This window comes from Erpetoichthys calabaricus, chromosome 3 (genome assembly GCF_900747795.2).
Source record: "Erpetoichthys calabaricus chromosome 3, fErpCal1.3, whole genome shotgun sequence".
Lineage (NCBI taxonomy): Eukaryota > Metazoa > Chordata > Cladistia > Polypteriformes > Polypteridae > Erpetoichthys > Erpetoichthys calabaricus.
Genome location: NC_041396.2, coordinates 48,161,699 through 48,450,056, shown reverse-complemented (window position 1 = coordinate 48,450,056; position 288,358 = coordinate 48,161,699). Strand labels below are relative to the sequence as shown.

The window sequence follows — 288,358 nt, the reverse complement described above, 5'->3', positions numbered from 1 at the left end:
TATTAGGTACAACGTTAGTTAAAAATCTTTGTCCCTAGAACTGTCTTGTTGGGGTATGGACTCTGCAAGGGTCTGAAAGTACATCATAGTGATGCTGGTCTTTGCCACCAGCAATTTCCACCATAGTTGTTTCAAATTAGGTGGTGACATGGCTGGTTAGATGTCATGCTGCTTGTAAGTTACTAAGATGTGGTAGGATATGAGGCCAGTGCATTAAGCTAATTACACTCTAGTGTACTTGGGTCCATTCGTGGACACTGCTAGCCTTGTATCATTGAACATTTTCCTGTTGAAAAAGACCATTTGTAAATGGGTACACCATTTCTCTAAAAAGAAGGCACCTGATTGATAACTATTATCTATACTGTGGCATTTAGGTATCTCCCTCTTTATGTTTGTTAAGTGACCCAATAAGTCATGACACTATCACTGACTGAGCAATCAGTTATGTGGGAAGATCACGTACACAAAGTGGCAACTCTGCATTTAACAAAAATATGGATATGAGGGAATGTGGGTGTTGTTTAGCATAATACATTTAAGACTTCCTATTTTTGAGGTTCAAATACATCCATCTATCTTCTAGCCCACTTATTCAAGTCTGGCATGCAGTCAGCCCATGCCTAGGTCATAGTAAGAGGCAACAGGCAGGAAGCCAATCCTGGACAGTCCACCAGATCATCACAGTCACCTGTGCATTCCCTCACTCAGAATGAGCCCATTTAACTTAACCTTCCTCTTATGTTAGCTTTCTGTTACTATCTCTTATGTTAACGGGTCGGTTTTGACCCGTGTCTTTAATCAGCCATATTACCCTCAAAACAATTATTTATCATCCAATTTTTTTCCTTACCTCTTGGTTACTTTGTTACGCTTCCTTGTCCATTAAAAGAATGTTTTTAATATTTTTGCTGTGACCTCATGAGCTTTTACTTTAACAGCATACCTCTCGTTTTCAATTTTAAAAAATGATTAAATGAACCTCAAGAGAATTATTTAAATAAATAAAAGGTTGTTATGTTACCTGACTATTACTGAAGGGTATTAGAACACATCTCTTAAATAAATTTGTTATATATATATTTTATTATAATATTAATTACTATAGTAACATCTATGGTGTTACGGGTCAAATTTGACCCATATATATTTATTTCAAAGAAAAAGGCAAGAAAGTATTTTCAAAAATAACTTTAATATAAATGGAAAGCTAAACAAGTAAATCTCAAAATGTGGTTTTGCAAGGTCAAACAAACAACGAACAATCAAGCAAATCAAACCAATAGAAATGAGGCACTAGTTCCAAAAAACGTCTTTGTGTGCAAGAACATGCATGTGCATTTAGATGCATGTGTGGCAAAAAGTGACACTTTTAGTGTGTTCTTTGCAAATATATTTTTTGCAGTAGAAGCAGAGTACGTTTGTCTTTCTGTCTTTATTGCTAGGGCAGACCTGACACCTCTTTCTTTTAGAATCAGGTGGCCTCAGTGGGGTTGTTGCTGTGGCTGTGTAGGTTGATGTTGAGACAGTGCTGGCCGAAGAGGATGCTGGCATTGATGCTCTTTGTGTTGCTGATGGTGTGGAAGGAGTGCTACGTGAGCTCTGCAGCTGTCTGACCAAGGCTGTAGCGGCTGGGTCCCGGGGCACCCGTTCCCTTCGCTCAATGTGTGCCTTGACAAGGGAACTTCCTAACTCCTCAAGAAACATTCTCCACTTGTTTTTTCTGGTTGAGTTCCACGCTAGGTGAATGTGGGTCCACAACACAAATGCATTGTATGCAGACACATCTAGAATGTTATAAAACACAACCATTGGCCATCTCCTGGTCATTCTCTGGCAAGTGTAGGTGGCAGTCAGCTTGTCCAGGTTGTCCACTCCACCTTTGTTTTTATTATAGTCCAAGATAATTATGGGCTTTTTGTCACTTGCTGATGACACAGCTGCGTCTTTGTGAAAAGTGGACATAAGTATCACACTCCGGTGTTTTTTTGGACAATATGAAACAACCATGGTGGTGTCTGTAAAAGCAAAATTTGAAGAAAGTGGAGCCCTGTCCTTCACCTGCAAAATTTCGGCAGGCAGCTCAGGTTTATTTTTTTTTACTGTGCCCACCATGGTAAGTTTCCACCTGAGAAGTTCTTGTCCAAGGTCATAGCTGGTAAAGAAATTGTCACATGTGATATTGTGACCCCGCAGTCCAGTAGTCATATCGAGGACTACACGTTTCCCTTGATTTTTCTCAGGAATGCCACTTGCATGTTTGCCTGTGTAAATCTGCAGATTCCATGCATAGCTGGTTTTTGCATCACAGGCTGCCCAAATTTTTATGCCGTATTTCCCTGGCTTACTAGGCATGTACTGCCGGAAAGGGACAAAACGTTCATCTACTGTTACCTCTGGCCCTGGGTTGAACATCAGTGGAAGGAGCTGCACCCACCTTTCCCAGACATCCCTGATGGTAGCAAGCTTGACAGATTTTTCTCCAGTTTCTCTGTTGTCAAATCTAAGGACTCTTTATATCATTCGAAATGACTGAAGTGACATTGTTGCCCGGAAAATATTTCTGCCTGTCGACGCATCCCAGAGACTATCAGTGGCCTCATTGCTGGATTTGTAAACACCAGCAAGAAGAAGAACACCAATATAAGCATCCAGGTATTCCTCATCAATGTCATTCCACATGTCGCCATGAACCTTTTTTCCTTCAAGGTTTGTCATAGCAATCATGACTTTCTTTAGTGACAATGGCATAAACAGATCAAAACATGTCTTGATGTCACTTACTCTTGTCACAGCAAACCTTGTGATTCCAGGGGTCATTTTGATGACATTTGCAGCAGCTGCCCTGCCATGTAAGTCAGGAGGTACTGAGCTCCAACAGATGTTACCACTTTTGGATTTGAACGTTTCAGCAGGAGTGAGTACAGCTTCAGCATCGGTGACCTCCTCATCAGACTCATCAGATGTGTCTGTGCCTTCTGGTAGATACTCTACAATGTCTTCCTCCTCGGAAACCTGCTCATCTGTATCACTATGCTGTTCTGTGTCCTCTGCCTCATTTTCAGAAAAGATATGATCCAGAGCTTGGCTTACTGTAAATCTTCTTCTCATTTTTGACTGCTGCAAACAGGAGATGTGTACTCTACAAGTCACCAACGCTAAACTAAATTTGTCTTATGCAAGCCTTACATGTCTGAACAGGTCTGTCTTTGTTTGTTTGTTTGTTTGTTCAGGTAAGGAGACACACAGGCAAAGAGAGAAGCCCCTCAAAGTGTGTTTATGATTTTTGTTTTGACCCTAACTATTGTTTTATAACCTTAAATTATAACTGGGTCAAAACTGACCCTACCAACACAAAGGTTATAATTTTCACCAGAGCATTTTATAATTTAGTACAATTGTTTTTTTTTTTGTTTTATTTTAATTAAATACAGATTCCTGAGAAAGTCAAAAAGCCTTGATGCAATAAACAAAATTAGGTAGTAGTTTTATGCATTTAAAAAGTAAAACGGGTCGGTGCTGACCCTAACACAAGAGGATTAACCTGCAAGTGTGTGGGATTTGGGAGGAAATCCAATTTTGAGAATGTGACAATTCACCCCCATACAATCTTCTGAAATATTTAAAGATTTCTAATCAGTGGATACCATAATCACAACACTGGACAAAGTTTTGGTTCTTGAAAAAGTTTTGATGATTACAACAGATAGCTTCAAGGTGAACATAAATTCAGTTTAAGATTGACTGTATCACATAGGAATCTGGAGAAACATGAAGATAACTTTAAAAATTTATTTTTTTAATCACTTAATGATGCTGACACATTGCATTCATTTAGCTAAAATGTTTTGCTGCTGATTTTTGTTTGTACTCAGCATCTGAAATGTCTGGTTTTAGTGTTTAATAATAGTCAGGCAGCACTGAATGATTGTACTTGTCCTGATACCACTTTTTCATCATTGCAATGTCCTGAAGAAACCAACAAAAAAGCCTTCCTTAGTCATGGCATCAGTTATTTGTGGTAACATCTGTTTCAGATACAGTATTAAAATTCTTCACCATCCTTGTTTATTGCTTTCACAAAATTTTTCATCAGTCCAAGTTTTAAATGAAGAGGAGGCAAAAAAAATCTTTATTGGGTCGTTAAGTGGTTTATTATGTGCCACAATTTTCTGCTCTAGAAACAAATGTTATGGAATGGCTGGTTTTTGTTTTCATGTAATTGAGATGTTAGCATAGCTGTCCCATTTACAAATGAAACAACATTACTTGATATATCTGAGCTGCATTCCTAGTAGCAGCACCAATCACACCAAGATATTCCTGGGTGCATGTAAACATATTTCCATCCATCCATTATCCAACCTGCTATATCCTAACTACAGGGTCACGGGGATCTGCTGGACCCTATTCCAGCCAACACAGGACGCAAGGCAGGAAACAAACCACAGGCAGGGCGCCAGCCCACCGCAGAAGTAAACATATTTTATTAACAAAATATCTCTTTAATAGTTCACACTACAATCTTCAATTCACAACACTCCTTCTCCAGGTGAGCTTCGCCTTCTTTCTCTCAACTCTGTCTCAGTTAGAAGAGTCCCTACAGCACCTTCTGACAGCACCTGAGTACCCTGACAGGGTTGTCCCTCAGGACTATGAATCCCATGGATTCCTGCAGGTGTCAATACTGGGTCCACTGCTCTTGACATCCTCTCCGAGTCCATCCATTAATCTTTCAATCTGACTGCAATAATAATCCAGCCCCATCCCAGGCTGGGTTATGCCTCTTCTCATGTTGTCCTTCTGTTATGGTTTCCTGACTGGGCAAGGATCCACCTTTCATCCCAGTTGGGTTCCTAGTCCATCCACCATGGTGCTTACAATATGTATAACTTATGAGAGGAAATCACAAAAACAGGTGATAACAATAAAATGATGGGCAAATTCATAAGATACACCCAAAATTGTTTAGGAAGCAAAATTTTCATTGTCCAGTGTAATATCTAATACATGTTTCCTAGGCTGGTACACACATGGGAGTGAGGAACTGAAAGGTAACAAGCAGGTTAAAGAGGGAAAAAATGGATTGATAAAAAAATCTTCACACACCTCTACAAAATGGCTTCAGATGTCTGGAAGACAGCCAAAGAAAAAAAGCAAGGCATGGCTCAGGTATCATACTGGGGTCAAAGCAAAAGGCAGACCTGCCTTCAGGATAAAGTGTCCTTACAGATCATCCTAGGTCAAAACTGCTGTTTAAGCAATGATGCATACAGAATTCTCTCTTTAACTGGCCATGTAACTCTCCTAACTTCCTATAAAAATGGGTAAAAGCCATCAATTCAGGAGGAAATTCAAGATAAGTGTAGTGTGAATGAAGGGAGGAACATCTAGGGTCTGCTTCATTGGGCAGACAGCATACCATGTTCTGAGATAGGACTAAAACATTAGAACACTATGATATTCTGTAAATTAATGCTGACCGTTAGACGTGGTTAAGACCTACAATGCTTGAAAGAAACATAGTTTGGCTTCAGTATGTAATCTTTACCTCTGAACTATATCAATATGTAAAGACCAGTGTTGAGTTTGCAATGTTTCAAAAATAATATTTAATTACTTTCCTCATAACTTTTTTAAAGGCGCTGCTTGTGCTTTCCCACATGGTGTCTAAAGAAGACAATAATAATGGATGGCTAAAGTCTACACTAAAAACAAAAAAAGAAAAAAAATTACATCTTTTAGTTCACTTTCACGCATTTAAAGGAAATAATTACACTCCATCGCATATGTAGTTGAGCACTAGTTCACTATGGAAAAAATCATCACATTAATTTCAATTGACACTCATGAGAAATTACATTCAAGTATAACTAAACATATGCAAACACTTCAACTTAAAAATATATATATATATTATATTTTAGATATAAAGCACATGAAAAAAATATATTTTTATTCCTGTCATTTATGAAGTGTACATGTTCGAATGAAAACAAATAATGCAATATGCAATGAGGTGGAGAATATAAAGATGGACTATTAAGTTATTTCACATGTGTACACTGAAAAGGTTTTTCAAAATAACTGCCATCTGGTAGAGCGATGATTTGAATGTCCTAGATCTTTTCAATGCAGTTGCTTGTTATTTGTTGGTACCAGTCCTTCTCCTTATTCGTATCAGTTTGTCCAGAACGTCTTTTCTAAAATCTTTATTCTGATAAACCATGAACTAAAAGAAAAAAAAAAGTATTAGACATGCATTTTGGAAGTTGGGAACATTATTGATCAATAGGGTACACATCTTTACACAAATTAATCATTCAGTTACCTGTACACTGACTTTACAAAGTCTTATTTTGGTAAAAAAAAAAATCCCCATGAGACACTGGGGCACCATTCAGAACTGGTTCCTGTCAATGACACTTTAGAGAATCATAAAGAGTACAGAATCAAAAAGTAAAGGCTATTTGAAAATTACACAGTAACTGCAATGGATAGAAGCTAAGAGAATACAACATATTCACAATGGCTTGTGGGCAGCACGAACATGCACAGCACAGCTTTCTGCTGTTTGCCTAGTTGAAGCCAAGGTCAAATGAACATACACACTCTACTGCGGAAGGGGACACTTGTTGAACAATGTGCAATAGTGAGATGTCTTTGGGCAGAGGGAGTGAAACCTGCTGAAATTCACCTAAGGATGTTGGTACGGAAGTGAAAACAGTGTGACTCAGCTACAAGTTATGAATGGGTAGAAAGGTTTAATTAAAGCAGGACGAACAAATGTAATCGAAGAAGCCTGACCTGATCAACCATCAGTACAGTATCATGCACAAAAGCCCACATTGACATTGAGAATGCCTTCATAAGAGAAGACCAACCTATTACGTTGTCTGCTGTTGCTGCACGTTTGCATATCAGCTATAGATCTGCAAATGCCATAATGTAAAATAACTTGAAGTGCCATAAAATTTGCATAAGATGGGTACCCAAACAACTTACTGATAAGCACAACCCAACATCCTTCGGTGATTTGGCAGGTTTAACTCGCTCTGCCCAGAGAATTCCCACTACAATGTGTTGTTCAACAATGGTGCAATCCCACAGCGGATTGACCATGTTCATTTGACTTTGACTTCAAGTAGACTAATGGCAGAGAACTGCGCTGCTCTGCGTGTGTTCGAACTACTCATAACCCATCACGAATGTGTTGTACTGTGTCAGATTCTATCCACAGTGGTTACCATGTAATTTTCAAATTGCCTGTACTTTTTAATTTACCTTTGTTTTTGCTTTATTCCTGTCTTCCTTTATTAGATTATACTATAATCTATGTGCTTTGAAATATAATGTACCCATTACTGTTTATAGGGTCATTGTCACACATACACAGAAATTCTTACTTGCAAGTACTACCAATATGGAAAACACTGTGTGATTCTTGGCTTGACATTAACATTCTCCATCCCTACCCTTCTTCTGTGGGCATGTTGCATATTAATGCTGTTGTGTAAAACATCTGTTTATCACAGAACATACTTAATCATACTTATAGAAATCATACTTCTTTAACTTATGAAAACTTCTTACAACTTTTTAAAAGAAGAAAAATTTAATTACTTGTTTATTCTGGCTACAATAACTTTTTTCTGAAATTGCTTTCTGCCTTTCATTCACATGTTTATTTAATTAGTAACCCTCAATTTTTACTTCATTTTCTAAACTCAGAAACAGGATATCTAATTTTTAAATAGTACCTTCATCAAAATAAGTTGGTATTATCAGGTGAACCTTGGCAAAAAAAGGAAAAACTTTGTCACACTTTGAATTACAAATACATATAAAAAAATCATTGCACTTTTGTTTGTTCTTCTCTCTTGGAGGCTCCATGTTATTTGGCGGTGGGTGTGTGAATTGGTTTTGTTTATGCATTTGGAATCCTACATGGTGCTACCTGTGCACTCAAGACTAGAATTAGCAACTACAGAAAATGGATGAATTAAGTTTTATTACACAAGATAAACTTGATAGTTAATTTATTAGTTTCTTATTAGTGCTGCTGGGTTGGACTCACAAACTTAAACTATAATTAAACTATAATAAAAATAGATGTATGGATAGACTTTAAACACTTTACAATTTCATTGATTCTGTAAATGTTTTTTAAAAAATATATGTTAAAAAGGAACAGCATTGTCCGTTCATAAATATGAATGAAATGCTTTCCCCCTTTTGTTTATGCAACAAGGGTGAAATTACTGATAAATCATTGATACTTGCTTTGATTTTCAACTCTGAGTAGTGTACTTTAAAACACATATCCTTTATTCACTGCCAGGCCATTATTTTCTTTCAAAAGGTACTGCCTGTGTAACTTTATGCCTGCCTCTCTTCTTACAAAAAGGACTAAAATGTGACGCATGTCACAATTGTGGTTCATCTTATCTAACACTGTTTTTAACTTTTGTTTTGAAACTCATTGCTTTTTCTTTTGCAACCAGGTGCAGGTTTTGTGGATGACTCTCACCGTGCTTCATTGGCAAGGAATTAGCCATATGTTAAGATAAAAGGTATTAGTTATGTTTAATTTATAAATTTTCCATTTGTGGACTGTGTTTGCTAATCAAATTAGTAAAAAACACTTTTTAACCTTTTTATTTAATAACAGTTGTATATGCTATTGTTGCTAACAGTAATTCTTTATATTTATATAGCACTTTTCTCACTACTCAAAGAACTTGTATGGAAAGTGGGGAGCCACTTCAACTATCACCAATGTGCCACATTCACCTGGATGATGTAACGGCTGCCATTTTGCACTAGTTCGCTCAGCACACATTAGCTATTAGGTGATTAAGGGGAGAAAGAGATAGCCAGCTAGAGATAGGAGGTTATTAGGGAGGGCAGAATGACTAGGCCACGGAGGGCAACTTAGCCTGGACATAATTGCTTAATTATATTTCACCAAAGAACTTTACAATAAGAAGGACTTAAATAGGACATAGGTCAAGTTTTACATTCGATCAGTACTACTATTTTCATACTGCAAACAAATGTGCTGTGTTTTTGATTCTTTAGATAAAATGTGCTAATGGTCCTGCCACTACTAGTAAAGATTTTAGATATTTTATTTATCACCTGTTTAGTGAAAACAATCTCTGATATAAAATCTCTGATTTCTCTACTTAACTGTCACTCTCTAAACTATACTAATTCTTCAAGACTTGATTTCCCATGTCTCACAGAAAAACTGGCCATTTCTATTTACCTTACTACTGCAGATGGATATTTTACTCTACTTTTACTGCTTCAGTTCATGATCCCTCCTTCAAGTCTTTCATTACCCACTACCCCTACCTTGCAGTTATTTATTAACCTAATTGATATAACTTTAACTCTGCCATGGCTGGTCCCAAGTCTTGCTAAGAAAGGAGGGTTGAGTGAAGGGCTATAAACCCATGCCTGGAAATAAAAAAAAAAAACTACTGCTACAGAAATGCCAAGAAGCATAACTACAAACATTACGGTCCTGGGATAGGCTGAACCTCCAGCTGGAAGATGCATGATGACGGATAGTGAAAGCCAGAGTCATCTAGAAACTGTCAGGCTGATGGCCATCATTTCCACCAGGACTACCACCATCAGAACACAGAATGCACGAATGCACGAACAATGCACGAAACTGGCAAAACAGCACAAGTAGCTGCAGAGATTAGAAGATTTAACCTCACCATCCTGGGAATCAGTGAATCAAGGTGGAAGACAGCTAACCTCCAATTAGTTGCTGCTGATCTCAGGACAGAAGAGGGACAATGCGCCGCAAACTCAGGGTGTGGCCCTGATGCTGTCCAAGACAGCCTGGGGAGCACTCCTTAAGTGGAAGACACATGGCCCACATATAATCCTACAATCCTATAAACCACATATACTATATATAATCCTCCTTACTCACAAAGAAGAGGAGGATTAATTTGAATGTGATCCAGTGCTACGCCCCAATGAATCAAGGAAGGTCAAGGAAGAAAAAGATTATTTCTACAACAGACTGTGGACTATCATCCAAGACCGACCCAAGCGAAAGATTATCGTTATGGGTGATTTTAATGCCAAGATTGGCAGCAACAACAACGGCAATGAGGAGATCATGAGACAGCAAGGTTTAGGTGACATGAACGACAATGGGGAGAGATTCGCCAATCTATGCACCATGAGCAGCCTGATCACTGGAGGGAGCTTCTTCCATCACAGAAGGATACACAAGGCGACCAGACCTGTTGACAGAGAACCAGATCGACCATGTGTAAATAGAGAGGAAGTTCAAAGATGCTGGAGGTGGATTAGACACACCCTCCACAGACCTGCAACCAGCATCACAAGACAAGCCCTCACCTGGAACCCACAGAGGAGGAGGAGGAAGAGGGGTAGGCCAAAAACACTTGGAGTCGTAACCTAGAGGCACACCTGGAGGAGGATTAGCCACACATGGGGGCAGCTGGAGAAACTTGCTCAGAGCCAAAATGGCTAGAGGGAGCTGATTCGTGGCCTATGCCCCAGACGGGACCACATGTGGAAGAGATGACGATTATATAACTTTTCTTTCATATCAGACTTCATGCCAACGATTTATTCTGTACCATCTCACTTAATCTTTTTATTCTTGACAGTTTAACATTTGTTTACTTCTCTTGTTGTTACTCAGAATAAAACCTATGCCAAAGAAAAGAAAAGGAAGTTAAAATTAGCCAGCATATGCCTTAAATCCAAAAATCGAAATATGCCAATTTCATAAGTAATTAGACCCTACATATTACTATTGGGTTGAGACAACTTTTCGTCAATAACAGGTTTATTTATTTTAGGCTAAGTATCAGATAAGCTTTTTTGGGATTTTTAGCTAATTCCTTCTGATTTATTTGAGATCAGTCAAGGTTGCAGGTCAGAGCTAGCAGACAGCACTTTTTGACCCTTAATTATGTTCTTTATTTAAATTTATCTAATGTTTCTTTGGCATTTTCCTTAGGATCACAGTAATTCTGAGAGGTACAGTATAAATCTTCCCCAAGCTTAAGGAATCTCAATTGCAATAATTTCCTGGTACCCCCAAAAATGGGCATTTTGCTATTGACAAATATCTTAACAGCATCATATCACCATTGCCACCATACATAAGGATTATCAGGTTTGCACCAGGTACAGAGTTTTAAATTGTGGTCAGAAACCAGTGGCTTCATCTGACCACAAGAGGTGTTTGGATTTTTTTCCAAAACTTAGCTTGTGTCTTCTGGAAAACTGCAGATAGGCCGCATTTGATTGATGTAGTTTATTTCCATCAAATTTCAATAGGTTAGGCAAAGACTCTTGGCCACAAAGTGACTTCCTTCAGAAGATCCATTGTTCTGATGCTGGTATTTGACTGACTTTCTTAAAACATTGTGTGGGTAGTGTGATGCAGCTTCAGTTTCTTCTTTGGTGAAAATCCATATATGTTTTAATCATTATTATCACTTATCTCAAACTTCCATAGAATTTCTTTGGTATTGCCCTTAGGATCACTGTTATTCTGAAAGGTGAAAAATTTTACCCAAGCTTAAGGAACCTCTTTTGCAATAATTTTCTGGTACCCCCAACAAATAGGTATATTATATTGACAAATACCTCAACAACATCATGTCATTGTAGAGACAATACGCCTGGATTTTTTTCTTTCTTTTTTTAATTATCAGGTTTGCACCAAGATTAGCATTTTAAATTGTTGTCAAAAAGCTGTGGTTTCATCTGATCACAAGATGTTTTTGGCTTTTTTTCCAAAACCTAGCTGTTTTCTGGCAAACTACAGATAAGCCACATTTGATTGATGCACTTTACTTCCATCAAATTTCAATGGATTAGTTGAAGACTGTTGGCCACTTAGTGTCTTCCCTCACAAGTTCCATTGTTCTGATGCTGGTGTTTGATCAAGTTATTTAAAGCAAAGTTCATGTTCAGATGGTATGATGCGGCTTCAATATCTTCTTTAGTGAGCCAACAGTGTTTTAGTGCCAAACATTTCATTATCATTATCATTATCACCACTATCTCCAACTCCCATAGAATTTCCTTTACTTTACAATTTCATACTTCTTGTTCAGATTTACCATATAAATAGTCATTCTTACACAGAGCAGAGTGCTTCAACATAAAATGTGGCAATTATCTATCTTCAATAGGGCAGTTAGAGGTCTCAGATAACAAATTTCATACTTTGACTGCATATACACTGACCAAAAAGTAATGTCATTAAAATTTTAAATCTCTGCCAAACAATAAATCATGAAACAAAGATATTCAAGGATTACTTAGATTCTAGCAACATATGTAAACTTTAAAAGCGCAGAATTAGACTACTTTCAAAGAATCACTTGTATACAGATGGAGTTGCAATGCTCAAGTTTCACTAAAGGAAGCAATGATTGAAATCACCTGGTCTTTCAGTTTTCAATGAGATCTACTCTTTTCAGATGGGATACCATGGTGAAATGCCTGCTGGTACAAGGACAAATATTTTTTCTGAGCGATTAAGAGGAAAGACAGTCTTGACAAGGCAGTTCAAACCTAATGACAGCAATCTTCAAATCAGAAAATCATCCATCATAACATGCCATTATTTTGCATCGTTCCATCAATGTAAAATCTGTTTGCTTCACTTGTACCATCTTCTTCTCTAAATCAATGTCTTTCTGACACTTCTAGTACATCAACTACCATCCTTTCTGATGTTGTGGACTTTTCCCCCACTCAAGGTCACCCACCTGCTTCCTCAATCCCCTTATGTATTTTCTCAAACATTGGGGGCTTATTTTACTCTTTACCATGCACCTTGTTGGTCTGCTTTCTCAATTCCTGCCTTTAAGCTTGAGAATAAGATCTACTGAAATTGAAAACCAAAACTTGACTATTTTGTTCTCTTTTATTTACACCTCTCTTGCAAGCACAATTTCTTTCTAGCTTATTTAGCATCTACCTAACAGCTTTGTCTATACTGTACCTTTTCAATATGGAATGCAACCTAATCAATACACTAAAATGCTTTTTCAGAATTAAGACTGAGCTCCTAAGTGATCATTACGTTTATCCCCATTTGTTACTACTGTCTACTTTGTTAGTACTCCTGTTGTTTTGCGGTTACTGAACTAAAAAATCCCTTTGATAAATTTAAAGAATTGTTCTGGACTGACAGGTACCTGCTACTCCTGGTTTTAGTCAGAAATCTGCAGCTGCATATTGTCATTTTCTTGTTGTTGAATCTGGCTTCCACCACTTCTGTTGTTTGAGTTCCCACATTATTCTTTAACTAGTTCACTCCTTTGCAGCAATTGAAGCTGCTATAGGGTGAGCTGATTCACAAGTGTGATTCCTTTTCATCCGTAAGCTGATGACACTCGAAAAATCCATGCCTGAAGGTTCTCCAAAATGCACATCAAATGGGAAAAGCTGACCACCTACCTGTGTGACCTTTACATTTGGATGTCTACGAATTGCTCCCAACAGCAACAATAATTATTTCCAGTAGATCATAACTCAATCTTTCTTGTTAAACAATGGCTCTGGCAAAATATGTCATTGTCCTGTGTGACTTTCTGTAGGGTCACAGTTAATTTCAGCCTGACTTTCAAATCTCTGATGTAGTCAAAATTTTAAAATTATCCTTTAAAAAATATCCAAAAAACAAAAGAGTCCAAACCAGATTCTCCAGATGCCAAGGACTTTATCATGTATTTTAACTTGTTTGTCGGACTACTGTAATACTTTGTAATAACCTTCTTCCGTGAACTATTACCAGGTTACACAACAGGTTCGGAAAGCTGCTGTTAAGAGTCTTGACCAAAATTGACCAAATTTCAGAACAAATATTGGACCTGCTAACCACAGAAAAACCTGTTGTATATTTTAATTGCTGCATATTACTGATGTGGTAACTGGGGTTTTAAATATACTGATTCTCTTCTTTTCTCTTAAGAATCCATTTGCATTTGTATACACTGCTGACATGATAGAAAACATAAAGGATTTTGTGACATATTAAGGTTTTTAAAGTTTTGTTAACATGAAATGAAGCTATATATTATTGATACTCTAGTTGAGAGAGGTGTCACGTTTACCACCTAAATAACATTTAGAAAGTCTGCTGGACAAGGCCTGTATGCCTGAATAAGTCACAAAGACATACTGGGACCGGATAACAGATGCATCCCTTTAGGATGACTTAATTGTTCTCAAGTTCATCTCTGGGGATGTACTGTAATAGAGATGGAATCTGAACAGACACTAATTAAGACCTTAGTAGTAGAGACAGCTTCAATGGACTGTGATATAAAGGTGATCATTACCTGTCATGACAACAACATTAGGATTGTAGAGAACATCTAGATTGGCCGAAAACTACTACAGGGCCAAAATGGTAATAACTGTGGTAGTGGCCAAGCAAATCCCAAGTATGGGGAGACCATGCCAAAGGACTTTCTGGTAGCTTTTAGATTTTGATAAATTTCTCAGTATTTTTGGAACAGTTGGTAATTTACTCAACAAGGGTTGGAATATAGGGTGTGAGTTCTAATCAAGTGGTGAAAGGAACACTTTGAATAACTCCCAAATCTGGAGGAGGCAATGCTGAAAGCTTCTGATGAGACAAGGTTGAATTTTTGTGGATGAGATCACAGTGACAATTAAAAAGCTCTACTGAGCCAATGCTGCAGGGGTAGAGAAGATCTGGCCATAAGTGCTTCAAGAATGGGATATTGTGAGGGTGTCTTGGTTAATACACTTGTCCAACACTGTACAGAAAATAAAATCAATCACTCAAGATTGGCAGAACGGTGAAGGAGTAGTCCCCATTTTTAAAAAATAATACAAGACAGTGTTTTCCTTTTACTCATAACAAAGGTTCCTGAGATCTGAGATGAGCGATATGGATTATTTTCCTGGCTGAAACTGTCATTAGAGTTTTCCAAGTTTCTCTTCTTATGATCTGTACACTCTATGATAAGGTCTATGTTTTTCCCATGTTATGTTGTCTGAAGTACAGAATACAGGGTTCATTTACAGAGGTCCCTCTAGTCCTTGTTTTCTAGCAGAACGAATGTGTCCATATTCTTGACATTAAGCTGAATCTCTTCATAATGAGCATACAGCTCTGTGAAGTGTGTTTTGTCTTTTCTTCGGTTTGAGATGTTTGTAGACTGGTTATAAAAACCCAGCTAAGGCTCAATGTGTATCTTGTCAGTCACCTGAGAGTTACACCTTAGGTATTTTTAGACAATGTCATCCACTTAGCCTCACTTGACTGTGATCTCTTGAATGTACTGGCTGCAGTAGAGAATCATATTGTTAGAATAAGAATTAGTATCTCCAGATATGAAGATGTGGTCCTCTTTCAGAAAAGAAAAAGAGAAAAGCAGTTTCCCCATGAGAAGGTGTTTAAGTATCTTGAGGTTTTGTAAAGGAAGAGATTAACAAATGATTTGGTGGGTTGCACTGCAAAGTGATGGTGAATATGTAGCACAGATGTCATACAAATCTTTCTAACTTATATCCCTATTTTTACATTTGCTTACAAGTGACCAAGAAATGTGAACACTCATACATGTTCCATAAATTAGGTATCTGCAGTGTTGACAAACTCATCAAGACAGGATGAGTGTATATTCCAATTAACCTAAGAGCATCTGGCAATTTCCCATAAGCTACTAAGACTACTTTTGGAGTAAAGGTAGTCTGATTTATTGCCACCATGATTACCATTACGTCAGAAAAATGAAAAATGATATCAGAAGTAAATAACACTGGCAATATCAAGTCAGGATAATTGAATGAGAATATCAAGAACAAGCTTCTAATTATAAAATGTTGTGAAATAAAAATTGGCAGCCACCATGGCACTCCAGGTCTGGGACTGCCTTCCCCACCCTTGAGAGAACTAAATATGTTTTACAGAAAGTTTAACACCTGATGAACACAACTGAATCATGAAACTGAACTGTATTATAAAAATTTTAAAAAAAATCTTTGTACATAACTTTTGTATGAGCTATTACTGTTTTCTCTAATACATTTTATGAAGTGCCTTTGCTATGCTGAAGATGCTTAACAAACACTATATCTATATTTACTGTATGTATGAAAAATCTTCCCCTGTACTGGTATCTAGTCGTGGTGGGAAGGCTTGTGTGTCTTGATGACCCCTGAGAGCTATACCAATGGGGCATTGCCCCTGGCAGGTTCAACCAAGATGGACAAGTTTCAGGGTAGAGTTCAGACGAAATTCAGCACATGGTCCTCCAGGTTGCGGGATGGGTGTGGGGCCAATGACCCCAATCCATAAAATTTCCATTAAGTTACATAAACAATGACAAATACTACAGTTATGGATCCTGTAGTGGACTTGAGCCCAATAGCTAGCAGTATGACTACGTCTGATGAAGGCCCTCAGCTGGAAGTCAGAGGTATGACAGATAGTCTATTCAAACCCAAAACTAAGATCTGTCTAGGACTGTGGAATATCTGCACAATATTTGAAACATGCAAAACAGTGCAGGTCATCAAGGAGATGAAGAGGTACAGCTTGGTCATTCTTGGCTTAGCGAATGTCGATGGACAGGCTCTGGACGCCATATGAATAGTGATGGACAAGTAATCCTGCATTCTGGACACAAAACCCAGCATATCCGCAGTGTGACCCTTTTAGTCCTAGCTTGATGGAATGGGAACAATTGAAGAACAAGCTGATCAGAGCATACTTCAATTCTAACCACTGCAGACTCACCATCCTGCAATGTTATGCACCAACAAATGAGGCAGGTGAGGAGGATAAAGATGACTGGTACAAAGTGCTACAACAAGCAGTCACTAAAGTCCCTCAACACAATACGTTACTGATCATGGGTGACATGAATGCCAAGGTCAGAGTGGACAATACTGACTATGACAGCTATGGGAAAGCATGGATGTGGTGTTATAAATGACAATAAATGACAACGGTAAACATCTGTATAGACAACAACTGTGTAATTGGCAGTACCTTCTTCACACACAAAAACATCCATAAGCTCATATGGAAGTCACCTGATGATTCCACTACCAACCAGATCAATCACATCTTGATCACTGGAAAGTGGCATAAGTCCCTTCTTGATATCTATTTGCCGTAGGGCACTACAACAGTCAAGTTGAAGCTTAGGAAGGTAGTCAAACAGAAGGAACAGAGGAAACATCTTGATGTTGTCAACCTAAAGTGACAAAATACCACCAAAGAGTTTGCTGTGGAGCTGAGAAATTACTTTGCTCCTTTGGCTGAAGAATCTGATATGGAACCCAATATCGACACTGAACAGTAGTTCATTACGAGAACTTGCATCAATACAGCTACCAAAGTCTCAGGCTTTGGCAAGAAAAAAAGGCAAGGACTGGATTACAGTCTACTGAAGGCCAGGATGCTGAACACAAAGTCACCAATGCTCAGACAGCAGGTCAATGAAGTCTACAAGAGCAAAGATAAGTAGGTTAAGAGAAGTGTCAGGAGAGTAAAGAGAGCCTTTGTTGAGAAGTTGGTGGGTGAGACTGAACACACTTCTGTAAGACGTGAGATGACTGCTGTCTACGAGATCACTAAGCAACTAACTCTGTGGCAAGAATACCAGCCAGACAAAGACAAGGATGGAAAAAAAACTCTTAACAGAGCAGGAACTGTTGAGAATTTTGATCAAGGATCAATGCACTGCATTATTAGTTTTTGTGCTCTTAGCTTTGAAAAGCCTAGGCCTGAAACAGCTTTACAAGGACACCATTTATTTTGTTAGAGAGGCCTCTTGCATGCCTGTCCTTCTTACTTGCTTTGTGTTGAGTTTCTGTGAGTCAAGCTGTGAGACAAGGTCATCATGCCCTCTGAGGAACTTCGTTTTGAGAAATGCAGGTGCAGAGCTTCTTACTGACAGAAGACTAAACAAACTACATTCAAGGCCTTTGCCTGTGTGAGTAAAGGGCAAGCTCTCAAGCTAGCGCATAAAACATATAAGTAAGTAAGTGATATTTAGAAGCATTAGGACTCATCAATACCTTAGGCAATAAAATTAAAATTACAATGTATTATGAAAAAGATACAGTAGCATATATTAGTTAGCTTAAAGAAGCAATTGTTAAAGGCTTGTCTTTTAACTTCTTTTTCTCAAGCATGAAGCACTGTGTCACGGTTGTCCACAGCTTGGCCCTTATCAGTGAAGCTGTGCACTGCTGTTCACTGGCACAGTTGTCTACTGTGCAAGCCTTAGCCTTACAGGATGCTAGTGCAATAAGAAATCATTTATTGAATTATAATTAGGCAGCCCAATTTTCATACACGGGTCCTTCTGATCTCAACTTAATTGTTAAGTATTGAATTGATAAGAATTGATTAACAACTGGAAGGCCATTGATCCTAACAGCTCAGGATTAGGCTGTGAGAATGAAGGGAGGGGTAATCAGGTGATGCTTATCGCCAGAAGGCAAATATGTCCTGCCAGCAAAAATATTGTTATGAGAAGGTTTATCAGGAAGAATACTATTATGGGGATGTCTTTAAGGGGCAAGAATATTGTTATGAGAAGGTCTGGAACACCAGGTGATTGTTATGGTTAAATGTGCTAAGTGGGGAAAACATCATACAGTAGATGTTGGGCAACAAGTCTGGAAGGGGGGCATTGTGTGATAAGAATTGTACTATATTTGGGGCTCTCTGGACACTCAGGGCTCATTTCATGATCTGAAACAGGCTTTATGTGCTCTGCAATTGTTTTCTATGCTGTGCAATAAAGTCTTAAATTCTGACTGCCTTTATTAAGACTCTACTTGTTTTTTCTAAAGATTTCTCCACAACAGAACAAGCTGCCAGATGGGAAGAACACTTTTTTAAAGTGCTCAATCACTTACATCATCAGCCGATGCTGCCCTGGACCCTAGTCCTCCAACTAAAGCAGAAGTCAGGCTCTGCATCAAAGCCACAAAGTGTGGGAAAGCTGCTGGTACTGATCCCATCCATGCTGAAAAACTGAAATTGGACCTCACCAACTCAACAATGATTTTCTCTGACTTCTTCAGGAAGATCTGGGAAAAGGACACAATACCTGTGGATTGGAACAAGGACTTCATAGTCAAACTCCATAAGAAAGGCAGCCTCCAAAACTGTGACAACTGTTGAGGCATCACACTGCTCTCCACCCAATGTTTTCTGAAGGATTCTTGGAAAAATTGATATAGCAATTGAACAGAAACAGAGACAGGAACAGGCAGGGTTTAGAAGAGGAAGGACATGCATCAATCACATCTTTGTTTTGAGGAACATCATTGAGCAGTGCATAGGGTGGAACACCCCCTTATACTTCAACTTCATTGACTTCCAGAAAACGCCTTCGACAGCCGGCATTGTGACACCCTATGGAAGATATTACGGTCAAAAGGATTTCCTTCAAAGATGGTCACACTTAGGGGGATATTTTACCATCAGTTTCAGTGCAGCATCACAGTTGTCAAGTTGTCAAGAGTAGTTTCCAGTGGACTCTGATATGTAACAGGGATGTATCATCTCTCCCATCCTCTTTCTACTTGCCACTGAATGGATCATATGGAGGACAACAGCTGATAAACCTAGGCATCCAGTAGACCCCATTATACCAACTTAAGATCTTGACTTTGTTGATGACCTAGCTGCCCTCTCCTCACAATTACACCATTTGCAGGAGAAGACTGACAAAATGAATACCTTTGCCAAACAAACATGGTTCAACATCAGTGCCTTTAAAACACACGTGATACAGTAATCCCTCGCTACTTCGCGGTTCACTTTTCGTGGATTCACGACTTCGCGGATTTTATATGTAAGCATATCTAAATACATAACACGGATTTTTCGCTGCTTTGCGGGTTTCTGCGGACAATGGGTCTTTTTACTTACTTCCTCAGTTGGTTTGCCCAGTTGATTTCATACAAGAGATGCTATTGGCGGATGGCTGAGAAGCTACCCAATCAGAGCACGCAGTTAAGTTCCTGTGTGCTGCTGATTGGCTCAGCGACGGAGTGTTGCATTAACCAGGAAGTCTCATCTCACTCATTCATCATTAACGTGCTAATGCTTCAGGGGCCATGTCCAAGCACCAACAGAAGATGCAAATGTATGCAGAAAAGGTAAAAGTTTTGGATATGTTGAAGGAAGGGAACAGCTACACCGCTGCAGGACATCGATTCTTTTTATTTAAAAAGGAGGAAAAGCATATAAGATCTACGGCCGCAGTGTCCTTTAACCAGGGTGCAAAATGAGTTGCAAGTGGACATGATAAGGCAGTAGTCTGGATGGAATCTGCTTTAGGAATCTTTGCAACAAGGTCGACGACGTCATGACCACCTACAAGCTGCTACGTGTACTTCGCTATACAGTAAGTGTAAACTTATCTACCGATTTCATATTGCTTAGCAGTTGTCCCTGTTTTTAATAGAGTAAATGGTGGGTTGTAAACAATACAGGAAGGGTTTAAAAACGTCCAAATACATGTTAAATAATTAAATAAATATAGTGTCCCTACTTTGTGGAAATTCAGTTATCGCGGTCGGCCTTGGAACCTATCTCCCGCGATAAGTGAGGGATTACTGTATACATAAATACCAATCATGGTAAATGATGCTCCACTCAAATACACTGAGAAGTTTACATATTTTGGCAGTCTTGCTAGTAAAGTCAATGCAGCACAAAAAGACATCAGAGCAAGACCTGGGAAAGCATGCAGTGCATTCTCAAGACTTCAGCCCATCTGCAAGTCCAAACAGTATATCCTATGATCAAAGGTCAGACTTTATAACAGCAATGTCAAACTTTTTCTCTTTTATGGCTCTGAATGATGGCATGTTGTAAAGGGAGACATGAATAAGATCGGTGCCTTCCACAATGGATGCCTGAGAAAGATCTGTTGTATCTTCTGGCGCGAGAAGATTTCTAATTACAAGAAGACTAGTGGTGATGGAGATCAAGTGCTTACGCTTAAGATGGATTTGCCACATCCTCTGAATGGACCAGAACCTAAGGTTGCTCTGTGATGGACACAACCTGGGAAGTGCTAACAAGACTGGCCTAAAACAACCTGTCGGTGAACTGTGATAAATAAGCTGAAGGAGATGGACCTAACATGTGGTGAAGCAGAGCACATAGCTCAAGACAGGACCAGATGGAGGTAAATTGTCGATGCCTTATGTGCCTTTTGGCATGAAGAGGATTAATCTAATAATATATGACAAATACACAGTAACACATTTTACTTAATTTTCTTTACCCAGTAATGCATAGCAATAATTTAATTTATTAATTGAAGACATTTTCAAAGAATGTTTTACTTAGAAGTATTTCCCTGAATTCATATTTTTATTTCTGAATGAGACGTTTCATCCTGGACAATAGTTTATAGATATCAAAATATGTGCAAGACTTGTTCACAGACTAAATAATTAAATATGAATATTTGATAGAGTTATATGCATAAACAATGATCAAATCTTCACATTTAATGATTTAATAATTACTTCCACTGAGGGTCAAGGGTAATCAAAAGTTAATACACTAAGCATGGACCACTTCAGGATAACTACTTCCCACTTAATGTGCCAATGTGGAGTCACTCGTTAATGTGTACTGTTCTTGTGATATGCATAAAGGAGAGGCCCCAGAAGCTGGCAATATACAGCAATAGTTCAGCAACCAAACAAATGCATGCCACAAGACTTGTCCACCTGGAAAAAAACCACAAAGAAACAGACAGACAGGGATAATGTAAACCCTATACACATCATCAGCCCAGCATTTGAGCAAAACTACACGAGGGTCAAAATTGCCAGATTGAATGGGGCCCAGAAAAGTTAAATGACAGTTAAATGTTTTCATTGCTTTAATTTATCAGATGTAGAAATGTTAGTAAAACAAGCCCAGATGGGTGAGTGACAAATTGTTCACATACGGAGGTTTTAAGGTCTGAGTTTATCCAAAAATGTACCAGTAGCCTACGACGGTCTCTTTTCGAGTAGACGAACTAAACATTAAAGCGACGGCAACTCTGTGTTAGAATAATAAATAAAAAACCAGTATCTTTATCCTGATGTAATCATACCGTGTGAATGAAAATATAGACTGTGGATGGACAGCCCGGTAACTCCTTCAGCTCAAAGCATGACGCGACTGCGCCACCGCAACGAACTCTCATTTATTTAGAGGCAGGGCCCATGTGATCCCCCTGTAACTGCATGCGAGATTCCTGCTCAGCGGCAGTAAAACTCGAAACTCAATGCGATACCGTTTTCCCACACATTTTTGCTCCTGCACTACTCGACTAAACTGGTGTTGTATTCCATTTCTCAACATTATACAGTTAAATAAAATGCATCCACTATATCCACTCTCTTACAACTGAAGCTTATTGGTGTTTGCCTTCAGCAGAGCTTGCCTTCTTTTGTACACTCGTTTATTTAAAATGTGTCCATCTCCTACAATGCACAGTAGCAACTGATTTTCCAGTTGTTCAATAGTATGTGTTTTGCGATGGGTTCACTCAACTTTTGCTGACGCTCCATTGCAGCTTTTCCGGTGGTCTGCGCGATGAAAGAAGCACACGATTCGCCCACTAGATTTTATTGATATGTTTAATTCGCTTGAAATTTGTCATCGTGAAACACAACAGAGCTAACTGGAAATTGAAACAAAGCAACGAATCATTCCCTGATCCAAAACAAAGTAACGAACTAAGAGTGTGATAACACCTCAAAACTTTCTCTTCTCTTAAAAATATTGATTTCATCAACTAGTACCTTCAGTGTAGTAATAGCGACGGTTGGTACCTCTGAGTCATGCTCGATGCAGCGATGTCGGATGTTTTGGAGAATATTTTAAGAAGTGCTCAAATTCAGCCAGCAAAATGTTATATATGGGAACTGCTTTGGTATTAATTTTGCAGATGCAATAAAACCGAAAGCAAATTTGCAACACTGTGGGGAGGTAATGTATAAAACTGCACTAATAGTGATGGCTCGTTCTTAGCAGATCTCGGTTCAGTTAGGTACTATTATTGTTATGTGACATCCATACCAAAAATTACCGTATACAGTCTAAAACAGGGGTTCTCAAACTCGGTGCTGGGGACCCACTGTGGCTGCAGGTTTTTGTTCCAACCAGCCTCTGCTTTTAATTGGACTCCTGGGCTAATTAAGTGAACTGTCATTTTCCAGATGCTGTGTTTTGCGAACAATATAGAAATTAGAAAACTAAGTTTGGTAAAAAAAAAAAGAAAAAAATTGTACTAAGCACTTATATTGGAATAATGCATTTTCTTCTTTTTAACAATATGTTCATGTTGACTTCTCTTTCTACTTTTCCAGGTGTTCTAATTGTTTAATGAATCTGTTATTTACTAGTTAGTGGGTCTGGGGCTGAAGTTGTTGCAGCCTTTCATGATTCAATGTTGTTTGCCCGGGTGTCTGCTCTGTTCGTTTTTAATTGTCATTATTAAAACACAATGAAGGCAGCAGACTGCATAGAGAAAGGGCAAAATATCATAAAATTGACAAAAGACAGCGAATCATTTAAATCTATAGCAAAAATATAAACATTTCTAAATGTCTTACAAAAAGACTAGAAAAGAGAAGACAGAGACAGAGAGAGAGAGAGAGAGAGAGAGAGAGAGAGAGAGAGAGAGAGAGAGAGAGAGAGAGAGAGAGAGAGAGAGAGAGCAGTTGATTAAATGACATCAGTGTTATGAATTGCTGGCACTGATTATGAATCTGATTGAAACAAACACCTGTAGCCACAGTGGACTACCGGGACCGATTTTGAGAACCCCAGGTCTAAAACGAACTGCTAGATTTGCATTATCCAACAATGGTGAAATTGGTAGACCTCTCAGGCACCTTCGGTGTTACAATCACACCTAATCCAGTAACGGCGGTATTACTTCTGCATGGCATTAAATTGCATATGGAAACACCGATTTTAATATTCTTTACACACACAACTATCAGGGAGATTTACCTCGCTTAACTGGAAAAATCCCAACCCACCTTCGTAACTCAGTAGACTAAACGTTGTTCTTTATTATCTCAAATTAGAAAAAATTAAAATCTCTCTTAGCGGATATGTTCAATACTTTAACAATGCAATAATTGTTGCATGTGGTTGACTCTCGTATATTAATGGTTTTATCATATTTAAAAAAGATGTTTTGCACGTGTCTCTCGTCTTTTCTCTCTCTCTCTCGGGTGGGGGTTGGATCTTGTTTTGCATTTTACTTTCTTGTATACGAAGTATAAGGAAAGTATTGGAGTCGTCCAAAAAATCGATTTCGCAATTTTGATGAATCTTGACGTTTTAGACTTCCCTGAATCCGAAAAAAACATTTTTGGAACTATGTATGTTTGTATATATGTGTGTGTAAACACGATAACTTGAACTCGCTTTCACTTAAGTCAACCAAATTTTGCATACAAGTATATGTAAAAAATTTAGATTTCTATTAACTTTTGAGCTATTTCCTCTAACCGGAAATGGTACTTTTTTATTCATGCAGCTGCAGAGTCCGATTTATTTACTTTTATCGTAATGGAAAATGACTGATGGCTGACATAATTGTTCAATATATTATTGATTTGTTATTGATGGTTCTCTAATGTGCATAATATACAAATATAATCATTGTCTTGCGGTTTACTCCTCAAATATCCATCCCCATATCTGAGTTTACAAGAAACTCTAGGGGAGACCACTCCCGACTTTTATATTTTGTTGTTCTCCCTTGTATTCGCTTTAAAGCCAATGGTTTTATATGTCATGTTATCATATATTTTATTGACTAGCATGCCATTGTATTGTTCGAGTGTTAAAAAAATAACACATTTTCAAAAAGCACGCATGTTTTCAAACTTATTGTGGCGTAAAAAGAACGGGCAAATTCAACATCAGCTAAAACACGATAATTCAAAAATCATACATTACAAGGAAACAGCTTAAAAAATCGACGCAGGTAGATTTTAAATAAAATAGACTAACAACACTGTATAATCCAGGTCAGTACTGAAAGGTTATTTTCTAAACAGTTACTAGGATGACCTATGAAAAGAGAAAACTGAGATATGTGTTATTTTAGTTGATAGCATTGACGAACCTTCAAACAGTCTCGTGGAGACAGCGCACTCCACCTCCACCTCTGAAGAACTCGCGTGTCTGACAGGCTGGCGATAACAACAGGGAATCCTTTGGTTTTACATTAACCATTTGTGAAACTACACGTTTTCGAGCACATCGTACAAGATGACCGTTAATTCAAGCCAGTTGATGCAGCATATATTTAACCTTGTTATGGAATGCGCACAAGAGAAAATGATGCCATAAATACGCGACATGCATGTGTTCGCTTGTTCTTTTGTGCTGTTTGTCATTTATTGACGTACCATTTTAGAATGTGTTTGCTTCAGAACTACCCAGGACTAAACATTATCATAAACTGAACTCACTTGTAATTTTCAAGGATTGCATGGCGCAGGATTTAACAGACGGTATTCAAAAATGGTTAGGCCGACATTAGGCAGATGTTATTTTCTTTAACACATTCAAACAAATTTAGCCTCTCAGTTGCATTATTCTGTTATCGTTGACAATGGATTACTTTAAACACACACACACACACACACAGAAAGTGTACATTTTAAACCAGACATCAAAAATGTATTTAGATATTTCAAAAACGTGCTCTGTATGGGACGCAACTGGTCTTCACTTGTCAAGGCCTGCGAATTCATTTTAATCGTAACCGGTGACGTTACTCTGCTTACTTGTACACATATTGGACTGATCGATATGAATATTAAGTGCCTATGTTATTGTTGTGTCCCTGCTGGCTATGAAGTTGGCAGTAAATTGTCGAGTCAAGGAATGAAGAAGGTGTCGAATATCCCTAGAAATTCTGTCGTACTTAGCGTTCTTTTAGCCAGTGGGCTTGACAAGGTGCAGTCCGCTTAATCATTCGTTGAGGTAACAACTAAGCCATTCGGAAAAAAACTTAAAAAGTTGAACCATTGTTCTTTGCCAGTCTGTTTTTTTTTCGTTTAGAATTACCGTGTCTGTGTCTGTCATTAAAATGGCATAAATGGAAGAAGCTGCTTCTCTCCAGACCTTTTTTTATTGACAAAAGGGCCACAGTATGGATACTTTGTACCACCTTTTAGAATCCATGAACAATTGTGTAGGATTGCCATGACCTAACAAAATGAATCGGGCAAAGTACCGGGTCACGGTTGTATGTTAAAGAGCAAACAATGGTACATTTCTTGGATGATTGATTCCATAGATTTTCTGGGTTTACAGTGATACTATTGTCATTGTTGGTATACTTTGGTACATTTGCTTCTTTTAATCGTATTTTGAAATTAGATTAGACAAAACGTTAAAACTTAATCTTGCTGAAAGCAGCACACGCTTAATTTTACAACGTGGTGCGTAAAATGACTATGGTCTGACCAAGACGACTATCGTGTGCCCGCGGGTGTTTATGAATAGTGGGGCTTTCGGCCATCGCGTCCTCATTCAAAATCGGCCTCTCTTCATGAGCTCTGCAATTTGAAACGAGGTTCGCGTCTCTAAAGTACAGACGGGGTCAACGCTAGAAAAAAACAAACGGGCCATTAAAAAGAGTACCCAAATGAGAGAAAACTAAGTTACGTAACTGAATGGAGATACAACAAGGTGTTGAAACAAAAGTTAGTTATTTTACATAACTCACACTCTAGGATTCAGGCGGAGAGGCGGTCAAACAGAATGTCACAGACTAGAGCGATGTGATTGATCATTTCATACAGTACTTTACTGAAGAAAAGAAAACTTTTAAGTTTATACTGTAACATCTCCGTGTCTAAACGTTCCCAACAGTCTCACCTTCCCCACAGGTGCCGCTTCGCTCTGTACATCTAGTCGAGTTTGCTTAAACCCATAGAGCTGCAGTTGCCGCTGAAAACTCTTGAGACAGCTCCACCCAAAGATTTTCAAAATTCCCTTTTTTTCAGCAATTTCATTCTTGATGAGGTCCTTGTTGATTAGCACACAAGTCGCCGTATCGTCCCATTTTACCGATTGAAACTGACCACTCTCCAGAACTTTCCACAACTTCTGAGGAAAAGGAAGCGAGGAAGAGTCCGAAGGGACTTCACTGGAATAAAGTCTTGCCTTTGCCTTTTTAGAGATCCAGTACTCAACTAAGGCTTGGAACGCTTCTTCTTCAACATTCGCCCATAATTCAGTGTCGTTATCATCGAAGTAATATGGACCGATGTCCTCAGATTTTCGTTTTCTATTTGACTGGTGCTGCACAGTAGCTGGTTTGTTCATGGTGGGCGCTCCAAAGCAATAAAGCAAAATATGCACTTGTCAATCGGCCACGTATTCGTCTACTGTGCAGTGTACGGCGTATCTGTCATTATAACGCTTCACGGGCCCTTATTTAGAAGCAGTGGGCGGAGCCTCGGCGTGGCGATATTACCACGGCATAATAAGAAATCGTTATGAAAGCGTTACATAAAATATTTATAAATTCACATTCGGCCTAGATCACTCGAGTTTACATAACGCATCCAGCGCACCCTGCAAATGACCATTTGTATTAACTTGGCTACAAACCTTTTTAAAACCGGTAGAAAAGACTGCACTCGTAGGAGTGCACAGATCTGAATACCGGTAATTAAGAACATAGCCCTCGGTGCAAATGTAGAAGAAGCAAAGTCTAGATGGTGAGGAAAGTTATAATCCCCACACCCCCTCCCTCAACCGGACTGATGTTCATATGAGCCGACACCCCTATTAACCAAGCCCGCACTTACCCATGACAAGGCCTATTTGAATATTCAAGTTCATTTCAAGCTATTGTCCCATTTCTAAATAACAGAAGTTTTTGTTTCCATGAAATGTCTGAATGGAGTTTTCTTCAAATTTATCTTACATCCCAAAGACTTACAGTTCAATAGTAACTGGATTTTCCCAATTTGTCCTTCTGCCAGGTAGCTAGGCCCCCTATCCAGACAGGCACCCACATTGAATTGTTCAGGCGTATGTTTAACATAATTATAAAAAGCACATAATAAAAACGAAATTCATAAAAATTACTACTTGGTAAAAAAAATTAAAATGTGCTATTTTTTCCCGGACAGCAGTTGACTGAGATTTGGCATCGGCTCGCCTTTTCTATCAGGTGTTCACAATTCACGTTTGTCGGATGACCTCCAAAACTGCCGATACAGCAGCGCAGCTTGCGGGTTTTCCATTTTGGAGACTCGCTTTTGAAAGTGAACGAAGTGAATTTAATGGACACTTTCTAAAAAGGAATATTCACCACCATGTTAAAAAATGTGTAGCTTTAAGTTGGAGCTTTCTGAAAGACGCGTCCCTGCGTCCAAACGGTAAAAGATTTTAGACCCACAGCAGTTTTAATGAAAAAAGAAGAAATATAGGTTGTAGCCATAAAAAGCTACTAATGCAAAAATATAAAAAAGGTTGTAAGCTAGAAAAAAGCTACAACTTGGCGCGACAATTATCCAGCAGTATTAACGTAACAGCTCCGCCACAAGCGCATTCTCTCAATATCCAAAGACTCCTCCGAGTACAAAGCGTTCTACAGAAGAGAACAATTTGTGCTGGAGCTCTTAAATGCGAAATACACTTTATAGGCTATGTCAGGCCCATTATGTTCCACAAACCGTTATTGTTCGAGCTTAAACGCAACCCGCAAGTTAATGCTGAGTTACGGGGCTTTTTCAGAGAGATTCGATATAACGAATATACGTATTAGCAGTTCATCCATCCATCCATTTTCCAACCCGCTGAATCCGAACACAGGGTCACGGGGGTCTGCTGGAGCCAATCCAGCTACCCTTTAATTACAAGGTTTTGTGTTTAGTCTGTCTGTGCCACCGTCATATTTTTTAAGATTTCTTTTTATCTTTTAAAATATATTTCTAGTATATAATTCAGTGGTAAAAACACTTCTCACAAATACGTTTATCATAAGTAAATTTATACTGTACTTTAAATGCGTGCTGTATATAAAATAAGGGAAATTATCCCCAAGGGGTACCCGACCCTATATATTTAAATAGTACGCATTTGTACATTGAAAAAAATCGTTTCGCTCATTTCGTGTGATTCTTATATATTTTTGGCGCGGGATTAAATATTGAAAACCATTTTCCTCCATCACATAGCATTTTTTTTCTCTCACAGACTTTCAGTTCAATAGTAACGGGATTTTCCCAGTTTGTCCTTCTGCCCTCAGCAGACCCATGTCCTGTACAATTGTGTCCAGCCTGGCACCTTAGATGCCTGGGATTGGCAGAGGTGGAGTCGGCGCCGGGGTGGTTGCTCGTGGGCTGGTCCCCCTATCCGTAAACGCCCCCCAAAACGAATTCTCAAAAAAATTGTTCACATGTGCATATAAATTGTTCAGGCGTATGATTTACATTAAAACCGTACATAATAAACAACGATATGAATAAAAAAATACTACTTGGTAAAAAAAAAAGTAAAATGTGGTATTTTTCCCGGATAGCAGATGACTGAGATTTGGCATTGACTCGCCTTTTCCGTCAGGTGTTCGCAGTACACGTTTGCCAGATGGCTTCCAAAACTGCCGAAGCCGCGACGCAGCTTGCTGGGATTCCATTTCAGAGAGTTGCTGCAGGAACTGAAGGAACTGAACTTAGTAGTACTTTACAAAAAGCAAGAACAGATTCGCCAGCACGTTAAAATGTAGTTAGCTTTATACTGGAGAGCTGTGAAAGACGCGTCTTCTGCGTCCGAACTGTAAATGATTTTAAAACAAGATTCACTCCAGTTTTAAAGAGACGAAATAAAATAAAATAAACACAAAATTGAAAAAGGCTGTAGCTACAAAAAGCTACTAATGAAAAAAAAAACTAGAAAAAAGGTTGTAGCCAGAAATAAAGCTACAACTTGGTCCCAAAGTTATCCAGAAGTATTAACCAAACAGCTCCACTAGCAGCTCATTCTTTCAGTATCCGAAGACTCCTCCGAGTACAAAGCGTTCCACAGCAGAGAACAGTTTGTGCTGGAGCTCTTAAATGCGAATCACACTTTATATGTAAAGCCCATTATGTGTCACAAACCGTTATTGGTCGAGCTTAATTGCAGCCTGCAAATTAATACCGAATTACGGGGCTTTTTCAGAGGGATTTACGTAGACAATGCAACTACTCTTTTAATTTATTATAAAAAAAAGTACATTTTTATTTACATAGTACAAAATACAATCCACAAAGCATCTTTGACCTGTAGAAAGTTCATACCAATTACATTCTCACTTACAAATAAAGTACAATTTCTATTGTTACATATCCTTTTCCATTACACCATATAACAAAAACATTAATGTTGAGAAATATTCATTATCCCATCATCTTTCCAAAATGTGTCGATATTGGGCAACGGGAAATACGGCATTTACTAGGAAATGTTTTTAGTTAAACCTATCTCTTGGACAATCGTCCATTTTACATTAATTTATCTTTGATTAAAAACCAGTTCCTAGTATAAATCCTTGTTCCCATTCCTCAATATCCACAAACACTTTGATCTCTCACTAGCAGCTGAGAATCAATTTCTATCTTAACATTCTCTTCTAGCTGCTTTTCCAAACTCCTTTGTTCCCACTGCACATCTCTGGTCACATTTCTCTTTACCGGAATACACCTGGCATCCCATATCCTCATTTTTGCCAGAATAATAATAAGCCATCAAAAAGGCTTCCCTTGAACTTTTGCCATTTCCAGGTTTACTCTGAGAGTGGGACAGCAAAGCCATTGATTAGGTGATCCGAGGAATGGCCTGCTAGTAAAAGCTACAAGTTTGGCGCGAGCCATCATCAAACTTACCTTGGTGGATCCAGATAAAGTGTACCGCTACCACAGCTTTGAGCATATCGTCAAAGCCCTATCAAAAATGGAACCTGTTTAAAATATTATTATCGAATGTTTCCGCGTTTGTGTAAAGGTAAATTGAAAGAGGGCATTTTTGTCGGGCCATCAGGAAAACTGATTTTTGATGTAGGATTTGATATGCGATGAACGACCTGGAACGAAAGGCTTAGGAAGCATTCTTAATTCAAAAGATCCAAACCATAAAGAATTGTGAAAATGTTAAGTTAAAAGAGCTACACCGCAACACGAGTCTCAAAGTTCACTTTCTAAACTCGGATTTGGAACTGTTCCCTGAAAATCTTGGAGCGGTGAGTGAAGAGTAAGGTGAAAGATTCCATCAGGATATCAACAAAGAAATGTACCAAAAAGAAGTGACTTGGCAGCGCTAGAAAAAGTCCAAATACGAGCGACTAGGCTGATTCCAGGTTTACACGGGATGAGTTATGAAGAAAGATTAAAAGAGCTGAGCCTTTTCAGTTTAAATAAGATTAAGAGAAGACATGACTGAAGTGTTTTAAATTATGAAGGGAATTAGTACAGTGGATCGAGTCTGTTATTTTAAAATGCGTCTATCAAGAACAACGGGACACAGTTGGAAACTTGATATCGGTAAATTTCTCATAAACATTAGGAAGTTTTTCTTTACAATGAGAATTGCCGATACTTGGAATAAGCTCAAGTAGCGTGGCAGACAGTAAGAATTTAGAGACTTTCAAAACTAGACTTGCTGTTTTTTTTAGGAGAGTTAAGTGCAGAGGACTGGTGAGCTTTGTTGGGCCTGTCTAGATTGTTCTAATGTCATGGCACTTTCCCCTGTTCTTGTTTGAAAGCAATGGGAGACCTCGGCTTTTTCAGTAAGTGAGGCTTCGGAACAGCTGCCTCTGGTTAATATCTGCACGGCCTCTCTTTTTGGTGTCTGTAAGGCCTTGCCCAAGACCAGTTTGTTTCCCATTGCTTTTCTGGGGGTTTTATTAATGAATTTGTTTTGTTTGCATGCATTTAATTTTATTTGCCTTTATTTGTATGTTTACATTGCTATATTTTGTTATTCTGTTGTACTTTGGTTTAACTCCGGTTATTTAAGAGTATTATAAAAAATATTGATATTGACAATATTGTAAACATGAATAAATTGTGCAATTTTTAAAATTTTAATTATAATTATTTTCAAATTTATAATTAAATGTGACTTGATGGAAACGTTGTAATTATATTTTTATTGTATATTTGAATGTAAATAAAATAATTTACAGTTAAAACATTTTTATGAGTTTAATGTTGCAGATCTGTGTTTTTGATCCTGTTTGTGTTGTGCGTTGCGATTCTGATGCAATAACGTGTGCTGAAGTTCAATTTTCTACTCGTCAAGTTCTCCTCTTCACGCAGTCACTTTAACATCTGCCTCGAGTATTTGTTTGAACCTCAGTAATATCACGAGTAAGCTTTGACTTTGTCTAGTGTATTAACGGCTAAATGTTGAAAGATAGCTACGGAAACCTTTGAAGTGTGTTGCTTTCTTTAACAAACCCCTGTAGTTGCAGTGGTAGTCTGTGATTGGTCCTTACTAAATTGAAACATAACCAATCTTGATTCAGTTTGTAGTTTGTTTGTTCCAGTTAGTTTTCTAGCGTTTGAGTAATAGAGCAGAGACTTTTTTCGTTGTTTAAACGTGGAATTTGCGTATTTCATTAAAGTAAGTGTAACGTGAGTTGCTTTTCCTTAAAGCTCGCTATATATAATGGATCGCACTTGTATATTTAGTAGTTGAGTACGGAGGAGTTAAAGTACTTTCAAACTGGCGCCATTTCTATTTCGGAAGTTACACACATGTCGTTTAGTGCTATATTATTTTAATTGTACTTAGTATTATTACGTTAATATTTTTTCATTCATATATTTAAAGATCGATTTGTATCTGTAAGTGAATTATATACAGTATGTCATATTTAGAGATTGAATGCTACATTAAATTCCTCTGTATTGATGTAATTCTGCACAAAGAGTGCCATCTGATGGGTTTTCAAATAAACTGTTTCGTATTAGAATTGTACTTAATATTTAACAGTCAACAATAAGCAAGCCTTTGACTGTTTGTAATAGCTAATATGTTTTATTTTTTATTGTAGACCATGCCTTCATGTTATGTGAACTCGGTAGGGAATTAATGCATATTTTGCACAATTTAGATATTAAGCTCTTACCGTAGTGGTTCTTAAGTTTATTTAAACCAGTTCTTCACAACAGTAAATATTCACCCATCGGCATGTTAACAGCGTTATTTTTGCATGCTGGCCTGAATTATTATTATTTTTTGTTGTTGATGTATTTTATGATCTCCAGTTGTGTAGTGCTGAGTGTTATTTTATTGTTTGCGTGCCTTGCACGGGTTTGATCGACACGCCCGCTTCAATGTATTGGATTGTGCTTAAGTTCCGTTTGCCGTTGTCTGTTCACTCTCCAGCATATTTGATGTTTTATTTGTATTGTACTCATGCATTGCCTCCTCGTGAAACTCCATTTTTTCTGGCTCCGACCACTGGGCAGCGGCTCCCTGACCCCAAAAACTGGGGTTAAGCAGGCTCATGAAATGGATGAATAAATATATGGATGGTTAATATTAGTTTATGCAGTGTTTTGTGTAACAGAGTTTGCATGCACCAGAAGCGGAGCAGTATTGCAAACGGTCAATTAGAAGCATCCCTCGGTGAGCAGCCCTGTGTAAGTGAATTTTAATGTGAATTTTATTGAGTTAGACATCCTATACCAGTTATTTTCTGTTTCGATCCTCTAAGTAGGGGAACTGCCCCTTACTTTGCACCTTCTGTAGGAGAGCCGACAATTGGGTCTATAGCGCCAACAAAAGAGACAGTGCAGGCAAAGCAGCGGGTCCAGAAGGAGCGCCGGGACGGCCATCAGGGGGGGCCTTAGGCATGTTGTGCAAACTGTGCACCTGCACAGGGCCGCCAAATCCCAGGGGCCGCCACGCCAATATATATTGAATACTAGCAAAATACCCGCGCTTCGCAGCGGAGAAGTAGTGTGTTAAAGAGGTTATGAAAAAGTAAAGGAAACATTTTAAAAATAACGTAACATGATTGTCAATGTAATTGTGTTGTCATTGTTATAAGTGTTGCTGTCATATATATATACATATACACATACACATATATTATAACACACTACTTCTCCGCTGCGAAGCGCGGGTATTTTGCTATATATATATATATATATACATACAGATATATATATAAATACACATACAGATATAAATATATATATACACACATATATATATATACACATACAGAGATATATATATATATATATATATATATCTGTATGTGTATATATATATATATATGAGTGTGTATATATATATATATATATATATATATATATATATATATATATATATGAAAGGACGCACTATCTTTGATATATGCACATACTAAATCGACAGGACACACATTCAACTGGGACAACGTGAAAGTAAAATGTAAGGCCAGTACAAAAAGCGCCAGAGAGTTGGCCGAGTCTTGGCTATCAGATGAAAATGCCATCAACAGACACTTGGACATAAACCCAGCATATGCCAACTTAAGAAGGACATATGCACTTTAATTAAACGATACACCCCCCCCCCCCCCACCTTTGATCATACTGACTTAGTCACCTCCACCCACCCCCCACTGAATGTGTTGCTATATATTGCCTTTGATTCTTGTAAGTCTAAGCATTATCCTCTGATGAAGACCCCTGACAGGGGTTGAAAGCTCAGGAATAAAACTATTTTATGATACGTGATTCGTTTTTTCTCCCTTTGTGGATCTCCAACTGCAAATATGCAAACCGTATCACAGACCTTCTCTTCCATTCATATATATATATATATATATACACATATCAACATATATATATACACATACATACACACACACATACATATACACATATATATGTATGTGTGTGTGTATGTATGTGTATATATATATATGTTGATATGTGTATATATGTATATATATGTGGATGTGTATATGTATATATATATGTAGATATGTATATATGTATATGTATATATATGTTTATATGTGTGTGTGTGTATATTATATATATATAAAAGACAGCAACACTTATAACAATGACAACACAATTACATTGACAATCATATTACGTTATTTTTAAAATGTTTCCTTTTCTTTTTCATAACCTCTTTAACACACTACTTCTCTGCTGCGAAGCGCGGGTATTTTGCTATTTATCTATATATATATATAAAGGAGAGTTGGGATCCGAGAGACTGTGTTTGTGTGTTTGTGGAGGGATGGAGAGTTAAGGCGCGTGTTGGAGTCACGTGATCATCTCCCCTCCCATTCACCTCATTTCATTCACTTCATTTCGCTCCAAGCTGAGCTCCGCAGCTGGCGCGGTCTTGCTGTTCTTGATTTCCTTTTCACATGGCCAAGTATACGTTGCATGCTCAAGAGTAAGCTCAGCGCACAACTTGCTCATATTACAACCGGAGGGGCGAACTGACAACATGGTATACAAAGAGATCCTTAACAAATAATTATTGGTATAATTTCCCTCAGGTTATTATTTAAAATTTTAAAGCAGTACTTCGCCGCTGCGAAGCGCGGGTATTTTGCTAGTATATATATATATATATATATATATATATATATATATATATATATATATATATATATATATCTATATCTAAATCCCCGCGAAGTACTGCTTTTAAATTTTTATTAAGAAGAAAAGCTTTTTAAATTGAGGGAAAATATCCCAATAGGAATTTGTTAAGGATCTGTTTTTTTGTGAAGCAGCCTTAACACAGCTTTTCCGCTTGTTTTATAAACGAACGCCATATAAGGTCTTCCTTTTTCCTTGCTTCGCCAAGGAAGGAGCCTTTTTATTAAATCCAAGGGTTCTTCGCTTTTTTTTTTTGTTTGTTTATTACAATTGTTATAGTTCTGTTTGTATACGACGTTGTCAGTTCAGCACTCAGGTTGTAATATGACCAAGCTGTGCAAGCTTACTGTTAAGAATGCAACGTATAGTTGTACATGAGAAAAGCAATCTTGCCTCAAATCAATGGCAACCTTTTGTAGGTCTATGAACTTAATTTAAAGTTTAGGTTTACACGGTGCTTTCTTTCCGAAGTACCTGCACTCATGAATATGTCTGTATGCGTCAGTCGCTCAAATCCCCGCGCTTCGCACCGGCGAAGTACTGCTTTTAAATTTTTATTAAGAAGAAAAGAAAACCTTTTAAAATTGAGGGAAAATATACCAATAACAGTTCTGTTTTTTTGTGAAGCTGCCTTCACTCGAGTGATCACTTCGAGCTGACTTGCTGGCTAACCATAAGCGTTACCTGGTAGGTAACCACCCATACAATCAGATTGTGAATCAGACTACAAATGCCGTGAATGTAATTACCCCGATCTACATGCTGTCAAATAAACGAACCACACGCTGTGGCGCAATTTTAGGGGCTTCGCCTCTAGCGCTGACGTCCGAGGTTCGATTCCCGTAAGGGAGTGAAGTGAGTGGGTGGTTACCTACCAGGTAATGCTTATGGTTGGCCAGCAAGTCAGGTAACATCAGCCACGGTGTCTTCAGTTGTGAGAAGCAGATCATAGAATGGATGAAAATAGTTTACTGTCAAATAATGCAAAGAGTACGCGACACGTCTTTCCCCCTTATTCTTGGCTCATCAGGCGTACACACTCACTGCACTCGCTTACGGTAATCGAACCTCGGACGTCAGCGCTAGAGGGGCTTCGCAGCGGTGAAGTATTGCTTTTAAATTTTAATTAAGAAGAAAAGAAAACCTTTTTAAATTAAGTCTTAAAAAGAGGTGTAAAGATATTGACAATAAGCTACGCAAACCCACCAAGACATGCAATCGTTTAAATCAAGGTGCGAGTCGAAAAACACCATCCCATAATATTAGTTAACGATTAACACATTTCTATATGTATTGTAAGCATACAATACAACTGATAATATGTTGCGCTTATTTATCTGGTGTACTGACATTTTTGCGCGTTTAACGGCTGAAATCTAACGTGGTTTGTGCCCTTCAGAATGAAAAGAGTTTGCATTTACCTTTTTAATAAAAGGTGAGCTTTTAAGCCTGAGAAATCACCCCGTAAATGCACACGTTTAATTGCACATGTGTTAATATGTATGCTTACACAGTATTAAAAGACACTCAACAAGTACACAGTATTAAAAGACACTCAACAATTAACGTCATTTACCTTCGTTCCCGCGTTTGACTTGTGCTGTAAATCTCTTCCTCGTTTTCAGTTCACGTGATTACGTAGGAGGCGTAATACGTGATGACGCAATACGTGACTCCGCCTCCTCCATTAGAGTATATGGACAAAAAAACAGGTTCCAGTTATGACCATTACGTGTAGAATTTCGAAATGAAACCTGCCTAACTTTTGTAAGTAAGCTGTAAGGAATGAGCCTGCCAAATTTCAGCCTTCTACCTACACGGGAAGTTGGAGAATTAGTGATGAGTGAGTCAGTCAAACAGGTTCCAGTTATGACCATTACGCGTAGAATTTCGAAATGAAACCTGCCTAACTTTTGTAAGTAAGCTGTAAGGAATGAGCCTGCCAAATTTCAGCCTTCTACCTACACGGGAAGTTGGAGAATTAGTGATGAGTGAGTCAGTCAAACAGGTTCCAGTTATGACCATTACGCGTAGAATTTCGAAATGAAACCTGCCTAACTTTTGTAAGTAAGCTGTAAGGAATGAGCCTGCCAAATTTCAGCCTTCTACCTACACGGGAAGTTGGAGAATTAGTGATGAGTGAGTCAGTCAAACAGGTTCCAGTTATGACCATTACGCGTAGAATTTCGAAATGAAACCTGCCTAACTTTTGTAAGTAAGCTGTAAGGAATGAGCCTGCCAAATTTCAGCCTTCTACCTACATGGGAAGTTGGAGAATTAGTGATGAGTCAGTCAGTCAGTCAGTCAGTCAGTCAGTGAGTCAGTGAGGGCTTTGCCTTTTATTAGTATAGATTAAACAGTAAAATCTTCTTCTGTAATGTGCTACCGTGGCTATTCGTTTGTCTGTCCAGGATTTTAAATCACCTGTAGCTCACAAACCGTTTCACCTATTGACTTGAAATCTGGTACACATATAGAACGTCACGTCTACTATCCGCTTTATGGGTGATGATTGTATTACTCTTTTTATCCATCCATCCATCTATTTTCCAACCCGCTGAATCCGAACACAGGGTCACGATGGTCTGCTGGAGCCAATCCCAGCCAACACAGGGCACAAGGCAGGAAACAATCCTGGGTTTTTATCTTTATTTTATTTTATTGTAGAATCAACTCCTATCTGCGCACACCAGGGCTTCCGTGGGCGGATGCGTATGGTGTATTCACTCCACGTTATCGTGCATTGCGCTGTCACTGGTATTTTGATAAAAGAATTTGAACAACATATAAGAAGCGTATAAATTATTAAACAGTAAAACATTAACATTTAAGAAGTAAAGTTACATTAAGTACTACTGCAGTGCCTTCGGGTATACCTCATTTTTTGTTTGCTCATTACATGCTTAAATGTATACATTTTTTGATGCACCTACCTGAGAACACGCGACATATAACCGAGCGTGGGAGAAGCATGGATTTTAAACACGCGTTGAGTTCATCTGCTGGTCTCCCTCGCGAAATAACTGGTAATGTTTGACTAAAATCTACAGCGAGTAAAACGACATTACCTCCTATTTTTTTTTTTACGATCTCTGAAATCTTGCTTTTTTCGGTTCAAGGCTTCATAAGCTCTTTTATGTTCTATGGTGTACTTATCCCAAGCCATCATCTTTGAATGTTGCAAGACTTTTGCCTTGTATGTAGATCGGGGTAATTACATTCATTGCATTCCTAGTCTGAATCACAATCCGATTGTATGGGTGGTTACCTGGCACTGTAGGGTTGCTACCCGTCCTTTAAAATACGGAATCGGCCCGTATTTGAGAATGAAATTGCACGTCCCATTTTGAATCAATACGGGACGGAATTTGTCCCGTATTTTTTTTATCATTTTTTTTAAAGCAGCGTCTCATGCAAATCATCCCACACGCATTTTATGAAGATGCCTCCTTTCCTACTTTTGATTGGGTAATACTTGATGCCATCGTTAGTTTGATTGGTCTTTTTAACTGTCCAGTGAGGAGGGCGGGTCTTTTAAGTAGAGTCTGAAAACTGTTGGCACTGGGATGTGGCACCCGCTGCAGTATGCGTCCCTTATTTTTTTGTATTAAAAGTGGTAACCCTACCTGGCAGGTAACACTTATGTTTGGTCATGAAGTCGTCTAAAATCAGCCACGTGCCCTCTTTTAATTGTGAGAAGCAGATATATATATAGCCAAATTCTCGCGCTTCGTTGCGGCGAAGTACTGCTTTTAATTTTTTAAGAAGAAAGTAAAACCTTTTTAAACGGATCGAAAATATACCAATAACAATTTGTTAAGGATCTGTTTTTTTGTGAACCTCGCTTTTCACAGCTGTCCCGCTACGGCGTGTGTTTCGTTTATTTGACAGTATGTAGATCGTGGTAATTAAATTCATGGCATTCGTTTTCTGAATCACAATCTGACTGTATGGATGGTTACCTGCCAGGTTACGCTTGTGGTTGGTCAGGAAGTCGCCTTACATCCGCCACGTGCCCTCTTTCTGTTCCCAGAAGCTGATCATAGAATGGTTTTAATAGTTTACTTTCAAATAATGCAAAGAGTATGCGACACGTGTTTCTCCTTAATTCTGGGCTCATCAGGCATACACACTCACTGCATCCCCTCTCGAGAATCGAATATCGTCAGCGCCAGAGTTGAAGCCCCTAACGTTGCGGTCAGCAAGTGGGCTAACATCCGCCATGTGCCGTCTTTCAGTTGCGAGAGGCAGATCATAGAATGGTTGAAACTGTTGCCCCTAACGTTGCGCTACGGCGTGTGGTTCGCTTATACCTCGTGTCTTCTCATTAAACTTTTATCTCGCGAATATGTTATTGCAATCCGCAGCGGGAGCGTTTCTATAAACTTAATTTAAACTTACGTTTTACACCGTGCTTTGTTTCCCTTATGAACATGCTTGTATGCTTCACTCGCTCCCTTCTCAATTGTTTAATGAATTTTTTGTTCTTCGCTGTTTGCGGCTCCTCCTTCATTTGTCCCTACTTCATTCACAGTCTTTTCACGTTATTGCAATCCGCAGCGGGAGCGTTTCTATAAACTTAATTTAAACTTACGTTTTACACCGTGCTTTGTTTCCCTTATGAACATGCTTGTATGCTTCACTCGCTCCCTTCTCAATTGTTTAATGAATTTTTTGTTCTTCGCTGTTTGCGGCTCCTCCTTCATTTGTCCCTACTGCGTTCACAGTCTTTTCACATGATTACGTGGGAGGCGTGATGACGTGACACTCAACTCCTCCTCCCATGGCCATCGAGCTGCCGTCCATTACAGTATATTGTGAAAAAAGAGGTTCCAGTTATGACCATTACGCGTTGAATTTCGAAATGAAACCTGCCTAACTTTTGTAAGTAAGCTGTAAGGAATCAGCCTGCCAAATTTCAGCCTTCCACCTACATGGGAAGTTGCAGAATTAGTGATGAGTCAGTCAGTCAGTCAGTCAGTCAGTGAGTCAGTGAGGGCTTTGCCTTTTATTAGTATAGATAAAAAAGAAAGAGAAAATAACGACAGCTGACGGCAATGTGGCCGAAAAACATTGTGTTTCTTGTTAATTAGCACGCTGTATTTACTAATGTCGCTAGAGTCGGAGCAGTAAGCTATATGTAGTATTATAACGTCCGCAACGGACGTGGCCATCCGCCGTGCATAAGATACCATATTGACATTGGCGGGCGAAGGGGCCATCAATTCTTTCAATGCCCAGGGCCGCCACGAGCCTAGAGCCGCCCCTGCGGCCATTAAACTCATGTGCACATCAGGTATAGCAGAGGTGTTTGCTAACTTATTGAACCTCATATTACAACAGGCTGCTGTTCCAACATGTCTTAGATCCTACACCATTATTCCAGTGCCCAAGAAATCATTAGCTATGTTGTTTAAATGACTGTTGCATGGGACATACATCAGATGGACCACCATCAGTTTGGGTACTGTGCAAGCCTATCTATGATGGACAAAGCTCCAGTTGTGCTCCATATAGTTTTGACCCACAACAGCCAAAGACTTATGTGAAGATTCTATTTGGGGCATTAAGTTTTCCATTTAATATCATTACGTGCAACAAAACTTGTGAATAAACTGGGCAACCTGAGTCTGGACACTTCTCTCAGCTCCTGGGTCATGGACTACCTCTTGAACATGTCAGGATTGGGAGACACTTCTACTGAACACAGGAATCCCACATGGCTACATGTTGAGCACAATCCTCCTCCTCACTTTCTTTATCCATGACTGCACCCCCATTCACCTGTCCAATACTATAACGCTGATGATACCACAACCTGTAGTTGGACTAAGTTTAGACAAGGTGGAAGTGGCACGCAAAAATGAAGTGGAACTCCTGGCTGAGTGGTGTAAGGACAATAGTCTGGTCCTAACTCCATCACAACAAAGGAGATCATTGTAGACTACCAAAGAACTAGGAAGACAACCCATGTGGAATGTGTGCAGAGGGTCAAGTTTCTTTAGGTTTACATAACAAAACAAATGACATGGTTCCTTAACACTTCTTAGGTGATAAAAAAGGCGCAACAGAGATTCTGCAGTCTTAGAAAACTGAAACAGGCTGAACTTCCTCGATAACTCCTGGTGAATGTTTACAACAAAACCATCAAGAGCATTCTCTCCCACTGCGTGTGGTACGCCAGCTGCATGGCTGCCTAGTGGAAAGATCTGCATAGTATGGTTAAGGTGCCTCAGTATATCTGGGTCTCATGTTTTTGGACATTGTTAACACACCCTGAAGCTCCTTGTTTGATCTGCTACCATCTAGAAGGTAGTACAGGCTGATCTGATCCCACACAAAAAGACTGAAAATTATTTTTGTTCCTGAGCTGTGGCCTCAAACTATTGACAATTGATTTAAACCCCACCTTGGACTGTTATTATGCACACACAAACACAATTCAGACCCCCAAGGCTGAGTTCATTTTTGCATTTATTTATTGCTAATTATTACCTTACTGCTCTTTCTTTTGTATACTGTATATGTACATAGTAGTTATTTTCTTTTCATACTGTATATGCTGCTTTTAGATGAGATGTCATACCAAATTTTGATGACACATTTAGATTTCTATTCTATAACCATTTTTTATCTATATTCACCTCTCTGTCCATAGTAATAAAATAGCCAAAAGAGTTTACCTTTACATTGACCTTTAAAAAGATGTTTATTAGAAAACTAGTTTATTCTTCGCCTTTAATAGCTGCCAATTAACATACATCCATCTAACAATATCATTATTTTACAATTTTGCAATCGTTGCCTCTTTGCTGCTGTTATGTATCTGATCTGGTGATGTTTTTAATGCAAAATGGCATATTTGTTATTGTCTGTATTGTGCTAGTGTCTCTAGTCTGTAGGAGATATGCAAGTTAATCTTTTTGTGATGTCTTCATGTGACAGTAAACTTGAACTTGAACACAGCTAGGGTAGCAACACTACTAAAGCCTTCAAAACCATCCAACCTCTGCTCCTTTGGGACAAGCTGACAGAGATGGGAGTAGATTCATACCTGGTGGCATGGATTGTGGACTATCTTACAGACAGACCTCAGTATGTGCTTCTCGGGAACTGCAGGTCTGACATTGTGGTCAGCACCACAGGAGAGCTGCAGTGGACTGTACTTTCTCTGGTCCTGTTCAGCCTATATACATCGGACTTCCAATACAACTCGGAGTCTTTCCACGTGCAAAAGTTCGCTGATGACACTGCTATCGTGGGCTGCATCATGAGTGGGCAGGAGGAGTAGTATAGGAACCTAATCAAGGACTTTGTTAAATGGTGCGACTCAAACCACCTACAACTGAACACCAGCAAAATTTTAGGAGGACCAGGCCCCTCACAGACCCCGTGATCATCAGAGGTGACTGTGTGCAGAGGGTGCAGACCTATAAATACCTGGGAGTGCAATGGATGATAAACTGGAATGAACTGCCAATACTGATGCTCTGTGCAAGACAGGACAGAGCAGACTATACTTCCTTAGAAAGCTGGCATCCTTCAACATCTGCAATAAGATGCTGCAGATGTTCTATCAGACGGTTGTGGCGAGCGCCCTCTTCTACGCGGTGGTGTGCTGGGGAGGCAGCATAAAGAAGAAGGATGCCTCACGCCTGGACAAACTGGTGAGGAAGGCAGGCTCTATTGTAGGCACAGAGCTGGACAGTTTGACATCTGTGGCAGAGCGACGGGCGCTGAGCTGGCTCCTGTCAATCATGGAGAATCCACTGCATCCACTAAACAGTGTCACCTCCAGACAGAGGAGCACCTTCAATGACAGACTGCTGTCACTTTCCTGCTCCACTGACAGACTGAGGAGATCGTTTCTCCCCCACACTATGTGACTGTTCAATTCCGTGGGGGGGGGGGGGATGGGGGGGAGGTAGGGGTGTATTGGGTTAATGGTAACATTATACAAAGTTATTGACTGTTATACCTGCCTTGCACTTTTTAACTTGCACTGTGTTTTTATTGCTCTTTAATTAATATTGTTTTTATCAGTATGCTGTTGCTGGAGTATGTGAATTTCCCCTTGGGGATTAATAAAGTATCTATCTATCTATCTATCTATCTATCTATCTATCTATCTATCTATCTAAACCCTCATACCATGCATGTAAATACTTAAGAACATAATCTTCAAAGATCTGCCACAAATGTTTTGAGAAAGTCAACATTAGCAATATTGGGACTTTGAACATCATAAAAGGATTGTGACAATCTGGATTTTTCATTTAGTTACAATTTCAAAAACATCTGTTGTGAGAGATCTGACAAAGTGGGGTGCGTATTTAATATTCGATTCATTAAGAGATTATCCAGTCTTGAGAAAATAAAACTCTTGATCATTGGCAGCATATGCGACAAGGACATTAGTTAGAAAAAACGAACACCAAGTATGTAACTGCAACTGAAATCCTTAAAAATAAAGATACAGGTCAGATGCACATTATTATTTGATAGCAACAGGAGTGCAATGTCAACCAGAATTAACCAGCTGTAAGTCCATTACTGATTCTCTTTTCCGACGTTTTCAAGGATGGTCCTAATTAAAACTCAGCCATCCATTGATTTTTTAACCAAGTTTTTTCGTTATAGAATGATAGGGATGCTATTTAAATTTCTACATTGCCTGTACCTCACCCCTAGGAAACTTTGTTGTGCACTTGGCTTTTGATCCCATCTGCCACCTGTGTCCTTTAAATGTCCCCTGGCACGTTTCTACATAATTTTTAGGACTGCCTCCAGTTTATACTTTTTGGACAAAAGTTTGACTTCTAGTCAAATTTGACAACTACAACTGCTGATCTTGTTGGCTGTGGATGTCAGATTACATGACTAGAAAATGCAGGGGAAGAATGACACGACTGTGATAACTTTCCAGCACCTTCACATTTCCAAAGTATTCTGAGCTTGCCCCTTTTTTCTGACAGCTGGTAATGGGCTAAACGACAGAGTAGGTGCTGTATAAATGCTTTCCAAGTACAGCAAGTTCTGCCATGTTCTCATTCCTTTTTTCATTCTGTCACTTACATAAAACAACAAACATCAGACATACAGAGAACATCTTCTCTTCGCATTTCCAAAACATCTCTGTTCCTTATTCTTCATACCTGCATTGTACTCCTGTGTATGGTTGTTAGATCACTTAATAAAGCATCCTTTATAGTGTTCTTATCTTGGGTTAACATTTATATTTGTTAATTCATATTCGTCCATTTTCTACACTCACTTACACAGAGCAGATTTTCGGGGAAGCTAGAGTCTACCTCAGCTAACATGAGATGCAAGGCAGTAACAAATGTTAGATGGGGTGCCAGCCCATTGCACGGTGAACACACTTACACTAGGGCTGATTTAGCATCGTGAAACCACCTAACATGCATGTCCTTGGACTGTGTGAGGAAACCTGGGCACCCAGAAGAAACCCACACAGACACAAGGAGAACATAAAGACTCCATGCAGGGAGCACTCAGAACGTAAACTCCAGTGTCCTGATTTTGAGGCAGTACTGCTACCACTGAGCCACCAGGTCCCATTTATTCTTATATTCTCTCTAATTATGTTTCTGCAGCTCAAATACACAGAGTCACAGAGTCTCGAGAAGAGGTGCACAGATAAAGCATTTTTGATCTACACCTTTAAAAATTCTCCAGTGACATTTTTACATTTTATAACCTGCTTATCCAGTTCTAGGTTGTGGGAAGTGTAAGATCATCCCAGATAAAATGCATGCAAAAAACATTTTGGACAAAGTGACAGTCAGGTGCAGGACACTTTCATTCCTGGGAGACATCAGACCTTTTTTCAGCTAATTTTTTAATCAGAGGATATTTTTTACTATTTATGAAACCTTTTACCCAATCACTTGTTAATTCCCCCATTCAAGTTAATTTTTAATATGTTTTTGATTTTCCTTTTTTAGAGAACATCACACAGGTGTTTTGTGGACCAAGAGCAGCTGCAGTACTTCTTGCTCCTTCACTTTTACAGATGTTTATCTGAAACAAATATTGTACGATAAATAAATATAGGTACAAATGGGACCAGGTTATCTGCCGGCTCCCTTTGCAGCTCGCATATCATTACTAGTGACATCGAAGCTTTGTGGTATTCTTCCCTGCTCCATATTTCACTGTATAACGTGGCTCACGCAGCACACCATAATCTGTCAGTAGTAGATGAAAGTACTTCTTGACATTTTAAGGATATTTCATTACTGTTATAAAATTATGTTTAATTGCTTCAATGTTATCTATTATCTAAAAACAATCTTTTGTATTTACGTTTTGTGTTAATTTACAACTATACTGATGCACAGTCGGCTTACCTTCTAAGTGAATATGAGCTTTATATAAGTAACCTGAAGTCAATATTTGTTGGTATAAATGTCACATGCACTATGTATACTTAAAACTGATTAATACAGAAAGCAATTAACTGAATTATATAAAAGGACAAATCAATTACAATTAAGGCAAATAATGATGTTCCAGTAACAACAATAATTCTCAAATAATAAAGAGACTGTCCTGAATTTGATTGGAGTTTAAGAGCCCTGCTGAAATGCATGCAAGCTTACTTAACATAACTTCTGGATTTAAACACAGACACACCAAATACCTTTGTCTGTTTTAAAGAATTCCATACAGAAGGTTTAAGCTTTTTTAAGCCCTCTGTGCAGGTATCTGCAATAGGAGCCTCTTGAGATTTGACATAATAAAGCATTCCATCCAGAGACAGCATGCATCTGTGAAGTTACAGAAAATGAAGAGTCAATCAAAAATTACAGTCTTTATTATTGTGAGATCTCATGTTTGATTTTACATCTTTTCTTAGCTTTTGTACTTTTTCTTTTACATTGTTCTTTTAAACTCAATTCATGATATTGACAATTACATTTAACTACTAGCAGTTTATGGTAACGTGGAAGTAATTTTATACACTATATATTTTATGTGAGCTTTCACTCCCCATGTCAGGTTAACTAGCAAGTGTAAATCAGCCTGCTATGAGAAAGTGAAGGCTTGTTCCCTGTGACTGAATGGCCAGAGTATGCCAGGTATCATGGAACAAAAATCAAGTTCTTCATCTTCCATTGTCATTTACATCACCCAAATGGTTAAATAACAATATATCTTAAAACACAGCTTTGCAGGTGCAAACACAGCGTTTGTGTGTCATATCCATGAATGATTTTCAGCATAACATGCAGCAGTCACATTTCTTCTTTGCTGCTTTAGTTCCTCCAAAAGTTTCATTCCATCAAGGATGCAAAGAATAGTCAAGTTTAACTATGTGGAGAAATTGTGTTCATTTGAACAGTTTAAATTTTCGCAGAAAAGGATGAACAGTTTCTTTTGGATAAGGCTTTAATGCCAGACAGGTAGGTATGTTTTCTGGCTGTTCAATCCAAAGCTTATGAGCTATGGCCTCCTGGGAAAGTGTTTCAGACAGGCCAGTGAGTGATGCTTCATCTGGTGCCTAAAGAAGAGAGAAGTAGAAGAGATGAGAAACAATAAACAAATGATATACCGTATTCCTTCAACCTACTACAAATCACATCATGAATGTTTTACAGAATCTTGATATAGGACCTTGATGTGAGGTAATATTAAAGTAATGCTCCATTCGTGCAAACTGGCACAAACTTAAGTTTATTGCCTCAAGTGTGGTTGAGCACACATATTGCAAAGGATATCACAAGTGCTAATGGGTGCTGATTACACTGTAGTAGCCAGCATATTATTCTGAAGATAAACAGGGCTGGGTGGGTGACTGACAGTGAAATGTCACAAAGGTACACAGAGCTCTGCATTGCACAAACCAAATGGGCACAAGTCACACTTTACAAGCTCTGGAAGATTCAAGAAGGCAGGTTGAGACTCCTGGGGCATTAGATAAACAAAGCCTTGCAGAAAATAAGAGGGGGTAACAAGAAAGACAGATACAGTAACTGACTCTGCAAGATTATCTGGGAACAATGAGTGAACACCACTTCAGAAATGGTGCAAGAATAGCCACGGCTAGTTTCAGTAAGAAGTTACTTTATGAAGAGTTTTCTGTGGTTTTAATAGTGGGAAGATGATTATCCTAAATGTACGGATGTGGATCACATTGTTAAATAAATGTTCTCATTATATGTTTCTGTGTTCCATGCAAAGTGGCAACGATTACATGCAGCTAAGCACAATATCCTACCTTACTGTGCTTTCCTTCATCTTCCTTATTCTACTACTTTAAATACTATTATTATGTTTATTATTATCTTTGCAGCAAAGACTAAGCATTACTTTCAGAAAACTACAAAGCGCCATTATCCTTTCCATGGAAATTTGAGGCACCAACTGCCAAAAAATAATGACATCATTCATTCTGAAATATGGACTCTTAAACCTTGCTGAGACTGGGAGTAGGATGCTACAGAACTACTTATTATGTCCTACTCTAAAGTAGGACGTAATCATAAACTAGTCACAACTTTTAGTGCAATTCCTAGGATTAATTCTGAGAAACTTGATAAATATGGGCACAGGTCTTCAAAACTGAAATCTAATAAAATTAAAAAAAAATGCGCTGACAAAATAGATGAACAGAATTATTTCAACTTAATGTTGAATTGTGCACTTGAGTACACTATTGGGAATTAAAGGCAGGTAATTTAGGACTGAAACCAGAAAGCATTTTTTTTTTTTTTTTTTTACGAAATAGTGGTGGGAATCTGGAACAAATTACTGAGCCATGTAGTTTAAACAGAAACCCTGACAACCTTTAAGAAGTGTCTGGATGAAATATTGGAACATCTTAGAGAACTGCTAATCAAACACGTTTGACAGAATGAATGGCCTCTGGATGACATGTCTGTTTGGGATTTGTTGATAGACACTGTCACTGATAGAACATCACACAAAAACAACTTGACAGACTTTTCATGAAATGTAGGCCAGTCCAAATGATAACATTCCTTTATTAGTATTAGTAAAACTATCAATCATCTGTAGATAGTAGGAGGTAAATTTAAACTGAAACTGGTTAGTAGGCACAGGAAATGGCGGTGGAGATGGCTTGAAAACTGGTGCTTGGATAATCCTATTGCACAATTTTGCCACTCCAAAGCTGAGAAATGGGGTATGACTAAAACCTAAAGCAAAACATGGTGATGGTAACCATTTTAACAGATCTCGTACTTGTCATCAAATTACTCAGCCTAGTTCTTTGTCACCATGCCCTTTTGTCTTGGTTGTGTACATCATGTTATACATGCACCGAAGGTAACAGTAGCTTTTCTTTTATCGGAGAAGAACTGCTGCATCGGAGCTGAAAGCAAAGTTTGAAAGATGTTTTCTTCTTCGTTGACGTTATGTGCCGACAGCTACAGTATAGTATGGCAAGCCAAATTAACATTTAGAGATATCTCAAAATGAATTTTATGATATCTGGAAATGCATTTTAGATATCTCAAATTGAATTATAGATATCTAAAAATACATCTATTTTAAGATATCTAAAAAGAATTGTATGATATCTCAAACAGATTTCAAGATATCTTGAAGTGATATGCTGTACATTTTCAGATATCTGAAATGCATTTCAAGATATCTTAAATGCAATTTGAGATATCTTGAAATATGTTCATGTGCATTTTGAGATATCTCAAATACATTTCAAGATGTCTTCCAGTCTGAACTCTTCTGTCATCAAACGGCCACACGGACGTGATTGACAGTTCTTTACACCAATCGGCATTCTTCTTTTCTTTTAAATTCGTACGGACCTTTCCGTTTACTGAGTAAACTTTACTCCAGTTTTGCGCGCATCACCTGTTAATACTGATGTCCCTCTTTATTTGCTCGAACCACTTCTTTTAATGTTTTGACACATTTTTATGCCGACCCCCAACACCGTATTTTGCAAGCGTGACTTGTTTTAATTTGCTGTCGCTTAAACTTCGGGGCGACCGTCTCTTTATATTTCGTCTGCAAAACTAACTACTGCAACTCTTACTACCTCGATAGTTGGCCAGTTTGCATGCAAATAGCGCTAAACATTCAATATGCATACGATGATGTAAAAATAAGACAGTAAGCGGATTAACGGTCAGCAAATTGGCCAAATTATAACGAAACGAGGCTCTCTGAAATAAATTGCGCTGTCATTAAGTAGCCATTCGGAAAAGCTGCACTGTGAAATAAAAACAGTCCTTAAAAATGAGACAATTTTGAGATTAAACTTGTAATAATTATGTGCAATATACCAAAATATGTAATTAACATGAAATGACACTGTATTTCATAATATTGTATATTCCTTATTTTTTCAGTTTGTTAATTTATGTATGCTTAACTTTCGCATGTGATTATTTTATAACTGCCATTTTATTCTTTAATTTTGGCACAAACTGTATTCAACAGTAAGAGGAGAACGACACTCATACTCGGCCAATCTGGAGTCGCCGCACGCCCTAAAACACGTCTAACGTGGGAGGGAAAAGTTAAAAATTGATGGGAAAAATTCATTCGGCCGACCTAACCCAACTAACTACGGGGAGAAACCGTCGAGCCCAGCATGTCAGATTCATGTGGCCTAGTAAAATACAAGCCCATTTTAAGTTCTTCCAAAAATTCTGTCCAAATTGCTTATTTTTTTCCCCACATAACATGTCAAATCTGTATTAGGTATAAATCGGGCTGTCCCTTTACATATATATATCCCCCTTCCGACGGTAGTAGGCGCTGTTACACACCCCTACCTCGAGCACCACTTTGTGCATGCTGTCTAGCTCGGCCAGGTACTGCTGTGTATCCGGATCATTGTAGTTTAAATGGATGGCCGCAGTAGCTGCATGACAAGCCTGGGTGATGACAGCGCCCAGGGGCCATGCTAAGGACCGCACCAAATCCGAACGCACCACAACATACTGCACAAGTCTCCGCGCCGAGCCCGAGCCTACTCCGGCTCCGGCCATCTTTGGACCTCGGAAACGGAAGTCGCCCTTGTAAAACGAAACCCTCAACAGAATTGTGAAATTATCAGTTATGATAGGTGACTTAAATGCACACCAGTCAATATGACAAAGATAAATGTTTAGATGTCTTATACACTTTTAAATATTAGAGTCGGATTAATTATTTCCTTTTACGCAGGAAGAGCGTGACAGGTCAAAGGTTATATTTTGACGCGGGTTTTTTGTAACGCCAGTAGTACAGCAGGGCTCGCGAAGAGCGCATTCGTTTGAAAAGGTATGAGTGTTTGGCAGTTGTTAACCGATGAAAACAACACCGCGACGTTTCTTGCTCTTTTTTCGGAACGATTTTTTAGGTTTTACCACTGCAGTTGTAAAATGTATCAGCGAAGCAATACCGTGTTACGTTTAATAAATAGTCATACAAATGCTTAGCTTGTAAGAGTTATGTTAGGTTAATGAATGTATCAAATCCATGTAAAGTATACTTACACAATAAGTAGGTAAAAAACAACTTTACTTGTACAGAGTGGTTAATAACACATGTCAAGTATTTACATGTTTGCTACTGTTTTTAATTGTATGTAAGTACGAGTATGTGTTAAGTTGTAGTACTTGCTTTATGGCCAGTCGGATTGTGTGCTGTTTTGGGAAAGGTAAAATTTGTCGGGCAAGGTTTAATTCTTGAGTCTTCATCCATCCATTTTCCAACCCGCTGAATCCGAACACAGGGTCACGGGGGTCTGCTGGAGCCAAAACCAGCCAACGCAGGGCTCAAGGCAGGAACCAATCCCGGGCAGGGTGCCAACCCACCGCAGTTGAGTCTTCATTTCATTCCTTAAACTAACTTGATAGATTTGCCATACAATAATTTTTCACCTTAAAAACTAGCTATAAACGAGACTCTGGTCCGAGCTCGATTATCGCATCGATGTTTGCCGAGTAACGGGTGGGGCGCACATCGAGTTTATGTAATCAACAGATACCATTGCTGATGAAACTGTGGCCTCAAAGGTGCAAGAATATTCCAATAAATTTGTAACCATTTAAAATGAAGGATTGTTTTTGTGGGCACCCTGTATAATAGTTGTTGTAGGAGTAATTACTGGAATTTGATGGCCTTGCGTCAGTGTTCAGAATTTGGTTCTTAAAATTTTCCTGATATCTTTTTTTTATTATTTTTATTTTGATATACTTTATTAATTCCCGAGGATACCCTTTATGTCTTTTTGCATGAACTTTGGGGGTCAGAGCGTGGGGTTAGCCATTCTAAAGTGCCCTTGGAGCACTTATCCAATTAAGGGTCATGCTCAAGGGCTCAATAGCATAGGATCCCTACTAGCTTGCATCCTTTATTGAGAACAAAATATCTCAACAAAATACAACATGATCAAACAAATAACAGTAGCAATCACAACAGTGTGCTTCAAAATGAAACAACTCTGCAACCAAGTTCATGTAATCTCAATAGTAAAAAACACATTGTAATATTTGGACAAGAACACCAACAATCTGTTTTCATGCTTTAGGTTTTTTTTGTGCACAAAAGAATTGCTTGAATGCTATGAAATCAGTTTTGTGGGCCATTTTTGGACCATTTGTGCAAGAAATAATGATAAAGGCTACACCAAAGTGATCAGAAGGACTGGAGTTGTGCATTCCACATCAACTGATCCCAAGGGTTGACCCTCTGAAAAAATGGAGATTTGTAGTATAGATCTGTAGTGTGTTGTGTTATGCTATTTCAACAAATATGTTAATATTTTTGATATTCAATCCTTTACTGGTGGTTGTAGCCCTCTAAAGTGACACTCCCAGGAGGTTAAAAATTGGACATTTCAAACAAAACCATGTGGTGTTTCATTTTAAATGATTTCAAGGTCAATGATAACACATATAATGTTTTTGATACTTTCCCAGGGATCTGGCCTTCTATGGACTTCTATCAGAGGGTGAAAAATGACACATTTCTATTACAATCAAGACTAGACATTAAACATTTAAGTTGTAACACACATTTTTAAATTTCAAAAACATGGCACAACTATTTTTGTTTATTATGTAAGTCCACCTTATTCAGTAGATATATTACATTTTTTATGATCACCCTAAATTACAATGGCTTACACTAATTAAAACTTTTTAAATCATTGTTCTGAACTACTTTTACCCAAAGCTTTTCTTTATAACCCTGCTTTAATAACACGTCCAAAATATGTTATTATTATTTCTTGCTTATTCCACTGTTTTACTTTGCAGAAATGTTTCTGTTGTTTTTGTAAATTACTTTTCACTGTTTAATGCATTTAAAAGGAAAGTCCAGTAAACTGTCCAAGAATGGATGATGCACGCAATTACTTCAACGAAGGTAAAAGTTTTTATTACTAATATCTACTATGATTATGGGAGCATTAGGGTTGTATGGGTTTATTGGTGGGGGATCCCTTTTATCTGTATGCTGATGCTCTATATGCTGTTTTTGATCACTTAAAACTGACATTGACTACAGTTTATGTAATAGACTGATAGATGGAAACTTTATTAATGTAAAAGGAAATTGTAAAAATGCACAAATATAATATATATAAAACAAGAATTGTAATAATCTTCAGTATGCTAACAATGTACAAATACACATAACAGATTATCTGTATTAAATTAAAGTGTAAAGTCAGAATCGAGCATACTTACCACTTATAATTTTGTAATCATTGGCACAGTATATTGTGCATAGTGTCGTTGCTAAGATGTGTGGTAGACCAGCTCAGTACCATTCAGCTAACGAGGAACAGTACCACCTCGGCTGAGGGGTGAATCATTATAGAGTCTGATGGTTTAAGTTGGAAATGACCTCATGTAGCACTCCTTGGAGCAACATAGTTGTCTCGGTCTGTAATTGAAGTGCTTGTCTGTTTAGCCAAGACCTTGTACAATGGGTGAGAGTCACTGTCCAGGATAGTAAGCTGTTTCCAGAGTGACAATTGTTCTACAACTTCTTCCAGTAAATCCAGGCTGACTCACTGTCAAAGTATAAAATCGTTTTTCTTCATGTGGAGATGTTACTGTTATTAGATGTTTTGTAGATCAAGAGAGAGACTGAAATCTTATATATTTCTAGCATTTTTTAACAAGTTATTGAAAATATTAATGGGTTATTCTGCTGATATGACTTTAATAGGCAGAAGAAATTATTGTATTTGAATTTATAGGGAAAAAAGGATGGGGTATACTAAAATTGCTGGTTGAAGGGCAATGACTCAAATAGGATGGAGTAAGGCTCATATTCCTGCTGATTAATGCTGTGTAGGTGACTGCATAGGGAGAATATTCTGAAAAACAGGAATATTATTGAAATGATTCAGAGCACAATTAATGGATGCAGAGTGCCTAACTTTTACATTTTTGCAAGACATGCTAGGGCGATCATTTCCAGTGAAGATGAAGTACCAGCTGTAGCTGCTACAGAGCAATACCAGTTTGTGGTTGTAGGATTTAGAGGAACTTTCTCATCTTCATTCATGTCAAAATGTTAAGATGGATACAAGAGAATATTCAGTTAACAAGATATTTTAATTTTGCAGCCTACATCCCAGATGATATTAAGGGTATTTGCTGAACTGTTGATAGGAATGATTGCTATGGTGTAAACAGTATTGTGTTGCAAGTTTCATTTTATCCTGTCTTGCTTATTTTATTAAAATGTTTTATAATGTTTTTAAAATGTCTAATGTTTCATAACCATATTTTTTTAATGAGGCAAGTAAACTTTTTTTTTTGTTTTAAAATTAAATCTTTATTTTTAAAATGGTGCCTTTTTAAAGGCTGAGGGAAGAGCTGCAACCTCAGTTTTTTTTTTTTGAGTTTTGCTATTACTGTGCATGGAATATCATCTATATGCAGAATGGTGGTTTCAAAGGTGTGTGTGTGTGTGTGTGTGTCTCCTTTATCTGAATGTGAAGTGATACGCTCCAGGAATGTTTGGCAAATCCTCACAACTTAATTGTATCGCAGTATCACTTTTTTGTTACTGAAGTTGACTGATTGTTTGTGATGCTAAATAAAGAAAAATATGTATAGACAATTAAATGTTTAATTATGTATATTTTTGAGATTTTTAGAATTAATTTTAATAAACCTTTGAATCTGAACATCTTTATTTAATATGGTTTCATGTGCAATTTAAAAAAAGAGATTTTAGGTTTCTCAGTAGAAAACCACTTGTTTTGTTAAAATGACAATATTTCTTTTATAGATTTATTTGATGCGAATATAGACACTGTCTTGTATAAATAACTGTATTTACTCATTAAAATATTACTCTGAATTTTATTCATTTGGTTGTTTCTGTTATATCCTCAGGTATTCTTGATCATTTAAAGTATTTAGAAGAAATAGCTCAAAAACTGTCCCAGAAACAGCAAAAGTCTATGCAGGAGCAAAGTAGATTATTGAAGCAAAAGGAGGACATTGTAAAGCTGAGGTCGTACCGAGATTCTCTTCGAAGTAAGCTTGCACAGAGACAGGTATGAAGCAATAGGTGTTTTAAATGGGCAATACCAGTCTAGAAAATCCTTTCTTTTTCTTATTTCTATTTTTTAATATTTTTATTATTACTGCCTTGAAAAATACCATATAAATCCATATGTTTTTAATAATTAAGAATGATAATTGTGAGAAAATATTAATAATGTGCTTTGCTAGTCCATATATGTTGAAACTGAATGTTGTTAGAGTCCAAACTCTGTCTAGCCTTGCAAAGGAAAATTAAGATTTTTTTTTTTTTTTTTTTTTTAACTATACAATAAGAATTTATTGTTGATATTAATTTAATACTGTGGGCTAAATTAAATAATGAGATCCTGTAATTCCGCTATGGTAAATGTTTACTAGTTAAACTGTACAAGAATTGATTTTAATAGCTTGGAAAATGGATGGATGGATGTTACACAAGAATACATGCTGCATTGTTCAGTAGTACATTTCAAATGAATATTTTAATTTTTCACATTTTTTATCACCCCTTGTTTATCTACTTGAGTTTACCTCATACTGTTTATAGATGTTAGGATTTTTTTTTTGTCTAAAGTATACACAAGTAAGATATGGTTTAGGTTGTTTTGAATGGTATGGAGTTTTGTTTGTTGTAGTTTCTCTGAATGTTAATAAATGAAATGAAACTCTGGACTGGGCTGGCGTCACATCTATTGATTGTGGAGATTATATTTCCTTATGTTGTGTGTTTTGTGCCTTTTTCCTTCAAAATCCAATTCTTCTTTCCAGGTTGATTTTGTTTTGAGTGTATGGCTGCAATGGTGTTTTTCAAACTTGTTTTTAAAAGACCAGGTATACCTAAGCTATTTTCTTGTTAGCCAAGGCTCCTGCTAGACAACATAAATGTGAAATATATTAAATTCATGTTTTATTATCTTCTACATTGACTATTACATTTATAGATTACTGAAGCATCCATAAATATCAACCAAGAAGGAAATCCAGAGCAAAATCCAGTGTCCGATTCAGAAGTATCTGCTCAATGGAACAAAGTTTCAGAGTTGCAGAACATGTGCTCCATCTACCAGATGACTGGTGTGTATTTGATCTTCTAGTTTTTGTATGGTGTATTAAAAAATGATAAATTTGGTGGTCCATCAAAATGTCAGCAGATCTACAAAAGAATGGATTAAGAAGGTTAAGCTGAGTATTTTGCAATGGCTCTATCACTCTCTAGATCTCATTCCATTTGAACTATGGCAATTCCTGATGCATAATAGCAGTAAATTATAAACAGGTGAAGGAGTGTCATAAAAAGTAATGAACAAAAAGTCTGGGGAGTAAATGCAAGGAATATTTAATTACTCTTGCTGCTGATAAAGAATGTGCTGCCTCTTAATAACTGCCTTCTTCATGTATAGCCATGTGAAAAAATTAAGGACAGTCTCTTTTAAATTGTTTAGTTTTCCATATTGGAAAGTAAACATCATAAAGTCCTAAAGTGTTATAACCTCAGATGAGAAATAACGTGTAACTCATTTTACTTTGTAGTTTTTACTTACTATTTAGATAAACCAACAAGCCATGTGGAAACAAGCACACACCATAATTCAGTAACTTGTAGGGCCATCTTTTATAGCAGTATCAATTCATTAGTTTCTTATATCACATTGTTGGAGTTTTTTATCACTTGTTATAGCACTGCTTCAGTTAATTTATAGCTGGAGATCTTTATTTTTGAGCATATTACAGTATCTCAGTGGATTGAGAACTGGACTTTGACTTGACCATTTCAAAAATGGTTATCTTTCTTCATTCGTTCCGTTGTACATCTTCTGGTGTGGTTAAATTTTTGAAACATTACCTGATCAAATTTTATCCAAGCTTTAGCTGATGGATAGGTGTTCTCAAGTTTTCAAGTATAATGCTGTGGTTTAAAAAGATGTTCATAGATGTTCAATGACTTTGAAGTTGACTGTAAAGCATCTAGTTCTTAGAACTGCGAGACAACCTCTAGTTATTAGAACTGCCGTTTATCATGGTTAATCCGTTCCAGACTCTACCGCGATAAATGAATTTCCGAGAAGTAGGATTCTTTATTTATAAATCGAATATTTTCGCAGTTGGAGCATAGAAATCCTGTTTATGGCTTTCTAAATACGCTTTTTAACATTATTAGAGCACTCTAGACATGAAATAACACCCTTTAGTGAAAAGTTTAAACTTTGCTCCATGACAAGACAGAGATGACAGTTCCGTCTCACAATTAAAAGAATGCAAACATATCTTCCTCTTCAAAGGAGTGCGCAGGAGGAGGAGAGAAAAAGCAAACCATCAAAAATCAATAGGGCTGTTTGGGCTTTTAAGTTAGCGAAGCACCGCCGGACAAAGCAACTGCAAGGAAGGGAGCACTGTGACGGTAGTCTTTCAGCATTTTTTAGAGGAGCGTCTGTATCCTCTAGGCCAGTGTGCAAACAGCCCCTCTGCTCACACCCCCTCCGTCAGGAGCAGCGAATGTCAGAGAGAGTGAGAGAGACAGAGAAAAGCAAACAATCAAAAATCAATACGTGCTGTTCGGGCTTTCAAGTATGCGAAGCACCACGTGGGAAGCATATCGCATATCATTGAGTTTTATTTAATACGTAATACGTGCTCTGGTTGGGTAGCTTCTCAGCCATCTGCCAATAGTGTCCCTTGTATGAAATCAACTGGGCAAACCAACTGAGGAAGCATGTACCATAAATTAAAAGACCCATTTTCCGCAGAAATCTGCGAACCAGCAAAAAATCCGTGATATATATTTAGATATGCTTACATTTAAAATCCACGATGGAGTGAAGCCATGAAAGTCGAAGCCCGATATAGCGAGGGATCACTGTATAGTCAAATGAATATTACCTAAATCTTTTGATACTGTACATTAAGATACTTCTTGTAATACAAACATTGGCTTTTTCAGTATTGTACTGCTGAAAGGAAAATTGTGATTTGATTTAGTCAAATAATTCAGGTTTCCCACTTTACTGTTTTGCGGAATCTTCATTCACAATAGTTTTTTTCTTTTTTGGTTTTATTAAGCATTTTTAATTAATTTTTCTTTTTTATCTGAATAGGTGGATGGAGTGTGGAGGAATCAAAGCTGAAAAAGAGCCTTCATTGTAGTCTCATAACAGCTTATGAAGGTGAATTCTTGGAAACTTACTACATGGACATTTCCATTTCTCAGCCAGTAACAATCAATCGTCACAATTTACCACGTTGTATTCAACTAGAACCTCTTGAAAAACAACATCTCCAAAGCAACATACAAATGTTCTTCTATTTGATTCGCAAGCACCTTAATGCCTATGAAGGTAGGAGGTATCAAGTACAACAGATACAGGTAAGGAACTCTGTTTTAGTCTTTTTGTTGTAATTAAACATGAATGCCAGCTTTTGAAGACAAATGGGCACACTCTGTCCTGGATGACTTTTGATGTAAATCTGATCTTTTTTTTTTTATTTATATAACATTCATACAGATTCACCTTTTCATTGGTTTTTAAAGAGCATAACACATTTTCTGTGTGTATCTATTTACTAATGGCATACAGCTGGAAAAATAAGTATTGAACACGTCAACATTTTTCTCAGTAAATATATTTCTAACAGGGCTATTGACATGAAATTTTCACCAGATGTCTGTAACAACCCAAGCAATCCACTCGTACAAAGAAATCAAATCAAATAAGTTCATAAATTAAGTCATGTGTAATAAAGTGGAATGGGTACTATTATTATTATCATAGGCAAGCTGCCAATGTTATTTACTGATTACAGCTTTGCATTCAACACCCTTCTTTCCTCTTAGCTTTCTGGCTTCTGGAATGGATAAACATACTAAGAGTTGGCACTCTAATATGCCAAATTACAGGAGGCAAAATAAGCAGTACTTGACAAAATAAACACCTAAGCCTGTCTAAGATGCTGCCTTCAACTTTCACTTTTAATCTCTTTTCACCTGTGACTGTACAGTCAATTGTATTCGTAATAACAGCAGAGTGATTGGGTTGATATACAATGAGAACAAGAATACATTTGGGAATGAGTTAACAGATTTGACAAAGTGGTACAGTGGCAACATCCAGATCCTCTATATCACAGTTAAAAGAGAACTCCATGGATACTAAAAAGATTTCATCCCAGTTAGTAATGATAGAGCAGGGGTCCTCAATCACAGTCCTGGAGGGCCGCAGTGGCTGCAGGTTTTTGCTCCAACCTAATTGCTTAATAAGAAGCACTTATTGCTCAAGTAACACTTCTGTTTCACTTTAGTTGTCTCGCTCATTAAGATTTTGAACCCTTATTGTTTATTTTAGTCTTAAACAGCCATATTCTTGGCTTTTAATTGCTCCTAATTAGCAATAACATGCAAATGACAAAAGAGACCAGCATTTCTCTATTTAGCTTGTTACCATTTCCACCTGTGTGTATTTATCATGCACTATTTGGTTAAATTAAATACTTGGAAGGAAACTGAAGAGGAAAAAGTGAAGGACTGAGAAATACTCATCCATTTTAGCCTTCAAATCATTTGGATGATATCCTTAGAAAGGGAAAGAAAATCCAGGATATAAGAATTACCTGACATAGTAGAGTTAAAGCACTAACAAGCCATACAATTAAATTATTGGCAAGAATTGCTTTCTAATTAAGCAGCCAGGTTAGAACAAAAACCTGCAGCCACTGCGGCCCTCCAGGACTGTGATTGAGGACCCCTGTGATAGAGCAACAGTTGGAAATGTCAGCTGTTTCTAGTTATTTGGTGGTTGGGTCTTAGATGGCTTAGATTGGACACACAATCCTGAAGTCATCTTGAATATGTCATAAGAATATCTGTAGTTTCTGACTTGACAGGGTGAATGTGGAATGAATAAGAGAAGAAACTTTTATGTGGTGTAACTTTATTATGCTTTACTGATAGTATTACTGCATGTAATAGTAATAATAATATCATCATGTTCCGAGTACAGTGAAACTCTTAATTACAGGAAAGACCAATATAACATAACATGGTAACACAACTGCCTAAAACAGAAAGATCTCTGAAAGGACAAAGATACATGCAAAAGTAAAAAAAAAAATATAGGAGTCAGGAATTTGAAAGAACAAAATTAAAAGTGTAAGACCATGGCTGAAGAATGACAGTGTTTTCAGATTAATCAGACTAATGTTGAAAGATTTAGAAATTGGTAAAAAGCCCTTAAAATGTTTGTAACTGTAACGCATTACAACATGAATTCAACTGACAAACACATATAGAGTAAGCTACGTTGTAGATTTTGATAGGCCTAGTGCTGCAGTTGGTAAAAATTCTACAGAAGCAGGACCCTGAGCGGCTCATTCATTTGTGTCTCTAGGTACTTTGGTTTCCATAACATCTCAGACATGTTGAGATGAAGTTTATGGGTGGTGCTACACTGGCCTAATATATTGGATTTTTTTCTTAACTGGCAAATACAGATAAGACACGGTTATTTTCAATAGCACTGAAAAGGCAAGAGCAGCTTTGGAAAGTGGGTGAATGTTGCACATTTTAAATAAAAATGGCTCTTTACCCATGTGGTTAAAGATGTAAGGCTTAAAATTTAAGATGATGGTTTTAGAATAGGATAAATTCATTATATCATTCGTGATCCTCACCCTTGCAGGCATTAAAACTGAACTGATAACTCATGTTGGTCCATGTCATTTTTAGGGGCAAACCTGATTGGGCGCTACATGGATCACCTAACTACCAAATTGCCTGATGGTAAATCCCATCCTCATGCTTGACTTCAGCTTTAGGTTGGGGTTTTCTTGTTCTTGTTGGTTCTGCGAATCCTATATTGGAGGAGGAGAAGCTAATGACTGGGGAGAGGGAAGCTTGCTTTTTCCCTGCTTGGCTGAGCATCACGACCCTCATTACAAAATTGATGAGGAAAATGAATGAATAAATGCATGCATGCTTATGTTCAGTATTCCATCCATCCATTATCCATCCCGCTATATCCTAACTACAAGGTCACGGGGGGTCTGCTGGAGCCAATCCCAGCCAACACAGGGTGCAATGCAGGAAATAAACCCTGGGCAGGGTGCCAGCACACTGCAGGGCACACACACACACACACACACACACATATACATACATATACATACACCAAGCACACACTAAGGACAATTTAAAATCGCCAATGCACCTAACCTGCATGTCTTTGGACTGTGGGAGGAAACCGAAGCACTCGGAGGAAACCCACACAGACACACCCTATGTTAGGTATTGTTTTAGTAAATTGTATTTTTTCTAAATAAACATAATTTTTTTTTTTCTTTACAACCTTTTGTATCTGGTACTGACCCTTTCAGTCTTAAGGATTTGCTATTACTCTCAGTACATTCATTACATTAATACATTTAACAAACTGTTTCCAAACTCAAGAAAACACATGTTTCAAAATAGCAAAGTGGCTGCACTCATGACTTTACCTACTTTGGTCTCATGTCTGTGATGGAAAAACAAAGCAGACAAGTTTCTGATATTTCAACATATTGTTTGAAAATGAAAATGTTGACCCATAGCATTTTATGTGGGACAAAAAAAGCAAATTTACACTGTAAACTCGCAACAACTTCTAAATTCTACTGTTTTTTGTAACGTATTGTAAGAATCTGGCAATACCTAATTAATTTTTTCCCTTTGCAGGAGCAATTTATGGATACTGTGGCTGTTGTAAAGAATTCTTTGTACAGTGTGATCAGCCTAAGTTACAGCTTCCTTTGTGAAGCAGTGGTGCATCCATTTGTCGTATCTCTGGAATATGCTGACACTGAAAGCTGTCTACCTACCAGTGTCCATGTTGACAGGACAGGTAAAAGACCTAATGTTACTTTGAAACCTAAATGTGAAGGGTAAGTTGTTACTTGTAATAACAAATGTGTATGTGAGTGTATATAAAGTCCAGCTCCATCTACTGTAGCAGCTTTGTACATGTTTTGTTAACTGCTGGAGGGCATACATGTTTTGGACTTGATCAGATGCAGGTAATGGCTTGCACTTTCTGGTGTTCAGAACTGAGAAGGAGATGGCCTACAACAGAGTCAGAATAGATTAGATTAGAAATATTTTGTGTCCGTTACACTGCGTGGGCAAGGTGAAAATCTTGTGCCACTTTTGTGTTGTGGTGGGGGGGATAAGGACAGGAAAGTATGTATAAGCAATTAAACAATAAAATGATGTATTAATAAAAACAGTAAATTAATATGAGTTACAGAAGATAAGTGTCAAGTACGAAACAACTGTAGGTCTACATAAAGACTGAGTTAAATGGGGGATGTTAGATGGTAATACAAATGTAACTAACAATATAATTACAAATACACCAACAGGCAGGTACAGTAAAGGGCATGTAAGATTGGGTTACTAAGAGTTTAGTGACCATATGGCCTGGGGGAAGAATGTGTCCCTTAAGCAAGTGGAGCAAATAGTGAGGCTCGGGTGTCACTTTCCAGAAGGCAGAAGTGACAACTGGAGCAGCTGGGTGGCTGTCATCTAAGATAATGGATTCCGCTCTCCTCCAACATCTGGTTGAGTAGATGGCATGAAGCTGTGGAAGGTCAGCCCCAGAGATTTTTTTGAAGCTGTATGGACAGTTCTTTTGAATAGCTTGCAGTCTTGGCAAGTCAGGTTAATAAACCACACTGTGATGTATCCAGTCAGGATACTTTCAGTAATGTCCCAGAAAAAACGTCCAATATTAGTCTCCTCATGGAAAAAAAGCCTTGAATGAAACCTAGTTGAAGATGCCAGTGATGTTGACAAACCAAAAAAGGCGACCAGTGATCTGGACACCCAGGAACCTGAAGCTGCATGGTCAGACTCGCCAACTGTAGAAGTATAATGATAAAATGGTTTCCAATGTTCTTAGTGAAAGTAATTTACCTTTACAGCAGACAGCAGATTCACAATGTCCCATGTGAAATAATATAAAGGTCATACATGAGGAATGCACCATGGGCCATGTAAAGGGGTGCAGAGATTTTTCTCATTGTAAATTTTCATGTTGCATTCTATCTGTGATACTCGAATCGGCGTTACAAGTCATTAGCTGTGAACCTGTGTTTTGAATCAATGATGTTCAAATGAAATGCTTCTTTCTTTACTTTTTATTGTCAACATTTCTAAAACATCTTTGATGTAATACCGGTAAGTCAGATTTTTCAGTGGCACCTGGTTGTTGCTTTATTTCTTCTGACAGCACAAAAAAAGTTGAAGTGGTATTTTTTTTGTTTGTTTTTGCCCTCTTTTTCAGTTTCTAAAACTCTAAAATAAACAGGTCACCATAGTGGTATCCATGGGTAGTCCAATTTATCTCCTTGTAGCCTGTTACTGGGATTGAGATGTTTTTGATATTTTTGCTTTTTGGGTGGCACAGTGGTGCATCCTGGGTAATGTATGAATTTTCCATCTCCCCATATCTGTGTTAGTTTTCCTCCCACATCCTTAACAGCGTGTGGCCTGTATGGAAGTGTGAAGGTTGGAGTTGTGTGTGTCAGGGGGACTGGTCTAAGGTTATTATGTGACCGTGAATTAGACCGAGTTTGAAAATGTTATGTTTTAGAGACTCCTTGTCATAACAGGTTTATGTACAATGTACCAACGTTTATCATCGTAATGTAGTCTGCAACCTGTTATAATGAAAAGGAATTCTTTGAAAACAGTTTAGCGTCAATTTTCCTTCTAGAAGAACAGCATCAATCATTTTTGTTAATCTAAGAAGTGTTACAATGTAATAGTTACCAGACATTACAACAAGACAGCAACGTACGATACAATTTGTGTTTGTATAGCACCCTTCACTCAGTGCAGGCAAAGAGGGCTGTGAGAAATTCTCAGGTAAAATCCAATTATAGATATAGAATTAGTACATACAGTATAAAGATACAGACTTGTCAAGACACACAGAAAACTTAGTAGAATCTTGTTAACATAAATGGAAACCAACAATATTTGACCAGTTGAACTATGGCCAGTTGACAGTGGATATCCATCTAATGTCTACAATCAGACAATTATACCATCAAAAGGGAGAAAGTTGTTGACCTTGGTTTTGGAGCATTTCTGTTTTCAGTTCTGGATTTCAGGTACGCATATTATTGTTATTCAGTCAATACCATTTTGTGTTCTGTGTTTTGAACACTCCTCCATTTTGTGATTATCACTGCATAATAGTGGCCAGGTCAGGTAACATACTGAGTCCTCATTCTCAGCCGTTAATAAGATGGTGGCACACTGCACCTGACATTTTTGTTTATGGAAATCTCTTTATTTTAAAAACTGAACTTCGTTTGTGTTTCAATTAAAACAAGAATGTAAGGAACATTGGTTTATTTCTGGAAATGTACTTTTTGGTTAGTTTTTCATTTTTGTTGTTTGATCCTCTCTCTGATTCAGGTCTTTGTGACCTCCTACTTGTCTCAGACCAAGTTGCTGCCCCGACATTTTCCTTTTCTCTAAAACAGGAAGCTGAAATTTAACTTCCAAAAAGACACTAGCACAGGGACTTCTTCTTTGTCTCCCTGCTTTTGCCTTTCAAACCTGGCGGTTTATCTTCTGATTGCTCAACATCATTCCAGCCTTCCATGATCATAATAAAATTACATGCTTTAGCAAAACTCAGCTCTTTGCAGTGAATGAGACTTTTGGAAGAAAACATGCAGTATGTGTGAGGTATTCAGGAACATTGTGAAAATGCAGAAATGAGCTGAAACCTTTTACTGAGTACTAGATGTTTTTAATGGGGGGGAGATATTGAAGTAGCTTTGTAAACCTGCAAGACATAACGCTAAAAGGCAGATGCAAATAATAAAAACATGCAAAAGTGGAGCTGAAGTGTAGAGATGAGCAAACCCTGTGAAGTTCACTTCACCTTGAGATCTGTGAAATGGCGGAAATGCTTGAGAACTTGGTGAAATGCATTAAAGGTAAAAGGAAGAGAAAAACGGGACTCCTTTTGAGGGCTTATAAAGGGTGCAGTGGTCTCTTAAGTGTCCCCAGCCGCTAGATCAGCATCTGCCAACTATGCTGGACTGATTACTGTGGCTAAAAATGTGACCTGAACTGTAAGGCAGCAGTGTGAACTACTGCACCACCATGCCTCAAACAACAAGACACAGATGGAAAGATATGAGCACAGACTAATATTACATAAAAATGTGTATGCGTATTGGGGACGTATACGTGGGGCTTGGGGAAGTCGACAGTTCAAACTGATCTTTGAGTCAAGGGCTCTGGTGATCAGGACTCGGATTCTCCAGTTGAACTTTTGGAGTTCGGTGTGTAAAGGCGAAGTCCTCTCATTACCTGCTCTGTGCTTCACGGTGAGGCGCTTAACACACTTAATCCTGCAGTGAAGATCCAACGTATAATGAAGCTCTCCTGAGCAACAAAGTATTTTAATAATATTCTAATCATGGTCAGCTAATGAAAATAGTGCAAACTTTGGCAAATTTCATTAATACTATCAACTGTATTAATAACAATAATAAGCATCTAAATTAGACAGAAAAAGAAATATTATGAGTTTATTGTATCTGCTTTTTTGAAAATGTCTCTACCTATGTTTATGTGAGTTCTCAGCACCAGTATGGAGGTGGCATGGTTAGCCATGAGTGTGAGACTGGGTTTGAATCCTGGCCATGTGATTGTCCACTGTGGCGGGCACAAATCCTGTTCTGGGTCGATTCTTTCTTTACAGTCCAGTGCCGCAAGAATATTTTACTAACCTCTGCGACCCGTAGCTTGGACTAAGCATGTTTGAAAATGGGTTGATGATTTATTGTTTTTTAAAATGTCTTCAGTTACCCCATTGTTTTATTCTTGTCTTAGATGCTGATTCTACTCCTGTGGAAAAAGAGAAGTCCGAGCATCACTCACTCTTCCTGCAGTCACCAGCACACAAAGTCTTGCAAAGTGTCAAAGCTGGACTGGTGAAGTCTAATTCAGCATTATCTGATCACAAATAAAGACGACTTGTAATCTAAAGAAATATTACTCATTGATGCATTAGTCTTGTAAAGAACTTAAAGAAAAAATAAATGTTCACTCCAAACTAAATACTTAATGATTTTTTTAACTTATTCTGTTTTAAAGTTCATCAAAATTGTACCCTCGTAACTGTATAATCAATACTGAATTATTGTTGTATAGTAAAAAGAATGGGGTATGACATGCGCCAAACTGGCACTATACTCTTCTATATGATACTTGTATACAAGGCATTCTGTAATTAAATTACAATAGGTAATCCTGAACATTTCATCAAACACAGCAATTAAACGGATGAATTGGCAAAAATCTTTCTAAACTTACTTTTTCATTTAGAATTCTGGTAAACGAGCACATCTGGATAGCACAAGGTAGGCACAACTCTGGGACAGCAGGTCCACCACATCGCCCATGCTTAACCACAACCAGACTTGCTCACAACATGAAGACTTACGATACATCCATTAACCTAACCAGTGTGGTGTCAGGCTCACTGGATAATCAACGAGAGCTCAGGGAAAACATACAAATGGGGAACTGCTGGAAAAACGAATGCAGGTGCCTACAACTGTGAGGATGGAGCAGCAACAGCAGCTAATGCTTACTATGAGGGCAAAGAGTAGAACCGGAATCCAAATACAAGTGTTAATTTTACAATTAGAAAAGTCAGCCGAGACAGAGCATATTACATTTTACGATAAGTAGTGTGGCATTGTGGTTAAGGCTTTGGACTTCAGAATCTGAGGTTGTGGGTTCAAATCCCACTATTGCCACCATGTGACCATAAGCAAGTCCAAAAACAATTATATCTCAAATATTGTAAGTTGCCCTGAATAAAAGTGTCAGACAAACAAGTAAATGTAAATAAATATATTTAATTGCAGCCAGCCATAAATAATAATCTACATAAGCATCTCCAAAAGCTATCGTACCTTAAGGTTCTGTCTGACATGCTCACTGAATTCACTGTTTTGATACAGAGTGCTTCTTGCTTCTCGTACTGTTCTGGTGCCACTGATTATTCATCCCTATTAGTGTAAATGCTGTATGTCATTGTAAGACATCAGCCTATGTGTCTGTACATATTTTGTCCCTTAAGTACATTACAGATAATTCAAAAATTACAAGTCTGTGCAGGCAGGGACTCATCAAGCCAGTAACTGCCATATGGCTGTTGTTATTTACACGTGTGCTCAGTCTTTGTGTAAGATATCATGCGCATGACATTGTCAAACCGGGTTACTCCAACTCTGGATCACCGCAGTATCTGCCTAAAATGGCAGAAGCCCACCATGGATGGAGTGCCAGTCCACTGTAGGTTCCTACATGAGGAGAAGCAGCCACACGGATACACCAAGAGTGTGTAAGGCGCCTGCACCACCATGCAGCTCACTGATACATGAAATGAAGGTTTATAAACTGCGAGGCCATTTAACTCTACAACATCAAAATAAGTAGACAAGGCAACAAAGAGACTTTTTAAAATGTTTAATAAAACGTTTCTTGTTCTTTCTTCTTTTTAAATATATCTTTTATATATTACATATAATATAAAGGGAAGCCAAAGCAAAGGCTGCAGTAGCACACAGACCAGCACAAAATAAAAGTAGATACTGTTCAATTTGTTTATAACAAATTCTAAACAAGATGGAGGACCAGTTGATATCTTAAATGCATCCTGCTTCTAAATGGCCTTGAAATGATTTTGCAGATATATTTTTTCTATTCACCATAAAGTAAAAATGCATAAAATAAAATATATAAAATATTCCCAAAACACTATCTTTAACCTGTTTATGATTTGCATGTAAATATGAAATGCAGTCAGGAATCAAAATTAGTTCTAAAAGACAATGTTCAGTTGAATTTTGGGGAAAAATGGGGGGGGGGCACACAAACACACCAAAAATATATTGCACTTGTGGTTGGTTTTTGAGTAGTGGGGTGGCGTCAGGAATCTCTATGTGCGAGTGTGTGTGTGTGTGTGTGTAAAAAGCAAAACCCAGCAAAAGCACAGAGTGGTTTTCAAACTGCTGGATCTTGTTACCCTGTAGTTATCAGAACCCCTTCAAGGAGCCGACGTCTTCATTTAAGAATAGGCGGCCATTCTTAAGAGGGTGTCTGGCCATTTGGCGGGTGGAATAACCCAATATTTTACTGTTGGTGTCTTGACATTTCATGACCTGCAACTGATCATTCAAAGCAAAGTTCAAATCTCATTGGTTACTAAGAAGCTCTGAAAATTCAGAAGAAACATGCCAAAAGGTAAACATTGTTCCTTCATCCTCCATAAATATTTTCTTCCAGAAGAGCGTTCATCCTAGTCTGTCCCGTCTTCCTCGTTTCTTGCTATCAGTGTTTTTCATAGAGTCTGTTGAACAGTTCATGGGTTCCATCACCCTTGCAAGTCTCTTGTCTCTACAGCCTCATACGACAGTCTTTTAGTTCCTGCTTTGACTTCAGGAGCTGTCCACCACTTGGTGCGGGAGGGTGACAGAGGAGCCATTGATGAATGATCCCTGCTTCTCTCGGCCTTTTAGGAAAAAGGTCAGCAACTCTCCTTTACCCTTCACGTAAATGGGACCACGGCGTACAAAACGAAAGCCATATTCCTTTAGAATCATGTAGGTCTCCTCCACAACCTGAGGGCACAACAATGACAACCATAGGACATTAGTCAAATTACAAGAAAAAGGCAAGCATGCACCTCTTTACTTGTTTATTCGTATGTTTATGTAAGACTTGCAGACAGCGTTCATCTACTCGGGGATTCTGCCGAATAGCCTTTAGGGCAGGGGAGTCCAATTCCGGTCCTGGTGGGCCGCAGGTTTTCATTCTAACCCTTTGCCTAATCAGCGAGATGTTTCCACTGCTAATGAACTCCTTTTCCCTTCATTTTAATTGCCCTGATTTTAAGGATTCAGGCCTCTGAATTGACTCATGACTTCATTAAATGGCAGCTAAATAGAAATGAAACGTGAAACGAGCCAACAGATGACCAGCTAAATTAGAACGTCAAACTCCAGCCAATTTCACGCCAACCAGTTTCTTAACGAGAAGGCCATTCTTGCCGTTAATGAAAGCCGTTACTGAATGTCAGGACTTGTTGCTGCTCTCGTTCTGCCACAGCAGACTGTTGATTTTCCGTTTTTTCTAAGACCACCGTCAAGATGTTTTGGTGACCTGAGCAGACCGACATGACAGAGCCCTTCACCTTTCTTTATTTTCAGGTTTGCTTGTCGTGTGGCGGCTTGTTTTGTGTCTCATTATTGTTAGAAAAAAGAAACAACTAAGGGGTCTGAGTCACGTCAATTAAAACTAAGGCAAAAGAAGTGAATAAGCAGCAAAAGTGGCTCACTAATTAAGAAGATGGTTAGAATGAAAACCTGCAGCCACCGCAGCCCACCAGAACCAGGAGGTGGACACCCCTGCTTTAGGGCTTTTGAATCACTGAAGTCAAAAGTAGATAACAACAAAAAAAAAATCATTTGGAAGATGGGTGAATTGAAATTTCTTTTAAATAGTCAACTCAGCCTTTATAGCACCTAAACTATGATAAGGATGCTCCACCTTAAAAAAAGAATAGACGTCTGTGTGTCTGTCTGGTTGCTGTATCTGTCATTCCAAAAGATGGCACCTCACAAACACTAACACTGCTTTCCTGAATCCTATACAAAATGGCATATAACAGAGACCTAGTCATTGCACGGTGCACTGCAAACGTTAACACTGAGCTCAACGTTGATATCTTAGCTTTAAAACCATTTTAGATGGGTAGCACAACTAATATAATATAATGACCGGAAATATGTACTAAACTATCAAATACGAAAGAAACTGAATTAAATCTAGTTTGCTGTTTGCCCAGTTAATGTGTTTCTCACAGGCTGACAGCACTGACTATTAAGTTTTGCCGTTTCAGTTTACTGCTATTTAGAGTTGTTTTCGTGTCTATTTGTATCTACGCTGTATAATTCATGCTTGCTTTGAAAAATCCTTTATGGTGGCATGGGCTGTGAGTGGTGCTCTATAAAGACTACAGGAAATGATACAAAAAGAAGTACAATAAATAATAAACCAAAAACTTGAGCCACCAAAAAACAAATATCTGCTATTCCAGTTGGTATCTGGACTTTCTGGCTCTGTCTTGCATGATTAGCAGTCTAATGCCTGGGACAAGTCTGCCATGCACAGGTTTCATCTCACTACCTGAATGTTCCCCATCACCCCTGTAGACTCCATTCTGCTGGCCACGTTGACAGTATTGCCCCAAATGTCATAATGGGGTTTTCTAGCTCCGATCACTCCAGCCAGAACACCTCCTTTATTTAGACCTAGTGACAAAAAACAGAAGAGACAATCAGTATCTTCAACAAGGAGGAAGTACAACTATAAAAATATTTGAAAACATAGCAAACAAACTGATGGAAACATGGATTATCTCTGCTGAGGAAGTCTGTACAAAAGCTTCAGCATTACCTGCTCTCTGCCGAAGAGGAGCGCTCTCTATCTGACGCCAGTCTGTGGATGTATGAACTTGTCACTAATGTTCTGCATACAGTACAACCACTCATTTTCTTAAGTCTTCCTAGATAAATGATCACCAGTGAACACTGGACCTAATAAATCTGGAATCAGAGTCAAGTAAAAGCAAACCCAGCCATGATGCTCTGAGATCTTGTGGACCTGCCACTTGCTGCTCATTTGTTCCTCTTCATTGCAATGAATCATGGGAGAGGTGTGGGCAGGTTACAGCATTTATATACAATTGAGCTTTTGAATTGAAAACAGGACTTTTGTCCAGTGAAGCTGACGGGGTCTTCAATTCAAAAGCTTGTTCCCTAATGAGCATGTTTCCTCTGTGCACTCTGCTCTAATTTTCTGTATTTATTTTCCAAAAAATGCACGTATTTTGGTTTTTGTGAGTATACGACTCGATGACTCGACTTGTGGATTACTCGACATGCGTAACCTGAGATTTTTTCATGGACATTTTGAAATAGTTTGGCATTGGTCTCCATATACACCTATTCTACCAAAAATTTTGTTATCAACATTATCCATGAAATTGTGAGATTAAAAATGTTTCTCAGCTATCATTACAAATAACATTGGGTAAGTAACATATAATTAAAAAAATAATAATAATTCTTGTGGGGGGTCGGGAGAGTTGTATTTCTTTACGTGTCTGTGTTATATTATTGGGTAATGATGGTTACTGCATTATTTCAGACTACTTCAAAGTAGAACATGGTACTCAACAAGGCTGCCCCTTATCACCTTTGCTCTTTGGAATTGCCATTGAACCACTGGCTGTATACTTTTGAAATGCATCAGAGATAAAGGGGATTTTCAGAGAAGGACTTGAATAGAAAATATCACCATACGCAGATGATATGGTACTGCATACAGTTAGGTCCATAAATATTTGGACAGAGACAACTTTTTTCTAATTTTGGTTCTGTACATTACCACAATGAATTTTAAATGAAACACCTCAGATGCAGTTGAAGTGCAGACTTTCAGCTTTAATTCAGTGGGGTGAACAAAACGATTGCATAAAAATGTGAGGCAACTAAAGCATTTTTTGAATACAATCCCTTCATTTCAGGGGCTCAAAAGTAATTGGACAATTGACTCAAAGGCTATTTCATGGGCAGGTGTGGGCAAGTCCGTCGTTATGTCATTATCAATTAAGCAGATAAAAGGCCTGGAGTTGATTTGAGGTGTGGTGCTTGCATGTGGAAGATTTTGCTGTGAACAGACAACATGCGGTCAAAGGAGCTCTCCATGCAGGTGAAAGAAGCCATCCTTAAGCTGTGAAAACAGAAAAAACCCATCCGAGAAATTGCTACAATATTACGAGTGGCAAAATCTACAGTTTGGTACATCCTGAGAAAGCAAGCAAGCACTGGTGAACTCAGCAACGCAAAAAGACCTGGACGTCCACGGAAGACAACAGTGGTGGATGATCGCAGAATCATTTCCATGGTGAAGAGAAACCCCTTCACAACAGCCAACCAAGTGAACAACACTCTCCAGGGGGTAGGCGTATCGATATCGAAGTGTACCATAAAGAGAAGACTGCATGAAAGTAAACACAGAGGGTGCAGAAGGTGCAAGCCACTCATAAGCCTCAAGAACAGAAAGGCTAGATTGGACTTTGCTAAAGAACATCTAAAAAAGCCAGCACTGTTCTGGAAAAACATTCTTTGGACAGATGAAACCAAGATCAACCTCTACCAGAATGATGGCAAGAAAAAAGTATGGAGAAGGCGTGGAACAGCTCATTATCCAAAGCATACCACATCATCTGTAAAACACGGTGGAGGCAGTGTGATGGCTTGGGCGTGCATGGCTGCCAGTGGCACTGGGACACTAGTGTTTATTGATGATGTGACACAGGACAGAAGCAGCCGAATGAATTCTGAGGTGTTCAGAGACATACTGTCTGCTCAAATCCAGCTAAATGCAGTCAAATTGATTGGGCGGCGTTTCATGATACAGATGGACAATGACCCAAAACATACAGCCAAAGCAACCCTGGAGTTTATTAAAGCAAAGAGGTGGAAAATTCTTGAATGGCCAAGTCAGTCACCTGATCTTAACCCAATTGAGCATGCATTTCACTTGTTGAAGACTAAACTTCAGACAGAAAGGCCCACAAACAAACAGCAACTGAAAGCCGCTGCAGTAAAGGCCTGGCAGAGCATTAAAAAGGAGGAAACCCAGCATCTGGTGATGTCCATGAGTTCAAGACTTCAGGCTGTCATTGCCAGCAAAGGGTTTTCAACCAAGTATAAGAAATGAACATTTTATTTCCAGTTATTTAATTTGTCCAATTACTTTTGAGCCCCTGAAATGAAGGGATTGTGTTAAAAAAATGCTTTAGTTGCCTTACATTTTTATGCAATCATTTTGTTCACCCCACTGAATTAAAGCTGAAAGTCTGCACTTCAACTGCATCTGAGTTGTTTCATTTAAAATTCATTGTGGTAATGTAGAGAACCAAAATTAGAAAAAAGTTGTCTCTGTCCAAATATTTATGGACCTAACTGTATATCTGTGCCAGCAGTCCTAACAGCACTAGTAGATTTTCAAAGGATATCTGGACTCAAAATCAATTTGAATAAAAGTACTTTCTGTGCTTTTTCCAGAGAATTCTCTACCACCCAGGCTCAAACTAATGACCTCATTTATCTTAGCAGATCAGTTTAAATATCCAATGGTAAATATCACAAGTAAATATAAAGCTCTTTTTCAACAAAGTTTTGCTGTCTACATGGAAAACATTAAACAAGACATGAATAGATGGTCTACCCTCCCTCTTACATTAGCAGGGAGAAAGTTGCTCTTTCTATTTCAAAGCATCCCCATACACATTAAAAATCATTTAAAAAAAAATTAGATTCAATCATTACCTAATTTATTTGGAATTCGATACATCCAAAAGGCGACCCAACAATGTGCTAAAGCAGAAGGGGGCATGGCGCTACATAACTTTCAGTTTTATTACTGGGCTGCAAATATTCAAGCTACAAAGAGTTGGACATCGACCCAAATCAATGAATATACACAAGCCTGGTCTGCAATAGAATACAAATTTTGCAGTACTACTTGATATTCTCCGCTCGGTTCCCCAGTAAATAGAAGTTACCATCTACTGTATATACTAATAATCCAATTGCCCTTCATTCTCTCAGAATATGGAACCAATGCCAGAAGCACTTCAAGAGAGAGAAGCTTTTATCTGTTTCACCTCTACATCACGGCCACCTTTTTCCACCCTGTCGAATATATACTCTATTTAATGTTTGGCAAATGTCCAGGATTAAAATGATTAGAGACTTTGCATGTCTTTGCATTCTACGAATAAATATGGTGCCAATTTAACTTCTCATCAATACAATTTTTCCACTATTTTCAAGCCAGAAACTTTGCTAAATAGAACCTGCCCAATTTTCCTCACCTCCCACCTTGTTCTATTCCAGGAGATATATTGATCAGTCTTGAAGACTCAAATAGCATCCATACAATTTATAAAAATATTTTGAAGTCCCTTCCTTTCAAAGACCCCAGAGTACACTGGGGAAAGGATGGGGCACTTAATATATCAGAAAAGGGGTAGAAGGCAGCCATGCACAGAATACACTTGAGCTCCATATGCACAAAGTGTTCAATCATTCAACTTAATATCTTTTATCAAGCACATTTATCTTATTTAAAATTGCCCGAAATGTTTCCAGGGTAAGATTCAACCAGTGAATGTTGTAATCAAGTTCCAGCCTCACTGGGCCACATGTTCTGCTTATGCACCAAGTTAACAATATTTTGAACAAAAATCTTGTCATGCTTATCAGACAGCCTTGGTGACACAATCCTTCTGAACCCATTAACCGCTGTGTTTGGTGGACTCCCAGATGAGCTTAAAGTGGAGAAGGACGAACAAACTGGAATTGCCTTTACCACACTACTAGCACGTAGACTTATCTTGCTCAAATGGAAGAATCCCACCCCACCACTTTTAAGTCAGTGAGTAACTGATGTATTAATTGAAATTGGAAAAAATCAAATTCTCGCTTAGAGGATCTGTACAAAACATTTTAAAAATATGGCAGGATCTAACCAATAACATTTTAGAATAAGCATCCATTTTGCAGTAAAGAATAATCTTCCTTTCTTGTTGCTTTTATAGAGTAGCTTTGGTTGTTGGCTCTCCTCTCTTTCTCTTGGTTGGGGTTGAATTTTGCCTTTTCTTTGTTAAGTTTGACCTGATTGTATGGAATGTCATCTTCTTCTAATTAAAATAAAAAAGATGGTTACTGCTGTCATTATGCTGTATGTTTACATTGACCTGACACTTTATTTATACAAGCTTCATTAACTTCCTTGGTGTTGTCTCTGAACATGACTCAGACTCAGAATTCTAGATAAATACGGTTAAGCTTAAGTTAGACTTGAGGTGATGCGTAACGATCCTCTTTACAGTACTAAGCCTGAATAAGTCTCGGAAACGTATTCTGCTACCATCAAATAGATAAAATAATATCATGCTGCAAAAACCCAAAAATGTTTCTATGTATTTTGCAACTCTTGGGTAACTCATCCAAAGTTATTAGTTGGGCACAACCTTCCACCACAATGACATGTAAACGAGAGGATCTAAAGCCAGTTTTTTTTTAACAAACCAAAGCCTAATCATTAGTTGAATCAAGTGATAATGATGACAGTGTGAATTGATCATCAGATGTTGGCACAAGATAGTGAAGCTGATGCATATGACATTGTATCGTCGAACCACTGTGATGTACCAAGTGAAATTGGTTGCCTGAAATTTCACTGTGGTGCAAGTAGGTGTGTGGCAAAAAAGGAAAAATGACTACAATCAAGTAGAAGGACAAGAAAGGCGTTACCCCTGTCGCTCAATGTGTGTCAGAGGATTACCTCACAGGCTCATCTTAAGTACGTAATACCATCCCAGGTTGTGAGGGGGCACTAGCACCAACTACGTCATCCCTTTCTTCCTCCACAGTCCAGAGAAGATGCCCATTAAGGGTAACTGACTCCACCCTTTCCAGCTGGAGCTCCGTAAAGCTCAGCCGTGTCAGGAGGACAGTCAGTTGATGATGTCCAGAGCGACCAGCAGGATGGAGCTCTGTGCACTCTGAAGACTTGAGGCCACAAGTGCTGCATTCTGTTTTGTTATTATAATTAGTTTTGGTTTTCATACACCTTTGAATGTCTGTTTATGTTTTGGACTAAAGAATTAAATGGGGGTGCCCAGGTTGGGGTCCGAATATTTGCTTTTTTTGTGCGCTCCTTCCTTTGCATGATGATACTCCTTAAGCACTGTTCACAATGCAGCAACGTTTCAACATTTTTGATTTGTTTTTCTGGGGGTAATGATAATGCTAAGAAGGCTACTCTGAATTGTGTACAAATGGCTTTGCTATAGAAATAAAGTTCACAGTTTTTTTCATACCACTGAATACTCAGGGAAAACAAAGAAATCACTTTTGTTCACTGCACGTAGCCAATATTTTTAAACAAAGAAAAGAAAATCTCATTAAAACATAATAAATAATGATCTCATCCAAATGCCAAATACAGAAACATGAAGATGGCCTAACTAAGCAAAAACAAATTATGCTTAAATACCAGGTAGCAAACTTAAAAGCAAAATTCCACATTCAAATAAACTAGTTTGCTTTTAGAACAATGGATTGCTTTAACTGTATGCCAAATATAAAAATGAGTGTCAAAATTTTAAAAGAGGTGAAACATAAAGCTCCCAGTGGCTGCTAATAAGAGTTCAGTTACCTGCCATGTTTTGAGTAGCGTCTCTGGAGGTGGTGTAAGGTACAAATAGAGACTGTTGTGTCTCTCAGAAAAATCTTTGTAACAGTAAAAGCTTAGTCTTGTCCAAGGTTTCTGGGCATTATCAGAAAGCTTTATGTCTGATACAGTTACACAGGGAAGTAATAACTATCTTAGAAGGAAAACTGCTTGGCACTGTGTAGGGGTAGGACACCACTCAGGAGCTTGAGAGAAATTGCATCCAGCCTGGTCTGGTCCAGTTAAGAATGTAAGCTTAGCAAACTGGACTTTCCTGCAATAGCTACAGCACTGAATGTTGGACAGCAGGAAGAGCACTGGACTGTGGGGATAAAAAAAGAATTATTTCAGCACCCATCTATCTATCTATCTATCTATCTATCTATCTATCTATCTATCTATCTATCTATCTATCTATCTATCTATCTATCTATCTATCTATCTATCTATCTGATGATTAGCAGTAAAAACAGTGTTTCTCAGAATTCACGTTGGGCTTAAGTCATCACGATCAGTGTCAAGGACCATAAGTATGTGTTTTTACCAAGTGATTACAGGTGACAGGTGATGCACACATACCAATCCGGAGCATGAAGTTGTTGAAGGACTGGTAGTTGATGTTCATAATAGTGACCTTCATGGCCAGTGCAAAATCAGCCAGGTCTGCTAAGTGTTGCCAGCGTTCTTTATCGGAAATTTCCTCCTTCTGTTGATAAAATGATAAAAAAAGAAAAAAAAAAGTCAAAATACTCTTTACTGCAGATCTTGACAGAAAAAGGCTGCAAAGTAAGACATGTTCAGTACTGGAGCTCGACTTAAAGTCTAATTCTGTAGGGTCTCTTAAACTTTTTCTTCTCTCAACCCAATCTTGCCCTTCTTACTGCCTGCAAGACCCAGCCCATGTCATTGGGGGGGTGGGGGTGTCCCCCCCTTAGAGAATCACCGATGATGTCATGATGGAGCAATGTCAAGAGCTTAAACCACCCATGGAGACCCATCGTGAGACACTTCAGAAACTATATGCAACCCATTCCCATTAAATAAATCCTTATTACATAAAATTAAGTATGTGCTACAAATGTTCAACAGTAAATGTTATTCTTCACCACTAGATGTCAGTCTTTTATAAAGAATGCCATAACATCTGGCCTGTTTGAGAGCCCGCTCAGGTTCACCGTTAGTTTAAAAATGACAGGCTGACTGCTGACCCTGAATATTGTAAAGTTGTAGATACAGTAATTATTACATTTTATCTTTACTTTTAATAGCAGTGGACTTGCTAACTAATTTTAACAGGAGATTTGTTTCTTACTATTACATGTTTACCATCATTCAGTACTTTATTCACAAGCTTTGGCATCACTTGCTGCACAGTAAGACAAAGAACACTGTGAGTGTGTTGCTGTAGTACATGTAACACCAAGTTAATTATCTAATGAATTGTTCAAAATAATTAGCTTGAGAAACTTTTTCATACTCCGAACCTGTACTATCTGGTACACTGATATACACTAAACAGCCAGGAAAATTTTTAACTTCTGCTTCCACATTTCTCTAGAAAACTAAGAGTGCTGTTACAGCACATGCTCTTCATAAACTCAAACAGGTAACCTTTACCACAGATGTACAATATTTTGCTTGCATTAGCTTGATGAGCTGTAAAACACTCATATTTAGTGTGACACACCCAGCAACTCGGTACAACTTTTGTCTTAAGTTGTACAAGCCAAATGTTTGTTGAGTGATCTGACTCTCTTATTTTTTTCATCAGGCTCACCTTCCCAACATTTACTATAATCTGGACATTACATCTTGCCCGAAGAAGGGGCCTGAGTTGCCTCGAAAGCTTGCATATTGTAATCTTTTTAGTTAGCCAATAAAAGGTGTCATTTTGCTTGACTTCTCACTATAATCTGGACAGATAAGATGCAGCACTTTTGATTAGTTGTGCATTTACATTTTCAAGCATTAACTCCACTTTTCCACAGTTAACTGCCATAGCAATTTATATTTTCAATGTTTTATTTCCAATGAAACCCACAGTTACTCTCTGCCTAAGCAATGTTTATCCTGTCATTGTTAGATTTATATTTTTACTTGCTAATGAGAAATCAGCCATTAAATATAGTGACCATGAGTCCAAGTGCCCAAGTTTATGAACAGTATATGCTGTTTTATTTTGATAACATTCTCTAAAGACAAATAACACTGCCTAAAGTTAGTTAAGGTCAGGATCAGTATTACAGCTTGTCACGGACTGTTCTTGATGGGTGTCCAGATACAAGATGTCCTGTTATGCATGTCAGAATCTTTAATAATTGCAGCATTTCCAGAAATAACTATCCTGGCCATAGTATAATAGTCAAATGACAGTTGGATGGGAGAAGAGGGGAGGTGTTGGTTGGGCTGCACTAGACAAAAGTCAAGTCAAATTTATTTATATAGCACTTTTAAAATAGCTAAAAGTTGAGCAAAGTGATTTACATTAATAAAATGAAAAACAGATAAGAAAATGATAAAAAAAAACAAAGGCCGAAGCAATGTATGGTTAAGACTAATGCCTGACAATTATAGTAAAATAAATAAATAATAAAATAAAACATATAGTCATGTGAAAGCGTACGTTCACCCCATAGAAATGTTTTACTTTCTCCAACATATTTGAACAGGCAAACATTAATTCACATAGTGCCTACAGGTAAAGGTTATAGACCTGAACAAATAACACATAAAATGGCCATGCTATATTCATTATCATAATGTAAATTAACAAAAATGTAGGTTTGTCATGTGGAAAAAGTAAGTCCAATCTAATTATCACCAATTCAAATCCATAAAATTAGAATCGGGTGTTCCAGATGAGGTGCCAATGTTTAGAACTTTGTTAGGGAGTTTGTTTTATTACTTAAACTGCAGATATCTAGGGTCTGCTGTTCTCTTTGCTATTGACATGTGTGGTATCATCATGGTAAGATCAAAAGATCTTCTATCTAAAGCTCTCAGAAAGAATGCTTTGAATGCCTCCGAGTCTGGCAAGGAATTTAAAAAGATCACCAAATCATTTCAAACCATTCATTCCACTGTCTAGAAAATCAACTACAAGTGATGAAGATTTTAAACAACTGCTAACTTTTCCAGGCCAGGCTACCTTAGCAAGTTTAGCCTAAGAGCAAATGCAAGATACTGAAAGAAGTCTCTAAGAACCCCTAGAAATTCACTGCAGGATCATTAGCTAATTCTTGCAAATGTTGGAGTTAAAGTGTATGCATCTGCAATCAGAAAGAGATTGTGCAAATTTGACCCGTAAGTAAGACATTCCAGGAAAAAGCCTTTGCTGTTCAGAAAGAACATTAGAGTAAGACAACAGTACAGTTTGCCATTGAACATCTAGGGTCCTGTGCAGCTTACAGTCTTCAAGTTAAATATGAATTCTGCATCATATCAAAGTTTTATGTGAAGAATATGAGGCCATTTGTCTGAAAGTTGAAGTTAAACTGAAAATGGGCCTCTCAGCATGATAATGATCCGAAGTATGCAAGCAAACAGGCAGAGGAATGGTTCAGATAAGAAGAAATGGAGGGTTATGGACTGGCCTAGCCAAAGTTCTCATTTTAATCCCATTGAAACCATTAGAAAACGAATCTCCATTATTAGCAAGTGGGAAAAAAAGAACAGATGAAGGCTAAAATATTGTAGGAAATGCAGACAAAAAACATTTTTGAAACAAACAAAAATGCCTGACATGTCAATGACCTCCACAAGCTTTAACTGATGAATAGAAGCTGCACTCAACTAATGGCGGATGGGAGTACATAAACCTCCAAGCACACATGTAAAAGATCATTATGTTAAGTATGAATTATTTTTACTTTTTTCCATTATCTTTCACAGATTTTGTAAACGGTACAACATGTAAATACTTTTTTTTTCTATTAATATTGATAACTCTCAACAACAATCAGCTCATCTGCCCGTGAAAACCATAAAAAGCATGTCTGTCAACAATGTTACTTGAAAAGTATTTTTTATATTGACAACTGCATCTGATAGTTGCCTGCTGTGGGTTATTTTTTATCCCTGTATGAAAAAAATAAACCCTTACCTTAAGGCCACTGTTGAAACCATTTGTATTGGATTCTGGTGTAACCCCTGAGGCTGCCATATATGTACTACCGATGGTTTTGATCTTTGTGATGCATCGGAACTGCGGCTCATCCAACAACTAGTGGAAAGACAATAGAAATCAACAGTGAAAAGGGCCAGGGACAGGTCAGAGATGACTAAAGGCTGTCAAAGTACCAAATCCTATCAATTTTTCAATAAAGTAATTTACTATTATACAGACAACCAATTAAAGCAGCTGTTCTGCTATTTTGTGTCCACTTGATTTTATATCCTAGATTTGCTAGGTTTAGCAAAGCCTAAATATATTTAATCAGATTATCTTCTAATTTTTATAGTTCACATATTTTACTATTGTGAGATTTCCTATTCCAACAAATGTAATTGTATCTTCTGTATCATTTTTTTTTGGTATGGTGAGTTATGACAGAAATCGAGATGGGAGAAGACATCTGGCCCACAATGGCATCTTCTTGTTTTTGCTTTCTTTCTTAACAGAAAGTTTATCTGTTTTTTTTATATTTTCTTCAGCAATATCTGAAAGTTTGCACTACATTTCAGATAGTGTACATCAAACACAAAGAATTTTATTTTCTGTTTTTACAATAAATCTTTAGGTTTGTTATTTTAATTCACATGACATGTAAATAGAATTGCTGATTCATCATTGATGCACACTCAAACTCCCCAAGCTTTTGCAAGAACCTCAAGCTCTATCAGACATGTATCTTGTGGTTTTACATCCCCATATGCCACAAAAATGAAGTATGGTCAGACACACTCTGGCTACACTCTTTTTCATTTAAATGTGCTGGTGGAGGCCCGACAGCACTGAAATTGCCATCTAATTAACAATTCTGAGTGGGTGCCTAGAAGGTTCAATTGTCAAAAGCCAGAGGGAACCATAAGTACATTTGTAATGCCAGCTGGAAAATTGATACCTTAAAAAATGTGTACTTAAGTCATTTTAAAATGTTAAAATCGATACTTATTGATATTTCAATAATTTTGCCAACCCGAACTGCATATACAGCGAAAGTACAGTATAAGCTAAGACATATATAAACATTGGCATCAGAGGACAATAAATATCAAAGAAATAAATATGTTAAAATTCTTATATCAAGATATACTGTACAATCAATTTAAAACATATATGAGTGAAAACAGGAGACGTTTAGAAAATGATTGGACTTGTGTACTCACACTGTCAAAGTCTGAGATTATCTCATTTAAAAATCTCAAACACTCAATTCCTCCATTGTTAATACTTTCTTCCGTGTAGAAATCAGAGAAGTTTGGTATTGATGCAAACATCACACCAATTTCATCATATGACTGGCTGTATAGCTCCTGTAAGGAAGTTAAGGAAGTTACACGTTGGTTACATTTTGATATTTAAGATTTTCAATTTTTTGAAAAAATGACCATTATTTTTTGTGTATATTTTCTCATTTTATGATTCTACTCAAATCGAAGAACAATATATGTTTTGTTGTCTGCCACTTTTTTTCAGACAGCATAACCTACCTGATAAATTATGCAATGAAATTATAATTCAATATGCTAAGATATTGTCAAAAATATTCTACTATATTTTACCTTTATATACTATTGTTCTAATTTATCACACAACAGATTATGGTAAGCCAATTACTTAAAAGAAAGGATAATATACTGTTTTACTGTGAATTTTCATTACTATAATTTTCAAAAATTTACTAGGGAAACATGTGCAGCAAACCTAAAAAGTTAATAGACATAATACAGCATTTATCCATTTAAGTCAGACTGAATCTCATTTATACTAATAAATAATATTTTCCCCATTCTACTATTGATATTTTCTATATTTCGGTTTTTGTTTATAACTATTTTGTTTCATTTGTCTTTTTGAATGACTACAAAAACAAACATGTACAATAGGAATTCTCATATATCAACACATTAGCCCTCAATTATGCATCCCTAAAAAGCAACTGCATACTGTGGGCACAATTAATAAATATTGATTGTATTTAACATTCAGTTCTAGTAGCTACAGTGTAGTTAAATGAATTCAATAAACAGCTAAAACTAAGCCTCTATAACATTTACTCTGCTTTGTAATTCTGACCTCATCACGCTTTTTGGAACCCAAGAAATGACGAGCCACATGTTCTGGCAGCATATTGGTCACAAGAGCTTCATTCCAACGTCGCATTTCATATACTTTTTCCTTTTGGTCATGAACCTCTATCTTCCATAAAAACAAGGTACGGGCAAGTTTTTCAACCTTTATAACAAAAATGAAAGCAAAAATACACATTACGCATTTTAGAAGTAAAAGAAGAATTTTTAAGCAAAAAATGTGAATTGACGGAAAAGCCAACTCATATTAGTAACTTATTTAATGCAAATATGCACTGTATAGCAAAATCTGGTCAGAACTGTGACTTTAGGCTCTTTTGGACTCCTTAGGCCAGATGTCAAGCCATAAAATCCATAGCTGAGTTTGCACTGGCTATTCAGTTAGGTTTTTGGTATACACAGGCTGCTACCACCTCAGGGGATGGCTATGCCCCATAAATAAATAAGGGTTGACTAATACCATGTTTTGATAGCCAATACCAAAGTAGAGGTTACTACTGAGAAAAGATGGTAAATTTTCATCTAGCAAAATAAATAAGAGGACAATAAATTCTTATTAAGATATAATATATAAAACCTACACTTCTGTTTAATTACCAATGAAATACCATTTATTAAAATGAACATATTTGTTAATATTAACTAACAGTAACATGCAAAAAAGGACTTCAATTACAGGGAGAGATTTTGATACACATGATGGGTGAATTCAGAGTGAGTGTTGCAAAGAATGATACATATTCAGAATATGAATTTATTATGTGCGTAATTTAAATTTATTTGTACTCATTTTCTTTACAATAATTGAAAAATAAATAATGGTTAATTAATACACACATAACAGTGATAATTTCCACTTACAAAAATTAAAATCTACATTTGCAAGTAGAATTTCCAAATTATCAATGATTCAATTTGTTGGATATCTCACATGTGCTGTTGAAAGATTTATGTTTGTATATTCATGTTAAGGAATTTCTTTATTACCAGCATTTAACAAAAAAGTGCTCCCTGTCTTTCCATCCACTTTTTAGAATACAGTAGTTGTAACAGCACCTTCTTTAACTTTGAAGTGATCAGATCTTTGATATTAGATATGTCTGTGGACTTGCACTAGAACAGGACTAGCCTTATTTCTAGAAATAACCTCAGTCATGACTATACTTCCAATAACAGACTGCATTTTGTTTACTCTTTTACTATATAAGTACATGCTGTACAGTATAGTTTGTTTTCAACACATTTATGAGTTTTAATATTGAACATTCAAACGCCTTCAAAAATCCAACAAACATCACAATTTAGAGTTGCTTGGTTTACGTTTGAAATTTTCCTCAAGTTTTACTTGGCACAACTGTGCAACCATTATTGGTTTAAATATTGGGACTACTTATTATCTTTTAACAGCTTTTCTTCCATCTTCCTGTCATGAATAATTTGCACATTCATCCACATTTTATAAAATGCATTTCAAAAAATAAAGAATAACAAAATGATAATTTGTTATTAAAAAAAATAAAACACACAAATCTACTCTATATAAAATCCCAAGCCTAAAAGTGCAACGATTTTGTACAATGATTTTATGTCACGTTTTTTGTCACGCTTTAAATCGGTCTTATTTTAAAACCTACATATATATGATTGTATCCTTCTTTTCAGAATTTATCCAAATTTAATGTGATGTTTTTAGATTTTGAGATTTTTATTCCATTTTTAAATTACAAACTAAAAAATATCAAGAACTCACATCCCGCAAGATGAGACTTTGTGCCTGGAGATTTAACTACGCCCGGGGCCGGAAATAAAAGACAAAGAGTAGGACAGCTGCTGTACAGGCTTTTAAATATTCAAAGTGCCTCACGAAATGCAGATCATGCAGCACGGTACCACCAGCAAGCCAGCAGGTGATCAAGCAAAGAGGAGGTAAAAAAAAAAAAATCACTGTATTTGTTTCCCATTGTATCACCATTCAAGACGGGGTTTCAGAGGTGCACCCGCATCTCCTTGGGGTGCGTTCAGCCCCCCTCTTCACAATGCGAGTGGCAGAGATGTGAAGTGGCTGGCGCGTAGCGCAGGCTGGGGGGGTTGGCAAGCGAAATGAGTAAGGGTCGAACCCCCTAGCATTAGAACTAAAAGTTTTTGTTGTGGGTTTAGGACATGTACTATGGCCAGTAATACTGGGGTGATTAGGGTGTACCCATTAAATATCCATTCTGAGCAAATAAGAATAGTATGTACTGTATGTAAATACTATTAAGAAAACTTGCATTTGTTGACATAAAATTTCACAGACTAATGTAAACAAAAGTACTTACATGTCTGGCGAAGTAGTAAAAACTAAGCATCATAACCACAATCATAACGGTCATGGAAATCTTGGTGGGCACAATGGAGGACCTGTAAAGGTGAAAATAGGTACGCAGTTTCTTAAAGATGCAGCTTCTTTATTAATACAATACAATATCAATTTGTTTCGTGAAAATTCAAATGTTTATTGCTATGGTGTGAGAGTTATGAAGTCTGTTAACAATGTTATCTTAAAAATGACATGCACTTACTACTATTTAAAAGCAGAGATTATAAAATAGTCAGTGAATATACTGTACTGGCACCTTAATCTGTGAATATCTTGTAGTGTCAAGCAGACACAGCACCTATCCTATGCACTGAGTTGAACCAGTTATGTGAAGTAGATGGTGCAGCAGGCCGGCAAAGACCAGCTTTCTGTGAGTGACAGTGCACTTGTCTCTTCCACTGCTTCTGGGCACAATTTTAAGGGGTTGGGCATCTCGCAGGTGATTTAAGTGGGAGAATTGCAACTGCTAAATGAGGTTTAATGGTCCAGTGACAGGAAGGAGTGATGAAAGCCTGAGTGTTCAGTGGTCACCTGGAGGATGGAAGTTGCCATCACAGCCAAAATGTTAGAGGACAAATCAAGAAAAATCTGCTCACCTGGAGGTATGCAGGAGAGCATGCATGTTGAAGAGAGGTCAAATGAGGTGTGAAAAGTGTCAGGAGCAATGCCAAATCAAATGCTGGACAGCAGATCACAAAGGGTTGGTCATTTATCTTTAGGTGTATGAAAGATGGCTTGCAAGATAATCACTTTGGGGGACAAGACAAGGTGAGCTATTACTTGCCACAATGTCCGGTGTGTATCTGTTGTTTTGGGGGGTGTTCCTAATTGGTCCTAACAAAGGGAACATTTTATTAGGCATATTATGGTCAAAAGATTTCCAGAACTGACTAAAGCAATAAATACACCCTTGAGTGAAGAGGCTGAACTTGCTATGTCTGCCTCTCTCATTTAATGGTTTGTTACAATGTTTCTTTTCGTCTTTAGATACTGTCAAACATTTACCTGAATGCGATTTTCAGATGTGATGAAGTATCCATTAAAGAGTAAATGGCATCTTTCTCTTGCTTAAAAAATGTGTCAGTTTTTACAATGATGTCAAACATAGTAACTCTTGAAAGACAATGGAATCTGGTGCAGATCATGACTAAATGAAGAAATGTAATCAATGTGATGTTTCTATTACACTGCTAAATAATTATTTTAAATTGTGTATGGCATTTGAATTCATGAAATGACTCACAGATTCTTTCTTTCATTCATTTTCCTAACATGTTTATCTAGGGCAGGGTTGTGGGGCAGCAGCAGGCTATTCCATCTGTCATCAGGCACAAGGCAGGCACCATTCCATTGTAAGATGAACACACACAAGTCAGTTTAACCCCAGTTCGACTAACCTGCATGTCTTTGGACAGTGACAGGAAACTGGGACACACAGAGGTAATCCATGCAGACATGGGGAGAACATGCAAACTCCACGCTGGGAGCACCTGGGGCACAAATCCCAGCCTCTCTGTTATGAGGCAGCAGTCCAACCACTACACCTCAATGCCACCCCTGACAGATTGTGATTTATATGATATTGGTAAAAAATAAAAATAAAAAACATTTTGTTAAAGAGTGCCCTGTTTGAGCTACTATATAACTTCTTGTGAATTCATTTTAATTGAATTGCTTTTTTAAGATTTGTTCCCCTGAATTTCTTCATCGTTTCTCTGAATTGCTTCATTTCTTTCCTTAAATGGCACCCAAACAGAAATGAAATGTGTAGAGAGGGAGCCAAAAGAAGACCAACTAAGTAAGGGTCTCAAACTCCAACCAATTTCACTACAACCAGCTGCTTAATAAGTTGCCAATTCTTGTCATTAATTAAACCAGTCCTTTAATTTTGTGGCTTTGTTGCTGCTCTTGTGGTGCATTAGCAGACATTTCCAAAATTGCTAATTTTCTCCTTCTAACAGCCCTGTTAAAATGTTTTGGGGACCTGAGCAGACTGACATTCCTGAGACCTTCATCTTTCTTTCTTTTCAGATATCGTACTTTGGACACCAGTTGTTTTGGCTCATTTTGTATCTCATTATTGTTTGGCTGTTAATTAAGGAAAAAGAAACAATTGAGGGGACTGAGTTTTCAAGAGCAAATCAATTAAAATTAGTTCAAAATAAGTTAATTAACACCAAAAACAGGTCACTCAATCAGAAAAGGGTTAGAATGAAAATCTGCAGCCACGGTGGTCCTCCAGGACTGGAATTGGCAACCCGTGTTTTAGAGGGTGAACCATGAATACAGAGGATGCTAACTACTTGAAGAAAAACAAGTACAACATAAAATGAATTATGAATAACTGAATATTATGACAGCACATCTCAAATAATTTGTATGATTTTAAATCAATTCAACTGTATATTTGTATGTACGATTTGTGCCATAATTTTCAGTTTTATAATGAATGCTCTATACACTGCTCAATGCAGTATTGGTGAAAGTGCAGCACTCAGAAAATACATAGGGAAGGGGATGTACTGTAAGCTTTGAAAGAATACACTTAAACAACATTTTGACTTTTTCTGCAATCTGCAGTTTAAACAATGGTAACCAAATGATAGTCCCGCAGGGTTTTTTCCAGTACACTTTATGAAGCAGGCTGTATTAAAGAAAGCATTTAGTTGAGAATGCAGTTATTCAAATACACTTTAAAAATACCCTCATAATCTCTCTGCCATAAAGTGAACTACTATAAATGCAATAAAACAATATTTCATAAAATAGAAAAATTAGGTACATCAGCAACAGTTTATTTCTTCTACTAAACACAAATGTAATATTTCATTTTTCTTCACTGAAGACAATAGCTATGTGTATTTTACATTATTCAATAATTCTATAAGTATATTGTACATTTATGAAATTTAAAAAAACAATCTCAGACTGCTACAATATTTCATAAATCAATATGAATGAATCAGTACAGTGACAAAAGACATTAAATAGAGAAGAAGAGGACAACTAAGTTTCTCTTCAGTCATGAATTTCTCTGCGTTGTAGAAAAAGACTATGTTGATTATACAATTCAATATATATAGTACCTGCAAAAGAAATAATTCTCAGACAAAACAAGCCTACCAGTGTCAAATAAAGTTAGCATATGGAGTACCTGGACATTATGATGGCCAGATGAATGTTGTGGATGTGCTCATGTGAACATTAGAACAATCTAGACAATAACAGGCCATTCAGCCCAAGAAAGCTTGCCATTCCTACCCACATATTTCTTCCAAAACTACATCAAGTCTAGTTTTGAAAGTCCCTAAAGTCTTACTGTTTACCACACTACTTGGGAGCTTATTCCAAGTGTCTACGGTTCTCTCATTACAAAAGAAAAACTTCCTAATGTTAGTGTGAAATTTACCCTTAACATGTTTCCAACTGTTCCTTCGTGTTCTTGATGAACTCATTTTAAAATAACAGACTCAACTCACTGTACTAATTCCCTTCCCTTTAAACACTTCAGTCATGTCTCCTCTTAATTATCCTTTGCTTAAACTGAAAAGGCTTAGCTCTTTTAATCTTTCCTTATAATGCATCACCTGTAGCCCTGGAATCAGCCTAGTTGCTCTTCTCTGGACTTTTTACAGCACTGTTATGTCCTTTTTTGAAACCGGAAGACTAAAACTGCACACAATGTTCCCGATGAGGCCTCACCATTGTGCTATAAAGTTTGAGCATTACTTGGACTTGTACTCCACACATCAGGGAGCTAAATAACCTAACATTCTGTTAGTCTTCTTAATGGCTGACAGAAGTTGATAATGTTGAGCCCAATAGGACTCCTAAATCCTTCTCACCAAGTTGTACTTTCAATTTTCAAACCTCCCATTGTGTACTCAAACCTAACATTTTTACTTTCTACGTGTAATACTTCACATTCACCTATATTCAATTTCATCTGCCACAAATCTACCCAAGCATGCATGCTGTGCATGTCCCTCTGTAAGGATTAAGCGGATTCTAGACTATCTGCCAGTACACCTAGCTTGGTATCATCTGCAATCTTAACCAGCTTGTTACTTATATTCCTATCCAAAACATTTATATTTATTAAAAATAGCAGCGGCCCTGGTACTGCCCCCTGCGGTACACACTCTTAAAGTCAGACAATTCTGATAAGGTTCCTCGCACCATCACCCTCTGCTCCCTGTGTCTGAGCCAATTTTGCATTCATCTACAAACAACACCCTGAACTCCCACTTCTTTTAGTATGATGCCCAACCTTCCATGTGGCACCTTATCAAATGTTTTCTGAAAGTCACGATAAATAATATAATATCCTACACTTTGATCATATTCTTTTGTTGCTTCCTCATAGAATTCCAGCATGTTGGTAAAATGTGACCTCCCTCTTCTGAACCCAAGCTGAATGTTCAGTAATAATCCTGTTCTTGCTATTTGTTGCTCAGTCTTATCCTTAACAATTTCTTCCTTTAATTATCCTGTGATGCATGTTAAGCTTACTGGCCTATAGTTGCTTAGATCTGCCCAGTCACCCTTTTTATATAACAGGATAATATGTGCCACTTTCCAGTCCTTCAGAATTTTCCCATTACGTAGTGACTTCCTAAAAAAAGCATCAAGGGTTTATATATGTACTTGCTAACCTCCTTAAGAACTTGATGATAAATATTATCATACCAATATTATTGTTTGATTTCAACCTACTTAATCTGAGCAGTACTTCTCCCTGAACAATTTCCAAATCCTTCAGTGCTTCCTTAGTAGTTTCTGGTGGGAGGTTAACCACTTCCTCACATGTGAAGATCTTAAAAAAATGCGAGTTTTCACTGTCTGCATTTTTAACTCCCCTTTACTATTCCTGTTGCACTTCACCTCCTCCTTGACTGTTCTTTTACTATTAAAATGCTGAAAATCCACTTGGGTCCTCTCATCTGCTATATTCCTCTCTAACTGCCTTTTAGCCTCCCTAATATCCTTCTTAATAGTTGACATCATGTTCTCATATGTCCTATGATTCTCAATTGAATTATTAGTCTTATACTCCTTATACAGCTATTGTTTGCTTTGCAACTTCTTTTTCAACTCTTTATTAAACCACTGTGGAATTTTATTACATTTCCTACTAATTCCAAATGTAGGTATGTACCTGTCCTGCATTACATATAAAACTTTTTTTAAAACTGTTCCACTGATCCTTGAGTGTCTCCAGACTTAAAAGCTTATCCCAGTCCATACTCTTTATACTTTGCTGCACCTGCTCAAAATCCACCCCTTCCCAAAGTTCAACTTAACAGTTTTAGTCTTAGCATTCACACTCTTCTAAAACACTGAGAATTGTATTATGGTCACTTGGCCCTAGTGGTTCACCTCTACACCCCCAATTCTATCCTGATTATTAGAAAATACCAAATCCAGACAGACTTCATGCTGTATCGGTGCTTTAACGTACTGTGTTAAAAAACAGTCACCAATTACTTCCAAAAATACCTGCTCTTGTGTTCCGCTATTTGCAAGATTATCCTATTTAAAATTCTGGCAGTTAAAGTCTCCCATGACTATAATATGCACTTGTAAACTTGCCTCATTATATTACCAAAAAGATGTGCATTAAAATTATTGTAATTCATTCCTAAAATAAGACCTCTTTCCCTAATGCTTCAAAGAAGAAGCCACATGTCCTCACTAAGAATGGGCTCATCGTCCAACAGGAGAGGATTCTGTCTGACATAAACAGCAAGCCCACCTCCTTTTCTGTTCTGTCTATCCTTCCTAAATGTGTAACCCTCTATGTTATACTCATCCCCATCTTTGTTATTTAACCAGGTTCCTGTTATTGCTGTAATATCATAATTATACTCTGCTACATATTTACACACTGAGACCATGAAACAGTATTACACTTACCTGTAAATGGACTACTATAAGAAGATATTATATCAGGGTAAAACAGCCAAAAGCAGACACTCACGAGGCTAATCAAGCTCATATGTTGCAATGAGAACTTTGGTAACTGATTCCAAAGGGATTGATCAACTGCAAATGACTGATTAATTTGAATTGTGCAACTGATTATTTTCAATTTTACTCCTCTTATAGTTGACCATTATGTCAGAATTAACTGTAACATATCAAGTATCCAAAAAATCCAAATAATTCTTTTTCTCATGAAAATCCACAGTGGTTAGGCAAGGAGTAACATTCAAAATGTACATTGACAGTTTGCTAGCAAAAATGCCCCAATCAAAATGTCTTAAGAAAAAAAATGATACTGTCGATTATCATTTCAATCATGAATCGACCAAAAAGTGCATCTCTGTAATGCCATTATTCTGAAATGCTCATCTAGCCTGTCTGATGTGCTATAAAACAAGTCACTATCAGTACAATGTAAGTCACCACTATCCTCAGAAGCAAGTCACTTTCAAGTAATCTTATTCGCCACAGTATGAGGTCCAGCTCATTGAAGCCTTGAAAGCAAGCACCAATCACAGTAAGACAACAAAAATGAGCCACAAGGTCTAAGCATAATAAAGACTTCACTGATGTAGCAGTATTAAAAAGTGAACTACAGGAAGTATATCAGAGCTTGCTACTGCTAATGTGATGAATAATATTATTGAGTCTGCAAAATAACTACCTCTATCAGCTGTAACTGCTGCATCCCGTGTTGTCTTGTCAGAGAACATTCAAATATGGATTGACCATATAGCCCTAGCCACTAATGAATTCATAGGCAACATAGGTGTGATACAATTTTGTGTTTACACCTGATATGTTAATGGAACAGAATTCTGAGAGGAATAGCAGGCAAACATTGCAAAGGGTGCTGGAGCACTTGTTCTTTTTGCTCTCCATTGTTTTGCTTTTGAAAAGGAGCCCTCCTGCTTTCTCTGCTCCTAAAAACACACTTTACAATCGATTTGGCAAATGTGAAGTGGTTATTTAACTGTCTCGCAAATTTTAAGATACAGACTGTGATACTGAATTGGCAAACTTTCTCAAAGTATTTAATTTCATTCTGAATTCTCTCTTGCACTTGTGTGCCTTGTTAACATGAGTTCAGGATGTGCCCCTTTCAAACTCGCGCATCTATAAAATTGGGCACGTGCAGAGATGTTTATAGATTCTACATAATTTTACAACAACTAAAAAATATTTTGGAGGATGGCCTGGGGCCAATGAAAACATTCACATGGATGACATCTGGCCCGTGGTCTGCTAACTGTTGACCACAGAGGTAGACTAATACATTTCTCCTGAAAAAGAATTTAGAAATACAGTATGGGAGATATAACATATGACATAATTATGTTGGCTTAAATAGGAAGAATGCAAGTACATTGTCATGAAAAATCACTGTATGTACTCCCTGAAAAGTGCTACATCTGTAAAACATGTACATATATAGGAATCTGACTCTTATTCCAATTGTATCCGTAGATTAAGACAACTAAACAATAAACAATGATAGAGTGCACTTGCACTTTCATTTCTATCAACATACAATTCAATCTTCTGTATAGATCTAGTATATCAAACCATGTGAAAACAATCAACAAATCCTTAGGATGTAAAGCTTAACTATACATAACAATGAGAAATCTTTTGTAGTTTGGTTTTAGTCAGACAAGTGAGTGGTCATGTACTGAAGCTTGCAGACTTTCCAGATTTCTAATGTGCATGATTCTCAGAGATGGGTACCAAGCAATTTCAAGTTATTTATTGTTTAGTGTCACTGAAAGTCTACCAAGAGCTGGCTGATCTATTAAATTCATACTACTTGCCGACCAAACAATATTGCAGACACTTTGAACATCAGAAGAACTAAACAGATATTCTATTCTAGTGAACATTAAGGTATATAGTTTAAGAGTTTATTTAACAAAAATCTATATGGCATGTCAGGTATGAAGTAGCATCTACTCTCATAAACAGAACATACTGTAGATGTACTGTACAAGTTTTTGCTAGAGATCATCTGTATAGACTTTGTCATTGTTGTAGTCCTTCAGCCACACTACCCCGATTTATGTTAGGCGCATGCAAAATTTGAACAAAACTCACTAAGAACCTGCTGTAAATTGTGGTGGTGGATGTGTTATATTTTGGAGTAGCTTAATGCCACTGAGTCAACTATGAACTGATTTTTTACTAAAAACTGACTGAGCAGAATGTGAGGTCTTTAAAAAAGAACTAACTAAACAAAAATGATCTAAAACACTCCACAGCTAGAAAGTCAGTGCCCAGATCCAATTTTTGATGAATTGCTTTGAAGGGCCTTGAAGTTAGTATATCAATATACAGTAAGTAACAACTGTCAGTTACAAGACTGTAATAAGAAACAGAGGAAGTCATCACTGCCAAAGAGCTGTATTGGAAGCCTGATGGGCTCTTAATTTTTCTGTTGCAGATGAACATGAAGATATAATGTCCATTACAGTATATATAAAAAAAAACAGTTTCAGTGACTGTGTTTCTTCTGCACAGAACTTTTTAGTAATGTAGAATTTACTTTAAATAATCCTGCGAAAGGTTAAGGCAAAACAAAAAATATATTTATTTTCTTGCACTTGGCTAAAATAAAAAAAAAAACGAATGAGTAATGTGAAAAACGTACTTTTGCCCATGAAGAATTAAATACAAGAAACAGGTAATTTTTGCCTGAATGCTTTTTGATGTAATGCCTTAATCTCCACATTTTTGACCAACTGGACAATGCTGAAAATTACTGAAACAGCATGATGAGCTGTGGAGAATGCATGACTATATTTAACTGTACCTGTCTTATTGCTTCTAATGCCATTGCTAATTTGTTGATATGCCACATGGAAATTCTGGTTTAATGAACTGTTTCACTTCTAAAGGCTATGCTTGCATTGTAGATAAATATTTAGAATGATGGATCATGAGTACATCTGGACATTTCTTTCCATGTTCATCATCATAATTCTGCTAATTGTACTTGACAGTAAATAACACCACTGACACATGCAGAATTATAACTTGGTAAATTCAATTTGCATCAAGCATTCTCTATTCCTTGTTAAGCAATATTTACTTTGTTATTATTGAGTTAAAGTTAATTGTAAAAGAACATGTTTTAAATAATTTTAAAAAATCACCAAGTCAGCCAAATACAAATATGTCAGTTGAATTACAGTAAAACAGCAAGTTCTAACTGAGATGTTAGTTTCAGGTTATTTCCATTAAGATCTGCATAAATGTTCATTATCAATCAGAACTACAAACATTCCCTAACAGTTAGAATTCAGTGAATTGTGTACTTACGCAAATTGTTTAAAGCGAGTTTGATCATACTGGTCAAAGTTGTCACTCCAGCTGTATATGCTGACAACCCCTGTGGCACCAGTAATGAGAAGCATGAGGGAAATTTTCACCATGTGGCTAACTTGTACAAGCATAGTTGTAGCCATGAGTGCAAGGACAGCAATATAGATGTAATATTTTGGGTTTTCAACGCAGCCTTCTACAATTTCCTTAGTGGTTGTTGAGTTCTTGTTTGCATATGAGTGGAGTGGTTGAGGGCAGCTCAGCTACAAACAAGGAGAAAAAATGTGTAAAGATAACAATCATCATTTTTAGGAAGAAAAACATACAATATATTAAAATGTTTTACAGCCTCACTAGATATTAAATGATTTTAAAAATATTTTAGGCATTGTTTTCACAAAGTGTTTACCCCTAGGATTCAATTAAAAAAGAAATTTGTTTACATGATGCATGTTTAAATATAATTTCTTTATCTTATTATTTTATCCCAGTTTACTTAATTTGGAGCTTTCTACAAATAGACATTGCATTTGCATTGTATAAATATTATCCATCCATTATCCAACCCGCTATATCCTAACTACAGGGTCACGGGGATCTGCTGGAGCCATTCCCAGCCAACACAAGGCGTAAGGCAGGAACAAATCCCAGGCAGGGCGCCAACCCACCACAGGGCACACACACACACAACAAGCACACACTAGGGACAATTTAGAATCGCCAATGCACCTAACCTGCATGTCTTTGGACTGTGGGAGGAAACCGGAGTACCCAGAGGAATCCCACACAGACACAGGGAGAACATGCAAACTTCACGTTGAGAGGACCCGGGAAGTGAACCCAGGTCTCCTTACTGCAAGGCAGCGGCGTACCCACTGCGCCACCCCTGTATAAATATTATCTGCAATGAAATTCAGACTTAGAAAATCAGAATTTATAAAAAATATGCAACTATGATAAAGTATACATAATAAAAATGAAACATAAGATTAATAGCCTTTTTGTAATCATATAAATCAAAAACATTATTACCTAGCATTAAATGTTTCTTACATTAAAATGAAGGACTCTTTCAAGTGTCTTAACAGATTGATATTTTAATATCAGTTTTACAAACAAAGATGGCATTTATTACATAGCTTCCTGTATGTTTGCAAAATTTTCTTCCTCCATTACAATAGCTTGGAATCTACTAGGAAAAACTGGAGTTCATTTCATTCGTTATAATAAATATTTTCAAACATGCTTAATCAAATTCAGTGTTATAGGGTACAATGCAGAAAACAGCCAAAAACAATATATTAAACATCAACAAAATATCTTGATCAGGAAATAGAAATGTTAAGGCCATGTCTTGTTAGATGACTTATCTAGTGATTTTCAGCTGTAGTTTTCATTTACTGTACATAATCTTAGCTAGTAGGAGGCAGTCGGAGGACTCCTACAGTGAAGGACACTTGCCTAATGTAACAAACCCAGTGACTCACTTCATCTAGTCCACAACTCGCCCCAACAAAATCAAGGAGCTGCACGGGCAAGCTGAGTGTGCATGACACCAGACAACCAATGAATGCTCATCTGCAAGTATAATGCATATAATAAGGTAACAAGAAATAAGTAATATGGGTGTTTTGGATTTCTCAAACAGATGAGAGGCCTATCTGTTAAATGTCTCATGTTGTATGTGTCATGACAGAATGGAAAAAGAAAAAAAGGGCAGAGATTGTGGCTGTAACCCTTTGTGCAGCACCCTCTCTGTTAGGTGGCATACTATTGGCTGGCGGAAAAAGGGATGAGCATGACTATGCTAGAAAGTCAGAATGAAAGCTGCAAAATTTGACATGCCCAATGATTTTCAGTTGTTTAAAGATCAGCAACTGCAGTAAGCAAATCTGACAAATTCTACAAACAGAAGTCATACAACATCAGCTTTAGTAAACAATTAACTACTAACTCATCCAGTTAACAGTCATTAATTAACCAAACCCACACATCTTTGGTAATGTGGGAGGAAAACATCACACCCTGGAGTAAAATCCATACAATTCTAACTTGGAAGTGCCACATGAAAAACAGAGTGTGAGTTTCAAACCAAGGACCCTGGACTTGTGAGGCAATATCACTAATCACTGACCCATTGTTTCACTTAAAGCAAAAAAAACATTTAAGGAAGGGAGAAAAATTGGCATAACGAGTAAAAATACTGTCAAATGGATACAGCATCTTGGATTTAAATTTTTGAGTTTGTACATTCTCCCGTTTTCTGTGTGGGTTTTCCTTCAGATATTCGAGTTTTCTCGCATATTCCCAAAAATGTACGAGTTAGCTTAACTGTAAGTTCTAAATTGGCCCCTGCGTGATTGAGTGGGCCCTATGATAGACAATCACCCTGTCCATAACTATTTCCTGCTTTCCGTCCAGTGCTGCTGGGACAGATTCTGGCATCCTGAAATCCTGAAAAGGATTAAGCTAGTTTGAGAATTTTATATTACGTTGTATGTTACTTTGAAATAACAATACAAAAGACAGCAAAATTAATGTTTAACCTCTTTATATTTACATGTGAAGGTGCTTGATGTGTGTTTTTGTAATACGAAGTTCAAATAGTTATTTATTTATTTCTATGAGAAGGTCAACAAGCTGAGCTCAAAGATGCTTTCAGATTATAGCTGTAAATGTCTGCACTTGGGTTGGTCAGATCATTAAAACGTTGGCGGTGTGAGGCTGAGAATTGATGCTTAGCTTTTGAAACAGCCAGTAACTGACATGTAAATGGTGATAATGAGGTCCATGGAGGGATGATTACACACCTGATCCTGCATCATCAACCTGCATAGGAGGTGAACACTAACAACCTCAAGTGTTTCCATCACAGAAACTATCTGGTGTTTCATAACATCATTCCTCCTTTGTCATAACACAGTAGCAACTAATTTATATGCACACTTACTTGAGACTAAAATAAACAAATGCTTAGCACCGGATACTGGTAGAATTTCTCAGGCTACCCAAGAATCTAAACTGAATTAAGCAGTTTAAGAATTGATGGATGAAAGAAATGTATAAGGGACAGGTAAAATGTTAAAACTTGGACAAAGCTTAAACGTAAAATGTATACATCAATATATTTATTTTAGTAATTCACTGGAAGACACTACTATATACCAAACAGCAGAGAGATTTAAAATAAAATAAGTTATGATTAAGACAGGAAAAAGCAGACAGCTTCTCACCATATCAACAATATCAGCCATGGTGAGAATAAAGATTGCTGACATTGCCCATGTATTTCTGGCCCATCGTGTTCGGTCAATCCAAGTTGAGAAAGAGACCAGCTTCTTAGGAAAAACCTTAAAAAGACATACAAATACTATACTGATCAGAAAATAAAATTATTATTGTTAATCCTATAGTTACTAAATTAATTTCATATTACTTGAAAATAATTTAAACACTATTGTGTCTCTTGTGTAAGCTGAACAAATGAAATTTGCATAACAGAACTAATATTGTCAGTCAACAAAAATCACATTAAAGTCTGAAATAAACAAATATTAACGTGTTGTCATGTATTTGGCAAAAGATGGTCAGATACTATTCCAGCCTTCTACAAGTTTTACTATTATAAACCTAATAAAGTTTGCAGTACTTTAACAGTAAGATACCTGCACACATTATGTCCAATCTTTCACTGAATTCTCCAATCCACTCCATGCTTGGAAATTATCCTTATTCCATATGTTTTAAATCTACTCTTGGTATAGGCTTCAGTTATAAAGGGCTAGAATGATATCAGTTATATATTCAAAGTACCCACCATGTCAAGCATTTCATGACCTCCTGCAGTCAGTAAATTATTTCCCCACAGTTGCAATTTACTGTATTACTCTTTATACTTTTGGCTGTCTTTTCTGCCTTTCCTGTAGGGGTGATCTTTTTAGCATTGTGTTTCAGAAATGTAGTTTTTATATTTTCATTTTGGTTATTTTTACAATATTTTTACTTTGTGTTTAAATAAGAACATTGCTGAAATGACACCATCATTTTTCAGTTTATACTGTGGGTTTTTTTTCCCAAAACATCTGCTTTTATGTATTTTTAACGTGCTGTTAAGTATTTTAAAAAACTTTAGCAGATAGCACAGTAGCTGGTTACTACTTCCTCACTTTTAAGTGCCCACTACATTTGATTCTGTGGATTCTATGCATTTTCATTAAGATGGCTAGGAAAGTTTTAGTTTGCTGGGGTGCCATGAATGATGTGATGTTTAGAGCACAGTTAAATATTTTGACAACTTTTGACTCATTTTCCTCCCTGTCTTTTTACTTTGTGAAGATTGTACATAATATTGAAAATCCTAACTTTCTACTTTTTGAATTGCTTAAAATGAATGTTAAATGATATTAAAAAAGCAATGAAAACTGAACCACCTGATACTATTTGATCAATTATTACCAAAAATGGTTGTATATGAACTTTTAAGAATTTATACAAAGAGAGAAAAACATAGCACGTGTTACTTAATAATACAAATTTCTTTCATCTTTCTAATTTAAATTTAGTTTAAAATCTAATTTTCCTTAATCTCTAATGAAACTGTAGAAACAATGTAATATACCCGTGGGAAAATTGCAGCCAGAGAGCAGATAGTAAGAATCAGAAGCAAAATCTCTCCAATAACAAATGTCACATAGTTTGCAATGAGTCTGTAAAGATAAAGAGAACAGACTGAAATTGAATAATAAAATACACAGATCAAAAAGCACAAAGCTGGCAGGTTTATACAAGCATCCCAATAAACATCGCACATTAAAACAGCTGTACACCTCAAAAATTGCAATTCATGCTCCTACCATCAAAAATCTAATGCTCTTAAATTCTGCACATCAAAATTACACATTTTCTCAACAGAAAAAAAGACATACATAGGATCTATCAACGCCTCCATGATAGCAGTGAATAAAAGGACAACACAGGAGCAGCTGAAAGCAGCTCCACTCTGCTTCTCCTTTTCTACAGAAAAACGTGTCTCCAACTCTGGCTCAATGAATCGCATTGACAGACGGTGTGTATGTTTCCCTTTCACCCTAAAAAGAGGGACATGACAGATACAATGTGAAATGTTATAGCCAATAAACATTACACGTCACACCATATACATATAACACAATTCACAAAAAAGCACATCCCATAAATAAATGAGACTGTACTGGTTCATCATATTTTACTATAAGAAAAAAATGAGAACAGAATGTTCACCCTAAAAGTGCACAGCTAACATAAAAATGATACAACTTTAGCATGGATTAAAACAACAAGAAGGCTTTCATTAAATCCTGTAGATTTAGAGCAGAAAAAACAGAGTGCAAGTATTTTGCTATATGTCACCAGTCTAGAAAACAATAGAAGAAGCTTCCAGTAGAGTAAATGTATGAATGAGTAGGAAGTATAATATAAAATATTAACTTTGACTTCAAATCTTTTTTCCCATAGAAAACATTCAGCAATAAGACACTCAGTCAGTAGAAAGTAATTACTTTTGCTCTGTGAAGCAGTAAGACAATACTAAATTTCATATGAAATAATAACAAAGACAGACGGATTACACTGAAAAAATGTACCAAAGAGAGAAGTAAGAATATTGTGAATGTTGTCCTCAATTAGAAAAAAAAGACATATTCATCTTGATTACTTGTTATACCTGAGCATCCTTCTCTTTCCAGTGCTTTCATTTTAAAGGCACCTGTCCTATACACATTATTTACCCACATATACAAAAACAAGTAATTTTTTGTCTTACGCTTGTACAGTTTCTCTTTCAAGCAGTGCCTCATTGAGTAGCTTGTTTAATTCCTGTTCATTTTCCTGAGCATCAATCACTCTCTCAGCAAGATCTTTAAGACGCAGCCTTCGTCGGGGATTAGGGAATGAAGGATTCACCACCTGCAAAAACGGAACAAGTAATCTATTGTATCTTTTTGTTTTTCTTCAAGGATTTATAAAGGATTTATGTATCTTACTCTAGTATCAAGCTCCTCTCCTTCCCCCTCATCAGGGGTGGTGCATGTTGTGTTGATACTTCCATTGCATTCTTTGGTGTTGATCAGTAGTGGTGAATTCCCATTTGAAGACGTGAGTGATAGCTTCTAGAACGCAAAGAGAAGAATGAGATCAGGGGATACTGAAAGTGATTCACACACACTAGTAATGTGCATTCTAGGAAAATGCACAGTCAACTGCAGAAGATGGACTGAAAAATGTATGATCTGGGTTTTTAATACTTCACAATATTCTTCAAACCAAGAAAGCATAAGGCTACAATATTTTACATGTGTAAAACAGGATATTCTCAATTAATATCTATGGGGAAAGTGCCATATTTGTTTAAAGGCTTTCAAATAACGACTATAAAATTAGCGCTTTTTTACACTAACCTGGTACCTTGCATTGTGTCCCAAAAACTGCTTTTTTCATGTGGTGCTTAAGAATGTATTTATTAAAGAGGTACAAGTAGTGCTATAAATAATTATGACATGCTATTGATAAGGTAGGCATTTTTGCAAGTATCCCAACACCTTTATTTCATTTCAATGATAAAATTATATATGCATATATCTTCTCAATCAAACCAACTTTATTGTTTATATATGAAAAACACAAGGGTAGAAGACTTAGAAAACATTTGATTTTAAGTGTAGCTGTCAAGAAAGGTACACAGCCTCAGAATTTTATTCTACAATTACCTGTTGGTGTGTTACATATTAAGAAGTTAAAAAACTAGAAATGTTTTAGTCCTATAGTCTCACTAAAATAAAATTACTGGACACATCTAGACATGATTAGAGGTAGTTTATCAAGTCTTGGTTATTTGAGTCTTTTATATATCTGTGATACTTTCTGAAATTTTTGTAAGAATTTTGTAAGAATAAGAATTGTATTCTTATTAAATAATCATTCAGAGATATTGTTTCTATCTCCTTTTTTAAACAGCTATCTATTAGAGGGAAAAAATAATGTGATCACTATTGCTGAGACGGACAACAATGAAAATAGTGTCTTGTGTCATGCCATGTCATTTTCAAACCTGCTTAATCTAGAAGAGTGTCACAGGTGCTGGGGCCTGTCCCAGTTAGCACAAAGTGAAGGGCAGGAACAAACCCTAGACAGAGCACCAGTTCATCAAAAGGCAAACACACACACACACACACACACACACACCAAACACACAGCATGTCTGTTGTCTCAGTCATAAAGGCATTTCTCTTGCTACTTCAATAAAAATATTTTTCAATCGCTATTGCTATAGGATTATTTATACATAACCTGCCTTGCATATAATTGTCTAATCATATATTTTCCTGCTTTGCCTACATAATAATTTCACATATAAGACATATGACTTCCAATAACTGTAAACACAATCAAGTGATACTCACAACACCGTTGATGCCATTCTTATTGACCTGAGGCTTTGGTACCAGGACTAGATAGGTTTCAATACCCTTTTCCTTCAGATAGTCACAGCGTTTTCCTCCTTCACCAGGTTCTACTTCAAATTCACCGTGCAAGCATTCTAAAGTACTCTGAGAAATATGCACTCGACTGTAAGAAAAGAAAGCAACAAAATAATTTAAACTCAAGGTGATTTTTAATTCAACAAAAAGGTAGATGTGTAATTTACATTTTGTTTTGCTCCTTATACATTACATTTAATCTACATTTTATGTGCATATTATACAGGTACACATTTATACTTTTTAGAAATCTTATTACTTATAACTGTGCATCCATCCATTTATTATTGGTACTCAATCCAATTCAAGGATATATAAAATACTCAATCCCAGTACAAGTCTGTATTTTTAAACGTTACTCAATATGAAACCATATGACATAACCAATGGATCCAAACAAAGCATGATAAAGTATTTCAATACCTTATTCGTCCAATGTCATACATGCTTATCCCAGTCCATGTTCACAATAGGTTGTAGTCTGTCAAGGAACCAACACTGGTTGGGGTATCAATCTACTTCAGGTAAGCTCATGCACATGCTCACATCTGGCCAAATTAAATACATCTCTTTTGCTCTGTAGAGAAACCTAATTAACATCAAAAGCAGTCCTATCTCTCTATTATAAAAAAAAATCCTGGCAGAGAAAGATTAGGGAGACAAGATGTGATCTTCACGTGAAGATCATGGAAGACACATAAAAGACCCGCGAGACACTCTGTGGCCAATCTCTTTTGACTCGCGGGTCTTTGAAGTGCTGCTCTTGCACCCAGAAGCAGACCTTGAACATGACACTTTGTGCCAAGAGATTGACCCAGGACCATCTCGTGGGGACACAGAACATGAGATTCTTGCAAGACACACCCTACTTACAACCAATATCAAATAAGACCATGGGCAGCAAAACACTCAGTCGTGTACAGGATTTGAGCACATACAGATCCAGGGCTCTCAGCGCATATAAAGCGTATAAGGACAATACGTTACAGATGAAATGTCGACGACTAAGCGAAGAAGAAAGAGCAGTGCGGAGAAAAAAAAGAGACTCAAAAGCGTTGGGAGAGAAAAACATGCAAAAAAGAAAAAGAATAATCTAGGTGCAAATTCAGAAAATAAGGAAAGTAATAATCAGCCCAGAACAAGTGGAACTGAAAAAAAAGCACATTCAATCGGGCTCAGAATTAAAAGAAAAAGAGTAAAAGACAAAGTAGAACTTCATAAAGACATTCAAAAACGTTGGCGCTATACCCATGTAGAGCAGGTTAGAGATTATGAAAGCAGAAAAATTAGAAAGTATAAAAGAAAAAGAAAGTAAAGATCGCAGTAGCGCAAACAAACGGAAATTATCACTCGAAAAAAGGGAAAATAATCACCATGGACCAGGTGTCAATGAAAAAAAAAGCAGGACAAAGCGAGGTCAGAATAAAAGACAAAAAGTAAAAAACAAAGTAAAACGTCATAAAGAGGTTAAAAAACAAGGAGGCCAAACACATGCAGAGCTTTCAAAAGACTCAAAAAAAAAACGTATGCGCGAAGTACATGCAGAGTAAGATACAGAATATGAAAGCAGAAAAAACAAAAGTGTCAAAACAAAGAAAGTAAACATCACATTAGCGCAAACAGAGAAATAACGAAAAGGCAAATAGAGATCGAACGTATAGATATAGGTGATATGTCAGAAGTATGTAAATATTGTAAGGTTTTGAAGTTTAAGTCAGAGAATTTCAAAAACAGGGTTTACCTCACATGCATTTATTGGTTACTTTGCAAAAAAAATTATTAACTGCTGATGATGTAGATTGTTTTGTCTTTGCTGAAATACCAAACAGAGAAACCTATGCTGAATTATGGTACAAAGTCATTAAACGGACCTCATTTAAAAGATTCAGAATGTTGGGACTCGAAAGATTCCAAATATTGTTTTTACCGAAGTTCTGAAATAAAAGTGAAACTAATGAAATAACAACAATTCAAAGAAAAAAAAAAATCTTAAAAGTGTGTACTGTATCTGGAAAACCAAACACGGGGGTTGGTGAGCAAAGCGAGCAGGGGGCAAAGCCCCCTAGTGTAAATTAAAAAAAAAACTGTTTTCTTTCAGACATCTGCAGTACTCCTCAATAATCTTAGGTTGGTTTCATTGTGTTAGATTGTATCGTGGGGTAGTTTGGTAAGTTTCAGATACAAACAGGGCAAGATAATTTAACTAGAATATGCTTCTTTCAATAAAGAGCTCACATGGGCAGTGCCTAAAACTGAGTACTTTAGTATTCCTCATAAAATCTGGGTAATAGTGTTCTGATCTTTGTATGATTTTTTTTCTGTCATTTCTTCACTATAATCTTCTGATATTTCAGAACATTTCTGTTTTAGTTGTTATAAAAATATTTTTTTAACAAGGTTTCAATGAGCCATTTATTCATTACATTGCACTTTTTCTGTCTCTGAGACACATACTTGCAATTTATGTTTAACTGTTTTTTAGGGTGAGCTTGCTTCTCACTTACAAGATGACCAACAGACCATGTGCAGTGGGGAAAAACTGACACGATAAAAGCATCTGAATTTCACATACACAGTTTCTAAAAATTATGGGAGAGTCCATTTTAAATTGGACCAAGACCTTCCTTTTTGGGTAAATCAGTGTTTGCATATTTAATGCACAACCAAGTTTACATGGTGGTTTGACATCTGACAAAATGACCTGAGCACAGACGTTATACAGACCTAAGCTTCTTCAGATGCTTTCAAAAGAAATGCTACTGCAATTATCATATTCTTTACATCTTTGGTGAGATTTTCATTTAATATTTACGTATTTTATTTCAAACAATAATTTTAAAAATTTTATATTAATTACAATGTGGCAGACATATTTGTTTTTGCTGGATGGATATATACCATTTTCAGTATAGATGAGCTTTTAATTTTTATTCCAATCAATATTAATACACAGAGGAAGAAGTTAAATAAATGCCATAAATGGATTTCAATTACAAAAGCTGAACTAAGCAATAAGGTTTTGATTGCAATATTTTCCACAACTCTTTAGGAATAGACTCTACAATGTAAAGTACTATTAGTTTGCAGTAGATGTACATCTATAATATAGTATCATTTATATTTAGTTGATTGTAAGTCTAAGATTGTTATGAAAAAATGTGCAAAGCAAAATGTAAAGCAAAATGTAATTAAAGAAGTAAAGTTATTTGAAGCTGAAATTAACCAAGCATAAGACTTAAAGTATACATTTGCAGGCAATCACACATAAAAGAAAATTTCTACAAACATGATTTATAGTAGAGAAGAGGAGCAATTACCCTGGCAGTCCCCCTGCCTCCATTTTATTTGCAACTGTAACATCAGTTGACCAGACATCATACTGCCATCGTTTTTGGCCGAGGACTCCTCCCAGCACAGTTCCAGTATGAACTCCCACACGCATATCCACTTCTGTTTTCGTCTTCTCGCGTACATATCTATAAATGATACACATAACTTAGCCATGTTCAGTGGGAAATACACAAATGCTTTATTTCAGCTGTTATTTGTACTTGTAAACACTCAAATTGTTTTTTTTGTCCTATAGGGAACATATAACAAATTTAAAAAAATTAACATAAATCAAACAGTTGATAACAATTTGTGAATCAATTGCACCTCAATGAAATATTCTACAAACAAAAATACTAAAAAGGTTAGTGCAATTGCAGGAATCTGAACCCTCCAATAAATCAAAATCGTGGTCAGGTTAAATTTTATCATCTCCGAAATGGCTCAATTATTCATGTGCATTACAAGTGAACTATGTAAAATATTGTGAAAAAGAGAGAAAAAGAGAATGCTCTCTTATACTGTAAATATGCAATACATTATTTTACGGTTCAATTGAGCTACTTTGAATATGAAATATCCTAATCTCCTGTATCTCATTTCTTTTACTCTGTATGTTGTGATTCTACTGCTTGCTGATATATAAAAATAATATACAGTAAATTAGTGTGTAAATGGAGATAAGAAAAGTTGCATGTTTGTGAGTCTACATGTACTTGCTCTGGTTTCCTTTCCAGATTTATAGATTTATTCAGAACTTGGCCAATAAGAAATTTGAAACGACTGATTGAATTCCATTTAAATTCAGCAGCAACTTCTTTAAGAGTGTCTTTAATAATATACTAGATGACACAAGTAGACAAATACCAAATCTAGCAGCATCACATAATTTCCCTGTCTGCCTGTTGCTTTGCTAAATTTTATTTGATAACAGAACAGTTCTTTGATTTCCAAAATGAACTGCTACCCATCTTTCTGACCCAATTCCTACCATCTTGCTGAAAAACAAGAGTTGCATTGTCATTACTACACACAATCAATATCCATCCATCCATCCAATTTCCAACATGCTGAATCCGAACATATGGAGGCTGGAGCCAATCCCAGCTAACACAGGGCACAAGGCAGGAACCAATCCCGGGTAGAGTGCCAACCCACCGCAGACAAACAATATCTCATTCATAAATAGCATCGTTCAAGATTTCTCCAATTAGTCATTGCTGGACTAATCCAAATGTTCTTAAGAATTATAGAAAAATTTCCAATTTACCTTTTGTTTCTAATATTTAAAAAAAACTGTAACAACACAACTTCATCTGTCTCAAGCAGAAGTGACTATTGTAATGCATAATTGCCAAGCTGTTTGAATCGTAAACTTGATATTCTATAGATAATTTACATTATGCTAGTAGGCATCATAACAAGAACATAGAAGTATGCCCGTATAACACCAAATCTTAAAACACTCCAATGACTACTCATTAAATTCACAGATGATTTAAAACTTTTCCTTCCCACGTATAAAGTCATAAATGGTTTAGGCCAAATCTTGCCTTACTAGTGTCTATGATCAATTGCATACTCTGCAAACCCAACATGCAGGCTTCTTTAAAATCTGTATAATAAATAAAACTAGTATAGGAAGTACAGCCATAAGCTATTGGGTATCCATGCCTTGGACTGATCTACGTAACCCTAACAAAATTAGACACCATTTCAGCAATTAAATCAAGATTGAAGAAATCTTTTTTAATGTTCCATAATCAGGTTCTTTCTTATCGCTCTCTTATATTGTGTTTAATTATAACAATTGCTTTATTTTGCCACTAAGTCAAAATTATGTATTGTAGCATATTATAATAGACAACATGGGTTGGCTGGCATCTCCACCACAAAGGGTATGGATGAACGGTCATCCTGACAATGTTGCCTAGTTGTACCTTTCCCAGTTGGGAGGCCATTATAATGGATGGACAAAGGAAAACTGTTTCCACGGCCATATGCTCCCCCAGTTCACTGGGCGGCAACATCTCTCTGGTATGCTTCTTGTTTGGATACCCGCAGGGCTGCAAAAGAGTTGTAGTTTTCATGGGCAACCCTGTTGGGGTCTATGGCTGTCGCTAGGGGAAGCTGCTGGAGGCAGGCTATCTTGTCACAGAGAGCTTTCACCTGACCTGGAAGTGCTTCCTGGATGCAATGTGATGTTTGTACTTTGTGGCAGATGGCTGGAGGTCCTGCCCAGCCAGGTCACCTGGAGGGGCTGTGAGAGGAGCAATACCTTCCCCGGGCCACAAGAGGGCAGCCGCACTGGTCTGCGTGGGGACCGCAGGAGCAGAGCTTGGAAGCTCATCCCAGTTGGGGTCCGTGGTCACCGCCAGGGGGTGCCTGGATAGTTATGGAGCCCTGGAACGCAGCGCTTCCACCACACCAGGAAGTGCTGCCGGAAGAAGAATCCAGGTATGCCCGGAGTGCTTCTGGGTGCAAGAGCAGCACTTCCACCACACCAGGAAGTGCTGTTGGGAGAAGATTAGGAAGCACCTGGAGCACATCCAGAGGAAGTATAAAAGAGGCCGCCTCACTCAGCAAGGGAGCCAGAGTCAGGTGGAAGTGAACGAGAGCTTGCCTGGGAGGAGTTAGAGGCGATAGAGAAGAAGAAGAGTCTAAAGGACTGAGTTGGTGGTTGGTGCACGTATCGTTGGTGTTATTGTGAGTTGCACAAATAAAACGTGTGTGTTTTATGACATTCTGTGTCTGCCTGTGTGTGTCGGGTTGGAGCATTTTCCACAACTTCCAGGTCCAGTATAAAGGAAGCTGATATGCTTCATCCACATGAGCTAGAGTTGGGTGGAAGAGGACAAAGCTTGCCTGGGAGGAGTGGAGGAAAAGGAAAGATGAGAGTGGTACTTGTGGTGTGGTTATTTTTACGAAGAAGTCTTTTGTTAAGGTAATTTATTATAATAAACTTTTAATTTGAACCGGGGAGTTGAGTGTAAGTTTTGAGGAGCTGTAACACACCCCACCCCTATTGGTCACAATATAATCAACTGGTTTTCACATGTCCTCTATCAAAATTATTATTTGCTTACAATGAACTTTTAGAATGTGGCTAACAATTGAAACATGAATTTAAAATCACTCTTCACATATACACATTTGTATCTAAAGTACATTTTTTAAATTTAGTGTTAATTCATTACTCAGTTATCCCATTGTATATATTGTTATTTTAAATTAAATAATAATACACTAATATCCATGTGTTATTCAGTTTTGAGAGTTTGAGAATCATTCATTTGTATTCATGTTAGAAAACTTTAACTGTAAATATGACCTTAAAATTCCAACATTACAGCTTTGTATAAAACTCGTCAAAAAATTGCTTATACCAGACCCTCACAATCCTTCTGTTTGTAAATTCACAATTTATTATTTGTCATGATACAGTAAAATCCCATCTTCATTAATAATGCAAAATTAAAATTTCACTTTTTCTAAAGGTTTACAAAGTAACACACTGAATCTATTTAGATGTATATAAATTGTTTGATACATGGGAGAAAGACTACCTGAAAAGTGAGAAAGAAAAATGAGGGGCATTAACAACTCATATTCAAAGTGGATTACAAAGGGAATACTCACGATATAGCCTCAACCATGGCCAACCCCATCATAATGGAACATGCAGCATGGTCATCCCGGTAGTCAGGTAGACCACAAATGCAATAGTAACAATCCCCAAGGATTTTGATACGCAGCTGGTGATATTTCTGAAAAAGAAAGAACAAAGGTATCAAGAAAAGATTTTTGTGTGCAACTACCCACTAATAAGAGTCCTTTACAAGCTACAAGCGAGTGTGTATCAAAAGAAATCTTTGCAAGTCTGTGAACTATTACATAATTTCACATCAAAAACATATACCATTTTTGGAAAACATTTAGCAAGGAAAAGATTGTATAAGATTGGGGACTGAGGTGACACATATGGCAGTGAAATAACAGCATCAACACAGCAGCTCAAATATGTATAAAGCAAGTAAAATTTTCAGGTATGTGGTTTTATCAAGAATTTTTCATGTAAGAAAACAGTGTGCATTTAGTGATCCAGTTACAGAACAAGCCAGAGTGCTTGTAGAAGAATAGTCAAATGACTATCCTTCCTACTGTACACAGTGTGCTATAGAAATATTCTTGATACTGAAGACAAAGTCCTACTGTTGAACTGGTTATAAATTTAATATCCTTTAATATAGTGAACATTGTTTAAATTTCTTTGTAATAACCAGTGATGCTCCTTCTGACTTGGACATGGAACAACATATAAGCAAATTCTCCACAAATACATTTTCTAACCATTTAATTTTTAAAAGAATATTCCATTAATGCTGCTCTGCAGCCTCACATTCAACTTCTAAACGATATTTCTCAGTGATTTCTAAGGGACTCAGAATCAATGTGAGCACTATGTGAAGAATGAAATGATAATACACTGTTGGATAGATATAACCAAAGCTAATCGAATATCCAGACAATGTCTGACAGACAGTCAAACAGAACGAAAGAAAGAAAGAAAGCAAGCAAGAAAGAAAGAAAGCAAGAAAGAAAGAAAACTTTGGTTGTTCGAGGCTTGTGGAATTTTGCAATAGACCCACAGAGGATCCACTCAGAAACAGGAAAGATGTGCAGACTCCATTAAGAACACATCAGAGTTCAAATCTTAACCAAGATCCCATGTGTGTTGTATTTTAAACATGTTAACCCTTTTTCAGCAGCAGCAACAGCCTTCCCCAACAGCAAACAGTATGTTAGGCTGGAAGTAACCAAGGATGGCATACTACTCAATCACTTGGCATAACCATGCACGAATCCATGCTAGGGACTGATTAACCCATCATAATTTTCATTTGGATTGAACAATAAAGCTGGGTTACTTGGAGAAAACCCACAAGGAGATTACAGAGTTTATGAAATGTCATTGTCAGAAGTTTCTAACAGTGAGGCAGTGGTGCTAAACACTCCATCACAATGACACCTACAAATTTTAAATAATAAGTTCTGGATGGAGAAATACTATTCAACTGCAAAATTTGTTAAGTGGAGTAAGTTCCCTGTAACTTACTGCTGCCAATTTATCAAAGCGAGCAAAGAGTTCATTCAGAAGCTTGACCAGTTCTTGAGCACTGCAAGTGGAGGACAGTTGAGTAAATCCAACAATGTCAGCAAACAGGATGCTGTGAAGACAGAGTAGAGTTGATAGGTTTAGTTGGCAAGTGATATAAAATCATACAGCAGTTCTTGCAAAATCATAGAGATACGGATCAAATAACTATACTCAATATCCATCCATCCATCCATTATCCAACCCGCTTATATCCTAACACAAGGTCACAAGGATCTGCTGGAGCCAATCCCAGCCAACACAAGGCGCAAGGCAGGAACAAATCCCTGGGCAGGGCGCCAGCCTACCACAGACTATACTCAATATTTTCAAGATACAGTATATGGATAGAGGTAGCAATGTCCCACAGGGAGAACCAAATGAGGTCAAAGGTGAGTTCCACAGTGTAATGTTTGTGGGAAAGTTTTGACTTGGGCATTTACAGTGCATCCGGAAAGTATTCACAGCGCATCACTTTTTCCACATTTTGTTATGTTACAGCCTTATTCCAAAATGGATTAAATTCATTTTTTTCCCCTCAGAATTCTACACACAACACCCCATAATGACAACGTGAAAAAAGTTTACTTGAGATTTTTGCAAATTTATTAAAAATAAAAAAATTGAGAAAGCACATAATAAGTATTCACAGGCTTTGCCATATGAAGCTCAAAATTGAGCTCAGTGTACATTCTGTTTCCCCTGATCATCCTTGAGATGTTTCTGCAGCTTAATTGGAGTCCACCTGTGGTAAATTCAGTTGATTGGACATGATTTGGAAAGGCACACACCTGTCTATATAAGGTCCCACAGTTGACAGTTCATGTCAGAGCCCAAACCAAGCATGAAGTCAAAGGAATTGTCTCAAGGCACAAATCTAGAGAAGGTTACAGAAAAATTTCTGCTGCTTTGAAGGTCCCAATGAGAACAGTGGCCTCCATCATCCGTAAGTGGAAGAAGTTCGAAACCACCAGGACTCTTCCTAGAGCTGGCCGGCCATCTAAACTGAGCGATCAGGGGAGAAGGGCCTTAGTCAGGGAGGTGACCAAGAACCTGATGGTCACTCTGTCAGAGCTCCAGAGGTCCTCTGTGGAGAGAGGAGAACCTTCCAGAAGGACAACCATCTCTGCAGCAATCCACCAATCAGGCCTGTATGGTAGAGTGGACAGACGGAAGCCACTTCTTAGTAAAAGGCACATGGCAGCCCGCCTGGAGTTTGCCAAAAGGCACCTGAAGGACTCTCAGACCATGAGAAAGAAAATTCTCTGGTCTGATGAGACAAAGACTGAACTCTTTGGTGTGAATGCCAGGCGTCATGTTTGGAGGAAACCAGGCACTGCTCATCACCAGGCCAATACCATCCCTACAGTGAAGCATGGTGGTGGCAGCATCATGCTGTGGGGATGTTTTTCAGCAGCAGGGACTGGGAGACTAGTCAGGATAAAGGGAAAGATGACTGCAGCAATGTACAGAGACGTCCTGGATGAAAACCTGCTCCAGAGCGCTCTTGACCTCAGACTGGGGTGACGGTTCATCTTTCAGCAGGACCACGACCCTAAGCACACAGCCAAGATATCAAAGGAGTGGCTTCAGGATAACTCTGCGAATGTCCTTGAGTGGCCCAGCCAGAGCCCAGACCTGAATCCGATTGAACATCTCTGGAGAGATCTATATGCACTGACGCTTCCCATCCAACCTGATGGAGCTTGAGAGGTGCTGCAAAGAGGAATGGGCGAAACTGGCCAAGGACAGGTGTACCAAGCTTATGGCATCATATTCAAAAAGACTTGAGGCTGTAATTGCTGCCAAAGGTGCATCGACAAAGTATTCAGCAAAGGCTGTGAATACTAATGTACATGTGATTTCTCAGTTTTTTTATTTTTAATAAATTTGCAAAAATCTCAAGTAAACTTTTTTCATGTTGTCATTATGGGGTGTTGTGTGTAGAATTCTGAGGAAAAAAATGAATTTAATCCATTTTGGAATAAGGCTGTAACATAACAAAATGTGGAAAAAGTGATGCGCTGTGAATACTTTCCGGATGCACTGTATAACTGCCTTACTTGTTTTGTAAAGTCTGTCTAATTCACATATGCTTCGTAATAGTAAATTATTACAGAATCATTGGACAAAAAGCAGAGATCAGCACTTTGTAGGGAACCAGTCTATGGCAGGACAGAATTTCCATAAAAACAATGCTCAGTCATAAATGGCTAATTAAGAGCTACCACCTGACCTAACCTGCATATTTGTATATCAAAGATGCACAAACTCCACACAAACATTGACTGGCTGATTCGAACATAGTCGCCTGGGGCTGTTTGGCTGCACCTCAGTCAATTGCGCCACCCTAAAGATTAATAGAACTTGAGCAACATGTAGTAAGTAAGTAAAAATAACATGATACTTAGAGTTAGATTATTTGCACTTAACTATATTACACTTAACTTTTTGCCCATGATAGAGGAACAGTATACAATTCAAGATTATGTTAGTAAGCTAAACATCCCTCTAGTAGTGCGAGTGAGCATACCATATGAGGGTCTTAGCATTATACAGCATTTGTCTTATATTTAGAAGATTCTAGAACATGGGACCCCTTGCAAGAACTGGCCAACAGTAGGGTTTACAGTATAATTGCAGGGCAAAAATAATTACAAATTATAAAAGAAATGTCAGGAAAAAGCTAAAGAATACTAAAATGCAAAAATTTAGCCTAAAGTACATTCAGTATTTTAGTAGTAGTAGAACAGCAAAGGTGGTAATAAAAAGTGCTAAAGCAGTATAAGGAGAGAAAAAAAAAATAGTATATTGATAAAGAAAAAAGCCAAACTCCAAAAAACAGTTAATGTGAAGCTTTCACTGATGAAGAGGTGTTATGTTATTTACAGAGTAAGATCATGTTGAACAATAGGTCATTGACAGCAGAAGTTGCTGCTACTCCTGGATTTGCTGCTGACTTACTTCTAATGCAGCCAGAACACACTCTGGTTCTGCACTGCTCTGAACGAAATAAAGCAGATTCAGAAAGATGGGATTTTCACTAAACACAAACTTTAACTTACACAACATTATAGTAAGTAAGATCATTCAGGCTTTATTTCAGTCTTTTACAATAAAAGCTGATAACAAATGTGAATGAATTGCTTTTAAAATAGAATTTTATTGTCTACTAGTACAAATTCAATCAAACCTTTAGAATAAATACTTCAAAGAGAGGCTATAAATACTTCATGAGAGGCTATAGCTTAATTCTGACAGAATTAGCTATTAGGCAGACACTAGTCCTGGACAGGCCAAATCCTACTAGAAGGTTTATGTTTATTAACTTTCTTGTAAGGAAAAGGAAGCACTGTGTGAGAAAACATGTTATAAAAAAAACAAAAACTTCCAATATAAATATGTGTGATGTGAGTACTGAATGTCACAGGGTTGCGTAGGGTAATAAAAAAAAGAACTCAACCAGGTAGGTAGAGATTTTTCATTCAAATGTTAATTTGCATTTTCCTAATCAAGTTTCAGAAGTGAAACAGGAAGCTAAATACGAGAACAAGTGATACATTTTATAAACTGTTTATATAAGACAGTTTATAAAATCTCTGCTTAAATTAAATAAAATGTGTAATTTAAATACAGTACAGGCTAGCTACTATTTTAATGTGAGTTTTTATATTTTTTGCTCTTATGTATTTAACGCAATATTCGATTTTTTAGCCTCACCTAGACTGAATTGTATAGTTGATTTCCCTGATTATAAGAAACATAACCACTCAGTTTGTCAAGCCTGTCTGAGGCGTCACCTCAGGTGCTGACGTGCAAGGTTCAATCCCCACAAGGGGAAGCAACAGTGCGTACACCTAATGGGCCCCAAATAGGGCAAAACACACACACACACATACATATACATATGTGTGTGTCTGTGTGTGTGTGTGTGTGTATGTATATATATATATATATATATATATATATATATATATATATATATATATATATATTTTGCACACACACACTGTAGGTAGGTAAGTTGGGAGCATGTGCTGATAACACAACGCTGCACCCACCACATGTCAAATAAACACACACATACATACACACACACTGTATATACACTGCTTACTGAATAAAACTGTGTAATTTGTTGGGAACAAAATGATGTAACAGTGGTCAATGGAAACCAAACTCTTCAACCCATTGAAGGATGAATTCAACATCACACTGAAAATCAAAGTCAACAATTAAAATCACAGGTTGAATTTCATCACGGCAACTTATAATGTGACTCAGTATTGCATATGGACCCCACGTGCCAATATGCACTCCCAACAACATCTGGGCATGCTACTGATGAGATGACAGATGGGTTTCCTGGGGGATGTACTCCCAGATCTGGAACAGGGCATCAATGAGCTCCTCGATCGTCTGTGGCACTACATCGTGGTGTTGGATGCGCTGATACATAACTGGATTCAGGTCTGGCGAATGTGTGGGCCAATCAATGGCATCAATGCCTTCTTCATCCAGGATCTGCCTACACACTCTGGCAATGTGAGGTTGGGCATTGTCCTGCACCAGGAGGAACCCAGGGTCCACTGCATCAGCCTAAGATCTGAAGATGACTCTGAGGATTTCATCCCGGTACCTAACAGCAGTCAGGGTATCGTAGCCTAGCACATGGTTGTATGTGCGATCCTCCAAGGATATATGCCTACTCAGTTCATCACTGACCCACCGTCAGACTGATCATGCAGGCTGCATTACATTCACCACAGTGTCTGCAGACAATTTCATGTCTTTCACGTGTGCTCAGTGTGAACCTACTCTCATCTATGAAGAGAACAGGCAGAGCTGCCAATTGTGGTATTCTCTGGCGAATGCCAGTTGAGCTGCATGGTGAGGAGCTGTGAGCACAAGTCCCACTAGAGGACGTAAGATCCTCATACCACCTTCATGGAGTCTTGTTTCTGATAGTTTGGTCAGAAACAGGCATACCAGTATCCAGCAGAAGGTCATTTTGTGGGGCTTTAGCAGTGCTAATTTCCGTTCTTCCTCACACAAAGGAACATACATTGATCCTGCTACTGGGTTGATGCCTTCCTACAACACTATCCAGTTCTCCTTACTGTATATAATGGCTTGTCTCCTAGTATCTCCTCCATGCTCTTGAGACTATGCAAGGAGACATAGAAAACCTTCTTGCGATGGCATGTATGGATAAGCCATCCTGGAGGAGATGGACTACCTGAGCAACCTGAATCGGCTGGAGGTACTGCCTCATGTTACAAGTACTGACAAGGACACTAGCAAAACGCAAAACTGGAGAAGAATCAGTCAAGAGGGATAAGGAGAGAGCAATTGTTTGTGGCCACCACCTGCAAAACCATTCCCTTTTTGGTGGCAGTCTTGCTGTTGCCTCTCCAGTGCACCTGATGTCACTTTAACTTGCACCAAAGCAGGTGAAGTTGATATAAATATATAATTTTAGAACATTAGAACAATCTAGAGTAGAACAGGCCATTTAGCTCAACAAAATTCTCCAGTTCTATCTACTTATTTCTTCCAAAAAAACATCAAGTCTAGTTTTGAAAGTCCTTAAAGTCTTACTGTCTGCCACGCTACTTGGTAGGTTATTCCAAGTGTCTATCGTTCTTTGTGTAAAGAAAAAATTCCTAATCTTTGTGTGAAATTTACCCTTAACAAGTTTCCAACTGTGTCCCCATGTTCTTGATGAATTCATTTTAAAATAACAGTCTCAATCCACTGTACTAATTCCCTTCATAATTTTAAACACTTCAATCATGTCACCTCTTAATCCTCTTTTGCTTAAACTGAAAAGGCCGAGCTCTTTTAATCTTTCCTCATATTTCATCCCCTGTAGCCCTGGAATAAGCCTAGTCATTCTTCTCTGGACCTTTTCTAGCACTGCTATGTCCTTTTGGTAGCCTGGAGATCAAAACTGCACACAGTACAGTGATCCCTCGCTATATCGCGCTTCGCCTTTCGCGGCTTCACTCCATCGCGGATTTTATATGTAAGCATATTTAAATATATATCGCGGATTTTTCGCTGCTTCGCGGGTTTCTGCGGACAATGGGTCTTTTAATTTATGGTACATGCTTCCTCAGTTGGTTTGCCCAGTTGATTTCATACAAAGGATGCTATTGGCAGATGGCTGAGAAGCTACCCAACTTACTTTCTCTCTCTCTCTCTCTCTTGCGCTGACGTAGGGGGGTGTGAGCAGGGGGGCTGTGTGCAGCTGCTTCCTGAAGGACATGCTGCACGTTGCTTCGCATACTTAAAAGCTCAAAGGGCACGTATTGATTTTTGACTTTGTTTTTCTGTGGCTCTCTCTCTCTCTCTTCCTGCTCCTGACAGAGGGGGTGTGAGCTGCCGCCTTCAACAGCTTTGTACCGGCGGTGCTTCGCATACTTAAAAGCCAAAAAGCCCTATTGATTTTTTTTTTGACTGCTTGCTTTGCACTCCTTTGAAAAGGAAGATATGTTTGCATTCTTTTAATTGTGAGACAGAACTGTCATCTCTGTCTTGTCATGGAGCACAGTTTAAACTTTTGAAAAAGAGACAAATGTTTGTTTGCAGTGTTTGAATAACGTTCCTGTCTCTCTACAACCTCCTGTGTTTCTGCGCAAATCTGTGACCCAAGCATGACATTCTAAAAATAACCATATAAACATATGGTTTCTACTTCGCGGATTTTCCTATTTCGCGGGTGGCTCTGGAAAGCAACCCCCGCGATGGAGGAGGGATTACTGTACTCCAGATGAGGCCTCACCAGTGTGTTATAAAGCTTGAGCATAACCCCCTTTGCTCTTGTACTTCACACATTGTGCTATATAACCTAACATTCTGTTTGTGTTCTTAACGGCTTCTGAACACTATCGGGAAGTCGATAACCTAGAGTCCACTATGACTCCTAAATCCTTCTCATAAGGTGTACTCTCAATTTTCAGGCCGCCCATTGTGTATTCAAACCTAAGATTTTTACTTCCTATGTGTAATAATTTACACATTTCCTGACATTCAATTTCATCTGCCACAAATCTGCCCAAGCCTATGTGCTATCCAAGTCCTTCTGTAATGATATCATGGATTCCAAATTATATGCTAATCCACCTATCTTGTTATCATCAGCAAACTTAACCAGCTTGTTACTTACATTCCTATCTAAATCATTTATTTATATTAAAAATAGCAGCGGCCCTAGAGCTGGCCCCTGTGGAACACCACTCTTAACATTGGCCAATTCTGCTAAGGTTCCTCACACCATCACCATTTGTTTCCTGTGTCTGAGCCAATTCTGCACCCATCTAAAAACATCACTCTGAACTCCCACTTCTTTTAGTTTGATGCCCAACCTCTCATGTGGCACCTTAAGACCTTAACAAATGATTTCTGAAAGTCAGGATAAATAATATCACATGCTCCACTTTGATCATATCCTTTTGTTGCCTCCTCTTAGAATTCCAGCATGTTAGTAAAACACGACCTCTCTCTTCTGAACCCATGCTGACTGTTCAGAAAAACTCCTGTTCTTGCCAAATGTTGCTCAATCTTATCCTTAATAATTCCTTCCATTAATTTTCCTGTGATGCATGTTAAGCTTACTGGTCTAAAGTTTCTTAGATCTGCCCTGTCAACCTTTTTATATAATGGAATGATTTTTACCATTTTCCAGTCCTTCGGAATCTCTCCAGTGCGCAGTGACTTCCTAACAATATGTGTCTTCTTCACCTTATCTGCTATATTCCTCTCCAACTATCTTTTAGCCTCCCTAATATTCTTTTTAATGGTTGCCCTCATGTTCTCATATGCTTTATGATTCACTTTGCAGTCATTAGTCTTATATGCCTTATAAAGCAGTTTTATCCTTTGCAGCTTCTTTTTAAAATCTTTATTAATCCACAGTGGAGTTTTTAAAAATTTCCTATTAATTCCAAATTTAGGTATGCATCTGTCCTGCATTACATGTAAAGCATTTTTAAACATGTTCCACTGCTCCTCGACTGTCTCAGTCTATCCTTCTTAGACTTTGTCGCATCTGCTCAAACTTTGCCCTACCAAAGTTCAACTTAAAAATTTTAGTCTTTGCATCTGCACTCTTACAAAATACTGAGATCTGTATTATATTATGGTCACTTGACCCAAGTGGTTCAATCACCTCTACACCCTCAATTCTATCCTGATTATTACAAAATACTAAATTCAGATAAGCTTCACCCAGTGTTGGTGCTTTAACATACTTTGTTAAAAAACAGTCACTGATTACTTCTAAAAACTCCTGCTCTTGTGCTCCTCCATCTGCAATCCCAGTTAATATTTGGATAATTAAAGTCCCCCATGACTATAATATCTCCCTGTAAACTTGCCTTTTTGATATTACTAAAAAGATGTGTGTTGAAATTACTGTCTGAATTAGGTGGTCTAAAACACACTTCTACAATAAGACCTCTTTCCCTAATGTTTTCTAGACGAAGCCACATGTCCTCACTAAGATGGGGCTCATCGTCCAACTGAAGAGGACTTACATTTAAATTCTGTTTGACATAAACAGCAACCCACCTCCTTTTCTGTTCTGTCTATCCTTCCTAAAAAACATGCATCCCTCTATGTTACACTCATCCCCATCTTTATATATAAATGATGATATATCCATCCATCCATTTACCAACCCGCTGAATACGAACACAGGGTCACGGGGGGTCTGCTGGAGCCAATCCCAGCCAGCACAGGAACCAATCCCGGGCAGGGTGCCAACCCACCACAGGACACACACAAACACACACTAGGGCCAATTTAGAATCGCCAATCCACCTAACCACATGTCTTTGGACTGTGGGAGGAAACCCATGCAGACACGGGGAGAACATGCAAACTCCACACAGGGAGGACCCGGGAAGCGAACCCAGGTCCCCCAACTGCGAGGCAGCAGCGCTACCCACTGCACCACCATGCTGCCCATGATGATATATATATATATATATATATATATATATAGATAGATAGATAGATAGATAGATAGATAGATAGATAGATAGATAGATAGATAGATAGATAGATAAAAAAATATACAAGTCCACAACATGCCCCACACATACATAGCTCCACAGAAGGCCACTCTGGAATCAGCCAGCAAGGTAACACACACCTTTTTGGGCTTGTGGGAAGAAAACTGGGTTTTCCTAAGGAAAACCAATGCAGACATGAGGAGACGACAGACAGGCATGATATTTTAACCCAGGACTTTCTATATGTGTTTGCTACATTACCTTATTAATGTTGTCCCCAATTACTTAAAATACTCTTTGGATATTTTAGCATTTCAGTGATTTCCATATATCTTTAGTATAATTTTGGAACTGCCTGTCTTAAAGATTTATAATTTGTTTACTATAATGAAATACTTAAAATCAATATAATATCTATAAAGATTATTTTTGCTTATGATTGCATCATGTGATTTTGGTTATTGCTAGTGCAGAAAAAGCTGATTTTTTAAACTTACAGAATATTCAGACATGTCAGAGTTAAACAAGCACTTAAGGGGTGATAAAAGGTTATTCAAGTGGAACACACTTGTAGTAATGCTCAAAAACTTGATATTGTGAAAATATGCACTTGGCCTTGTAAGTAGAGGCTTCCTGCCATGTGGGAGTTTCTTAAAGCAGGACAAACAGTATGTGTCAAATATTTTATTTAAAAATATGGCTTGAATATTTTAATGGAAAAAAGGAAAATACAGAAGTGTTTAATTTACCAGATGCAACTACCCTTCTCAAATAACTGGCCACTCTGTTAGTGTCAACATCAAATGAGGAGACAATGCTAGTTAAACTTGGGTGCAAGTGCTAATGAATCATTTATGTGTAGTTCAGAAGAAATAACACATTAGATTTAAATGACTTTGTGCAAGGCACTGGTATGGGTCACAACCCTAATGCAAGATAGTGTAGGACTGATTGGTCTTTACCCACTTTGGTTTGGTACACAAGTCACTTTCAGACCCTCTTTTCTGATGCTTAACTTCAGCTCAAGTTCTCATCACAGGGCCCCTCTTTAGAATGCAATTTCTAAGTGTCATATATATAATAAGACTGATCAATCACAAGCAAATACCACCCAGACATAAGTGCAGATCTTGATAAGATAAAGCAAGTTGACTAAGGAAGAGAAATCTATGTAAAGCAATGCATTCTTATTGTTGTAGAAGGGTGTCAACTGATCACCAACTGCTCATAGTTTTTATGTTAGGAAAAGAGCACCACAGTGTGTGACACCTCAAAGACAAACTACAGTCCGGCCCACAAACCACATGGCATTACAAAATTGAAGAAGGACAGCAGCTTGAGACCAAAGAAAGAAAAACCATATTGAACAATTTTCTAAGTGTGGCACAGAAAGCCTACCCTGAAGGAGTCAGGATAAAGCAATGATTACATCCAGAGTCAATAAGGACCAAGCCATACAGTAAGTACACCTTGATTGATTTAGAGAATTATTGACTTGAGATAAGGGCCAAATTGTGATGGCTGGACAACTGAATCAGAGCAACTCCAAAACAGCGTGTCTTGTATCAGGTTTACAGTATGCAGTGGTTAATACAGTTGTTGCCAAAATGTTTGAGAATGACACAAATATTAATTTTCACAAAGTTTGCTGCCTCAGTGTTTATGATGGCAATTTGAATATACTCCAAAATGTTATGAAGAGAGATCAGATGAATTGCAATTAATTGCAAAGTCTCTCTTTGCCATGAAAATGAACTTATTAGCAAAAAACCCATTTCCACTGCATTTCAGCCCTGCTACAAAAGGACCTGCTAACATTATTTCAGTGATCTTCTCGTTAACACAGGCGAAAGTGTTGATAACAAGGCTGGAGATCACTCTGCCATGCTGACTGAGTTAGAATAGAGAGGATCAATTGTTGTGAAGAAGGCTTCAGGGCACCCAAGAAAGTCCAGCAAGCACTAGGACCATCTCCTAAAGTTGATTCAGCTGTGGGATCGGGGTGCCACCAGTGCAGAGCTTGCTCTGGAATGGCAGAAGGCAGGTGTGAGTGCATCTGCATGGACAGTGAGGCGAAGACTTTTGGAGGATGACCTGGTGTCAAGAAGGGCAGCAAAGAAGCCACTTCTCTGCAAGAAAAACATCAAGAACAGACTGATATTGTGCAAAACGTGCAGGGACTGGACTGCTGAGGATTAGTGTAGAGTCATTTTCTCTGATGAATCCCCTTTCTGATTGTTTGAGGCAACTGGAAAAAAGATTGTCCAGAGAAGAAAAGGTGAGTGCTACCATCAGTCCTGTGTCATGCCAACAGTAAAGCATCCTGAAACCATTCATGTGTGGGGTTGCTTCTCAGCCAAGGGAGTGGGCTCACTCACAATTTTGCCTAAGAACACAACCATGAATACAGAATGGTACCAAAATATCCTCCAACAGCAACTTCTCCCAACCATCCAAGAACAGTTTGGTGAAGAACAATGTCTTTTCCAGCATGATGCAGCGCCATGCCATTAAGGCAAAAGTGATAACTAAGTGGCTCAGGGAACAAAACATCAAAATTTTGGGTCCATGGCCAGGAAACTCTACAGACCTTAATCCCATTGAGAACTTGTGGTCAATCCCCAGAAGGCAGGTGGACAAACAAAAACCCACAAGTTCTGACAAACTCCAAGCATTGATTATGCAAGAATGGAAGTTGATTGACAGCATGCCAGGGTGAATTGCAAAGGAAAAGAAGGGCCAACACTGCAAATATTGACTATTTGCATAAACTTAATGTAATTGTCAATAAAAGCCTTTGAAACTTATGAAATGCCGGTAATTATACTTCAGTATACAATAGAAAAATATGACAAAAAGATCTAAAAACACGGAAGCAGCAAACTTTGTGAAAACCAATACTTGTGTCGTTCTCAAAACCTTTGGCCACAATTATACCTACCATAAGTGGTCCAAGGAAGGGCAACTGTTGAATTGGCTATAGGAGCCCAAAGCTCACTGATGTGTGAGGGGAGAGAAGGCTAGCCTGTCTGGTTTTTCCCAAAAAAGACTTAATTGTACCACAGATTGATGAAAACGTAATGCTGGACATGAGAGAAAGGTGTCTGAACACACAATGCATCTTAGCTTGCTGTGTATAGGCTGCATACCCGCAGACCAATCAGAGTGCCCATGCTGATGCCTATCCACTGCCAAAAGCAGCTACAAATGGGCACATAACCTCAAAAACTTAAATATTCTTGGAAGTGGATGTGACCAAAGGGCTCTTTTGACACTTCATGGAGAACCACCAGTGTGCAAACTGATCTAATGACTCAGATAAAAAGTATATTAGAAAATTGATTCCCATGATGGATTATATATGTTATAAAGTAAAAAAAAAAAAAAAAAAACTTCCCCAGAACAAAGATACCAGACCCCATAATGAGACAAAGCTGGGGAATAGGAATCAAAGGCAAACATAGGGATGGGGGGCAACATGCAATGCTTATAGGTCTTACAATATGACAGGCAGGGAAATGTAATGTCTAGATCACAGTCTAAGATCCCAGTAATATTACACTATTGAGGTGAATTGGAGTTTAGTGTAATATATGAAGACAGAGAATGAGAGAAAGTCTGAGACAGAACTTAGGATGTTCCTTATAAGCTTTTAAAGGTTTAGTAATTTATAGGTGTGCATTTTTTCTTGTTCTCTATTCATTCTGTGAGAAAAATTTCTTTCCTTGAAAACAAATGCTTACACTACACCAAAAGGTGAGAAAATATGGAAAATCCTGCCACAGACAGGTTATTCCAGACACATCTTTTTTTAACTTTTACCAGCAATGCAAATTACACTAATGGGGCTGAACAAGTTCTGGTAATTTTGAAAGGTGTGCATGAAGGTGTAGAACATGTGTTTCTCTTTGACTTTCTCTTTTTAGAACTGGTAAGAACCTGCTTAACTATAAGGACTGCTCCAGAAGCAACAAAATGTTGAACCTAGGTTAAAGCTGGCAATCAGCTAGTCAATAGATAGATAGACAGATAAAAAAAACTAGCATGCTTGATGCGTGCTACACTGAACATACAGACATGTAATCTAGAACTGTATATAAAATTCAGTCAGTGGTTTTAAGCTTGTTCAGAATGGGATGACTGTTAATAAAGGCAGAGGGCAGTTAAAAACTATCTCAAACATATTCACCATTTGCTTTGATGTAGTAATCTCAGTTCTACAGATGAGTATATTTGGCGTAGTACTGCCTAAATTCAAGTAATGTAATCAAAATACTTTCCCTTCCCAAGTCCATTTTATGCAATTAATATTGTTATGTACACTACAGTGTTATAATGTCCTCTTTTTGATTTGTGTGATCACACATGTACTAGCAAAAATCTGGTTCACTTTTAATCATTTCATCTAACCACCCAATTGCAGAACCCTGCTTACTCCATCATAAATTAGCAAAGGGACAAACCCCATCCTAAGAGCAACAGACAAAAGGCCACATACACACTGACACAATAATTTTCTATATACTTAATACCATTGTTTAAATCACTGTATCTAAACAGAATGTGTAGAAAAGCAATGCTGCCAGGTGTCTTTTACAGAATTGACAATCTTGCTACAGTTTGTTTCATTCATGAAAAATAGTGGCTGGCTCAAAGGTATTATTATTTGTTTTAAGATTAATTTTCTATAGTGCCTGTTATAATCAAATCTCTCGTTATCATCAGAAAGATTGTGTGATATAATCCAACCCGTATTTTTCACATTTACAGTACAATGCATTATCTAAATACTGCCTAATAAAATGATGAACCGATGATTGATGAGTGCTGCATAACATATGCCGTACAAGTTTGGAGACTCTGCTAGTGAAAAGACAATGGCTAATGTACTTAGATACTGAATGGGGAAAAATGGTTACACTCACACACACACACATACACACACACTGTAGAGAGAGTAAATATAACTAATGTAACTCTTTTTTTAATTTCAAATGGAGCGATTTTGTTTATCCTTAATTTCTTGTAACAAATCTGTTCTGCGGCATCTACTGATACTAGAAAGAGCTATGACAGGGGAAAAGTTCATGATGGTGGAAGAACTTCTTCATAGCAAGGCAGGTTGCAGAAGGGGGCCAAGTTCAAACTTGTTCTTCTTCCTCCAAAAACAAGATCACTAATGAATTGTCTAAATACTTTGTTAGCTGTTAGTAAAACAGCTTCACTTGGCCATGACATGACACAGTTCTAATGTTAACCTAGCCTATAACGCACCAGAGGCAGGTAACTTTGTTCTTTTGGTTAATCAGTAGACACATGATAATTTTATATTAAATGAATACCATAGATCAAGCTATTCCAAACTACAGTGGTAGAATAATACTTTGGTTTTTTTAATATCTTGTTCTAGTTTTCATCTGCCCAACATTACAAGCTTTATGAATGGCATTAAGTCAATAGCAGGAATACTGTATTACATTTTTAAAGTCAGTAATCCATTTACTGAATACAATCCCACTTTAATGATAACTTGTTTAATGGATAAGACACATTCTCTTAAATCAAAACCTTTGCTGCTTCAAAGTGGACTCATTCAGTAAGTTTTCAGGCTTTTGTTTTCATATTTGGCCCCCGTTATCCTTCACCTCCATTTTAAAGTGCAAGAGCAAGCTAGTTTTTTTTTAAATCTATAAAAATGCTTCACTTTAAAACACAATTTCATGTGGTAAACTAATATATACTGTTATTGTGAAGACATAACTTCACATTGAAAAATACTAAACTTATCCTTTAAGGGCATAGTAATAAGGCAGACTACAATGCTGAATAGGGTTCCAGTTTATTATTACTTACAGTATTACTTGGCCTTTATCCAAGATGGTTTACAAAATTTGAGAGATACAATTGGTTGTTTTTCTTTAGTTTTTCCAATTGGAGCACAGCCAAGTCAAGTGACTTGCTCATGGTTACACAGTATCAAAGCGGGTTTCGAATCAGCAACCACAAAGTTTGAGGTCCAAAATATTAACTACTACAATATACTGCATGAACAGAATGTACTTGTAGACTTCTACACTAAAATCATACTGGGCAAATTTTGAGTTTCCAGTTACAATACTTCTTTGGGATAAGACAACAAACAGGAATACCCACAAAAAAACCCTCCACATAGATAAGCGTACATACTCTGCATAGGCAGTGAATAGTTCAGGATTAGGACAATATCTCCTTCAGCTGGGAACAGCAGGAACTAGTGCAACAATATTTTTATCATTTATTTTTAAAATGATATGTACAAATGATTTATAAAAAGAAAAAAAACTTGCTGAAATTGATAGTTTTTCAGAAAAATACTGTATTTTATAGTCTACCTGTTTTCCAGGGAGAGTATCACATGAAACCTAGCCATTTTTTATATGATTATCTTGGGATAAGATAAATTACAAAGTGAAGCTAAGTTAAATTACAATATGCCAAGATATTAAAAGAAGGATATTGCCTGATGACAAACCTGACATTCTCATGCCGGTACATATACATGGTGTTGAACTGCTGCATTTCTTTCTGACTTTCTTCCTTCTTCATGCCCTTTAGCATCTCATCAGCTATATGTTTAGGTAAGATGGATAGCAAAAGACGTTCCTAAGTGAAAAAAGAAACAGAAAGCACAATTCTATCAATAATTATTTAATTTAAAAAGAATAAAACACAACTACAGATATATCCACCACTAATACATACAATCATTTAGCTCTTTGTATTTGTTGGCTTAAAATATTTTATTTTAAATTCATCAATTTTCAAATCAAATAAAGATGAAAAGAGAAAAATTAGTGATAATTCATAAACAAAACACTGTAAAAGAAGATGCTTTCATTTTGAATAAGAGTAGTTTGTGCCAATGTAAATGCTATGCTATCATACATTTACATTGGTTCATTTACCAGATTTTTATTCCAAGATAAAATACAGAAAGGGAACCTGGAGGAGCCACTGCAAGTTCTAGAACTGTGCCAGTGATTTAGTCAGAATATGGGGCAGGTGGAATTTTTTCTGCATCTCTTGTAATTCTCACTTCATATAGAAGATGATCTTTCTGTGCTGGCCTGAGTGCTATGCATTATCACCTGAGAGAAGAGCTGTCAGCTTGCCTATGATGTTGTGTTAAAGGAGATAATGAACATGCAGTCAAAGCACCTTTACCTAATGGATTAGTAACTCTTAAACAAGTGTTGTGAAAAGCATTTCATTACAGTATATGGCAGAACTATACCAATAACAGCCATAAACTGGCATCTAACCATGTATTTTCCTAACCTGTTATTTTTCCATTACATTGTCACAAGAAGCAAGAGCCTAGCCCAAGAGAATCAGGTACAATGCAAGAATTTATTCATAACAAGACACAGCACCATCCCAGGGATTATGCAAGCAAACCTAGTTATCCCATACCAATTTGCAATTGCCAAATAGCCCAACATGTGGTAAGTGAGAGGAAATCTGAGTCCCCACTCTCTGGAGGAAGCACATGTGGACACAGGAAGAATGAGTCAGAGCTACAATGGTAATTGTGTGGGAATGGAACCAAGGTCCCCTGTGAAGCAGCAGTACTAAACACTATGCCACAATGTTTGCATAAAATAATATAAAATTTATCTTTTTAGCTTTCCATTGTGAAACAATAAAATTTTTTCTAAAAATGTTAAATGACCCCCATTAATTTTGGACCATGTATAGTTCCCCCGTGCGGCCAATGCTGAAGTGATAGTCTGATTTGGATTAAGCAGGTCACACCTTGTTTGGATGGATTGATAACAATAATTATAAAAATGAATGTCTATATATTTGTATATGTGATCATCCATGAATCCAGACAAACAATAAACAGTATTGTATTCACATGCATTAAATTTTTAAAATAATCATATATTATAATACAAAAAAAAAATCAAACTTAAAGCGAATGTAGTAAATAAATACAAAGGTCCAAAAGCAGTTATTTAAAGAATTAATTTTAGGTATGTATGGTCAGAATAATTATCAAAGTAATTTGAGATGAACATCTCTCACATAAAATATGTTAGCTTCTAAAAGGAATTGTTACTTCAAGCTATTGTATGTTACCTGTAAATTAAAATGCACATTACATCAGTATCAAAAATATGCTTTCTGAATGACACAGTTCTCATATCTCATAACACAAAGATACAAGAACAAGCATTTGTTTTCAGCAGAACTGATTAACTGTAATGCATTACTTTGACTGAGATCAATTTGTAGTCTGCAATATAATTAACTCAACATTTTCTGGTCAAAAATACAACTAAAATATAATTATATTAATATATAGTCAAAGGAAGGGTGCACCATCCTGGTATTTCATTTATAAAATTTGGTGTGGAGTGAAAATATTCTTGCACCAAAAAAACAGGTGAATGTGTACAACACAAAAATCCAACTTATAAATTCTGGCAGAAAAACATCCATCCATCCAGCCATCCATCCTCTTCCGCTTATCCGAGATCGGGTCGCGGGGGCAGCAGGTTGAGCAGAGATGCCCAGACTTCCCTCTCCCCAGCCACTTCTTCTAGCTCTTCCGGGAGAATCCCAAGGCGTTCCCAGGCCAGCCAAGAGACATAGTCCCTCCAGCGTGTCCTGGGTCTTCCCCGGGGCCTCCTCCCGGTTATACGTGCCCGGAACACCTCACCAAGGAGGCGTCCTGGAGGCATCCTGATCAGATGCCCAAGCCACCTCATCTGACTCCTCTTGAGCAGCGGCTCTACTCTGAGCCCCTCCCGGATGACTGAGCTTCACACCCTATCTTTAAGGGAAAGCCCAGACACCCTACGGAGGAAACTCATTTCAGCCACTTGTATTCGTGATCTCGTTCTTTCGGTCACTACCCATAGCTCATGACCATAGGTGAGGGTAGGAACATAGATCAACTGGTAAATTGAGAGCTTTGCCTTGCGGCTCAGCTCCTTTTTCACCACGACAGACCGATGCAGAGCCCGTATCACTGCGGATGCCGCACCGATCCGCCTGTCGATCTCCCGCTCTATTCTTCCCTCACTCGTGAACAAGATCCCGGGATACTTGAACTCCTCCACTTGGGGCAGGATCTCGCTCCCAACCCTGAGAGGGCATTCCACCCTTTTTCGGCTGAGGACCATGGTCTCGGATTTGGAGGTGCTGATTCCCATCCCAGCCGCTTCACACTCAGCTGCGAACCGATCTAGAGAGAGCTGAAGATGATGAAGCAAACAGGACAACATCATCTGCAAAAAGCAGTGACCCAATCCTGAGTCCACCAAACCGGACCCCCTCAACGCCCTGGCTGCGCCTAGAAATTCTGTCCATAAAAGTTATGAACAGAATCGGTGACAAAGGGCAGCCCTGGCGGAGTCCAACTCTCACTGGAAATGGGTTCGACTTACTACCGGCAATGCGGACCAAGCTCTGACACCGATCGTACAGGGACCAAACAGCCCTTATCAGGGGGTCTGGTACCCCATACTCTCGGAGTACCCCCCACAGGATTCCCCAAGGGACACGGTTGAACGCCTTTTCCAAGTCCACAAAACACATGTAGACTGGTTGGGCAAACTCCCATGCACCCTCCAAGACCCTGCTAAGGGTGCAGAGCTGGTCCACTGTTCCACAACAAGGACGAAAACCACACTGTTCCTCCTGAATCCGAGGTTCGACTATCCGATGGACCCTCCTCTCCAGGACCCCCGAATAGACTTTTCCAGGGAGGCTGAGGAGTGTGATCCGTCTGTAGTTGGAACACACCCTCCGGTCCCCCTTCTTAAAGAGGGGGACCACCACCCCAGTCTGCCAATCCAGAGGCACTGTCCCAGATGTCCATGCGATGTTGCAGAGGCGTGTCAACCAGGACAATCCTACAACATCCAGAGCCTTGAGGAACTCCGGGCATATCTCATCCACCCCCGGGGCCCTGCCACCAAGGAGTTTTTTGACTACCTCGGTGACCTCAGTACCAGAGATGGGGGAGCCCACCTCTGAGTCCCCAGGCTCTGCTTCCTCATTGGAAGGCATGTTAGTGGGATTGAGGAGGTCTTCGAAGTACTCCCCCCACCGACCCACAACGTCCTGAGTCAAGGTCAGCAGCGCACCATCCCCTCCATATACAGTGTTGACACTGCACTGCTTCCCCCTCCTGAGACGCCGGACGGTGGACCAGAATCTCCTCGAAGCCGTCCGAAAGTCATTCTCCATGGCCTCCCCAAACTCCTCCCATGCCCGAGTTTTTGCCTCAGCAACCACCAAAGCCGCATTCTGCTTGGCCTGCCGGTACCTATCAGCTGCCTCCAGAGTCCCACAGGACAAAAAGGTCCTGTAGGACTCCTTCTTCAGCTTGACGGCATCCCTCACCGCCGGTGTCCACCAACGGGTTCGGGGATTGCCGCCACGACAGGCACCGACCACCTTATGGCCACAGCTCCGGTCAACCGCCTCAACAATAGAGGCATGGAACATGGCCCATTTGGACTCAATGTCCCCCACCTCCCTCTTCTGCCGGAGGTGGGAGTTGAAGGTACTTCTGACAGGGGACTCTGCCAGACGTTCCCAGCAGACCCTCACAACACGTTTGGGCCTACCGGGCCTGACCAGCATCCTCCCCCACCATCGAAGCCAACTCACCACCAGGTGGTGATCAGTTGACAGCTCCGCTCCTCCCTTCACCCGAGTGTCCAAGATATGTGGCCACAGGTCCAACGACACGACCACAAAGTCGATCATCGAACTGAGGCCTAGGGTGTCCTGGTGCCAAGTGCACATATGAACACCCCTATGCTTGAACATGGTGTTCGTTATGGACAATCCGTGACGAGCACAGAAGTCCAATTACAAAACACCGCTCGTGTTCAGATCGGGGGGGCCATTCCTCCCAATCACGCCCTTCCAGGTCTCACTGTCATTGCCCACGTGAGCATTGAAGTCTCCCAGCAGAACGAGGGAGTCTCCAGATAGTATGCCCTCTAGCACCTCCTCCAGGGACTCCAAAAAGGGTGGGTACTCCAAACTGCTGTTCAGCGCATACGCACAAACAATAGTTAGGACACGTCCCCCCACCCGAAGGCGGAGGGAGGCTACCCTCTTGTCCACTGGGGTAAACCCCAATGTACAGGCTCCAAGTCGGGGGGCAATAAGTATGCCCACACTCGCTCTGCGCCTCTCACCGGGGGCAACTCAAGAGGGGTAGAGAGTCTAGCCCCTCTCAACAAGATTGGTTCCAGAGTCCAAGCTGTGCATCGAGGTGAGCCCGACTATATCTGGCCGGAACCTCTCGACCTCACGCACTAGCTCAGGCTCCTTCCCCTTCAGAGAGGTGACATTCCACGTCCCAAGAGCCAGTTTCTGTAGCCGAGGATCAGACTGCCAAGGTCCCCGCCTTCGGCCACCACCCAACTCACACTGCGCCCGACCTCCTTGGCCCCTCCCATAGGTGGTGAGCCCATGGGAAGGGGGACCCACATTCCCTCTTCGGGCTGTGCCCGGCCGAGCCCCATGGGTGCAGGCCCAGCCACCAGGTGCTCGCCATCGAGCCCCACCTCAAGGCCTGGCTCCAGAGGCTTGCACCAAAAAACAGGTGAATGTGTACAACACAAAAATTCAACTAATAAATTCTGGCAGAAAAACATTTCTATGCAATTACTTTTATAAATTACAATCATCTTGTAAATAGCCGTACGTACACACTTGTCCAACCCTGCCCAGTTGGCACCCTGAATCAAGAATACTGCATATGGACTATGCTAATCAACTTCATAAATATGCAATCATGATGCTGCACATTTTCATTGGCTGAAACAGCAGCCTCCCTCCTGACACACTGTAATGCACTCTGCAATTGAGTCCGCAAAAAGCATGCACAGCATTGTAGTGCCTCTGTGATCTGGGGTTTGGAAAGACAAGTCACTAGTGTCTGAGTGGGTACCCATTATCACCTGGCACATGTAATGACATGATTGCTGTTACAGTGAATAATACAAACCAAATGAAAAACTGAGGATTCAGCAAGTTACCTCCTTATTATACCTAATTCTCTGTCCAATTTCCTCCGCTAGCTCTCCATCTCTTTTCAAGCACAAGTGCCAAAATGACTTCAGTTCTTTTAATTCATCTGATCCAAGTTTCACTTTTCCATTCTTACCGTATACACTATAGGTGCTGAACATATATTCAGCGTTTGATCTACTTACTTCATTCCATGACTCTTACAAGCGTTTCCCAATTTGTCTACTTCCAACTTCCATTTCCTCTCTTGTACATTCACATAACTCACCACAAAGACTCTCTCTTCACTTCACTTCTCTATTCACTTCCTTGCTGATCTCATCTAATAATGGGTTTTCACTTTTGGGTGCTGTGAAGGCAGCAGCCTTTTACAGAAGCTTTGTATTTGTGACCGTTTTTCTTTTTTGTCTCTGAACTTGTTTTCTTATTTAAGATTAGATTTGATCTGGCTTGTCACTGATAGTAGCCACTAGAAATCGGATACAGTGATCCCTCGCTATATCGCGCTTCGCCTTTCGCGGCTTCACTCCGTCGCGGATTTTATATGTAAGCATATTTAAATATATATCGCGGATTTTTCGCTGCTTCGCGGGTTTCTGCGGACAATAGGTCTTTTAATTTCTGGTACATGCTTCCTCAGTTGGTTTGCCCAGTTGATTTCATACAAGGGACGCTATTGGCAGATGGCTGAGAAGCTATCCAGCTTACTTTCTCTCTCTGTCTCTCTCTCTTGCGCTGACGTAGGGGGGTGTGAGCAGGGGGGCTGTGTGCAGCTGCTTCCTGAAGGACATGCTGCACGGAGCTTCGCATACTTAAAAGCTCAAAGGGCACGTATTGATTTTTTTTATCTGTCTCTCTCTCTCTCTATCTTCCTGTTCCTGACAGAGGGGGTGTGAGCTGCCGCCTTCAACAGCTTTGTACCAGCGGTGCTTCGCATACTTAAAAGCCAAAAAGCCCTATTGATTTTTTTTTTGACTGCTTGCTTTGCACTCCTTTGAAAAGGAAGATATGTTTGCATTCTTTTAATTGTGAGACAGAACTGTCATCTCTGTCTTGTCATGGAGCACAGTTTAAACTTTTGAAAAAGAGACAAATGTTTGTTTGCAGTGTTTGAATAACGTTCCTGTCTCTCTACAACCTCCTGTGTTTCTGCGCAAATCTGTGACTCAAGCATGACAATATAAAAATAACCATATAAATATATGGTTTCTACTTCGCGGATTTTCCTATTTCGCGGGTGGCTCTGGAACGCAACCCCCGCGATGGAGGAGGGATTACTGTACAAGGATTTTAAATTTACCAATGATCTGCAATGCATGCAAACCCAGTCACCAGGTCAACTTGGCTGCACTTCAAACAGGCTGTAAACTTGGATGAAGTCACAAAGAGAACCTGAAGGCTCTCTTATGGCTGCAATACCTAGGGACTCACTTATAAAACTTTGCGCGGATTTGAGTGTGAAAATGTTGCATGTGCACTCACAATGCTGCAAATGTTCATTGGCTGGTAGAGCAGCCCTCTTCATCATGTGTCGAGACCTTGTCACTTGAATTCAAGATCATCTGCCAGTGCTCTACAACTGGGCACACAAGATCATGAGTGGCATTATGTATTCTCGGGGTCCAGGAAAGGAGTAAGGCACCAGCGTCTGAGTGGGTATCCGCTGTTACCTGGTACATGCAATGAAATAACTGCTGATACAATGAATAGTACAGAAAAATTGAAAAACTAAGGTCTGCCTAAGGTAGTCAAAATAAATGAATCACTGATTGACCCAGGCCATGAAGACCTGTTTGTCAGCCTCATCTTGGTATCACATATAACCACATTTCAAATGTTTATTCTACATAAACACTACAAGATAAAATACATTTCATTACGACACAAGAAAGGGTATACAAAATAGATTTTTTTCACTATGTTTCAAAAATGATGTCTTCAAGGTGGTGGCCATCATTAGCAATACACTCTTCGAGACGATTTCTGAACATTCGCATGACTCATTCGGCCATTTCAAGGGGAATAGTGGCAATTTCGTGGTGAATAACGTCCTTGAGGGCTTCAAGGTTTTGAGGTTGGTGTGTGTATACCTTCTACTTGAGATAACTCCCCAAGAAGAAATCACACAGAGCGAGATCAGGTGAACGTGAAGGCCTCCCAACATTGCTGCGCAGGGAGATCACAAAACTTGCATGTTGCTGCATCCTTTTGAAACCAGGCATCCACCACATCCATTTCTTCAAAAAGTAAGGGCCCACAATGCCAAATTCTGCACATAGTACACCAAATTGTAACACGCTCACTGTGCATGGGTCTCTGATGAAGTTCACGAGGGTTGGTTTCAGCCCAAATTTGCCTCGTCACTGCACATGACGATGGCATCTCGATGAATGGTCTCTCAGTGAGTCCCTGCTCTACCATCATTTTGTATGGATGGAAATTAAGGTCCTCATGCAAAATCCTCCTCAAAGACGTGTTGGAAATGACTAAGGCAGAAGCATGTTTGTGCACTGAATGTCTAGGAGACTGCAAAATTGATGTCCTTACAGTTTGGATTTTTTCAGGCGTTCGTACAGTCCAAGGATGGCCTGGAGATTTTCTGTTCAATGTTGTACCTATCTGTCTAAATTTAGCCACCCACTGAAGAATTGTTTTCTGATTGGAACGTCACGGTTAGGAGGAATGCTGAAGTGTGTTTGGAAGGTGCGTTTTGTAGTGAGGATGGATTCGTTGCTTTTGAAGAACACTTCAACACCGAAAGCATGGTATGAACCGGACCAAGGCATGTTACTTACTGAAAACTAAAAGGGATCGCCTGTCAAACGACCCCCACCCCAACCCACTCGGCTGCCTCGTGCAATGACCTTGAGAAATGTGGTACTTCATTTGCCACATTAACATATATTACAATAACAGTATGGTGATATAATTCACATTACAATAATATATTATAAAATTAGGAAAATGTGTGTGAGTTGTTATTTAGCTGGTTTGGCTGCATTTTCCTAATTTATTAATCATCATTATCTAGTTTCCTCAAAATTTGGCATAAGCATGGGTCAGAGTTGCAGTAAATATACACACGCTCCCCCATCAAATTTTCTTTTATAAATCCCAGTTTTTTCATGGGATGTTGCATACACATAGTTCAGGCTTCTTTTGGTGCTTACACAAGTTTTATAAATGAGGACCCTGGAAACATAAGAGACACGGAGAAAATAAAAGCAGGTTATGTATTAAAAACTCCTGTAATTGTCTGCTTGTGCTGAGTGCCTAAGCAGCTTAGTTTCACTTAATCTCTGGATTTGTTTGTCTGAAGCAAGGCCAAAAGGTTTTAGAGCTGGTCTACCATCCACTGTAATGGGCAATGTTCAATTGCTGTCAAATAAGACATAGAGGGTCATGAAGCATACAAGTACAGTGGCATTTTGTGTTTTATGGAGAGTTGGCTTAAATCTGATACACTTGAAACTGTTTTAATGCTGGATAGATTTCATCTTACTAAAACAGAGAGAAGACCCAGTGTGGTATTGAAAAAACACAGGAAGGGGACTGGTCATCTTAGTGAATGACGGATTGTGTAAAAGGGAGAACATTACAATTAAAACTAACGTTTGTAATTAAGACATTAAAATCCTGGCTGTCAGAATTCATCCAAGTTATTTGCAGAGGGTAATAAATTACATTACCTGCATTATTGTTTATATTCTTCCCTAAGCAAATGGGGAATCAGCAATGGAAATGATTCACTCTGTCATCAACATATTAATGATGAGTCATTCTGACCCTGAAGTTATAATATGTGGCGGCTTCACCCATATGACTTTGGAAGGAACTATACCAAATTTCCATCAGTTTGTGTCTTGCTCCATTCAAGGAAATAACAAGGTGGATCTGCTCTATTGAAATGTTAAAGATGACTTTAAGTGTAAACTACTGGCACCTTTGGACAGATCTGATCTCAGTCTGATGTATATCCCAGCTACAAGCCTATTATTAGACAGCAACCAGGTAACGCCAGAACAGTTAGGAGGTGAATCCTGGAAACTGAAATGACTTTGAATGACTGCTTCCAATGGACAAATTGGGTAATGATATGCAAATCATGTAGGGTTGATATTGAGGCATTCAGTCACTGCATCACAAACTATATTAACTTTTACGTCAACACTGTGGTATCCTCAAAGACATGCCCTGGATTACTAAGTAACTAAAAGGTCTGCTGAAGGAGAAAGGGGAGCTTTCAAATCTCATGACAAGGATGCTTACAAAGTTAAAAAAGAAACAAACTCATTCTGAATAATATGAAAGATGTCTGGAATGGACTTGATGAAAGTACTGGAATCAAACAATCCAGGGCTCTGGTGCCAGAAGGTAAGTGGACAATGGTAATGTCTTGAACTAATTTTTTAGTAGATTTACTCTCCCACTGCCACCTTCTTCCAATGACCAGTATCCCCACTCCATCTCACATCAACAACTCTTACTACCTCAACTGGAGTGGCCAGTGATGAGTCCACTGCTTACAATCAGTATGGGCTGTCCATATCTGAAGACCAAGTAAGAAAACAACTGAGGAAGCTACACATAGGAAAAGCTGCAGGACCAGATGGAGTCAGTCCTTGTGTTCTTAAGGCCTGTGCAGACCAGCTTTGTGGTGTCCTTGGTCACCCTCTCAGCCTGTCCCTAACACAACCACAGATGGAAAGTGCTGCTGCTGTGGAAAACATCCTGCATTGTTCTTGTTCCAAAGAAGGCAGGTACCTCTTAACTACAGACTACTAGCACTTGCGTCTCACATCATGAAGACCTTTGAAAGACTGGTTCTGGACTGTATGAGTCCTCTTGTGGTAGACCATCTGGGCCCACTGCTGTTTGCCTATTGGACAAATTTTGGAGTGGAGGATGCAATTATCTATCTGCTCCACAAGGCCAGTTCTCACCTGGACAAAGCTGGCGGCATTGTGAGGATTTGTTTTTTTTATTTCTCCAGTGCATTCAATACCAATCCCTGTTAATGGGGTAAGCTCGGAGATATGCAGGTAGATGTATGGGAGGTATTATGAAAATGAAAATTATAAAATAAAAATACAATCTCTCTTTTGAAATTTAATTTTCAATGTCACAAAAATGCTGCAAAAATGGAAATGAAATATCCCCATTTGCAACTTCATTTTCAGCATGAACTGCAATGAAGCTACAAAAATGAAAAGTAAAACGCATTTCCACTTTGCATTTTCATTTTCAAGTTCTCGACATGCATATTGTGCAGGTCAATGGGCAGGCTTTGCACCTCGATTTCCCACAATTCTTTGTCCTATGTAGTTGTAAAGCCACTTCGATTGATAGAATACTTCTCACTTCAACTGTGTTTAATTCATGTGATTTTGATCACTTTACCACCGTACTGCAAGCTTCACAGCGAAACCCTCCAACAAAATCCAAACATAATGCATAATTATAGTAATAATTAATAATTAATGTGCTATTTAATTACTGAATTATTTAACATGTCAGAAATTAGCCTTTATTATGTCATAATTTACATTTATTTACACTTAAGTATAAATGGGACACTTTGTATTTTTGTAGTATTATAGTGTAGCGTCAGCTCTGAATACTGCAATGGCTGAATTCCTTGCTCATTACATGCCTCTTTGAGGTAGCTTACTATCCTTAAAGGGACTACTTCTCTTTTGCTGCACTGGTCTGAAAAGCCAGCCCAACGGCCACTTCCAGCTCCTTGCAACAGTGCCCAAACTTGTCGAAACGGCTGGGTAGTCTTCTCTCCCGCTTTGGTCATGCAGCTACTGTTAAGGGCACATCAGGAGGGTTTGGGAGTGCTATGTTGTCAGATTGTGCAGCAGGGATGTTGTGTGCTACACTGGCAGTTGGAACAACCAGGATGTTAACACTAGAATCCCTGAAGCCTACAAAAAAACTCATAATCCTGGGCCACCCTAAATTCCTTCGCACCTCTCCATTAGTGTCTTTTGTTTTGCAAATGTGTCGATCAGCACAAGCACCAAGCAGACTTCTATCCCATCCCCCCACCACCGCAGCTCAAGTCGGACAAAAAGTTCTCCCAGCTCAAATCTGTTTATCTGGGTAAATAATATATTGTTATTTGGAACGCATGCATTTCATGTGTGTTCCGTGTCTACAACAATCTGGGTAAATGTAGGATGACAGGAAATGTGAGGCAAGAAATGTTGAACACATACCTAAAACAGAAACATTTTTCATGTTATAGTACTAATGACAAAATTTTGGCATTAAGTGTATAATGTGTGAAGACTGAAGTCCAAATATCAAATAAACACTTTCACAAAAAGTACAAGTATAACAAAACAAATGCACTTTTATTAAAGAATATAACCTTAAAAAAAAAGAAATCGGGTTAGGGTATGACACTGACTTGAGGGGTGCAGTGGTAAGAACTGCTGACTCATAATCAAGAGATTGTGGGTTCAATTCCAGGCCCTTCCTAGATTTATCGTTTTGAGTAGTGAACTGCTCTTATTGTTACTAGAATAGAATAAAAACATACATTTGATTTGAGTTTGTAACAGCCGGTGTAAAGTTATGGTACTTGCAAAGAACAGAAGCCCTCCCCGCATTGAATGTCCACTCACACGTAAGAACAATGTAGCTGCACCAGGAATAAAGGCGAAAGATTGCACCGTTTGGATGAAGCAACAGATTGGGCGTCATCCTGCCAGTGAATCAGCCACACACGTCCTTCAACGAAACAGCATGGCTTACAGAGCTTGCAAAGGTTCCATTATGTTTCTTGATGGTCTTTATATGAAAAACATTTACATGTTACTTATATAAACACCACATCGAACGTTGTTTACCTATATTTACTTATCTTCCTACAGCATAAAGTCACAAGTAGAGTGCAGAGCTTCCTGTATTTGACTGACATAGGCATGCTGACAAAGTACATGTGCAATGCCACTTCTTACTTAGGAAAAGATCAGTTATGAAAAGTGCGACAGCAGCTTCCACATACAGCTATAGGCACTTCAGTACGCAAGCAACTCTCCACACTAGTGTTTAGATCTGGCAGTGCCATGCTGAAGGTGTATGAGCCCAAAAAAGAAGTCTGTCTGCATTCTCGGTACCACTGTTCGCATACTGAAGTGTCAGCATACCACTGCCAGATCTGTGCTGTTGTTCGGTGCAGCAAGTGTGTTCAACACAGGTCAGCTATAGGCAAGCATATGAATGTCCTGGTGTGGAGATGCAGATGCACCGTTTTCTTTGATGTTTTCATTTACTAAACTGGTGCTGCCAACCGTTCCAGGTCTAGATTTCAGCTTTGAAGCTCTCCCTTCATCGCTGCTTTACAACGCCTCTGTGATCTGCCTTGTCCTTTGCTTGCGCATTTTTATCACCGGCCCTGCTTCTCACGGCTCACTTGGAATCACTGGCAACTCTATCTGCTACACTTTTCTCTAGTTTCATGAGCCTGAAGCTCTGCGCACCCGGAAAAATGAACCTTAGCAGATGGAGAAGCGGTGGTGGAGCTGCCCAGGTGTCAGTCTCTCAGCTGTCTTCATCCCTGTACTGCTGCTGCAAATAGCACTCCAGGTTACTCCAGCACCTCTGCTGAAGACCCATTACGGTGCTCAGCACCGATAGTACAATACAATACTACAAAAATACAAAGTGTCCCGTTTACACTTCAGTGTAAATAAGTGTAAACTATGATGTAATAAGAGCTAATTTCTGTTATGTTAAATATTATAATTAAATAGCACATTAATTTCCTGAAAACTACAATTATGTGTGGTCTTTGGTTATTTTGTGAGACAGTTTTGCTGTAAAGCTCGCAGTGTGGGGGTGAAAAGATCAAAATCATATAAATTAAATTGAGAAGAATTCTATTGATCGAAGTGGCTGTACAGCTATGAAGGTCAAAAAAATTGTGGAAAATCGCTAAGCCCTGCCCACTGACCCTCGCTATTTGCATGTTGAGAACATGAAAAGGAAAAGGCAAAATGGAAAATGAAAATTCAATGAGCAGCAGGTGGTGCCAGTGCTAATTTGCGTTTTACTTTTCATTTTGCAGCTTCATTGCGGTTCAAGCTGAAAATGAAATTGCAAATGGGGTTATTTCATTTTAATTTTAATTTTTGCAGCATTCTTACATGCAGACTTTGAAAATGAAATACCCCCATTTGCTATTTCATTTTAATTTTTGCAGCATTCTTGCGTACAGACTTTGAAAATGAAATTGCAAAAGAGAGGTTGCATTTTCATTATATAATTTTCATTTTCATTTTTGCAGAAAATACCACAGTAGATAAGCCTATCTTGTCCTGGATAATGTACTCTCTGTTAGGCGGACTACAGTTTGTGATACTCAAGGACTGTATCTCTGATAAAGATGTGAGCAACACTGGACAACAACAAGGAACAGTCCTCTCTCCTTTTCTCTTCATCCTGTACATTTCAGACTATAAATATAACACCAGGTTACTTGGAGAAATTCTCTGATGATTCTGCATTTATGGGGTGTAGTGATAAGTGGGATGAGACTAAGTATAGGTTTACGGTGGAAAACTGGTTATTGACTTTCGCTGCAACTATGTCTAAAAACTATTGAAGAAGTGGATGTAGATGAGTACTATGTACTGCTCAGGCTCTCTATTTACTACCCCTTTCCTTCTCAGGCTCCACTAGATTTCTTCTCTTGACACTCTATATAGGCTTTCTAAAGGTCTACAAAAGCCATTTCCAAAGCCAAGGATTGTGTCCATGGTTCCACTTACTTGTCTGAAACCAAACTGATCTTCCCAAATATCCACTACTTCTTTTAATCTGTTTTCTTTGACATTTTACTATATAATAAATATATGTGGTAGGAGCTGAATAACCCAGTAGTTTTTGAAGTCCAGTAAATCTCAATTTCTCTTGTACCAGTAAACCCCCCGATTCTCTAAAGAATCGCAAAGCCAAGAATGGCAATTACTTTTTGTTCCCTCCAATCTTTGTAGGGATGAAAAATCATGGAGGGTGGGAGTTTCCTGTGAAAGTTTTCATTTAATTAAATAAATATATTTGTACTAAAGCGGTTTCTTTTTGGAGCCATGACTCCTTTGGTTCTGGTGTTTCAGAAGCTCGTTGTAGGCACCTTCGTTCATTGTTTTTATCTGTGCAGTCCCATTTTTGTTTTTCTATGGGGGTGTTGTTAGCTAGAAGCCGTTTGCTGCTAGGAATCATAATTGAACTTACTTTTAACACTAAATCACCTTAATGTGATTCAAATAAGCCACACTGAGTGCTGGCACAGTGGATTAGAGCACACTGACTGGTGGCACTGTGTAGTGGAGTAGCTGCTGGTACTGTGGAGTGGAGAACACTGACCACTGGCACTGTGGAGTAGCTGACTGCTGGCACTGTCAGTAGTCACCATTAACTCAAGTTTAAATACATAGACATATATAGATAGACGGCGCATTCACTGTGTTTCCCAGTCGACACGATGCGTCCGCGCGTCAGCCTTATTGCGAGTGGCAAAAGTGGCATTTAAACTAATACAGGTAGACGTGGAAACCGGGTTTTCTGATGAAAAAAACAATCATGTTTAAAACAGTATCGTTTACATACAACAGATTTTGGCGAATCGTTTAAATGCAATTATTTATACCCATTTATACACTAATAATTGTAATTATTAAATAATAATAATTATAATTATTATTATTAAATAATTCCTCCTATATAAGTAACATTTCGGGGACTGCCTTCTTCTATCTTCTAAACATTCCAGACTTTGTCCTGTTCTTACACAACACAGTACCGAAGTATTGTTTAATGCCCGAGTCACCTCACGTATAGATTATTGTAATCCTATTCTATCTGGCATCCCACAAAAACTTATCCATCGCTTACAACTTCTTCAAAATTCTTCTGCCAGGATAATATCCTGCTGTTCTAAATTCATTGAACATATTACATCTATTCTCTCTCAACTTCACTGGATCCCTGTTAACTACAGAATACAGTACTAAATACCGCTCTTAACATTTAAAGCTCTCCACAACCTCACTGATCTCCTACAGACTTTCAGTCCATCTCGCTCACTCAGATCCTGTAATTTGAGAGTATTCAGTCTGGCAATATGGTGCAGCCTTAGTTTGAGGAAGACAGACACAACTAAATACATGAGCATAAAATGATGGTTGTGAATTTCAAACTGTGTTTCTTCAATGTGCTCCTTGAGAAAAAACATCATCAAGTTTGAGAAATGTTAACAGCTAACAACAATCTACATAGTTAGTGACTAAATACATTTAGCCAAAACATTGTTTGGAGGCTCACTTGAGCACATAAATGTATAGCTTTGCTAGCTTAGCCCGGCTTAGCTTAAGTAAATATTATAAAACGGGATTTTCTAATGGCCAAATATAACCAAAACAATTGTTCAGCCTTACCTATGAAATGTAATCCCCCGGGATCTGGCTTGGAGCGTACAGCAGTTTGTACAATCCCAAGCAGCACATTATTCATTACTTCACTCCACAGCAGTGCCACTCACAATATGGCGGTGACATTGATGTACGATTCTGCTGGTATGAGGCGTCTAGTTATTCTATGTCTATGTTTAAATATGTTACCATGGCAACTTGTTGGCGTGCACACTTTACCTCAAGTTTAGTTTACAGGTTGTGTTGTGTTGTTTGGGTGACACGTACTGACTCTGGGAAGCCGCTGGGTTTGACTCTGGGGCGCTGAGGCGCTGTGCGAGTGCACGTGCGCTTTTGGCACGGGTTGCGTCTGGCATCCATGCATATATACAACCTTCGTAAAAATTACTAAACGAAGGTTGTATATGCGGTGGTATGCGCATCCAGGCGGTGGTTGTATTGTGACCTGAAGTTTAGTTTATAGGTTGTGTTGTGTTGTTTGGGCGCCACCTACTGAGTCTGGGAAGCCACTGGGTTTGACTCTGGGGCGCTAAGGCGCAGTGTGCATGCGCTTTGGTGCATCTGGCCTCTGGCATCCATGCATATATACAACCTTCGTTTAGTAATATAGATACTCATCTGGAAATACACTATATACACTAAAAAAACCTTTCATCTCTACTTCTGCAATTGCAGTTATTAACATAGCTAAATTCAAGTACTGTCTTCAAATGAATTTCAAAAAATAACCAAGTTAAGAATTCCCAGAAAAAAAAATAACTTTCATCATTTTAAAATGGGTTGAGTTTTTGTGTGCGGTGATCTTACTGCTTGCAAAGATAATTCCCAAAAAAAGTGTTTATGAAATTAACCATTTGCTAAACCTTGTTGCAGGTTAAAGTGAGAAATTACTTGATTTTTGTATTTTTGATTAGAAGCCTTAAACTGTTACGTAACTAGGATAAAATTGATTTCTGTAGCAGAATTGTACTGAGTTGACGGGTACAACATGAATGATACACAGTTTGTCAAATATAAAGAAAACTGTGTTCTAATACCTGCAAAACTGTATCTGTGTGGACAGTTTTGGTGAGTAATGCAAAACTAATAAAATGTAACAATAACTGAAAGTTAACTGCTGAAAGACTAAATAAAAACTAAAAAAATGAAACAATATAAAATTTAAAATCAGAAAATGGTGAAAAACTGAAAAGCTAAAAAATAAAATCAAACACTAAATAAAAAACTACAACTAAAAACATTTTAAAACTAGAAAAACACTGGTATAACCACTGCTTCACTCTTTTGTCTCATGCAATAGTAAAACAGATATAGCTTTCGTACCATTTTACTTTTCTTTGATGCATTTTCCTCATTGGAGATTTTGTAAACACATCTGTTTGTGTGGACTTTGCATCTTTTCTCCAGACTAGGGATGTCAAAAGAACCGATACTTCAGTACCAGGTCAATACCAAGATTCTGAAAAATGTAACAGTACTAACTTTTTTACAGTATTGGTTAGCAGTAAGAAAGCTGATACCACACTTTTCTGTGATAACTTCAGAATTACTTTGGAAGGCACAATAGTAAGTGTGAAAATCACGAGTAAAAAATTTCATATAAAAATGACTCTCAGTGATGCCGATACAGAGCTGCATTAACACGTGTCAAAAAGAAAAACAACAGAAGTCATGTCTGGAAATGCTTTGAGTTCGAAGCAGGAGAATTTCAGTGCATGATTTAAAAAGAGGGTAAAACACACACACAAAAAGGTCTCATTATTGCAAATTTTATATGAGTATAGAATTAGTTCAAAAACAGATTTGTACATGTTTTGAGGGAGAAATAACATTCCTGATCAGATGAGGTATAATTTTTTAACTTGTATTATTACACATTTGTAACAGGAGATGAAAAGGTAGCAAGATTAATCACTTTTACTGTCCCACACAATCCCAGTAAATGAATGGATATGCTCATTACAATTAGAGAATGCATGCAAAACCTCTGTTCATTTTCTAACCAACATATGCAGTTCATGGTCCCCGGGTACGCTGACATGCAAAACATGAGTGTGAGATGTGTGAGGACTGACAGTGCTAACAGCAGTTGTAGCAAGTAAACATTGAGGCAAGCTTTAAACAAAATGGCTATGTAGCTTTTCAACACCAATGATGACATGAGCTGCTCCATTTCTTAACAGCAAAATTAAATTTACTTAGGATTTCAATACTTCCAAGGATAAGGCACATGTCCCTATTAATATGATGTACTTTATTAGCAGAATAACCAAACTTTTTTGGTAATTATGAATCAGCAAACACTAAATTTGTGTCATTCATTTGGTTTTGGTGGCAAACTAATGTTCATAAGTATAACTCATAAGTGAAAGCAGTCATATTTGAATGGTACATTAAAGAATGTAATGCTATCTCACAGTTAAATTTATTGAGTACAGGTAACAACCATGTAATTTTCTAATTATGGATCTGTACACAGGTATAAAGTAATAAGAAAGTCTGGTCACTCATGTAAGAAACACTGAAAACAGCAAACAGCAAAGACTATTTAACAAGAGCTCTTATATAAAGGATTAATAGAAAGCTGACAGGTTTGATTTCACACAGGAAGCTTTAAATTTGGGACAAATGTAAAAATACAATGAAAGATTTAGAAAATTAAAGCACTAGGAGCTGATGACATTTGAAATTTGAATTCAAATTTTCTCCTCTTCTGGGAGAGGTCACGTTTCTTCAAGCAGGATGGTCTGCATCCAAATAGATTCGGCGCCCGGATCCTCTCCGAAAACATCACTAAGGTAATTTGTCTCTCTTGACTGTATTTCTACTCCTAACCCTTTCTGTAATGCTTTCCTAGGACATGATAATTCTTTAACAAAGTCTTCCGCAAAAGTGCACTGCATTACTACTCTAATAACTAATCTCAATGCATGCAAAAAAAACCTTAGCAGTGTGGCACAAACACGAATAATTTAATTACAATTACACCTTTAGATGAACAATGTATTAAATCTATAAAAACAGATTATAGATTAAATAAAAAATACGCACAGAACGGCGCTAATAAAAATAACTTAATTTCTATTTCAAATATCCATAATGCACATAAAGTTAAGCTCAGCTCCTCCGAAACATTAAATATGGCACTATTAAATATTAGAGCATTAACCAACAAGACGTTTTTCATCAACAATCTTATTAGTGATAGGAAAATTGAAACGTGGCTTCGCTCAGATGGTGCAGCTGTTTTAATTGAATCTATGCCTCCGAATTACAGCTTTACTCGTGCGGATCACCAGGGAAACAAAGGTGGCGGTTTGGCAAACATTTACTCGAGCCGTTAAAGTGTTAAGATGTCAGTTTTGGTAAATTCAAGTCCTTGTGAGTATCTTGCCGTTGTTGTTCATGGAGTTTCTCACTTTCTAGTATTATCCATGTATAGACCTCCTAAATTTAATGTATCTTTCTTTGAGGAACTCTCAGACTTGGCGTCAATTATAATTTCGAACTATGACACACTCCTAATAGTCGGCGACTTTAACTTTCATATCAGTGTGACCCAAAAGTAAAAGAATTCATGAACCTCCTAAACTCTTTTGATTTGAGACAGCTCATTAGTCAGCCTACACAAAAAGCAGGTCATACATTAGACTTAGTAATTACCAAAGGACTAAAAGTTGATGTAAAGCAGATCATTGATATTGGTCTATCAGACCATTTTCTTTTACTATTTAATATAGAAATATTGATAGAAAACATTCATGAGCAATAAAAAAAAACGCTTCGATTCATCAGCAGCTTTAAAACTTACAAACATTCTAAGCAACCAGTCCGTTTATAGTGCTAACTACAATAGCGAGGATAATGTAAATAGTAAGGTGGAAAAATTTAATACTAAGATAAGAGCTGCTGCTGACATAGTTGCACCTGAAAAGACAGTTAAAAAATCTTCTAGCATTGTTATACCATGGAAGACCCAAAGAGTGTCTGATTTAAAAAGAACATGCCGTAGAGCTGAGCGTAAATGGAGAAAAACTAAACTAACTATCCACTATGAGATATTGAAGGTTAAAATAACAGAATACAATAACACAGTACGTCTTGAGAGGCGCTGCTATTTCTCTACCATTATAAATAATAATGCTAGTAATCCCAGAGTCTTGTTCTCTACGATTGATCGTCTGCTAAACCCAGGTAACTCAAAGGAATGCCTCTAAAATACTTCCAGTGAAACTTGTGAGGCTATTGCTGTATTACTCAATCAAAAAATTAACGATATTAAAAATAATATAGTATATCTCCCCAACACTGCGGATCCTCTTAAGCCCCAGTACTCCATTATAAACAAATTAAACTCTTTCACCAGGATAGATTTACCTGATTTACATAAAATAATTTCTCAACTGAGACCCTCCACCTGCATCCTTGACCCAATACCAACAAGTTTTTTCAAAGAAGTATCGGGCGTGCTAATTGATAGTATTCTTGACATAATAAACTCGTCATTAGATTCGGGGGTCTTCCCAGACTGTCTTAAGACTGCTGTAGTTAAACCCCTACTCAAGAAAAATAATCTTGACCCCTCTGCTTTTGAAAATTTTAGACCCATTTCTAACCTGCCTTTCTTAAGTAAAATTCTAGAGAAGGCAGTCATTATGCAGCTAAATGACCACCTCAATAAACATGCTTTTCTTGATAAGTTTCAGTCGGGTTTCAGAACAAATCACAGCACAGAAACCGCACTCGTTAAAGTAGTAAATGACTTGCGGGTAAATGCAGACAGAGGCCATTTATCTGTTCTCATCCTCTTAGATCTGAGTGCTGCATTTGACACCATTGATTACAATATTCTTAGAAATCACCTTAGTCAATGGGTGGGCCTCTCTGGCAGTGTCTTAAATTGGTTTGAATCTTAACTGGCAGGTAAAAAATTCTTTGTTAGTTGTGGTAATTATAACTCAAAGACACATGATATCCTATATGGTGTTCCACAAGGCTCTATCCTGGGTCCGCTGCTCTTTTCAATCTACATGCTTCCGTTAGGTCAGATTATCTTGGGGCATAACATGAGTTACCACAGCTATGCTGATGACACGCAGCTGTATTTATCAATAGCACCTGATGACCCCGACTCTTTTGTTTCACTAACACAATATCTTACTTACCGTATTTTTTGCACCATAAGACGCACTTTTTTTTCCCCAAAAGAAGGTTGGAAATGTCTGTGCGTCTTATGGAGCGAATATTGCATCACAGACCATGATGTGTAATACCTGACAAAAGTCGACATCCAGGGGTAGAGGGCGACAAAACTCACTGTTACATTACAGGCATTCCCTCTGTGCTTGGAGGAATGTTAAAGACTCATTGACTCGGCATCTAATCCTTGCGTGTGCGTGAGTTGCGAAATCTAAACAAATATAAACAAAGGCAAGATAGCATCTACATCTCATGAGGGAGCGAAGCGAGTGTAGAAAACAAAATACTCAGCAGACGATGTTTTGCGCATTATCACTGAGTTGGACTCTGGACTCGATAGATTACCAGCCGCTGGACTACTTCAGGCTGTTCTTTCCTGAAGCTGCCTTTCAGCTACTGTCAGACGAGACAAACAGGTATGCAGAGCAATTTTTTGAATCGAGGGCTGTGCTTGCACCGCATTCTCATTTTTCAAACTGGAAACCCACAACAAAACACGAGATGAAGGGCTTTGTGGCATTACAAATATAGAAGGGACTAGACTGGCGATATAACTTCAGGGAGCATTGGTCCAAACGTGCTTTGTCCCCTGGTGGCTTTGGACAGGTTATGTCGCGTGATGATAGGTACGTGATGCTGCAAAGTGATTATGAGCAACTGAGCTTAATAAATTCTGACACTAGCGATGAGGAGTTCTTGGGGTTTCCATAAAACTAGAAGAATGCTTGAACCTTAAAGTCTCTCTTTATTTGTTAATGACAGTGATGATGTTTCTTAATACCGCTGTTGAATTTACATGGTTGAAATATTATTCTGCTATATTTTATTAAACATATTAGTGCACCATTTGGTTCAGAATATTTTTTTTCTTGTTTTCCTCCTCTAAACCTAGGTGCGTCTAATGGTCAGGTGCGTCTTATGGTGCAAAAAATATGGTATGTTTCTAAATGGATGAATAGTAATTTTCTCAAGCTAAATAAAAAGAAAACAGTAATTTTAATGATTGGCAATAATGGATATAATGAGGTTATTAGAAATAAACTTGATGCATTAGGATTAAAAGTCAAGACGGAGGTAATGAATTTAGGGGTAACTGTTGACTGTAACCTGAATTTTAAATTGCATATTAATCAGATCACTAGGACAGCATTTTTTCACTTAAGAAATATAGCAAAAGTTAGACCTCTTATATCATTGAAAGATGCTGAGAAATTAGTTCACACTTTTGTTTTCAGTCGACTAGATTACTGTAACGCACTCCTCTCAGGACTACCCAAAAACGACATAAACCGTTTGCAACTAGTGCAGAATGCAGCTGCTAGAATCCTAACTAGCAAAAGAAAATCCGAGCACATTTCTCCAGTTTTGATGTCACTACACTGGTTACCTGTGTCATTCAGAATTGACTTTAAAATACTGCTTATGGTTTACAAAGCTTTAAATAATCTCGCTCCATCTTATATATCAGAATGTCTGACACCTTATATTCCAAATAGTAACCTTAGATCCTCAAATGAGTGTCTGCTTAGAATCCCAAGAGCTAAACTTAAAAGAAGTGGTGAGGCAGTCTTCTTTCGTTATGCACCTAAAATCTGGAATAGCCTGGCAATAGGAATTCGCCAGGCTAATACAGTGGAGCACTTTAAAAAACTGCTAAAAACACATTACTTTAACATGGCTTTCTCATAACTTCATTTTAGTTTAATCCTGATGTTCTGTATATTCACTTATCATAACTATTCATGGTGGCTCTAAAATCCATACTAACCCCTACTCTCTCTTCTTTTTTTCCCCCCAGTTTTCTGTGGTGGCGACCTGCGCCATCATCACCTAATCAAAGTACCATGATGTTCCTACATTGATGGATTAAAAGCCAGAAGTCTACATGACCATCATCATCAAGTCCTTCCATGAGAACCCTAAATACAAAGAGGACTGTTCATTTATGTTAGGTAGAATGCCCAGAGGGGGCTGGGCGGTCTCATGGTCTGGAACCCCTGCAGATTTGTTTTTTTCTCTCCAGCCATCTGGAGTTTTTTTTTGTTTTTTATGTCCTCCCTGGCCATCGGACGTTACTCTTATTCTATGTTAATTAGTGCTGTCTTATTTTAATTCTTACTTTGTTTTTTTTCTCTTTTCTTCATCATGTAAAAGCACTTTGAGCTACATTATTTGTATGAAAATGTGTTATATAAATAAATGCTGTTGTTGCTGTTCATTTGACTCATCCATTAAATATTACTCTTCAGTAGTATTTTTAAGCATCTAACGATGCAAATATAAATCTTACAATAGAAAATGTTATAAACTGAACTGATTGATTCTCTGACAAACCAGATTTTAAAAGTATGTTGTTACAAAAATAGCTTTAACAGGTTTCTTTAAATTTAAATATCAAGAATTATCATGGAATTCACTAATTCAATAGTACAGATGTGCACATCCCAAGATAAATCAAGTAGTTCATGATAAAGCATTCTTCATAAACCCTGTACTGAAATGATCAAGATTATAACCCTCCATTTGCTGTAACAGTGGAAGGATCCCCATCTCTGTCATACATTAACACAAAAGCTCTTCAAAGTACTTTGATATTTATGAATGCCAATACTACCTTACTTAAATGATACTTGGGTAACTATTTGATGGACATACCATATACTGTATATATTTAATATTCAATTGCAGAAAAATGCACAATATTGTTCCATTCAATAATGAAGCTACTATAATAAAAATGCCATTGAATGGGATTTCTGTTTTTACCGCGGTATTAAAGGTATCAAGTATCAGAAAATTTCACTTGTAGTTTCACTTGAAAATTCTGGAATTGTGACATTCCTACTCCAGAAAGGTATGGGATTTTCTCCAAGACATGTATTTATATTTAATTGCCAATCCCAAATTGGCCCTGTTAGATCAGTGAGATGGACTGCTGCCCTCTCCATAGCCTTCTCTAGTGTTTTACCCAATGCTGATAGGATAGGTTTTGATTCCTCTTGACCCTGAAGTGGAAAAATTAGATTAGAAAATGAATAGGGTAATCTGATACTAAATTGTGCATACTATTTATTTCCACCCTTACTATAGTGTAAAGCATTATATCCACTGAACATCCATCCATCCATTTTCCAACCCGCTGAATCCGAACACAGGGTCACGGGGGTCTGCCGGAGCCAATCCCAGCCAACACAGGGCACAAGGCAGGGAACCAATCCCAGGCAGGGTGCCAACCCACCGCAGGACACACATAAACACACCCACACACCAAGCACACACTAGGGCCAATTTACAATCACCAATCCACCTGACCTGCATGTCTTTGGACTGTGGGAGGAAACCGGAGCGCCCGGAGGAAACCCACGCAGACATGGGGAGAACATGCAAACTCCACGCAGGGAGGACCCGGGAAGCGAACCCAGGTCCCCAGATCACCCAACCGCGAGGCAGCAGCGCTACCCACTGCGCCTCCACTGAACATGACTGTTATAAATATCAACCTCTGCAAAGACAGTAGGTATCCACAGTATCGAAATTAAATTCAATGATCCTAGTAGTAATGGTGTTTTTATTAGTTTTTAACAGCTGCAACTATGGAAAAATATGGTGCCCACAATTGCAAACAACTCTATTTGCATCACAACTGTCTTATTTCCTGTCTCTTAACTTAACAGCTTCGCTCATTAACTTCCAAATAACCTAAACACAAACAAAATATTCCCAACAGAAGCTGTCCTGAAAGTTCCCCAGTGGATAGTAGATATATTTCTCCTGAAATGAATATAATTGCAGCTAAGAATATGCTCTGCTTTTTATCTCTAAACAGAATGAATTATACTTTAATTCTCTGTGTTTCTGATTGATGCTGATGGCAACTGCTGAAATAATTAAAAATGGTACTTAATCAAGTATGGTCAAATAGTTGATAAAGGCCCAACAATCAAAGCAGGTACTGACAAACAGTATTTCATCACTATTGAGTTTACTGTTAATTATTATTATAGGAATTCTCCATAATCGTTTGAATGATTTTGAGACATGTGTCAGTTTTTAGTTAATGCAACAAAATAAGAAGCTCACATCACTGTAATATTCACTCATTCACTTTAAGAACCCATTTTTCTCACCATAGAGAAGATAAAGTCTATACTAGTAACTCTGGGTGCAAGGTAAAAAATTATTGTAGAAATTAAGCAGGATGATTACAAGGCACATTCACACACTCTCACACTAACTCATTCTGGAATATTTTTGAGTTGTCAGGCATATCTAACATGTACAGTATGTCTTTGGGAATAAACTGGAAAATCTGGAGAAAACCCACACAGATATGGAACCCAGTTAGTTGAAAACCAAAAATGACTATTCTTGCTCATAACAACATCAGTTTTGTAGTCCTTCTGTAAAGACAGCTGTACATTTCTACCACAATGACTTCAGAGGCCCATGGGCAAAATAAAATAAACTGTGTTTGAAAGAATAAGACAAATGAGAAATAATGCAAAGCCAGTCTGTGACTCCTGAGTTTGATTACAGCTGACATCTCTTAGGGGTGGTTTCCATAGAAACCTTTTGTAGATCAATGACTTCTGATAGGTTGCTACTGTGCTCCCAGCAGCCCTTCTGTGTGCATTAGTATTCATGGAGTTTCACCATAGTCTGACTGTTAAGGGTATCTCTCTCTCAAGCAGAAACCTGCTGTTCCAAAAATAGCAGTAGCCATAGGCTGGGTGCATCAGCCATGCACAGAGAGAAACAGTGAGAAAAAAGAATTCTACCATATAATGTGAATATATCTTTTTAGAAAAGGCAAAAAGAGAAATAGAAGGCAGGAGGTAGAATATATTTTAATAGCAGCAAGGTTAGACACTATTAGGAAGACAAATTATTTTCTTTATAGTTATGTTACTAATATTTTAGCTATCAGACAACTGGAAAGCATGTATTGGATGAAAAATATTTCATTATTAGATTACCCAATCAACCTCTAACTTAACAAATAAGCAGTCTAAATAACAGAAACTCTGATGTAAGAACTTATGATTTTAAAAAAATATAAGAAGTAATAAAAGAAACCATTTCAAAACACATTCATCAATATGAATGCATTTCAATGTTTCTTTGCCTTTTTCAGTAAAGTTCACCTTCAAATTTTTAGGCAGTCAAAGTGTGATCTTGTAAAAGGGTAATCCTAAAGTATAGCCAATGTATCTCACTAAAGGAAATGAAAGGAAAAATACTCTGCACTCTTAAAATACTTTGCATAGCAGGCAGCAGCTGGCTCTCAGCAAGCAGGAACAGACAGCACAGTTCTTTCAGTCCCTCTAATTGAGCATGTAAAACCCCTTGGACTTGTTAGTGCCTCATAACACTGCTGAGCCTGCTAATGTGTTATACTTGCAACTGCCACAATTAGACAAAGTAATTGAGCAGCTAGGTAATTTTTTCCCACATGGGTCTACACTGTAAACAAATTAGCAGATCATATTAATGGTAAAAGTATTAGCATTAATCTCTAAATTGGTAGTTTATATCTGAACACCTTTAATGCACCTCCAAGAAGCATGCCATTTCTTATATGCCCTTGACTATTAGATCAATATCTAAAGAGGTCGCAAAAAGCATGACATTTTTTTCCTTTTTAAAATCTGGAAAATCTTATCTACTATATATTTGATTGAGTTTTTTTTCCCTAAATGAGTCAAAAACACTGCTTCATTTCTGTCATCATAAACATATTATTGTATCTTATATACTTATTAGCTGTGCAGCCCATTCATTGGATATTGACCGCCCCATTCTCTTAAAACCCACATTCACCTTTGAACCCCACCACTCCCAAAAATGGGAGAAATCAAAACACTTGGATAAAGCATGGTGTTGGAGATACATTTTAAGTAGCACTTCCATTTCAGTCAAGCTACATGTTTTTTCACTAGGAACTGTCATGGGATGCATGGAGAATTTTGAAGTTACCTCTATTGAACATATATTAACCACTAACCACTAGCTGTTCTACTTTCCGTCAACAGTAAAATATAGTAATTTATTAGAGACCTGCCAGAGATGTATTAAGTATTAGTCAATAATAATGAATTACTGCTTAATAAAACTAGAACCCTTAACACAAACACCAATTTTGAATTTGTAGTACTAGGATTTGCTATGTTTGTTTGTCCATTTAACATAAAACCCAATTAATTACCAGGGCATTCAGGCACAGTTTTTCTCAGACTGTACAGACTGTACTTCTCTTATTATTAATATTGTTGAGGCTGACTGTAACACGATTCTCCTTTCTTTGTAGTGCTCTTATCTAATGATGCCAACACGTCTTTTACTACCTATTAACAATTGCTGCATTAGTCTCTTGACAACCTCCATGTGGAAAACCCCTGAGTGGTTTAATTTGCATACATGACTTGCATCATTCTATGTTCTAATCCAAAAGGAGCCTTTGCACTGCTCTACTCAACACTGCATCCAAAGATAATATCATCAGCCACTACAATAAAATTTACATTTTTAAAAGAATAGTTCACCTAAAAGTCAGACTTTCAGAATTATTTTCTTAGAAGGGTTGGTGTAGATGAATTCACAATTTCAGTCAAATTTAACTGCTTTGCAAATTTTTATTTTACATTTTTCATAGCTTTATGTAATCTTCAGATATTAATATCTTGTGGCTGTGGTTTCAAGTGCTCCATGATCCTAATACTATCAGCAACATAATGAATGTAAACAAGACAGAGTTTGAACAGGACATGGCAATGGAGTTGTGCCACGTGGTCTTTATGAATATTAGCATATGAGGTTTGCAGTGAAGAACATACTATATGGCCACACATAAATCAATTGCTATAAAATGACTTATAACTTGAAGCCACCATACTGTCTATGACCAATAGTCCTCTTAAGTCATAACACTAAAAATCAAAAAAATATATTCAAAATTGCCACAATGATAGGAATAAAGCATAAATGTAACCAACTACCGGCATTTCTGTACACCACCAAGGATGGACTGTTATCCTGAATAGGATGGATGGACCCACTGCCTGGCTGGAAATATAGTGTATAGTAGATGCAAGCTCTAGGTGAATGGATACCCTTACTAGGATGGTTGGTGCCCCCTTTCCTAGGAGGGACAGCAAAGCAGAAGGGTAGGCTCAGAGAGTCTGTCATGGCTAAATACTAGATTAGACAAAATATGTGGGGCATCCTAGGGATTGTAGTACTGTTGACAAGACCTATTGGGGTGTAATGGGTGCCACCGGAGGGTGCTGCCAAGAACAGTTGTCCCTATTTTGATGCTTCTGCTGAGCAATGCTGTGGTCCAGATGTACACCCAGGTTCAGCATCAATCTTAAAGTCAGAGTTAGATGTGGAGGAAGGACAAAGACCATCATGGAGAAGTGGAGGAGAAGAAAGAAAGAAAGAAAGTGAAGTGGAGGAGAAGAAAGAAAGAAAGAAAGAAAGAAAGAAAGAAAGAAAGAAAGAAAGAAAGAAAGAAAGAAAGAAAGAAAGAAAGAAAGAAAGCCTGTTGCTAAAAATAAAAGGTTTTCTTGAACCAAGAATTGCGTTGACACAGTTGTGTCTGGGGTTTGATGCTGTCTCGCACTCTAGTGGGCACACTTCTTACACCGGACATTTATAGTACTACAAATATAATGATGTTACATAGAATATATTTATGTTAACTACGGGACTGAAATTTTAATTCTAACTTCAAGGTAGTTGCTTCAGATAAGGAAAAGAGAGGTTTTAAGGAAAGCAAGGCCAATGTTTTAAGGAAAGTTAGTATGGATGTTACAAGAACCATTACAAAGGTTGTTCAAATATCAGTAATACTTGAAATTTGAACAAATTTGATTCATCCATTAAATATTACTCATTAGAAAGTTGTCTTAACTAGCTACTGAAGCAATACAGATCTTACAATTGCAAATATTACAAAACTAACAAAGCGATTCTATTACAAAACAGATTTTAAAAGAATGTTGTTAGAAAAACAGCTTTAAAGAGTTTGTTCAAAACAAAATACCCTGAATTATCTTGGAATTTACTAATTCAACAGTATATTTATAACAATGTTTGAATTTTTAATTTTGGCATTGATTTTAAGCAGTATTTTCAGATTCTGGAGAGAAAATGTCAGAGAATAAATTGAGTTATGTGCACATGGTAAGATAAATCAGGTGGTCCATGATAGTGCATTTCTTTATACAATCTATGCTAAAATTCACCACTACCGTATTGTAACATTCTTCTGACTTGCTGTTATACTAGGGATCCCCTGCATCTATCACAACTTAATAATAATAATAATAATAATAATAATACTTTACATTTACATAGTGCTGTTCTCACTACTCAATTCAAGCCCTTTATTGTATTTTGTATTTATGAATGCCAATAGTAGTTTACTTAAATGATATGTCTATAACTACTTAACAGATATACCACATTTTGAAGCTGCTGTTGCTATTATTATTAAAATATTTTATATTTTACTATAATAAAGACCCTATATTGTTCACTTAAATAATGGAGGTACTTTAAATAAAAGTAATGGAATTTCTGTCTTTGCTGTGGTATCAAATAGGCATTGAGTATAGGGAAATTTCACTTGTCTCTCTATTATAATAAAAAAAATCCTACAATCAGATAAGACTTTTTGGAAGACAAGACTTTTTGGAAGATATTTTCAAGTCCCACGAGTCGAGACTTTGACCATGAGATGTTTTCATGTCATACCCTCCTCTCATCCATAGAAAACCACGCACACGGTACTCTCACTTCTCATTCATGTGAATGCTTCTGACACAGTACTTGCTCCGAGACAAGACTTTTTGGAAGATATTTTCAAGTCCCACGAGTCGAGACTTTGACCATGAGATGTTTTCAAGTCACACCCTCCTCTCATCCATAGAAAACCATGCATACGGTACTCTCACCTCTCATTCGTGAATGCTTTTGGCAGACACAGTTCTTGCTCTCTCAGCTCTTATAAATTTTAACGTTTTCTTCACTTTGCACTCCCAATTAAACAAGATGTATTATGTCCAAATCTTATTGAACAATTTCTTCACTAAGGGTTATCAACAGTAAAAATGAGCACACAGGCAATCCTAGCACCAAAAAATAACGAAGTCAAACAAATTATCGCCAAAAATGACGATCAGTTACACTGCAAATTGGTTAAATGCGTATTAATAGAATATGCTAAAACAGTTGGTGGTGATCGTGCGGAAGATGAAAACATCAACTTACAATATTCCAAAGAATATCTATAACTGTTAATACCAACCTGTCTTCCGCCGCATGAATTATTGTAGAAAGAAGTTTCCTGTTAGAATATCTTTTGCAAAGACAATTTACAAATTTCAGAGCCAAACATTCGAAAAAAGAAACAGAATTCAATCACATGCACTTATACATGGCGTTGTCACAATGAAAGTCCTAACACAGAATCACAATTCAATGCCATATTGACGAAAGTTTAATTCAAAAAATTTCTGCATGTTAATTTCAAAGCCAAACAAAACAAAATTGTATTACACAACGAATAACTCTAACGCAACATAAAACATAATTTACATTCAAATTATTACGTTTTATAATTTCTTAATATGGTTAATTACTCACTATAATGTAAAATAGTAAATTGTACATCCGCATCCCCATACGTGAGCAGCAGAACCGCTAAGAGGCTAGCACGTAGCGCAAAGATTGGGTTTGGAGAGCAAAGAGAGCAGGGGGCAAAGCCCCCTAGTATTTGAGTATAAAAATTCTGGTATTGTGGCATCTCTATAAGCCAGTAATACTCACTGATCATAGTGTTGGAGAATGGCAACATTTTGCATGTTTAGCATGTGCAAGTAAGAATTTCACTGTGCTCTGTACATGTGACAATACTGACCCTTAGAACCCTAAAAAGAGTACAGTAATCCCTCCTCCATCGTGGGGGTTGCGTTCCAGAGCCACCCGCGAAATAAGAAAATCCGCGAAGTAGAAACTATATGTTTATATGGTTATTTTTATATTGTCATGCTTGGGTCACAGATTTGCGCAGAAACACAGGACGTTGTAGAGAGACAGGAACATTATTCAAACACTGCAAACAAACATTTGTCTCTTTTTCAAAAGTTTAAACTGTGCTCCATGACAAGACAGAGATGACAGTTCTGTCTCACAATTAAAAGAATGCAAACATATCTTCCTCTTCAAAGGAAACAGAGAGGAAAGCAAACAAATCAATAAGGCTGTTTGTTTTTAAGTATGCGAAGCACCGCCGGTACAAAGCTGTTGAAGGCGGCAGCTCACACCCCCTCCGTCAGGAGCAGGGAGAGAGAGAGAGAGAGAGAGACAGAGAAAAACAAACTGAAAAATCAATACGTGCCCTGTGAGCTTTTAAGTATGCGAAGCACCGTGCAGCATGGCGCTTCAGGAAGCAGCTGCACACAGAAGGTAGCAACGTGAAGATAATCTTTCAGCATTTTTAGACGAGCGTCCGTATCGTCTAGGTGTGCGAACAGCCCCCCTGCTCACACCCCCTACGTCAGGATCAGAGAAAGCGCAAGAGAGAGAAAGAGAAAGTTAAGTTGGGTAGCTTCTCAGCCATCTGCCAATAGCGTCCCTTGTATGAAATCAACTGGGCAAACCAACTGAGGAAGCATGTACCAGAAATTAAAAGATCCATTGTCCTCAGAAATCCGCGAACCAGCAAAAAATCCGCGATATATATTTAAATATTCTTACATATAAAATCCGCGATAGAGTGAAGCCGCGAAAGGCGAAACGCGATATAGCGAGGGATCACTGTAAAGGACAGATTTCCTCATATTGTATGCTGATACAGACGAATGTTTTTGTGGAACTTAGAGCACAATTGTTTTATAAATGATGTCCTTCATGTTTGAGGCATAAACTGCTGCCTGATCCAAACAACCACAGAGTTTCTTCTGTGGCATTTGGAGTTCTGTAAAACCAGCTAACATACAACATAGATGAGTTTAGAGTTTCACCCAACTTCCAAGCTTTTACTCCTAAATATACAAGGAAAAATAACTGAAACAAAGAGATACAAAATTAGACAGGTTTATTAACTTTTCTAATTGTTCTTTGAAGGAAAATGTCCTTGTTCCATCAGCAATAATATTAAGAGATAAATTACAAAAATTAAGTGAACAGAACTAACAATCCCAAGGGATGTTAAAATAAATGATAGATAGATAGACAGACCGTCGCTCTGCCATGGATGTCAAACTGTCCAGCTCCGTGCCTACAATAGAGCCTGCCATCCTCACCAGTTTGTACAGGTATGAGGCGTCCATCTTCTTTATGCTGCCTCCCCAGCACACCACCGCATAGAAGAGGGCGCTCGCCACAACCGTACTGATAGAACATCTGCAGCATCTTATTGCTGATGTTGAAATACGCCAGCCTTCTAAGGAAGTATAGTCGGCTCTGTCCTCTCTTGCACAGAGCATCAGTATTGGCAGTCCAGTCCAATTTATCATCCAGCTGCACTCCCAGGTATTTATAGGTCTGCACCCTCTGCACACAGTCACCTCTGATGATCACGGGGTCCATGAGGGGCCTAACTCTTATTTCAATATGCACAGATTGAGGAAAACCAAAGCAGTCAGACATGTCATTTTCTGTTTTTATGAGAACTAACAAAAAGCAGCAGTCAGATAAGCCATTCTTCTTTGCACAAGGATGGATGAAACAGCTTTCCAATCTGATTCTCCGCCTGAAGAAAGTTTATTCCCAAAGGAGTACATTATGATTTTCAAGCCGGGAATCACAGATCACTTATTGTGAGAAGACTGGCACATCATTCCAGGCCAATGTTACTATACCTTAGAGATTGGAATCAAGGAATAGGAAAAAGAATTCAGCAATTGGTATATGTAGAAGAGAGAACATACTTTTGATATGCAGAAAATGTGCAATAAAATAATTCTGGTGGGCTCAGAGTTGAGCATTATGTTTAAGGAGACTGATTTCCACGTACATCTAAAACAAATACAACTTAAACACTTTTAAGCCCCACCCCACCTCTATAAAAATTATTGCATTTGTCTTTTCACTTTTAGCTTTCTGATGTTTTTGAAAGGGTTCTATCCAGCTCTGAACCTTTATGACACATATAATCTAAATAATGAAAATAAGATTTGATTTGATTGGTCTTTTATATCTCACTGTAGTGTGTCTCTGTAGGGGGTGGCGTTTGTGTCAGTCTGGCTTTCCAGGTATAAAATAAACAAATCACTGTCACAGCAGTAAGAATCTAAATGCCTCAGGACTGCTGCAGATTCCAAATGTATATACAGCTCTAACTAATCTAGCAACTTCTTATATTTTGGAGTGTCTGTCCTCCAAACACCAGCTTGCTTAGTATTCCTTGACTGAAGCTGAAAATAGCTATCCATGCAGCATTTTACTTCATTCTTTGCACCAGAAATCAGGAATACTTTACCATTTACCTCTTTGGGAATCGCCACCTTATTGTTTTGGAGAGGTTTGTGTACCCCTGTGACCCTGGGAGCTATGTTGTCTGGAGTAGAAGCTCCTGGTAGGGCCTCCAAAAGCAAATTGGTCCAAGGTGAGGGGTCAGACAAAGAGAGATTCAAATGCTCATAATGATGCAGATACACATATTTAAAAAGAGTATTCCACACAGTATGGGGTTACTGGGGCCTCCTCATGGAGCCAGACCTGGACAGAGTGCCTGCAGGCAAGCACCTAGCAGCCATGCTTGCCACAAGGCCCAGTCAGGCACAGCCCTAAATCACAAAATGAGACTGCCCTCCTGTGGGCCCACCACCTGAAGGATGAATAGGAGCCAGCTTTGATGTGACCCGGGAGGCAATCAAATGCAGAGGCCTTGCCAGACTGGAACCCACACACATAAACTAACTCTTGGGACTTGTAACCTCTCTTGGGGCAAAGGAGCCGGAGTTGGTGGGTAAGGCAGAGTGGTATCAACTAGATGCAGTTGGGCTTGCATCCGCCCACTTGCTTGGTTCTGGAACCAAACCTCTCAAAAGAGGCTGGAGTCTCCTTTACTCTGAAGTTGTCCAGGGTGAAAGGCAACCAGTGGGAGTCAGCTTCTTACAGAGCCTCTGTTTGGTTGATGCCATGTTGGAGTCTGTCCCAGAGAATGAGAGAACTGCCTCTGTGCTGATGAAGGACTGCCACATGTGCTTATACACCTATTGGCAGTTCAAAGCACCAGGCATTCATGGAGTGTCTAAAGGGGATTCTGGAAGGGTCCCAGCTATGGTATCCATAGTTCTGCTGGGCAACATCAAGACCAATGTGGGTAACAATGGAGATACCTGGAAAGGTTTGATTGGAAGAGACAGCCTCCCTGATCTAAACCCGAGTGGTGCTTTATTATTAGACCTCTGTGCTAGGCATGGTTTATCCATGACAAACACTATGTACAAACATAATGTGGCTCAATAGTGTACTTGGTACCAGAGCACTTTAGGCCAAAGATCTATGAATTTTATAATCACATCATCATATTTTAGGCCATATGTTCTTGACATTCTGGTGACGACATAGGAAGAGATGTGAACTGATCAGCACCTGGTGGTGAGTTGGGCCAGATAGTGGGGGAGGTGCCTATTAAGACCTGGAAAGCTCAAGTGAGTAGTGAGGATGGACTGGGACTGTCTGGGGGAGGGGCCTGTCCAGAAGACTTTCAACTTGAACCGCCAAAACAGCTTTTCCTATATCCGGGGGAGCCTTGGGACATTGTTCAAAGCCTTTTTTATGGAAGTAGCTGCCAAGAGATGAGGGCTGAACGCCATAGTTGCCTCTTGAGGTGGCAATCCAGGGACCCAAGGTGGACACCTGAAGTGAGTGATGCGTTCAGGCTGAAGGAGGAGGCCTTTAGTGGATGGTTAGCAAAAGAGACTACCAAAGCATAAGAGGGGTACTACCACGAAAAAAAAAGGTCTGTGGCCCCAGCGGTCAGGGAAGCAAAAACCTGGGTGCAGGAGAAGTTCAGAGAAACAATGGAAAGCAACTATTGATTGCTCTCAAAGAACAGCAAGGGTGGATAATTGCTGGCCTGGACTGAGGTTATAGTTTGCTGGCAGAATGAAAATTTTGAGGAGCTGCTGAACCCGAAAGACATGCCCTCTGTGGAGGAGGCAGAGACATAAGCTAATGGGGGAGCAATGTCCACTGAGGTAGTTATGCAACACTGCATTAGCAAGGCCACAGGGGTGGAAGAGATCTTCCCAGAAATGCTGAAGGCTCTGGACATTGTTGAACTATCATGGTTGACATGCCTTTTTAATGTTGCGTGGTCATCTGGAATTGTGCCCCTGGAGTGGCAGATTTGGGTGGTGGTCCCCAATTTTAAAAAGAGGGACCAAAGGGTGTGCTCCAACTATTGGGGGATCACACTACTCAGTCTAATTGGAAAAGCTTATGCCAGGGTACTGAAAAGGAGACTCTGCCCAGTCATGGAACCTCAGATCCAGGAGGTGCAATGTGGATTCCATCTAGGCCATGGAACACTGGACCAGCTCTTTACCCTCACTAGGATCTTGGTGGGGACATGGCAGTATGCCCAATCGGACTACATGTGTTTTGTGGACTTAGAGGAGGTGAATGACTGTGTTCCTCGAGGGATTCTGTGGAGGGTACTGGGAGAGTATGGGTTTCAGTGGCCCTTAATAAAGGCTATTTAGTACCTGTATAATCAAAGTGACAGCTGCAACTGCATTGCATACTTGGAAAAACAATACAAACATTCCCAGTGGTTGTGGAACTCCGACAGGGTTGTTTTGGTCTTCTACCTTATATGTGATTTTAACGGATAGAAAATCAATATGCATTCGGAGAGGGGAGATGGTCCAGTTCAGTGGACTTGAAATTGCATCACTGCTTTTTGCAGACAATGTGGTCCTCTTGGCTTCATCAGGCTTTGCACTCTAGCACACAGTGGGATGGTTTGCAGCCAGGTGTGAAGCAGCACATCCAAATTTGAAAACATGGTCCTCAGTAGGAAAAAGGTGGAGTGTCCTCTCAGAGTGGGAGGTGAGTTACCGCCTTAAGTGGAGGAGTTTAAGTACCTAGGGGTTTTGTTCATGAGTTTAAGTACCTAGGGTTTTTTGTTCATACCGATCCCTAGTGGCTATTTAAATGTTCAAAACATCCCAATCTGAACTGCATTAAGAGAACATAAAATAATTTATTACATTTTTGCAGCTGATGAAAATGGAAAAATCTACTATATAATAAAACACTAAGGTCTCTGTGTGTGCCCAGTCTCTCAAAACAGTTTGATTGGTCAGTTTGGCTTTGGTGTGATTGGTCAGTTTAGTTTTGGTGATGCAAATGAAACAGAAAGAGCAAGTGTGAGACATACAGTACAAAAAGGAGTAGATGTAGAAGGCACTCTGATAGTCACCTTCAAAGACAGGAAGTACAAAAGCAGACAGGGGGTGAGAAAGGTGACTCAGAATGACAGAGCGTTAGAAGTAGGCTGTACGGAGACATGCTCAAAGGCACCAATCAAGAGAGCTTCAGACACATGAGGATACTGAGGTAAGGTGCTGAAGGCACACATAGGGTAAGAGATATCTAGTTTTAAATGTATTCTATTACCTGACTTTGACAGGTGGTGTGGATCACATAGGAATAAAAAAGAGAAGAATATTAAGGGACTAGCAAAATACCCGCGCTTCGCAGCGGAGAAGTAGTGTGTTAAAGAGGTTATGTAAACATATATATACATATACATATATATACATATCTACATATACACATATCTACATATACATATATATACATATATACATACATACATAGTGCGTTGTAACACGGGCTGTGATTGTTACATGGGAGGGAGACGACAAATCACAGCTTCCCGCTTTCTAATCAGGCCTGTGATTGGTGCTTTGACTGATGCCCAGATCCCACAGTATCTCCCCTTAGGAAAGGCGTTAGGCAAGTGTAATTGAATAGCGGTGCTGCAAGTTTAGCTTTACACCTGTTTTTAAGGCTTATTGACTGAAAGGGGCTTTCATGAAAAAAAGTTAGGGCTTTGCTACAGGATACACCCTCCACAAGTTAAGGAAGTAAATATAAAGGTATATATTTCTGTTTTATTTAAACCTTTTAAGTTTGTATGCGGGCGGTATGGTGGCGCAGTGAAAGGTGCCAGTTAGGAGACCTGGGTTCGCTTCCCTGCGTGGAGTTTGAATGTTCTCCCCGTGTCTGTCTGGGTTTCCTCCGGTTACTCCGGTTTCCTCCCACAGTCCAAAGACATGCAGGTTAGGTGCATTGGCGATTCTAAATTGTCCCTGGTGTGTGGGTGTGTGCGCCCTGCGGTGGGCTGGCACCTTGCCCGGGGTTTGTTTCCTGCCTTGTGCCCTGTGTTGGCAGGGATTGGCTCCTGTATTTAGGATATAGCGGGTTGGATAATGGATGGATGGACAGTTGTATGCATAGACCCATTTGCCCGTTTTCGTTTTTTTTCTTTCTTCAGTAATATTTCAGCAAACCCGGAGCTTGTCAGTTCAAATCCTGGTACTGACACCACTGTGTGACCCTGAGGAAGTCACTTCACCTGCCTGTGCTGCAAAAAACAAAAGTAATGTAACAAATTGTACCTCAGATGTTGCAAGTTGCTGGAATAAAGGCATAAGTCAAATAGATAAATATGTATTATACACATAGGAACTATTCATTTATTTTCAGTTAAGTCATCTGCTGCAAACCTTTATAAATGAGGGTTTCTCCTTTTTAGATAGTGCAAACTGTTTCTTCTTCATTGAGGTTTTCTCTTGGAGAGCTTTTTTCATTTCATTGAAAATTAAAGCAGCAGCTGCCAAAATATGTAGCTTTCTTATTAATTTTTCAACATTGTGTAAAATAACTTTATAAAGTAACATAAAAGGTTTAAATACTGGTTATCCTTTTACACTAAAATATTACTAAAGAGATACCAAAAAAGTAAAATGCATATGTTGTTTTTCTTCAAGGAGATTAAATATTACTGAAGAAAGAAAAAAAAAACTAAAACAGCCAAATGGGGCTATGCATACAAACTTAAAAGGTTTAAATAAAACAGAAATATATACCTTTATTTTTACTTCCTTAACTTGTGGAGGGTGTATCCTGTAGCAAAGCCCTAACTTTTTTCGTGAAAGCCCGTTTCAGTCAATAAGTCTTAAAAACAGGTGTAAAGATATTGACAATAAGCTACGCAAACCCACCAAGACATGGAATCGTTTAAATCAAGGCGCGAGTCGAAAAACACCATCCCATACTATTAGTTAATGATTAACACATTTCTATATGTATTGTAAGCATACAATACAACTGATAATATGTTGTGCTTATTTATCTGGTGTACCGACATTTTTGCGCGTTTAACGGCTGAAATCCAACGTGGTTTGTGCCCTTCAGAATGAAAACAATTTGCATTTACCTTTTTAATAAAAGGCGAGCTTTTAAGCCTGAGAAATCACCCCGTAAATGCACACGTTTAAATGTGTTAATATGTATGCTTACACACTGTTTCTTCTTCATTGAGGTTTTCTCTAGTATGTAGATCGGGGTAATTACATTCACGGCATTCGTAGTCTGAATCACAATCTGATTGTATGGGTGGTTACCTACCAAGTAACGCTTATGGTTGGCCAGCAAGTCAGCTAACATCAGCCATGGTGCCTGCAGTTGTGAAAAGCAGATCATAGAATGGTTGAAAATAGTTTACTGTCAAATAATGCAAAGAGTACGTTAGGCAAGTGTCACTGAATAGCGGCGCTGCAAGTTTAGTTTCTTTTCAATAAAGTCAGGCGTTAGGCAAGTGTCATAGAATAGCGGTGGCGCTGCAAGTTTGGTTTCTTTTCAATAAAGTCAGGCGTTAGGCAAGTGTCATTGAATAGCGGCGCGTGATTGAATAGCGGCGCTGCAAGATTAGTTTCTTTTCAATAAAGTCAGGCGTTAGGCAAGTGTCATTGAATAGCAGCGGCGCTACAAGTTTAGTTTCTTTTCAATAAAGTCAGGCGCGCTTTGCAGCGGCGAAGTTCTGCTTTTAAATTTTTATTAAGAAGAAAAGAAAACCTTTTTAAACTGAGGGAAAATATGCCAATAACAATTTGTTAAGGATCTGTTTTTTTATGAAGCTGCCTTTACACAGCCTGGCCGCTGTTTTATAAACGAACGCCATATAAGGCCGTCCCTTCTCCTTCACAGTCAGTTCACGTGATTACGTGTGAGGCGTGATGACGCGATACGCAACCCCGCCTCCCACGGCCAGCGAGCTGCCGTCCATTACTGTATATGGACAAAAAAGAGGTTCCAGTTATGACCGTTACGTTTTGAATTTTGAAATGAAACCTGCCTAACTTTTGTAAGTAAGCTGTAAGGAATGAGCCTGCCAAAATTCAGCCTTCCACCTACACAGGAAGTTGGAGAATTAGTGATGAGTGAGTGAGTGAGTGAGTGAGTGAGTGAGTGAGTGAGTGAGTGAGTGAGTGAGTGAGTCAGTCAGTCAGTCAGTCAGTGAGGGCTTTGCCTTTTATTAGTATAGATGATAATCAGTTTGCTTAATCGGCCATATACTAAATGCTGCCAATAAGGTAGTGTCACAATTGGCGTTTGTATAAATTTTTTTGCACTGCATTTAAGAATTCTTTGGCTGCTGACTCTTGAGAGGTTATTATTTTCTTCTAGAAACTCTTTGGATTAGTATTATTGGTATAAAATTAGCTTTTAAAGAGTTGTGGTGTACATATATTAGACATTCTGACGGTAACTGCTGATCTTGACCTTGTCAATTTAAAAAACTGAACATCAAACGCCATTATATATTTACCAACCCAACTTCTAGCGCAGTCACACTAGCCTTTTTTTGTAATGGCCAATAACAAGCTGCCTGATGGAGCCAGCACTGTACGAAGGGTTAACAGGTACTGATTCAGCCCTTTTTTGTTTTTTCCATTCTGTCATGATACATAAAACATTAGTCATCAGACCGACTTACTTCTCTCCTGTTTCCTTGTCATTGAATTAAAATGAACTGTACTTAGGATGAGTACTTACTGGCTATCAGCTCTCATGTACACCAAGCCTGCCACTATGACTAAAGAAAAAAATCAAATGCTTGACTTAACAGGAGTGCACCAACATCTACCTAACTTGCTAAGATTATATAAATCACTGTAAAAGTTGTCTAATATGACATGATCTTAACTAAATTCTAGCGCGATTAACATTTTTGGGTTGATTAAAAACCAAGGCTGTTCTAAGGTGAAAGATGGATGATGTAGAAGGCATTTCAGTAAGTAAACAAAGATGTATACAAATGTTTTATGTTCAGGTGTGGTTGAAAAAGCACAAAAAAACTTTTAATCTTAGGGACTGAAGTGGGCTAAAATTGCCTTCTGATATATTACCTACACAGTCAAATGAATTAAAAAAAGTAAAGGCCAATCTATTTCTGTATTTCACTGAAGTGCAGTATCAAAGGATTATAACCCTTGCAATGATGAATGGCTGTAACTTCTTTTTAACAAGCTTATAAAAAATAATAAAAATGATTATACTTTATTGTAAGGTAATTTTTTGTATTTGTATTTTTATTCAGACACAAAAACAAGTAAATTCAAAAGTACCGTCTTTCAGTTTTCTGTGTAGAATGGCAATATATTATATCACAGAGTAAGTTAAAAACATAACACAGCTTTTCATATATTTATCTGTGTCAGACAAATGCATTTGCTTTAGCTTCCTGGGGTGGTCCTGAATCCTTCCTCCAACGGATTAGAAAAATCCCTTGTTGCTATTTATGAACTTGTCCTAGAATGACTTGCTTTTTATTTTAAACCATCAGTAAAAATGTGTTTTCTCGAAACAGCAGCACAAATGCATCTCTATGACAACAACATATTGCCCTGTATGTAGTCATATTGAAAATGTAGTGTGATATTACAAGGTTCTTTTAAGAAAAGCAATTTTTACGGCAAGATGCACTGATTTATCTCCATAAACAATTGCTTTAAAAATAAAAATGTTTAATAGTAAAGATTTAGTCCATTGAAAACTAAAAACTGTTTTTGATCATACCAAACAACAAAGTGTTAGGGACACCTTTAACGGCTCAGTAGCCAAATGGCTGTGTGTTTCCATAACAACTAGAACTGAAAACTGCTCGATGTTTCAAAAAATGGAGCCAAATGCCTTAACATTTTCCCAGCTGTCTGAAAACACAACAGTTACATTGCTATATTAGTAGAATGCATTTTCACATGAAAACAGCCAAGAGCAACACTGAATTCCTCACAATAAATACTGAGAAATAACCTTGGCTTTGCAGCCCACTCAATACCATTCATAAGCACAAATTGTCCAAACACTTGACTATTGATCACTTTTCTATTCAAAAAGACAAAGATATTTTACATAATGCTCAATGTTATCGTCCAAGAAACAGGTGTCCTTTAAATAGTGGTCAACTGACCTTAAACTCCTAGAATAAGACTGACTACTCAAAAACTGTCTTCCTGTAGGTGCCTTTCAGAAAATAACTAAGTTATCCATAAAGCTCTTCATCCAATGCAGTTTAACTGTTAGGTTTAAAGCCATCCAGCGTTTTCTAGATTAGTGGTAGATTCAAGGTTTCCTTGGTTTGTGCTTTAGTGGTGGGAGTATATGGTGGAGTAATTTAGAGACTGTTTTTCAATTCTTGTTGACAACTTCATTTGGTGCAGTTAAGGAAGGACAGGATTGAGAGACACACTTTCATGGCTGGAGATGCTGGCACTGTTCTTGTTTGGAACCTCGGGCCTTTCCTTGTAGGTGTAGTGAGGTAGGGGGTGCAGACTATGGTTTGTTCATAGGCTCAGGGGTCTTTACGGTTATGACTGGGAGGGCAGCACTGTAGGATGTTTATGGTGCTGGCAGTGACTGTTGCATAATGGCTGTGCCTTGATGCTGATTAATCTTTCTTTGTCTGCACTTTCCAATCATAACTTTTATTTTCTTTCTTTAATTTCTTTTATTACTAAATGTTGTTAATAAATTCTGATGCATAGCTGTTGGTGAAACATCTTGCACATCATCTGCAGGTCATCATCTTTTAATTAATTCACTTGGATCAGATGGAATTCATTCATTCTTGCCAAACTGCAGATAACACAAGTCATTTACTCCTTATGAGACAAAAGGACTGTGTTTCTAATACGGATGTGAGCAAAAATGGAGCACCACAAGGAACGGTCATGTCTTCTTTTCACTTAACTCTGTACACCTTAGAATATAAATATAATACCAGGTCATGTCACTTGCTGAAACTCACTGATGGTCATACACTTATGGGGTGTATTGATAAAGGGGATAAGACAGATTATAGGAATCAGGTGGAAGAAGTTTGTTTCTTGGTGTAAATAAAATTGTGTGCAACTTAACATCACCTAAACCAAGGAAATGGTTTTTCACTTTTGCCACACCAAAGAGCCTCTATGTCCAGTTACTATTTTAAGACAGAAAGGTGATCCACTCCTACAAGTACTTGGGGGTCCACATTAATGACAGATTGAATTGGTCACAGAATCCAGAAGAAATATATAAGAAAAGGCAGAGCAGGCTCTTTTTCCTTAGGAGACCATGTTCCTTTAATGTGGGAAGTGACATTCTTCACGTCTTCTATAACTCTGTGATGGCCAGTGTGATTTTCTACGCTGTGGTGTCCTGGGCTGGTAATATCACTTCAAAAGTGTTCCACCAAATTAACAAGCTAATTAAAAGGGCAAGCTCAGTTATAGGATGCATTCTGAACCCCCTGGGGGTCGTAGCAAAGAACAGAATTAAAACAAAACTAAGTGCCATTTTGAATAATGCTGCACATTTCTCTGTGACACACTAACACTAAGTAATTTCAGCCAACAAATTATTTAGCACAAGTGTGTAAAGAAATGTTACAGAGGCTCCTTTATACCAGCAGCAACACACCTGCACATTGTCTCACCGTGACTGTGACTGCCAAGTCAGAAGTTTTCTTTTTAATTTTCTTTCTTTAAAGTCATTCTGGTGTGGGTATAGACCAAAATGTGTGTGTGTATTTATTTACTTATTTACTCACTTACCTGCCTATTCACGTATTTATTTAAAAGAGCTTCTGTAAAAAGCCAAATTTCTCCATGGGGAAAAATAAAGTTGTATCTATGTATCCATCCATCAATCTGCTTTCAACAGACATTGCCCCGCATATCCACACTCCCTACTTCTCATTTCTCACTTAATGCAGAGAAGGCTTCGGACCAAATTAAGATAAACTTCCTTTGACACATCCTAAATTTCAACAGATTTGGGGAGGGGTACTTAAATTTTTTCTCCTTTGTTGTACTTTTTATCAATTTGGCATTTCCGAACCTTCTCTGACTTAAGAATATTGTACCCCTTACTTTGCACCTTTTCACTATTGTATTTAAAAGCTTTACCATGATTATTCCTGTTAATGTACATGATAAGTATCATAAAATTTCCCTTTATGTAGTTGTTTTTTGTGGGGGGTTATGGGAAGGATTAATGCCCCCACTGTTCTCAGTCTGTTTAGTTCTTATACAGCCTTGTCAAGGTAGAAATTATCTATTCCACATTTGCTGTTCTTCTAAAACCCCATGTCATCATTCTGTTTTCCCCAGTTCTTTCTCTTTGTTAGATCTACTCAAAACGTCCACTTTAACATATGCCCTCAAAAAAAAAAAAACATATGCCTTCAATGATTGTTTCCAGTTTTAATTCATGACAACACAGCTTTTTGATTTAGACTGAATATTGAAAAATTAATATCGCCTCTTATTTTTTATTATTTAGTATGATGCTCTCTCTTTACAATCTAAGGTCAGATCATTATCCCAATTCACTTGAAACGATAAAAGATCTGCAAAACACTCTACCCTGCTTCCTAACAGACTAGATGAAGGAGTTCTAACCCAACTTGGAAAACTATCACTAGGCAGTTACCCTTACAACATTCCAAAACCTTGTTTGTCTTTCAAGGTTGACCTGGTGTTCCTTACATCCCTTTCTGATCTTCCATTTACCTTTTTGAAATTAAAGCTAATCTTCATATTTTGGCCCATTTATTTTATATACCATTGACACAAGACAAAGAGTTGAGAAAGACTTGTTTTCCACAACGTGACTCTTGGCAAATCTATTCGATTACCAGTTTGTGCACATTAAGGTACTATAAAGCTGGGTTACATCTTTGACAATTCAGAGGTTGGATAAATTCTCTGAAGTTCACATTTTCTATTCCTTCCTTCTTTATCTTTTATATTCAACTTAGATCAATACTCATGAAAAAATGTGTTTTAGTATCCTTTTCACTTTCTTCCCACCATCTTTGTAATGTGTCCTTCTCCCTGTCAACCTGAATAAATCCAGAAGCGGCCTTATACCTGTATACGTTAGTATGCGATGCTTCCCTGAGGCCTTTGCTATTACATTCACTGCTTTGCTCTTCAGTGTATAAAACTTCTTTACACTTTTTCTACTGTTTCCCACTTTCTTCTACTGCTATGATTTATTCAAGACTATAGATTTCTTATCTTTTAGTTTGGATTTATATTCTGTTCATTTTAATTCAACTATAATCAAAGAACCACACTGACCTTCTCTATCTAAAGTTCAAACATGTTAAATCTTCCTATCTAACCATGCTTATGTTCTAATAACCAGATAAAAAAAATTCAATATAGCATCACAGCACAACTGTGAATCTGCTCTGCTCTGAGTAATGATTTACTAATGTTAGCAGACTCTGAGCAAATCAATTCTATTAGATCTCAGTGTAGCATGTTATACTGTCAACTACAATACTTCACTATCCAGACTGGAGAGTATCCTGACTCTGGCACTGTTCTCCAGTGTTTTATATCCAATGCAACTGGCAGACAACATTTACCATATTATTCATAGCTTTAGATTAGGTTATCATTTTTATATGACTGATAGTCAAATACAGTATATTTCAATTTTAAATATAGATCTTCAGTAGAGCTCTGCCAGCTTATTATTTGGCCTTGAAGAAATTAAATACAGGACTAGAATTTTTGTGCAACTGCAACAAGGAATAACTCATGCTATTTCTGAAAAATGCCTGTGTTAGGAAAATGAACTCCTTTACATTCATTCTGGGTGATGATATTTTCATTTATTCATTAATTGCATTCCTTAATTGCAAGAAAGCACAGATGACTTAACTCTAAAAATCACATCATCATTATTATTGTACATTTTTTACAATCTGTGAAGCACTTTGAGCAGTTCTTGTTATTATTATTATTAATCTAGAAATGCAATTTTTCCCCTGCCCTTTTCCTGGCACATTAAAATTTTACTTCTCTTCTAAAAATCCTTTTTATCAGCATATCCAATTTAAAATTTACATGTGGTCTTTATTTTACTGCTCTCAAACTTTATGCAATGGGCTTGACAGGACAGCTGTTACTTCTCTTCTATGAATTCTTTTGGTGTCTTCCCATAAATATTCTGGGGCTGTCCCTGTTTACTACTTTTTGGTCTACTTGGTTGGCTTTTCTGTAATTTCTACTTATATTCCACCTTACCTTCTTTTCTTCCATCCATCCATTTTCCAACCTGCTGAATCCGAACACAGGGTCACGGGGGTCTGCTGGAGCCAATCCCAGCCAACACAGGGCACAAGGCAGGGAACCAATCCCGGGCAGGGTGCCAACCCACCTCAGGACACACACAAACACACCCACACTAGGGCCAATTTAGAATCACCAATCCACCTAACCTGCATGTCTTTGGACTGTGGGAGGAAACCGGAGCGCCCGGAGGAAACCCACGCAGACACGGGGAGAACATGCAAACTCCACGCAGGGTGGACCCGGGAAGCGAACCCGGGTCTCCTAACTGTGAGGCAGCAGCGCTACCACTGCGCCACCCCCTTCTTTTCTTGTTTTTCTTTATTCAATAAGAGTTTATTGTCATTTTTATAACTGCTACAAAGTTAACTTTAGCTGCCTGCAGAAATCCACTGATCCTACTCTTTCAACTTATTTCAATTCAAACTTTCATTGGCAGGGATCAGTGGATCCTCTGGTTTCTCCAGTCAAACGTAGCAGGCTATGGTGTAAATGCTTAAGAATTGCAAAATGTATGATCTTCTCTGTACTTTCTCCCAGAGATGTGTGGCCATCTTTATTTACTGCAGCGTTCCATGACGACTACTTACATGGTAGCGCCTAAGGGTAGCTGGTGAGTGTGTATTTAGGGGTGATTTCTCATCTATTTTACACTTTGAAAAAAAAAATCACTGAAAATTTCCATTTGTACTTGTGGGTTTCAAAAAAATTTGATCACAAAAAAATTGTATATTATATTAAGCTTCAATACTACCATCTCAGTAGTGCCAGGCAGATTTTCAAAAGCTTTAATAAAAAAAAACTTTCCTTATCAAAAACCATAACCTACAGTATGATCAAAATACATAAAACGGCAGGTAAGGGCAGAAGCAGTAGTAACAGTACTATAATTCTAAGGTTTAATACAGAAGAAGACGACACAATTGTAATTTAAATATTACTTCTAACAAAATACAACAGAAAATCAAGAACATTTAAGTAACCCCGTTATAAATATGCATATTATCCAAACAGTATAATACATTAAGTTACAGACTCATTGAATACACAATCTGAATATTGTATCAAGAAAAATATTCTTGATAATAATCATCACAGATAAATATGCTGAAATCTTAAAATAATTTTCACAGCCACTGGTATTTATTCCACATGAATTTTTTATACAGTCCATGCTATCAAGTATTTTACACTATACTCAAAATCAAGAAAATGTGACTTTATACATAGAACTGTTACAAACATTTTTTTCTGTTATAAATGAAAAAAGTAACAAAATGGTTATATATTCCTTGGTCTAAAACATTATTTTGTATTCATTATGTTGTGCAGCATACAGTATGTGTTTTAGGCAGGTAGGTCATTTTGATTATTGAACATGTGTTCACTTCCTACAGCCTCAGTAAACTAATCTAGCCCAATTTTACCGATATCTTAAACAAAAGTGATCATATCAGACAGACCTACTGGGGAACATCCTGCTGTTGATTCATGAACGTCATGTAACATACATTTTGGAAAAAAAAAATGTTTCCCTTTTTACTATCTTGCAATCTTATCCTAGCCAGGAAGGAAGAAAGAATGGAAAATAGCTAATTGACTGTTCTAATTTATGTAAGGATGTGGGGTTATGCCAGTGATCAATGCCCATTTCTTACTACAACATTTACTCTAAACAAATGTTCAAATTTCTAAGATAACAAGTGATGCATTGAAATACTGTACATTTTTTAAACATTCAAGGTATAATATTATGTACATTCATAGTGTTATACCAAACACATTATAGGAATATTGTCTAATTTTAATTACAAGAGAATACTGGAAATTAAATATACATTAGAGAACTGAAAAAAATTGGTTAATAGAGACAACAAAAATATTTAAGTTAATTGTCTGATATTTATTCAATATTGGTTCAACATTTTGTACTGAAAGGGGCATACTAGTCTGCAAAAACATCTACTAAAACTATTTCAGGATTTTGGTATCTGAGCAATATTGAAAGACTGAAGGAAGAAAATCAGATGAACACTAGCTGTTACTTGAAATAATTTATTCAATAAGATAATGAGGACTTATAAAAGCAAACTGGTTAAGAATACATTTTATACAAATGTTACAAGCTGCTTCACACATGGTAAAATTGAAATTATATTTGTGTTATGTCTCTAATAAACTAGACCTAAAAGATAGGCTGTTGTACGTTCTGAATGTTAATTAGATGTCAAAGCCAGCAATTCATGATGAACATAATAAATTGTGTGCCATTATATTCAGCATATCATTACCAGGCAAATCAGCTGAAACCTCACCAATGGTGGTAATGTCCAGGTGAAGTATTTTTTTTAATAAACCTTAACTATCTCTCTCTTTCATATTAATTACAAGATCACACAAACATAAATTGTTTCCAAGTAATAGAAAGGAAAAAAATCTTAATAATGAAAATGGAGCTAACCAAGAACTGTACAACTGCTAATTTCCATACCTACAGTTTCTTTAATTTCTATCACAAATAAAGAAATGCAAAACCAAGGATCTTGATTCTAATTAGGTACACTGAAGCAGCAAGAAATTTTATTATGAATACAGTATTCATCCCATCATTTTTTAAACACTATATCCACATTTATTTATCTTTAGTGTTCCTTAGCAACAGATTAAGATAACACATTTATCCCTCGTTATTTACGTTGTGGTTTCCTAGCAATGGATGAAATCAACCTATGGACCTCTATTGTTCAGTTACTGCCAATGGAATAAACATACCTTGATTTCATGCAACATTAGAAAATTTATAGTTATATCATATATTTTTAATCTTTTCTGAGTCACTGATAACCAATGAACAAGTGATGAGATCAAATTACATCACCTACTAAATAATACATAATGGTCAGATGTTTGATATTCTGCTAATTTTTTTACTTCTTTATGAAGACAGAAAACCACAGAATATACATGATATGCTGTTTGTGTGTTTTTTTATTTTGAAATTATTGTAGTAAGTAAAACTCCTCTAACTACATGTGCTTTGGGAGGATGTTTCTGGGCTTTTTGCAGAAATTGGTTCAGGCTTGTCTGGGCTAGGGAGTGAACAAATGCACTTAAGGCAGCAACATAAACAGTAACTGGCTGACAGGTTGGCCGTTTTTTTTCTACAACAAAAAGGGGTACTTTGGCCAATGAGGGCAAAGTGGTAATCACCCTACTCTGCATGTTTCTGGTCCCACAAATTAGGGCATACTGAAGAAATGTTTAGTCCTCTATCCATAAAAAGCAACTGAAATCTTCTGAGGAAAAAGTATTAAGACTGCAGATGGTGCAAAGAATTGCACTAAGCCCAACATTCAGAACATTACCAGACTCCTTAAATTCAATTTAGGCCATATGGGGCAGAAGACTATCCCAGCAGCAGTTGGCACAAGGTGGGAAACAGTTTCAGACAGTGGGCTAGTCCATCACAGGTCTCACTCACAAAAAAAACATCCATCCACCCATACTTGGATAAGGTCAATTTTGAATCTTCAATTAATATAACACTACCCATTTGAACCAACCTTGAACTGGGTGCCATCGCATCGCAAGGGATACTTACAAACATAAATCCACACTCACATGATGTTAGTTTCAAATCTCCAATTGATTTAACATGTACATCTTTGAGATGTGACAGGAAAGCTGAGAATCCAGAGAAAAACTCACACAGATACAAGTGCAAACTCCACAAACTGTGATCAAGCAGAGGTCTCATAACCACGATGATCTCATTTCATGATAAATGTGATTATCATTTTCTCCTCATTGATATCCTTCAGACATCATCTACAACTTACAGGCAGCCTTCTGCCCAGTAACCGTGACGATAATCATTTAAACTTACAAGTAACCACTTCACAATGTCACTGCTGCTTAAACAAAAGATGGGGAAAACAATGATAACTAGATTTGCTATCATTATTTATGTACTTAAGGCAAATAATATGACCTCCTCAGCTATAATAAAAACAAACATGTGTAGGCTTCTTTCATAGTGTTCAGAGAATTAATTGAAACAGACATTCATTTACAGTTCATCAAATCCTAACTTAAAAATTATAACAAGGAACTTGAGCATCTATAAAGTCTGAGGCAAAATGTACAAATCCACTCCAGCACACTTTATCACACTCTATCTCATTTACTTTTTACTCTGTCTATCCCTAGCAATAGTGCAGTGTAAATTAATCTAGGTGTGAGCTGAGTTAATACACAGCAGACTTGGTAACCATACTCCCACAAGAGCAAAATAATATATAGCTTCCTGGATGTAAGAACCACCTAAGGAATGTCTTCTACAAAATTACAAAAAAAAATAAAATTAGTGGCTACACTCAATTTTACCAAAAATATATAACATTATCAAACCAATTCAAATTTGGAGTGGCATGTTTTACTAACGGGTGGCGCAGTGGTAGCGCTGCTGCCTCGCAATTAGGAGACCTGGGTTCGCTTCCCGGGTCCTCCCTGCGTGGAGTTTGCATGTTCTCCCCGTGTCTGCGTGGGTTTCATCCGGGCGCTCCGGTTTCCTCCCACAGTCCAATGACATGCAGGTTAGGTGGATTGGCGATTCTAAATTGGCCCTAGTGTGTGCTTGGTGTGTGGGTGTGTTTGTGTGGGTTGGCACCCTGCCCGGGATTGGTTCCTGTGTTGGCTGGGATTGGCTCCAGCAGACCCCCGTGACCCTGTGTTTGGTTTCAGCGGGTTGGAAAATGGATGGATGGATGGATGTTTTACTAACCAACTGAAATGCAATGCCGAGTCTCCATTATTTTAAATGTTTATAGCCCCATTCCATAAACTAATATGGTATTTGTGTAAGATCACATTTAGAAAATAAAACACACTAAACATTTCTGAAAATAAAATTAAAATTATATTAGGTACTACACTACTTTATAGATTTCTAGTTTAAATGGGAACAACATTGATGTGTTTATTCTTTTGTTTAACCAGATGGTGATAATGGTTAGTAAAAAGACCTCAAAGGGTCCGACACCTTGCTGATTCAGCTTGATCACAATGCATTTTGCATTTCTACTACTTGAAGAAGCAGTGAGTGAAACTGTTCAGCAGAGGAGAATTAGGCTGAAACCATCTACAGTAGATGCAATTCTCTTCTTCCACATCTCATATTAAAATGTGATTGCTGTGTAATTAGTGCATGGCTGAATGGGAAGGAGCAAGTGGTGGACATGATTAGACATCTTTTAACTGTATTCTCTGTAGTGAATGAACTTAAGTGATGCATCATACACTAGTATTTCTGAATTCTGCATAGTGTCTTTCCTGTATCAAACACAACCTTAAAGAGCAATACAAAACAGAGCTGAAGACACACAAAATGCTGCTCTACTGTAGAGCACATAAATGCCAGGACTCAGAAGATTATAGAGCAATTTTATGAAAAAGCCTCTTTTTACCTGGCATGTGTCTGCAACTGTCATTTTAATGGTCTTATAAAAATAAAATAGAGAAAAAATACTCCAAGACACTGCCACATAAGATGCAAGTTGACAGATAAGCATTGTGTCAGTCCAGAAGGAAGGAAACAGGAGAAAGAAAAGCATTACCCCACCATTTTTACCTACTGTTTTATAAACAAAGTTGTGTCACAGCTTAAAGGTCAGCAGTGTGCTCCTTTGTATCACACTGTTAGGCCGATGGTTACATACAGCATATTAAGAGCTTCTGAGTGAAAATATATCTACCATTTATAAACTATAGGAGATGTTCTTGCAGCATCCCAGAATAATACAGAGGGCAGGAAAAATATAAAGTGGTGTCTTCTATTAGGCAACACCAAATATAAAAAAGAGTGATAAACACAGGACATCGTAAAAAGTACAAAAGGAAACATGAAACAATAACATTTGCAGCCTTTAAGGTCTGCTTTTATTCAAGTCCGTATCTACCAACTTCTGTGGTTTGCCCATTAGTCCAACACTGTACCAAAATAGAGGCCTGTTAATATTGCTCTCAACCTTGGCGTCTCTTCCTCCTAACAGTCAAGGAATTGTGCCAAACCCACCTCTGGCTGGAGTGTTACTTATAAAGCCACATCTGAGGACAGATATCCCCCCTAAAATTACTATGGACATCCTCACAGAGCTCCCCCGGCAACTGCGCCTGTTTTACACCTTTCCATAATATAAAATGTTCCTCACAGAAAAGTTTTAGCTTGAGCCTGACATTGTAATTTAAAGGTGCTTGGTAGATTTGTAGTAAGAGGTCACTAGTTGGTACATGGAGACTTCAGCCATGAACATAAAGCTTTCATTATAAAATGTCAGGACTGGCCATGTATTTAATTGTAATTTATACATAGAAAACACTTAACTTGAATACAATTTTCCACAGAAAATGCATATATACCATGTATGAGAAGAAATAACTTGAACTTGAAAAATACCACACTTATCCTTTAAGCAAACTTATAACCACTAACCTTTTTCAAATTCTAAAAACAAGAAGTTTAAAATGTTGGTGCTCTTAAAATCATTATTTGAGACAACTTCTTATCTTCATAGAAAATAAAACGCACAAAAGTTTCAAATGTGAAGCTTGCCCTTAAAGCAAGGTGGCTGCTACACACTAACACATCTGAAAATGATGCACGATCCTAGGAACAATAATAATAAATTACATTTATATAGCACTTTTATCAGCACTCAAAGCACTATCCACACAGGGAGGAACCGGGAAGCGAACCCACAATCTTCCACAGTCTCCTTACTGCAAAGCAGCAGCACTACCACTGCGCCACCTGTGAGAACAGTTGGCACATGAGAGGAAACTTTCTAAAATCTTCAAGAATTCAATTCAATCAATAACCAAATGTAAACTGAACAACAGACAAAACTGATTAGTAATGCCAGATTTTTAAGCATGAACATGGAATGCAATTAAACAGATTTCTTCTGAACCCTAACCCTTATGTGGCCCATGCAGAGTTCTGACTTTAACCCCATCAAACATCAGTGGCAAAATCTAAAAATTGATGTCCAATACAACTCCCCAGTAATCAGAAACAGTGTGGGCAATTGTGCACTGAGGTAAAAAGAAACCTTGCTCCATCACATTGTACAAAATTAGTAGAGACATTCAAAAATACTATTTGCTGTAATATCTGTTCAACCAACTATTGAATGGGGGACAAATGTTTTAAATGTTTTAATTGTTTACATTTTTTTCTTTCTTTTTGGGACAGCACTATGAAAAGGTGTATTCTTCTTCTTCTTCTTTTGGCTGCTCCAGTTAGGTGCGGCCATAGCAGATCATCTTCTTCCATATCTTTCTGTCCTCTGCATCGAACTCTGTTACACCCACCACCTTAATGTCCTCTCTCACCATAACCTTCTCATAGGCCTTCCTCTTTTCCTCTTACCTGGCTGCTCCATCCTTAACATCCTTTTCCCAATATACCCAGCATCTCTCCTCTGCACATGTCCAAACAAATGCAAACTCACCTCTCTGACATTGTCTCCCAACCATCCAACCTGAGTTGACCTTCTAATGTACTCATTTCTAATCCTGTCAAAGATTGACACACCCAATGCAAATCTTAACATCTTTAATTCTGCCAACCTCAGCTCTGTATTGTTTTTTGGTAAGTGTCACTGTCTCTAACCCATATAACATACTGGTCTCACTACCATCTTGTAGATATTCCCTTTCACTCTTGCTGGTACCTGTCTGTCACAAATCACTTCTGCCACTCTTATCCACCCACTCCAACCTGCCTGCATCTTTTTCACTTCTCTTCCGTGTTCCCCACTCTCCACTATGAAAAGATGTGTTTATTCAGAAATACAAATTCCAGGTCAAACTGATCAAAATCCCAGGTAGTCTCAACCATTTATATGGAAAAAAAAGGGTTGAAGCCTGAATACATTTTCAAGGTACTGTATCTTGTAAAGGGGCAGGTGTACATTTCTATATATAGTACATATTGTTTTTTATATTTATTCTGTTTTTATGTACTTATTAATTACATCATTTAAATTTAGATTTGCATCTCAGCATGGATTACATTATTACATTCTCGGAGAAAACCTTCTGTGTTTGTAAGTTATATAAAGATTACAACTCTTTCATGTCAGCACATTACACTAGGCAATAGTGCCCCTTTTTGCCAGTTTTATTCACCTCAGCCAATAAATCTCGCATATCTTGCATATACTATACAATAAGAGGTTTGGAGTATTGTTGGATGAAGTCTGAAACAAAAATGCTGATGATATGACACCTTACTATTACTGAACCGCAATTATTATACCCACAAATATTCAATGTAGTGGACGGGCCCTATAAAATGTTTGATTATGATTTATTTGAACAAGACTGTATTATTTCCTATAAATGTCAACATGGGTAATCTTGCATCTGATTGGTTCCCTCTGATTGTTTTCCATCAGTTCATATACAGAAGAGTTACAATAACAGAACTGTTTAAGGATCATTTAGACTTCAGTAATCTAAAGGAATTTATTAAACAAGACCTTGCCAGTTGGTCATTTTCCCACCTAACAATAGCTAAACAAAATTATTCAAATTTGTTTTCAAAAATTTATAACACTGGATGTTACTGTAATGGTGTTTATTTGGAACATAAAGAAATGATTCTTCAGAGGTCCAAAGCAGAAGGAGATCATTACTTAAATTTCAGTTGTACCACTGGGCAGCAAATACATGTGCTTTCAGACATTAATCAGATAGCAGTGAAATCATACATACTATCATATATAGTGGCATTACAAGCTAGAACTATGGCAGCTACAGGTGTTCTTGTAAAATAACTTTTTAAAGACCAAAAAAAAAGTTAAAACAAAACATTAAATAAATTATTGCTTCACAATGATTACTGGTGCATAACATTCCTGTAAAACATTTCTTTGGACAGACTCTAATTAAATATTTCAAGAGAAATTACTGCAAACTAGTATTACTGACCCACATTTTATTCTGTACCCACTATTTTTTGTTTCTTTTTAATGTTATGTTAGAAATAAAACTAAATTTTCATTTGCAGTTTAACTGAACTCGCTGAAGCCAGATGTAATATTATATAAATCTTGAAACCACCATGAGTGAATTGTGCTTAAAACTGGATGAGAACCATCAGATAACAAACCAAGTGTCACATTTTTAAACCAATCCAACTCAGTGAAAAGTGGTGATTTTGAACTGCAAAGATCAGAGGTGCTCTCATTAACCTGGTCTGACAGACGGTAAACTTCTGATTATGATATACAGTTTATAGTCAAAAAGTCTACTAAAAATCTATTAGATATGTAAATATTTGTTGCGTGTGCAGAGAGCACATTGCATGTTTTAAAAATAAACATAACCTGTTTTAGAAATAACCTAATGCAAGGAAAAACCTTTCTGTAGCATTGGATTATACACTGGCATTTGAAGACATCAACAGACTTGTGGTAAACGTGAAGGACATGTTATTGTATGTGAATGTGTTTGCTCTCAGTTGTTCAGCTTTACAACGATAATGAAGGAGTCGATGTAAGCATGAAAGAATTGACAGCTATATTCATGAAAATATAAACAGTTAAAATATGCATTTGAAGTAAACTGTGTGTCACACACTGTCGAAAGCAGTTGATAATGAAGAGCCACAGGAAATGCAGACTTCAGTACTCAAAACACCGGAAACAACAAATCTGCCTAACACCACCAGTAGATGCAGGGTGCACAACATCCACCTTCTGACTGCACAACTAAACGAATAACTAAAGAAATTTAACATTATGGTCTAATTGGAAGTGCAAACATGCCATAACTAAATAGCCACTGCCTCTTAACACATTGTATATTCACGGACCACAATGATTATCTAAACTCTGCTTGCTGTTGTTATGTCATATAGTGATGTAAGAGTTAAGATGACAGAAAGATACCATAGCAGACAGAGGTACTTCATAAACGTGTAGAGCCCAGTAGCTGTAATGGTCTACATGTTTGTGTGTCTGTCTCCTCTGTTATTAAGCTCTGTTATTACCTTGTGCCCCTGAGCTCCAGAAAGGATAAAAGCAATTTTAGGGTTTTATGTCCTTTCACCGACCAGTTTTTTACTCTCTCCCCAAAACCCCAGCGACAGTTTAAAACATACATCCATCGATCCATTATCCAACCCTCTATATCCCAACTACAGGGTCACGGGGGTCTGCTGGAGCCAATCCCAGCCAACACAGGGCACAAGGCAGGAAACAAACCCCGGGCAGAGCGCCAGCCCACCACAGGGCACACACACCAAGCACACACTAGGGACAATTTAGGATCGCCAATGCACCTAACCTGCATATCTTTGGACTGTGGGAGGAAACCGGAGTACCCAGAGGAAACCCACGCAGACACGGGGAGAACATGTAAACTCCACGCAGGGAGGACCCGGGAAGCAAACCCGGGTCTCCTAACTGTGAAGCTTTAAAACATACAGACTGGAGAAATTGGGGGCAGGTGGTTTAGGAAGAAGTACAGTATAAGAAGCCTTTTTTAGCACAGTATTTCACTGCTATTCACTACACAATTTTTAACGGATTGTCTCATTTGAGAATCACATCTGGCCCCACTAGAGTACAGTTCATCTGAAGTATTTAATGTTGACATTCTTGTTAAAGAGATTTTCCTTGATAAAAAAACATGCGGTATGAGAATAGTACTTTATACACGTTGCATCTTTACTAGAACAGGACATTTAGAACAGACATATTGCTTACATTACTATTCAACTACTGTTTTCAAAACAGTAGGAATTTGAGAGTTTACTGCTTAATTAGTTGCATTCTATTTCTAATATGTTTCCTTAGGTCTAACAGTTAGAACTAAAACTAAGTAATGGAAAAAAATTCAAGATTTTTTTTTTAACTTAGCATATCTGGATTTGGTGTGGAAAAGACCAAAGATGAGACTCCACGAAGTACACTCTATTACATAGATGCTGTTATTTGTTATATAAATATGTTACTAGTTCATATACACGTATCGATATTGTATAATTCTCACAGAATCTTATACCCAGCATGTAGGGAAGGTAATCAAAGAGTAGATCTTCAGTTCCAGAAAGCAAAAGAATGAGGGACTCAGGCAAGAAAAACAGGAGACAAATTACATTATATTGAACACTTCTTCAAGGAGTTTTACAAGTATAGAACTTTAGACAATGTTGAGAAGCCCCTATTTACAAGTATGTCAGCAAGAACTACAGCTTTTAGAATATAATTGACAAAAATACTGTATAAAGTAACAGACTTCAGGTATGCTTCACTGTTCTTCTTTCAACATATTTTGCCTACACTATAGACAATAATACATAAACACCTGATCGGTGACAAACATATAGCAAACCATGGTTAAGGCTTTTGATTATAAACCACAAAGCAAATTTTCTGGTTCAATTCCTTACTTCTGACTCACTGTGTGATTGAAATTAAGGCAGTAAACCTAGTAATTCTCCAATAATAAAAGTAGGTAATTACTGTAATTGTTTTGTGATTTGTAGGTTGTTGGGATTACATTGTCAACTTAAAACATGCATGAAACCTTTAAGTATGTTACATGGTACATATTCCTAGCTAAAAACGTACAAGATAAGTCCATATATTCTGCAAGCTTGGCAAAAGAGTGGTATGCTGAATGAAAGCTCTTAATAACTATAATTAAGTCCCAACCAGTATTATCAGACGCCAATATACTGAGAACATATTTGGTCTCTGCATATACATTGTTATGGTAAGAACCTCTAACAATGATACTGAAGTTTTTCGAACCATATTTGTTAGGTTATTTTTATAATATAAACAGCTTCTCCTTGGAAAGTTGCTCCCCTTGACTGATATGCACAATGACAGGACCGAATTGAGCATTAACAATGTACATCCATAACATTTTAACTACATCAACTGGGACTGACAATAAGGCAATTTTTTACATAAAATGCATTCGTTTACTTATTTATATACTTGAAGTTCACAATTTTCTTGTTAAAATGTTCTATTCTATATCTTTCTATATTTCCCTATTGTCTCCATTGCCTGTCAAAATGGCCACTGCAAAGCTTATTCCAACCATGCACAAAGTTTTTAGTAACTAAGATTGTCTAAAATGCATTCAAAGGAAACTACTTTTTTGAGGGTCACTCATCTTGCTTTCTAGCTCACTGTCTTAACTTATTCTCCTCTGTGCTATTTTGCATAAATCTTCGGTACCTGGAAATGCGAGGAATTAGTGTCAGAAGATCGGGTTCTAGCACACATGTAAACCTTGATTTGAATGAGTGAAAGGGACATCATGAGTGCCTCTGTATACATAGGCAATGACCCCCCCCCCCCCCCCCCCCATTCCCCAAACTGATGTTTACTTGATTATATTGACTTCTTTTGTAAGTCACCTTGGATAAAAGATTCTGCTATGTGGATAAATGTAAAAGTTATAAGCAGGTTCACAGTAAATATCAATATAGTCCACACAATTACCTATTGAATATTCGTTAGTGCAGTTTATAGTATTTAATGAAGAGAAAAGCCAAGCAAAATGACACCTTTTATTGGCTAACTAAAAAGATTACAATATGCAAGCTTTCGAGGCAACTCAGGCCCCTTCTTCAGGCAAGATGTAATGATTACATCTTGCCTGAAGAAGGGGCCTGAGTTGCCTCGAAAGCTTGCATATTGTAATCTTTTTAGTTAGCCAATAAAAGGTGTCATTTTGCTTGGCTTTTCTCTACATTCATAATGGCTAACACGGTACAACACCCTAGTACTATAGTATTTAATGATTAATTCTTTTAATTTTCTTAAAAAATATGTCCGAATATACCCAATGTGATAGTTTATTATCCTTTTTTCATGGTTTATATTTAATATGCTGGGAAACACATTGACACAATGATTAGCACTGCTGTCTTACTAATACAGTGACCAAAGCTTGATGTCCAACCAGGTTTGTGTGGGGTTTGTATTATTCTCCTTACACCAGTGCGGATTTCGTTTGGGTGACCTGGTAAACTCCAACACCCCAAAGTTGTTTATTTGATGCTAATCTGAGACTCTAAATTGGGCTAGTGTGAGTATGTTGGAAAATGTGCCTGCAATGGACTAGTAACCCCATCTCAGGTTGGTTCCAGCTGTGTATACTCCATAATAAGACAGTATAGTATCTATCTATCTATCTATCTATTTGAAAAAAGAATTGTTTTATTTTTGGAACTTGATGCATGAAAAAAAAACTCTTCACTGATGTACCTGTTGTGTTTCAGCTAGGGTTTCTCCCCTGGATGGGATTTTAATGTTGTTTTTATGGCTATTTTATTAATTGACTATATTACCAAAAATTACCTTTTTGTGAATTTCCTCTTGGGATTAATAAAGTATCTGTCTATCTATCTATCTATCTATCTATCTATCTATCTATCTATCTATCTATCTACCAGTATTGATTATTTCATTTAATTATGTCAATAGTATGTTCTGTAGTGTTCCATGTTTTTTGTGGTTGGTTTCCAAGAGGTGGGGCCACCTGCCCATCACTGCAAGGGACTGCCCTCAGCTCTCTAAAGGCAAGGGTGACCCAAAGTTTCTTACAGGTCATTTGAATGTACTTGGGAGTTGGTGAGTGTTTACTGTGATTCTATCTGTGCTTTATGCCTTTTTGAATTATTGGAATTTTTGACCTTTTGGCTCTATTCTTGTCCACTCTTTGGATATTGTACTAGGACTTTGTCTGCCTTGGAATGCTTTTAATCTTACAGGCAATTTCTTTTTGCCTTTTGTGCTTCACAGAACCTCTTCTTATTAGAAACCATTCTGAATAATACGTATTTTTATTTATAAAGATTATGTGTTTGCCCTTGTTACTGGACAGGTTTGACAGTTCCCCCTCTAGTATGCATTTATGGAAGTTGTTTGGGACACTCAGCTTGTGAACTCTCGAGATTCTTAACACTATAAAAGAAAGTTATACTACTTATATGTGGTAAACATACTTCAGTGTATACTATGAAATGAATTTAATACAATGAAAATTCATTGTAGCAAGCTATCTGAGAGTTACAACAATCAAACACGTTGTATGTCATGGATCACCACATTACCCTACTGTCTACACAGCTGAACATTTCCAGGCCAAACCAAGTAAGGAATGAAAAGAGAGAAACCTGAAAATAGTAACTCGGATAAGCACTTACAAAAATGTCCCTATCATTATTTGTAGCCTGTGAAAGTTTGTTTGCTTCAAAATCATTATGAAAATCCAATGCAAAATCAAAAACAGCTATTGTAATTAACAGCCTGAGGCTAAAGTTTGGACTGTAATTAAAATTTCACTGACACAAAAGTAATTCACCATCAATATTCTGATATTTTAGTGTCACGAATCTTATAGAGTCTGTTTCCACTTAACCTCTTTGGCATATAACTTATATACTCCATTCCAAATTCAACTCTGTCTCCTAGATTGTGCATTTTTAATGAAACTTAATTTGTCATGAACACTCACATTATACTTTCTCTTTAAATAACAACAGTTAGTGTAAATATAGTATATATTTAACTAATGCTAAATTAGCTGATAAATGTTTTCCCTCTAGCCCACCAAGGAAATCATGTTTGTTACTATATATTTTTATTACTGTTCTGCTAATTGCATATAAACTCAAAAGACTATTGTCTGAAAAACAATAATGTGTAGTATAAAAGCATATACTGTATATTGCATAATCTCAAATTTCAAAATAAGAAAGAGGGAAATGCGTATAGTACAAAGTATACCCACTGTTACAGTTACTGTTACTAACCTTCTATTCTGTTACACTTTTTGATATCCTTCTATGGCACTTGATGCCACCGCTCTACTTCTAAGTTGTTTTTCTACCCTGACCAGACACACCAGTAACCTTGGAATTAAAGGACAAAAATCTTCTGCTGTAATATTAGACTATCCAGCACAAACATATGGTTTACTGTAGTATGCAAAAAAGGGGTTAAGTGGCCAACTAGCCTAGGTCTCCAGAACTGTGACTGTTGCAGACTTTGTCTTTTGACTTTGAGTTTTAAGCAACTATACACCCAAAGGTTTATTTTCTATAGGAATGTTGCTGACTGGAGTTTTTGTTTTCCTCTTTTCCGTTGCTAACTGACCTTAGATCAATGGCAATGGTAATGTACAAATATTGTTAGGATCCATTTCTGCTAATCAGTTTGGAATTTCTTTCCCTCTGTATGTATTAAACATAATTAGTAAAGTCTGTAGTTGTATTTTACCAATGAACTTGTTACAGAGCTATAAGCATGCATTCAGTGAAGAGATCTATATAAAAGTAAACTGAACTATTATTATTTTTCACTAACAGAACTAATGGCTTTAACTGTATTCGCTCTCTTTTTTTTTACAGCTATCACCTCAGCACTACTTGAACAATCAACTTAGTGACTTCTACCTGAGGAACATGATATCACAGCAAACAGAAGAAAATTATCATTATACATTTAATTTAATTTAATTTGGACTGTTCTTTTACTCAGTATAACCATAGTCTTGGACACTTTCCTACAAAATTTGCTCAGTAGGCTTATTCCTGATGAAACTCATTTTATACAAAGAAATAACAGCCAAAAGATGCATTGTTTCTTAAATATTAATGTCATGCTAGATTTTGTTTTTTCTTCTGCAACTAAGCTTTTAACCATACACTGCAAATATGCACTGTTGTGTGTGATTTAACCTTCTATTTATTTACAGTTTTTGTGGTTACTAATCTGCTTGATGCAACAGTTCCAGTAATAATAATGATGAACAAAAAATAAAATTTCTTTTGTTTCATAAGCTGTTACTTATAAAACATATAGTTTTGCAATGAATGAGTGATATAAACACTCCTATGATGGTTATCTATTTTCAATATAATGTGGAGACTGGCTCGGACACAGACAGGCAGACACACTCACGTCACCCAACACATGTTTATTTACACTATTATTTATAGTTATTGTGCCATAAACCCCCAATCATCCCCAAAGTCCAGGCCAACCACTCTGCCTCTTCGGACCGCCTCCTTCTCTCTTTCTATCACCTTGTCCTGCTTACACCAGACTCCAGCCTCGAATGAAGAGAGGCGGCCCCTTTTATCCATAACCGGATGTGTTCCAGGTGTGCAATCCCGTGGACACGCCCCAGTGTGGCGGAAATGCCGGCTGTCCTCCTGGAAGCACTCCGGGTGTTCCCTCTCTTCTTCCCCCCAGCACTTCCTGGTGTGGCAGAAGTACTGGGGTCCAGGGTCCTTCAGGCAGGGGGACGCCCCCTGGTGGTGACCACGGGCCCCTACAGGGTTGGGCTTCCAAGCCCTGTACCCGTGGCCCCCAATACAACCAGGGCGGACGCCCCCTCGCGGTCTGGAGGAGGAATGAGCCCTCCTCCTGTCTTCATGGGCGTCCCGGCCGGGCATTAGCCCCGTCTGGGTGCCACAATAAGTGCTAAACATTCTTTATATTCATTACTATCAGTCACAGTGACTTGAGAAAGTATTGTGGAACCAGCACTTTTATGCACTGTTGCATCAGTAATTACATCCATTCATTTACTGAGGCTACACATTGTATAGGGACGTATGAATTCCGTGATGCACAAAATACGGACGGAATCACGGAATTGACACATAAAATATGGATTTTAGTTTTAAAAACGGAAATGTGCGGAATTTAGAGACTGAAAGGGTGACTGTTACAAAACTTGCCAATAAATTAAACGATTGAAAAATCTGTAGTTCTATCATGCAGATAATATTTTCTAGTTTGTCGTTTTTAAATCAAACGTAATTCTTCGTAGAAATTCAGTCGTGCCTCTATCTCTTTGTGCGTGTGTTTCCTGTGTTTTTTCTCGTTAAAGGCATGCAAATTAGCCAGCTGCACAAGACAGAAATGTTGAAGCGAGCAGTTTCAGAAAGCCTAACTACATCGAAAAAAATAAGAAACTCAAGCTTAACTGCAAAATTGAGGGCACAACAATATCCCAGCGACTTTTACAAATCTGGACAACAACTTTTCTGCAAGTTTTGCCTGCATACCATAGTCTGGACACGAAAAGATACTTTGGCGAGTCAGACATACCGCTCGAAAAAATGACGAAGATGGAGGCGCGCTGCCAGAAAATGAGAGCAGTCTTCGTCAAACTCATTTGCTCCGTGCCTTTGAACAACATATGGACGCCGTTCTTCGAAAGAATCGTGGCAATAAAATTTATGTTGTAGTTGATGAAACCACTGATAGCCAAGAGCATGTAGTTCTCAAAATATTGATAGATGATTAACCATTTGGCTGTATGGTAATTCTTTTATGTAGGCAGATCTAACTGTACATGAAATTATATTTAACCAGTATTAACAGTCTTTCCCGTAGAAAAAAGTTATTAGTGAATGGCATTGGTTGTTAACGTGTTCCCTTTTAAAAATTAACAATGTTTTTGGATTTAATAAATGTTTTGCCTCACGGTACCGAGGCACGCAAGGTCCACATTTGACTCTTCCATTATAAACTCGGCACCTACAAACCTGGGCAGATGAGTACGCTTCTCTTCAGATGCAACGAGCTCTTAAAAGTGGGTCTCTCTTTCTTTTTTTCAGTTTAATTCCTGGATTTAGTGTCTTGTAGATTAATTAATTGCAAAGCAAAAGAAAACTATTTTAAGTTATACAGTAGATGAAGCTACAAATGTAATGATGTGTGTTTTCAAACTGTAAATATTTAAGGTTTAAGAATCATTTGAAATAATTTGCATAATTACATGTACTGGAGACCAGTATCCTTATCCTTATGGAGAGCTGCAACTTTTCCACCTTTTCACAGGCAGCACTTCAGTCCCTTCACAACCACCAGCTGAATCTTAATGACATTTTAGCTGCATACAGCATCATGGAGGATCTGGGTTCCTATGAATGGAACTGCAAAATAAGGTTCAGTTGTGCAAGTGTGCTGTTTCATTAAAAGAAATGTGAAGTGCCATTTCATTATTGTTTGTTTTGTTGTTGCTTTTGCTACTTACAGTATAAAAAAAACATAAAAACCCAAAAATCTGAATCATGAAAAAATAACATGATAAAAACCAAAAAAAAAAAAAACAGAATTTGTGAAAAAATAAAACAGATTCCATAGGGCCCTAATTGTAGTTCAGTTATACTAAACTGGGGTTTGTCGAAGCAGAATTAGTGTAAGGCAGGCATCAACTCTGAACAGGCCACTCATGAACTTAAACTGCATACCTTTGGAATGCAGCAGACAGACTACCTATGTAGAGGACCTGGAAATTTTGCATTAGCATGCAACTGTACCCAATAAAGCGGCCAATGAGTATAAACTAATAATAATTCTTTACATTTATATAGTGCTTTTCTCACTACTAGAATTGCTACCACAAAAGAAGGACCAGGACACGAAGCAATGATCTCCTTACTGCAAAGCATGAGCACTACCAGTGCGCCACCTGCATGCAGTTCATAATGTTATTGGTACATTGTTGTCAAAGGCTTGGCAGTGCACAAGACAGTGGAAATATCAAAAGGGATCTTACAGCAGTAAGTAACCTATCTTGATAGTATTTAAGAAAAGAACTGCTAGTTGATAGTAACGTTGTAATGGATAGCTGGTGTCTAAGGAGTACAGTTCTCAGAGACAGGCTTTTGGAAACATCTGTGGTGCTGAGCATGTAGTTTCAATTGCATAACATCTCTTTGGTGGTAAGTAATCCTAGAGTACAGAAAAATAATTATACAAATAGTCAAACACTGATATTTAACATCAATTGAGCTAAATTTGCATTAAATGATAAAACATACTGGGTTAATAAATCTTCCCAAAACACAATTAACATACATAAACAGATACATATACATATATATATACATATATACATACATATATATATACTGTATGTGTGTGTGTGTATATATATATATATATATATATATATATATATATATATATATATATATCTATCTATATATAAAAGAAAATCCTGGAATGGAAAGCAAATGCAAGGCTACGATACGTGATCCTCTCAGAAGACAATTTTAAAGACCCGCGAGACCAAAGACACTTGCCACGGTGCAAAACACGCCCTACTTACAAGATAAGACCACGGGCAGAAAAAAAATCAGTAGTGTAAAGGCAGTCACGCAGCACACACAGCTCCCTGGCTCTCAGTGCATATAAAGTGTATAAGGTCAATACGGTAGAAATGAAATGAAACAGGTAAAAATGAAAGACTAAACGAAGAAGAAAGAAAAGCGCGGAGAAAAGAGACCCAAATGCGGTGGAGACAAAAAAATGTTAAAAAGAAAAACAATAATCTAGGTACAAATTTAGAAAATAAGGAAAGTGATAATCAGCCCAGAACAAGTGGAATTGAAAACAAAGCACGTCCAATAGGGCTCAGAATTAAAAGATTAGAACTTCATAAACGGGAGCAGCGTTATACGTCCTTCAAGAAAGAGATTTAACCACGCCCGGCCCAGAAATAAAGGACAATTATTGTTTTTACAACGTCACGCGAGATAAGTCAGTGAGCCATCATTTAAAACAAGTCCACAGACCTCTAACTAAGCAGTTCTTGGATTGCTTTTGGCAGACACGCACAATGTGCTCCCGGCTCTTAAAACAACGACATGCGACAAACAGAACAGGCAGCTCGCCAGCAGGTTGAAGCCTTTTTTGTTTTAAGTGACTGGTCCGATTGAGGGGGGCGGAATACAGCACGGAAGACTGATAGCGGGGTAGTGATTGATGCGGTAAGGGGGAGGCAAGACCCAGGGGAGGAGGGGTCGGAGAGGGTGCTAGACAGTTGTGTTTGGGGTTATGAAGTCGGCGATTGTTTAAGTAAAACTTTTGTGACACTTTATTACGTCAGTCGCTACAGTATCAAAAAAAAATGATAGTAAAGATCTCATTAGCACAAACAAAGGTGATTAATCATCAGAGCCAGGTGTTACAGAAAAAATAGCAGGACAAAGCAAGGTCGTCCCACAACAGTTAAAGCAACGACAAGTTTAATTTCAAAGAATACACAATTCGGTCAGGTGTATATTTATGATGACGGAGAAGAGATGCAAATTTTAACAGGTGACAAGTAAGGTGATGCATATATTCCGTGAATAACATTAGACACCAAAGGAGATCGTGATATGCCATTCGTATTAAAATGTTTACAGTTTACCGTGAGAATAGCTTTTGCTATGACAATTAACAATTCAAAGGGACAACTATTAGAAAACGTTGGATTATTTATTAGAGAAACAGAAACAATATTCACTCACGGGCGATTATACTTTGCGTTGTCACAATGTATTTCCAAAAACGGATTCAAAATTCAATGCGATATTGAAGAAAAGGTAATTCCATATATTGTTTTTAAGAAACCTTTAAAATAAAAGCAACTAATGAAACTGAAACAATTCCAAAGAAAAAAAAAGCTTTTAAAATTGTAAATCCGATTAACCAAACAGCGGCACGGTGGTGCAGTGGGTAGCGCTGCTGCCTCGCAGTTAGGAGACCTGGGTTCGCTTCCCTGGTCCTCCCTGCGTGGAATGTGCATGTTCTCCCCGTGTCTGCGTGGCTTTCCTCCGGGTGCTTCTTCCCACAGTCCAAAAACATGCAGGTTGGGTGGATTGACGACTCTAAATTGTCCCTAGTGTGTGCTTGGTGTGTGTGCGAGCCCTCCGATTGGCTAGTGCCCTGCCCGGGGTTTGTTTCCTGCCTTGCGCCCTGTGTTGGCTGTGATTGGCTCCAGTAGACCCCAGTGACCGTGTAGTAAGGATATAGCAGGTTGGATAATGGATGGATGGATTAACTAAACACAGGGGTTGGCGAGCAAAGCGAGCAGGGGGCGGAGCCCCCTAGTATATATTTTATATATATATATATATATACATACATACATGCATACATATACACACACACACACACATATATATATATATACAGTATATACTGTATATATACACACACATACATATATACATATACTGTATATATACAGTATGTACATATATACATGCATAAATATATATACAGTATACATACATATATATACACATATATACAGTATACATACATATATATACACATATATACAGTATACATACATATATATACACATATATTATATACATATATATACACATATATTATATATATATATATATATATATATATATATATATATATATATATATATATATATATATATATATATATATATATGCGCATGCACACACACATTCACAGTATTCAGTTAAAAAGCCAAGGATGAAGCTAATAATGTATCTATAAAATAAGGGGTTACTTTATTAATTAGAGCTGCCCTTCCTGTGCTATTATCTGCTTAATCCGTGATAGATTCGTTGTGTAGACAATTCTACTTAAGCATACAGAAAAGGCACAACATCAATTTAAAAGACAAATGGGCAAGAATAATGTTTAGTAAGATTTGAATATAGCATGGAAGAAGTGCAATAGATACACTGGCATAAATCAGTCAGAAATAGCAACCTAGGGCTGAGGCATTTTTTTCAATAAATTATTAAATTTGAATTAATACTGTTAAGCAATAGTAAAATACGAAAATCACATTTTTTCTTAACTACTGAATGGTACGGTTAAACAGTCAAGTAAACAACCTAGTTTAATCTGCTGGTTACATGTGTACAGTAAAAATACAGTATATTAATACAAAGAATATGACAAGGGATGTTTCTCTTACAAATGAAAGAAAAGCTGTTAAGTCGGTTGTCTGGAATTGGTTTGGATATGAAAGACTGGATGTGAAACAAATTAATATACAAAGCCATTTTTGCAAAGAGGCAACAGAAGTTAAAAGTGGCAGCACATCCAATTTATTTCAGCACTTAAAACAGATCCAATGCAAAAAAGAATGGATAAAGATAAAGCCTGTCCTTATTCCACAGCTCTGGAGCATTTTCCGTCCTGCTTCAGCATGCACAACAAAAGGCGTGCTTCCTACTATATATTCAGTTAGACAGTATGATTACTTTACGTAGTGAGTAGGCCTTGTCTTGTGAATACACCAGAGGTGTCCATTTGTCTTGGAGACAAGAACAAGTAGGCTATCTGTAATGAGTGATCTGAGGGATTTCAGAGTGCACATGAGGGATGAGAATTCAAGGACTCATCTATAGGCGCATCACTCCAGTGAGCTGTAGTTATCGTAGAGGGAAAAAGCTAATTGGTGTGCCTGCAAACTAAACTTTTTGGAGAAGAAATAAGAAAATGACAACTAACCTGTAGTAGTAGCAGAAGTTGTATCTATGCTATAGGCAAGGGCAGTGAGGGGTACAAAATAGAAATGGTTAAATGGAAAACTGCAGTTTAAGCAAAGTTGCCTGTAAGTGTTGTGAAAGGAATCTACAGGCTGCACACACACGTGCATAGGCTCTTGTTATTACCACTTTTATCCCGTTATGGAGTTAGCTCAGAAACACATCTGTGTATGCTTTGAGAGCAAAATAACATTACTGATCAGAGGAAGTATAATCGTTTAATTTGTATTGTATTGTAAAGGTAATGAGCTTAATCAGTTTTAATAGTGTCATAAACCTTCCTGATAAATGAACAGAGTCTTTGCATTCACTCTCTCTTTATACTGAGCACATCTGTCTATTTTCTAAACAGTGTGTAACCCAGTTCAGGGTCACGGTCTGAACTCACATGCAACCATTTTTACATATATACTGTAGCACAGTGGGATCTGGGAGGACTGGCAGTGCTAAGAATAGTTGTAGTAAAGAAAAAAAAAGAAAAACAAGAAGAAACAATTAGGCAAGACTCAAATGAAGTGTCTATTTGGTTTCTGCACACCAGAGATGACATGAGCTAATATAATCAATACATTTTTAAAAATACAAAAACAGTTTAATTACTGTTTTAGAGCTTCAAAGGACATGGCACACCTTCCTATTAATGCAACATGTACCATGTTAACAGAAAGACACAATTGTTGAAACATGCAAATAGCAGGACAAGCAAAACAGCATACTTTGCTAAATATGAATCTGCAAATGCTGCATTTGTGGCATTCGTTTAGCTATTGAAGGCAAACTAATGTTCATTAGTATAACTTATTAAGTGAAGAAGGCAAGCCAACGTTCATTAGTATAATTCATTAAGTGAAAGCACACGTTGTATTTTTCAATGGGATGTTGAAAAATGTAATTCTGTCTAACAGTTATAAATTTATTGAGTAAAAGTAATGACAGCGCACAGACTTTCCTAATTCTGGATTTATATGCAGGCATAAGCAATAATAAAGTGTGATTACTCATGTAAGAAGCACTGAAAAAAGCAAAACAAAGATTGTTTAACAAGCTCTGAAATAAAGATTCTATGTAAAACTGACAAGTTTCATTTTTCATAGGAAGCTTTAAATTTGGGACAAATGTAAAAAAAGGAGGGACAGATATGAGTTCCTGGAGTTTCTGACATTTAAAATTTGAATTAATTCAACTCCCCCTCCTTTAACCGTCACCTTATCGTGGTGGAGGGGTTTGCGTGTCCCAATGATCCTAGGAGCTCTGTTGTCCGGGGCTTTATGCCCCTGGTAGGGCCACCCAAGGCAAACTGGTCCTAGGTGAGGGATGAGACAAAGAGCGGTTAAACAAACCTCCTATGAAGAAAAACAATTTTGGACGGCGTTTTCCCTTGCCCGGACGCGGGTCACCGGGGCCCCACTCTGGAGCCAGGCCTGGAGGTGGGGCTCGATGGCGAGCGCCTGGTGGCCGGGCCTGCACCCATGGGGCTTGGCCGGGCACAGCCCGAAGAGGCAACGTGGGTCCCCCTTCCCATGGGCTCACCACCTATGGGAGGGGCCAAGGAGGTCAGGTGCAGTGTGAGTTGGGTGGTGGCCTAAGGCGGGGACCTTGGCGGTCCGATCCTCGGCTACAGAAACTGGCTCTTGGGACGTGGAATGTCACCTCTCTGAAGGGGAAGGAGCCTGAGCTAGTGCGCGAAGTTGAGAGGTTCCGGCTAGATATAGTCGGACTCACCTCGACGCACAGCTTGGACTCTAGAACCAATCTCCTTGAGAGGGGCTGAACTCTCTACCACTCTGGAGTTGCCCCCGGTGAGAGGCGCCGAGCAGGTGTGGGTATACTTATTGCCCCCCAACTTGGAGCCTGTACATTGGGGTTTACCCCGGTGGACGAGAGGGTAGCCTCCCTTCGCCTTCGGGTGGGGGGACGGGTCCTAACTGTTGTTTGTGCGTATGCACCAAACAGCAGTTTGGAGTACCCACCCTTTTTGGAGTCCCTGGAGGGGGTGCTAGAGGGCATACCTTCTGGGGACTCCCTCGTTCTGCTGGGAGACTTCAATGCTCACGTGGGCAATGACAGTGAGACCTGGAAGGGCGTGATTGGGAGGAATGGTCCCCCTGATCTGAACCCGAGCGGTGTTTTGTTATTGGACTTCTGTGCTCGTCACGGATTGTCCATAACAAACACCATGTTCAAGCATAGGGGTGTTCATATGTGCACTTGGCACCAGGACACCCTAGGCCTCAGTTCGATGATCGACTTTGTGGTCGTGTCGTCGGACTTGCGGCCACATGTCTTGGACACTCGGGTGAAGAGAGGGGCGGAGCTGTCAACTGATCACCACCTGGTGGTGAGTTGGCTTCGATGGTGGGGGAGGATGCCGGTCAGGCGTGGTAGGCCCAAACGTGTTGTGAGGGTCTGCTGGGAACGTCTGGCAGAGCCCCCTGTCAGAAGTAGCTTCAACTCCCACCTCCGGCAGAACTTCGACCACATCCCGAGGGAGGTGGGGGACATTGAGTCCGAATGGGCCATGTTCCGTGCCTCTATTGTTGAGGCAGCTGACCGGAGCTGTGGCCGTAAGGTGGTCGGTGCCTGTCGTGGCGGCAATCCCCGAACCCGCTGGTGGACACCGGCGGTGAAGGATGCCGTCAAGCTGAAGAAGGAGTCCTACAGGACCCTTTTGTCCTGTGGGACCCCGGAGGCAGCTGATAGGTACCGGCAGGCCAAGCGGAATGCGGCTTTGGTGGTTGCTGAGGCAAAAACTCGGGCGTGGGAGGAGTTTGGGGAGGCCATGGAGAATGACTTTCGGACGGCTTCGAGGAGATTCTGGTCCACCATCCGGCGTCTCAGGAAGGGGAAGCAGTGCAGTGTCAACACTGTATATGGTGGGGATGGTGCGCTGCTGACCTCGACTCGGGACGTTGTGGGTCGGTGGGGAGAATACTTCGAAGACCTCCTCAATCCCATTAACATGCCTTCCAATGAGGAAGCAGAGCCTGGGGACTCAGAGGTGGGCTCCCCCATCTCTGGGACTGAGGTCACCGAGGTGGTCAAAAAACTCCTTGGTGGCAGGGCGCCGGGGGTGGATGAGATACGCCCGGAGTTCCTCAAGGCTCTGGATGTTGTAGGACTGTCTTGGCTGACACGCCTCTGCAACATCGCATGGACATCAGGGACAGTGCCTCTGGATTGGCAGACCGGGGTGGTGGTCCCCCTCTTTAAGAAGGGGGATCGGAGGGTGTGTTCCAACTACAGAGGGATCACACTCCTCAGCCTCCCTGGAAAAGTCTATTCAGGGGTCCTGGAGAGGAGGGTCCGTCGGATAGTCGAGCCTCGGATTCAGGAGGAACAGTGTGGTTTTCGTCCTGGTCGCGGAACAGTGGACCAGCTCTATACCCTTAGCAGGGTCCTGGAGGGTGCATGGGAGTTTGCCCAACCAGTCTACATGTGTTTTGTGGACTTAGAAAAGGCATTCGACCGTGTCCCTCGGGGAATCCTGTGGGGGGTACTCCGAGAGTATGGGGTACCGGCCCCCCTGATAAGGGCTGTTCAGTCCCTGTACAATCGGTGCCAGAGCTTGGTCCGCATTGCCGGCAGTAAGTCGAACCCGTTTCCAGTGAGAGTTGGACTCCGCCAGGGCTGCCCTTTGTCACCGATTCTGTTCATAACTTTTATGGACAGAATTTCTAGGTGCAGCCAGGGTGTTGAGGGGGTCCGGTTTGGTGGGCTCAGGATTGGGTCACTGCTTTTTGCAGATGATGTTGTCCTGTTTGCTTCATCAGGCCGTGATGTTCAGCTCTCTCTGGATCGGTTCGCAGCCGAGTGTGAAGCGGCTGGGATGAGAATCAGCACCTCCAAATCCGAGACCATGGTCCTCAGCCGGAAAAGGGTGGAGTGCCCTCTCAGGGTTGGTAGCGAGATCCTGCCCCAAGTGGAGGAGTTCAAGTATCTCGGGGTCTTGTTCACGAGTGAGGGAAGAATGGAGCGTGAGATCGACAGGCAGATCGGTGCGGCATCCGCAGTAATGTGGGCATTGCATCGGTCTGTCGTGGTGAAAAAGGAGCTGAGCCGCAAGGCGAAGCTCTCAATTTACCAGTCGATCTATGTTCCTACCCTCACCTATGGTCATGAGCTATGGGTAGTGACCGAAAGAACGAGATCGCGAATACAAGCGGCTGAAATGAGTTTCCTCCGCAGGGTGTCTGGGCTTTCCCTTAAAGATAGGGTGAGAAGCTCAGTCATCCGGGAGGGGCTCAGAGTAGAGCCGCTGCTCCTCCGCATCGAGAGGAGTTAGATGAGGTGGCTCGGGCATCTGATCAGGATGCCTCCTGGACGCCTCCCTGGTGAGGTGTTCCGGGCACGTCCAACCGGGAGGAGGCCCCGGGGAAGACCCAGGACACGCTGGAGGGACTATGTCTCTCGACTGGCCTGGGAACGCCTTGGGATTCTCCCGGAAGAGCTAGAAGAAGTGGCCGGGGAGAGGGAAGTCTGGGCATCTCTGCTCAAGCTGCTGCCCCCGCGACCCGACCTCGGATAAGCGGGAGACAATGGATGGATGGATGGATTAATTCAACTCATCTATTACATAATAGTTTTATTAATATTTTTAACCAAATGATGATGAAAATTTAAACCTTGAAATAGCAAAACTTACAAACTTAATGAAGTGGTTTTCTGGCCACTCTCTTATTTTTAGTATTGATTTTAAGCAATAATTTTCAGTTACTAGAAGAAAATATCAGCGAATAAACATAATGGAAATGTATGTAAAGATAAACCAGGTAGGTTGTGATACATGATTCTTTATAAACCCTATACTGAAATTCGCAAAAGATTATAAAGCCCCTATTTGTTGTTACACTGGGAGATCATCATCTCTTTCACATATTAAAGTTCAAGCCCTGCATTGCATTTTGTTATTTATGAACGTGCTTACTTAAGTGATAGTTAGGTAACTACTTGATTAATTTACCAGCATTTTAAAGCTGACGTTTTTATTAGTATTTATATACAGTAATCCCTCCTCCATCGCGGAGGTTGCGTTCCAGAGCCACCCGCGAAATAAGAAAATCCGCAAAGTAGAAACCATATGTTTATATGGTTATTTTTATATTGTCATGCTTGGGTCACAGATTTGCGCAGAAACACAGGAGGTTGTAGAGAGACATGAACTTTATTCAAACACTGCAAACAAACATTTGTCTCTTTTTCAAAAGTTTAAACTGTGCTCCATGACAAGACAGAGATGACAGTTCCGTCTCACAATTAAAAGAATGCAAACATATCTTCCTCTTCAAAGGAGTGCTTGTCAGGAGCAGTGACTGTCACAGAGATAGAGAAAAGCAAACAGATCAATAGGGCTGTTTTTCTTTTAAGTATGTGAAGCACCGCGGCACAAAGCTGTTGAAGGTGGCAGCTCACACCCCCTCCGTCAGGAGCAGACAAAGTGAGACGGAGTTTGTTTTTCAATCAAAAATCAATACGTGCCCTTCGAGCTTTTAAGTATGCGAATCTCCGTGCAGCATGACGTTTCAGGAAGCAGCTGCACAAAAGATCACAACGTGAAGATAATCTTTCAGCATTTTTAGACGAGCGTCCGTATCGTCTAGGTGTGCGAACAGCCCCCCTGCTCAATCCCCCTACGTCAGGATCAGAGAAAGTCAGCGCAAAAGAAAGAGAAAAGTAAGCTGGGTAGCTTCTCAGCCATCTGCCAATAGCGTCCCTTGTATGAAATCAACTGGGCAAACCAACTGAGGAAGCATGTACCAGAAATTAAAAGACCCATTGTCCGCAGAAACCCACGAAGCAGCAAAAAATCCGCGATATATATTTAAATATGCTTACATATAAAATCCGCGATGGAGTGAAGCCGCAAAAGGCGAAGCGCGATATAGCGAGGGATTACTGTAGTTTATATTGTATTAAATAGAAAGGCACAATACTGGTCACTTGACTAACAGAGGTACTTCAGTAAAAAGCCATTGAATGGGTCTCGTTTTTGCTGTGGCATCAAAAGGCATTGAGCATTGTAAAATTTCTCTGACACTGGTATAGAATGCAAAGATTCTGGTATTGTGACATCCCTATATATATATATATATATATATATATATATATATATATATATATATATATATATATATATATATATATATATATATACATACACACTAGGGGCTTCACTCGACAACCCCCGTGTTTGGTTTTCGGATTACACACTTTTGTAAGATTTTTTTTTTTTCTTTGAATTGTTGCTATTTCATTAGTTACACTTTTATTTCAGAACTTCGATAAAAACAATATTTGGAATCTTCCGAGTCCCAACATGCTGGATCTTTAAAATGAGGTCCATGAGACATTTGTGTTTAATGACTTTGTACCATAATTCAGGATAGGTTTCTCTGTTTGGAATTTCAGCACAGACAAAATGATCTACATCATCAATAGTTAATAATTTTTTTTTGGAAAGTAACCAATAAATGCATGTGAGGTAAACCCCGTTTTTGAAATTCGATTGTGTAAATGTATGCACAGATTTGACAGAACACTGTTTCGAGTTCTTTCAATAAAATTAAGATTTTCTGATAAAACAATCTACTTACGACAGTCAGAATATCCTGAGCCGATGTAGCATATGTTTTCAAGAATCTCCAGATTTCTGCCCATTGTGGATTGCACGTCATTGTAATAAATAAATCTGGTCGACCGATAGTTGTGGATATTGCCATTGCATCATGATATAATTGTTGCAAAGCTCTTGGACTACCTTGATATGATGATGGTAATATTACTGCTTTACCTATTTTGAATGTGTCTGAACTATTGATATTTGAATTTTGAACGTGATCAATGAGACTTTGCATATGTTCCGTTCTAAGTTTTGCCTGATTCGATCTAATAAAGAAAAGATGATTAACTTCGACTTTTAGATACGCATTAATAATGTAATGTTGCGTTAGATGTTGAGATGACAGAAGTGGGTTAAATACATTGGAACGTATCGCTAATTTTGCCCCGAAATATTGTGTTGGTGTTATTCATTTTTCTGAATTCATGTGTTTCATATTGTATGACCATCCTGTTTCTCCATCTGGGAAAAGCAAAGGAAAGAGTAATGGATCGTAATGTGGTGAATTATTAGACAGAAATGTCGATTCATGTTTTGCTTTTGGATAAACACGAATATCTACTCTGTTTTTGATATTTCCGTCTTTACTTTCTTTGTTTTGACACTTTAGCTTTTTTCTGCTTTTATATTCTGTATCTTGCTCTGCATGATTATCGCGCCTACGTTTTTTTTTTTGAGTCTTTTGAATTCCACTGTTTTCATTATCTCTAACCTGCTCTGCATGTGTTTGGCCCCCTTGTTTTTTAACCTCTTTATGACATTTTACTTTGTTTTCTACTCTTTTATTTCTGACCGCGCTTTTTCCTGCTTTTTTTCAATTACACCTGGGGCCTCATGTATAAACGGTGCATACGCACAAAAATGTTGCGTAAGAATGTTTCCACGTTGAAATCGCGATGTATAAAACCTGAACTTGGCGTAAAGCCACGCACATTTCCACAGCAGCTCATACCCTGGCATACGCAAGTTCAGTGCTCGGTTTTGCCGACTGGCGGCACCCAGCGTCAAAGCAGTGCTACTGTTCCAGTGTAGTTACCCTTTCTTTTTTAGATCCACATCCCTGACGCGGCTTTATAAATACACTGAAATTAATCGCATATTGTTTATTAGTTTAATGCATCTGATTGTAATTAATCTGTAACAATATAATGGTCCACAGAATGGTCAAATTATTCTAAATACAATAGCTGCTTTAGTGTTACTTTCACTGCACCTTCTTCTTCTTCTTCTTTCAGCTGCTCCTGTTAGGGGTTGCCACAGCGGATCATCTTTTTCCATATTACTCTCACTCAGTATCTGGTCCACCTTTGATGACGTTGCATCCGTCCCACAGCTTCGATGTCATCTCCTGCCAACTCGCTTCCCGTCTCCATTTTTGTTTATGTATAAAAGTGCCATGTTTATTTTCCTCAAAAATAGTTAAGTGATTTCTATGATTGAAAATTATCCATACACTTTCAAAAATCAATTTTTTTTATATGTTGCCCAGCCCAAAGAAACATTCAACATACAAACAGCATCCTGGTTGTAAACAGAGTGTTTCATGAAGGGAAGAGATTGAACTGTGAAGGGTGTCATATATATGTTTGAAGTAATTTTGAATTATTTTTCATGTTTATGCTATTTCTTTTGTTTTTATATGTAATGTCATAAAAGTGTACTGTCTCTTTAAATGTCACATTCCATGTTCTTTGTGGGTAGAGCCTCAAAAGAGGGGACCACCTTGTTGTCACCACATCTGAGCCCTCCCTCAGGGTATTTAAACTGGCTGAGAATGCTCAACAGTGGGAATCATTTCTTTTAAGGGGTTTCTGTGAGTACTGCTGTGTTTTTATTTTTGGATTTTTTTTTTAAATCAGTTTTCACTTTGTTTCCTATGGCTTCCTTTAAGATAACTGTTTTATGCCTCTTTTTGATATGTTGCATGTTTGTGCTTTATTAGTCTTTCATTTTCATTTTCTAGTTTAATATATTGCTTGTTGCCCTTTTTCTGAACATGCTGGTGGTTGAATGTTACGCTCTTCATTGTGGGAATTTTGCTTTAATTTTTGATATACTACTAGTTATTTTGTCAGCTCCCCATTTTTGGGTATGCTCAAAAATGAAGCCAGTAGGTATATTTAGGAATCTGGCTGAAGGCAAGCCTCTGCTAGGTAAACTACTGAAGATCCCGGTCTGCTTTGATAGCTTCTTTCAGAACCCTCAACCCATTTTACTTGGTAAAAAACTCTCATATTACGAGAAACTGAAAATTGGTTCTACTCATTTAACTTATAGTGCTGCCAAAAATTTTAAAAGGAAAAGGTTCCTCTATAGTTATGTACCACAAAATAATGAAGTAGCCAAGATGGTGCATAAATGCTCACACCCAAGTTGTGCAAACAAAATCAGAAAAATCTATGCCTATAATTCCTATTAGACCATTCAATAATCACCATGGTTTCCAGCTATTAGCACTTAGACTACAGTCAATATCCCAATAAACTATATACTGTTGTGTTAGAATATCTTCAAACCCACAGTGTGAAGCCATAAAGATCTCAGATATGTTAGACAATACTGTGAATAGTAGAAAGCCTGGTAATCACACTGTACATACATAAGATCAATAATCAATCTTACAATAAGCTCCCCATTTGGTTCTTCTAGCACTGATTGCTGATTCTAATGCAAAATGGGAAAGTGCTGTCTATAATGTGAAATGATAGCTCGAAATGCAATAGTAGCACCTACCATGACAATAGCAGTAAAGCCAAGTCCCACTCCATATAACATAGGAATTCACTTTCAGTTGCCGTTATTTAGGACATGTGCACTACCAACTGACCTGTGCAACTCAGCAGCTACAGATCATACAATTTCATTAATGTTTTCCACTTTCTATTATATCTTGCTCTAAGTCCACTGCGCAGACAATTCATCAGAGCATTGTAGATCATATAGGTCAGACTCACTGTCATGTTCACAGTTAGACATGTTGTTGCTATTAGTGCTTATTTTTTTTCAAATGCTTTAATACCAGATTTAAAACAGAAAAGTATTTGTAAAGCACAATAACTGCTAAGTATGAATATACAGTAATGTCAGTCTTTAGGAGGCTAACTACATTTAATAATGTCTCTAGGGATAACATATCTGTATGTACTGAAGTAAAGATGTAATGCAGACCCCGCTAATTTCTCAAAATCTTTGCAAGAACACTTTAGAAAGGTGACAATTTAATATGTGCACAATTACATAGGAAAATTCTCTCTGAAATTGATGTTTAAAATCAATTGTAAAGCTTTTGTGTCCTCTTTGTATCATCTGTGACTGCTGTTTAATTAGGTTTTTATTTAATAACTAAATAGAAAGCTTGCACTTTTTTTCATTTCATTCCTTTCTTTGTTAAAGCAATAATAAAATAGAAATATACAGTTTTTTGCTCTTATAGTATATTATTAAATCGGTAAGTAGAGGGAATGCACATATTTAATTTGCTAACAGATAACAAACAGAAATGTTGAATTTAAGAGTCTTCCATAACAGATCAAACTGCCATTTATTGTGTAATATCATTCATTTAAGATTTTACTCAGATTATATATTTCAGTCTAGTACTTGTGACAAAAGCAGTCTTGTCAGATCAAATTAAGCAAACCCACAAAGAGATCTTCACAAATCTGTTGTTTAAAAATTGACAAATCTACTGCCAGAATTAAAACTTAGTACAATAAGTACTAATTTCTAATTGATAACTGCCCTCTACAACAGGACCACACCAAAAATTATTTGAGTATTCTACTGCATAATTTACAAAAATATGGGGCATATGTAATCTGGATTAATGGCTCTGCAAATTATTTTAAATGGTATTTGCTGTGTGACCTACAAAGGTAAAATATGGAGGGAAAGTGCAAACATCCCATTCATCAACTTTACAACCATCTGATCACTCTTTATTATTTTTAATATATCTGAATGGATTTAGGGATTAACTTAAAAAAATAAAATAGAGTATAAAATAAAATATGGACATTCAGCCTAGTTTTCAGTTTCAGCAAAATAGACATGTATATTTTGTTTCAGGCAAAAGTACTGCTTCATTGCACATAAATCATGGAAACAGTAATTTCTATTTTCCTGACAATACTCAGAAATGCTCAATAAGACATGAATCAAAACATGACTTATGTTTGCTAGCTAGTTCCATGTTGCATTTCTCTCTCCACGTTTAACATCAGTTGCACTAACAAAAATCAACTTTAAATGACATACACTTACTATTCAATAGTTGATGGTTGCTTAGCTGGTCAGGGACTTGCCTAATTGGAACTTAAGATCACAATCAAGGTACCTTACATTTTTTTATTTACTTTTTTCATTGTCAATGTTAATCATAAGCATTTTCAGGACAAATTTTATACAGGATCAAAAGGCATCCTTGTTAATAGTGGGAGTCCAGAAAAGATGCAATTCCCCATGCAAGTTATACTTATAGTTATATAAATGCTCAGGAAGAACCTAGGAGTGAAAACAGTTAAACATTTCTGGGAGGTGAGAACACTCAAACTTTGCTTGCCCCTGAAATCTGTGGCTATGCCATGTTACATTATGTTTCCACAACACACAAGAGTCAGGCCGGTGTGAATGGCAAACAGTCACTTTGATGCACAGTTAATGAATAACATATTAGTGGTTTAATCCCCTCTTTAATTAATTTGCTTTTCTCTTTTTGTATTGCTGGTATGATCTTATGAGAGGCTTTATTTAACACTTGTGTGCTGGTTAGTGCAGCAGTCTCACTGCCAAGGTGGGAACAAAGGCTCTAGCAAGTGATAAAGCCTATTACTGTTGGGCGATTCAAAAGAGCAATAGGCAGGGGCACCCATTCAGGACAGACAAAAATGTGAGTCTGGGCTGCGATGAGGGTGCTGGGCTGCAGTGTTTTAAAGTTCATTGAATACTTTGCAATAATGAGTTGCAGGGCTTCTGTTTTGCTAGCCGGGAGTTTGTTATTTTTGAAAGGTAAGCACTCCAATACAGTTCAGAGCAGGGTTGATTACATATGGTACCCATATGTCATAGTAATTCTTTGCTTTCATGCGAACTCCCAGTGAAAAAGCATCACGAGATAATTGCATTTTTAATAAGATAAAGATAAATGATTGCAGTACACAAACAAATGTTTGTGTAACAAATTTTATTTTTCAAAGCTTATATAAAAGTGCATCATCTTTCTATTTTAATGGAACATTTAAAACAATGACACTCTTAAAGACTGGTAAGATCAAAAGACATTGAGAGACATATGCATCTCTTGGTTACTTGTGCTCATCCCTATTATTAAACCATAAAGGATAGCTGTTAAAATTCTTCTCATTTCATATCAAATTTCACTGTAGAATACATTTGATATTCACTTCTCTCTTCACCTTACAATTTGGAATATGAACTAATAAAAATTCAATAGCAATATCAAGCTTGTAAAATGAAAGCTCACCTTGCTTAACTCCTGAGCTCTTAGAATTTTAACAATTCTGCAACCATCTTGGAACAAATATAAAGCAATTTATTTAATTAATGTAGGACATACTGTACTTGTTGAGAGAGTTCGGAAATAAAATAAGTTATCATAAAATTTCAATTTTCTGTGCTTAATACTTTGATTGTAATATTCTACACATTGTTTTAGCATTAAACCTAAGTACATACTCCAGCAATAACTATTTTTTTAACCTTAAAACAAATGTAGTATTGCAAGGATCAAGTGCAAACTTAATACTGCAGTAACAGACTTAACTCTTGTTGCATTACTGCACAAATATACAGTACATCTTTAGTAAACATATTCCTACAGGTAATCAAAAACGAGAAGAGAAATTAAGTTCTGGTTCTGTCCCGTCAAATGAAGCAGTGGAACCAGAAATAAACACATAACCACATGCAATTTTATTTGTGCTTTCTTTTCTTTTTTGCTCCAACATAATTACTCAATACCTGAAGCCACTGATGCTTATCAGTCAGAATTAGATTTACCATGGTTATTGGTGGAAGAAGCCACAATGCTTAAACACAACATGTCAGCTTGCAGTAATTAATGGCACTGAACATTGACTGCATTCCACCTGAACCCTTTTCTGCTGTTATGTTCAGAACCTCAATCAGTAAATTGTCCCTCTGTTTAGTATTAATACAGTCCTGATCTCTTTATACAATAATTACAAAAGTATAGTTTCCATCATAGGAACCATATTTGCTTATACATTTTCTTACATATGATTACATTTGTTTTGTTTACAATGTATTTCTCTGTTCTTCAAGCAATGTTCTTAAAATAAACTAGCCATCTACCAATATACCTCATTCTATTTCAATTTACAGCTATATTTTGCCTTCATAATCAAAGAAAAATCATCAACCCCATGTAAACTCCCCTTCACTTCAATCAGACAATGCTTCTGCCAATTACTCCTTACCACAAAGCCCTCCCACCTTTCTAAGAGTGTTATGTGCATGACCTGAAATGAAAATATTTAATTCAAGCTTGAAACCCTAATTATCTGCACCTCAATCCCTGACTGACCACAAAAAGTACTACAATATCCATGAATAAGTCACAAAAGGGGATTGAAACCATTTCGATGTTTCTGGCATACTGCCTTATTCAGTTATTATGTGTATCATATTTTGTCTCTCCATTCCCCTATATCCTTATGCCTGTCATATCTTTATATATTTGAAGTGCTTTTTCTATGGAAGCTTATTCCTACCATTCAAAGAAAAAAATAATTAAAAAAAACAACAACAACAACACACAATATACAGTATATTATATACTGTATATTTAATCCTATATGTGCTGAGGGTTCAATTTAATTTTCCCAATATAGGGTCACTGTGGGCTAGTGACAGTGGTGGACCGGCGGTCTGTTATAGGGTTCAATCACACAACCAAGTAGAAAGGAATGTGCTGTGTGCAATCTAGTAACAGAAAAATAAAGCATCAGTTTAGCTTTAATTCAGCTTTTTGCTATTTTGAAACAAAGTGATATGGTGGTGCAGTACCTATTGTTCATACCTCAGATCTAAATGGGCTCAGGTTGGAAATGTATAAGAAGATGAATATTTACTTCACAACACATGAAAACAAACGATTGTTGGTAATTGAGATGTTTTACTGACACATTTCCAGTCTTCAGTGTTCAAAGATGTAATCACTCACTGACATCAATTAATTGAGAAATCTGAGCAGAAAACGTAAAAACTCCATTCAGACTCTGGCACTATTAGGAAGGAATGCTAGCTTTTTTCTACTACTTTATGTTAAAAATCTGTACTAAATTTACTAAACTTTAACCTGGCAAAATGTTCATCTATAATAGATTGTTCAGTTCTTGTTATTTAACTGCACACTGTACTCATGCTTAATCTCTCCCTCAATAGATGTTAATGGACAACTGAAGCACATAGATGTACTACTGTATATTACTGGCAGCAGCAGGCAATATCTTTGCAAAATAACACAATACTTTTACAAGGTAACAATAATTACTGTGATATTAACGCAGCACTTTTGAGGAATAACACAAAAAATGTTGCAGGATAATGCAACTCATTTGTGAAATAACACAATACTTTTATGAAACAATACTTTTATCAGCAGCAGTAATAACCTTCTGTACACCTATGGTTCAACAATCCATAAAACATTTTTTCTTCTAAACATGTTTGCAGCAAAACAGGCTTTGAATGAGAAATTATAAAAAGCTGTAATCAATTCTACCTGGAACTCAAAGTAGCTAAAAGCATAAGTCTGCTTATTCTATGATTAACTGCCCACCTAACTAATTTCAGGCACCAGAGTCTTGCATGTTGGACTATAAACCACATACTGCAGTTGAAGGTTTATGTCCTACTTCTGACTCAGTGTATGACTCTGAGCAAGTCATTTAATCTGCTATTGCTGAAAATGTACAAAGCATGTGAAATTAATTAAGAACAAAAAAAATATTTTGATTAGAACAAACTGCAGAGCCTAACATACAATAGCCTTTCAATCTCGATTCACCCAAATTTAAAACAACATGATGCAGCTGAAGTTTGAAGATCTCAGAAGTATTACTATCCAGCATACTACTTGATAATATATTCATCATAGCTATGGTTCATTGTGTGAAGAAAATTTTTCTTAATATTTGTTTCATATTCTGCAGTAATAAACCTGTTCTTAATATGTGTTACTCAGTCTTTTACATTAAATTTACCCATGATACATGTTAAGTTCACTGAAACAGTTACTAGGATTCAACACATCTTTTTTATATAATGGTACATTCTTCAGGGATTTCTTGACTGTGCAGTCATTTCTGAAAAACACACATTAAGGATTTATATACAGTATGTAAGCACTGACTCCCTTGAATGATCTAGTGATAATTGTTCTTCAGTACCAGAAATGGATTTGATTTCATCCTCTTTAATCCTAGTAGCATTTTCTCTCTGTATATAAATTATCGAGTGAGTTTTAATAACTATAAGGTTACTGCCTTCTTCACATAAAAACCTCAAAAATATGAATTTAGAACATTTTCTATTTCAGTTTATTTATATTTCATTTAACCCTAATACACTTCACTTTCTCCTATACTAAAAGATTTTCTTCTGGTCAACTTTTGAATTTTCCACGATATTCCTCATTGTATGTTGTTCAGCATTTATAATGTCCTTTTTAACTGCTTCTGTCATGTCCTCATACGCACTGCAGTAAATTTTGGAGTTAACTGTCTTGTGAATGTTACATAGCTACATTTTCTTTTGGTATTTCTTTCTTAGCTTCAAAGTCATTCACCAAGGATTCGCCTAAACTTTGTAAAGTTTCTAAATTTCAAGATGTATTTGTCTTGCTTTGTATATAAATTGCTTTGAAACCTAATCTACTGCTCCTTAACCATCTTCATACTTAAATGTTTGCCCCAGTCTGTCCCTTTAAGACTTATGTAGTTATTGAAAATTTGTCTAACTGAAATTAAATTTAAAAGATTTGTTTTTATCATACAAGCACTGTACAAATAGTGTGGTATTTCCATGTGGTATTTATTGATTCACTGTATACTGTAAAAGCTCATATACTGTACATCAGTGTGTTAGCAGCAGGGGCTTTTTTCATTAATATTCAATCAAACCCGGCAATTCTCATGTTTATCGTTCATGGACCTATTTATTTGCAGGTTTGTCACCAATAATTAAATGGAAATTATTTTGCATATTTTACAAGTAGTAAACAGGAAAGATGTCATTCTCATAATGCTGTATATCTGAATTAAAGACAGGACTCTCAACCAGTGAATGAGGGTTACAGGCAGATCATAAAATCAAATGCACAACGTGGGAATGACATGTTTCCTTTTTATTGTAAATGACACCTTTCCAGGAAGTAACTGTTAATTATATTTGAGCAAAAAAATGATCATATTTTGAACATTTCAGCCATACGAATGAATATTGAACATGTAGATTATACAACACGAGTTACGTACGTTTTTCACATAATTTGCTAGGGTCCAGAATTAAGTCTCTACATTGGACCGTTAATTTTGAATATTTTTTTCTCAGCCACCACTACAAACTACATGGGGTAAGTGACAGTAAGGTATATCAAGAAAAAACAGCAGAAAATCAGTGAAGGTGCAACACAAGCGGCTGTGAAGACTCTGCATGTTACTGTCTAGAATTTGTTAAATAATTGTGTTTTATTGGTAAGGCTTGTGGTCAAAAGTACAGTGATAAGATATCAGGTGGGGAGGGGGGGGGGCAATACATATTAATGGATTTTCACATTCATGGGGGTCTTGTACTCATAACCCCAAAGAATCCCAAGGGATAACTGTAAATCAGAAAGTACAACAAAAAAAAGAAAGACAGAAAACACCCAAGAGCAAAGTCTTACTATACTAGTTTAGTTTATACAAACCTTAACAGGTAAACTTGTATAAATTAAAGGATTGTATAATCAAAATATATGCTGCTTTATATGTTATGTGCACTGACTGAAGCTTATTGAGGATAGTTTTTTTTTTGATGCCAGGATCACTTGTCTATCCTCTGAGTGAGCAGCTCCTTGAAGTTGCACCTCAGAGTTGTCAAAGCAGCCAAAGAGACAGGCAGTATACCGTGTAAATACATAGAATCATCTTCTAGTACCTCATACTGTAATAGTCTCACATATCTGATAGTTCTTCACCATCTTTGGTCTGAATTTTGATTTACCTACTTACTTTATATAAATAAAAAATTATATCATTTTTTAAATTGTCCTAAATTATGAGGTGAAACACTATATATATTCTGTTAGTTACAGGTTGCCTCAAGTACTCAGGCATTGGATAACAATAACATTTTCATGAAATGTATTGCTTTGATTCTGTTTTATACATAAACTATTTTTTAAACAATATTCTTCTTATTTGTTCCTTTGCCACGGAATAATTGAAAATGTTAGGAGAAAATCTGAAATTATGGTGATGTGTTTGTGCCTAATAAAAACAGGAATTTCCAAAATTCTGAATTAAGCAGATCAAACAGTTTTCTTTTAACCAGGTAAAGACCAGGCTTAAGCATTACTAAATTACAATATACTATATCTATGCAATTTTAAGCCTCCACGGTGAACCTGGGTTGCAAAAGGTTTACTTTAGGTCCATTTTTTCTGCATCAACATTCAACCAGAAAATTAAAGACTGTACTAGGCAAGCGCCTTGAACATGGGAAAGGTGCTACATAAATAAAATGTGTTATTATTACTATCAACAGACTGATTGTTCTTTGATAAAAGGAAAACCCTGGAATACTCCTTTGGAAGATGTATTATTTGAAATAGACCAATTAGGTGTAACTATATATATGTCTAGAAAACAATAGACATGTTGTTTTCACGGCACGGTAGTGCTGCTGCCTCGCAGTAAAGAGACCTGGGTTCGTTTCCCAGGTTCACCCTGCGTGGAGTTTGCATGTTCTCCCCGTGTCTGCGTGGGTTTCCTCCCACAGTCCAAAGACATGCAGGTTAGGTGGATTGGCAACTCTAAATTGTCCCTAGTGTGTGTGTGTGTGTGCCCTGTGGTGGGCTGGCGCCCTGTCTGGGGATTTGTTCCTGCCTTGCTCCCTGTGTTGGCTGGGATTGGTTTCAGCAGACCCTGTGACCCTGTGTTGGGATATAGCGGGTTGGATAATGACTGACTGACTGACTAAAATTACAGTAAGTACTGATTATCTTTGATATATTACTTAATCAATACCTGCACATGTTCCAGATATAAAAACAATCAATAGCTTTAAAGTATAAATGTAATATATACATTAAAATGTGTGTGTGTCATTCCAGGATGCAAATCCAAACTGTTGTACCAATTTCCATCAACTTTTGCACCGTAGACTATGTTTTATTCCAAAATGTTGTCAGTGACCGCATAACCAGACATCACCAGGTACTGTAGATCAGGCATGTCAAACACGCGGCCCCCAGGCCGCATGCGGCCCGCATGACAGATCCTAGTTAGCACTGCAATTGTACAAAATGATTACTATCGTTTGTGATTGAATCATTCTGCATCTTCGGCGTTACTTATTGACTTTTCTTACTTCTGCCTTCTGACAAAAGCGTGTTTTCCCATGGCATTACAGTACCGGAAACGTCATCTGCTAGTATAGCCACGAGCCTTGGCCAAAGTTAATGAGCCGCAACGTCACAACTGAAGTGCTAGGCTGCAGCAGCGGGCAGCAGGGGCGGCCTTATGCATGTGCAAACTGTGCACCTGTACAGGGCCGCCAAATCCCAAGGGCCACCATGCCAATATATATTGAATATAAAACAGAAAGAGAAAATAACAGCACAGCTGACGGCAATGTGGCCGAAAAACTTTGTGTTTCTTGTTAATTAGTACGCTGTATTTACTAATGTCGCTAGAGTCGGAGCAGTAAGCTACTGTATATGTAGTATTATAACGTTCTGCCGTAATGAGAATATCATGGGCCGCTACTTGGTTTTCAAGATATGGACACGCGCATATAGAAGCGTGTCATGAGCACGAGGCGGCTATGCAGTGTCTGCAATGGACGTGGCCACCCGCCGTGCATGAGATACCATATTGACATTGGCGGGCGAAGGGGCCACCGATTCTTTCTCTGCCCAGGGCCGCCACGAGCCTAGAGCCGCCCCTGGCAGGCTACACTACTGGCTGTGCTGAGACTGGCCACTGGGCAGAACTGACCATCACAAGTAGTAATAGCCCGCATATTTTCACGTTTTTTTGCTCTAGTTTTATGTAATTTTGTGCTAGTATTGTAACGAACAGTTAGTGCAGACAACAGCTGAAGATCTGAAGTGGACGCGAGAAGTTGGTGAGTTGTTTATTAATATATTTTTGTGATTTTGAGTTTGTATAATTAGTGTAGGTCAGGTGGCTTTTTGCATATCGGCTTATTTTACAATATAAACTTTGAAGTAAACTTAGTAAAGTAAAATTTGATTTTTGGAGGATTTATTTTCCAACTTGAATTACTGAGCAATTAATTCAGTGAGCATTTTCGTGATTTCAGTTCACACGAGCAGGACTTTGCGCTGTTTACGTCACCCTACTCTTACAACGTTGAGAATGCGCCTGAGAATATCCAAATGGAATTAATTGAACTGCAGTCAGATTCTATTCTGAAGGCAAAATACAACGAAGTTGGTGTGCCAGGCTTGTATGCTTACCTGCCACCCTCGTATGTGCAGATCCGTAAGTTGGCATCGAGAGTACTGTCAATGTTTGGAAGCACTTACCTTTGTGAGCAATTGTTTTCGTTAATGAAAGCTACCAAAAACCCCACATCGCTCAAGACTTACTGTCGAGCACCTTTCATCCCTCATAAAAGTTGCAGCTGCACAAGATTTCAAGCCTGATATTGACAAACTGGTTACTAACAAGAGATGCCAAGTGTCGGGACAAAAGAAATAGATCTCACACTGTAAGACTCCTATATAAGCAATGAATATCTATATATATAATTCACTAAGCCAGAAGACAAGTAGCCAACCATGGAAAGCACGCTGGAAGGGGCGTGGATTCACTAAACGGCCGACAAGTAAGACGCCAATGGCGCACACAGGAAGGAGCCACGCCCACCAACTCTTAGACCATTGGATACGACGAAAAAATCACAGCCACGCCCACCAACTCGGACGCGACGCCTCGAAAAACATGCCGTCATTTCTGTTTGTCTGTGCCACAGTCCACTTGCAGCTCTGAGCCACGTTGACTTTTCATTAGTCAACCTCAGTGGAATCTTGGTTCACACAGAGGCAGCGCCAGAGAGAGACAGAGGCACACACAGGCAGCGCGAGAGAGAGAGCCGCGCGCACACACAGGCAGTGACAGAGGCACACACAGAGGCAGCGCCAGAGAGAGACAGAGGCATACACAGGCAGCGCGAGAGAGAGAGCCGCACGCACACACACAGAGGCAACGCCACAGAGAGACAGAGGCCCACACAGGCAGCGCAAGAGAGAGCCGCGCAATCCTTTAAAACTGAAGTTAAAACACAATGAAGGAAGCAATCTTTAAAAACCAATAAGCCCTGTGCCTCTTTTTCATTAGCGTCTCACCTGCTTCCCCGCCCTGCAACAGTCGAGACGCTTTCTCAGCAGCTGACCTTCTCTGTGCCTGACTCCACTACTGTCAGTCGCCTGATTAAAAATGGTGAACTCCTGCAATGTTACTATCTTGGTTGACTTTTACATAAAGTTTGGATTTGTTCAAATGTACCTTTTTTTCCCCCTGTGCTTAAAACTCATTTTAAAAAAAAGTGTTTATACAACTACTGCAATGTAACAGAGAGAGAGAGGGCTCGCCTGCTTCTGAGAGACAGAGGGGGAGGGAGCTCGCGTGCTGCTGAGAGAGAGAGAGGGCTGGGGAGGCTCGCCTGCTGCTGAGAGAGAGAGCCTGCGCATGCAGGGAGCCTGGGTTTTTTTCCCCCCTGTGCTTAAAACTCATTTTAAAAAAAAGTGTTTATACAACTGCTGCAATGTTAGAGAGAGAGAGGGCTCATGTGCTTCTGATAGACAGAGGGGGAGGGAGCTCGCGTGCTGTTGAGAGAGAGAGAGATGGTGGCTGGGAAGGCTCCTGTGCTGCTGAGAGAGAGCCTGCGCGTGCATCTGAGCAAAGACAATTTCCTGTTAGATTTGCCTTTGCAATGACAATTGATAAGGCACAGGGCCAAACTTTCAAAAAGATGTGAATGTATCTGCCAAAACCATTTTTCAGTCACGGACAGTTGTATGTTGCTCTCTCCAGAGTTCCATCACTTACTGGTATGCCTGCAGGAACACGTGCAGCGAGCGAGAGAGAGCGAGCGACACACACACGCATACAGGTGCGCGAGAGAGAGAACGCTGGACGCATAAGAATAATAATACCAAAATCTTCCACAGACTCCTTACTGCAAAACAGCAGCACTACCATTGCACTACAAGGCAGTTAAAGAATGCACCGGCCTCGATTTTGTTTTCACTTCTGTTTACAGCGAATGGATCGTAGCGTGCATTGTTGCAATGTTACTTTTCTTGGTGGCTTATTACATTACGGATGTTTCACATGTTAATTTTTTTCCCTGTGCTTAAAAGACATTAAAAAAGTGTTTCTCAACTGTGACTCCGGAACAACTCAGTACGCAAGCTATATTAAGCGTCAACAACGAAGACTCACTGCACCTTAATGAACAAGTGCTGAAACTTATCCCTACCGACGAAGTAACTTTCACCAGCGTGGCCTCCATCGTCACAGACGATCCCGCTTTCAGTCACGGACAATTGTATGTTGCTCTCTCCAGAGGTCCATCTTTTCATTCACTCACAGTGGTATCCACAAACCCACCCCATTTGGACAACTGTGTCGTTCAGCAAGTGTTCACCCATCAATACATAATTATGCGGCGTATGTTACGCCGCGGGTTAGCTAGTAATGAATATAATATAATAATATAAGGACCTAGCTAAGAGGCTAAGACTCTAATTGTATACTGTTATACGGAGATTGTATGGAAATAAATTGCTTTTCTTTAAACTTTAAGTGTTAACATTTTTTAAAGTTCTCGGTATTGGAAAGAAAGCTACAGTAACTTTGTATAATAGTATTTGTTACAGTGCGGCCCACTGACGCACGTATGGCAGTCGAAGCGGCCCACCAATGGTAGTGAGTTTGACATGCCTGCTCTAGATTATGTTTTCCTAGTATGCATATCTATACCAAATTTTGGATAGATTCCCATTTGTACAAAGGAACAACATAGACTATGGTTTACTCTGAAAATTAATTTGTGCTGTGTTGGTGCTGTCTGTACCCCAACTACTGTAGTAACAGATAAAACCACCACATTATATTGCTCTTTGTGACTCTAACCAACAATTTCAAAAGTATTATAAACTAGCTTAATACACCACTTGATATGTAATTTGTTGGGATAATCAAGAAACCTATCTGAACATTCCCCCCATGATCTTGAACTGGATTATGCAGGTTGAAGAATATATGTATGTATTTATGCTGTATCCAAGAGTTGTGAGCTAAAACAAAATTATTTCTTCCAGACCAGTTTGACATAATTTCTCAAACTACTTTATTCTGAAATCTACTAATTTTGATGTATTATTGTTTCACCAAAATTAATACCTATTTTATGCAAACACAGCAGTTGACAAGCAACACAAACTAACAGAATAAAGTTGAAACGGAAAAGTTCTAAAATGACTGAGCAGAACATAACATAAAAAAGACTAGGCAGGGTCATGGTCAAAAGGCAAAGTGATAGTCAGTGCATTTTAATTTTCGCAGACAGAAATCCTAACACAATGTCTCTTTCTTTTTTTTTTTGTTTCTTTAAAAAAAATTTAAAAAAACATAAAGGGGAAACTGCTGCAAGTTAGCCAGAAGTGCTTAACAATCATACCCTTACAAAACTAAAAGGACAGAGGAAAAAAGTGAAGCATACCTGCTGTTGACTCTGCTCTTCCAGGTTCAATTTGACCTCTAGAGACTGCCTTGCTTCCAAAAATGCCTTGCGGTGCTTACGGTCAGCCATATAGTAGGACATGATGCCTACTGTGATGGTACACAAGTATATGGCAATGTTTGCAAACAGCTGAAAGGAAACATATATATATTTATATATAACCACTAAATTGGCACGGAATTGTTGAATAGACAATAAATGTACTGTGTTTACCAACAGAAAAACATTCATATTTTGCATTTACTTAACTTAATTATCTACAGAAATACTTAATGCAGAACCATTTAAGAAATTATAACATCATTATGGGTTTGTGAAATATCAGGTAAATATCATAATGTGTTTTGAAAAAATGCAATGGTGTGCAGTAATACAAATATTAGAAAAATTACAGATTACTTATATGAAAATTATTAATTCAGTATTTAAAATATGAAACCTAAGATCACTCCCTCTGTTCAGCAAAAGACCTTGTATGTGAACCTATACTCTTCACGTGTGTGGGTTTGTATTACATCACTTCATCACTGCCACCTGCTGGGGATAATTCATGCACATTACCTCTGCATAATTTTGGTGACTCTTATGATATTTAAAGCAAACAACAAGGAAGTTCTGATTCATCACAGTAAAACTGCTTTATACTTATTACAGCATATTTTAGCCTCTTTTATTACTTTGGGATTCCCATCAACACACCTCTGCTGCCCCTAATGATATTTAACCGAAACAACAAGAAAATTCTAATTCATCACAGTAAAACTGCTTTTATACTTATTACAGCATCTTCTAGAATTGTTTATTACTTTGGGATTTCTATCAAACCACAAAATAAGACACCTAGCTGATACAACTAATTTTAAGTACATTTTCTGTTGTGAAAATAATATTCTTAATTTGCAATGTACATTATGTTTAATATTTGATGACATTTTAATAGTTAACATACACATATTACACGTTGGCACAGTTTTACAAACGTCAATAAGATTTAACTACAGCCAACAAAGTATACAGGAAATGCCAGCAAAAAAGAGTTAAAACATAATTTGTTCTGCTATAAGCAGATTCTATAGTATAGTTAAGAGAGCAGCCAGCTGAAAAGTAAACAACTGAAACAGTCTGATTAATTAGTCACATTAACTTGTATTGATTACACATATGTAAGTAATGGCTTTCCCGAGGCACTCCGAAAAAGTATTCTATTTTCCAAAAAAGTTGTCTGTACTCTATAAAAATGCAATACGAAAATTTTGAGAGCTAAAAAAAAAACCACAGGACTACCTAAACAAGTTTTCAGTTAATTACAGTCCCTTTAATAATCCCACCAGTGTCTACATTCTTTTAACTTATGTTATAAAATATATATTTAATAAATCTTGAAACAATAAGAAAAAGTGGGACACATGGAACAGGTTGTACATAAACGTAATGAATTAATAATTATTATTATTATAATACATTTCACATGTAATATACTGTATCATCCAAGCAGCTACAGAAAATATAGACTTAATTGCCAACTGTTATAGCAATGAAATGCCGACACTAAAGGGGCACAGTGGGAAAAGCATTAAGACCCATTGTTCTTGACTAGCAAAATTTTCGAACTTGAATAAGAAAGATAGAAGAAAAAAAAGTTTTACATGTATTTTTACAAGGCACAAATATAAAAAAGAAGCCACCAATACCATTCAGTTAAACATCAGAATGGTGGTTACATTGTTTGAATAGCTAATGCTTTGTAGATGACAAGAGCGCCACGTACGGTAGATGATGATCATTTCTGAAAGAGGGTTTTTATTGTCAGGGCAGTTGAGAAAAAGAGATCCTTTGCTATGGAGCAATACTTGTGTCTCAAACTCATGGATCCTGAGTTACTGTATGTGGGAATTCTGTACAAAACATGGCATACTCTTAATATCTGCTACAGTTTATCTACCACTTGGGACTTAACATCAAATGTCATGGTCACAACAGGTGCTAGAGAATGCAACCTAACCACTAAGCTAAAGAAGACACTCTCTACCTCAGGTGACCAGCGTTCTAATCTCTAGAGGAAGTGCTGTTAATACATTGTGGCAGGCTCAAAAAAATGTAACACTGGAAAACACTTTCCCTTGCCTAATTTCACTATTCTCTGCAAACGATTTCCTACTTGTTACACAATTGTAAAAGAGCCAAAAAAAAAACTTTGCTGTTAATGTCTGTAGATGTAATAATAAACTTGAGCTTAATGTCCACATTGTGATGTTCCACCATAAGCATCATACAGACAAACTATCTAGAGAGCTGACTGTCAAGAATCCTAACCAGTGGAGTAGAAAGAAAAAGAGCTTTATTATGCCTGGTAGCGTATATAGTTGTATCTGTGGGACTGGTGTTGCCATTAACTGATGAAAGGTGTACTGTACATGCCCAATACTGTAAACATATTTATAAAAAAAAAACAAGTACAATCACTTACAGTACATAATTTTATTACACATCCACGTAACAAAATCTAAAGGATTTTTTAAACTCATCTGCCGTTTTCATTTAGGCAGCCCTGTGGGGCTATGTAATGTGGACTGTAATAGCAATGTTGTGTTAGGTAACTATTAACTTTTGATGTTAGGAAGGCTGATTACTGGATCATAAATGCACAAAAACAGTCTATGACACATTACTGCAGTTGATTAAATGTTAGCAGATAATGAATATACAAAACATTCCTTCTGTTAAAATATAATTTTTCCAAACACATATATTTCATCTAAAAAAATAATTTACAGTGTTTCTTTGCAACCGATTGGCACTAAAGCTCAGCTTAAGAAAATGAGCTCCTTTTCAAATACTTCTTGTGATATCATCAGATCTTCTTTTACTGCAAGGAATCATGATGCCATTTTTGATCCTTCTCTTTCTCATTCTACTCACATAAATCACATTAAGAAACTTTTTAACTTCCACCTACTATCCCACGTTCGCTCATTCCTCTCTTTTTCTGATGCTGAGAAAACTGTCCATGGTTTTATTACACCCAACACTGACCGGATAGCCCTGTCCAGCAGGTGCCCTATTCTAATCTTTTATATCATGGCTCCAAACTTTGTTGCAATAGTCCTTACAGATACAATACCTATAAAAGTGAGCATATCATGCCCATCCTGCTCCATCTTCATTGACTCCCTGTGTCTTACAGCTTAAGCTTTAAATGGCCTTGCATTGGACTACAGCAGTAACCTCTTCCATCACTATACTCCTGTTTGCCTAGCAAGGTCCAATGATTCTGGCAATCTTGTTGTGCCCCAAACTAACCTGGGCTATATGGGGGACAGCGCCAGCAGCTCTGTAGTGCCCAGAATTTGGAACCTCACTAAATTAATGAGATCAGCTGACTCAATTCATTAAAAAAAAAAAAAACTCATTTGTAATAGTTTAGGAAGGCATTGAACTGACCTTCGGGCCTTTCTTTCAGTTTACCCTTTCTGTCCAGGTGCTCCAAGATTATTTGCATTTATATCACAAATTAGGTTATTTGCTCAAGTTTTTTTGTAGTATTTTGTACATTTATTCTGGTTTACTCTCGCTTATTTTAATACAAAGCTTTGTGTCTCCTGTATTATCTTTATTTAATGTTTTATGTGGTTGTTAACTTGTTTTCAATGTTGTATATGTCCTGTTGTCCATTTCGAAATTTTGTGAAGCACTTTGAACATGGAAAGAGTGCAATATAATTAAAATGTATTATTAATAAAAAGAGCTTGCACAGAAAGGTGGTGCTATTAACATGATTTTATCCTAACAAAATATAAAAGCAGCTATACACCTTCTAAACCACTTGAGCTCACTTCTCAAGGAGGAACCAAGTCTGGACACCAACATACTGTGGGGCACACACCTGCACACACTCATAGAGGGTCAATTTAGAATCATTAATCAACCTAATGCCCTAGAAAACTATACATACATAAAAGCATTTTTAAATCTGCATAATCTAATCTAATTCTGGTTTGTAGGAGGCCGAAGCCCATCACTGTATTACTTATACACAAGAATGTAAACAGTAATGGATAAGGCACCTGTTCAAAGACCTGGGTTCGCTTCCCGGGTCCTCCCTCCATGAAGTTTGCATGTTCTCCCCGTGTCTGCATGGGTTTCCTCCCACGGTCCAAAGACTTGCAGGTTAGGTGCACTGGTATTCCTAAATTGTCCCTAGAGTGTGTGTGTGTGCCCTGCGGTGGGCTGGCACCCTGCCCGGGGTTTGTTCCTGCCTTGTGCCCTGTACTGGCTGGGCATGGCTCCAGCAGACCCCCGTGACCCTGTGTTGGGATATAGCAGGTTGAAAAATGACTGACTGACTGACCTGTTCAATGAAAGGCTACTCAAGCTTAGAACTACACTCACATAGAGACAATTTAAAATTGTCAATGAATGTAACCTGCTAGAACAGTGTGGCTGCAGGTTTTTGTTCCAAACAGTTTCTGTTTTTAATTGGACTCCTGGGCTAATTAAGTGAACTGTTGTTACCCAAGTTCAGTGTTTTGGGAATACAGTAATATAGAAATTAGAAAACTAAGCTTGGTAAAAAATATATTAAAATGTACCAAGTAGTTATATGGGAATAATATTTTTTTCTTCTTTTTAACAATATTTTCATCGTGATTTTCATTCTACTTTTCTAGGTGATCTATTTGTTCAACTAATCCATTATTTACTAATTAGTGGGTCTGACGCTGAAACAGTTGCAGCCTTTGATTATTCAGTGTTGTTTACCTGGGAGTCTGCTCCGCTCGTTTTTAATTGTCATTAATAAGATACAACAATGGGGGAAAACTGCACAGAGAAAGGGCAAAATATAATGAAATCAACAAAAGAGTGTTAAGCACTTAAATCTATAGTAAAAGCAGAAATATTTCTAAATGTCTTATATACAGTATGTAAAATCATGTTGCTCTGCTTTTCTGAATGTAGAATAAGAGAAGAGAAAAAAAATACCACCTAATTAAATGAGATCAGTGTTATCAGGTGTTGTCACTGATTATGAATCTGGATGGAACAAAAACCTGCAGCCACAGTGGGTCCCCAGGACTGGGTTTGGGAAGCACTGTGCTAGAACATTATCCTCTTAAATATTATAATCTGGACCATTTTTGCTGCATTCATGGGCTTGTCTCTCAGTTGTAAATTTCACGTGAACATTCTTCAAAGTGGGAACTCCAAGTTTGCAACTTGTGACACAAAAATTCACCATTGACGTTTCACTTTGGTCGATAATATACAATAAAAAATAATGACCCAATCAACCAGAAATTTCCATTTTTGGGGTTGAATTTTAATGTGTTAATTTTCCCAAACAAATTACATCTTATCTTTAAATGCTTTTGTGTGGACTAAAAAGCTAATCAAAAGCAACCTTATATTTATTCCAAAAAATCCAAGTAGAAATGCATGGGAATGCAATGAAGTGGGAAGGTGAAACATCACAAATGAGAACTCCACAAAACTTCCATAGCATATGAATGAATGCAAAATTAGTTACAAAGGTGGGTCTACCAGTCAGTTAATTCAAATGAGATTTAGTTGATACAGCATTGCCGGAGGCATTTCTTACAGAGGAATTAATATAATTAACAGGTGCTTGATAGAAAGTAGCTTTCAAAGCCAAGGGAGTCTCCTGAGTAGGGAGGATACCTTCTATAATGTAGTTTTAAGTGCCTTTCTGCCCTCAAGTGTCTTGGGGAAAAAAAAGTGTGCCGTGCAACAACAAGTTCTGCATGACCTAAATGAACAGATACCTAATTCAACAAGAGCTGGAAACCACATGTTGAGGCTCATAATCCTTACAGACATAAGAAATGCTTTGGTACCAAACAAATTTTTTCTTTCATATCTTGTGTGTTAAATGAATTAATGGCATTGACCAAAGTAGCTAACTGCTGGGCAATCGGATTTATTAATCAATACAAATGGTAATTATGGGAAAGGCGCTATATAAATAAATTGCATTACTGATCCCATTAAAAATTAGTAACTATACTGTTTCTTACATGGAACATTTACAAAACCACAAACTTATTAGGCGATACATTCTCTTTTCCTAAAGAGTATAACCCAAACTGGTGTTGGTACTGTAGGACTTACATTTGTGGAAAACAAAAGAAAAATTCACATTTTTCTCATCAGTTTTAAGATTGATTTTCACTCCTTTTTACTTACCTGTCTAACAAGTGTCACTCCCTCTATGGTCTCTTGCTGTTGCTGAGCAATAGTGACACCCAGCACTAGTGTGTGAATCCCACAGGAGACGGTGGTGATCAAAACTATAGGCATGAGACGGAGAGGGAGGGTGAGGAAGAAGGAAAAGACAAAGAATGCTTGCCAGCCCACAGTGTCACTGGCCTGATGGGATATGGAAAAGCTGAGCCCCAGGTAGGAGAAAATTTGAGCAGCTATCAAAATCCACAATAAATATGGAACCACCTTGCGAGAGATGCGATCTGGAAGTAGTCCAAACCGACACAGAAAGTACAGGAGGATGTGGATTACCAGGCCAATGGAGGCCACCAGTAGAGATGCCAGTTTGTCATCAGTGTACATTACAGCACACATCACTATGATATAGCAGTCAAATAGTGCTGCAAACACCACAAGTACCAGCAGGGTTTCATGCCGCTGTCTTCGGAAGTAGGTCTGGTATAAATTTTCCAGAGACTCAGGGGCAAAGGTCAGTCTCATAAATCGGGGTAGACACAGGCAGCAACCTGAGTTACGGACTGTCACTTCATGGGTCCGTCCTACTCCATGTTCTGGATCTGAAGGTAGGCTAACCGAGTAATCCGCAGAGTACTCTGCAGAATACTCGGGTTCTGAGAAAGCACGATTTCGAGGCATTTTGATGTTTTTATAAGGGGCTTTTAATATCCCAAGCCTGAAATACCTTTAAACACACTTGGTAAAAGTCTGTGAGGGTGCAAACAATAGTATAATGTCTGACACTGAACCTAGGCTTTAGCTTAATTTAGCCTCAACCACTACCTCAAAACTAAAGGTTTAAAGTACCATTTGAATACATTACCAGGGGCCATGGTAAAACAAACAAAAACAGTGTTTCTCTTTTGTATATATGTCCAATTTTGCTTCTCTGTTCTAACACAGAATACTTATTTATCAAGGAAAACTTAAAAAAACATGCATTTGGGGTCGATTTTAAAAGGAATTTCACAGGCTACATAACTTGCTTATGTCTTAAAATCATTAAAAGAAATATAAACGGATCGGGCGTTTAGCTGATGCCTCACTCTGTATAAGTCAAAAGCAAATAAAATTCAGAAAATTTGCGTTTTCAAAAATATCGTAAGCGTGTGAAGATGACCATGATTACAAGGCTGCATCGAGCGGGCACACGAACGTGACGACGATGTGACTGAACGACTGCGTGTAAAATACACGAAATGTCTGCATATTGACTGTAACTGAAAAAAAAATGTAAAATTAACATAAACTAGTAGAAGGGAGCTTTGTCAGAGCTCCATTTCGGCTCACTTGTTTGCACCCCTTGGGTATCTAACGCACATTTTTTCGGTGCCCCTCGTTAGACGACCCTACGCTAAATGGTGCGTGCAGAACTGGGAGAAGATTTGGATTTTTTTCTCCAAGCGAAGCCAGTTTTTTCCAGCTGTCTCCTTCCATGACAAAGCCTAGCATTTCATCGGCTCTCCTTGTTCAGCACCGCCGGTGTACATGCAGCTGGCCTTTCTTTTCGGACTACGGTGTTCCTCTTCTTTTATCTCCGTTGCTCGTCGCTTGGTGGGCGGATTCTCTTGGGTATTCCTTGTACAAGATTCCAGTTTAAAAAAAATAAAAACGCTGGGTCTCCCCCTTGGCTAAGTTCTTCCCAAACGGAGGTCCAAGGCGAGAAGCTCGTAGCTCCGCGACAGGGTAAATTCCACGCTCACCGTCGCACAGCTTTTACTTTCCCGGTTCAGGGTGAAAGACACAGGCCGGCCGGAGAGCGAAACGCTCTGTCGCTGGCTCATCACACGCAACAGTCTCAAGCAGGTGGCACAGCTGCCGATGCTGTGGGGACTCGCTCGACAAGTAGCATCAAAAACAGTTCAAGCCGCGGTCGATCAGCTTGCCGCTTCCCCTCGGGACCCACCAGCCGCGTTCAGCCCGCCTCCTGCTATTCCAGGGTTTCGCGGGAAGCCGCCCTCTCTTCCCGTCTTGTTTTCTCAGCGTCAGCGGCGATTCCGTCTTCCCTTGACAAGGATGCAGTATCTAGGGCGACAGTCAGGTTAGTGGGCTCAACTTTAGGAATATTCTCACGAACGACGTTCTATATGGAGAGGTGAGCACAGTAGGGAAGTGGAGCCCAGACAGTCACGCTCCCTCACATTTCTATCCTCCAGTGGGTGTGCCGTTTGTTTCTCCGGAATCTGTGTGTGTTTCTCAGTACCCTCCCCATTGTCCCCTTTGGCCTCCCATCAGCAGGCAGTTTACACTACACTTAGATCAAACCTGTGCGTTGAAATCCAAGCCAGACGACGGAAGGAGTATTTTTTAACCCGTCCTATTTAAACACAGTCCCCATATAGTAACTAGCTAGGTGAAACTCTGCGTCCATTTACGAATTCACTTAGCCCAGTTCAGACTTCGGCAGGATCCAGCTCTGAACGGGACGCCACATACCTGCCGGTGAAGCACCGATGCTTACTCATACTGGGGTAATTTATTCTCACAAGTTAACAGGCGAATTTCTGGAATGTAGAGTAAATGCCAAAATGAGGTTATGGGGCAATTGATAAGATAAAAAAAATGCATAATCCTTCCATTTTATTCGGATCTACTCTTACGCCGAGGGTGCGGGTAAGTTGCTACTTAGTCGCTTCCAACCAGCATTTTTCACAGCTTGTGCAAACCAGTTTCTTATTCAATGTAAACAGCAAGACAGATACCTTTGATAAATTGCTGTTAAGTTTTGCCCGGCCCAACACAATTCCAAGAATCAAATTGTATGGCAAAGTTGACACGCTACCTTAACGAATGAATAGAACTATGATGTATAATGGACAGTATTCAAGGTTAAATAATTACGCCACCCCAATTTCCCCAGTTTTAAGGAAATACTCCCTTGCTAAACTGCAGTTGAGTTTGCCTGGCCCAATGCAGGTAACTGGGTCAAACTGACTGTCAGATTTGGCACTCTGTTGTATGTAATGAACATGATTTACTGTGATCTTAAAGGCAACCGTAAAAGGTTAAATAGCATTTCACTACCCAAATGGTTATTGTTTTCAAAAAAGACAGACTTCTTTGGTAAATTGTAGTTTAGTTTTGCCCTGTCCAACACAGGTAACTGGGTAAAATTGCCTGGCAAAGAAGCATACTCCTATATCTAAATAATGAGATTTACTGTAATGTTTACAGGGCAATGTGAATGGTTAAATGGCATTGGGACACTCATCTTTACAATTCTGAGAAATTCAGATGCCTTTGTTAAGTTGCAGTTGAGTTTGGCCCATTCCAAAGGCACTTGGGTGTCTTGTGCTGTAGATAGAGGTGTCATCCCACAGCAACTGGACCTCTGCCTGATTTGTGACTGGTGTGTCATCTGTGCATAATTTGGATGTTTCTATCTGTTTTATTCCCATAGTTCGAAGACATGGAATATGTTAATTGGTGGATCTAAGTTAACCTGAACAAGGCTGCAATGAATTTGCATTTTGTTCAGGGTTGCTTTTGGTATTGCTGCTTATGCTGTTAAGATGGATTTCAAATTTAGACCATAATAATATACTCTTATGTTGATCGGTGGCTCTAAATTGGCTCAGTATGAATGAAGGTTTGATTGACCAGTGTGGTATTCTTTCCTGGATTTGTTCCTTTTGGAATAAGCTTAAACTCCCTGTAACCATGCAATGAGAAAAGTAGACTCAGAAACTGGATGAATGGATAAATCAGATATGTCTTTATTTTTATTCTTGGTCAACTTTTTTTATGGCAATAAATCTAAAAAAATGTTTAAAATTTGAACAAAATGATGCAAAAATCAGAACCTAGATTTTTTCTTTATGAACAGTTTCTACGAAATTTGAGTTCTGTCTGGGCCTCATACCAAACCCTTCATTAGTTTGGTTTAAGATATTGGGTTAGCAATTATAATGTTGTAGTGTTGTAAGGTTGCCAGTTCAAATGCCAAAAGTGACTCTACTTCGTTGTGCTTAACCTGCAATTGCTCCGTCCTGGGTATAACGTTAATCTGCATCCAGCCCTGCATGTAGGCCCTCCAACCTGCAGGGAAAAAGCTGGGGGTTGGTGGCAGAATTGGCACTCCAGCCACAATAAAAAAACCTCACACTCTTCCATTCCATCTGAACTAGTGTGGTGCTGAGGTGTCACCCGTTGCATTTGCTGCACTTGGGTCCTAATCTGAGATCCTGAGTTGGTTTGTCATGTTGTGGGTGTGGCAATGCACTGTATCAGCACCTGCTCCTAACCTCTCTCTCTCTGTTGTACCCTGACAAGAGTATGTGATTTGAGCATGTGAAAGGTGCTAGATAAATAAAATGCATTAGTATTATTAAGACAACTACAATGACTACTGCTAAATATCAAATATTATTATTTTGTATATCTTGCTCTGTTTAGGCATGTTGAAGAAGATATTGATTTGATTTGTCTTATAGATATTAATGAAAGAAGTAAAATATTGTAAGACACAGTAAGAAGTGATTCACAGATTTAAGGCTTGAAAGCTGAATTAATGCATTTAACATTATCTAGTCACTCTAAATACGGATTCTTTGGATGTGCTTTGAAAAAACATACATAGACACCATGGTGCAGTAGTTAGTGCTGATACCTAATAGATAGATAGATAGATAGATAGATAGATAGATAGATAGATAGATAGATAGATAGACTGACTGACTAGAGGAGTGTCAAGCTTCAATCCTGGAAGGCTACTTTAGCTGCAGGTTTTCATTCTAAACCCTTTCATAATTAGTGACCAACTTCTATTGCTAATTAAGTTCTTTTGCTTTAATTGTAATTGACATATTTTAGATTCAGACCCCTCAATTGTTTTCTTTTTTCCTTAATTAGCAGCCCAACAATAATGAGATACAAAACGAGTCACCACATTACCAGCTAACCATGGTCCATTATATAATAACTCAAAATAAAGAAAGATGAAGGTCTCAGTAATGTTGATCTGCTCTGATTCACAAAACCTTTTGACAGTGTTCTTAATAAAAAGAAAATCAAACATTTTTGGAATGTCTGCTGTGGTAGAACAGGAGCACCAACAAGCCGTGGAATTAAGTAAAGAGTTTAATTAACATCAAGAATCAGCATCTAATTAAGAAACTGGTTGGAGAGAAACTGGTTGGAGTTCAAGGCCTCAACTTGGTTGGTCATCTGTCTGCTCTCTTCACATCTCGTTTTTGTTTGTCTGCCATTTAATGAAAAAAGAATCAATTCAGAGGACTGAGTCTTAAAAAAACAAGGCAATTAAAACAAAGTGAAAAGAACAGCAGAAATTTGTCACTAATGCAGAAAGTGGCAGGAATGAAAGCTTGTAGCCATGGTAGCCCTCCAGGATCAGAGTTGGACACCTTGATATACTTTATTTGTTCCCAAAGGGAAATTAAAACTTTTACAGTAGCTTGAGAGGAAAAATATACATAAATATTATAATAAACAAACAACAACTACCCAAACACACATAAGAACTTCTGGCTTGGATAACAGAGAGCTGCTACTGTCAATAACAGGCTTGTAGGTGGCAGTAAGACTTGCTTAGATGTACCACAGGCTTGTATTTAAAGGTATTAACATTTGAATACAGCAGGTCCAGTTTGCTGGTACGAATTGGTTCCATCCTAAGTTTCCTGGTTGAAGTCACCTGTATTGAGAATTTTTATTCCCATTGTGAAGTTTGCATGTTCTCCCTTTTTGTGTGTGTTTTAATTTAATTTTTTCAGTTTTCTCTCACAGCTCAAATACATTTGTGTTAGTTTATGCATCTCTAAATTTGCCTGATGTTAGTGAGAATCTGCATGTGCACTCTGCAATTACTTGACATTTTATCCAGGGGTTTCTTCCTGCCTTGTACCTGAATATACCCAAATGGATTTCAGCTTCCAGTTACTCCATGGAGAAAGAAGAAGCAATTTTAAGGAATGTGTAGTTAATGCATAAATTACAGTAATGTATATACATCCAAAATTATCATTTTGTTTTGTTCTGTTTTTTGTGTGGCACAGTGACACAGCTGGTAGAGTTACCGCATAACTCTTTACTTCTGGCTAGGGAAGAAGTGAGAAGTTCCATATTCTCCCCATCTTCATGTGGATTCCCTTGAGGAGTTTGACTTCCTTTTTTTCTAAGTACAAGTGTACTCAGTGTTAGGTGACAGCCTCTGAGTTTACTTCCTGTTTTGTGGCTGTTATTGCCAGGAAAGGCACACGTTCATGTACTGGAAACAGCTGGCTTAAAGACACTTTTGAAAATATTCATGGTCAGTATTTTTTATATTTGATAAAAAATTAAAAACACATCTGAATTCAGTACATTTACAAGTTAAAAATAAGAACTAAACAGAAATGATTGAAAAACATTTTTAGTTGCAGGTCTATACTCAGAATTCCTGAGGGTGCAGTAAAAAACACCTTGTGCAAACAGATATATTACGGATTATTTCCTTTGAACTAATGACTGTACTTTGTTTACAGATTGTCAAGCTAAAACTTCTTTGATTAGATTTTCTGGTTTTTTCAAAGACAACTTTATGCTACATCACTCATACCTACAAAACAAAGATGGTTTGTGAGCTTGGGAGTGTCACTTTGCTTGAGCCTTTTTTTGATTCCTTAAGTAGCATAATTTCTCCATTTGCATCCTATTACAATTTTTTAATTTTTCAAATGCTCCCTAAACAATGACTTCCCAGTTAATGCATCAAATCTAATTTTTAGTAATTTGATCCAGTACTTCTGAATGTTACATAAGCCAGTTAATCCAACAACAGAAGTTAGCCACAGTGAAGAACTCAACTCAAAGTAATTATCGTCTCTCCTGGTGGATCTCACAGGTGTTCAGATAAGCCATTTTTCGTCAGCATGACACAGGTTATGCGCAATTAAGCAGAATATTAATATAGACTAGAGTTTTGTTTTCCTTTCTTTTCCACCAGTGTTAGTTTGCCTTATAAGTAGTATTAAGATTTATTTTTTAATAGGCAAAGTAACCCAGCATAGTAACCAGGCATTGTCCAAGTATATTTGTATAATGGGTTAAATTAAGACAGCAGATATTTTTATGTTTTTTAAATGTTGACCCTTTTGTCATTGCTAGCTGGTTTATTGTTGTTTCACAAATAGATACTTAATTCTACCTTTAGTCATTGCTAGCTGGTTTATTGTTGTTTCACAAATAGATGCTTAATTCTTCCTTTAGTCATTGCTAGCTGGTTTATTGTTGTTTCACAAACAGATGCTTAATTCTACCTTTATAAACTGGATGCCTTCTTGAATAATTGGATCAGTGGACCACGAAGAGCTTCAACAGCAGAGGGGGCTGGTGGGATTGGGCTTCACAAGACATCTTGGTATTATTAAACAGCACCAGTAGTGGCATTCGATAATGTTGTAAAGATTGTTTAAAGCTGATTCATTCAGTGTTGGTTTAAATTGTTACAAATCACAACACTGTATTGGCATCAAAGTCTAAAATTTTACATGTCTCACCATAAAATGTAATTGAATAAATGTGTATTATCAAGAAACAAAAGAAGTTACTAAGGATGCCCTCAGTTGTTCTCCAAATTCTGAATCGCGACTCAGCATGTGCTAAAAAATTGCATTTTATTCTTTTCCATTGTGGCTATCTCTATCACACTTAGTAATGATATGCAGGTGTACAATAGTGTTGGCTTTTTCAAATACGTAAGGTTTTTCTTTGATAAAAAGTAACGTCACCGGTTAATTTCAGTGTTATTGTCATTTGTACACAGTGCAACGAAATTCCTTTGTGCACATTTGTCCAGGGCTTTTTCCCAGCCTTGCCCAGTTTGCTGGCTGGGATAGGCTCCAGCTGACCCCCACGACCCAGTTCTGGAAAAAGCAGGTTAGAAAATGGTTGACTGATATTTGACCAATATGATCAGGCCACTGTGGTGGGTTGGCACCCTGCCCGGGATTGGCTCCAGCAAACCCCTGTGACCCTGTGTTCGGATTCAGTGGGTTGGAAAATGGATGGATGGATGATCAGGCCACAATTGTCTTTGTCCAGTGGACCAAATCGTGCTCCATTGGTAATGCACAGTATCTATCTTTCAACTCATCCATTTTCTTAACCCACTAATAGGAGTTTCCTTTCGCATACAGCTTCACAAAATTGATGACAAACTTCTTTTGACATGTGATTTCACAGCAACAAAAGTCACTTAAAAAGGTGTTTTGGAGTTTTTTGGGAGTTGAAAGAAAGGAACATTGCTCCTTAAGGGTTTGGCAACAGTATACTCCCCTTTTGGACCAGGATATTGTTTTCAGCAAAGGATCTAGATGAAAACAAATGGGAAAAACATAAGCTGTTATACAGTGGAGAAATTAAATTGTTATTCAGATTATTTGAGAAGAAAATGCCGTACCTGCTGTCTTAGATGATATTTTGTTTTGGCGGATACAAAACTTGGCGTGTGCTGATACTGGTGCCATACCAACTCCTGCTGCCTGATGGGGATTGTAATCCTCATGCCTGCCCTGGATTTTGAGTTATTCCACCTATTGTAACCTCCTTCCCCACTACACCCATATTAAGTTGGACTAATGGCAACAAACATGAAGAATTTTGTGAAAATTATTTCAGCTATTTTTGTGTAATTGGTGAACAAACAAACAGCTTACAATTCTATTTATATTGCTGCCCAGCAACATGACAGTGTGTTGTTGTCCCTCCAGCATGTAAACTCAGGTCATGGCTGTTGTCACCATTTAATAAAAAATAATAATGTTTTGATTTTCTTAATTGGGAGGATATACACTTATCAGCCACAACATTATAACCACTGACAGGTAAAGTGAATAAAATTGATTATCTTGTTACAATGGCACCTGTCAGGAATGAGATATATTAGGTAGCAAGTGAACAGCCAGTCATTGAAGGTGAAGTGTTGGAAGATGGAAAAATAAACAAACATAAAGATCTAAGTGACTCTGACAAGGGCCAAATTGTGATGGCTAGAAGGCTGGATCAAAGCATCTCCAACAGGACAGGATTTGTGTGGTGTACGCAGTTATTAGTGCCTTCAAAAAGTGCTCCAAGGACAGACCACCAGTGAACCAGTGACAGGGTCATGGGCATGCAAGGCTCATTGAAGTGAACGCTAGCTTGTGTGGTCCAATCCCACAGAAGGGCTGCTGTAGCACAAATTGCTGAAAAACTTGAGAGATAATTTTTATTTTGTATTATTTTTCATTTCTGGCACAATATTTTATTGCTGTACCATTTGGATTTTTGTGTTATGATGCCATAATTTGGCAACCTAGTTTTCTGAGTATGGGACTGCATAACTGCGGACCTATCAAGGTCCCCATGCTGATCCCTGTTCTCCACCAAAAGTGTTTACAATAGGCACACACGTGTCAGAACTGGACCATGGAGCAACGGAAGACGGTGGCCTGGTCTGATGAATCACATTTTCTTTTGGATCATGTGAACAGCTGGGTGTGTGTGCATCATTTGCCAAGGGAAAGATGGCAGCAGGATGCACTGATAAGAAAGAAGGCAAACTGATGGAGGCAGTGTGATGTTCTGGAGAATATTCTGCTGGGAAACCTTGGGTCCTGGCATTCTATCACCTACCTAAAGACAGTTGCAGACCACATAAACCCCCCTTCATAGCAACAGTATTCCCTGTTGGCAGTGACCTTTATCAGGAAGTTAATGCCACACTGCAAAAATTGAGAGTTCATGGTGTTGTCTTGCCCTCCAAATTACCCAGATCTCAATCCAATCGAGTGCCTGTGGGATGTGCTGGAAAAACAACTCCAGTCCATGAAAGCCCCACCTCACAACTTACAGCTCTTAAAGGATCTGCTCCTGACATTTTGGTAACAGATACCTCAGGGCATCTTCAAAGGTCTTGAGAAGTATTTGTCTAAACGGGTCAGAGCTGTTTTGGCAGCGCAAGGGGGACCTTCACAATATTAGGCAGGTGGTGGCTGATTGGTGCATTTACAAATCTTATCATTTAATCTTAATTTTTATTTTGTACTTTTTTCATTTCTGGCAGCATATTTTATTGCTGTACCATTTGGATTTTTCTGTTATGATGCTGTAATTTGGCAAAATTTTGGGAGGGTGGTCACATTGTCTTGGTGGCCACCATATATAAGGGCCAGCCACCAGATCTATTTTTGCCTCTTTTTCAAAGAGAAAACCTTTTATGTTTAGCTTGTGAAAGCTGGTTCCCCTGGCACTTTCCTTTTGAGGCTGTTTTTAACTTTTGTTTTTTAATTTGTTTCATTTATTCCTTCAAACCTGTACAGGTTTTTTATTTTGGTTACTGATTTCTAGACGTTTATGAAAGTCTGCCCTGTTCAGAAAACACCTCATGTTTGCCCATAAAAGACCTCTACCTCACTTTAGTAATAGAATTGGTCTGGAACCAACACAATCCTGTTAACACTTACTTTAGGATGCACACCTAGGAAGAAGCTGCAATGCAGCTAATGGTATTGAAGACATTAATTAGTTCTTTGTATTTATTGACAGGTACATTTGGATTCCAGACATACTACACAGAGAATGTTTTCACTTTGTGAGTATGTATAGCTTTTAGCTGATTTGGGAAATGTTTCTAACTACCTTCTTTTAAAATATGTATTGCAATTTAATTTATGTTGGTCATTTTCTTTTCTTCTTCTTAGCTCCAAAACAAAACTCCATCAAGATATTCTTCTTTTGTATAAATAATGCAAGTGAAAAGTAATGACAGAGCTGTTTTAGGCTTAATGGTTAGTCCTTGACAAATAATTTAATGTTCTTAAAGGCTAACAATGTGTGCTTACTTTATTATTTTGATGCCATTGCTTTATTAGGAGGAAGCCAACAATCGTGGTACAATTCTACAAGTAAATAGTCATATTTCTGAATGTGTTATTGGGACTGATAGGTTGGAATGAGTTTACACATACATTTACAGAAGTACATTGCATGTCACTGAATTTTGTAAAGGTAGCTGATGCATTTTGTGTGTAGTTTGTCAAGAAGATTTACACATAAAATTCTGATTTAACAAAATCAATATTGAAGTTGTTACACTATAATGGTTATATTATTTTTGTTAGGGACTATTTGAATTAAGAAAATAAGAAATCTTGAAGGCAGTTGCATCACCACTACTTTAAAGCCTCTGGAGGGCAGTGCAAGGTTTTTCTGTGTCCTGTTTTTCTCTGAACACTTTAAGTTCTTCTCACATTCCCAAGACATGTACATTACATTGACTTTATGAGTGAGTGTACCCTGAAATATGTTGATGTTCCATTCAGAGATGGTTTCTATATGGTGCCAACTTCTGTTGACAGAAACAACACGTACCTGCGATGCTGTGTTGGAACAAACAGGTTCAGAAAATTGAAGATGGATGAAACTCTCCTCATGTTCATGTAGATTTACTGACCAAGTAAGAGTAAAAGTTTGTGTTAATGAATGTAATGGAGTAATGTCATAATGAGAATACTTGGTGAGTGACAGGAAGTCAATCAATTAATTAATCTTTATACTGTATTTCAGGTGTAATATAAAATGAAGTTTCCTGTCATATCTATGTACATTGAAGAATAAATGTTGTATCTAAATGAATGTCTTATAAGAGAGACTTGGTTTGTCTTTGAGACAGAATGAACTGGTATCCTAAATTCAGTCTGGGTAGGCTGCAGCTCAATGTAACATTGTAATAGAAAAAAAAAAAACCAGAAAGCAAGCTAATGGATGCATACAATAAAACATGTACATAATGCATTCAGTAGGAAACCATAATTTTCTTGTCCTAGATATGTAGTTGGTTTAATGTAAATTTGTTAAGAATGCCAGAATGCTTTGGAGAAATCAACAACATTTCCAATGCATGTTTATAAATACTCCTATCCTGTCAAGCCACAAGGCTGGAAAACTGATCCTCTTGCCTGGGAGTTTAATATTCTGCTGTATGCAAAGTTAGAAAGTGATGACTCAGTAATCAATCCAAAGCCTTTTTCATTATATGGCCCTGGTGCGTTTATGTAATGAATTCAATATGCATGCCTTATTGTGCAGTGGGAGGTTCTTACCAAAATATAGGCAGTTCTCTAACTTTCCATTTGAATTTGAACTTCTGAGTCGATCTTGAATATTTGAGAAAACAATAGCCATTCTGACATGTAAACTACCAGATTCATAGTATGTTTTCCGGATTTGAAAAGTAGGTTTCAATTTGTAGTATTAGTGTCATCAAGTGTTTTGCACACTGCCTATCTTTTATTAGATGTTTAATTGTGCACACAGAATGTAACAAAGTCAGATGAATAGGTAGAGTTATACTATCTAACTTGTTGTGCGTTTTAAATTTTTAAAGTTACAATAGATACAGTGCATATAGTTACTTTTGTTGCTGTCATTCCACAATTAAGTTTTACATTATCCAACCCAGTTATCAAATTATTTTATCACTTTTATTCCTTCTTCATTCTGGCAAATGGTTTAGGAGAATTAGCACTCATACCAGCAACTTCAGGGACTCTTTTTATCTAAATCGTTATAAGGTTATGCAATAGCCACATGTTCTGACAACTGCATGGGAGCAGTTCATAATTATATTGTCAGACATTTTATTAAAATGTATATGTGTTCCCTGTGTTATACCTGTTCTATTCTTTGCATTGTACTATTAAAAGTATTAATACAGTTTGAACTTCAAAGCCTGGAGAATTTGATTTTTGGAAGTTTTAATTTTTGAAATGTATTTAACATAGTAAAATAATTTTGTATTATTTATGAAGCCAGATTTAGTTTTTTATTGGCACTGCCATTTCTGGTTTGTTGTAGCAGTACCTAAGGAATGTACTAGAGATGTGATGCCACCAGTTAGATGGAAAAAAAGATCAGCACTGGTGTCTCATTTCTATCAGAGATTGTGGATTTTCTCTTTGTTGGTATGTGAACCCTTTTTTGAAAAAGACTTTCTTGCTTAAGGAGTCTGATTTTCATATTTAGGAACTTTGATTTCAGGTTAGTGACTAAACTTGTCAATCAGTTGGATTTTTCATATTTTGACCTAGGCTCAGGTCTTTACTATGTTTATTCTCCTAGTCCTTTTCATTTAATGAATCTACTGTATCTTGAAGTCAGTACACCACCCTTCCAGTAGACTTCAAAAATGACCAGCCCAATCTGTGCAGCACAAAGAATGTTTCTATAGCATAGAAGACTATAGAAAGCATTTGATTTAGTAGGGCTACTACACAGCTTTTAAGTCTCATACTGACCTCTGCTACAGTTACACTAAAATTGTCAATTACTCTGTCTGATATTTGTGATGTGTAATAATTTAATTAGTTTTGTGTGAAGTTGTGTGAGGAATTTCCAAACTGGTAAAGTTTATGAAGAACAATAATAATATGAAAGTTTTGGTAGAAAGGAGACAGGGCTGGCAGAAGCAATACAGAGAAGGGGAAGCCTATATTGCAGATTGAAGACAAACTTCAAAAAGGCCTGAATAGTTCAAGTAGTTCACTTTAAGGGAGAGGAGAATCATGAAACCTAAGAATGCTTCTTAAAAGTTGTAGAGTTTAGTAACAAAATTTATAAAATTGGCAAAATACAGAAAGGTTCTCTTAGAAATGGAAATTTGCAAAAAAAAAACAAATTCAAATCCATAATCCAAAAACAAATCATTAAACCAGAGAAAAGATTTCATAAACCAAGTCTTTACAAAAATCAAAATCAAAGAAGAGAGTCAAGCCAACATTTCCTGGAACTAATGACTAAATAAGAACAGAGGAAAACAAAAGAAATATATAGAGCATTTTAGGTAACACTGAGGGCACTAATTGCACAGAAATGAGGAAAGGAACCGGGGCAACAAATGTGAGAAAAGAACAAAACAAGAGAATGGGTGCAAATGAAAAAATGTACAATTAATTAAAAAACGCTAAAGAACAAAAACACAGTTGTGACAAAAACATCTTTTCAAACCACTGTTTCTGGAAAGGGGCATGAGGCAGTGAGTTTTTTCAAATTGTAGTGGATTCCCTGGAAGGATGTTCTCTTGGAGCAAAACAAGAAAAGAAATGCCAAATTATATGACAAGGAAAACAGCAGTATTTTCTTAAAGGCAGCAGGTAAGCCCAGTTGGGTAGTACTAAAGAAAGAAGAAAACATAAAACCAAAATGTCGTTGTGATTGATTACCTGTGCTTTTGCAAACAGTTTGAAAATAGTGTAGTTCATTCAGGAGTAGGTAAGGACCACTGTGGAATTTTACTGAACAATCCTATCTCTGAAAAGAAACTCAAGGTAGGCTTTGAGTCAGGAACTTGTAAGTAAATGTAGAGCAAATCCTTAGTAGAAATAGAGAAAGGGGGGAGACAGAGCATGAACAAGAAGCCAGAAGGATTGAATTTTTTGTGGTGTTAGAGAGGAAAAAATTTCATATTGTCTTCCTGTTTTTCATGAATATCATCTTAATCAAAGGTTTGTCACTTCTCTGTTATTAGAGTCACCTTGGTCAGGTGGTTGAGGCATGGAGCTTTAAACGACAAAGTGACCAGTTCATTCTTCACCTTGGAATCACTCTGTGGCTCAGACAGTAACTTAACATGCTAGTGGTTCAGTTATAAAAACAAAGATTCAATCATATATTTCTGTTCCTTTAAGACATTATGGACTAGGTTTTGTATTTTGGTATGGAAGAACATAGATGATCAAATATTTGCTCTCCATTCTGTTTGAATGTTACGCTGTTAGAAGAAAGGTCAAATTATAACCTTTCCAAATGGTTGTACTTAGGTCAAATTATAACCTTTCCAAATGGTTGTACTTCTTAATTGTGACAGAAATGTTGTGACATTTCCAAGCAGTTCCTAAAATATCCCTTCCAGACATCTAAAAATAGTTGAAAGGTTTGTCTGTTACACTGTGTTTCCAGAAATATGATTTGCTGTTTATTTAAACATTTCAGATTAATTTCAAGTGACACAATTAATCAGAAATTCTCAGTTTTATATAGGGTAGCATTTATTAGAGTTGGCATAGCAACATATAAACACCTGACATTATTACAATACAGTAGCAGTATTCAAGATGTAAAAAAGGAGCCCCAGCACATGCTTTACTATGGAAACTTACTGTTTCATAACAAGAATCTAAGGATCTGGGAGAGAAACAGCCCAAAAGGACTAATTAGTCAAAGTTGAGCTGAGTTACTTATGACTCAAAAGCCTCTAGTGATGCTACTGTGGGTCTACTCATAGCTCTTCTGTGCTGAAGCACTGAAGCAGATGAAATGTTTGTGTTTTGAGACATAAGCTCAGATGGAGCATAACACTGAAAACATAAATAATTGTTAGCTCAAATATTTAATTGTTGAATTTAAAAAAATTAAAAAGTATGCAAGTATCTAAAAAAACACAATGTTCCATTGTAGTAGTCAGCATTTGGCAGTGCATTGCCTATAAAGGTTAGCTAACTACTAATTTAGTTATTCTAATATTTTTAAACATATATGTAAAGAAGGGCGGCACGGTGGCGCAGTGGGTAGCGCTGCTGCCTCGCAGTTGGGAGATCTGGGGACCTGGGTTTGCTTCCCGGGTCCTCCCAGCATGGAGTTTGCATGTTCTCCCCGTGTCTGCGTGGGTTTCCTCCGGGCGCTCCGGTTTCCTCCCACAGTCCAAAGACATGCAGGTTAGGTGGATTGGCGATTCTAAATTGACCCTAGTGTGTGCTTGGTGTGTGGGTGTGTTTGTGTGTGTCTTGCGGTGGGTTGGCACCCTGCCCGGGATTGGTTCCTGCCTTGTGCCCTGTGTTGGCTGGGATTGGCTCCAGCAGACCCCCGTGACCCTGTGTTCGGATTCAGTGGGTTGGAAAATGGATGGATGTAAAGAAACAACAATACATATTCTTTGACTTATATATAGCATCTGTAGTCTTTGTAATGTCCTTGTTTATCGATTTGAATCCTTTTTGCTACCTAAAAACTTACAAATGACTTCTTTGAATGATACCCAAGCCTGTCATTCCAGAATGTCCCTTGCGCAATCAAATTTGGCATTAGTTTTGCAATATCACATTTTTCAATTTATCCTCAGACAACCCAGAGACTTTTAGCAAAAATGCATAAAACAGGCTCCATCTTTTGACAGGACTTTCACAAACCACTTCATTAAATCAAGCTTTATATGAAGCTGTGTTAGCAGCATATCTCAATCCACCAAGATAGGTTGATGAGTTGTAGCTTTTTTCAATTCTTGGCTCTGTTGTCCCACTCTGAAAATTAAACCTGAGAATTTTGTATGCCCTGACTGCTGACCCATTAAGATACATTGAACTTTCAGGTCTGTAGATTTTCAAAGCTTTAAATATTGATTTAAATATTTGAAAAAATTTAAATTCAAACAAATTATCATAAAATATTCATATTTTGCGGTGGGTTGGCACCCTGCCCAGGATTGGTTCCTGCCTTGTGCCCTGTGTTGGTTGGGATTGGCTCCAGCAGATCCCCGTGACCCCGTGTTCGGATTCAGCGGGTTGGAAAATGGATGGATGGATGGATGGATGGATGGATGGATGGATTTAATTCTTCAGAAAGCAGAGGGCTGGCAGAAGGATTCCCTTCTATTACACATTATTTTTTTCAGAATTTAAGTTTCTTTCTAGCACACATACACACACATAAATTAAAACAGTATTATCATTTTACAACTTTGAAGATGTCTATACTATGACCTTAAAATGGACATAGCAATGAAATCAAAAATATTTGATTATGGTTAAATAAACACTTTCAAAAATGGAGTGGGTTCATTTTCTAAAAAAAATCTTAAAAAAACTGATAGAAATACTGGTTTGTAATGGTAAATTACTGAGTGTAACTTAAAATACAAGTGAATAAACAGACCAACCCTGTCTGCTTCTCTAAGCATTACTAATCATAAGTTTTTCCGTCTTCAGTCTGGTGGTCTGACTCACTTGCCATTACACTATAAAATGCTTCAACCTCATTCTTACTGAGCTCTTTCAAGTTCTTGACTGCTACTCCTTCCTTCCAACGAGACTTTGTGTTAGCTCACCTCCAGACTGCAGGCTCACTGTAGTGTTTTGCTTGGCTGCTTTCAAACACAATACTTAAAATTCTCATGCCCAATTCTTATCCTCACCATCTTTAAGAACCCATGCTTAGCATGTAAAATGGTAATAGATAGATAGATAGATAGATAGATAGATAGATAGATAGATAGATAGATAGATAGATAGATAGATCGATCCATAATTCTTGAATATGAGGTGTCCCCATAAACCTTAGTGTAAGAAAGGGAAGTAGTTTCTGGAGCAAACTAATCTACAAAAATAAAACCACAATAGCCTCTGTTAGTTTTGTTTGATTCTATTTATCTGTGTGGTACACTAAGGGCCTCAGTTCAAACCCTCATCTTGTCTGTTTGTTTTTTTGCCAATCATGCAAAAACAGGTGAGCAAATTTTCACAGAATTCTGCCTGTACTGTAGGATTCCCTTAGGCCATCTTAAAATAAAGGCAATGTGGTGTTTCAAAAATTTAATCAGCAAAGGGAGTTGTAATGGAGGGCAACCCAAAAAATGCACATTATTGAAAAATTAATGAGTTGATCTTAATGACATATATGAGTCATATATTATATATAATAATATAATACAATCATTATTCTTATATTATATTATCAGTTATATAAATGTTGGGGAGAGTTGGCTTCAGGAAAGGCATCTGGCTATAAAAATCTCCCCAAAACTTATAAAACATCAACCCTATACAGTAATGGGAAATAATGAAGAGGAAGATGAAGAACTGCGGTGGGTTGGCACCCTGCCCAGGATTGGTTCCCTGCCTTGTGCCCTGTGTTGGCTGGGATTGGCTCCAGCAGACCCCCGTGACCCTTTGTTCGGATTCAGCGGGTTGGAAAATGGATGGATGGATGGAAGATGAAGAAGAGTAAAATTCATTTTTAAGATATCTTAAAATGCACATATTGATATATTAAAATGTGCTTTGTGATATCACTAAATATGAATTCAGCTTACCATAAGTATTACCTCACTAGAGATGCAAGTTAGACAAATTAAGGTTTAATGGCAGCTGGCAGACTTTTATAACTTTTACAAAATTATATCACCTGTCCCCTTATAAAATTGCAGTATCCATCTGTTGATACCTGTAACACACCACAAAAAACACTTACTTTTATAGAGCATGTTTCTTTGGTAACCTCCAAGACACTTCATGAATTCACAACTATTACATATTTTTTGCATGTATTTTTCTTACTAGATCGCACACAGATTAAGTGATTTGTTCTGGTTCACATAACAAGCCGGCAGTGGTGGTTATATGGCCTACATTTTAGTTTACAGTTCTTCACTGTGGTTGTTACACCACATTGCCTACCACCCATTAAAGAAGGAAGACAGCATACTTATTGTATGCATTATGAAGCAGAATTTGAAGCTGTCAGTTTTTACATACACTGTATATTGTGGAGAAGTATGTGCTTTATTTCCTTCCTGAATACTTTTAACAAAATCTTTACAAGGATCAGTAAAATACATTTATAAAGGTTTATGCTCAGATTATATCTTATATGTGAAGTTAATTGTGAGACTGATTTTTATACTTTTCATATTAACCACATTAGCAGGTGTCCCCTGCTGCGTTACTCAGTCATTTTTGATTATGCCATTACAATATTTCAATGACCTGAATTGAGTATGAGAATGAACAAATATGCTCAGCTCATTGGTGACACCTGCTGTCCTCAAATGCTGTTGTGGTAGGTGACATTGGTAACAGCTTCTGTGCATCTGGTTTCCATACCCCTATATTTAATATTTTAAAGCAGTGTGGCTTCTTTCCACTCACTCTTGCTTGTGTTTCCTCAGGCGTATCACCTGTGTGGAACATGCGTGCTTTTTGGTATTTTTGCAATGAATATGAAATTCCAAGGCACTCATAAATTCTTACATTGCAATGATAATTGTAGCAATTGTGAGTACGCCCATGTATGTCTGGTTGAACTTCTTTGTCAACGAGTTTGTAGCTAAATGTTGAAATTCAAACTAATTTCAATTCAATTGTTTTTTTGCCCTTATCCAAGGGTGGATACCGTGACTTATTTCTATATTTAACTAATTTAAACTAATAAAGCCATCCTACATCTGCAGCTGACAAAGCTGTGCATTACCTTCTAGACTGTAGAAAGAAACAAACTTGGCACAACATGATTCTAAATTCTCCTTTGTTGCATAATGAATGGTTCAAAGATATCTTCCCACTTGGTCACAGGCCAGGACAAAGTGTAGAAATGGTGCAGTCACCATATCTCAGCATGTGACAAGGCTGATCTTCAATGTAGAACCTGACTTATCACATGGCTACTTTCAAACATCCACTTGTGTTTTTTCTGAGCCTGCTCTATCCTTGCTTCTTTTTTTAGACAGCTGAAGCCTCTCCAGGCAGTAAATGCAACAAAATAAGAAGCAGGATGGAGCCTGGATAGAACACCAGTCACGCTTAGACACACTCATACAGCATTACCTTTCTAAACATGAGTGAGCCTAATACTTATGTGAATACACATGAAAAGTTAATTTGGACACAAGAAGACCATGCAGCTTCCTGACACTGCAGAAGGGATAAAGCCATTCAATTATACAACCACTTCATGGGGTGGTGTTTTGAGTGACAAAAAGAGAAAAGTTCCAGTTTAGAGTATTTTAGTTTGATCTGTTAACTAGTCTGTTAAGGAATAAATCCAGACAGGTCATACCCATTTATCTGAACAGAATATACAAAAGGATGTAAGTCAACTTTTTCTCAGTATTATGGTAATGCTGGTCATTTCTTATCCAGACATCTCTTTTCCAGGGGAAAACATAATGTACCTTAGATCAGGCATGTCAAACACGCGGCCCCCGGGCCACATGCGGCCCGCAACAGAAATCTGTGCGGCCCGCATGACAGATCCTAGTTAGCACTGAACTTGTACAAAATGATTATTATCATTTGTGATTGAATCATTCTGCATCTTCGGTGTTAGTTATTGACTTTTCTTACTTCTGCCTTCTGACAAAAGCGCATTTTCCCATGGCATTATGGTACTGGAAACGTCATCTGCTAGTATAGCCACGAGCCTTGACCAAAGTTAATGAGCCGCAGCGTCACAACTGAAGTGCTAGGCTGCAGCAGGGGCAGCCTTAGGCATGTGCAAACTGTGTACCTGCACAGTGCCGCCAAATCCCAGGGGCCGCCACGCCAATATATATTGAATATAAAACAGAAAGAGAAAATAACGACACAGCTGACGGCAATGTGGCCGAAAAACATTGTGTTTCTTGTTAATTAGTACGCTGTATTTACAAATGTCGCTAGAGTCGGAGCAGTAAGCTATATGTAGTATTATAACATTCTGCCGTAATGAGAATATCATGGGCCGCCACTTGGTTACAGACATGCGTATATAGAAGCGTGTCATGAGCACGAGGCGGCTATGCAGTGTCCGCAACAGATGTGGCCATCCGCCGTGCATAAGATACCATATTGACATTGCCAGGCGAAGGGGCCACCGATTCTTTCTCTGCTCAGGGCCGCCACAAGCCTAGAGCCGCCCCTGCTAAGGCTACACTACTGACTGGGATGCTGAGACTGGCCACTGGGCAGAACTGACCATCACGAGTAGTAATAGCCCGCATATTTTCACGTTTTTTTTTGCTCTAGTTTCATGTAATTTTGTGCTAGTATTGTAACGAACAGTTAGTGCAGACTACAACTGAAGATCTGAAGTGGACGCGAGAAGTTGGTGAGTTGTTTATTAACATATTTTTGTGATTTTGAGTTTGTAAAATTATTGTAGGTCAGGTGGCTTTTTGCAAATCGGCTTATTTTACAATGTAAACTTTGAAGTAAACTTAGTAAAGTAAAATTTGAATTTTGGAGGATTTGTTTTCCAACTTGAATTACTGAGCAATGAATTCAGTGAGCATTTTCGTGATTTCAGTTCACACAAACAGGGCATTGCGCGGTTCTCTTACAACACTGAGAATGCGCCTGAGAATATCCAAATGGAATTGATTGAAGTGCAGTCAGATTCTGAAGGCAAAATACAATGAAGTTGGTGTGCCAGGCTTGTATGCTTACCTGCCACCCTCGTATGTGCAGATCTGTAAATTGGCATCGAGAGTACTGTCAATGTTTGGAAGCACTTACCTTTGTGAGCAATTGTTTTCGTTAATGAAAGCTACCAAAACCCTACATCGCTCAAGACTTACCGTCGAGCACCTTTCATCCCTCATAAAAGTTGCAGCTGCACAAGATTTCAAGCCTGATATTGACGAACTGGTTACTAGCAAGAGATGCCAAGTGTAGGGACAAAAGAAATAAATCTCACACTGTAAGGCTCCTATATAAGCAATGAATATAATATAATGAATATAATATAATAAGGACCTAGCTAAGAGGCTAAGACTCTAATTCTACACAGTTGTATGGAGACTGTATGGAAATAAATTGCTTTTCTTTAAACTTTAAACTTTAAGTGTTACATTTTTTAAAGTTTTCAGTATTGGAAAGAAAGCTACAGTAATGTTGTATAATAGTATAATAGTATTTGTTACAGTGTGGCCCGCTGACACACGTATGGCAGTTGAAGCGGCCCACCAATGGTAGTGAGTTTGACATGCCTGCTTTAGATAATCAAGAGAGCTTTTTAGTATTCCCTTAAAATATATGCCTTGGGTGAAGCAATGGCAGAGTAGGTAGGACTGCAGCTTGTTCACTGAGGTAGACTCCTGAATTCAAATTCTATTTCCAGTTGTTATCCGTGTGGATATCTGCATGGATTTTCCTCAAGGTTTTCTAGTTTTTCTCCCAAATTCCAAAAAATCTACAGGGTTGGTTAAGTATAATTCTAGATTGGCCCAGTTTGAGTGGGCCCTGTAATTGTGGTACCTTAACCAATACTGATTCATGCCATGTGCCCAGTGCTGTTGGGATAGGTTCTAGCTTCCAGTGAAATTGTAATCGAAACTGTTCACATCGTTTTCACGGCAAACTGATTGAGAAGGTGACATGGCAGAGGGAAAAAGAAGAGAGGCGACATCTGATGAGTGTGAAGCAAATGCAATAAGAAAAAGAAATTACAGCTCCAGTATCTGTTGGGAGCAGCCTACTGGTACTACTGAGACTAGGACCTTGATCTTGGGAGGACTAGAGGTCCCAGGATTTCTAGTGTTATATTTATGACTTTTTTGAAGATTCATCTACCTTTTGACCCTGAACTGAATACAGTAAATGGATTAGAGGAAGGATGGATAAAGATTCATGTAGTTATCGTGCCTCATAATGGTTGTTATGAATGACGCAATATTTGATTGAAACCAAGCTGCAATTTCATTTTTGAATAAAGATTGCTTTATTGCCCCTAGTGACCCTGCAAAGGTAGATTACAAATTACAGTATGTGGATCTGGTGAGGGACCGCCTCACCAGGAAAAGCAGATAAGAAGGAGGAGATGAGATTAGAGTTTATGGTCCTCTGAATATATGGTGGTGACAATCATATTTCTGTTTTGCTGCAGAAATTCCATCAAAGATGTCCGTCTAAAGCTAATTTTTGTGGGTTTTGTGTTTTGTCTTGCCTTCTGCCCCAGGATCATCTACTGTTATGCTGTGATGTTTTCCCTCCTCTTATTTCCATAGCTCTAGTATTTCCTTTGCCCTGTGGCAGCTCCCATACTGTTGGTATAATAAAGCCTTTGGTGACATCATTATTTCTATCTTATATGACATTGTGACTTAAGTGGAATTACAGTACACATGTTTGTTCCTTCAAACATACTTTCTGGACTGATACTTAACTATTGTTGGTTGTCTTCTCTCCAGGTGCTCTGGTTTCCTCCCATAATCCAAAGACATACAGGTAAGGTGAATTTCTAAGTTGACTCTAGTGTTGGTGTGTGTGTTTTCACCCTGGGATGGACTGGTGCCCTATCCAGGTGTTATTCCTGCCTTGTGCCTGATGGTCACTGTGATAAGCTCCAGCTGCCCTGTGACTTTAACCTGAATAAGCATGTTAGGAAAATGAATGGATGGATGGGTGCTTTGAATGTATTTGTGGTTTCTGTTTTACTTTGTGATTACCAGCCATACCAGTGTAACATTACTGGTATCTCATCCTTATCCTAAGAGACAGATACCTGCTCATTTAAGATAATGTGTGTGACATGTGAGGGTGCTTTAATATGTTAAGTAAAGCCAAAACCAAAAAATACTCTCAGTGATGAAGATGAAGGGCATGGCTTTTAGTAGAAGATCAGACTTCCAGATGAACATGCTTTTCAGGTTCTACAACAGTGCCGTGTAAATAAAACACTTTTTAATTTTTTTTTTATCATTGAGCACAAAAAGTTATGATAGTGACTTTGTAATATTTTTTAATTTCCTCCAATACTATAAGATGGTGCTGACAGAAAGTACTGACATATGTTTGTTTCCACTTTAAGTACTGTGTACAGGCATATGCGTTTATTTCTGAAAATATTTTTTCCTGTGCCCTGATCCCTCTCTGAAGATGATGAGATAAAGCAGACATTAAAACACATGAGAATGGGCATTATACATGGGCATGAGTTAACACATACACACATGCATACATGCTACACAAGTGACCCAGTTTAGGATTTTGAAAATTACTGAATATTCATTGCTGATTTTTCACTTATCCTAAATATGGTATAATGTATATCATATGGTATACAAAGGAAATAACAAGATGGCATTATGGTGTGATGATTATTTATGCTAATGGTTTACAAACTCAGTCCTAGGGACCCCCAGTGGCTGCAGGTTTTTATTCCAAACAGTCTGATGATCAGTGAGTCATTTTCCCTCTAACTGATCTCATTTAATTACTGTAGATGGACTTTTTTTCTCTTTGGTTATTCTGCATTGAGAAAAGTGCAGTGTAATTTTTACATTTATGAAATATTTAGAAATATTCATATTTTTGCCATAGCTTCATATGCTTAACCTTCTTTTGTTGTTTTTTCGTTGATTATCCTTTTTCTCTGTGTAGATTACTCCCTTAATTTTATGTTAATAATAACTATTAACAAAACAGCCTCTCAGGCAGACCACCCTGAAAGTCTGTAACTACTTCGGCGTCAGACACACTAATGTGCGCATTAGTAAATAATGGATTAAATAATCTGTACAACTGGAAAAGCAGGATGAAAATTATGGTGATGATGATGAAAATCTTAAAAATCAAGTTAAAAAGCATTACACTTACCCTGTATAACATACATAACTATTTGGTACATTCAAATTAGTTTTGTCATTGCAACATTGATGCCAAAAAATAGAAACTGGTAAATAACTGCTTGCTTAACAAAGCTAGGAGACCAATTTGAAACAGAAGTTGTTTGGAACAAATAACGCGGCCACATGGGGTCCCCAGCAAGGCCAGCACTAAGGGGCGCAATGGGTGCAACTGCATCAGCAGCAAATGGCTGTTTTTGATTTTTTGTTTTCCATTTTCAAGAGCGAGTGAACGAGAATGAGACAATGAGAGACTGGTGAGGGCCTGGCTGAAGATTTTTCATATTGTGGTCTCACCAGTGCTCCTGTAAGTCAATGAGCTGTGGGACCTGATAACAGCCCTCATGGAGACCCTGCACCTGGGCTTTTGCAAGCACATTCTCTAGCTGCACTGATGTGCTACCAATAATGGCTACAGGGCTGAACTGTATGTGACCCACTGCTACTTACAATACAAAACAGAGTTATGAAATAATGGGGCAACCTATGAAACAGCAGCCCAGACTCTTTCTGTTTCTTTACACTTTGGAGCCAGTAGTGAAATATGAAACTATGTGCCATTGCCTCCCTGGCACATTCCTTTTGCAGTAAGGAGACTATGGAAGATTGTGGGTTCGCTTCCTGGTTCCTCCCTGTGTGGATAGCGCTTTGAGTACTGAGAAAACCTCTATATAAATGTAATGAACTATTATTATTATTATTCATAGCACTGAGCCTCACCAGTATTACAGAAAAGGTAGTGTGCATAAGCATCAGAAAAGCTGCAGTTGAAAACAAAAGACATTACGTCATCTACTGGCAACAAGACGTACAGCAGCAAAACAAGCTGGAATGCTCAGCACCCTACAGCAGGTGCTATACCTGATTACAATAAAAGACCCCAAGGACAGACAGATACTGGGCCAATTCAGACAGACATTAAACATGGAAACCCTGGCAGAAGGGACCATGTGAGCAGTGCGACTTAAAAGAAAGAAGTAGAAAGTGAATAACACTTCCTAGAGCAGTGAGGGACTCCAGCTTCAGCACTGGACAAGAAAAGCAAACGGGCCACTCGTCTGGGATAGAATACCCAGACAGCAGAGAAAGCAGCCAGATTTGCTTCTGCCTGCCATAAGTGAGAGAAGGAAGTAAAATGAGTCATAAATTAAATGGAAAGTTCATGTGTGTGTTCTTTATTTTAATAAACATACAGTATGCATAATTGACTGTACAGTCATGCTAAAATATTGTATACATTATACTGTACATGTAGAGGCTTTTCTTAAATGTAGTTATTGTTTTATTGTTCTCCACTGCACTTTGTCTGTTTATTTCTTTTTCCTTATATTCTCATTCTTGTTTTCAACAGAAATGTTTCTGCTTTGACAAAACATGTCGATACTTGTCATGCCAATACAGCTACTTTGAATCTTGAGAGAGAGAGAGAGGTCATCAGTGCAATAAATAATCTTAAAGGAATACTCCACCCAAAAATGATATTTTTTATATATTACTTATCACATGTGGATGGCACAGTGGCACTGCTGCCTCACAACAGGGGGACCAGGGTTTGCATCCCAGGTCTTCCCTGTAAGGATTTTACAAGTTCTCTATGTGTCTGTGTGGGTTTCCTCCCACTATCCAAAGACATGCTGATTAGGTGGATTGCTGATGCTAAACTGGCCCAGGTGTGTGTGTGTGTGTATATGTGTGAGTGTGTGTGTGTGTGTGTGTTCACCCTGTAATGGGCTGGCACCCTGTTCAGGGTTTGTTCCTGCCTTGTGCCTATGTTAGCTGAAGGGATAGGCCCCAGCCCCCCATGACTCTGATCTGAATTACGTGGATTACGTGACATGACTTATCGATTGACTTTGTAGTGGTGACTGGGATAAATTGTTAATCTCATGCTTTCATGCAGAATGGAGAGAAAAGTTATTGATATAATAGAAGCCAATACTGACCAATGATGTTCAATGACAAACAATTTAAACAATTTTCCATAAAAGAGAAAAAAAATCTCATGTTGCTCATGTTGCATAATCCACATGTCACTTATCTAGCTGTAAGCACAAAATGTGCAAAACATATACTCTTTTGCTAAAAAATGTTAAACTAGTTGTGCTACCCTTCTAAGACAAGTAGGACACAGATCTCAATGTTAACGTTTGCAGTGCACCATGCAGTGAGTATGTCTATGGCAAGCCAAATTAACATTTAGTATGGCAAGCTGAATTAACATTTAGAGATATCTCAAAGTACATTTTAAGACATCTGGAAATGCATTTTAGATATGTCAAACTGAATTATAGCTATCTAAAAATTAATCTATTTCAAGATATCTGAAATGCATGTTATGATATCCCAAATAGATTTCAAGATATCTTGAAATAATATGCTGTACAGTTTGAGATATCTGAAATGCATTTGAAGATATCGCTAATGTAATGGGAAATATCTTTTACAGATATCTTAAAATAACTTTCTACACACGTATCAAGATATCTCAAATACATTTCGAGATATTTCAAAATCATTTCCTGTAAAAGTTCTTATTCTTTCAATGGGACTTACTGTTTATTTTAAGGTATCTCGAAATGTATTGAGATATCTGGAAATACACAGGAAGTTATTTTGAGATATCTGAAAGTGTATTTTAGATATCTTGAAGCTTGCAGAAAGTTATTTTAAGATATCTGAAAATGTATTCGCGAGATCTTAAAATGCACAGGAAGTTATTTAGAGATATACGAAAAAACATTATAGATATTTTCAAAATGAATTTGAGATATCTTTTAAAATATAATTAAGATATCTTAAAAAAACAGTTAAAATATCTTGAAATTGACTGTTATTTGATATATCTAAAATACATTTTTAGATATCTCAAATTCATTTCATGATATCTTAAAATGGGCCTCTGCTTCACTTGAGATTATTACAAGCCAAATTAACAATTGTAATAAGAATGAACAGGAGACATCAAAGGTTTGGGGCAGCCACCCGTTTAATATGCCCTGGCTGCAAATGGGTAAATTTTGTTGAGTTGTGTTCAGCTCAAAGTCCAAAACAGAACTGTCTCATAGGGGTATACATGGCGGCTTTAAAGGTTGAGATCGGAAGTGATGTCATCGTGGGCTCCGGGACCCAGTGGGATATCCTGTGAATGGTCAGCACCAGCATATAGAGAGAAAGTCAGTGCACCTCGCCACCCACTAGTCTGGCGTGGAATTGTCACTAATTCAGGCTCATTAGCTTCCTCCCATTCGCACGTGTGTGACACAATGTTAATGTAAACTGAGAATTTTTTCACATTGTTTGTCATCGTACAGTACTGGTCACTATTGGCTTCTTTTGTATCACAAACTTTTTTTTCTCTTCATTTTTGAGATACATTTTTTTTACTTGGTCAGCACTACAAAGTAAAGTACAAGGTGTAAGAAACATATATCATTTCAAGGTTGAGTATTCCTTTAAAATTGTAGGGTTGTGCTTTATTAAATTGCCATTGTACACATACACATCGAAGGACCTCCTTATAGGTTCTGTTGAGATATATAATAACCCACTGGAATAAGCGGGGGCACTATCGCTAACACTGTCATCTCCTTCTTTCCTCACAGTGCTGAAAATCCAACCAGTTTTCCTTTTGCTGTCCCTGGACTATAAACAGGATGACTCAGTTGGCTCCCGAAATTTTCTCAGTTCATGGAACTGTCATTCCTGCACCTGGCCACACCATATTTTTTAGTTTTAAATTGAAACAAAGATAATGTATTCAGAAGCACCTGTGAATTATTATTCAAATGACCATTGTAGGTGTGTTATATCTAAACTAAGCAGCTACTTTTGGTTAATCCATCATGGCAGGAAGTGAATAACAGACAACCTTACCTTGCAGTTCCTGCATGCTTGTTACTGCTCAGCAGTTGGTGAAGACAATGCAAAAATGTAAAGTCAGGCAATGAGAAACGTCAAGAACAAAAAAGACAATTATAAAACACATAAAGGAGTGTATGAACCCTGGGTTACGGTTCCCCAAGTTTCAGTAGCGTGTTCTACCAAGTGCCAAAATCAGTTGGCAGACTGATTCCCAGAATAGAACCCACTTAGTCAAGAAATTGGCACATCATGGCAGAGGCAAATGAGGCCAAAGAGGTAAAACTGGAGTATTCAACGTAAGGTAATAATTATAATTCTCATATAAATGATATTATTCCTGCTTATGTCTGCAGGTTGTTGAGCTAATCTTTGGTACACCTATCATGAAATAGGTGAATATATGGATGGATATTTTAGTAATTTTAAATAAATCGAATAACTTAATCAGAAATATGATTTATTTTCCAATGTCTGTGTTAGGCGGCACGGTGGCGCAGTGATAGCGCTGCTGCCTCGCAGTTAGGAGATCCGGGTTTGCTTCCCGGGTCCTCCCAGCGTGGAGTTTGCATGTTCTCCCCGTGTCTGTGTGGGTTTCCTCCGGGTGCTCCGGTTTCCTCCCACAGTCCAAAGACATGCAGGTTAGGTGCACTGGCGATTCTAAATTGTCCCTAGTGTGTGCTTGGTGTGTGTGTGTGTGCCCTGCGGTGAGCTGGCGCCCTGCCCAGGGTTTGTTTCCTGCCTTGCACCCTGTGTTGGCTAGGATTGGCTCCAGCAGACCCCCATGACCCTGTAGTTAGGATATAGCGGGTTGGATAATGGATGGAATGGATGGATGTCTGTGTTAACAGTGGTTCAGGGATTGCACAGCTGCCTCACAATAAAGAGACTGGGGTTCAAGTCCAGGGTTCTCCACATGTCTACATAGGTTTCCTTTCACAGTCCAAAGACATGTAGGTTAGATAAACTGGCCTCTGTTGTGTAGATGTGTGTGTAGCAGAGGGGTTGGCACTCTCCTGCCTTATGCTCAGTACTTGCTGGGATGTGAACCAGCTCTGGCTGAGAGGGCTTAGAAAATGGAAGATCATAGACCGGCCACTTGTTTTTAAATGGAGCAACAGCTGTAGTGAATGAAAAATGATATTTACCATACTATGCAAAATTTAAGAAATTACATTCATCGATTGAAAATGAAACCATAACACAGTGTTCAAACAAGTGTACTCAAAACATACATTTTGACGACTCATTTACAGCAGCCTTGGATAGAAGTGATAAAACAAAATGGAAAAGTTGTAAGAATAAGATAATTGTAGGAAAAATTTGTCAGTTTGATACGTTACAGAAATGTTGCATGAAAATCTGAACCAAATGCTGTGCTGCTAATTTGACATCAGCAACTCAATGTCTGTATTTTCAGTTGATAAATCACTTTGTAGAGGACATTGATTAACACACCCATGTTGATCTGGGCATAAACTATAATTTTTAAACCCCTGATTAAAAAAAAATCCACTATCCATCTCTAGGGGAAAAATGGTAACATGTTAACAGTTAATAACAATTTTTGTGAGTGACTGAAGCAGATGAGAATGTGACAATCACACCCTTGTAACAGACTCAAACACACAAATTGTATGTAGATACAACTGGTTCAAAGCTGGGTCTAGAATCAAACTGAAGGCACAGATGAAATTGAGTTGGGGGAGGGAGGGAGTTTTAGCTGGCAGCATTATGTCGCTGAGTCATTGAGAAGTCAGAACATGAAATGCCTAATTGCATCCCGGAAGACGTTTTGTTACATTTTAGAGCTACAAACAAAATATGGCAAACTCAGATTTGTCACATTTTTCTGGCCAATTCGCCACTGGGTGTGACTGGTGACAGAACTTACTCAACTCTAGTTAACACATAGACAGAAAACCGTGCAAAAAACAGATCTGTAAGAATAAAAATGCTCAGTTTATTAGAATAATTAATGACGAGTATATTTTGTGATTCAACACATGTGAAGATCTTCTTCTTCTTCTTTCAGCTGCTACCGTTAGGGGTCACCACAGCAGATCATCTTCTTCCATATCTTTCTGTCCTCTGCACCTTGTTCTGTTACACCCATCAACTGCATGTCCTCTCTCAACACATCCATAAACCTTCTCTTAGGCCTTCCTCTTTTGCTTTTTCCTGACAGCTCTATCTTTAACATCCTTCTCCTAATATACTCAGCAGCTCTCCTCTCCACATGTCCAAACCAACGCAATCTCGCCTCTCTGACTTTGTCTCCCAACGGTCCAACTTGAGCTGACCCTCTAATGTACTCATTTCTAATCCTGTTCATCCTCATCACACCCAGTGCAAATCTTAGCATCTTTAACTCTGCCACCTCCAGCTCTGTCTCCTGCTTTCTGGTCAGTGCCACCGTCTCCAACCCATATACCATAGCTGATCTCACTACCGTCCTGTAGACCTTCCCTTTCACTCTTGCTGATACCTGTCTGTCACAAATGACTCCTGACACTCTTCTCCACCCATTCCACCCTACCTACACTCTCTTTTTCACCTCTCTTCCACAATCCCCATTACTCTATACTGTTGACCCCAAGTATTTAAACTCATCCACCTTCGCCAACTCTACTGTTTGCATCCTCACCATTCAACTGACCTCCCTCTCATTTACACACATGTATTCTGTCTTGTTCCTACTGACCTTCATTCCTCTCCTCTTTCCATAAAGGATCGTCTAGCCCCGGGTTAACAACAGGTGAAGATAAAATATATATATATAGCTGAGGCCATACTACAAGATTTCCAGCAGGTGGCAGTGTTAGCCAGGAGATGTGGGCTGGTAGAGAAATGGCTCCCAACAGAAAGATTGGAATAGTGCTCTGAAGTTTCAGTGGAAAATAAACCAATTTTTGACATTTAAACTTTCAGACTTTTAAAGCAATATACAGTATTTGATTTGACTAAAAACGATAATGTCTAGATGTACATTTATAATGTTATGAAGAAATAACAGCAATGGCTCATTCTAGTTTCCTTTGAAGTCCAGAAAATGTCCATTTTAGGTTAATTGGTGACTTTAATTTCATCTTCTGTAGTTGTGTGCATGAAGTTTTCTTGTGATGGGGCGTTGTTTTATCCAGGGTTGTCTCTCTTTATGCAAAGTAGGCTCCTAAAATGGCACGACCCATTAAAAACACAGAGGATGAAATGCTTTTTTAAAAAGTAAACCAAAAATAAATAACATACAAAAATGAGACCAAACAAACTACACAGATGTCTTATGTGTTCCTATCATTACCCAGGTAGCAATGCATGTTAGCAAATGCCATTTCAGTGTGTGTTCAGACCAGTTCAGTGTATGTGTTTATCTATTTATTTACTTAGTTATACTTATCTACCTATTTATGTATGTATGTATTTATTTAAAGAGCTTCTGTAAAAAGCCAGATTTCCCCCGGGGGACAAATAAAGTTCTCTCCATCTATTTGCCTAACAAGCCCCTGCAATAACTCGTTCATAGCCTCATTTAAAATTGCAGGTGCTGAGGTAATGCCAAATGGAAGCCAATTGTAGTAAAAATCAACTGTTGAGCAACAAGGAACAACAGGTAACCGAGCATATCAGACTGACCATTGAGTGTGAATATTTTGCATGAAGTTTCTTTAGTCTTTCTGAGTATTAATGTATGTGATAAATCCAGCAATATAGTTTTGTAAAGCCCTCTTTAATTAATCATATCAGATAATGCCCTACCTAAAGGCCCTACCTGAGGGTAAACTTTATGTTCCATTTTATTTTTTCTGAACCAGCATGGCTATAGCTACTTTACCATGAGGGTACTTCCAGTTGTACTGAATAATTATTTTCAAACTTTTATTTGGAAAACAGGACAAAAAATATTATGGTCTGGTCAGGGTTTTCTCCCCATCTTTAATTTTTTTTCCTTTTTTTAAATATTATTGATTCTTCATTCATCATTTTGTATTTTTTGTTAATTATGTGAGTTATTGTCCTTTTTTCTGTATGTGAGCCTAAGAGGGCAGGGACCCCTAAAACTGCACTTGTCTGATCGTGTCATGAACTAGGGAGTTTCTTAGTCCCAAAGCCAATAGCAAATAGCCCCACAAGTAGAAAGTTCCATTAACTTTAGGTCTGTAACCCAAAAAAGGGTAAATTAAAAATTGTCATAAAATAAAAGATTTATTTATCAAAAATGCTGTGTAACATAACAAGCTCCAAGGAGCACAAAAGCTCCAGAAGGAGTTACCTCGATGCAATAGACAATCCACTGGAGAACATGTCTCAAAAATCACAAATCCAAAGTGAAGTCGAGAAGCAGAGCAAAACGTCAAAATATCCAGGGAATTAACAAAGAATAGGCTCAACAGAACTCATCCAAACCATCAAGCCCATTCAATGAACTGCAGGAAACTGTGTATTTCTGCAGTCTTTATTTGCTTGAAGGCAGCCCCTTGATCAGGATTAACAGGTGGCCCTGCCTTTTGGGAAATTACCCAAAAAACAAATGGAACATAATAGAACAAAATACACAGAAATGATGTTATACACAAAACTAATAAAAAAAAACCCTCAAATAAGTAACAATATTAACAGAAAAGAATAATAAAATGAACAATAAAAGAGAGATCTGGACTGAAATACCCCTCCTTAAAGGACAGCTTTCAGACACCCCTGTGTATTTCCTCAAACGAACCCCTAGAAAAAGTGCAATTCTGATCCAATGCCCTAAAGCATTAAGACTGTGGTCCACCATGGCAGACAAGTTGAGAAGACCACCTCACAGTGGCCACAACTTGGCAACGTGAAGACCACCTCCTGGTGACCACGAATAGGCAATGGGCAGACCACCTCTTGGTGGACATGGCTGGATAGCAGGCATCTGGACACCACTTCCCAGTAGCCAGGTAAAGAAGCAGGCAGCCGTTCAGGGCACAGAGGCTGCGAAGCAGGTAGTAGCTTAGGCCAGACGCTCTATCCTGTAATTTTCGACAATGCTTGAGAGGATCCTCAGAGAAGAATGGCATAAAATCACCCAGTCCAGGCATGCTAAGCTTATCACATCATACTCAAAGAGTCTGAAGGCTGAAATTGGTGAAGTGAGGTCCGTGGCTGTTTAACATTTTAAACAGATAATTGCTGTACTCGTGTCTTCATGTCTGTGGGCATGGTAGCGTGGCGAGTGGTTGCAGACATCCCTGCACTTAGTGCAGAAGTGTAGGATTGTCCAAGACCCTAATTGATGCTGGGAGCTGCTGATTGTCCAGCTCTGCCACGTCCCCAGTTTAAAAGGGAAGCGTGAGTGTGATAGGGGAAGAATCAAGAATCGAGAAGAAGAAAAGATGGAGGTTAAAGGGAGAAAGAAAGAGAGGGCAGGACGCGGAAGGAGCCAGTGTGAGCAAGCTGAAGGGAGACAGCTTAAGGGAGAGAAGGCAGGCAGTTGGGAAGGTGAGCCTCTTGAGCGGCGTGAGAGGCTGACACTCGGGGGCTTAAGGAGTGATCGCTCTGGCTGAGCAGCTCAGGGAGCCAGAGCAATATACACTAAAGGGAGCGACTCGCTGTGGAAGACCGGAAAGGCAGCGGGGGTCAAAGAGGCTTGGGAAAAGAGTTCCATTGTGAGCACCATGGCCGTTGGGGTCCCAAATCTGGGTTCGGAGAGGGAGCCAGGCCATAACCATGGGATGGCAGGGACCCAGACCTGCGGAACGTCAGCTGAGTTTGTCAGTAGGGCAATTCCTCTGCTGTAAGGCCCATATGGGATAAGCAGAGGAGCCGCTAGTGAGGAAGAAGGCACTGGGCTTTTTAGTTGAAACAGTTTCCTGCCAGTTGATTTTAACCTCGTTTTTAATGGATTTATTTAATCTGATTTTGACCTCCACAGATACACCTTTTTATAGATTATTTATTTATTGAACTATTTTCTGAGCACTGCACTTTTTGATCACTTATTTTGTACTTGGTTTTTAATAAAAGCACTGATTCACATTTACTCCATACCTTTGCTCCAAGTGCGGTTTGCCCTCATCTGCCAAGCTCGTCTCCATTACGGTACTGATGGTGTTGGGTTCAAGAGGCTCCCGTTATAGAAGAAGGAGCAAGGAGCCGACCCACATTGTCACAAGGAGCTTCAATGAAGTACTGAATAAAGGGTCTGAAGACTTGTATTAATGGGATATTTCGGCCATTTTTTTTTTATAACTCTGCAAAAATTGCTAAAAATCCTGTTTTTGCTTTGTCATTCAGGGGAATTGAGTGTTGCTTGATATGGGGAAAAATGAATTAAATTGAATTTAGCACAAGACTGCAACATAAGAAAATGTGAGAAAAGTGTAGTGGTCTGAATACTGTTTGAATGCACTGTACCATGTTTCTTTTGTTAATTTGTTTTCTAAACACTTGGACAATTAAGTACACTAACCAGCAGGATTAAAGGTTGTTGCACACACACCTGTATGTGTCCCTGCAACCCGTCATCGTGTGCTGACCGCCAAAACTCAAAATGGCAGCACACATCTCAAAACAAAGGTGGAGGCACGGCAGAATGGTAAATAATTAGTAATGAGTGGTGCCTGGTTTCCTCCAAACGTGACGCCTGGCATTCACACCAAAGAGTTCAATCTTTGTCTCATCAGACCAGAGAATTTTCTTTCTCATGGTCTGAGAGTCCTTCAGGTGCCTTTTGGCAAACTCCAGGCGGGCAGCCATGTGCCTTTTACTAAGCAGTAAGCTGCAGAGATGGTTGTCCTTCTGGAAGGTTCTCCTCTCTCCACAGAGGACCTCTGGAGCTCTGACAGAGTGACCATCGGGTTCTTGGTCACCTCCCTGACTAAGGCCCTTCTCCCCCGATCGCTCAGTTTAGATGGCCGGCCAGCTCTAGGAAGAGTCCTGGTGGTTTCGAACTTCTTCCACTTACAGATGATGGAGGCCACTGTGCTCATTGGGACCTTCAAAGCAGCAGAAAGTTTTCTGTAACCTTCCCCAGATTTATGCCACGAGAAAATCCTGTCTCGGAGGTCTACAAACAATTCCTTTGACTTCATGCTTGGTTTGTGCTCTGACATGAACTGTCAACTGTGGGACCTTATATAGACAGGTGTGTGCCTTTCCAAATCATGTCCAACCAACTGAATTTACCACAGGTGGACTCCAATTAAGCTGCAGAAACATCTCAAGGCTGATCAGGGGAAACAGGATGTACCTGAGCTCAATTTTGAGCTTCATGGCAAAGGCTGTGAATACTTATGTACATGTGCTTTCTCAATTTTTTTATTTTTAATAAATTTGCAAAAATCTCAAGTAAACTTTTTTTATGTTGTCATTATGGGGTGTTGTGTGTAGAATTCAGAGGAAAAAAATGAACTTAATCCATTTTGGAATAAGACTATAACATAACAAAATGTGGAAAAAGTGATGCGCTGTGAATACTTTCCGGATGCACTATAATAATGGTCCAGGGTATCAGTGTGCTGTTATTCTTTATTACTTGTGACATATGACACAATAATATAAAATAGAACAACTATTACTACTATTATACTACTATTATTATATATAATAATACATAAAATACTACTATTAATAATAATAATTAAAAAAACTACTAATAGTACTACTGAATGTGCTTACTAAACCTACCTAGTGCTGTAAATTCGGGGTCAAAATGAAGCCAGATATTCCAATATTTAAAAAACGTGAACGTGTATATATATCCTACACTTATGAATTTATCTAAACTTTATTTTGTCCTTCCACTGACAGCAGGCTTTAGGCATTAACTAAATCAGCAATGCTAGCTGCCAATAAAATGAACCAGCAATTGAAGTTAATCTGAGTTAAATGCTCTTTTTGTGTGTCAAAGTTGCTTGCCTGTTGCTTTTCCACAATTCAGCCAATCACTAATTAGTAAGCAAGAGAGCTGCCTGTATGTTAGTGAAATTTACAAATGTGTTCTCAATACAACACCACTCAGAGCACTTCATATGTCAATTAACATTAGCAGCCTTTAACAACGCGTAGAGGTCCGAGGTCTGTGTGGCAGTGATAAATAATCCTCAACCATGTATAAGGTGGGCACTGTAACATCTATTATTATATTACTATTATACTTAATGCTTTTGCTACTCCATTTTTACTCCAGTAAAACACTAGCTTTAGTGTAGCGGCAGTTGATGTAGCTTACTGGAAATTGGACAAATTTAAATTTGAAAACACACCTGCTAATGCAGCACAAGCTGCTTCTTCATGCATTTGTTTTCTTTCTTTTTTGCATCCCTGACTATTGTTGACTTGAATCCATCTTTCTGTTCGTTATTGGAAAATTATTATAACAGTTTACTGCCAGTGATGTTAATCTGATGATTCATGATACAGCAGAAGCACCATTAGGTGTGCCCTCCAACCCCCATTGGTCCTTTGACCACAGGCCCTACACACAGTGCATGATGTGCATATAGAAACTAGCAGCTCTGAACATAACAGCGGTCGGCACAAGTTAATTTTGGACTGGTGCAACGACTTAGGCTGAGATGGAAAAGATTTTTAATGAAATATCCAGGAGATATACGTATTCCTAAAGGAGGCTGTGGTCATTACCAAAAATCACTGCAATCATTCAAGTAAGTGACAATGAGTGAAAAACAAGAACAATAGGTCAAAACCAGGAGGTCAAAAAAAAGCAAAAGATTCTTTTGATAGCAAAAACACTACATTTATCTACAAACTCAGATACTTTGGGAACATTTGTAGTGAACTTCAAACCATTGATCTGTTGAAGTAACAAGCGGCACACACGCTGGAGAATGCTGGGAAAATGGGTATGAAAACAAGCAACCCATAAGTCTTGAATTGGCAGTACCCATAGAAAAGCAAAGAATGAGTTGCAGCTAGCAGTTTATCCTCTTTGGTTCAAAAGTTAAAAGCAATAGCCCTTCACTGTTTGCATGGAGCACTGACATGAGATTGACACCTGTGTGCACCATAGCTGAGATTCATGCCTGGAATGTGGTCTAAGCAAAAGCGAGGTACAAGTTATCTCATATATCATTCAGCCTGTCAAGACGCGAGTACAAGATAACTCATATCTCAGTTTACGGCCACTACTGATGCTGCTGAATCTCAGTTACCTAGTACAGTGCTGCCATCTTGTGGATAGCCAAAAAAAAAAATCTTTTTTTTTTTGGTGGCAAAAGCTTGTGGAAAATAGCGCTATAAAAATGCAGTTCGTACTTAAGTTGTCATGAAAAAAGTAAAAAGCGGCTGATGTTTTTAAACAACTAGATCTGTTGCGAGATGAATATTTTGATGATAATAAAGGTGTTTGAGATAGTGACAATAATTTTGATGATAAGGAACTTGTTGTTTTACTGATGTAGATAACTGCCCCAAGGCATTTCTTTATTACAAGGCATCTGACTTGTCGCGACTGGTAGGACCGCACTACATGGACACTGTGCTTCCCACTGAGTAGAAACAGTCACCAGCTAAAAGAGGTGTTGTGTTCACAAGCATGGACAGCACAAAGTAAGTAAGTGTTATATTTGTGGTGCATGTTCTTCTTAGCCTGCGCTCTGCAAGGTGCCATGCTTCTAGGACTCTCATTCAAATGGAGACTTTTAGTCATGTTACTGGTGAAAATACTTAACTGTTTCTTTTCATTTTTGACAATTACTGTTAATAATAAAACAGTTGCTTTCTAATATATTTCTTTACATTTATTACGAATTCTGATAGAATTCATTATTCATCATACTAGGGGGTTTTGCCCTCTGCTCACTTCGCTCGCCAACCCCCGTGCCTGCACTACACGCAAGCCACTTTGCAGTTCTGTTGCTCACATATTGGGATGCGGTTGTACAATTTAAACAGATTTTTATTTTCATGGGAATTTTTACATATGCATCATATAACTATTTTATATTACAACGAGTAATTAACCATATTAAAAAAGAGTAAAACATAATAATTTGAAAGTAAATTATGTTTCATGTTGCGTTAGAGTTATTCGTTGAGAAATACGATTTTGTTCTGTTTGGCTTTGAAATTAACATGCGCATACTTTTTAAACTTACACTTTTACTGTAAAACTTAGTAAAAACAAGTTTTTTAATTCAGCTTTCATCAATATCGCATTGAATTTTGATTCTGTGTTTGGACTTTGATTGTGACAACGCAACGTATAACTGCCCGTGAGTGAATTTAATTTTTTTCCCTCTGTTAAATAAAATGACTTTTTCGAATGTTTATCTCTGTGATTTGTTAATTGTCTTTGCAAAAGCTATTCTAACGGGAAACTGTTAACGTTTTAATATGAGTGGCATACCAACATCTCCTTTGTTGTGTAATGTTACCCGTGGAAGATTTACTACATTACCTTTCTTGGATACATCCTTCTTTCTCTTCCGCACGATTACCACCAACTGTTTCTGCATAGTCTACTGATACGCATTTAACCATTTTGCCGTGTTACCGATCAACATTTTTGCCGTTAATTCGACTTCATTTTTTCTCGGTGCTAGGATTGCCCATGTACTCATTTTTTATGTTGATAACCCTTCTTGATGAAATTCTTCAATAAGATTTTGACATAATACATCTTCTTTAATTGGGAACTTAAAGTGAGGAAAACGTTAAAATTTATAAGAGCTGAAGGAGCAGAAACTGTGTCTGTCAAAAGCATTCACACGAATGTGAGGTGAGATTACCGGGTGCGTGGTTGGAAATGGTTGAGAGGAGGGTGTGACTTAAACAAAATCTAATGGCCAAAGTCTAATCTCGCGGGACTTGAAAAAATCTTCCAAAATGTCTCGTCGCGTCGCAAGATTGCTTTATGTAACAGAGAGATATGATACTGCAGCATCCTGGTAATAAATATTCCAGAAGTCAATGTGTTAAGAAGTTTGTTATGTAATACTTATATATACGAGGGGAAGACAAAAAGTAAAGGGACATTTGAGAAAAGGGGCATTTATTCTAATGATAGAAATGTGAAACATACCTTATTTTTCTACATATCCTCCCTGGACTTCAATGCACTTTTCCCAACGTTTCACAAGTTTTTTGATTCCGTCGGAAAAAAAGTTTTTCGGTTGCATCTGCAACCAATTTTGTACCGCATCAATGACTTCTTCATCACTTGCAAATCTTCTTCCCCTTAGCGCTTCCTTTAATGGTCCAAACATATGAAAATCGCTTGGAGCCAGGTCTGGACTGTATCCATTCTCCATTCGTAGATCTTGCTTCGCGATAAACAGTTGTCACCATACTGTGCTTGCATTCGACAAATAATGTCCACAGGTTTAACACCTTCCACAAACAAAAAGCGAATCACTGCCCTCATTTCCTCCTTGGTGCAGATCGACAATGGAGCTGCCATGTTTAACGGTCTGCTACACTCCAACGAATAACGCGGGAATAAGAGTTACACGTTGTATAGAAGTGTTGGCGACTACACTCATTCAGCGCTGGATACGAGCAGTGTTACCAAACTCTGAAAAGAAAAATTTAAAAAATCCCTTTACTTTTTGACTTCCCCTCGTATGTTAGCAAATACGTTTATGTGGACTAGTGGCTAACAATCTGTGTTGGTATCTAGAAGGCTGCCAGTTCAAATCCCGTTTCTGTCAGAAGTGATCCTACTCCATTGGGCCATTGAGCAAAGCCCCTAACCTTAAAAACTGCACCCAGGCGCAATGTACAATGGCTGACTCTGCACTGTGACTCCCAAAGGTCGTTGCAAAAAGACAATTTCACCATGTGGACTAATAAAGTAATAAAAAAATACTGAACTTAATTAGATTGCATAAAAACTAAAAATTAATTAATTTTGCTGATCAAAATGGTCTGCTTGATAACATCATTTCTTACTTTTCTTTAGGTTTGTGCAGTTTGGTGTGTCATTTTTTTTTTTTTTGCTTGAATTCCTACAATTTGTGATGTTAATTCGTTTTTCTTTTGTATCATGCTGTTGACTGAGTGTAGGTCCAGAGTGCTGTAACAAGTTAAATATAATTACATACTTTACAAATGACTACTTACACATACAAAGATGCAGATTATCTTAAACACACAGTAAAACAAAGCAATTTCAGAGTGAATGACGTGAAAGGGTCCTGACACGTCAATGTAATTTCCATTTTCCCTGACGGTAGATACAAGCTACGTGTGTACCTTCACAAATGTTTCACTGGACATTCTCCCTTGCTTTTGTACAATTAATACATTTATTTTAGAGTTTATCTATATTCTGTTTAATTCTTCTCTTCCCCTCTGTGGCATTTTTGCCACCTGATGTTACATTTCCTCCCATAACTGAGACACATCCATTTCATACATCAGTAATTCATTGGTTTTGACACAGTGTTTGCTTTTGCTAAATGTTTTGTTTACAAAAATGAAAAGGGCATTTACCTTAAGAGATCCATTTGAGCTGTTATGATTCTTGTATTACCGTGTCCATGGAAACAGCCATTTTAATCTCTTGGATGTCAATGCAACCTCTGTCAATGACCTGCTCTATATTACTTCACTCTGTAATCCACAGACAAGTCTGTCTTACCATGCTTCTTCCAAGCAATTGCTTAACTCGCAACGTTCAAACAACTTCCTTAGAAAACTTGTGCAAATGATATAAAAATCTAAACATGAAAGTGCTGTGCGGTAAGGGTAGCAGCAAAACTTCTCTCCTTGATGGTTCTGATTTCTAGATTGTACAGCTCAGTGATTCAAAGTAATGATCTCTTATGTTTTACCTTTTCATACACAATCTATCAGATTGCTTTTATCTATCTGCTCCACATGGCTTATTGTCACCTGAATAAAGCTAGCCGCACTGTGAGGTCTTTTGTTTTTTGGTTCCTCCGGTGCCCTCAACACCATCCAGCCATCCATGTTAAGGGGTAACCTCAGAGATTTGCAGGTGGATGAGACTACAGTGTCCTGGACAATGGACTGTCTATCTGGCAGATGGCAGTTTGTCAGGTTCAAGGTTTGTGTCTCTGCTAATGAGTTGAGCAACACTGGTGCACCACAACAAACTGCCCTGTCCTTTTCTCTTCATCCTGTACATCTCAGACCATAAATATAACACCAGGTCATGTCACTTGCAAAATGGGATGTATTGATAATGGGGGTGAGACAGAGTATAGGAGTCAGATGGAGAACTTTGTTTCTTGGTGGAAAGAGAATTGTCTGCAACTTGACATTGCCAAAATCAATGGACCAGTCATTGACATTTGCCATACCAAAGAGCCTCTGTGTTCAGTCACTATTCAGGGAGTGGATGTGCAGGGGGTACTCTGCTATAAGTGCTTTAGGGTCCACATCAGCGATGGGCTGGACTGTTCTTGTAACATAGAGAAGATATATAAGAAAAGGTAGAGCAGACATTTTTTTTCTTAGGAGACTGTGCTCCTTAAGTGTGGGCAATGACATCCTTTGTATTTTCTACAACTCCGTGATGGCCAGTGCGATTTTCTATGCTGTAGTGTGTTGGGCCAATAACATCACCTCAGAAGAGGCCTACAAAATCAGCATGCTAATTAAAAGGGCAGGGTAAGTTATGGGATGCACTACGGATCCCCTGGAGATAGGACTGGAGAGGGGAGAATTAAAATAAAACTGAGTTCCACTCTTAACAATGCTGCACATCCTCTCTCTGACACACTGAGGACTTTCAGCCAATGCAATCATTCAGCAGAAGTGTGTCAGGAAACACGACTGGGGCTCTTTTGTACCAGCAGCAATACACCTGAATAATGTTTCACTGTGACTGGGACTGCCAAGTCAGACGTTTTCTTTCTTTTTACCCATTCTGGTGTGTATTTATTTCTTGAGCTTCTGTAAATAGCTAAATTTTTCCCTTGGGAGAAATAAAGTTCTGTCTATCTATCTATGCAAGTGGGAATTTCACTGAACTCTGCACACGTGTGCGCACTCCTTCTACAACTACATTAGATAGACAAGTAGTACTTTATTTGCTTTTAACAGAAGCTCAAGAAATAAACAACTGCAATACCCCCCAACAAATGGTACTCCACCCATTTATTACTTGAAATAAAGGTTATTAAAAGTACAAAAATTTATGTTAACCCGGGCACTGCTTGATAACATCAAGAATGCAGTCCAGTAGGCCTGAAAACATGGGTGTAGCCGAAACATGTGGCCGAGTTTTCCTTTTCCTAATCAGCAGGTGTCTCACTCTCTGTTACTCATTTCATTTAGGACTTCACTCTACAAGTTGTCAACTGATCAATGTCATTATCTGGCAGTCTTTTGGAATATTGGCAATCATTCAACATATATTTTCTCATAGTTACTGAGTAACACTTATCTTTGAACATGTAAAAAAGACCAATAATTCAAATTTTTGATTTAAGAGAGGATGTTCAAGAATGCAGGCTATGTTGTATTGTAAAAAAGGATTCAAATATTACAATAAGCCAAAAATGGTAGTTCATTTTATACATTTATTAAAAAAAAACATGCAAACCAGTATTAACATAAACACAACATAAGTCTGGAGGATCAAGAACATAAAGAAAACAAACAGAATTATAAATTATGTAACAATTGTGCAGTTCAAGTATGTTATTATGTTAAATACATACTTAATGTCCATTTGTAAACAAGGCATATACAGTAAGTATGCCACTTTGCCATATACCATATGTATGCCATATACAGTATGCCACTTTGATTGAAATGAGAATATACAGTACTGAATTTCTTGAAAATATGGAGTTACAGAATGACTGATTAAATAACATCATTGAAATAAAAAGGCTCAATAAGTAGATCTTGTACAGTAAATCCAACTTTAAGCATCAGGAATTTAATTTTTGCTAGACACTATCCACATTAATGCATTAATTGTGTGCTTCCCTATTATAGGCAGCATGGTACCTCAAAATAGATAAATAGTGAACACTTGCACATAGTTAGCCAATTAAGAGTTAAGGATCTTTGTCTTATTTTACAAATGGATTTAACTGTCTAACTGTCGGTATTTTGACTAAAAACAGCCTACATTTAGAGCACAATCTAATGTAGGATGTCAAATGTTATAATTCTGGAATCTCTCTGTGAGAAGTAATTAATGATAGCATGACTTACAGAAGTAGACAAATATGATTCAAATGACTGAAGTCACATGTAGTGTGACAGAGGACATCGGTACTTTGTGACTATATTGATTTCTTGAATGAAGTGAATACAAATAGGGTAGATTTCTGTCTCACTCTGCTTACTGTATAGTACTTTATAATCCTGAAAGTGATTAAACCAGTTTAATAAAATGTATGAATGAACATATACCATACATTCTACTGTTTTCTTTAAAACTGTTGAATTTGGCAAATATCATGTAGTGTACAGCAGATATTAATTTTTAAATTAGTATTATGCCCAACAACATGTTTATACAAATATAATTTTTCAACTAAATGATGGTATACGCCAAATATATAGCATGGAAGCAGTATTTTAGGGAAAGGATATTTTGTCACAAATACAGACAAGAAAAATGCCAAATCCAGCCCCTCCCTGAGATAACATATAAATCAGACTATAGTATGATAATATATAGCCAAATAAATATTACTATCTGTCAACATGTTACCCTCCTGTTACAGAGTAATTTGGGTCTTAGAATGACATTTGGTCTATTTTTTTTTTTTTTTTGAAATGTCGCCATTTTCATGGAGTCAGTTTTTACATCAGCTAGGACAAAGGAGATCTGCTTTCTATTTGATATTTTTAAGCAACGCAGTGCGAGCATTCACCACGGCTTTGAAAGCATCTTCACTTCCCGGTGCCACACATTTATCTGGATGAAGCAGAACAGCCAGTTTTCGGTATGCCTTATTCACTTCCTCTCTGTACAAAAGAAAAAGAGCAGTAATGCATCATGAAGGTTAACTAAAAATATAAAAAAAACATTTAAAAAGTCAATAAAAACTATATTCTATATAAAAAAAGTAAAACAGTGGTTAATAATTATCTACTTAAATTTATTGCACATACTGTAGCTTTATAAGACTTCATTCATAAGCTGCCCATCTGTCAACAAGTTTTTATAAAACCCCTTTACACTGCAGGAAACACAAGAGCAGAAAATAAAAGATCTTGAAAGTTAATAAACCAAGAACCAAGTCCCAAATGAAAATGTTTTTGTGTCTTTGCTAAAAACATTAGCAGCTCAAATGATTTATTTTTTTTTTACATTTTCCAGAAGAATAAGCATTCTTATTGGTTCTGTCTTGTCACAGAGATTGTACAGCATGAAGGACACTTGTTTCTGATGGTCTGCTTAGAAGTACAATAACTGCATCTGCTTTAGAGCTTACAATATATGCGTACTTTATAAGGATGATTACATTCTGCTTTTCTGCTTAAAATGTAATACACAGTGCAACTATAATTTAAAACTATTTTTGGGACACGGGGTGGGGGTTGTGGGCGCTGTGCTTATGAGGACTAATCACAGGCAGGACTGATTTCATGTGAAACACTTCTCTGAAAGACACAATTTAGGGAGGAAGTTACTGAATGAGTGTTTGCACATAAAAAATTAAATCACAGACAAACCCTAAACGATGGTAAAAAAAAAAACAAAAAAAACCCCAAAAAGAACAAAGGTATGTTTTACATCAATGACAAATAAACTCCGGCAAATCATGTCTTAATTAGAAATACACTGCAGTGCACTAGCAGAAAAGAAACAAGGGTTTAGATTAAACAAGGAACATTATTTCAGATCACCAGGGGGCTCCACCCCCTACTCACTTTGCACAAAAAGGATGTCAGTGTGCCCCTCCGTTAGAGTAGTGATCGTATTTAAAGAACTGGTACATAGAAGAGTATGCGGGGTGTGAGAGGAAGACGGTTTGGTCCTTAGTTATTACAGACAGAAAATCAGTTACTTGAGTATTTAACTACAACTGTCTATTTTAAATAGTAATGAATAATAACATGTAGTAAAAATTTAAAAAGTAGAAGTAAAAAAGTAAAACGTAATAAAAAGTAAAAAAATTAAAGTACATTAATGCCTCGTCATAAACAATATTATGAATTACTTTATCCTCTAACTTACATTCTATAAATGTTGCTTTTTACATTTCTGTTTGCATATTGGTCGGATATTTTTCCCTTTCTCATTTATTGGATGATTATCTTTGTTCTTGATTTTTATTATATGCAACTCTTTTTTGTTCATTTTCTTTTTTTCGATGTTCATTATCAGTTCTTTTCGCAGTCTTTCAATCGCAATCTAAAATTCGACATCTTGAATAGATAATTTGCTTTTCTACCTTGCCATTATAACCGACTGTGTTGAAGGGCGAGTTAACAGCACTGGGGTGGTACAGAGAGAGGAGTTGGAGTAATGATTGGGCGAGCAGTGTGGAGGGGAGTGGTCAAGGCTGAATAAAGCGGACACAATGGAAAATGTTTTGATGTATAATAGAGAGAAAACTCTTTTGCTGCCACTTATTTTACTACCGTCTTTAATGTAATTTGAAACTACTTCTGTGTTTTTGTTAGTTATAGAAAAAGACACCCTTGCTATTCAAAAGCCTGATTAGTTACTCGATCTCAAGGAGTTTTCCTCCAGCTCAATGGGCTAAGATATTTGATTTTTGCTTTATGCGCAGGACCCGAGGGTGAGCATCACTCACATGACCCTAATTACAAACAAAATGCATGATCAATCAAGTCTTCACTTCATAAAAAAGCATATATTTTCAGTCTACAATCAATGAACAGTCTATATACAAGGGTAAATCATAGAGGGCAAGTTGAAAATTGCACAATAACCGTAAAGAACAGAAGCTGAAGCAATACAAACACATTTGTGATGACTTATGGGTAGTTTGAACATGCACAGTGCTCTGCCATTAGTCTAGTTGAAGCCAAGGTCAAAGGAACATGAACACACCACTGCAGAAGTGCTTCTCTGTTAAATACAATGTTGAGAGGGAGTAAAACCTGATGAAACAGTCTCGTCTTTTGGTTCCCGCTTTGCACCCAGAGCTGGTGAGACCAACTCAAGCACTCTCAACCCTGAACCAGATTATGGTGGTTCAACAGTAAATGGAGTAGACATGGGTACTTTGCTAATTTTCCATATCCTTTTTTCAACATGATTGTTACTTGAAAAAGGAAGAGGAAAGGCTGAACACTGGCATCTTAGCTGACTAAAAACATAGATAATCATTAACAACAAAAATGTAAAACTGCCAAACATCTATAAAGGATATAATGCTAAATTAATATTTTCCAGATTTAATGAGTGGATCTCACATACACTATCAAATACCCTTAATATTCCATACTACTAAATTGAACTTTTATAAGAAAACTATTTAAAATAAGTTATCTGCATTTTGAAAACTGACGTAAATTATTGAATTTCTTTAATTTTAACTTTCTTTAATATAGTAAAAAGTCGATTAAGTGGGCATAAATAAAATGATATGGGATGGTAATATTGTAAATGCTTGATTTTATATAGAGGCACTTAACTTTGCTCAGCAGGCTTCTAATATTACAAATATTCACTATATTTGAATAAAACTGACTGGATACTATTTGGACTTCAGAACTGTTGTTAAGGTTTTACTGACCTTGTTGCACCTGGTTTAACACCTAGCATATCCCAACTGTCCTTACTACTTCGGATTCTTCTGATGGTGTCAGCCTGCTCACGAGTAAAGCCCACACTGACTCCAGAAAGTGGCCGCCGACCTCCATTCTCACACAGGTCAGCAATAGAGGAGAAAAATGTCTGCAAAATAGGTTACACATTAATTGGGTATGCTCTTGAAAATATTAAATTTTAAATATAGTTTAAACTTTTTCTTATATGTGGAAATGCACAGATGATCATTTGTCAAGGTTTACAGATTGACAGCAGACACTGGTTTTGCATGTCTTCACTAATGTGTGTTTATTTGGTTTTGAACTTCTCTTATCATTACATTAAATTAACAGAAAAGACAACCATCAATACCAGTTAAATAATAATCTGATAAAGTAATGCAAGAGAGTTTCCTAAAACCACAGAAACCACTACTGGAATTTAAGCACAGCAAGTGAGTTTTTAAAACAGGTTAAGACATGATGAAAAATTTGTGCCAACAACTACATTGTAAGGCTCTTTGTTTTCACTGAATTTAAAGGTTTTTTTTAAAGCCTTTATTTGTGTATTATTTTTTTAAAGAATAAGCAGTTCATAATCAGGAAAGTAATATATACTAAATAAACTATTTTGCAGGGCTGGCTTGTCCTTACCTGAAACATTTCACCGATTCCTTCTCCACTTTGAGCAGAGGTCTCAAAATAATGAAAACCACGACTCTCTGCCCACAGTCGTCCCTCACTTTCATCCACCACTCTCCGCTTTGGAAGATCAATCTAAAATGATAAAAATTGTCATTGTTCAACTTAGCCCTCCTATTTTACCAACTGCTTAAGTCGGCTAGCATAGTTAAGTAAAGACAAGATAGCACATGTTTAAATTTTTAAATGAAACTGTGATGCAAGAAAGTCCATAAATGGAGGCAGACCTTATTGGCACAAACAGTGAAAACAATATTTTCCATATTGCCATGGGAGCCCATTTCCTGTTTCATCTCTGCCAACCAACTGTCCAAGGCATCAAAACTCTCCTTCTGTCCAACATCATACACCAAAATCACTCCCTGAGAATCTTTGTAAAATTCATTTCGCACCTAAAAGAGAGAGGAAATGTCACAAATGTTAAATGATAGTAACATTTGGTTTTTCAGAGTTCATAAAATGAGATTTTTGAAAATTATAGTAATTTTTTTATTCTCTTTGGAATAACTGACAACACACATGCTTAAATATGCACTGAAAATGTACACTCTAAAAATCACTGGTACTTGTTTGAGGAGGAACATGAGTTTGTATTTGAGATAAAGTAAAATGTATAATGCTTTCTTGCATATCAGATGTTCAAGTAACAAAATCCTTCTCCGACCTGCTTAATCTGCATAGCCTATCTCAGCAGCACTGGATGCAAAGCAAAATACAGCCCTAAGCAGTTTGACTGTCCATCACAGAACTCATTTATACACAGACCTACACCAATACTCACACAGACATGATCTGGACCTGCCAGTTAACCTAACATGCACACAACTGGGGATATGGGATGAAAACTGGAGTACCCAGAGTAAATTCCATATTGACACAGGGAGAGAGAAAGCTCATAGACAACAATGGGACCTGAGATTTAAAGGCAATAACTCAACAATCATGAGGCAACAGTGCTACCCACTGTGCAGTCATACATACGTACTCCCATCAAATAAAATAATTTGGTATAAAGCAGAAGAGCACAGCGGGTTAATGAAATATTTGTGAAACGGCTCTAGGCTGACAACAATGCTGTTAGTGATAAGCACATCTGAAGGACTAAAACACTCCCACATTCAAAGAAAATTATAAACAAGGGGCTCGACTTTTAACACTGATTGCGGTAGTCAGAGCTAATCTAGTCCGCCTGAGTTGGATGCAGAGGTCATAAAGGATTTTAAGTCTGGAGCTGAGACTCTATGTGATCAAAGATGTGACCAAATAAAACTCCACCATAAAATCATTATAATTCAACATTACCTACAATCTTTTCACATTAAATACAAATAAAGGTATTTTAATCTCCATATACATCAAGTCTGAATTGTAACATATTGTAACACTGCAAAAACTGGAAGAAGAAAATTAATGGACAGATAAATGAACAAACTTGTAATTGGAGGATTTTTTCACGTGAAAGCTTAATTTAAAATCAGTGGTTTGAATACATTTCTTGGTAAACTCCTTTTTTGCCTCTACAGGCTAATAAACTACGGGTAATTCTGTGATTTAACTGAAATATTTTTAAATTGATCTTTTTTCTTTGCTTCTGAATCAGAAATTTAAAGAACTGCCAACATATTGTTTAACTAAGATGCCTTTTTCATTTAAACACAAAGCTTTTTATTTTGCATCTTTGGAACTTTTCCCAAGTGGACAAATTATATTACTTTTGGACGGACAGACAGACAGATCTTTATTTTTTACGAGGGAATTTAGATTTTTACAGAAGCAATATTGTAACAAAACAACAACAACCAGGGTGAGGGTGAGCAGGGATAAAGAAGGAATGCACATCATGAGATGTGTCCACATTTGCAGTCTCAGAGAGAAGGGTAAGTTTTCTGTCTCCTGCTGATGCTCAAGTGGAAAGGCCTGTAAACTTTTGCTTCAAGAGTAACCTCCACAGTTGATCAAATCTGCATGTTCCATGTGTAAAAGCCTATGTCTGTGGTTACATCCATTTATTAAAGTAGCACAAAAACTTCTAACAGCAAGGTTGTGGCATCTGAAAAGTCAATATTAAACAAATGTATGTAGATTGATGTGTTTTTTTTAACATTTATGTGAAACAGAGACATTTGAAAAGAGAATGGCTGTATTTGTGACAGACTCAGACAACATGAAAGTTTCATTGTTACAAGCATGTTCCTTCTCTGGGATCCAAAATGAGGACCTAAACGTTGCTCTGTGAAATAAGTCAACTGAGCTGGGAGAGAATTTCTCTGAGTCTAAATATCAGACCTTTACACACAAAGCATGTACTGCCCTAATGTGATAGAAACAAGTGTCTATATTTGTAATAGATCAATCAGTCAAACATCCACATGAAGCAATTCAAAAGAAAAATATTTCACCTCTAGAAAAGAAAAAACAGATGTCAAATGATCATTTGTCCAGATTCTTTACATATCAGCTCTCAATGTATGTCTATACTAGTAAACCTGCCAACAAATCCATAGTTAATTGCATGAGCACTTCAAAAATTAGCTTTCAGAACTGACACTATTTTGAGTTTTAATCTTGGTACACTGAAAAAATAGATGTTGTTTTTGCTCATTATTAAATGACATAGTGGCATTTCTGTCCTCCCTTTAAGTTCATAAAACCATTGAGATAAGCAAAATGTATGGCCTGTATACAGTACTTTGCATGAAACAGACAAGACACAACTCACTATCTGAATATATTTGACTTCATTGTAAAAGAATAAGAGGCTGTTTAACAAATTATATTATTTATAATCATTATAAATATAGCAAATCTAGATTATATCTCCAATTCAGGGAAGACTACAGAGTTTTACCTTGTCAGCATGTATTTTATTTAGGTTGCCTTTACAGAGCAAAAAATCTTTCTAAAATAACAAGTGTAAATAGAATGTAGAATTTAAGTGGAGTCTTCATGTGTAAATTTTCTAATAGAAAAAAAAATTATTAGTCACCCATTAATCAATTATTGCTATGTTGACCAAGATAAGACCTAGTAAAAGAGATGTATCTAATCATAACATTATCCATTATTTACATGAAAACTAATAATACTCGCCTCATAAAAGAACTGATGTCCAGCCATATCAAAGATGTTCACTTTCATTTCTCTGTCACGTACCTGAACTCTAAACATGTACATAAAAATAAAAAAATAAATTCTAAACTACACAATATGCACAAGAGAAAGAAGTATTTATTTAAACAAAATTCCATTATTTTACATTATTACAAATTCCATTATTTGATTACATCTTGCCTGAAGAAGGGGCCTGAGTTGCCTCGAAAGCTTGCATATTGTAATCTTTCTAGTTAGCCAATAAAAGGTGTCATTTTGCTTGGCTTTTCTCTACATTCATAATGGCTAACACGGTACAACACCCTAGTACTACATTATTTTACACAAAGAGTTTATATAATAATCACCTTTATAAGTCACTTTATGGCATTATAACATAAATAACTGACAAATAAGAGGAGACAATTCAGTCCGTCAAGCTGGTTTTGTTGGTAAACTATACAAAACTTTTTTAAAAAGTTGTCAAGGTTTCTGCTTGAACTACATGACTAGGTAGCATATTGCTGAATCCCACGACCGTGTACAAATACTTAAGTACATTTTTTTTTTCCCCCAATTGGAGAATACAATAGGCATTTAGCTAGCAACTTTGTGGTTTAGTGTCCTGGTCCCATTACATAACCACTGGGGCATACTGTCTGCTTTTAACATACTACAAAAATCATGGTTTTATTGGAAAATTCCACAAAGTGCTTCTGAATTAATATTGTAAAATATAGGAATAGAATAATGCTTTATGCTGAAACATTTGAAAAGGCAAGAGATGCTGTGAACATTACATTTCTATTTAAATAATAAAATCATGAACAGCTTAAAGGTTTCAAATCTAATGTGGAATGATGAGTTCTAGAACTCATAAAAACATCTGCCTATTTGTATTACAGAATGAGGCTTCTATTTGTTTTCATTTTAGTAGGGCAGATGCATGTGTTTTCATCATATACTGGTCCTCTTCCACTAGCACTTAGTGCCTGGTCTATCTCGGTTTCTGTTGATGTTTTTAAATCATTCACTGTCCAGTGTTACGTTTTCATTATCCCACTGCAACACACCTTTTTAATTTTTGTTCAGAAATTTAGAACATGGTTTAGGAGACTGGCTGTGTCATATACACATGTTTTGCAAACCTTTTAGGGACAAGTTTACAGGGGATACAAAAGAAGGAATTTAAAATTTCACTGTAACAAACTCTTGCTACAGCTGGACATACAAACATACTTACTTAGTCACTCCATAATCGATACCAATCGTTGCCATATACTTGGGAACAAATCTCTTCTCACAGTAGCGTTTAATGATGCAGCTCTGTTAAAAATAAAAGAACAATTTTAAAGTACGTTATACAAGATTTTATAATTTTGATAAAATTGAAATAAAAATCAGTGTATTGATCTGATAACTAAACAACCATAGTTACAGTGTTAAAGTAATAGCTGGAAAAGACAGTTGAAGTCAAATCTTCTCCTCTGAAATATGTGGGCAGTGCAATCTGAAAAGAAAATGTTCAAGCGATTTCACCTATAGTTGGGGTCGTCAATGACAGTCCTGGAGGGCCGCAGTGGCTGCAGGTTTTTATTCCAACTAGTTTCTTAATTAGAAAGCAGTCCATACTGATAATGAAACTTGGTATTGAACTATTTAGCTTGCTAATGCTTGTATTCATCCAAGAGCAATTTTAATTGCACTGTAGAGTTTCCATCTGTGAGAACATTATCCATGTGTTTTGTGGACCAGAACAGATTTAAACTTAATGGTCCTTCCATTCCCCTCTCATTTATTTCTAAAACATTTTTTTATCACAAATACTTCATGGCAAGCATGTTAGCTGGAGATGCTGCTGGTTTATTGGTTATCTGCATCTCATTATTAACTAATGTCTGATTAAGAAAACAGACAACAATTACTATTTAAATGCAGCAGCTAAAATCTAATTAAGGGTTTTGAGTGGTAACAGGCAAGAGAACTACACTTAAGCACAAAAACATATTGCTTTAGTAGTAAATAAAAGGGATTCTAATTAAGAAATTGGTTAAAGTGAAAACCTGCAGCCATAGCAGACCTCCAGGCCTGTAACTGAGGACCTCTGATCTACAAAGTAACTAAAATTTGTCTTTGATGAATAAAGGGACTAACAAGGCATGGAGTTAAACACCAACTTTCATTATCAGCAAGGACTGAGTTCTAATTAGGACACTGGCTGGAATGAAAACCCGTAGCCACTGCGGCCCTCCAGGACCGTGATTGAGGACCCCTGACCTATAGAGTCGAAGTACACTATAAACTGAGACTTAATAAAGTTCATCTGTCATTTAATTATACTACTTCTTTTAAACATTCTTGTAATTTAGGGAAATAGTCAAATATTAATTCATCAATTTTTAAGCATCCTACGTCAAGACAAAGTTGCAAAAAGAGCAGACCTTATTACAACTGCTAGTTAAGAAAAACTTCTGACCTCCTTCATCACTAACAATTAATGATGTTCTCAGAAAAAAGATCTCAAACTCATTTAGAAATGTCAGGTGAGTCAAGGCAATTGCACTACCAAACTCTAATACAGGGGTCTCAAATTCAGATTCTGGAGGGCAGTTTTTTCTCAGACCAGCTTTATAATTAGATGCTAATTCTTGCCGCTAAAGGTAATTGCTACATTACTTAATCATATGGTTTGGCAGTGCAAACAACAGTATGTTCTTTTAACAGCAGTAAATGCCTAGTAATTAAGAAAGTGGATAGGATAAAACCCTGCAATTCCCTGGTCTCCTCCAGGAGCTGTGTTTGAGATCCTGGTGTAAACTTTGCCAGGTTACAACTGTTTTAAGTTTCCTACATGTATGAAACCACAAGAAGACATGAAGAAATGTCATAAGTCCACCTGTGGAACATGCAAACTCCATGTAGACTGATGGGAGTCAACACCGAATGGCCAGAACTGCAAGGCAACAATGCTAAGCAGGTCTGTGCATCGGAGCTGGGGGGTCCTCTACAGCGCATCTTCAACCTGAGCCTGGAACAGGGCAGAGTCCCGAGGCTTTGGAAAACATCTTGTATCACCCAAGTCCCAAAGGTATCACGTCCTAGTGAGCTGAATGACTTTCGGCCTGTTGCTCTGACATCATATGTGATGAAGACCATGGACAGGCTGCTGCTTCACCACCTTAGGCCACAGGTTCAACACGTCCTTGACCCTCTGCAGTTTGCATATCAGGAGAAGGTGGGGAGCGGAGGATGCCATCATCTATATGCTACACCGATCCCTCTCCCAGTTGGACAGAGGCAGTGGTGCTGTAAGAATTATGTTTCTAGACTTCTCTAGCGCCTTCAACACAATCCAACCTCTGCTCGTTAGGGACAAGCTGACAGAGATGGGATTAGATTCACACCTGGTGGCATGGATCGTGGACTATCTTAAAGACAGACCTCAGTATGTGCGTCTTGGGAACTGCACGTCTGACATTGTAGTCAGCAACACAGGAGCGCCACAAGGGACTGTACTTTCTCCGGTCCTGTTCAGCCTATATACATCGGACTTCCAATACAACTCGGAGTCCTGCCATGTGCAAAACTTCGCTGATGACACTGCTATGGTGGGCTGCATCAGGAATGGGCTGGAGTATAGGGACCTAATCAATGACTTTGTTAAATGGTGCGACTCAAACCACCTACAACTGAACACCAGCAAAACCAAAGAGTTGGTGGTGGATTTTAGGAGGCCCAGGCCCCTCATAGACCCCGTGATCATCAAAGGTGACTGTGTGCAGATGGTGCAGACCTATAAATATCTGGGAGTGCAGCTGGATGATAAATTAGACTGGACTGCCAATACTGATGCGCTGTGCAAGAAAGGACAGAGCCGACTATACTTCCTTAGAAGGCTGGCGTCCTTTAACATCTGCAATAAGATGCTGCAGATGTTCTATCAGACAGTTGTGGCGAGCGCCCTCTTCTATGCGGTGGTGTGCTGGGGAGGCAGCATTAAGAGGAAAGACGCCTCATGCCTGGACAAACTGGTGAGGAAGGCAGGCTCTATTGTTGGCATGGAGCTGGACAGTTTAACATCTGTGGCAGAGCGAAGGGCGCTCAGCAGGCTCCTATCAATTATGGAGAATCCACTGCATCCACTAAATAGTATCATCTCCAGACAGAACAGCAGCTTCAGCAACAGACTGCTGTCACTGTCCTGGTCCACTGACAGATTGAGGAGATCGTTCCTCCCCCAAACTATGCGACTCTTCAATTCCACCCGGGAGTGTAAACGTTAACATTTAACATTATACAAAGTTATTGTCTGTTTTTCACCTGCATTATTATCATTCTTTAATTTAATATTATTTATTGTATCATTATGCTGCTGCTGGAGAATGTGAATTTCACATTGGGATTAATAAAGTATCTATCTATCTATCTATCTATCTATCTATCTATCTACCTAGCTTGCTAAAATGTTTTTCCATATTTAGATATCTACACAGAGCTTTTCAAAATGTTATAAAGAAACAAGACACTGCATCAGGGTTTGTCCAGCAGACCTCTAAATTGTGAAAAAAATCATTTGGGTGTAACTTTCAGACCAGCTTAATGCATGTCCAGACATTTTTAAAATGACTTTTCCTGTCTCTCTACATGGTCCTTTCTTTTACAAAAAACAAGTCTTACTTTTCTTATGTGAATCTTTTTTATTTTCCATTCTAAACATGGGTTAAATTCACCATTTGTCAGTAATGATAATCATCAAGTTCTTCATCACTAACTTGAAAAATAAATAAATCACCAAAGGCACATTAAGCACAACACATGAACAACAGCTGCTTGATTGATCATTAAATACAACACTAGTTATAATGAAATGTTAACATCTTGGTATTGCAGCAGCAGGAATGAGACCCATTTTATTTCTGTTTCAATTGAAGTGCAGAGTGTAGGGCATCTTTGTCTTTGAGATCAAGATGGTACTGCCTCCCTCTTATCATTGTAGGTGCACTAAGCAGTGCAATGACACACTGTAATGGCACCAATAAATATAATCTGTAGGTGGCCAATGAAAAAGACAATGCAGGTTAGTTTGGATGCACAAAATGTATCAGGATGTCCGATTCTGCTGGATTCTTGTCACAAATCATATCAATCCAACATTTTTCATCATACATGTACTCAACATAGCCTCATTTACTGGTGTAATGTGAGGGACGCAGTGTGTGATCATGAAAGGGCAGGATCTCAGCTTCTACTTCAGTGGTGAATATTTGGAGAGTCAATTGATTGTCTTCACCAGACTCCCGGCTGACAGCTAACATGAGACAGGTCATCATCATTTGAGAGGACAAAAAATTTGACATTTTTGATAACTTACTGATTGAAAACTCAATGATTACCATTATTGACACATGGCACATTCAGCCTATGTTTAGGATGGAAAATAAGCATGAAAGATTTGTTTAAGAAAAGAAAGGTTTGTGTTTTGAGAAAGAAGGGCCAATGTAGAATAAATGAAAAAATATTTAACAAATTATCTGCACATTCCCACATGCCATTAGGGTGCTCTGAAAATGAAATCCAAAATTATTTTTGGACTTGGGAGGTCTGCTGTGCAAACCCTGAAAATGTTACTGTTTATTACTTTTTCAGAAAGCCTATATAGTTATTCTACATAAGGAAAAAATGTGTTTCTGAGGCCTAAACATGGCTAAGCCAAAAACTCAAATGACATTTTAGTCAATTTCAAGAGGCTGCTTTGACCATGAAGGGTCATCTGAACCAAATATTTTAATTTTGTCACATACTATACCAATTCATTTACCAGTGTGCACAGTCTGAGCTGCTTAGTGGTTTAGTTCTTGAGCTATGGACTTGTGAAATTTGATGAAAAAATGAGGGCAGATAAATTCGACACCCCACATTAAACTGGCTGCATCTTGTAAAGTACTGATCTTACATCAAAAACAATCTACAAGTGTCTCCTGACTAACATGGGCTCACCTGGTCATCTTTCCAGACTTTTTTGTGTCTAGAGTGCGTGGACTATTGGTTGATTTGACTTGGAATCACCCATAGCATTTTAACAAGCCTTATATTTCATAACCTTAAGAAATACACTTGATTATAAAATTAATCAAAAGTGTGAATAAATATTCTCACTTACCTTTCCCACCTCTGCGTTGCCCAAGCTAATGACTTTAACTCTCATTGACTTCTTGTTCTCTCTTCTCTTTTGCAAGTTGGTCTCCATTTTTGAAATATTACACAAATAATAAATACAATCTTTAAATATTTAGCTGTAGGAAAACTGTCCTTTCATCTGATATCTGAACGCCTGGTAATATTTTGCAAAACACTTTGATATTAAAAAATAAACACAATACTATAAAACATAAATAAACATGTTCGTATAAATAAAATGTACAGATAAATGCATTTGTTAATAAGAGAAGGTTGAATAAATAAATGAACTCTAACCAATGCCTACATAAATCAGAATTCACTCTAAAACACAAATTATTCTAATAGCACGTGCATTGTGATTAATTTCTCTCGGTGCGTTTGATGAAAGATTCGTGCTTCTATTTTAGTGGTAGATAAAGATTTGTCAGCGGTCTTCTGCCCCGTTTTCGGCATTTCTGCCCATTGGATTTGTTTTGATTTTCCTGCTTCTTCCCTGTTGCTCAGCGGCTGATTCTGGTCGCACAACAGCACATTCCGCAAAATTTAGAAATACCATAAGAAAGAGCGAGAAAGAATATGACAAATATCGTCGCATTTAAAATTAGTATCATAGGAAAAACATAGTTTAACATGTACTGCTTGATCTAATCTAATTTATTCTGACCATTTCGCTGATTAAAATTTCTATGGTAACGCTGTGCAATTGAAGAACGGCAACCGCAGATTCGCCAAGTAAATATTAGTTTTGTTATATAGCGTTACAGAGAACGGAGCTTAGAAAGTACGAACATAGATGTGTAAAAAAAATCAATGCTGCTTGTTCCAATTCAGGGTCATATGAGGCCGAAGATTACTGGGCTCTAGGTGGGAACCACCTCTGGACGGGATGTCAGTCTTCAAAACACTTTTTATGGCATCATAATTGTTTTTTAACAGTGTTTAAATTGAGCGGCGTAAAACTGTACGCATGCGCATAAAGCGCAGGGAAATTTTATTTTACTTTATTTACCAGGAACTGAAATTTTCACTACACTAGTATTCACTGGTACTCACTGATATGCAGTACTGACTCCTCTTCCACTTTCAACAAAGAGTACAGGAATCTTTTCTTATTGTAGCGTAACTTCTTCATTAATTTTCACGAAGATAGCCCTCGTTCTTTGATCGAGTGGCATTGTATCGCGGCGATCTACTTACTATTCACCTTACCAGTATCTCTTAGTGAATCCTCACGTGGCAGCCCCGTCCACCACCCACAAATATCTGATCGAATGTATTATACCGCCGCTAAGAGTAACCTACTGACAGTAATTTGGTTCCACTACAAACACTGTTTTTTACCTAACTGCCACTAGCCATGGTCGTATTATCAGCTGTACACAAGACACCACTACTTTGTACAATGAGATAAATTACAGCATTTTAAAGTCAGAAGATGTAATATTTCATCAATTCAGTTCTCAGTGGCTTCCCCGTTTTTATCAGAGTTCTATTATAATGTGTGTCCATGTAGTGAAATAAATTGCACGGTAAATAGGTGCACGGTGTAAAGATTTACCAACAGCTGAGCAACAACTAGGGGAGAAGCTGAGCTGACTTAGCTTTTACATACCTTGTTGTGTTCATCTGTAGATTAATGCAGGCTGACCTCAGACAGCAGGGGGATCAGAATATGACCAGTTAATGAAGTGGCCACTCAATGTAGACTATAGCAGGCTGACTACTAGGTTTTGAATTAGTTATGAAGTCATGATTATGATGTAAACATAATGTAGAATATTATAAAACTCTTCAAAATGACTGCCAAACACAATGTATTTATTTCACCTGTCGGTTATCCAGGTTGCACAAGTCCGTTCTCAGTTCAGCCAGTTTGTATCCAGTGTATGATGGCTCTGTAACTCAAATTTGAAGAGGTTTGCAATAAAGAGACTAGGTTTCAAGTTCTGGACCTTCCCTGTGTGGAATATGCATGTTGTCTCCGTGTCTACATGGGTTTCCTCCAGGTGCTCTGGTTTCTAAAGACATATGGCTTAGGTGGACAGACGATGCTAAGCTGGCCCTGGCTGTGTGTTCATGCCGCAATGGGCTGGCAACTTGTCTTGGATTGTTCCTGCCTTGTGTAGCTTCCCTGTGACCCTTAAGTGAATTTAGAAAGTGGATGGATGGGTGTATATAACATGTTTTCATGGAATTTTATAATAATAATGGATAATAATTTTATGGATATAATATAAAACACAAGTTAGCATTTTGTCCATTAGTCCTACTGTCATCCCTAATGTTACTTGGTGTCGGCAAACTGACTCTGTATAAGTGAGCATGACTGAACTCTATAATGGAGTTGGTTCTTGCTGTGTCTCTGGTGCTGACAGGATAGGCTCTGTCCCTCATGACCAGAAATGGCATAGGCAGGTTGGAAAATGGACAGATGGGTTTTATTTAGACTCTCCAGTTTTTATCTGTGTGTGGATGAGTATTCTCTGTGTGGTGCCCCTTACAGGATTTAATCCTACTGCTGGGTTAATCATTAGTATTCAAGTATCCTGTACTGTATCAGAATAAGCATGTATTGTATTCAGTCCGATCCAGTAGATATTGTTAATGTGCCTGTTAAGGCTTTCTACGGAAAAAGAACCTTTCCATCTCACATAAAATGGTTTGTCCTTAACTGAAATCAGTGTCTTAAACACTTAAATCGGACATGTGGACTTACTACGGATTCAAATGGTGTGTCAGTGAAGAACAGCTGGATAAAAGTAGAGCCATATATTGAAATGTGCATGCTGCCCAACCTGACTTGACCTGACCTGATTCTTTTTATCAGTTTTAGAAATATTTAATTCTGTCCTGAATACTGACATGTCGTTTTTTAGGCACATACTCCATATCAGCTCCACTGTATTTTTATGGTAGGTTAAACAGAACTTAATTTGTCTCCATGGGATATTTGGCTTTTTACTGAAGCTCTTTAAATAAATAGAAACATAAATAGGTAAATGAATAAATAAATATACACTCACACTGTGGTCTGAACACACACAAGAGTGACTAAAAAGAAAGAAAACTTCTGACTTGGCTGTCACAATCATAATAAGGTATTATGCAAGTGTATTTTGTTGTTGGTATAAAGGAGACTCAGTAGCATTTCCTGAGACACTTTTGGTGAATAATTTGTTAGTGTAAAGTCCTCAGTGTTAGTGTGTCAGAGAGAGAGGATGTGCAGCATTGTCCATAATGCCACTCAGTCTTGTTTTAATTCTTTCACTACCTCGAGGGGGTCTAGAGCACATCCCATAACTGAGGCTGCCCTTTTAATTTGCTTGTTGATTCATTGGGCCTCTCTTGAAGTGATGTTACCAGCCCAGCACATCACAACGTAAAAAATCACAATGGCCATCACAGAGTTGTAGAAGATGTGTGAAGGATGCCACTTCCCACATTAAAGGAGTACACTTTTCTAAGGAAGAGGATCCTTTTCTGCCCTTTCTTATACAGTTCCTTATTTTCTGAGACAAGTCCAACCTGTCATTGGTGCGGACCCCCAAGTACTTGCAGGAATGGACCACCTCTACATCCACTCCTGTAGTTACGCCAGAGGGAGCCCAAGACTGAACCCGAAAACTCCTGTTTTACACAGGAGCCTGACAGTTTGAATTTTGTAGCTTTTGGTGACCTCTGCTGGCCATTTTTCTAAATCCTGTGTTCAGGGTGAGTATTTCAACAGGAAGGGGACTGCATTCACTAAGTTCACAAGGGATGATTCTGCACACGATCTTTTCTGTGAAGTGAAAGTCTTTCAACTAATATGAATTAATGTTTCATTGTTAGCTCGTAACAAAGCATTATCTGTAAGTATTTAATTTATACAGAGCTGTTTCTTTTGCACAAATAGCTTGTGGAATATACAACTTTAAAGAAAAAAGTATGTTTACTGTGGAAAAGGACCTCTGCTGCTTCGTATTCGTGCCTGTTACAAATTTTGTTTTGTTAAATACTGCACAGTCCGTTATATACATAACAGCCATGCTAATTTAAATTGTAGGAATCTGCTTTCAATTATATTTGTGTCAAACTAGTTTACAGATTGCCAGCATAACTTTTATATGCAATGCTTTATTGTGCACCAAGTTTGTTGGTATCCTAATTAGGTTTCATTTTTATGCAAAGTGAGCTGTAATTTTATGAACTTGTTATTTGGTTTGCAGGTGTTTAATTGACTTTGTAGTTTCAGTCAATACTCTCCAGAAAAAAGCTGCATCCAGACATTTATTTGAATAGATGTTTAGCAGGATGGTATTGTGATTTTATATACAGAAAGCCAATTAAATCCAAAGTTAAGTAGTTGAAAACCTACTAATGGAAACATATATTTCCCATGACAAACGCTACACTTGTTAATATTTAGACCACTAAAACTACCAGTTTTGCAGGATTACAGGAATCCAATGTCAGCTAATTAGCACTGTGTACAGGATAAAAACATAAGAAATTAACAAATGAGAGGAGACCATTCAGTCCATCAGGCTTATTTGCTTGGTGAGTTAGCTAAGCTATCCTAGTACTCATCCAGATACTTCTTAAAGATTGCCAAGGTTCTGCTTCAACTACAATATATGCATTGGTAGATTGTTCTACTGTAGACTCCCACAGCTCTTTAAGTAAAGAAGTACTTTCTAGCTTCAGTCTTAAATGTACCTTCCCCTAATTTTCACAATTTCCCTCTAATATGTGTCTCATCTTTAAGCTGAACGAGTTCTGCTGGATCTGAGGATTTTGAAGACCTGGGTTAGGTCTCCACACAGTCTCCGCCTCTTGAGACTAAACAGGTTTAATTCTCTGAGACTGTCAGAGCAGGAAATGTCCTTAAGTCCTGGGATGTTTCTGGTTGCTGTTCTCTGCACAGCTTCAAGTGCTGCTATGTCTTTCTTGTAACATGGTGTCCAGAACTGCACACAGTCCTCTAGTGCATTACATATTATAAGCAAAACATCTCTCGAGTTATAAAACAGTTTTTATGATATAACCTAATATTTTATTTGTGTTTTTAATTGCTTTAGCACCTTGCTTAGCACATAAAACCCTAAAATCAAATTCAAAAGTTGCTTCCTTTTTTACAGTGTCTCCTATTTTGTGTTTCTACTTGACATTATTGTTGCCCTCGTGTAGCACTTTCACTTTTCTGTGTTACACTGCATTTTCCAAATGTTCACCCATAAGTTCTGAAGCTTGTTTGTGCCTTTTTGAATCATTTTTGCTGCCTCCTCTGTAGGCCTTGGTACGAACATCAATATTCTGATTTATTTTTCATTTAAATGATTCACTATTGATTCTTAAAGTCTGAAGATCAATTGCGTGAATTTATAGCCTGCTCAGTTAGTATTTGTAAATTTTTACTTATCTTCGTTTTTGGCGTCCGATCCAGTAGATATTGTTAATGTGCCTGTTAAGGCTTTCTACGGAAAAAGAACCTTTCCATCTCACATAAAATGGTTTGTCCTTAACTGAAATCAGTGTCTTAAACACTTAAATCGGACATGTGGACTTACTACGGATTCAAATGGTGTGTCAGTGAAGAACAGCTGGATAAAAGTAGAGCCGTATGTAAGCTGTGTAACTCAGATGTTAATTATTGTTGTGACATAAAAATGTGAGAAATCATTTATCCCAATGCCACCCATAAACATAATCTCAGTCAACATCCAAACAAATAGATTCTAAACAATCTGCATTGGAGATGGCGAGTAGCTCCAAGCTTCACCTTGTCCCTAAAAAATAACTGAATCTATAACAGCTTTATCTGTAAAGATATGAGACCCTACACCATTGTTGAAACTGAGGGCTTTTGACAAATGATACTGGTTTTTGAATTGTGATATGCTATACAAACCAGAAACCAACTGAGTGAAGTTATTCTACCTATTCTACCTAGCATTGCCATGTTTCTCATGCCAGGGGAGAGAACGGCCCTAATTTGTGACAGCTGAACATCCAGGGCAGCACACAACTGGGCACCAGTAGCTGATGTGTTGCAGACAAAAGCAATGCATTCTAGTAACACTGCAAGCAACCTTGATGCCTATAGAGCAGGGGTCTCCACCAAGTAGCTCGCCAAAGGTTTAATAAATCCTACATAAATTTGAAAACTTGATTAGTCAAATTAGGGATGGGCGATCTTTCTGAAAAATCATATCACGATCCACAATCTGAATTGCAATCTATCTTTTCAATATGGCATACACTTAAGAGAAACTGAAAGTTGAATTCAATTGTTCTCTTGTTCGCTAGCTAAGCAGAGTTAAGGTACATACACCAAAGCTGGTGAGTGAGTGAGGAGGGCCCCGTGTCTCACTCGGATTTGCGCTAATAAATTGGTACCGCAAACGAACTATGATACATAGTGAAATGAGAGAAGTCACAAATTCAGCCAGAATGTTCAAGCAAATTATAGAAAAAACCTGATCTAAATTCATTAAGTAGTTCTCTCGTTTAAAGCGAACAGACATACAGACAGACAGACATTGGATTTTATATATTATATATTAGTAAACCTTCAAAATAATGTGCAGTTAAAGTCTCAACAGCATTCTCAGCATTTCTGGAGCTTAGTAGAGCCAGATAACTATAAGAATCTTCACCAAGCAGCTCTGAAAATGTCTGCTCTGTTTGGGTCTCCATACCTCTGTGAGTCTGACATGAATGTCATGAAATCAAAGTTCAGAACAAGACTGACAGATGAATATTTAAATGAGTCCATAAGAGTGAACCTAAGTGGCTCCACTCCACCATACACCTGCCTCTCTTGTTGACTCCATGCAGTGCCAGTCATCTGACTAACTAAAAAACACATCACACATGTGACTGGACATGTGAAGTGAAACAGTGACATGGAACAAAATGACAAATGAGTAAGTCATATCTGGGTAGTTGGAATTGCATTGTTTTGTTTGACAGCATTCTTCATGTTTTAATTCAATAGTGTGAGATACACTAGAAAATGTATACAGACATACAAAATGCACTTGCAGATGAACGAAATATTTTTTGTGATGTTTTAATGCAAAATGTGAGTTGTGGACACCAACATTTTGTAAATGTTCAGGCAAAACAAGCTTATTCAGTTTGTTTGGGTTGAAATAAGCTATGAGAATAAATGTTAGAAAACATGAGTAGCTCTCGGTCATTTTCATTTTGTAAAAGTAGCTCTCAGGGGAAAAAAGGTTGGAGACCCCTGGTATAGAGTATACAGAGCTGCTGAGATGGCTGTTGCTCCAAAAACCTTTTTAGCATTCTGAATGTGCTGTTCTAATGTTGGATCGCATCAATCACCAGTTTGGGTTTTGCCAAATCCAATAAACGTTGCTTCTATTTAAGAACATGGCTGGGAAGAATGCTACGGTGGAAAAAATTTGCAACACACCTCACCCGATAAAGCAAGTGGGCAATTGTTGGAATTTTCAGAGCAGCCTGACATACAAAAGTGATTGTATGTGCAAAGCAGCTAGCATGCAGTACCTCCATCAGCTGTACTGCACAGATCATAGTAGCGGAGTTGTGAGTCATGATGGCCTGTTCTTTTTCTTTTATGTTCCATTCATTCATTGCTGCTGTCAACAAGCATCAGCTCTACATTCTTGTTTTAAAATGCTTCCTTTTTTGTCTGAGGACTGTGAGGACACATTTTCGAGACTGATTAACGTGACTGCTACAAGTGAACAACTGAAGATTTATCAAAAGACACAAGTCTTCCCACTGTATCTTTAATTTTGACTAATTCAATGTTATTTTAAATGTCCAATAGGGGAATAAATTTGGCTAACAGTTTAGATAGAGGGTGTCTACATGGAGATTCATTACACACGAATAGGTTATTGAATAACATTTATTATTTATTATTATTAATATCTTGGCTTCTGTATACCCTTTGGGAAAGTATCATTAAATATTTAACTGCTCTTATTGACTAAGTGTTATGCTTTACTAGAGTTCCTGAAAATTGCAGTGCTTAATTCTACTGATTAAATTTAACAAGATCATAGTTTAGTAAGAGGATGTAAGCTCTTGTCTTTCATGACTCTGTCATCTTGGGTGCTGTGAGTGGTGCACTCAGTACAAACCGTCATTCATCTATGGGGTCCAGGAAAGTGCAATTAAGCATGTACTTACAAGGTGTCCAGGGGAGGGACTCTTAGATAAAGCCAGTGTCACATTACATAGCTTAGTTATGTCAAACTTGACAACTGCAGTTGCTGATCTCATTGCCTAAGTAAGTCTAGTTACATGACTCGAAATCACAAGGTATGACTAATTACATGACCTTGTGACAACTTTCCAGCGCAGTTTTTTATTTCCATAGTATAACAAATCTGCCTCTTTGTTCTGACAGAGAATAACATGCTGTCTGAC

At 37.9% G+C, this 288,358-nt stretch overlaps 4 protein-coding genes across 5 annotated transcripts; 1 reads left to right on the top strand and 3 right to left on the bottom strand.

Moving 5' to 3' along the window:
* Positions 1-46,522: 46,522 nt before the first annotated feature.
* On the bottom strand, positions 46,523-50,746 carry ptrhd1 (peptidyl-tRNA hydrolase domain containing 1). The gene is made up of 2 exons (XM_028796779.2): positions 50,493-50,746; positions 46,523-47,227 (listed from the first exon to the last, which is right to left on the bottom strand). Exons 1-2 carry the CDS (start codon positions 50,706-50,708, stop codon positions 47,057-47,059), a joined length of 387 nt encoding a protein of 128 aa, XP_028652612.1. The 5' UTR covers positions 50,709-50,746; the 3' UTR covers positions 46,523-47,056.
* Positions 50,747-50,922: 176 nt separating this feature from the next.
* cenpo (centromere protein O) lies at positions 50,923-66,535 on the top strand. Its single transcript, XM_028796778.2, has 7 exons — positions 50,923-50,982; positions 53,019-53,073; positions 55,065-55,228; positions 56,159-56,291; positions 58,310-58,578; positions 61,918-62,083; positions 66,100-66,535. Exons 2-7 carry the CDS (start codon positions 53,043-53,045, stop codon positions 66,234-66,236), a joined length of 900 nt encoding a protein of 299 aa, XP_028652611.1. The 5' UTR covers positions 50,923-50,982; positions 53,019-53,042; the 3' UTR covers positions 66,237-66,535.
* A 1,196-nt stretch (positions 66,536-67,731) lies between these two features.
* Positions 67,732-225,289, bottom strand: adcy3a (adenylate cyclase 3a). Of its 2 annotated transcripts, none has more exons than XM_028796776.2 (20): positions 223,090-225,289; positions 216,868-217,017; positions 126,038-126,168; positions 110,468-110,579; positions 108,991-109,118; positions 105,339-105,497; positions 101,944-102,109; positions 100,528-100,653; positions 100,308-100,450; positions 99,433-99,594; positions 99,126-99,213; positions 97,741-97,857; positions 94,505-94,770; positions 85,164-85,245; positions 82,832-82,990; positions 81,922-82,068; positions 80,696-80,815; positions 77,173-77,299; positions 70,468-70,592; positions 67,732-68,900 (listed from the first exon to the last, which is right to left on the bottom strand). In XM_028796776.2, exons 1-20 carry the CDS (start codon positions 223,762-223,764, stop codon positions 68,718-68,720), a joined length of 3,366 nt encoding a protein of 1,121 aa, XP_028652609.1. In that variant the 5' UTR covers positions 223,765-225,289; the 3' UTR covers positions 67,732-68,717. The 2 variants fall into 2 exon arrangements, with proteins under 2 accessions (XP_028652609.1, XP_028652610.1); XM_028796777.2 differs by having other exon boundaries at positions 100,528-100,650.
* A 40,503-nt stretch (positions 225,290-265,792) lies between these two features.
* dnajc27 (DnaJ (Hsp40) homolog, subfamily C, member 27) lies at positions 265,793-280,626 on the bottom strand. Its single transcript, XM_028796775.2, has 7 exons — positions 279,933-280,626; positions 275,016-275,098; positions 273,773-273,842; positions 270,910-271,074; positions 270,635-270,757; positions 269,968-270,128; positions 265,793-267,220 (listed from the first exon to the last, which is right to left on the bottom strand). The coding sequence occupies exons 1-7, from the start codon at positions 280,017-280,019 to the stop codon at positions 267,088-267,090; spliced, it is 822 nt and encodes a 273-aa protein (XP_028652608.1). The 5' UTR covers positions 280,020-280,626; the 3' UTR covers positions 265,793-267,087.
* Between the last annotated feature and the right edge of the window lie 7,732 nt (positions 280,627-288,358).

Excerpts from the sequence above, each read along its gene's own strand:
- ptrhd1 (XM_028796779.2), bottom strand. The coding sequence starts at position 50,708 with ATGGCCGGAGCCGGAGTAGGCTCGGGCTCGGCGCGGAGACTTGTGCAG. Across the intron at positions 47,228-50,492 it reads TGCACAAAGTGGTGCTCGAG|GCACCAGATGAAGCATCACT; the intron begins GTAGGGGTGTGT and ends TCTCTTCTTTAG.
- cenpo (XM_028796778.2), top strand. The coding sequence starts at position 53,043 with ATGGATGATGCACGCAATTACTTCAACGAAG. Across the intron at positions 56,292-58,309 it reads CTCCATCTACCAGATGACTG|GTGGATGGAGTGTGGAGGAA; the intron begins GTGTGTATTTGA and ends TTATCTGAATAG. Across the intron at positions 62,084-66,099 it reads TGTCCATGTTGACAGGACAG|ATGCTGATTCTACTCCTGTG; the intron begins GTAAAAGACCTA and ends TTCTTGTCTTAG.
- adcy3a (XM_028796776.2), bottom strand. The coding sequence starts at position 223,764 with ATGCCTCGAAATCGTGCTTTCTCAGAACCCGAGTATTCTGCAGAGTAC. Across the intron at positions 100,451-100,527 it reads GAGAGGAGCTTGATACTAGA|GTGGTGAATCCTTCATTCCC; the intron begins GTAAGATACATA and ends CCGTTTTTGCAG. Across the intron at positions 99,595-100,307 it reads GAAAGAGAAACTGTACAAGC|GGTGAAAGGGAAACATACAC; the intron begins GTAAGACAAAAA and ends CCCTCTTTTTAG.
- dnajc27 (XM_028796775.2), bottom strand. The coding sequence starts at position 280,019 with ATGGAGACCAACTTGCAAAAGAGAAGAGAGAACAAGAAGTCAATGAGA. Across the intron at positions 271,075-273,772 it reads GACATCAGTTCTTTTATGAG|GTGCGAAATGAATTTTACAA; the intron begins GCGAGTATTATT and ends TCTCTCTTTTAG. Across the intron at positions 270,758-270,909 it reads TCACTGTTTGTGCCAATAAG|ATTGATCTTCCAAAGCGGAG; the intron begins GTCTGCCTCCAT and ends TTATCATTTTAG.